Source organism: Podarcis liolepis (assembly GCF_965112155.1).
Source record: "Podarcis liolepis genome assembly, chromosome: 13".
Taxonomy (NCBI): domain Eukaryota; kingdom Metazoa; phylum Chordata; class Lepidosauria; order Squamata; family Lacertidae; genus Podarcis; species Podarcis liolepis.
This window is the reverse complement of record NC_139573.1, coordinates 15,270,119-15,558,476: the sequence shown is the minus strand read 5'-3', so window position 1 is coordinate 15,558,476 and position 288,358 is coordinate 15,270,119. Positions and strand designations below refer to the sequence as shown.

Here is a 288,358-nt window from a genome sequence, read left to right as displayed (position 1 = left end):
TAATTTTAAAAAATTCTTTTTTCAATAAATATCATTATAATAAAAAAAAATCAAAATGGAATCTGATGGTATCCAAACAAAACACACAAAAATGGCTCTGCCATCTCGAGAACCTTCATGCCAAGTTTGGTGACAATACCTCAATAAACATCTGAATGCATGGACAGAAAGATTTATTTCCCAAAATATATAGCAGGTGAAGATATGCTTTCTTAAAACTGGGGGTGGGTAGATGATACAGTGGTGCCTCGCAAGACGAAATTAATTCATTCCGGGAGTTTTTCGTCTAGCGAATTTTTCGTCTTGCGAAGCACGGTGTCGGAAAAGTTTTGGAAAAGCTTCAAAAATCACCAAAAACCTCAAAAAAAGGCTACCACACCGCGTTCTATGAGTTGCTCCTCAAAGTCAAGTCGCAACTGTATTAATGGTGTTAAGAAAAAGGAAACAAACTTGCAAGACGTTTTCGTCTTGCGAAGCAAGCACATAGGGAAATTCGTCTTGCGAAGCAGCTCTAAAACCGCAAAACCCTTTCGTCTAGCGAGTTTTTCGTCTTGCGAGGCATTCGTCTTGCGGGGCACCACTGTAATTTGTTCATTTTTAGCATGCTTTTATTTGCTGTATTGGTGAAAATTATTATCAGATAGGTTTTAAATTTGGCACTTTCATGGATCTTATCAGGTAGACCACGTGTGCCACATTTAAGGTAATTAGCTTAATAGATTCCATTTTTATAAGCTGCAGAAATTTTAGACTTCTTATGGAGGAAACTCTTGTCCCAACATGCCCTGAATTCCAGCATTGATCATTTCATTAGCGGATAATGGAAAAAAAAGAAGCTAAAGAAGTTTTCATTAACTTTACTGAGAATCTTGGAAAAAGTAATTTTCGATCCTGTAATTATTATAACTACACATTCCTGTGTAATTGTAGTGTGGGCACAATGCAATTAGAAAGACAGAAACACAGATGAGTTCATACCAGGAGTTGATGAAATGCTGCTCTCCAGCTTTAAATATGAGGGTCAAAGCAGCCTTTTAAAAACAGCTATTTGGAAAAGTTCTATCAAATATGTTTGATAGTCCAGATTGGAATTAGTGAAACACCAAAGTTCGATCAACTTTTGTAAAGATTGCATGCTGCCTTTGGAGACATTCCTATTCTTTGTATCTGTCTCAGTGAATATGTTCAGGTGGTGGCAAGATTTGCTGGTAGTGAGATGGACATCACTGCTGCTCCTCATTTTGCTGCTTCATCTACCTCAGATTGCCAGCAAGAATATGAAGAACAGATGTTGTAGGCAGCCAAAGTTTCAAGGTGTCTCTGGCATTCTAGATAATATTGTCATTGCTGAATTTGTATCTTTCATCGTTCATAATTTTAATGAGATATTGTATACTGCAAATCCAAATCCATATAGGAGTGCCTTGTAAGTAAATGTTGAATCAAATAAAATGAAATAAAGGTGAAATTAAAATTCCAATTGGCTAGCTCTGAATTAAAATTTCAAAATTATTGATTGTTCTATTTCCCACAATTTGAGAAAATGGGAATCATAAGAGGCCAAAAAAAGAGAAGTCCTTGTAGTAAGGCTACTACTATAGTCCATTTATTAAAATGATTCTAAATGTGTTTTAGGAGATCAAAACCATCCATACCATTATTCTGCCACACAGGAAGGGTTGGGTGTGTTTTACTTGCTCAGTTTTCTTCCTTCTTTGCTTCCAAATGAAGCAATTGTCTTATAGAGCAATTTATAGAAACATAGGCCGGCTCCCTCGGCCAGTAAAGCGAGATGAGCGCCGCAACCCCAGAGTTGTCCACGACTGGACCTAATGGTCAGGGGTCCCTTTACCTTTAACTAAGAGAGCATGGGAAGAGAACATATCCTGAGTCATCTGTCGATCTACACTGTTTTGTCTACACTGTTTTGTCTACACTGACTGGAAGTGAGCTTAGGGTTTCCGAAAGAAGACATTCCCAAGTCTACCTTGCAATGTTGGGGGTTGAAACTTAGGACCTTATCCAGGCCAAGCAAATGCTTTTTCACTGAGCTATAAGTGCATTTTCTACTGCACAGCTCTGTGACTGGGAATGGAATATGACAAAGAAACCTAAGGAGATGAGAATACTTTTTAAAAATACTCTTTAAAAGAGTCTCAGGGATGACTCACATCCTGGCCATCACCTCTTTAATCTTCTACCCTCGGGCAGGAGATATAGAAGCATAATCAGCCGTACCAACAGGCTAAAAAATGGCTTCTCTCCGTGGGCTGTTAGGCTGTTGAACGGAAAATAACATAGCACAATTGACTTGCGAGGTGGTGTGTTATGCAATAAGCACACAGAGTGCAATGAAACTGAGTGTTTTTTTGGGGGGAGGCTCGTTCAATTTCATTGTACACAGGTTGTACACTGACAATAAAGGTATTATTAAAGATACATAGGAGTTCTAAAGGTATTCCATACTTCGCAACTCCATGTCTGGTATATCAGGAATCACTATTGATGGCTAATATGTCCATTGTATGTAGATTAAACCAATTATTGTGTGGCAGCCCTAATTGTGCTCTGAAATGTCATTGCAGCCTATTGCCAAATTACTACCACCAAGCCCTCGCCTTTACGTTTGCTCTGAAGGAGATCAACAAGAATCCGCACCTCTTACCCAACACCACACTTTCGTACATCTTCGCTCAAAATGCTAATAATGAAATGGGAAAATGTTCAGGGACTATGGATGTCCTTTTCGAAAGTCAGGGGAGTCCCCTTAACTACCTCTGCGGCAAGACAGATAAACTCATGGCTATCATAGGTGGCCTCACCTTCCATAATTCCAAGCAGATGCCTCACATCTTAAATATGTACAAGATGCCACAGGTGTGTTTGTCTGCCTTTATAGATTGGTGCTGTGTGTGTGAATCTGAACTTTTGATATGGTTTATCTCTGTAGACAGAGAGTTGTGTACTGATTATTTTAGAGGCAAGTCCAGAAGCCCTCCCCACTGAGCCATGCAAGAGAACAGGAAGAAAACCACACCTTTATAGCAAAAGTCTCTTTGAGTAGTTAGACCAGTTAAAATCATCAGAGGCCAGAATAATTCTGGATTTAACTGGAGCATTTAAGTTACAGATAGGTAGCCGTGTTGGTCTGTCATAGTCAAAATAAAAAAATCCCTTCTAGTGGCACCTTAAAGACCAACTAAGTTAGTTCTTGGTATGAGATTTCGTGTGCATGCACACTTGTGTATCTGAAGAAGTGTGCATGCACACGAAAGCTCATACCAAGAACTAACTTAGTTGGTCTTTAAGGTGCCACTGGAAGGAATTTTTTTATTTGGAGCATTTAAGTTACACTTAGAGTTTGGATTTGATATCCCGCCTTTCACTCCCCTTAAGGAGTCTCAAAGCGGCTAACATTCTCCTTTTCCTTCCTCTCCCACAACAAACACTCTGTGAGGTGAGTAGGGCTGAGAGACTTCAGAGAAGTGTGACTGGCCCAAGGTCACCCAGCAGCTGCATGTGGAGGAGCGGAGACGCGAACCTGGTTCCCCAGATTACGAGACTACCGCTCTTAACCACTACACCACACTAGCTCTCTTGTCTTCTTCTTCTAATCTTTCTGCCTGAGCCTCCTCAGTGAGTTGTAATAATAGATAGATTATTATTTACAGTAAGGTGTGTAATAGTTTGTGGGTGGGTGTGAGCTCACACTTAAATTGCTTCCTACTTCTTCCCTCCAAATCACCCCCTCATAGGGTTCATAGCATCTTTGCTCATGCTGAAATCCACACAGGAGTTATGAATGAGAAATTTGGAGATGAATATTAATCGAATCACAAAATTGGTGAGACTCATCATATTTCTCTACAAATTCTCAAATCCAAACTCTTTTTCCTTCCAAGAGTCTTTGCTTATTTGCTTAATATATAGTTAGCCCAGTAGTAATTCTGTCCTGATTGTGAAGTTTTTTTTTAGGAGTGACAAATAGAAAATGAATTCAACTTTCTATCCTTTTTTTTGAATTTTGAAGAACGTATTTTCAATTGGTTGTTAGATCTAAAAAGACCAATATCATTGTTCTTAGCTCAATTATGGCTCCTTTGACCCTGCCTTGAGGGACAGAACACAGTTTCCTTCTGTCTATCAAATGATCCCTAATGAGAGTGCTCAGTATGCTGGGATTGTTCAGTTGCTTCAGCATTTTGGATGGACTTGGATTGGCCTTCTTGTCTCTGATAATGACAGCGGAGAAATACTATTGAGGACTCTCATTCCTTGGCTGCACCAGAATAAGATTTGTGTTGCTTTTAAGGAAATTTTTCCAACACTGAAGCATTATTGGAATCACGGAATACAGATGGACAAGAATTTGGAAAGAATAAATTCTGTTCTCTCATCAACTGAAATCAATGTGATTCTTGTTCATGGTGATTCACGGTCTATGGAGGGTTTACGAAGGGTTCTTTTGCTAAATGAAATTAAAATGAAACCAACAGAGAAGGTTTGGGTCATAACAGCTGAGTGGGATTTTGCATCTGTGTCCAATAGCGACTTATTTGCACCCAAATCCTTTAATGGCACCTTGTCCTTCGCACTCCACAGTAAGAAATTGGCAGAATATGAAGAGTTTCTTGAGACTTTAAATCTCTATCGATCCAGGCTGTATTTGATCCATTATTTCTGGACCACTGCATTTAAATGTTCGTTACCCAAGTTACAGTACATTCACTCACTATCCCCAGGAATATGTACAGGGAAAGAGAGATTGAAGAACCTCCCTGAAACTGTGTTTGAAATGCAGATGTCTGGTCAAAGCTACAGTATCTACAATGCAGTTTATGGCGTTGCGCATGCTCTCCATGACATGTTTTCATCAAGATCTAAACAGAAGGCAATGAGAAATGGAAACGCGTGGAATCTTTCAAATATTTACCCATGGCAGGTAGGATAACCATGTCCATCTCTACTGTAAAGAATGGGCGTAAGTGCATTTCACCAAGGACCTTTTAAAGTGAATTTTCTTTGGGTGGGAATGCACACAAAAGGGCACTTTAAAATCATGTGAAATGCTATTTATGATATTCATTTTAAATAAACACACATTTATTTAAATGAATGGATATCTCAAAACATATTTTAATAGTAAATGATTGTTTAATTTTTAAAAAGTCTTGGCATTTAAAATTTAATTAAGAAGTTGAGGAACTCTGAATTGTGTGTGTGTGTGTGTGTGTGTGTGTGTGTATCTTGCATGCCACCCCAATCCTTGAGTGCTGCAAGATTCCATGGGTTCCAGGCATTTGCCCAGGGTTTGTGTTTTCTTTTAGAAATGAGAGTGTCATTTCTTTATGATACATGGTTTGCATAAAAGCATGGTTTATTTACACAGCCTACAAAGGAAGGGTTCACAGCAACCTTACACTCAAAGGATCTTGTTTCTCCCAAAGCCACAACCTTGGATTCCATCAGAAATCTAATATTGCTGTCAATCATTGCTCTGACTCTCTCTCCGACTTGCTGCTTTACTTCTATGTCACATCGCTGCAAAACTCTACTCCAAACTCTGACTTTCTCTGTGTGAAACAATGCAAAATTACATAACAGGTGTGCTCCTGTCATGGATGCTTTAGCCGGGACTCCTTCATTACAGGGGGTTGGACTAGATCAGTATTTCCCAACCTTTTTTGGGCAAAGGCACACTTGTTTCATGAAAAAAATCTCGAGGCACACCACCATGCCAGATGGGGAAAGGTCACTTTTTACTTATGTAAAAAAAATATAAAAAAATAGTAACAGCATAGAAGGTAATGGTTAGGCTAGCATCCCTCTTCCAAATATGCTAGGTTTTTATTTGCAGGGACTGTTCTACATGGCAAAGCATTCAGTTGCTCCAAAGTTTGGGGGGCCGCGGGGGTGGGCGCGCATCCCAGGAGGCGGACGCCAGCCCGGGCTGGGAGCCGCGCCGCGGCCCGGGGGCGGTAGGCGGACCGCGGCTCCTAGGATGTGGAAAGGGGACGGTGGCGCAGGGGGAGGAAACCCGCACGGCTAGGGCAGCGCGCAGGGGGAGGGGAGCGGGCCGGAGGTGGGCGAGGGGGGCCGCGATCCCGCGCGCCGCGAACATGGCCTCCTTCCCCGTGGGCCCCGCCGAGCCCCCAGCCGGGGAGGGCGGCGCGCCCCCGCCGCCGGAGGAGAGCAGAGGCAGGAGGAGGAGGACGAAGGCGCTGTCGAGGAGGCGCGCCAACTTCTGCCAACTTCGGCGCCCGCCCCGTCACTGCAGGCTCCTCCTGGCCAAGAACCAGAGGACGGCGGCGGAGCAGGAGGAGGAGGATCGGGTTTGGCGACGGCTGCTGCGTCCTCTCCAAGCGCGGGGCTGGCCTCCGCCGCGCCCGATCCTCCGCGCTCGCCGCGCTTCTTGGCGGAGCAGGTCTCGTGCGTGTGCGAGGCGCTGCTGCAGGCGGGCAACCCCGGCCGGCTGGGCCGCTTCCTGGGCTCGCTGCCGCCCGACGCCGAGGCGCCGTGCGGCGACTTCGCCGAGCTCTACCGCCTGGTGCAGAGCCGGCGATGGGATGTGGGAGGGAGCTCGCTCGCCACCCCGCGTGTGCCTATGTGGGGCACGTTACAGCCCCGTGACGTCAGCGCCATGCAGGCAGCCAGGCAGGCAGACGGTGAGAGCCCCGCGCTGGGCGGCCTCTCCTCGCCGCCGCCGCCCCGCCTTTCGCCGCCCGACTCGCCCGCCTCCCTCCCACGGCACACCAGGCAACGTCTCGCGGCACACTAGTGTGCCGCGGAACACCGGTTGGGAAACACTGGACTAGATGACCCTTGGTTCCCTTCCAGCTCTTATATCCTCTCCAACTCTTCACCATCCATTTTATAGCTTCTGTAAATTGCAGCTTTGGGTCTAATACCTTGACATAAGCTTATGACCTTCAGTTATGAATTTTTTTGGTATGGTGCAATGGTTAGATTTATTTATTTAGCAAAATGTATATACTGCTTAATGTAAAAAATAAAAATAAACTAAAAACACCTCTAAGCAGTTTACAAAAATATAAAATTATTAAAACAGTTAAGAACCACTATTAAGAGATTCAAAAGAAGATAAAAATCCACAGTGATTTCTACATGTCTGGATGCAGAAAATATTTAACGCAGGTGCCAAAAGAAGTACAATGAAAAAGCCTGTCAGGTGTTTATAGGTAGTAGTTCTAATTTAGATGAGATTTTGTGAACCTCTTTAGGCACAAGGTTCATTTGGAAATCTTTGAAACTCATATTTCTACATACCTCAACACTGCAAACTACACTGACTTCCTGCTTCCCAGTGAACACCTCTCACACAATAACCAACATTGAACCCTCCCACACAAATACCCCACAATGGATACCCACTCCCCACACGAGATTTTCCAGGAGGACAATGGTGATTTCTCTCCCAGCATTTAATTTCACGACCACCATGTGAGGTTAGTTTGCCAGATACATGCCATGTAAGCAAAGCTCAAACTTCTCTCTCTCTTGACTTTTGGAGGAAGTAAAACCTGCTGTATAATAGATATGGTTTAAAGTTCTGGTGTGAATAGTCTAATTTTTAAAAAGTATAGTTTAGTTCTGGAAATAGCAACTCTATTGAATTTCATCTTCCGATTGCATCCGAAAGGTGGGAAGCATTTATACCATCTGTCCTATAATCATCATACATGAATGAGTAGGAGGTAGCAATTCGAGTATGATATTTGAGAAGAAAACAGCAACTTCCAGGGAAATCCCATTTCCCACCGCTCCAAGCTCCTCATATTCTTTCCTTCTCCAATCTAGCTTCACTCCTACCTGAAACACATCCACTTCAACAATAGTGCTGGGGAAGAAATAGCTTTTGATAAAAATGGAGACTTGGCAGCTGGATATGATATCATCAACACAATCGCCTTCCCTAATCAGTCTGTCCATAAAGTCCGTGTTGGAAGAGTGAGCCCACAAGCTCCTGAAAGAAAACTGTTCACCATCAATGGAAGTGCTATAATGTGGAATCACAAGTTTGATCAGGTGGGGGTAACTATTATTTTCCAGAACTGTAGGTTTAGGGATGGCTCTAATATTAAACAAAACCTGATTCTGGATCCACATGGGAGTACAGAAAACCCTGCCTGATTCTTGTCCCATGCACGTATTTTAGGAGTTACCTGTACACATCCAAGAAAACAAAAACATAGAATTTCTTTTAAAAGTTTTAGAAAGCCAAATTGCTTTCTTTTGCAAAGTAAGTACAGCTACCTGAAAGTGGCTAGAGTTTTAAAATGAAGAATGCCCCTGTGTGAATGACAGGTCTTCCTGATGTGCCATCACTCTTGGAGGAAATAGTGTGCTTAACAAGGAAACAACCAGGAACACATTTTGAGGCTCCCAGTTGTCCTTTTCTTTGCAACCCGGTCTTTATCTGCCCCATGGCATGAAATCAGATGTGGGCAGGTTTAAGACAAATGCCTCTGGCAGCTAAAGTAGAACCCTTGCTGATTCTAATAAGGCTTGAGGGGCAGAGGTTCACCAATGCTGATGTACACCCCAAATCTTTTATATCTGGATATTAATAGGTCATCCCAAAATCCGTATGTGTTGAGAGTTGCTATCCTGGCCACAGTAGGATTGCGCGACAGGGGGAACAGATTTGTTGCTATGATTGTCCTAAGTGCTCTGAAGGAATGATTTCAAACCTGACAGGTAAGTAGAAATTGCACCATTAAAGGGTGGTGGTATTCCAAATATTTCAAAAATAAATTCACACAAAGGGCTTGTTCAAATTCTGATATTGATGTGTGATTGAGCCATTCTAGATATAACACTTTGGAGATAGTTTACCCATTCCTTCAGTTATAATTATTTTCAGAGTCTGTTCACAAACTTTACTACAGTCGTACCCTGGCTCCCAAACGCCTTGGGAGTCGAACATTTTGTCTCCCGAACGATCGAAATCCAGAAATGAGTGTTGCAGTTTTTGAACATTCTTTGGGAAGCTGAACATCCAACGGGGCTTCCACAGCTTCTGATTGGCTGCAGGAGCTTTCTGCACCCAATCAGAAGCCACGTTTTGGAAGTCGAACGTTTGGAAGTTGAACGGACTTCTGGAACAGATTCTGTTTGACTTCTGAGGTACAACTGTATTTGTATTTAGTTATATAGTGATCAGATATATGTAATTATTCTCTAGCAAACCAGAAAAGAAATTATCTCATTAAGCATCTCAAAGTGGTTTAACTGCCATATATTTATATATCTATATCTATACACACACCATTTTAAAAAATTCAATGCAGACACTGACTTGGACAAAAATCTCCTCTTAGGAGGCTTGGGAAAGGTGCTGAAGTGATAACAGAGATGATGCCAATCTGAAATGTATTGGGAGTTCCAATGGATAGGTGCTGCCACACTAATGGATCGATTCTTACATTGTATAGAAAAGACATAGGGATGAGATGGTAATTGCAGGGTGTCCTCTCTTGTGGAGGAGAACGACTGTTTTGTGCACAGGACAGGTGAGATTATGTTTTAGGTCCCAAACTGTACACCAGGGGTTTCTACATCGGTATCAGTACCTTGAATTTATCCAAATTTCATGATTTGGATACGTTACAACACATTACATCAGTATTTGCGTAGAATGTACAATGCTGTTAACTATAAACCCCTAATGAATTGAATTGTTCACTGTTCTTAGCACCCATCTATTTTACTGCATGGTTCTAAATAATGATTACCGTACCAGTTCTTCCAAGATAAAAGAATTATATTCTTTCTCTAGTTCTTGCCACAGTATCAAGTAATATGGTTTAAGAGATTTAATGTATACAGTGGTACCTCGGGTTAAGTACTTAATTTGTTCCGGAGGTCCGTACTTAACCTGAATCTGTTCTTAACCTGAAGCACCACTTTAGCTAATGGGGCCTCTGCCTGCTGCCGCGCCGCCGGAGCACGATTTCTGTTCTTATCCTGAAGCAAAGTTCTTAACCTGAAGCACTATTTCTGGGTTAGCAGAGTCTGTAACCTGAAGCGTATGTAACCTTAAGCGTATGTAACCTGAGGTACCACTGTATATTTTTAAAAATATGAGCCTTATAACTTTCAGATGCAGACCACTGCAACAAGTGCCCTGAGGACCAGTATCCAAATGAAAACCACAACGAGTGCATCCCTAAACATCCAGTCTTTCTAACATACAGAGAGCCCTTGGGAATACTTCTGACTTCATTTGCTCTTTTCATTTGTCTGATCACCCTCTCGATAATATGCATCTTCATTCAACACAAGGAGACTCCCATTGTCAAGGCCAACAACTGGAACATCACCTGCACACTCCTCACTTCCCTGTTGCTTTGCTTTCTCTGCTCCTTCCTATTCATTGGGCAGCCTGGGAAGGTGTCCTGCCTTCTCCGTCAAACAGTGTTTGGAATTGTTTTCTGTCTTGCTGTTTCTTGTGTGTTGGCAAAAACCATCACTGTGGTTCTGGCCTTCATGGCCACCAAGCCAGGAAACAGGATGAGGAAATGGGTGGGGAAGAGGCTGGCAGTGTCAGTCATCATCCTTTGCACTCTTATTCAAACTGGCATCTGTGCACTGTGGTTGGCAACCTCTCCTCCCTTCCCAGAGTTTGACATGCACTCTCAGAGTGACCAGATCATTGTGCAATGTAATGAAGGATCAGCTCAGATGTTTTATACTGTCCTGGGCTATATGGGGCTCCTGGCCATCATCAGCTTCACTGTGGCTTTCTTGGCCCGGAAGTTGCCTGATACTTTTAATGAAGCCAAAATGATCACTTTCAGCATGCTGGTCTTCTGCAGTGTTTGGTTATCCTTTGTCCCCACCTACCTTAGCACCAAGGGGAAATACATGGTGGCTGTGGAGATTTTCTCAATCCTGGCCTCTAGTGCTGGATTATTGGTTTGCATCTTCCTCCCCAAATTCTACATTATTGTACTGAAACCTGAACTGAACACCAGGGATCAATTAGTAAGGAAAAAGAATGGTCATTTCTGAGTGATTTCTTCCTTCTTTCCTCTAAATTGTTTCTTAACCATTCCCCTGATATCTTTTCCTGTTTATGAGTCTAAGCCCAAAAACATTGCCTTTTCTACTTTTATGTTTGCCAAGTACAAAGCAAGATGCAAAATGTCCAAGTAGTTTGGCTTTGTAGTACTCTGGTTTCCCAGTAGCTTGTTTATAATTTTTAGAGAACATGCTGTGGAAAGTAGGATTATTTTCAAATAATAAAAAAAGAAAATATTTTTTAAACATTCTCTTCATAATAACACCAAAACATAAATACCAACATGGAAATAAACTATGCGGCAACATATTAGTGGAAGTAACACAAAAATGTTTTTATAAAGGAGAATAGCTTGCAGAAACGTTTTATGTTATAAGAAATGCACAGAAAAATATGCATGAAGTTTGGATTTGAAAACGAAAGGAGGAAAATTGTCCCATTCATCCATTCTTCTTTTTAAAGGATTTTATTAAAACACATTTATTCCAAAGTTGCAACACAACTTTTTCCACTGTCATCCCTTCAATCCTCAATCCCTCATCACTGTCATGTTGGCTCGCCAAATACTCTCAATAGGAGCCCAACCACCACAGGGAAATATATGGTGAATGTGGATATTTCTTATATCCACATGGCCTCTAGTGCTAGGTTGCCTCTAGTGCTAGGTTGCTGAGTTGCATCCTCCTTCCCAAATTCTACATTAATGGTGCTGAGACCTGAGCTGAACACCAGGGAAAAGAGTGTGATATCTGAGTGACTTCCTCCTTTGTTCTTGTAAATTCTTCCTTACCTGTTTCCCATGATGCATTGTCTCTTTTAGAATCAAATGCTACAGATAGTGCCATGTCAACATTTATATTTGTAAAGTACTTAGCACATTAGTTTGGCTGTGTTTTCTCTTCTCTTACCTCATAGTTTATTTATACCCCAGTTTTTCAGATGTGCTCGGTAAAGTATATATCCTAAATATAAATAAAATATGAATGACTTATTTTTACATATTTATTTAATGAAGAACATATAATTCAATGACATTTGAAAATAAATGAAGAAAAACATTACAGTTAAATGAAGATTAAAATTAAACACACGCATGAGATTAAAAACTGGAATAGATTTTAGTGTTTGTGTGTGTGTGTGTGGTAGAGTGGGGCATTTGTGGGGTTGCAGTGTGAGTTGAGATACAAGAAGATTGCAGTGGGCGGGGCATGACTGTAGAATATGTTTCCTCATGGCAGTTTCCCTGGTTTCCAAATGTACCCGTGGGCCCAAAATATTTGCGAGCCCTCATGTAACCATGCCCTACAGAGTGATCTTTCATAACTTAAAGACTAGCCACTGCAAATTTCATCCAGGAGGTGACTCCTTCTAGAACTCCTTTTCTGTAGACTTAATGGGACAGGAAACAGTAGCCTTTGAACCACATAAATCAATGAAGGTGTGTGCTCTGCAACAAGCCCAAAGAGAGTACATCAACAGTTTTCACCAAAATTTGAAAGAAATATGGGGTATACTTTCTTAAAAACTGGAATAAAGAGATGGTTTTCAATGCTATGAAGGCTCTCATGGGATTACCTCAGGCAGAGTGGCCATGACTGCCCATTTAAGAAGGCTACAATCTGCCTCTTCAGGAGCCAGGGCTGCAATTTAGTAATCCCAGCCATAGTTCAGAGGCAGCATTCAAGGGAGACTGGCTCTTAGGGGAATGCACAAAGGTTTGAGGGACAACCAACTCTTGCCTCATCTAAAGTTTATTTGTTTTCCAGCAGTAGTAGACAGGAAGCCCAACCAAGAGGCTTCCCTTAGTACCTCAACCTTCTGGAGAGAGGAAATGATGGGGCTGATTCACTAGATGTGACCATAAGGGGTGAGAAAGACTAAACCTGTTATGACTCAAGCCCCATAGCTTTGAAAAAGGGGTAAGAGGGTGCCATGGGGTTCTGGCCTCCGAGAGACCTACAAGTGCATTGTGACCAGACTAAACTCGGGGGGGGGGGTGTCTATAGCTTGCACTGAGGAAGGCAAGATAGAAGTCACTCAAAAGGCCAGGACATTTTTATGTTGTGTGTGCATTTGGATCTTTACTATCTGGGGAAGGTGGTATGAGACTGTAAGCCAGGGCCATTGCTTCAGCAGAATGAGTGTATTCTTGTGGTCAGTTGAGGTTCAGGTTTGAGAATACTTCCTCCATCCCATGAATAATGAAGCCTTCAATATTCTACTCTCCCAGGACAGGCAGAAGCACTATTTAACTTGCTTTGGCAATTATCATTTGATTGGTTTAGAATTTGGCAGTTTCATAGGTCTCTTCAGGTACATCGTATATGCCAAGTTTCAGCTTGTACTTTTATAAGCTGTATAAATTTTTAGATATATAATGATCGTTGTCTTGTCAAGTTTGTTCATTTATGTCAGAGCTGCCCTAGGTCCCAGCTCACAAAGGACCAACGCCAGTTCGTTGTTATATACAAAGGTCTTTATTGAAGTTCATTTTTGTTTAAACAGCCGTAGCGTGCAGCTCTACGTCTGAAACTCTAGACCACTGAAGCTCCGTCTGAGTCTCCTCCCCCCAGACACCAGTTTAAGACCCTAGCCTTGCTCCACCTCTTCCTCTGCTCTTTCCTCCTCTGGGTCCACTTGTCAGCTGGGGCCTCGCCCTTCCTAGACTCTTCTGACGCTGAGTCCCCTGAGTCTTCCCCCTGCCTCCGGCGGGCTTTAGGACCTGGTTCCCGATCCGGGCTTTCTGCTTTCCCGCGCGCCTGTACATTTGAACTTGGCGCGCGCGCCCAGCCGCCAACCTTCCTCCTGACCGTTACACTGCTCCTGTCACTGCTTTCCCCTTCGGGAGGCTCGCTGGACTTGACCTCCCCTCCGTTCCCCCACTCTCCGATAGAGGCATGGTCAGTCTCGACTCATATTCTCTCCCTGCTGGAGGAGACGCTGGCCCTGACACCTGGGACTCTTCCCCCCAACTACGCTCTGGTGGGGAAGCTGGCCCTGATCTCCAGCTGCTGCTTTGGGAGTCCCCACTGGCCCCCCTTGCCCTGACCATCGGCGCCTCCTTCTGGGAATCTTCTGATTCGCTGGAGAAGCTCATGGAATCTCTCGGGTCACTGCTATACCCCCCTACGCTGCCCTCCGATTCTTCCCCTTCGCTCTCCATTTCCTCTCTCCCCTGTGCCTCTGTTCCTGAGGCCCTGACAATTTACACCTTAGCTATAGCTTCCACACAGTGTGCTGTGACTGGGGCTGCAAAGAAGTTTTTCTTAACTTTGCTGAGAGTTGATTATATTGGAGAAAGTGGTGATTATCTTTGTGATTATCCTGTAACCACCGTAATCACTATCCTCATGTAATTGTAGTGATATTTCATGCTATCAGAAAAACAGAAACAGATGATCCATGTGCTGAAATTGTCCTCTCCATCTATAAAGAGGAGTTTCAGAAAAAAAATATTTTACACAGTTCTTTGGATTTTTGACACTCCAGATTGGAATCAGTGAAACAGCTATGTAAATTTAACTCCTGGGAGAGTTGAGTGTTGTTTGGGAGTTCTATGTGGTTTAGGAATTTTGTGTATCTGTTAAAATGAATGTTTTGAACTGGGGAAGAGATCTGTCGGTAGCCAATTGGACATCATTGCTGCTGCTTCTTTTGTTGCTGGAGCTGCCTCAGATTGTCACCAAGAACACAAAGAACAGATTTGGTTGGCAGCCAAAGGTTAAAAATGACTTTGTAATTCCAGACAGTATTTTCATTGGTGAATTTGTTTCTTTTTTAATTCATTCTTTTGATGGAATCTCATATAATACATCTCCAGCTCCGGAAAAGTCTTCCTAGTACGTGAAGCTTTTATGATTCAAAGTAGTCCAATTTAATAAAAGCCTAGTTTCTGCAACACGGGGCTTTCCTTTGTTGTTGCTGTTATTCCCTGCATGGAACTCCAATATTAACATCCTTGAAAATAAGGCAGTTCAAAACGTACAACCTGGGGGGAGATGACCAGCTGATGGAAAATGCTTAATTTTTTTAAAAAAAGAATGTTAAGGAGACAGCTAGACCACAGTTCTTCTGATTGATGTGCTGACTGAGGGATTTTCCTCAATCAGGTAAAGATTCACCTGTAATCTGAAACTATAAAGCCCAGACAATGGTTTACCATCTCTGTTTAGAATGGAAGAAACCTAAAAATGGATAGCCTGAACTTCTTTAGCAGCAGAAAGTGGGGCAAAGTATGTGAGTCTTTATCCATTCACTTGTTTAAAAATAGGTTGATTCATACGTACATATTTAGGGAGAGATTGAGTTGGTATCGGAGAAGCACAAGTAATAAAACAGTCCTCAAAGAGCAAATTGCTTTAGTTAGATAACGAAAGCTTTGTAGGAAGTGAAATATGACAAAGAAACATAATGAGCCAACAATCTTTAAAAAGCTATGTAGATATTTCCTTCTACTTAGAATCATAGAATCATAGAATCATAGAGTTGGAAGAGACCACAAGGGCCATCGAGTCCATGCCTAGTGTTTCAAGAATAGCTTATAAGCTTATATAGGTCTACTGCATGTATATTAAATCAATGTACTTTTGACTACTGTATACTGGCATTTAAATGTCATTGCAGTCCATTGCCAAATTACTACCACCAAGTCCTTGCCTTTACATTTGCCATGAATGAGATCAACAAGAATGCCCACCTCTTACCCAACACAACACTGTCTTCCATCTTCGCTAACAATGCTGACAATGAAATAGGATCCTGTACTGGGACTATGGACCTCCTTTTCAAAAGATGGAGCAGCCCCCTTAACTACATCTGTGTCAAGGCATACAAGCTAATGGCCATCATTGGTGGGCTTGCGTCTCTTAACTCCAAGGAGATGCCCCACATCTTAAATATCTACAAGATGCCACAGGTGGGTCTGTCAATTTGGAACCTGGGTGCTGTATATTGATTCTAGAAGAGAAAAGACTAGAAGGCCTCACCATTAAGCCAAGAGAGTTAAGTATATTAGGATGGGATGAGTGCTAGTGAAGCGCCAAAGGGCACTCTTGGGTGAAGGGCAATAGAACTATCTTCTATTGCTGACAAACTGGGGAGGATTTTTGGTCTGGTATTTGGGGGGCTGGCATGTGCTCCCTGCTGAGTGCTGGTTGTGGGTATATGGGTGTGCAACTTAAGACTCATATGGAGCTTGATACCCACCAATTACCTATGGAGATTTGCCTCCCATCACATTCTTGATTGTGGTGGAGCTGTGTTAGGCTGGGTTTGCCCAGGGTCAGAGACAGGAGGCCTTTCCTCAGTTTCTCTGACCAAACTATAACATTTTTGCACCGTTTCATGTGCATCATCAAGTTTCATTGAATAGATGTAACCTATGCCAGCGTATGGTCTCTTGAGTCTTCATCTGGGGAATGTGGGCAATAAATAGTCAGGTTTGTTTCATTTTTTTTCAAGAAGTCAACATCGTGAAGCTATTTTTTCTCGACCTTCCCCCACCCCCGAAGATGGAAAATTTGTCATTGAAAGGTGCACAGTATAAAAGTGTACAGCAGTACCTTGGTTTTCGAGCGTCTCAGAAGCCGAACGTTTCTCGAATGCCAAAAACCCAGAAGTAACTGCTTCTGTTTTCGAACATGCCTTGGAAGTAGAAGGCTTCTGCTGCATTTTTTAAAAAAATTCTCAATTGAAATTGCAGGCCGCCCTTTGCACTTTGGTTTTCAAACGTTTCGGAAGCTGAACGGTCTTCCGGAACGGATTATGTTCGAAAACCAAGGTACCACTGTATATGTAAAATTGTGTGCCATTGTTTTCTTACTCGAACCTGCAGTCATTCATTCTCTCACACGTTATTAACTCATTTCTGCATCTGCACTCCAAATCAATAGTAGTATTATGGGCACAAAATATGGAAGCTCATCCTTTTCCTCCATTAATTCTTACACCCCCCAAATCCCCCCACAGTCTCCCCTTTTTAAAGAAGTTTATGCCTCTGATTCATGTTGTTGCTTTTTTACCTACCAGTAATCCTCCTCAGAGCTTTGTAGTGGAGAGTTTATAACCTTTGCAGTATTTGAAATGAACGTAATCTTCTATCCTGCCATTGTTGTTAGGCCTAAAAAGATCGTGGTCATTCTCCTTAGCTCTCTTATGGCTCCTTTGACCCTGCACTGAGCGATAAAACACAGTTCCCTTCTGTCTATCGAATGATGCCAAATGAAAGTCCTCAGTATGCTGGGATTGTTCAGTTGCTTCAGTATTTTGGGTGGACCTGGATTGGCCTTATTGTTTCAGATGATGACAGTGGAGAATCGCTGTTGAGGACTCTGACTCCTCAGCTGCTGCTGAACAATATTTGTATTGCTTATAAGGAAATTATTTCAACACTGAAGATGCTCTGGGGCGGAAGAATGCAAATAATGGAAATGGTGGAAAGAATAGGCAATATTCTAGAAACAATGGACGCCAGTGTGGTTGTTGTTCATGGGGATTCACGATCTATGGCGTTCTTACGAATGGCACTCTATTCACATGAAAAAGTTGAAATGAAACCAAAAGAGAAGGTTTGGATTATAATGGCACAGTGGGATTTTGTATCTGTGTATCCCAGAGAGATATTCCCACTAAAATCCTTCAATGGCACCTTATCCTTTTCACTCCATGCTAATGATGTGCCAGAATATGAAGATTTTGTTGAGACTTTAAATCCTAATGAAGCCACACTTTATTACATATATTGGTTCTGGGCCTATGCATTTCGGTGCTCCTTCCCCATATTTAAACTTTATGCACACACTGCAAACTGTACAGGAAAGGAGAGGTTGAGGAGCCTCCCTGGAACTGTGTTTGAAATGGGGATGTCTGGCCAGAGCTACAGTATCTACAATGCGGTTTATGCTGTAGCACATGCTCTCCATGCCATGTTTTCTTCAAGAGCTAAGAAGAAGGCAAAGGGAGTTGGTGCCACATGGAACCTTTTGAATATTTATCCATGGCAGGTAGGATTCTCATGTCCATCTTTACTGTAATCCTTGGAAAGAAATACCTTTCATTAGCTGGATTTCCGTTCTAGTTCTTTATTTCTGTGCAGAAATTTATTGAATTTCTTAGGGGTCAGATTTTGTTTATACAGCTCACCGTGAATTACCATTTTACATTAGGGTGGGCTTTTTCTTGCAAGAGTTTTGAACGTTGCCTAACATGGGGCTTGAACCCACAACTCTGAGATTAGCTGTCTCAGGGCTATCTCTGAGGAATGAATCTTGTGAGTAACTGAGCTTCTCCACCACTGTTTAGAACCATGAACCATGGCCTTTGCTCTCATATTCTTCCTACTGTTTGTTGTTCTTATTCCTTTGCCTTATAAGAACACCTGGACTAGCCTCTGAGTTTGTATCTTTAGAATACTATTTAAAAAGTTCATTTCTTTACTAACATGTAAATACCCCTGTGGTTTGGTCTTGGGCAGGAGCCAGAAAAATGATCCAGAATGCCTTGCGAGTCAAACCTTTTGGCTCCCGAACAATCGAAAACTGGAAGTGAGTGTTCCAGTTTGCGAATGTTCTTTGGAACCTGAATGTCCGGCGTGGCTTCTGCAGCTTCCTGCAGCCAATCAGAAGCCGTGCCTTGGTTTCCAAACATTTTGGAAGTCAAACGGACTTCCGGAATGGATTCTGTTCAACTTCCGAGGTACCACTGCATTAGAGAGGAGAAAAGAGTTGCACTTCAATGGCACAAGAGAAGAAATTTCAGGGAAGCCACACCCTGAATTTCCCACCATGTGCCTCGATTCATGTCCTTTCATTTTCCGATCTAGCTTCACTCCTTCCTAAAACACATCCGTTTTAACAACAATGCTGGGGAAGAAATATTTTTTGATGCAAATGGAGAATTGGCAACTGGATATGATGTCATTAACACCATCACATTCCCCAATGAGTCCATCCATAAAGTCCGTGTGGGAAGGCTGAACCCACAGGCTACTGAAGGAAAACAATTTACCATCAATGGAAGTGCTGTTGTGTGGCATCACAAGTTTAAGCAGGTGGGAATAGCAATTACCTTCCTCAGTATAGGTTTAGGGATGGGCTGAAGACCAAATTCTTTCTGGTTCAGGTTTCACATATGTGTAGAACAAAACATGCCCTGTTCTGATACCATTCAAATATTTTAGGGGAAATCTGCCTGGGTCCTAATGAATGCACAAAATTTTGTTAAGAGGTATTTTTAAAAATATATACAAAAAATGAAACAAATATGAGGTAGTCTGAGGGCCTTCTATTATTTGATTTTGAAAAGATGCTTATAAGTTACCAGGTAGCACACTGGGCTTCTGCTGCCATGGACTGTGAAAGCAAAGCAAGAAGCTCTCATAAACTAAAAGTATCTAAAGAGCAGAGCTCAAATGACCTTTTTTAATACGCGGTATGGTTTTATTTATTATACGATTGTTGAGGCACATGCTCACTCATCAGTATACGCAAATGTCTGGCTCATTTAAGACGATACAGAATCATTATTCTAAATAGTGATGGAATTCACAGGTGAAGAATAAAAAAAATAAATCTTATTTCTAAAGGGAATCTTTATATGAGTGAGTACTTTATAATCCCTTTTCATCTTTGTACTTCTGTCTTTCCAGGCTGTAATGCTTTTGGTTATTTTTGATTTCTTTTTTTCTTTTTGTTGACTTTGCATTTTAACAAATCAATGAAGTAAGATAGAAACTGGAATGTTATTGAGTGTACTTGAAGATTCTAGGAAATGAGTCGGGGACTAGTGATTATGGATGGAATTCATTATAGATACTAAGTGGTCTGTGTTAGAATTCCTGATCCATGATTGCAGTCATGGGATTTTTGTCTATCACATGATGGTATAAGTTTTAACTCCACAGAGTAGGAAGTGACGGAGACAGGATGTTTGTGTTACTGTGTTCTGTGAAGTGGGACTATTGTCCTTTGTTCCTTTTCTCTTTGCTGTCTGATGCTAGAGAGAGAGGGAGCCATGTTGCAGGGCTCCGTGTGTGTTTATATGTAAATAGATTAGCCAAAATGCTGAGTTGCTGAGGTCTGTCATGCAAGTTGTGCAAACTCTCCGGACCCCTAAGTGTGCCGGTGTCAGTTGGCATAGGTCGCTGTGATGTTTGGGCTGAAGAAAGCTTATGAAGCTCCTGAACGATTGACCAGGAGGGAGGGAACATGCCAGTCGGGCATGTGTCTCTGCCAGAGTCCTACTCAAGTATAGGCTGAACTCCTGACAGTCTGCACCAAAGGGGGGCAACAGGAGCAAGCTCATGGGCCAGTCTCCTTTCATTTGCAGGCCACTCTGTGCAGTTGGCCAGGTTGCCCACCTGTCAATCACTGATACCGCGATGACAACAGGTGAACCATTTTTCCTCTGCAGCACTTCTTAAACTGAAGCCATGCTGCAAGCAAAGAACCAAAAAAATTGAAGCCCCATGTGAACTAACTACTGTCTGCAGTTCCTGATACTCCAGAGTTTAGCAAGATCAGTTGGGCTTGAAATCAAAGCCCATCAGCTGATCATCAGTGATTTCAAGCCCCCATTTCAGCAGGGATCAGCTCCTTGGAGCTTCTGTGTGGAACCAAACGTTCACTGGGCACCAAATTTATCAGGTACTAAATGCATGCCCTGCACAGAGATGAGGGAGAAATTCAATTCAGCTCACGTTTATAGGTGACCTATTTTGTAGCAGTACAGGCAGCAAAATATATTTTTTGTATTTTTTCTCTCTCTGTCTGTCTCCACTGTGTCGGTAAGGGATGTTTCCAGTTGTCAGGGGTCTTTAACACTCTGGTCCATGTATGGAGAATTTTGACCACTCGGTGGCCCACTGCGAACAATTTCCTCAGCACTGTGCTCACAAACTCACTCAGATCCATTCTGACTTGGACACTTTAGTTGACACAGCTTCAGTGGATGTAGCTGGCCTCTGCTTGTCCAGTGTTAAGTTGTCCAAGTTTTCAACTTGGAAATGTGAGAGCCACCACATCCTTGCCCTTCCTGGCTCATCAAAAAGGTTAGTGGGGGACTGGCTGGGTGGCCAATACCTCCTTACAACAAGGCAGGGTTCCCATATCCTTAAAAGAAGCAGTTACAAGACCTCTACTGAAAAAGCTCTCCTTGAATCTCACTGTATTGGGTAATATCAACCCGTTTCAAATATCTCATTATGGAGCATGTGGTATCATCTCAGATTCTGGTGGAGACAGATTATCTAGATCCATTTCAATCTAGTTTTAGGCCTGGTTATGGGACAGAGATGGCTTTGGTTACCTTGGCGGATGACTTATCCTGGGATTTGGACAGGGGGAGTGTGTCCCTGTTGGTTTGGTAGGACCTCTCGGTGGCTTTCCATACCACCAGCCTTGGTATCCTTCATGGTCATCTTCCTGGGATGGGACTTGGAGTTTTACGTCTATCAATGTTTATTTGCTTTTTAATGGTTTTCCTATGTTTTTAGCTGTTCTTTTTATAGGTAAGCCATCTCAAGTCTCATCAGGGGAAAGATAGGGTGTAAATATATGATGATAATGATACTGTGAAAATTAGGCCCACAGGCCAGAAGTTCCCAACTAGTGGTCATTGCTCTAAATTCTTTGTTTCTTAGATCCAACCCCAATCCAGATGTGTTGAAAGTTGCCGTCTTGGACACAGCAAGATTGTGAGACAGGGAGAACAGATTTGTTGTTATGATTGTGCTCAGTGCTCAGAAGGAATGGTTTCAAACCTGGAGGGTAAGTAAAGATTTCAGAATTGCATGCAGATGAAAGTCCAGATGTTGGTAAAACAAATTTGCTCAAAATGCTGGTTTGCATGTGCATGTTCATCACTTAATATGCGAACATAATTTTAAGACTCTGTAAATGGACCATTTAAGATATAAGAACTTATGATGATGATGAAATAATAATAATAATAATGTGCTTTTGTATCTCTTCACTTGTAACTCTTCACAGCTTTTTTCCACACTTTAAGCTATTTATATTTAACTATTTCATGAGGTAACTTCTCATGAAACCTCCTGCATTTAACAGAAAAAATATTTGCAATAAAGGCATGCAGCTGTTTTTTTGGGGGGGGGGAATCAAAGAGTTGTAAGTTAAGTCAGAATGATCGAAATTGGGAATTTTAAAAATGTTTTATGGTTCTTTTTCCTTTTAAGAATCAAGAATTGAATTAACCAATATAAAATCTTAGTTAAGAAAGTACATGTACTTCTTTTTACTATTAAACCTTAAAACTTTCAGATGCAGACCACTGCAACAAGTGCCCTGAGGACCAGCATCCAAACAAGAACCACGACCACTGCATTCCTAAGCATATTGTCTATTTGGCTTATGGAGAATCCTTGGGAATAATTCTGGCTTCATTTGCTCTGTTCCTTTCTCTGATCACACTAGTGGTGATGTGGATCTTCATTCAAAACCAGGAGACTCCCATTGTCAAGGCCAACAACTGGAGCATCACCTGCACCCTCCTCATTTCCCTATTGCTTTGCTTTCTCTGCTCCTTCCTATTCATTGGAAAGCCTGGCAAGGTGACCTGCCTTCTCCGTCAAACAGTCTTTGGGATGGTCTTTTCCCTGGCAGTTTCTTGTGTGCTGGCAAAAACCATCACTGTGGTTCTTGCCTTCATGGCCACCAAGCCAGGAAACAGGATGAGGAAATGGGTGGGGAAGAGAATGGCAGTGTCAGTCATCATCCTCTTTACTCTTATTCAACTTGGCATCTGTGCACTGTGGTTGGCAACCTCCCCTCCCTTCCCAGAGTTTGACATGCATTCACAGACTACCCAAATCATTGTGCAGTGCAATGAAGGATCAGCCGCCATGTTTTATACTGTCCTGGGCTACATGGGGCTTCTGGCCATCATCAGCTTCACTGTGGCTTTCTTGGCCAGGAAGCTGCCTGATACTTTCAACGAAGCCAAGCTCATCACCTTCAGCATGCTGGTCTTCTGCAGTGTTTGGCTGTCCTTTGTCCCCACCTACTTGAGCACCAAAGGAAAATATATGGTGGCTGTGGAGATCTTCTCTATCTTGACTTCTAGCTCTGGGTTGCTGGGTTGCATCTTCCTCCCCAAATTCTATATTATTATTCTGAGGCCTGAGCTGAACACTAGGGATCAGCTTGTGAGGAAACAATATTATGCTACCTGACTGATAATTCCAGTTTTCTTCATTTTCATGTGATGGTTATTTTTATATTAAGAATGTTAACTTATAGACCAGGTTGTGTCTACTTTTTTGTTTTTGAAGCACTTTGTGAAGTGTTAAATTTCCCCCTTTCCCCTTTTACTTTGTTGCCTCATCTGCTTCCACTTAGCATCTAAAGTGTATGTGGGTATGGGGAAGACAAATTCAATCATGCTGTTTGAGAACTACTGTTTCTAATTCATAAGAAGCACACCTTTGCCTTTCTTATACATCCTAGGACATCCATATTAATAATCTGCAAACTTTCCTGAGCTTGATTAACAGTTGGATTCAGCTAATTGAACCTGTCAATGAATAAGAGAAAGCAAAAGAACTTGTTTCTTTCATAGACCAAATCACATAGAAGATATATTCCATGTTTCACAATACTAGACCAATAGTTTTTTTAAGTTATAGAAATTTTATGCTTCTTATTACAGAATCTGGGTTTTATTACTCTACTTAGCTATAGGAGCATTCCTACCCTACTAAAAACCTAGCCTGCCCTCAGTTTCAGCACTCATTAGCAGACATCAATATGAGGAAGTGAAAGATGTTTTTCTTAACTTTGCTGAGAGGTGAGAATCTTGGAAAAGGTACTTACCTACCCTATAATTATCATAATCACAGTCCTCATGTAATTGTAGTGTGATCCCAAAACAATCAGAAAGAGAACAATAGATGTATCCACCTTAAATATTGGTGGAATGCTACTCCACATCTATAAAGGCGAGTCTAAAAACAACTTTTCACCCACAGCTCTTTGAAGCATTCTGTCAAATATGTTTGAAAATTAACTCGGATGAGGCTTTGAAGCATTCTTCTCCCTTGCCGCCCACCAAATACTCATGTTCTGTTTTTCTGTCACAATGAATATGACCAGCTGGGGGCAAGATTTTCTGGTAGCCAGATGGACCTCATTCCTGCTGCTCATTTTGCTGATGCACCTGCCTCAGGTTGTCAACAAGAATGTGCACAATGCAATGGGGCAGCAGCCAAAGGTTCGAAATGGGTTCAGCATCCCAGAGAATATTGTCATTGGTGAATTTGCTTCATTTCTAATTCATAGCCTTGAGGAGATTCCATTTAATACGACTCCAGATGAGAAAGTACATTCCGCGTAAGTAAGACATCCAACTAAATAGCATAGTGTGAACATGGAATCTGAAGAGGATCGATGAAAAGAAGTCCTTATTGTGAAAGAACTATTGTTCTCCACCGGTAAAAATGATTCTAAATGTTCTTGTGGAAATCCAAACCCTTAATACAATTCTTTATCCAGAAAGGATGTGTGATAGATAGATTGATAGATGATAGATAGATAGATAGATAGATAGATAGATAGATAGATAGATAGATACAAACTCTATAGAAAGAACAGTGAAGGACCTACTAGAGATATTGTCACACTGTGAAAGAGGACAAAGCACAACAATCTAGAAGTCCCAAAAGGGGCAGACTCCTCCACAGAATTTTTGGGAATAGTGATATTGGACCCCAAATGTAATTTAGTACAATGAACATGCTATCACCCCTTTTTCCTTTACATTTACATACATAATCTACTTACATGTTCGTATCCTCTGAATAATAATTAACTTCCCCCTACCTCTTAACAGCTTCTCTCTTTATTTCATTTTCTTTTGTACTGTGTTCTAGTATACTTTTGACCTTCTATTTATATAGGATATCTTCTCTGATTGTCTTTTATTTTGTGAAATTTACTCTGGACACATCCAAGTTTTGATTTGGGAACCATGTTTACACATATAATTTTTAAAATAATCCCATTCTTTTTTAACCCTTAAGTTTGAGTGATTTCTTATTGCTTCTGTCATTTTGGCTAGCTCAACATATTCACACAATTTCATGTGCCACTCTTCCATAGTTGGTATCAAATCCCCTTTCCAGCATTTGGCAATTAATACTCTAGCCACAGTTGTTGCGTATAGAAATACTCTTTTGCTTCTCTTGGGATGTTTATTGTCATAATGCCCAGTAAAAAGATCTCTGAGCTCTTAGAGAATGTTTGTCTGAGCATTTTCTTTAATTCTTCATACACCATGTCCCAGAATTTTTTAATCTGGGGACAGGTCCACCACATATGAAATAGGATTCCTTCCCCCTGCTTACATGTACATGGTGTTGTTTTTATATATTTTAGCAAATTTACTAGGAGTCAAGTACCACCTATAAATCATTTTCATAAAATTTTCCTTTATCAGATAACACACGGTAATTTTTAAATCTATTTTTCATAATTTCCCCCAGTCTTTCATTAAAACAGGATATCGCTTCTCGGCCTTTTGGCTAAGATCAAGTGTAGAAAATAAAAGTCTTGTCCAAATGAGAATGAACAAGAACACAATTTTTGACAAAAGAAATGCAATAAGTCAATAAAGGATTCTTCAAAAGAATTTGAAGAGCACATTTCATTAAATACATTATTTGGAAGACACTGGCTACAGTGGGTGAATGATCCATTGCATAACAAGTTAGTCAATAGTATGCAAAAGCAGCAATAAGCAGCTGAATGAATTATTTGCATCTTTCTTCCCAGTAGAATATCTAGGGCACAGGGGGCACCGGCTACTAGGGACTGAGCCCTTTTGTGTCCCCCTATATTTTGGGGGTAAGGGCCAAGGCCCTGCTATGCCCCAAAAGCATGGTGTGTCAAACATTGGAGCCAAGCACGGCGTGCCTCCAGCAGCCAGCTCCTTCTCTTCCCCCTCCTACCACAGAAGTGAGGAATGATTGAAGCAGTCTTCTGCCAGTGGCCCCACCCAGAGGAGAAATGAGCCACATGGCCACCACATTGGGGGTCTGTCCCCAGATCCTCCCGATATCCTCACATCACAAACATGGCATTGGCCCTGCCTCAATTGCCTTCGCAAACTGGTGCCTCTGATAGGGCAGATGTTGATTCCTGAACTAACTTTTGCAGGGAGTCTGGGAAGCCAAGGCAAGTGAAAAATGGTATTCTAGGCCTTGTTGACAAAATTCGTGGAGAATAAGATTATTGATGGCTACTAGTTGCGTGCTGAGGTCCCCAAAACACCCTTAACCCCAATAACTCACACATCACACATGAATTTTTGTTTAAGGTTTTTGGCATAATTTTGGCCACAACTTTATTTGCATACAAATTGTGAGTGGTTGCTTAGGCATTGGTTACGACTAGCTGTCCCTCCCGCCTTGGGGACAGCACTGGCTCCCGGATTCCAGCGGAAGCCAGTGTGGAGGAACAAGTTCAGGGATAGGCGGAGCTGCGACACAGACCCTCAGCTTCTCCCCGCATGCTCCTAGAGACTTACACGGCCCAAGCCCGATTCCAGGGGCATGGACGAATGGATGGTAAGTCCCTGAATTCCTTTAACGGAATTCCCATGCAGCAACCTCATTGGAGGGGCAGGCACAGCCAATCCATACCCCTCCACCAACCAATTTAGACCAATGCCTAACCGCCAACCTTACAAGTTGTGACGTATTGCTAAGCAGTAGGCAAAACCCAAGAGGCACACACTAATCAGCCAAATGGTAAATTCCTACTGGGCCCCCGCACCAATGCGAACGACCCCATGACAGGCAAAGCAAGGTCAAAGCGCAAGCCCAACAAGGGAGGGCGGGCGGGAGATCCGTTGTCCACAGCGAAAGAGAAAGTACCCTGCTGTGGACCCTCCTTAAATAACCTCTGACCCCTCCCCTAAAATTGCCACATCAAATTTACCCCAGCAACACCAACTCCAGCCAAAAGTAGGCCCCTTAAACCCTTCCACCTAATCACTACAGGGTGCTTTGTCTGACCCATCCGCAACACGTGCTCTCCTTTAGTGAGAACACGCTATACGACGCCTACATTCTACCTCTGTTGTAGGGCAAATCTGCTGTCTCACTAGTGCCATTAACTACTTGTGAGTTGGTTTGAAGAAAGAGTCCAAAAATTATTTACTGCAGTAAATAGGTTCAGCACTGTCACTTCCACAAAGGCTGAACAGTTTGTGTGTGTGTGTGTGTGTGTGTGTGTGTGTGTGTATGTTACCCCCCTGAATTTTTTATAGGGTTTACAGGCAAAGAATTCATATAAAATCCAATCAAAATGCTGCAGACATTTGCAGAGGGTAGCTGGCAGAACACTCATTGGATACAACTCTCTGAGGGGTCCAGTCTGCACCTTGACGTGGCAGCTCTTTGAGGGTCCCTCGCTTTGCTGCTGCTTCTTACTAAAGTTCTGAAGCCTACATACTAAAAGGGAGAATTGTAGTCTGATTTATGCTTACATAGGTAACGAGCCTAGGGACGCAGGTGGCGTTGTGGGTTAAACCACAGAGCCTAGGACTTGCTGATCAGAAGTTCGGCGGTTCAAATCCCTGCGACGGGGTGAGCTTCCGTTGCTCGGTCCCTTCTCCTGTCAACCTAACAGTTTGAAAGCACAAAGTACAAGTAGATAAATAGGTACCGCTCTGGAGGGAAGGTAAACAGCGTTTCCATGCACTGCTCTGGTTCACCAGAGGCAACGTAGTCATGCTGGCCACATGACCACGCCAGCTCCCTTGGCCAGTAAAACGACTGGACCTAATGGTCAGGTGTCCCTTTACCTTTAGGGCTGCCATACATCTGGGGCACAACAACTTTTGTGTCTGGATTTTCACTCTTTGAAATATGGCAACCCTAACTTATAGAGATAATTTCCACAGAACAACCCTGTGCCTGGTACAGTGGTACCTCAGGTTACATACGCTTCAGGTTACAGACTCCGCTAACCCAGAAATAGTACCTCGGGTTAAGAATTTTGCTTCAGGATGAGAACAGAAATCGTGCTCCGGCGGCGTGGTAGCAGCAGGAGGCCCCATTAGCTAAAGTGGTATCTCAGGTTAAGAACAGTTTCAGGTTAAGAACGGACCTCCGGAACGAATTAAGTACTTAACCTGAGGTACCACTGTAGTTCAGGAACAGCTTCCGATGGTTAATAAGTCCACTCTGTACATTAAATCATTGGATATGCAACAGCCCTAAGTCTATATTGAAATATCATTGCAGTATAATACACAATTACTACCATCAAGTCCTTGCCTTCATTTTGGCCATGAATGAGATCAACAATAACGACCACCTCTTGCCTAACACAACATTATCATCCATCATCACTCATACTGTTCTCAATGAAGCGGGATCCTGTTCTGGGACCATGGAACTCCTTTTCCAAAATCAGGGGAACCCCATTAACTACATCTGTGACAAGACATACAAACTAATGGCCATCATTGGAGGGCTCACCTCTCATAACTCTAAGCAGATGCCCCACATCTTAAATATCTATAAGATGCCGCAGGTGTGTACTGTATACATAGGTGCAACCAGTAGGAGTATTTAGTGGAACAAGCACATTTGTGTACCCATGACCCTCCTTGTGTTTAACACAGGGACTAACTTGACCCTATGGGGAAATGCATGCAATAGAAGCTGGGTTCCAGAAGGCCTCACTATCAACCCACGTGAATGAACAGGAGGAAAATGTACACTGTGACATCAGAAGCCATTTTGAGTGGTTTGGCCAGCACCATCTCATTAAAGGCCAGAACAACCCTGGATTTAATCAGTCCAGTTAATCTGCACTCATTTTCTTCCTTCTCCATTCCCCCTCCAGTTTAACATTTTCTCCCTAAGTTATAATAATGAATAGTAAGTTGTAATAACAAATATTTTGAATTTTTATATAAAAGAAGTCAGGTTCACAATGCTCTTCTCACATATGGGGCAAGACAGTTTGAGCATATAACACCAATTCTAGCCCAACTGTACTGGCTGCAAATTAGTCTCCAGGCCGAACTCAAAGTGCTGGTTTTGACCTATAAAGCCTTAAATGGCTCAGAACCACAATACCTCAAGGACCGCCTCTTTGTATCGACACAAAGCCTGTGCTCATCATCTGAGGGCCTTTGTAAGTTGCCCCCCCCCCCAGGAGACATCTGACAGGTTGCAACACGAGAATGGGCCTTTTCTGTGGTGGCTCCCTTCTTGTGAAATGTTCTCCCCAAGGAGTCTTGCCTGATGCCTTCACTACATATCTTTAGGCACCAGGCAAAAACATTCCTCTTCTCCCAGGCATTTAGCTAATTAAACAACCTACGGCCTTTAAAATGGGGGTGGGTATTGTTTTTGTTTGTCGTCATGGTACATATTTTGGTGTTTTTATCTTGTAAACCACCCTGTCCTTTTCGGATGGAGTGTAGTACAAAAAATTAATAAATAACAAGGAATAGAACTGGAAGCCTTTTGTTAACTTTTCTTTTTAAAATATGCCCGGTGTAAAAGTGTCGGCATGTATATATGCTCTCCCTCTCTCCCTCTCTCCCTCCCCCCCGGCCCACCTAATTTATGTGTTTTTCATCTTTAATCAGCTCAGTAATCATGTGTGGTTTGTGGTATTGGAGAGTTTATAGTCTCTGCAGTATTTGTATCAAATATAAAATGACCTCAACATTCTCGCCTGCCAGATCACCAAAGGAAAAATCTGAATTTTTGGTTAGGTCTAAAAAAAAATGTGTTGCTCCTGTTTTTTAGCTCAGCTATAAATCCTTTGACCCTGCACTGAGCGATAAAACACAGTTCCCTTCTGTCTATCGGATGATGCCAAATGAACGTCCTCAGTATGTTGGGATTGTTCAGCTGCTTCAGCATTTTGGGTGGACTTGGATTGGCCTTATTATTTCAGATGACGACATTGGAGAAATACTGTTGAGGACTCTCGTGCCTTGGCTGCACCAGAGCAATATTTGTGTGGCTTTTAGGGAAGTTATTCCAACGCCGAAGGAGACCTGGGATGAAGCACTGCTAAAAAATAAGAACTTGGCGAGAATAAGCAGAGTTCTCTTTTTGGCTGTGACCAATGTGATTCTCGTTCACGGGGAGTCACGGACTATGGAGAGCTTACGAATGGTTCTATTGCTGCATGAATTTCCTGAAAGGAAGCCAGAAGAGAGGGTTTGGATCATAACAGCTCAGTGGGATTTCACAACTGTGCTGGATAAGTTAGCATTCACACCAAAAACCTTCAATGGCACCTTGTCCTTCACACGCCACACAAATTATATGGCAAAATATGAAGAGTTCCTTGAGACTGTACATCCTAATCAATCTACACTTTATTACATCCATCATTTCTGGTCTGTCTCATTTATGTGTGCATTTCCCTCACTGGGCATTGTTGCAGAAGGCATAAAAAACTGTACTGGAAAAGAAACCTTGAAGAGCCTCTCTGGATTGGTTTTTGAAATGGGAATGTCTGGTCAGAGCTACAGTATTTACAATGCAGTTTACGCTGTTGCACATGCTCTCCACGCCATGTTTTCATCAAGATCTAGGCAGAAGGCAGCACTCAATGGTGCCACAAGAAATGGCTCAAATGTTTACCCATGGCAGGTAGGAAATTCATGCCCACCTCTACTTAATAAATGACCATGAATGCTGGATTCAGGTTTATTACTTAGCAGTTGACTGAATTTGATTCAGCAACAACACACATACATATACAAATACTGAGCTTGCCCTGATGAACCATGATGATTTAAGATGCTGTGTTTCTTCACAGAATTTTGAAATGTTCTCTGCTAGCTTTCCCCAACTTGGTATTCCCCAAATGTTGTTGACTACAGTTTCCTTTTTGCACCAGCCAAAATGACCAACGGTCAGGAATGATGTGACCTGAAGTCCAAGGCATCTGGAACTGACAAAGTTGAGGGAGCTTATAAAGGTTATGAACGAAGCATATTCAACATGGGTCTCATATCTTGTTATGGCAACCATGAAAATTGAGAAAATATTTTATTCCATTGATTCTATATCCCCCACACAATAGTAAGATGGAGCTAGCTGAGTATGATATTAGAGTGACAAAGTGATTTCCCACACTTCTTCTTGACCCACTGCTGTTCTGCTGCTTTCCCCAGGGGAAAACCCTTCCTTTGCACTCAAATGGAGCACAACAAAAAGTGGGTTTTCCCTGGGAAAGAAGTGAGGCAAGAGGAGAATGGCTCAGATCTGTGCCTAGGAAGTGTAAGGTAAAGGACCCCAGGATGGTTAAGTCCGGTCAAAAGTGACTATGGGTCCACAGCGCTCATCTCGCTTTCAGGCCAAGGGAGCCAGTGTTTGTCCACAGGCAGCTTTCCAGGCCATGTGGCTAGCATGACTGACTAAACTGCTTCTGGTGCAAAGGAATACCATGACAAAAACCAGAGCGCATGGAAACACCATTTACCTTCCTGCCAGAGCGGTACCTATTTATCTACTTGAACTGGTGTGCTTTCGAACTGCTAGGTTGGCAGGAGCTGGGACAGAGTGACAGGAGCTCACCCCATCACTCAGATTCGAACTGCCGACCATCTGATCAGCAAGCCCAAGAGGCTCCATGGTTTAGACCACAGCACCACCCACGTCCCTTGCCTAGGAAGTGTAGGTCAAGTGGAAACACACAGACCCACACTTTCAAGGAATGGGACAAGTGAAAGTGTCTACAAGCCCCAAACAAGAAAGTAAATTTCAGGTAAATCACAGTAACTGTTACTGCAATTGGCTTCTGTTCATGTCCTTTTCTTCTTCAATCTACGTAGCTTCACTCCTTCCTGAAACACATCCGTTTCAACAACAGTGCTGGAGAAGAATTTTTTTTTGATGAAAATGGAGACTGGGCAACAGGATATGATATCGTCAATACTGTCACATTCCCCAACTTGTCCATACACAGAGTTCGCGTTGGAAGACTTGATCCAAAAGCTCCTGAAGGAAAGAAGTTCACCATCAATGGAAGTGCTGTTGTGTGGAATCACAAGTTTAACCAGGTGGGAAACACAGATATTCTCCAGAACAATAGATTCTGAACAAATCCTGCCCGCCCCTCGTTTCACACAGAATAGTGTAAAGTCCAACCTGTTCTGGTTCCATGCAGATATTTCAGGAGGAATCTGCAGAAATCGAGGAGAGGGGATGAGGAGGTGTAAGGACTGGGTAATCTTTATACATTCATGTTGGGCCTTCAGTAGCCCTGTGGGCTGGCAGTTCAATACCAATTGTTTATACTTTAAATTCTTTCTTTCTGGATATTCTTAGATCACACCACAATCCACATGTGTTGAGAGTTGCCACCCTGGACAAAGCAAGATGGCACGGCAGGGGGAACAGATTTGTTGTTATGATTGTCCTCAGTGCTCTGAAGGCATGATTTCAGCCTTGACAGGTAAGTAGAGACTGCACAGTTACATGGGGAATGCTAATCCAGGTGTCTGTAAAATAAATGTTCTCAAAGGCCCATGACTCTGATGTGTGAATGGGCCATTGTAGATAGTCCTTAGAAAGGGTGTTCCTTAGAAAGGGGATTCCTTTGTTTTATCACATTATCATCAAAAACAGGGGAAGGGATTCTGTTCTTCTTGTCCAAGAGAAATGTTACCGAGGCCATATTTCATGCCACACCATGAAACAGTTGATGCTGAAGAAGATCCATGCACATTTTCAATGATTAAGATTTATAACTTTCAGATGCAGACCACTGTAACAAGTGCCCTGAGGATCAACATCCAAATAGAAATCAGGATGGCTGTATCGCGAAAACTATAAGTTTTCTATCATATGGAGAGACCTTGGGAATAATTCTGGCTTCATTTGCACTTTCCCTTTTTCTGATCACACTTGTGGTAATGTGGATCTTCATTCAACACCAGGAGACTCCCATCGTCAAGGCCAACAACTGGAACATCACCTGCACCCTCCTCATTTCCCTCTTGCTTTGCTTTCTCTGCTCCCTCTTATTCATTGGGGAGCCTGCAAAGGTGACCTGCCTTCTCCGTCAAACCATGTTTGGAATCATCTTCTCCCTGGCTGTTTCTTGTGTGTTGGCGAAAACCATCACTGTGGTTCTGGCCTTCATGGCCACCAAGCCAGGAAACAGGATGAGGAAATGGGTGGGGAAGAGGTTGGCAGTGTCAGTCATCATCCTTTGCACTCTTATTCAAACTGGCATCTGTGCACTGTGGTTGGCAACCTCTCCTCCTTTCCCAGAGTTTGACATGCATTCACAGACTACCCAAATCATTGTGCAGTGCAATGAAGGATCAGGCCCCATGTTTTATACTGTCCTGGGCTACATGGGTCTTCTGGCCATCATCAGCTTCACTGTGGCTTTTTTGGCCAGGAAGCTACCTGATACTTTCAATGAAGCCAAGCTCATCACCTTCAGCATGCTGGTCTTCTGCAGTGTTTGGCTGTCCTTTGTCCCCACCTACCTGAGCACCAAAGGAAAATATATGGTGGCTGTGGAGATCTTCTCTATCTTGACTTCTAGCTCTGGGTTGCTGGTTTGCATCTTCCTCCCCAAATTCTATATTATTGTTCTGAGGCCTGAGCTGAACACCAGGGATCAGCTTGTGAGAAAAAAGAACTGTGAAATCTGATAGGTTTCCTCCTTGCTTTTTGTAGCTTCTTTCCCACTCACTTTTCTGGTTGTTTTGTCTTTTTAAAACAACCTTAACCGAAATACATGCAATGCCTTCTTTTATGTATGGAAAGTACTTCCGATGATGTAAAATTCCAGCCAGTTTGGCTTTTAATCAGTTTACTCATCTAGTAATTTGTTTATAAGCCACTTTTTTGAAAATGTGCTTATTTATTTATTAAAGTATTTATATTTCCCTGTGTCATAAATAAATATCAAAGTTACTTACAACAATGCAATAAAACTACCGGTATGTACAAATTTAAGATCTCAGGTGATAAACTAATCATTATGGAAATATAATTTCTTAATTGCATGCAAGAGCCTAGTGGCATAAAAAGTTTTCAGCAGGCATATAAAGGATGAAACAGAAGGTGCCTGCTGAATCTGTATCACCAGAGCTTTCCACAAGTTTGGGATGATAACACTAAAGAGTCTGTCACATGTACCCATAATAATAGTAAAGGTAAAGGGACCCTTGACCATTAGGTCCAGTTGTGGCTGACTCTGGGGTTGCGGCGCTCATCTCGTTTTATTGGCCGAGGGAGCCGGTGTACAGCTTCCGGGTCATGTGGCCAGCATGAATAAGCCGCTTCTGGCAAATCAGAGCAGTGCACGGAAATGCTGTTTACCGCCGGAGTGGTACCTATTTATCTACTTCCATTTTGACGTGCTTTTGAACTGCTGGGTTGGCAGGAGCAGGGACCGAGCGACGGGAGCTCATCCCATTGCGGGGATTCGAACCACCGACCGTCTGATTGGCAAGTGCTAGACTCTGTGGTTTAACCCACAGCACCACCCGCGTCCCATAATAATACTAATATACCCATAATAATACTAATGCCTAATATCAGCACATAATTAGCTATCAGCCAGCCAGACCCCAGTACAAAAAGCCCTCACTTATAACCCCAGTTTATATTAGCCATTACAAGCCGGAGAGGGGTCCTTTTGAAATTGTTAAGTTCTGCCTAATTGACACGAGAAATGGAGCCTTTTCAGTCTCAGAAGGAATTGAGTTCTATAGCTGCAAAGCCACAATTTAGAAGACCCTGTTATGAATGCCCACCAGCCTGATTGTTTCTACTGGCAGGCACCTATGCAGGATGTGTGATGTAAATCTTACAAGGCTAATAAGGGCTGCCTTCAGATGTAATCTAAAGTTTATATAGCTACTCATCTCCTTGACAGCTGGCGGGAGGGCATTCCACAGGGCAGGTGCCACTACCAAGAAGACCCTTCCTGGTTCCCTGTAGCTTCACTTCTCGCAGTGAGGGAACTGCCAGAAGGTCTCAGTGCTGGGTCCCAAGTGACTGGGATGAATGATGGGGGTGGAGATGCTCCTTCAGGTATACAGAAGTTTTAGTCTTAAGCCATTTATTTTCTTGATTAAGCTGTATTGATAAGCTCCTTCTTTTTCTTCATTGTCATCATTATTGCTATTACTACCCACGCTTCACTAACACGTCACTGGGCAGGTGACAGCAAGTTAATGCAAATCAAGGCAAACACTAGCCTGCGCTCTGCAGACTTACTTATGTATACACATGGAGCTAAACCCTCACCACCCTCTCATGTATTCTTTATGTGAAAGTGGGGCATCCAAACTTCCTACAGTAGAAGTAGGTTGGGATCCCACTGGTAGCTCTATTAATGGTTGGCTGTAGATCATGGATGTCCAACAGATCCCCACACGGTTTTGGTAGATCGCGGGTCGACCTCTGGCTCCCTTTCCTCAATGTCATTGAAACGGACTCCTGCCCCACCCCCTCGGCCCACCCTGCACTGTTGTGTGATCAGTGGAAGAAAACGCGGAGCTTTCTCTCTGTGGCTGTTTTCATTCAAAGCAATATTATTGTGAGAGACTTTCTCCCTTAGACCCTTGGCTTTAACCCCCCCCCCCCAAAAAAAACACACACACACACAGAACTTCCCTCCTAATAAAGTATTTGCATGTCCTCCTCCCTAAAAAAAGCTCATTGCCAGATTTTAATTCTGAAAGCATATTGCAGTCTCTCGGGAATTGGCCACCCCTGCTGTAGATCAACAGGTTTCTTGCCTCACAACTGTTTAAAAAGTTCACTCAGCAGAATGAACAAGAGAGCACCCAATCACTGCAGGGCTGGATTAAGACATTTTGAAGTGGAATTGTATCACTGGGAGAGACCTCAAAGGCCTAGTCCATCCCCCTGCTCATTCAAATAATGCACATGGCAATCTTAAGAAGGGTGCCCCTGGTAAATCATTAAAGCCAAAGTATACAGTTGCTGAGCTACATAGCTGACTGGCTTGAGCAACTAGAAGACCTTCTGTCTGTTGCTTTTGCCTCACCCCCACCCTCAACTGCACAGGGCCTGGATCTATCCCGCATATAGCCCACTACCCAGTTAAGGACCTTAGAGTGGTGTAGTGATTTGAAGGAAGGAAGGAATAGACACTAGTTTCCTTCTGGGTTTTGTCTCCACCTTTCTTACACACACACACACACACACACACACACACGGATACCCTGTCTGTCATGAGACATGGAGAGGGTAGTTGGGTGCTGAGGAGGAATGGGTGAAGAGTTGGGTGATCCCATAGAAGCTCCTAGCAAGCTGGAACAGTTGAAATCAGGACACCAAGAGGAGTCTGATCCAGAAGAGGGATGCAGCGGGCTGGAAGATGGAGATCTGGATTCTGTGGAAGGGCCTGGCCAGAGCTGGCCCAGGACATTTTGCCACTCTAGTCAAAATTGAAAATGGCCACATACACATCGCCTCCTCTACACCTGCTGCCTGGAGGCTACACGGGGAGCAAAAGGAGGCTGGAGAGGAGCAGACGGTAGGGGATGGGGGTGTGTGCAGCGGTGGCAGTACCCCTCCCAGCTGACTGCCTTACTGAGCCTCATAGGCAGGTGGGGTAGGGGGCTGTTGGGCTGTTAGAAAAGCACCCTGCCCCCAAAACATTGACTATCCCAAGTTTAAAGCCTTTAAAGCCAAGTTTAAATTTCCTGCTGGGAATAAGTTGGATGCCAAGCAGACTCTTGAGTCCACTACCATCTCAAAGGATGCGGTGCTGTCAGCAGCAGCAAAAGCATGCCTGGCATAATCATTTGGATGAGGGCTCATTTGAAAGTCAAGTTCCAAGATTTGGGACAACTGCCACACCAATAGCACCTTCAAAAGTAGAGCACAGAGGGCATGTCACTTGTGCTTAGCCATTATTTCTAACCTCTTATGCACCCACTGGTTTCTATGACTTGAAAACTGACCTACATAATATTCTGATCTAAACTTTTAAGCCTTTGGTAGAAACTAAGATGGAAGTTTGAGTTCTTCATCTAGCAGTGAGAGCCAGGACACCATCAAAAACACACACACACCACATGGGATACTCCCCCCCTCACAAATCAAATCAAATCAAATCAAATATCTTTAATACGGTCAATGGCCAGGAAACAATTTATAAAATATGACATTAAGAGTAATATTGTGCTAGAAGTAGCAGTAAAAATATGGCCAATTCTCAGAGTTGGTGCTTATATTTATGACCAGGTTTCGAGTTTTAAGATTTTAAAATTCAATTCAGGAGTCGCTACTCACACACACACTCTTCCTCACACATGTAGGAACATCCTTCGCACACATACCTTCCCCAAAGACAGACAAAAGAGTAACAAAACAAAACAAAACAAAACAAAACAAAACAAAACAAAACAAAACAAAACAAAACAAAACAAAACAAAACAAAACAAAACAAAACACTGAGTGTATATTTCCATCCACATCCACAAAACATACATCTAGCAGTGAGAACCAGGACACCATCAAACACACACACACACACACACCTCACATGGGATACTCCCCCCCCCCTCTCTCTCACACACACACCTTCCTCACGCATGTAGGAACATCCTTCGGACACATACATTCCCCGAAGACAGACAAAAGGGTAACAAAACAAAACAAAACAAAACAAAACAAAACAAAACAAAACAAAACAAAACAAAACAAAACAAAACAACTCAGTGTATATTTCCATCCACATACACAAAACCCAACAGCCTCTTTTAAAATGTCCCATTTACCCCTTAGCCAATATCCTACTTGTTCCGGAGTTCCTTGCAGGTAGACCCTACATACTGTACATTTAGTCTTTCACGACGATTGAAAGAAGAGATGCCATTGCTTGTGTTAAGTCTCCTGGCTGCATTAATTATCACTGCCGCTAGGATATTGTGCTGATGGTTGTGGATTTCCATTAGTTCAGGGAGTAAAGCTAAAAATGATATATTTGTCGCTCAGGCTCCATTGCTTCACATATCTTGCATTTTCGTCCATGTGGGTTGCTGGTTATTTCCCTTCACTTAGTACATATGTGTATATCTAGCACCACCCGAGGTGAGGGCCCTCATGGCTGATAAGAGGAGGTTCTGGAAAGAGAGGAGTCTATGAGTGCCGTTGTGATGGGCTTTCATGGAGAACATAGAAGAGCCACTCTTTCATGCCCAAATGGCAATGATGGCCATGATGGAGAAGCCCAGTCCAATGAAGAAGAACTTGGTCAGGGGGCTTTCGTGCGAGCGCAGCTCGTAGGGGAGGATCTCCAGGAAGGTGACGTAGAGAAAGGTCCCTGCAGCCACCCCTTCCAACAAAGCCTGAGCCAGGCTGGTCCCGTCACTGTTGTAAAGGGAGACACCAATGCCCACACCGATGCCAGCGGGAGACATCAGAGCAAACACCACCAAGTACAGCAACCTCCACCGGGCCGGCGTGCCGCTCTGCACCAACTTCAAAGCCAGGCTGAAGACCACAATGGCCTTGTGGATCAGCACCGCCAGGCAAAGCTGAATGGCGGCCGTCTCCTGCTTTTGGACGCCGATGGCGAGGCCCTCAAAGACCGAGTGGAAGGAGAGCGAGAGGAAGAGCACGAACGCCCGGAAAGAGCTGTGGGATTCCGGCGGGTCCTTGTGATCCTCTTCGGTGTTGTGGTCGCCGTGGGAGTGCACAGCCTTGGGGCAACAATGGAGCACCACGCTCTCAATGAGGAACACCAGGAAGAAGCCAGCTGAGATGACGAGCTCCCCAAATGGGTACATCTGCCATGGGAGGAGAGAAAGAGTTGGACATGAGTTAAGGCCCCATCTGCAGTGTCCATTTCAAGCAGTATCATACCCCTTTAAATAATCATGGCTCCCCTCAAATAATCCTAGGAAGTGGAGCTTATTATGGGTGCTGAGAGTTGTTAGGAGACCCCTATTCCCCGCTGCCACAGAGCCATAGCTGTCAACGTTTCCCCTTTTTAAAGGGAAATTCCCTTATTCCGAATAGTACCCCTTGCAAGAAAAGGGAAAAGTTGACAGCTATGCACAGAGCTACAGTAAACGGCTCAGTGCTGCAATACCTCAAGGACCGCCTCTTTCCATATGAACGTACTTGGACCCTGAGATCATCTTCTGAGGCCTTTCTTCGTGTGCCTCCTCCTTGAGAGGTCTGGAGGGTGGCAACACGAGAACGGGCCTTTTCTGAAGTGGCTCCCCGTCTGTGGAATGCTCTCCCCAGGGAAGTTTGCCTGACACCTTCGTTATACACCTTTAGGCGCCAGGCAAAAACATTCCTTTTTAACCAGGCCTTTGGTTGATCTGATTGACATCCTAAGCCCTTTAAAAATGTGTTTGTGTTTTTGTGGCGGCGAGGGGGAGGGAAGGGCTATTGGGTTGTCCTTTTTATTTTCATTATGTATTTTGTGGTTTTATATCTTGATTTTATTCTGTGAACTGCTGCGAGACCCCTGGGTATAGGGCGGTATAGAAATAAAATAAAATAAAATAAAATAAAATAAAATAAAATAAAATAAAATAATAAATAAAAATACTATGTGAATACTTTTTTTTGCCTATTCTGAATCTTCCAACATTCAGCTTCACTGGATGGACCAGATGAGGGTGTAAAAACCTCTCCCCGTCTTCATTATACACCTTTAGGCACCAGGCAAATACGTTCCTTTTTAACCAGGCCATTGGTTGATCTGATTGACCTCCTATACCATTTTAAAATGTTTTTTGGGGGCGCTATTTATGGTGCAGTTTCTGCACATGTGTGATTTATAAAACCAGGTGTTGTTTATTGCTCTTCTATTCATTTACCCAGGGACTTTATCTAAACCCTAAGAGGTGCTCAAGTCTTCAAAGAGCTTTCCATGGTTCCTGGGGTTTTTTTAAAATTAAAGTTGCACCACCAGGTGGCAATCAAGGGCCACCGTAGGATTTCTCAACTGGAACAAGGTTGTCTTGGCAGGGTTCTTAGTCTTCGATTGCAACAGCACCTCCCTGAAGGGAGGAAAAAAAGGTGCTCACAATACTTGAGTTTGGAAAGAGAGGTGTGAAAAATAGAAGCAGGGTGGTGCAGGGTTCAAATCCACACCTGGGCAAAAAGTCTAGAGATAGCCTTTCAGCCTAATCAACCTCACAGAGTTCTTGCAATGATAAAATGGAGAGCTGGGGGGGGGGGGATAAAAACGTACACCACTATAAGCTCTTTGGAAGAAAAATGGGATATAAATGCAAATAAATAACAAAGTAAAATACAATACAATAAAATGTGTTTCAGCTCACCGTTTGGTAATGTATCAGAACTGGCTGTGTTCTCACAATCAGGTACACGACGGCAACCCCTTTTAAATTTGTTTTTCATATTTGTATCCATTCCTTCCCTCAAAGAGTTCAAGGTGGCATACTCTCCTCCCTTTCCATATTACCCTAATAATATGTTGCATACGACCTTGTGATCTTCGGATGAATGAAGGGCAATATACAAATGACAGATGATAGATAGATGATAGATAGATAGATAGATAGATAGATAGATAGATAGATAGATAGATATAGCAACAACCCTGTGAGCCAGGCTGAACTGAGAGCTAGTGACTTGCCCAGTAAGCTGGCAGGTCAAAAAAGAAAAAGAAAGGGTAAAAAGGTAAAGGACCCCTGGACGGTTAAGTCCAGGCAAAGGTGACTATGGGGTGTGGCGCTCATCTTACTTTCAGGTCAAGGGAACAGTTTCAGGTTAAGAACGTTAAGTTTAAGGTTAAGAACGTTAAGTTTCAGGTTAATAACAGACCTCCAGAATGAATTAAGTTCGTAACTAGAGGTACCACTGTATCTGCAAGATGGGAACTATTTTATTCCATTGACTCTATATCCCCCTCCCCCATTAATAAGAAGGAGCTAGTTGAGTATGACATTGGAGTGACAAAGTGATTTTCCACACTTCTTCTTGTCCCGCTGCTGCTCTGCTGCTTTCCTTTGCATTCAGCTGGAGCAAAACAAATAGTGGGTTTTCCCTAGGAAAGAAGTGAGGCAAGAGGAGAATGGCTCAGATCTGTGCCTAGGAAGTGTAAGGTAAAGGTAAAGGACCCCAGGATGGTTAAGTTTGGTCACAAGCAACTATGGGCCTATGGCGCTCATCTTGCTTTCAGGCCGAGGGAGTTGGCGTTTGTCCACAGACAGCTTTCCAGGCCACGTGGCTAGCATGACTAAACTGCTTCTGGTGCAAAGAAATACCATGACAAAACCCAGAGCGCATGGAAATGCCATTTACCTTCCCGCCGGACCGGTACCTATTTATCTACTTGAACTGGCTTGCTTTCGAACTGCTAGGTTGGCAGGAGCTGGGACAGAGCAACAGGAGCTCACCCCATTGCATGGATTTGAACTGGCGACCTTCTGATCAGCCAGCGCCACCTGCATCCCCATTCTATTTTCTTCATAGATGGATAGACAGACAGACAGACAGATATGCCTTTGTATCTTGCTCTCCAGATATAATAATAATAATAATAATAATAATAATAATAATAATAATAATAATAATAATTTATTTATACCCTGCCCATCTGGCTGAGTTTCCCCAGCCACTCTGGGCGGCTTCCAATCAAGTGTTAAAAACAATACAGCATTAAATATTAAAAACTTTCCTAAACAGAGCTGCCTTCAGGTGTCTCCTCACAGAAACTCCTCACAGCAGGAAGAAACTCCTCACCGCAGGAGGCAAATAATGCAAACACAACTACAACCATAACAAAATTTTACAAAATAAAAAAATTCCTTCCAGTAGCACCTTAAAGACCAACTAAGTTAGTTCTTGGTATGAGCTTTCGTGTGCATGCACACTTCTTCAGATACAAGAGAGTGTACCAGTCAAGGTAGATGTTTTAAAAGGTTTGTTATGGTTCTGTTCACAGATCCTTAAATAAGTAACCAAAACCAAGACCTGAGCCAAGCAAGATTAGAACAGTCATTAAAAGATTGTGAAATATGCAGAGGCCAAGCCTGAGATCTTAATCAACCATCTCACCCCCATACACTCTTGCAAAATTTGAGAGCCTTTTGCAGCTGACTAGAAAACAAAATCCTTGACTGTGTGGATCCTGCACCCAAATTCACAGCCCCATTCCCTGGAGGAGAGTCAGAAGATGGATAAAAAGCTTTTTCAACTCCCCTGCCAATACCCAAGGTACCAAAATAAATAATCCATAATTGATCACAATGGCAGCTCGTGCCTATCCAAAGCTAACCTGATCAGCAATCTCAAAGGTGGGGGAACAACAGTGTTCAAACAAGGGGAAACATACCTCAGAATCATCATCACCTTCAGAGGTGCCGTTCTGCTTATGCATAGAAGCTCCCTGGGGGAAAAGAAACAAACAAACAGCTGAGTTGGAAACATTCTAAGGACAAGAATGGTTCACAGTCATTGGCTATCATGGTGGTGGAATCAAGTTTCCTCCCTATTCAAGCAGTGGGAGCTCAGATATTGAAGATCTGTCAAATTTTGGAACCATGAACTTCTTTTGCATGCCACAAACTTTATCTATCTATCTATCTATCTATCTATCTATCTATCTATCTATCTATCATCTATCTATCTATCATCTATCTATCATCTATCTATCTATTATTCATTCATTCATTCATTCATTCATTCATTCATTCATTCTAAGGCCTCTTGTTGCTGCTTTCCCAATCCCAGTGCAACAGTACCCCTAATTATTAGAACAATTTCCAAAGGGGTGGCTGTGTTAATCTCTTGTAGCAAAATGAGTGAGTCTTAAATTTATTATGGCATAAGCTTGTGGTTCCCAAACTTCCCCCTCCTTGGACCACTTGAAAATTGCTGGTGGTCTTGATGGACTACTTAATGATTTTTCTGCCTGTTGTAGCAGTTATGCTGTGCTGTGATTTCTGATTGCATTTATACATATACACCACGGAGCACCTGAATGAAGCTCGTGGACCATGGGTGGTCCTTGGATCACAGTTTAGGAACCCCTGGCATAAGCGTTTATGGACAGTAGTTCACTTCATAGTGTGCAGGCACTTTTAGAAGAAGGGACTCTATTCATGACCTTATGATAAAAGGAGGTACATCTAGGAAGATGTGACCTTTTAGGTCTTAAGCCAGCTTTATAGGTTAGAAAAAAACCCAGTATTTTGAATTGGACAAGTCAGATGAAGCAGTGAAAGCAAGCAAGCAAACAAAACAAAAACCCCACACACAACCCAAACAAAACTTGTGCAATATGTTTATAATAGCCAGTTCCATTCAGATTTTTGGTACCATGTTCTGTGTCGACATTTCCATGCCATCTTCAAAGGCTGCACCATGTACAGTGGGTTACATTGGTCCAAACAGTTATTTACTAAAACATGGAACACTGAAGTCCAGTTGTACAATTCAGCCAAGGTCAGAGCCAGGACACTGGTTTAAGCTTGTCCAGTACTGTCTCCCCCAACAACGTATAGGGACTCAAGGTTGAAGAACACCGGTCTGCTCTGACTGGCAGTGACCCTCCAGGGTCTCAGACAGTGGTATCTCCCATGATCTTGTTTTAACTGAAGATGCTATGTACTGAAGTTCAGACTTTCTGCATATAAAGCAGATGTTGTTCCACCAAGCTGTGGCCCATCCAAATTCATTGCAAATGGAATTCAGATTTAAGAGACTGCTGCAATGGCACTCACCTGCTGCCGTCTCTTTTTTAGTTCCTCCTGGATGTCTCCCAGTGCGTCGGCCACCATGTGCATAATGCAGGCCCCAAGGAACACTCCGGCAGCAAAACAGCCTATGAAACTGAGGATGCGCCGATGCTTCCCTAGAAGAGATGCAGGGTGGAATAGGAAGGATTATGTCAGATGTAGAGTTTGTCAAACAGAGACGAGGCTGCCAATCCATGTCTTTAATATATATATCTTAATGTAAGCCACCTTGCATAGAGGCAGGATACTAATCAATACTAATACTACTAATAAAGGAGAGTAACACCTGCATGCTCAGAATTCAGTGCATGCTCAAGAGTTCAAGGCCCACCAGCATCAAAAAAATAATCTGGAGGTGTAAAGCACCCTTTCAGTTCCAGCACCATGGATAGAGCTTTTTTGCCCAATGAAATGTAGTGTTTTTTAACAGAGCCAATTTGCTTGTTCAGCTTGCTTAAGCCCTGTTTACTTATTCTGGGTGTGGAAGTAGAAGGAATGCTAATCTGTAAAAGGAACATGTGAGCATTGATTCACCAGAAAGATCAAGAGTGGTAAAGAGGGACCCACCTCAATATATGGCCACCTAGAGAGTTAACAACAAAGCTGAGGTCTCAAGACTTCCTGGTGTTGCACAGCACAGTATTTGCACTCCTGCACAAGTTCTAATAGTCACATTGCATCAAGCCCCTCTGAAGATCAGGCCATACCCACTCCAATCCCTTCCACCAACTGCTCACCTCTGGCCATGTTGCTCTGGAACCATCTAACCTGCGCCGGGATGAGGCCACAAATGAGTGTGACCACCAGCAGACCTGCCAGGCAGCCGATCTTGACCTCCAACAATTGATCCATCTCTGCAGCGTAGGGTAGGGAAAATCACACCGGGAGGAGAGGCAAAGGCTTATCCGTCGTATCTCTGGACACTTTTCGGGCCAGTCTGATTCCAAAACGTCTTATGAGCGTTAGTAGCTAGACCCAAACAGAGATGTCCACCTCTCTTCACACTCTTCTGGTGCAGTAAAGCTCTCCCCTTTGGAAGTATGAGTGGGGGAAAGTGTAGGAAGAGAGCCTCACACTATGGAGTCTTCATGAATTGAGCATCCATATATAGCAAGATCAAAAGCAACTAGATGTTCCAGCAGCAGTCGGGTGTATGGTGCTGTCTTCAGCCTCTGCCTTCTACATATATTTCATGGAGCCTTCTACTCCCCACCTTGTTCCCTTGTTCCTTACCCTCTGCTATTTCCCTCATTGATCTAGCTTGCTGGTCTCTTGTCCTGCAGATGTTCTCTCTTGCATTCCACCTTCCTTCCTTCTCTTTTCTACCTCCCTCATCAGATTCCTGCTTCCATCCAACCTCAGTCTAATCCTAGCCGCCTTCTAGGGAGTGAGTAATCACCCCGATACTCCAGAAAGCCGCCCGCCCACTTTGGTGTTGTCCCATCCCATCCCCTCCCCTTCATTATGCAAACGCGTAATTTCATTTACAATAAACAATCTGCAAGCGATCGTTTCGTCATTAATTTTAAGGTCACTGGGCCATAGCAGCCACAGTCGAGGGCTCCACCTCGAATTCTCGATAAGAAATGCTCATTAAAAAACGGGAGTCTATTGATCTAGCTGAAGATTGTTTTCCAGCTGGCAGGTCAAGGCTAACAAGTCCGTGGGTCTCAATAGCTGCACCTTTCACGTTTTGCTTCAGATGTGGATAAGGGGGAAGAGAGGGGAAACAAGCACAAAACATTGCAAAAAACCTCAAGGCACAATCTTATGAGCCTTGGCAGGGTAGCCCAGGGGCCACAGAATACAGCAAATCTCCCTCTCTGCTAAGCAAGACACTTGACCATCTGCCTCTGCCAATGAATTCATGTAGGTTGTTCATTTTTATTTTATTTATTATTTTATTTTGACAAAGTCATAATCATAAATAAATAAGAATAAAAATGTGCACCTCACCACTGAAACCACTCCATTGTTAACTACCCACCCCCCCAAAATTTCAACACCTCTTGTGATGGTTTGGCCCCTTTCTGTTTTAACAGTACAAATTCTACAAACACCCTCCATATCTCCTCAAAATCATTTCTCCCGCGTATTCCCTGTCTTACCTTAATGGCACATGTTAATTTATCATTAATAGCTATATCCCACACCCCTTTAAATCATTCTTCCATTTTGTATTATGCTTACCCCTTCCACTTCCTAACTATAATACTTCGTGCAGCTGTCAATAAATTTGTGAGCAAGTCCTTCATAGCCTGCGAACCTTCCACCCCATCATAAATTGATAATAATGCTACCTCTGGACTTTCGGTCAGCTTTACTCATGTAGATTGGGCTGGACAGATGCTCTTGGGCCCTTCTGAATACTGATCAGTTGGGGGTGTGTGAATTCTGGGCTTTTGGTTTTATTATTCCCCGCTGCTGCTGGGCAGCTGTCTCCTATGGTGTTGAGCACCTACACTGGGGGCAGGGGGTAGAAAGAAACAGGGGCCCACTTCTGCCCACTCAAGGAGACCCACCCTCAGAGGCCCCCTTATTCTGGCTCCAAGACCATCCCTTTTCTTCCCCCACTGCTCTGATGGCACAAAGGAGAGGAAGAAAGGGGCACACCTTGGAATTGACTGAGGGAGGCTTACAAAACTCCCTCCCTGAGAAGAAACCAGAGACTAACTACACCTGTCCTGGAGCTAATATAGGAAATGTTCCTCCCCTAAGAACCCACAGGACAGAAATGGACAGTGTATCCCTCTTCTGCAAGAATGGTGTTAAGACTGGCAGGGCTGTGAATTTGGTATCTGGCCCATCTTAGATTCCCCCCCCCCTTCTACTCTGCCTTTTGGTGGCTCTGTAAATTTGGAGCAGCAAGATTTCATGCAGGTTGAGGCTGCTGGGAGCTGGGAGTCAAGCAATAGTTGGGCTACAGAACCCCCACCCTTGTACTAAATCATTAAGATCTATTCTGTCGAGGTTATGCAATAATTAACCAAATGAGGCAACTTTAGTCAAGGAGCCTGAGCTATTCAAGATACTGACACAGTTCAAGATAAAGACCCTTCATGCCGATTTTGACTGGAGCTAACTAGGCTATCCCACCTGCCTTTATTTTGCCTGCCAGCTCCAAGACTGGTTTGGCAGGCTGGCTGGAGCCGCACCCAAGAGCCTTCGCTTTTCAAACTTGGTTTCATTGAGAGCAAACCAACAAGTTTGGATTGCTACATTAGCTACCTCATTACTCCACCACAGCTAAGAAAAACACAGGACTTTTCCTCCACTGTCTGAAGCCAAGGAAACAAATCTACAAAAGGACTCTCAAGTGGAGACCAGAGGCTCACGTTTTTTGCACCCAAGTCCTTTGGCTCTCAACAGCACCAGCAGGTGAGATTAAGGCTGGAATGAGACAGGCTTGAGAGTAGGAGAGAAAAATGGGGTTCTCCCAGCACTGCTCTATTTTTCTACGGGCAGGAACTGTGAATGTCAGAACGGACTGCAGGCATGCGCACTGACCTAGCACTAAAGAAAACATAGCCACAAGCCATTTGCTTGAAGCAAATATTGCCCCTTATAGCAGAAAAGCAATTGTAAGAAAGCCTTATAGCAGAAAAGCAACTGTATCTGGAATAGATTTATTTATATTATTGTTTTTTGAAATACACAATCATCGGTTTCAGGACATGAAATAGGGGGGGGACCCTTTGCCGATTTTAACATTGCACATGAAAAGTAGTGATTTCCTTTGACATTTGGTGTGTGTGTGTGTGTGTGTGTGTGTGAGAGAGAGAGAGAGAGAGAGAGAGAGAGAGAGAGAGAGAGACTGGGCTTCTTGATGTTATTGGGCTACCAACTCCCATCAGTTCCAGCCACCACAGCAAAAGGTCAGGGATGATGGGAGTTGTTGTGCAACATCTGGAGGACTGGAGGTTTCCTCCCCCCTTGTATTAAGTCACCATTCTGTCCTTCCTGCCCCCGGGATTTTCAGTTTTTCAAAAGTTCTTCCTATTCCGCAAACTGCACAACAACAAGGAGTAGCATAACAATGCATGGGGTTTTTTTGGAAACGATTTTCCCTGCTATTGCACAACTTTGCAATAGATGGAAAAGACATTCTAAAAACAAGGAAGTGAACTGAAGTGGTAATGAAAAAAAAAAACATGTAAGGGTTTCTTTGTGACGGAAATTGCTACTTCTGGGCGTCATTCTAAATTCCACAAAACCACATTTCGAATATATAGACTCAGTAAACCTGTTTGGTAAAGTTGGAAGGTCAACATCCAGGGAAGAAATTATACCCTCCTAGCATCACTGGCCCCTGGTATGCTAGGATGGAGGGAGGCCTCTCCTTTCCCCAACTACTCTGGGCGGCTCCCAACAGAGTATTACTACTACTACTAATAATAATATTAATAATATTATTAATAATAAAGCGATATAACATTAAAACTTCCCTAAACAGGGCTGCCTTCAGATGTCTTCTAAAAGTCAGATAGTTGTTTATTTCCTTGACATCTGATGGGAGGGCGTTCCACAGGGCGGGCGCCACTACCGAGAAGGCCCTCTGCCTAGTTCCCTGCAACCTCACTTCTTGCAGGGAGGGAACCTCAGAGCTGAACCTCAGTGTCTGGGCTGAACGATGGAGGTGGAGATGCTTATTCAGGTATACTGGGCCAAGGCTGTTTAGGGCTTTAAAGGTCATCACTACCACGGCACTTTGAATTGTGCTCAGAGATGTACTGGGAGCCAATGCAGGTCTTTCAGGACAGGTGTAATATGGTTTTGACAGCTGCTCCCAGTCACCAGTCTAGCTGCCACATTCTGGATTACTTGTAGTTTCTGGGCCACCTTCAAAGGTAGCTCCACGTAGAGTGCATTGCAGTAGTCCATGGGTAGGCAAACTAAGGCCTGGGGGCCGGATCCAGCTCAATCCCCTTCTAAATCTGGCCCGTGGGCGGTCCGGGAATCAGCATGTTTTTACATGAGTAGAATGTGTCCTTTTATTTAAAATGAATCTCTGGGTTATTTGTGGGGCACAGAAATTCATTCATATATATTTTTTTCAAAATATAGTCTGGCCCCCCACAAGGTCTGAGGGACAGTGGACCAGTCCCCTGATGAAAAAGTTTGCTGACCCCTGCAGTAGTCCAAGCGGGAAATAACTATAGTCAAATACTGAGCTAGATTGATTTTTTCCCCCCTCCTCTTGGCTTAGTATGAGGAATCTACCTGTGTTCCAGAGTGGGAAATGGCAGTGGGTGGTGGAATTTTTCCCATGCTCAAATCATGAGCTGAACCAGGGAAGTCTGGATGGGAGGGGGTTCTGGAACTCTGTTCACATTATAGAATTTGCAAGCAGAGGTATTCTGAGTTGTCCCTCCTTTTGTAACACATCTGTGGTCTACATGATGCAGAATACAGGATGCAAACGTCTCAGTGATGCGAGTAGGTTTGAGACTAGTTGGTGCCCAGAGAACAGACCAGCAAGAAATCCTTTGTGTGGCAACTGCATATAAGAAAGATGGGATATAAAATGTAATGATTTGGGGTTGACTTCAGTGGTTGGCATGGGCTCTGCAGGGTTTTTGAAATGGTGCATTCCCAGCTCTAAATGCAGGTGCAGACTGCTAGAGCTACATTCGCTCACTCTGACCTAGAGCCAGTCACAAGATCCAGAGGCCTCCCTTCATCCTGACACACCAGGGACCAGTGATACTGGGAGGGTGTCATTTTCCCACAATGCAATTCCAGGCTGCCTTAGCAGCTGGGATCCGAACACCTGGCAAGGCCCAGTACAGGTATTACAGACTGTTCTGCACTCTTCCCAACGACCAGCTGAATGAAGCTCTCTGGTCCATGCACCTTTTTCTCAGATCACTCACTCCGCAATGAGAATGAAGCCTGCCCTTATTTTAATGGGCCTTAAAATATGAGCCTGGCCTTGTAGCCAAGCTCTTCTGATAGAATTCAGAAGCAGGATCATAGACTTCCCCCTGGTGGCGCATGAAAGCATAGCTGCCTCTTCCATCTGCTTGGCTCAGAAGATTGGAACTCTGCAGTATGCCCTAGTGATGAGAGTTAGCGGGTTTTATAAAGGATGCCCAGGAATGCAACCTGAGTCAGTGGGGCACTTGCACATTCCAGAGTCTCGGGATCCTTCCTAAAGAAACTCCGGCACATGGGCTGTGAATCTCGAGCAAAGAACCAAGATCATCTGCTTCACCCAAGGCAGGAAGTGCTGAAAAGCTGGACTTGGCAAGCAGGAGTGAAATGTTACTTTAATACTCTGTTATAGCTCATTTTCCCCATCATGAAACCCAAAGCAGTCGTCAGCCACCCAGGCACTGACCAGACCTCCTTAGCTTAGAATCACAGAATCATAGAGTTGGAAGAGACCACAAGGGCCATCGAGTCCAACCCCCTGCCAAGCAGGAAACACCATCAGAGCACTCCTGACATATGGTTGTCAAGCCTCTGCTTAAAGACCTCCAAAGAAGGAGACTCCACCACACTCCTTGGCAGCAAATTCCACTGTCGAACAGCTCTTACTGTCAGGAAGTTCTTCCTAATGTTTAGGTGGAATCTTCTTTCTTGTAGCTTGGATCCATTGCTCCGTGTCCGCTTCTCTGGAGCAGCAGAAAACAACCTTTCTCCCTCCTCTATGTGACATCCTTTAATATATTTGAACATGGCTATCATATCACCCCTTAACCTCCTCTTCTCCAGGCTAAACATGCCCAGCTCCCTTAGCCGTTCCTCATAAGGCATCGTTTCCAGGCGTTTGACCATTTTGGTTGCCCTCCTCTGGACACGTTCCAGTTTGTCAGTGTCCTTCTTGAATTGTGGTGCCCAGAACTGGACACTTCAGCAGGGCAGTAGTAATCTAAGAAGCCCTGTATGGTTTGGAACCAGCTACCTGAAGGACCATCCACATTCATCTGTACCTGCCTGAACCTTAACCCTGGTGCTCTTCTCTGGTCTACTGCTGAGACCTTTAACGACAGTAAGTACCATGGACAGGGACTTCATTGTATTCACTCATACACACACACCCTCCAGCTGTGGGAGATAAGCATGAAACCTTAATGTTTACAAGAGCCTTAAAAACTGAGTTCAATTCCAGTTTGGTTTGTAATAATTTTACGATACTGTGCCTGTATCCTTTTAATTTTATCACACTACATCTGCTGCTCTTACTTTATTTTTTTAATAAAATTTATTTGGTTTTTCAAATTAAAATCTTACAGAAATGTATCACAAAAACAAGATTCCAAGGACTTCCATCCTCCTCTTTATGGGCCCTGTTATTAATCCTTTCCTCCCGCTTCTTTTATGATAATCCAAAAACCTCTTCCATTATGTCCAGAATTCAACCTTAAACTGCAAGTGATAATTTCAATCCTACTAACAAGTTTAACTGTTTACAATAGTCCTTAAGCTAAGTTATAAATTTCCCCCATTCCTTGTTAAAGTTTTGGTCTTCCTGATTTCTGACTCTTCCAGTCATTTTAGCCATTTCAGCATAGTCCATTAACTTCATCTGCCACTCTGGTGGGAACTTTGTCTTCTTTCCATATCTGGGCCAGTAACATCTGTGCAGCCTGCTGCTCTTACTTCAATGTTCTTGCTCTATACAAACTTTGTTATATTTTATTATCTGTTGCTAAGCCACTTTGGGAGCGTTAACACCATAGCAGACAGGATTTATTTATTTATTAAATCACCTAATAATACATTAATTCCAGCACTCATCCTAGAGTTGTTTGCACACCTCAGGAATCCCAGCTCCCACACACTTGGCTCTTCTCCACTCTCTGCCCCAATTCCAAAACAAGGAACTGAACCCAGGATCCCTCCTAGCCCTATTTTAAACCTCTAATTCCAGAGCTGAGAATGAAACCAAGAGTCAAGATCACACCCTTCAGCCCTGAACCAAAACTAGAGATCTACCAGCTCCTCGTTTTAGGCTCACCCCCACGAATTCCATTTAGAACCACATTCTTCCACCCATGAGCCTGCCTTGAAAGAAAGGGAAAGGATCTCTGCTGCTTTGGCATTCTTTATCCAACCTGACTGTCCACGTTCTAAAGGAGAAATTCATCTGCACTAAGCCCCAGAGGCAGCTCCTCCCAGCCTAAAGGTGGCTTGTCTAGGGTGGTCCAGATAGTGCTGGACAACCACCCCCATCATCCCTGACCATGGGAGGCCGATGGAAGTCTAATCTCCAGAGACTCACAGGTTCCCCATGCATAGGCAAGGCTTCCCATGCAGTCCAGCTGCATTAAGCCTCCTACTAGGTTCCTATGAGAGTAACTGCACTAACAGGTTTACTCAGTCCCTTCAAACAGGGACATTACCTAAGAACTAGGACAAACAAGCAGAAGCACTTTGCAATACTTTTCTGGAAGTTTTCTCCCGTAACATTCCTCCTACGAATACAATACCGGGGAGAAGGTTTGGAGCTATCCTGCCCCACAATAAAGGGGTCTTGAACAGATAGATTTTAGTGAGAAGAGGGGAAGGATTTAAAGGTTCAACCCTGTACACCCTACCACCTGAAAAGGGGTAGCAGCAGAAACAGACACACCAGAGAGCTTGATGTTTTGTTTTCAGCCTGCAATCTGCACATCTCGGACGGAGACTATAGACTAGCCAAGCACCCCTGGTTAAGTAGAAAATGACTCTTTGGAGTTTATGAATAAATATGCAGCCAGGTAAGACCACAGCAAAAACAGATCTACATTAAATACATGCGCAGTGTGTCTCCAAGGAGCAGGAACAACTTCCGTATGTTTAACACTGATATAAAACTGCCTGACGCTTACTGAAACCTTCTGCTCTCTAAGATCCCACAGTTCCAGCACCAGGCCAGGAAGGCCTGGAAATGTGACTTGTGGCACCAGTTTATCCAACCAGCTCATGGATTCTGGAAAGCCATCTAGCATTTGTAAGCCAATCTGATGCAAGATGTCTCTTAGAGGATGTGGTATATGCTGGGATGAGGAGGGTGGCTGTACAGAGCTCCCATCAACTGTGATCTTCATTCGTGTCGCCTCTCTCTTCTCCCGAGTCTGGCTCGCTATCCAGGTTCAAAACAGGGAGGCGGTCGCCACATTCACAGTTCCGGGCACATCTGTAAATATCCCTGTAGGAGAGAATGATGGGTGAAGATGATCCCTACACGAGAGAGGGTGTAAAAACCTTTCCCTGTTTACATAACTCCACACCACACACAATATTACAAACCTCTATTGTGCTACACACAAACAGACACTTTACCGGCTAATTTTTCTAAGCTAAAAGCCTCAAATGATATAATCTTTCTCAAAGGGAAGTTACTCCGGTGCCTTGATCATTCTTGCAGTTACTTTGTCCAGAGAATCAAAGTGGAATAGGATTATAACTGCTGAGTGACAAAGTATAACTTTGAATCTTGAAATAAAATAAAAATATTAGAAGTAGGGGGAAAGTCTACACCCAATGCGCCACCAGAGAATGAATGAGAGTCTAGAACCAAGGCTCCTCCCACCTTCGGGAGAAGAGATGCTGTACCTGCTGTGTTTCTTTGAAGTAATCACTGCGTGCTGAAGGCTGCCATCGGGACAGCACAGGTGGACGTGGACATGGCGGGTACGACAAAGGACAGGCTTTGTGATCCGAGGCCAGGGCTGCTCCAGTTCCCCCGATCCTCTGCGTAGGATCAGGTATGAGAATTTCTCCTCCTTCTTTGGTGGGTTCTGGAGGAAGACACAGAAGGTTGGGAAGGGGAAAATGGATCTCTGAAGAATACAGCTTCCCGCCCTCACTAACTAACTTGCTTCCCAGCCTTTGCTAAAGGGCAATCCAACTCTTGAAGTTGGCTTCATATTTAATCAGGTGTGGATTAACTGAGCTGCCCAACTCCCTATCCGGTTCAGCGTGCCAGCATTTCCCAGGCCTGATCCTCCAGGATGTGAGAGGTGAAGGGAGAGGGACAGGGTATTTGACAGATGCTGTTAATGGAGCCTAATAACATGCCTCTTTGCCCCATATCATTCATTCACGGGAAAAGCTTCTATGTAACAAAAACAATATGAAACACATCACCATGGACAAGTGAGCAGGTTTTTATTGGCACCCTGAGTGAGGACACAATTTGGCCCCCTCCCCCTCTTGCTTTCTGCTCTGTGCATGCTCTCAAGTGTGCTATGTCATAGTTTTGTGCCCCCGCTGTGCAGGGGAACTGCCTGCATGAATGGTGACAACTAATAAAAGGGCTCAGTATGCTTTTCTGCAGTCTATAGGGTAGGAAAACGTAGTTAAATTATATTGGAAATGAGGGAAGCTGAGCCAACCAGCCTATTGCTTGTAACTACACAAGCAACCCTAGCTAATTGAACACAACAGGAGGTTGATCAACATACAACGTGGAAAAGCATTGCACGTGGAATAAGCAGAAACTCACCCAACTGAAAGGCAGCGGGAAATACGTCTGGGTGAAGTTACATGGCAGGATACGGTCAGGCGACAAACGAGGGCATGGCAAATGGTGCGGACACTGAGCATAAGAGAAAAAGGGTAGAAAGTATCTGTTAGTCTCAGGTTATGGTAGGGTTATTTATCTCTCTGGGAATAGAAGACAACCAAAGTCTAATTTGCCCACAGGCCCCCCCAAATTAACAAGCCTTCGCATCCTATCTACTCCACATTGCTCTAAGTGGAAGAATTTATTAGACATGGTCCAGATGAAACAATCTCAGTCCAATAAGCAAAATGCACAGCCTGTTTCCTGCATCTCATTTCAAAACCTCTTGCATTTCTTACACACTTGGTACAATTTAGAAGCTGTGGTTTATGTTCCACCCACTAAAACAGACTTCAAACCACAGTATTTTTTCCAAGGTTGCAAGCGAGGCTTCAGTTAGGATGAAACAGGAAATTGTGGTTTAACAAGCCCCCCAAATACTGAATTCAAACACACAAGAGATGGGTAGAGGGAATTTGCAGAAATAGCACTCATTCTCAGTCTAAGAGACCTTGCTTTACCTTAGGGGTTGGTGCCCTCCAGATATTGTTGGGACTCCCAAAACACATCAGCCCAGCCAACATGGCAAATGGGCTAGGATGATGGGAGCTGTAGTTCAGCAACATCTGGGGGGCATCAAGTTGTTCATTCTTGGTTTATCATACTGAGATGGTTATATCTGAACTACATATTAGCTTCCCACTACTCGCATGTATCTGTTTGACGGTTTTGGTACTGTTATTTATATTGCACATTTAAAACATTTCTAGACTGGCTTTCATTCAAAATCACAGGGCAGGTGTACAGCAACACCGTTAAAAATCACAGCAATAAAAAAACATATACAATATAAAACAAGGAACAATAATATATTCAAACCAAAACAGATAGGTTCCAGTTGCCAGAAGATGGGGTAGAAGGTTTTCAGAATGTGCCAAAGGGACATTAACCAGCTCCCTCCTTGGAGGTGGTGTCACAACAGAAAATGCCCTATCCCAATTACTGCAATGCAAAACTTGATCAACAGTACGTCACTATCTGATCTCTGTGACAGAGCAGCTCGATGTGGGAGAAAACGGTTCCTCAAGTAGTCCGGTCTAAAGTCGCTCAGGGCCCTCTATGTTAATACAAGAAGCTTACACCTGGCTCTGTTGTATACTGGCAGCCAGTGCAATTCTCAAGAGGAGCATTAGCTATGCTGCACCACATTCAGCAACCTAGCTGCAGCTTGCAGACCAGCCTCAAGGGCAGGCCCACATACAGTTCATTACAGTAGTCCAGACTTGAGGTTAACAACAGGAAGGTTAACAACAGTATGTGGCAAATCAGATGAAGATGGTAAAAGATGCTCCTAAGCACTTCAGCAATGAAGACTGATTGTGGATCACTCCCAAATGAGGCACCTGTTCCTTTCGGGGGAGGGGAATACAATTCTGTCCAGAACAGGTAAATCACCTAATTGCTGGCCCTAGGAACCATCTACAAGACCTCCTTCTTCTCAGGATTCAGCAGCAGCAGCAGCTCCTTTTCACTCAATCTAGCTTCAGGAAGATTTCAAAACTCACCGGGGCAAAAACGGAAGGCTCTGTGGGATCACGAACCACTTCATCTGTGCCCTACAGAAGAAGATGGATGGGTGTAGATAAACATAATTCATTTAAACAGTCACACATGTCATTCTCACAGTCCTTCCTCGATCGTGGGCAAGGAAGCTAAATATTGAGGAAAATACAGGGGCCAGAGGTCGAGCAGGTGCAGCCACCACAGGAACAGGCCCATCAACTTGTTTAGAAGTTCAGGCCCATTTGAAATGGAGACAAGCCTAAATACCTGCTACAATTATGGGGTGGGTGGGAATGAACTTTCCTTCTTTAATTAAAATAGGATTTTTAAGTATCTGTGCAAATAAGAGTGGCAATCTGGAGCAGTTTTGTTAATTAGCAGAGTTTGGGGTTAAAGGTCTTCAAGAGGGAAATTATGAATCTTAAACTCATTCATTACAGCCCACGCTACAGAGAAAAACTTTGGGGAAGACGTAAAGCAATCATCAGTCTAAGAGAAAGAGGCTGACGTGCTTCCTGGCACGATATCCTTTTTTAAACAATCATTTTATTTCAGGGGTCACCAACACAACACCCATGGGTGTAATGGCACCCTTGATGTCTTCTTCTGGTGCCCACACTTACAGCACCCCCTTGGTTATGAGGCCATCACCTTTTGTCCCATAGAGAGTACGCAGAACTGGAAGAGGAAGGTGGGAGAATGACTCTCATTCCCACTTGCTCACTCAGCACTTTTAAAGGCTGTGTGTATGCGCGCACACACATCTTCTATCTCTGGGGAGCAGGAAGAAGTCAGGGGTTGTACCCCCAGCATTTGCTCACCGGTCTAAAAAGGCCTTCAACTCCTATTTTATAGCCTGCATGCATTTCTTTAAAGGCCACAAACACAGAGAAGTGCCTCACCTTTAATATAAGATCCCGGGCTTCCATGAGCATCTGATGACCTTCTTTGGTCCCGTTCTCTACCAGAACCTGGAAAAATGAAGGCAAGGGAGAGGCTATACACTGGGTGGTGCTGAGCACCCCCCCCATTCCCAAACAAGAGCAGGCTTCTGCAGTGCATGGAATGCAAGGGAAAGTTAGCACCACCAGTGGGCAAGGCACTATGCCAAGTACATGAGAAGATATCCCTGTCCTGGGGAGCTTACAATATTAAGATTTTATATAGGGGAAGCATGTGCCTCCACTTTCTGCTGCTCTCTCAGTGCCTTGACTTGGTTATCCAGGAACAGCAGTACACAGAGTTTCCTCTGAGTTGCCCTAAGAATCAGGAGACCCTTTTTCATTCAACGTACAGAGGAATCCAGGTCACAGTTAGAGAAATAAAGAGAATTGCAGATACGATAGAAATTGCATAAGTAAAGGTAAAGGGACTCCTGACCATTAGGTCCAGTCGTGGCCGACTCTGGGGTTGCGTCACTTATCTCGCTTTATTGGCCGAGGGAGCCACCGTACAGCTTCCAGGTCATGTGGCCAGCATGACTAAGCCGCTTCTGGCGAACCAGAGCAGCACACGGAAACGCCATTTACCTTCCCGCCGGAGCGGTACCTATTTATCTACTTGCACTTTGACGCGCTTTCGAACTGCTAGGTTGGCAGGAGCAGGGACTGAGCAACGGGCGCTCACCCCGTCGCGGGGATTTGAACTGCCGACCTTCTGATCAGCAAGCCCTAGGCTCTGTGGTTTAACTCACAGCGCCACCTGTGTCCCATAGAAACTGCATATCCCCCTCCATTTACTGGAGCCAATAGGAGCTCCACACACCCTCACCTCTAATTATGGTGAGCGTGAAATATGTGTGCAGGGTCCAAAGATGTAGCTTTCTCCAAGCCTTACTACAATACAGGGAGTGAGGGCAGAGAGGAGGCAAGGATATGCTGCAGGATGGGTAGGGAGGCCGCATGGGCCACACCCAGTTATTCCCCATCCCTGGAACAGAAGAATGGAAGGCAAGGTTAACAGGGAAGGTATATGTGGTTGCTTCAGTTGCACGTACTTATGGGGAGAAACACAGTATCAGATGGGTAAGCCTGTTTGTCCACTTACCAAAAAGCCACCTGTCTTTCTCCAGAGTGTCTGCACGGTCTCCACTCTCTGAGCATAACTTTGGAGTTCGTTGAGTGAGAAAGCAGAAACCACAAGGTCAAATTTCACCTGCATGTGGAGCAACGGGAGAGAAAAAGATGGGGCTGGAATATGTAGGAACAGTGTATTCAATTACAAATCTTAGGGTCTTTTAAAAAAGAAAGGGAAAAAGCCGAAAGTTTAATTTAGAGCCGGTGTGGACAACTTCTGCAGTGTAACAGTCAAGCTCTTGGACTTAAGACAGGGAAGATCAGTCCATTCTCTGCTCTGCCATGAAGTTTCCTGGGTGACTGTGACAAAGGTACACTCTCAGCTTAACCTACTTCACAGGGCAATGATCCAACAGGTGGTGGCTGGCAGCAGTTGGGGAGGGCAGAAGAGGCCTCTGTATAATGGATATTTTTAAGGGCCCTCTGTAACAGATACGTTGCGGATTCGGTGAAAGTAACAGAAGACGCGAAAAATTCCTCTCATGAACTTCGTTACGGCTCAAGCCATTGGTATTATTCGAGAAAATTTCTGATTATTCTTAAGTGTGGCAAAAGTTGGCCACTTGCAGGATTTTTTAAATGGAAAATTTACACAGCATAAGAAGTATTTAAAAACAAACTCGGGTGAAGAATGGGAGGGGGAACATGTTTAGATGTGGCAGTAAACCAGTTCAAGTGGGAAATTCTTATGGGATTATGGAAAACACACAATGGTACCCAGTCAACAGAACACGGGGGACCGTAGGCACCTGAATGCGGATTTAACGAGACCCCCTGGGACTCATCCTGCTCTGAGTGCAGCTCCCACTGGGAGGAAAGTAAGATGATGAGTTGTTATTATTACCTTTGGTGAGACGGGGAGGAACTGCCGAAAGTAGACTCCTGGGATGCAGAGATTCTTGTCCTCAGAAATGCCTGGGGAGTTGTTGTTTAAAAAAACCCCCAAAACAAAGGTAGAAGCATGGAGAGGTTTGTGGGAGTTCAAATACAACAGGTGAAGTGCTATTACTCAGTAAGTAGAATATACGTTTTGCATGTAAAAGGTGCTAAGCTCAATCTCTGATATCCCCAGGTAGGGCTGGGAGAGATTCCTGCTGAAAACCTGACTGCCGGCCAGTGTCTACAGTACTGAGAAAGATGGACCAATGGCCTGACCCTGAATAATTAATAATAATAATAATAATAATAATAATAATAATAATAATAATAATAATTTATTACTTATACCCCAACCATATCCTGGGTGGCTTCCAACAGGATATTAAAAACACAATAAAAGATCAAACATGAAAAACTTCCCTAAACAGGGCTGCCCTCAGATGTCTTCTAAGTCAGATAGTTGTTTATTTCCTTGACATCTGATGGGAGGGCGTTCCACAGGACGGCAACCACTACCAAAAAGGCTCTCTGCCTAGTTCCCTATAACCTCACTTCTTGCAGCGAGGGAACTGCCAGAAAGCCCTTGGAGCTGGACCTTAGTGTCCGGGCTGAAAGATGGGGGTGGAGACGCTCCTTCAGGTCTACGGGGTTGAGGCCGTTTAGGGATTTAAAGTTCAGCACCAACACCTTGAATTATGCTCGGAAACTTACTAGGAGCTAATGTAGGTCTTTCAGGACCGGTGCTATATGGTCTCATTGGCTGCTCCCAGTCACTAGTCTAGCTGCCGCATTCTGGATTATTTGTACTTTCCGGGTCACCTTCAAAGGTAGCCCCACGTAGAGCACATTGCAGTAGTCCAAGCGAGAGAGAACCAGAATTACAATATGGAAAGTGTCTGAAGCCATACGGCCCAGAAGCAGGTTTGATGCTTGAACTGCCCTGTGCAAATCACAACAGAAGGGCAAAGGGGCAGAGCTTCCCTTCATTTCAATGGTCCCTGCATATAATTTCCCCATTCATTGGGCATCTGGCATCCTACCTATTAATCAAGGATAGGGTGGGGGTGTATTTCACTGGCATGATAGGGCTCCTGGATAGATGTCAGGCAAAAGAGAACCCCACCCCACATGAGGTTCTCCACATAGCACCACTCACAACTCTCACCTTTCATCAGCCTCTCAGCTAAGGCTAACATTGAAGCCGAACTGTCGATGTTCATGTACTCGTTGATACTCTTGCCCCAGATGCCGTGTGCTGCCCTAAAGTGAAGGGGAAGGAGAGGAAAGAAAGGAGCAGGGTGGCACGTCTATGAATGGTCTCTTCTAAAAAATCCGAGCTGCTGGGATGGGAAGACTCCTGGACCAGGGATAAAGAACCCGTGGCCCTCCAGATACTGGAATACAGTTACTATTATTCTTGACCACTAACCTGCTGGCTGATGGGAGTTAAGAGTCCAGCAGCAGAAGGCCCACAGGTTCCCCACCCCTATTTACATCAATATTTCCCTCCCTCCCTCCCTCCCTCCCTCAATGCTGCTCAGGAATTGACATGGTTTCTCACCAGGTGACTGCGCCCGTTCCTGAGCCGAAATCCAACAGGGTGCGCGGCTCGAAGTCCGAGACTCTCTTCTGGATCTGAAGGAGGCAAAAAAGAGAAATTGTTTCATAAACCAAGGACTGCTGTCAACTGAGCATACATACGAACCTTTCCACCAAAAACCAGGGTCCTTTTTGTTGGGGATAATTCAGAGGAAAATTCCCAAGTGTTAAAAAAGACTATTTATGTATGCTACTACTGCGGCACGTGTTAGTCCAAAAATGGAAAATGAGAGTGGTCCCAACTAAACAAGAATGGCAACTTAAAACAGATGGAATACACACAGCTTGTGGATTTAATTTATAGAATAAGAGAATAAGAAGAATGCATGTTTAAAGAAGACTGGAAAAAAGTTTACTGAATATATGGGTGAAAATTGTGTTCATTTAAAAACACTGGTAGCATTAAGATAAATTCAACAGTGTAAGTAAGTTTTGATGGATGTAACAATGGATTACTGAATGGTTTAGTTCATGTAAAATATGCAGGGATGTATGGTATGCAAAATGAACCACGGAAAGGGAAGAAGGGAAGCCATTGATTTAAGGTTGTTTAAATGAGTATTTTGAAATGCAATTTAGAAAATTTAATAAAAATTATATACAAAAAAATAAACATATGACCGCGTTCTCCATTTGAAAGTAGGGTACGGTATTTACAAATGAACCCTGCAGTGCGATAACGATCACTTTAAAAGCAACACCGAAGTAATTAACTATACAAAAACAAAACAGGATGGCATTCAACCAAGTTTTACTCAAGAGTAGGCCTACTAAAATTAATGGACCTAATGTATATCAATTTCTAGGGGTCTACTCTGAGGAAAGCTTAGCGGAATACCACAGATGCAGCCCAGAAAGCTTTCAAATACCCGCTAGAAATTCAAACCTTACAGGAAACACCTGCTTTGCACTGCCACAGCAGGGAGAGTGTACAAAGCAACTTTGCTCACCTAACTGCAGCTTGTGCATGGGCTAATAGAGCAAGCAAGAGCCAGCCAGGTATAAGAGTCTCAGATTATGAATCATATTAAGTAATGCTGACCTACCTTATAGGGCTGTTGTTAACCATTACAGAAACAATGCAGGTGAAGCAGCTTGGTCATTTAATAGGCAGTGTATAAATCAAGGATGGGGAATGTCAATCCTGGGGCCTCTCTCCATTTGCTCCCCAGGACTCTCACACCACATCACAAATAATACCCTCCTTGATTATTCTTAACCTGGCTGGAATGTGCCCTTGAACTCCAATAATGGCTCCTGCTCACCGGGGTGGAGAACAGAGGTGTGTGCATGTGGATACGTATAGACACTAGCCTATTGAACAAAGGGAAACTTTTTGTTTCCTGGTCCGCATACTTTTGCCTCTCACCCTATCCACTGTTATTTGGCCCTCAGAAGGTCACCAAGAATGAAATACTGACCACAGGCTCAGAAAGCATTTATACGAGGGGAAGGGAACCCAAGCCATATCTATTTTATTTATTTCCTGTATTTTTAATCCTGTTTGCCGTGGCAAATTACTGTTTGCCAAATTCGCTCGTACCAATTGGCGGGGTGGAGCGTTTGCAAACAGCCTTACAAACCCAAAAATAAAAAGGCAAGACGTATGAGGAAGTGGTGCTGAGGGAAAATGTAGAGAGGGACGATCTGTTATTCAAGGCCAGGACAAAGTGGTGACCCATAGCAAGGCACTTATATGCAGCTCAGGTCAGGCTGATCTTCTCTTGAAACTATTCACGGTTCCTGTTCCTTTCAGCCAATGGATGGAGACAGAATCCCTCTGGGTTTTTTTGTTTTGCTTACATAAAGGTAGGGCTTGCCAGAAGACCCCAACAAAGCAAATCCTTTGCTCAAAGGGGATGAGAACCTGGGGTTCTCATATCTAAATAATGCTGCACTAGTCAGAAGCCTGGGACGCAGGTGGCGCTGTGGGTTAAACCACAGAGCCTAGGACTTGCCGATCAGAAGATCGGCGGTTCGAATCCCTGTGACGGGGTGAGCTCCCGTTCCTCTGTCCCAGCTCCTGCCAACCTAGCAGTTCAAAAGCATGGCAAAGTGCAAGTAGATAAATAGGAACTGCTCCGGCGGGAAGGTAAATGGCGTTTCCGTGTGTTGCTCTGGTTCACCAGAAGCGGCTTAGTCATGCTGGCCACATGACCCGGAAGCTGTCTGTGGACAAACGCCGGCTCCCTCGGCCCATAGAGTGAAATGAGCGCTGCAACCCCAGAGTCGGTCACGACTGGACCTAATGGTCAGGGGTCCCTTTACCTTTTTTAGTCAGAAGCCTGAATAATCCAGAGTTTTACCAAATGAATGTTTGGTGATGTTTTAACTACTAGTAAATCAATAGCCACCAAGTTATTTTGAACATGTAGTACACAGCCATCTTCTCACCTTGCTCCACCCACTAAAAACTTGAAACGTCAACTCACTTCATGGAAAGCTCGGGTCACAGCTGCAAAAACCCCGTCCATCCGGGCTGCCATGTATATAAAGCTGAGCTCTTCAGTGTACCTAGGAAAAGACAAACCACATAACCAAGTCAGCAAGGAGCACAATTCTCACAGCCTGTGCCACTGAGAGAAAAGGGAAAGCACCGCACCACAAAAAAGGGCTGAGCGAGAGCTCCCTTCTGGTCTAAATTGTGTAATGAGTCGTATCTGCTCTACTACCGGTTGTTGCTATCGACTTATCCCTGTTACAATAAAGAGCCGGGTGTCTTCTGCAGGCTGGCCAAATTTAATTCAACCTTCTGAGAATAGACCATGGCCCATCTGGTCCAGCCTTCTGCTCCCATAATGGCTAACTAGATTATTGTGCAAAGCCCACAAGCAGGAAATGAGGGTGATAGCTCTATTCTGCTTGCAGCTGATATTCAGACCCACTTTATCTCTGGCACTAGAAGAAGTAAACATCCATTTGCATAGTAGCCACCAACAGACAGTGCTACTCTCCATGAATTTATCTAAAGCTATGTAAGAATGCATGTCCAGGACCACGTATGTTTGCTATAGATTACTGTTTGGAATAAGTCACCATATTGATTCTCTGTATTTAGAACGGGAAACAAAAGGCTCTGCAATAAAAGAAGGACTGCCAGTCTGCATTCAGTAATATGAGACAGCATGCTATGTTCACACCAAATCTTCCCAAGAGAATCAGGTCCTTGGTTTCTGGCAAGGTCCCCAGGACACTCACTTCAGCTCCTCCCAGTGGTAAGTCGATTTTCGAAGTGCATCCAAGACCTTTTTCTGCAGCTTCGCCTCGGCTTCCTCATCCAGAGGGCCCGTGGCATCTGAAACAGAAGAAGTCGAATTATTTTATTTAATTCCACTCTTCTCCCACACTAGTATCAATCATTATTCAACCCCCTTTCTCCCACCCACCCCCATGCCACAACATGTAAGGTAAGTTAGGCTAAAAGAGTGTGACTAGCTCAAGATCGCCCAGCAGATTACATGGCTAAGTTGGGAAGAGCATCATATCCTCACTGTCTGGGAACAGGTATTTTCTCCTCCACAACTACGCCACAAATCTGCACTCACTTTTCTTCTCCCGAAATTTCTGCTCCAATTCATGAGCCTTCCTGCGCAGATCTGCAGCCTCCAGGGGGCGTTTGCGGCTCCACAGGTAGTTGGTGAGGGCCTTGGTTTGTTGCTCCAGATTCCGCATGGAGGATTCTGGGGGAAACGAAAAGCTAGTCAGGGTAGGGGCACCTACAGCAGCTCTCACTTGAAGACCCAAAGCACTTCCTCAGATTGTTATGATGCTATCAACATGCAGGGAACTTTCTTATCAGGGGAAGAGCAACAGGTAGTTAAGTACATCCCCCCAAAAATCTGCAGCAGATAAACAAGGGGTTTTGAATTCTAAGTATTTAATAGAAGCAGAAACAAAACAGAAGTCTTTTGCTCCCCAATCCAGTCTGTATGAATCCTTGATCTGTCACCAACTCAAAATGTAGATGTGTACAGTCATACCTCGTGTTGCGTTCCGCTCTTGTTACGGACTTTCAGCTTATGAACATGGCAAACCCAAAAGGGTTTACTTCCAGGTTTGCCACCCGTGCAAGCGCAAAAGCGATCTGTGCGCTTCACACATGCGCAGAAGTGCTTGATTGCACTGCACACATGTGCAGAAGTGGCACTCTAGTTGCAGACTTTTCGGGGTGCAAATGACACCCCGAAATAGTTTAAGTCCGTAACTAGAGGTTCAACTGTACTTGCACAACAAGGGTGGGGAAGCACTTAATTATTTATTGATTTAAGGAATGTATACCTTGCTTTTCCCAATGTGGGTCTCCAGGAAGCTTACAGTTATAAAATATACCATGTACAAAATTAAAAACATAAATGAAGGCTTCAAATTTTTAAAACATCAATAATTTAAAATCTAAAAGGAAAAGGAAAACATCTGAGAAGCATTCATGGTGCAAAGGCCTCCTGAAACAGAAGAGTTTTGACTAAGCAACTGAAACTCAGTAGGGATGGTGCCTGTCTAACTTTTTGCAAGAGGGAGTTGCACAGAGTTAGGCCCACAACATTTGAAGGCTTAACTCCTCATTGATACAAGTCAAAATCCCCGCACCTCCTTGAGGAATAAGCTACAAAACATTATCTTTATCATTGTTGTTGTTTATTAATGCAGATGATTTATATCCTGCATTTCCGATACATTTGCACTGCTCAGAGGAGCAATACAATAAAAAGCAATCACTGCACATGTGTGTATATGTGTATACTCTCTCTCTCTCTAACACCAAAATAAGAAAACAAAGTCCCAAGGACCATTCCCTCTTCAAAGCTAGGAGACCTGTAGTCCTCCAGAGTTTACAGGTCTACAACTCTCATTTTGACTATTGTCCATGTTGATTGGGAGTTGTAGTCCAACACACCCTGAAGGGTCATGTATACTCCAGCCCCGATATACAAAACCAAGGGACCAAGAAAACAACAATAGTTTATTACAAAATCATTCTTTAACTCCGCACCTCTGGAGTTGGGAAGAGTGAATCCAGCCCACCCAACAAATCTATGAAGTGCATATGAGTCCACTACCCTTCATCCCGCCCCACATATCACAGAGTGCCATTGTTAATGGGTTTTACTTACCAGTTACTAGAAAGTGAGCTACTTCTACCAGTTCAGGAGGAAGCCTAACATTTTTGAGATGGAGGATGCCCGGGTGCTGGCGATGTGGAATTTTGCCCAAGAAATCGGAAGAATTATCTACTTGGGAGACCTTGGGTATGACAGTAGCCAGGCCCTGAGGGTAGACAAACAGGAAAAAGGGCTAGTTATGAGACCCAAAGACATGTTCACAGCCAGGCAGAACTACAGCGGTGTTACAAACTGAGCTATGAAAGCCAGGAGCTAAATGGCACCTTAAAACTAGGTTATGGGCACAACAACGGAATGTCTAGGAACTTTTTAAAAACAAGAATACAAAGCTGAAAATGAATGAACGGTCTAGTCCTCACCCTGCCCACCCCCACTAATATTCCCCAGAATAGCTGGAAGTGGGAGACAGAAAAAGGTCCTCCTTTCCTTCCACTCTGCAATTTAAATCTGAAATCTCAGGCTCAGTACTAAACTCAGAAATGGCTCATGCTAATGAAATTCTCTGTCGCAAAATGTGCCTAGAACAATGGTAGTTTTGAACACTGAACTATAAGGAGTAATGCAGGTTTATGCGGCCAAGGAAAGTAGTAGGACAACATTGCTAAGCTAGAGAGGCCCAATCCAGCATGTCTTTGCCAAACAGTGACCATCCACATCCCTAAGAAGCTCAGAGAAACAAATTTGCTAGTCTTCAAAACGATTTTTAATTGTTTGCTTTTATGCATTTCACAATGTTTTCTTTTATTCATAGAAATGTATCTATGTCACCATATCATAAAGTATCAGGGCAACAATAAAAACACTATGGGGGGGTAGAAATACTAAAAATCATCAGAATGTCTGTCTAATTAGAGTTGCAAAGCTATGTTGGCATAAAACAATTTTGCTGCTGTCGTGAACTGCTTTGATAATAATAATAGTAATAATAATTTATCTATACCCTGCCCATATCTTTGAGTGGAAAAGATACATACAATACATACACAGAGAGAAAGAGAAGATAAATGTAAACAAATAAGACTAGCATGGCATAAATAACCTCCAGGTGGAAGTATGAACTTCATCATTTCCAAGTGTGGGGAGAGTGGTGGGCTAACAAACAAGTCACAGAGTCAAAGATTGGGGGTTGAACATTTGTGTCTTATCCATTTGCAAGCCGCTTTGAGATTGTATGAATTTTACATACATTTCACGAAACAAACGAACAAAACCAAACCAAGCAGAATCCAGAGCAAGTCAAGCGGTGCCCCAAAAGAATAAAAATAACCACAGTTATTGATGGATTCACATTTTAGTTAAGGCTGGTCTTCATTGTCACCACTATTATTATTGCAATTATTAAGGTTGCATGCAATTTCATAACATTTGCATTCTGCTGGGTTGCTTTAAAACCCCCCAAAAAGAATCACCCTCAAAGCGGCTTTTCAAAAAGAGAATGAAGAAATAAAATTATTAGTGGAACCAATTAAAAGCACGCCCCCCCCCAAAAAAAATTCCCGAAAACCAGAAATAAACTAAAAAATACACCAGCATTTTAGGTTTGTCTGGGTCGACACTGAGGCGGGTTTACAACCTGAGAGCATCACATTCTCCTATAAGCCACAGTTCAGGAAACCCGCAAATTAATGGCACGGGCTACCTAATAAGCTCAAGCCTAAAGAAAGCCTGGAAATGCAAAGCTTACAGCGCCCCCAGCCCTCTCGCGGATAAACGGGGGGGGGGGGAACTCACCCTAAATGCCATAGGATAATTCCACGTTTTCCTCAAGCACCTCGCAGCCGCCATCTTCGGAAGGGAATTGGTGCTTGTCGCGCCGTCGCATCAACGCTCCTCTCCCCGGCCGAGTCGCATCGCAGCCGCCATCTTGGGAAGGGCACTGACCGAAGCTGCATCGTACAAGCGCAGGCGCGTAACTCTCCACTCCGTTCCTACAAGCTGCTCGCGGGAACGCAGAGGCGAAGGCAAGCCAGAGAGGCAGGCGCCCGTGTCCACGCCCCCTAAGCTGTTGATTGGCCCCAGAGTCACCAATTATTAGCAGCTGCTTCCCTTCAGTTATTGTATTTTTGGTCACTTTTTGTTTAAAAAAAAAAAAGAAGAGCGGTGTATTTGCATACTGCTCGCTGATTCGCTCGTCTGGCGTTCTAAGGCAGGGATGTGCCCGCCCGCTTCGTTTAGATTTCCAGGAATACGGTAGTTTGTTCTAGTAGTAGATAGGTAGCCGTGTTGGTCTGCCATAGTCAAAATAAAAAATTCCTTCCAGTAGCACCTTAAAGACCAACTAAGTTAGTTCTTGGTTAGTTCTTGGTAGTTTGTTCTGTTTGAGGAGTTCTGAGCCTGGCTGCTCGTGTGAAGCTGGCTGCGTGAGCGCGCACATTATTATTTTTTTCTTTTCGCAAGAGAGTAAAAAATAATAATGCATTTTTGGGTCTCTGAAGCTTGAACTGTTATGGAGACCCATTCGCAAGTAGCAAGCCACTCTGGATAACCACTGTTATCTTCTTCAGTGAAGTTGTTCCACATCAGTTCACCACATTATTATTTTTAATTAGCTACTACATCTCAGATGTAGGGACGCGGGTGGCGCTGTGGGTAAAAGCCTCAGCGCCTAGAGCTTGCCGGTTCGAATTCCCGCGGCAGGGTGTGCTCCCGTCGTTCGGTCCCAGCGCCTGCCAACCTAGCAGTTTTAAAGCACCCCTAAAGTGCAAGTAGATAAATAGGGACCGCTTACTGGCGGGAAGGTAAACGGCGTTTCCGTGTGCTGCGCTGGCTCGCCAGATGCAGCTTTGTCATGCTGGCCACGTGACCCAGAAGTGTCTCCGGACAGCACTGGCCCCCGGCCTCTTAAGTAAGATGGGCGCACAACCCTAGAGTCTGTCAAGACTGGCCCGTACGGGCAGGGGTACCTTTACCTTTTTACATCTCAGATGTATGTGATGTATGGAAGTGAGAGCTGAACCATAAAGAAGGCTGACCGCCGAAGAATTGATGCTTTTGAATTATGGTGCTGGAGGAGACTCTTGAGAGTCCCATGGACTGCAAGAAGATCAAACCTATCCATTCTTAACGAAATCAGCCCTGAGTGCTCACTGGAAGGACAGATTGTGAAGCTGAGGCTCCAATACTTTGGCCACCTCATGAGAAGAGAAGACTCCCTGGAAAAGACCCTGATGCTGGGAAAGATGGAGGGCACAAGGAGAAGGAGATGACAGAGGATGAGATGGTTGGACAGTGTTCTCGAAGCTACAAACATGAGTCTGACCAAACTGCGGGAGGCAGTGGAAGACAGGAGTGCCTGGCGTGCTCTGGTCCATGGGGTCACAAAGAGTCGGACACGACTAAACGACTAAACAACAACATCTCAGACTTTGATTAAAATGACTGTACTGGATTATTTCACATTCAGAGTCACTGATGTGAATAAAAATTTCCTGTGCCGTGAGAAGGTGAGAAATGGCTTAGTCATGTATAATGAGATAAGAATCCAATGTCTCTGTTCAGACCAGGTCTCTCCATGGTTTTAAGTTTGGTAATGAGTTGCAATTCAGCAGCTTCTCTTTCCAGTCTATTTCTGAATTTCAGAAATTTCTCACCTTCTCACCCCTTGCCTTTTCCTGTAAGACCTATTACAGTCGTTAAGAGTCGTCAACAGGCTCATCTCAGCTATCTGCCAATCTCCCATTCCCACCACCCTTCTGAGTAATACCCCTCCCCACCTTCTCACTATATAGAAGGATCTGGCAACTTCTGTTTCAGTGTATCTGAAGAAGTGTGCATGCACACGAAAGCTCATACCAAGAACTAACTTAGTTGGTCTTTAAGGTGCTACTGGAAGGAATTTTTTTATTTTGACTATGGCAGACCAACACGGCTACCTATCTGAGGCTGAGATTATCATCATACACAATATGTTCTATTATCATCCAAGGGGGGAAAAAATCACAGGAAAACATATTGAAATGCAAATGTTCAAAAATGTTGCCAACTTTCAAATGCAGGGTTACATTTCATTTTCACTCTAATCAGAAACCCTTGAATCCAAAATGACAACACTTTAATAGTTTCCTCAGCTGTTGGGCAGGTAGCCTAATGCAGAGTCTGTCCACCTTTTGGGCCTCAAGGTCACGTTTGCAAATGTGTGTGTTGTGGGCACCGCAAATGCACTGCAACCAAGCAAAAGCTGCAGCCTATTGTACTGACGACAAAAGAATGTTTCTTTCTAGCCTCATTTCAGTAGGTGGAGTGGGGGAACTTGAAGGCATCTGGAAAGACATCTGTGGTGACCCTGACCTGATGCCACTAACCCTATGATTGTCTAACATAGAAACTGTGTGTGTTTGTAAAGCAGTGGAAAATGCAGCTTTAATTTTTGTAATGATGGGGGTCAGGGAGGGAAAGATGTATGTAGAACAGGACAAGTTTTTTCTTATACAGTGGAACCTTGCTTCTCGAATGGCTTAGTTGACGAACAAATCGGCTCCCGAACGCTGAAAACCCAGAAGTGTTCCGGTTTTCAAACATTTTTCAGAAGCCGAACGTCTGATGTGGCTGTCGGCTATTGTTTCTGGAGCGCCTGCACCAATCGGAAGCTGCGCCTTGGTTTTCCAAAGTTTTGGGAGTTGAACGGATTTCCGGAACGGATTAAGTTCGAGAACCAAGGTTCCACTGTACTAATGGCTGGAGAAAGAGGAGGAATATCAGTGGGCCAGATTAGATCGATACCTATCTCCATTATGTCCCACATGTGCGGAGGAGAGACGGCTCTGGAAAGAATCAGGTAACCAGCCATGCAGATTGACCCTATGTGTCTTGGATCTTGTAGGTTTACAGCATATGCAAATGAACCTCAGCATGGACACCTGCCAGTAGTATCAGAGACAGGGCAGGGAAACAGCTGCTCTCTTTTGCCCATTCATGTATATAAGTTGAATTTGGGAAACACATTGTTTGATGTGGTATGAAATCTCTGGATGATTCAGTCCCGCAGTTTTGGATCTGATAATGGAGTCCAGCAATATTTGGGGGGCCACATGTTCCCCACCCCTGTATTATGTGGCCTGACAGGTATCTGACAACACCTTAATCTGAATTTTAATGTCCCAGGCAAGTGGCCAAATAGAACTTCTGGCTTAATGGGTTATATAGTGAGCAACCCTGCATTAATCCAAGGCAAGGGCAATGTTATGTTTTGTTAAATTGATGAGCCCCTGTAAAGAAATAATAGATAGGTGTTATGTACTGAAGTTCTCATCCTGGGCCAGCAGGGGGATACTGTAGATAGTTATGCAAATGAAGGATCGAAAGTGACGTTCAGTGATTGGATAGTTTTAGAAAGTTGCACCAGTTCCATTGTTCTGGAGCTCTATATAAGCAGGCTGACTGAGCTCCTCAGTTCAGTTCTGTTCCAGCTTACAAATAAAGAGCTGCTTTGGAAGAATCACTGTGTCATCTGATATGTTCGCCCGCAACTTAACAATAAATTCTTTTCTTTCTTTTTTGTATATAATTTTTATTAAATTTTCTGTTTTACAGTTGAAAATACTCATTTTTACATCCTTATAATATCAATGAATTTCCTTCTTCTCTTTCCGTGGTTCATTTTACATATCATAAATCCCTGCATATTTTACAAAAACTAAACCATTCAGCATTCCATTATTACATCTATCCAGTGCTTTTTTTCTAAAAAAAATGTTTAGGGCTGCTCTCATTTTCCTATTCAGATTGAAATACTGCCCCTCAATGAGGCCAAACTTAGATTCACAAAATGTTTAGGGGTATGCGTACCCCAGAAAAAAGCACTGCATCCATCAAAACTTATTTACACTGTTAAATTCATCTTAATGCTGTCAATGTTTTCAGCTGTACACAATTATTTCCCAAGAAATAATAGGCGAATTCTTACGACATTATACATACGTTAACTGAGAACTTCGGGTAAGTGAGATTCAAGTGACAATTGTGTTGTGAGTGAGCTCCGTGGAATGCCTGCTTTCAAAGATTTTTACAGCTGTTTAGTGCTCTTGCTGCAGGTGGAAAAGGCAAGCCTGCCCTACATGAAATTGCTTTCTTCAAAATGGACGGGCCACCCTGATGCATCGCAACCTATGAGAATATGCCTTTGTCCCGTGTGGGCCCAGTAGCGGCACTGGCCCCGCGAAGTTCCCTGTAGCTTGCAGGTGGTGACGGACAACTGTGCCCTGCTGAGCCTCAGGGCCCGGCGGTAATGGGTTCCGCCTCTGTTGCAGATGTCCTTTATGTTGCTCCTGGGCGCATGGACAAAGCTGTTGGTATCTTTGCAAGGCCTCGTCATCCCCCGGCGCAGCATCATGGCCCCGCAGTAATCCTGCCCGGCCACATTGGTCCGGGGGAAGTCGCTGTGCTGCCTCAGGAACTTCTCGTGCCGAGGATTCTGTGAGGAGACGCGGCTTACAATCAGGCAGGAGGCCAACAGGAGCAGCAATAGCGCTTCGTTTCCTCTCAGGGAGATCATTGTTGCTGCTGATTTCCGACGAACCTGCAGCCATCGAAAGGAAGCAGGTGAAATGTTTATTTCGCATCACGTTACATTTTTTAAAAATGGGTTGCAGTGTGTCGTAAAACAAATACGCATTGCAAATGAAGGTCAAGATAAAAAATAGCATTTAAAGAAGCGTGATTGACAGGAAAACAAAACAGAAAAAAAATTGAAAAATTGAAACTCCACATGGAGTTATTTTTACTTGTTTTACTTTATTTTTACTTGCATTGTTGGTGATGCAGTGAACAATACAAGTGGTTTTATTCTGGGGACGACACAGGGATATGCATATCCCTAAACATTTTGTGAATCTTTGTACTTTTGTCCATTCACTGTATTTATCTTTCCTGATCTGAACTATAAAATGGCGATTTTCTTGAGTTAAAATGAGAGTACCCCTAAACATTTTTTTATAAAAAAGCACTGAACAATACCATAAGAAGTATTGTTTACCATCAAACACAGACCATTGGTCCATCTAAATCAATGTTGTCCACACTGAATGGCAGCTGCTCTGTGGGGTTTAAGTCAAATGGTTGCATCTAGCTGTACAGTACCAATGTGAGAGAGCTGCTTTGCCCCTGTCTCAAGACACCCGCCAGAATGGTAGGCTAGGTCAATGCAGTTGACACTAGATGGCAACAGAGAACAATAGCTAGCCTGTCATGAAGCAGAAACTGTGTGAGAGAGAGACTGCGATAGCCTTCAATTTCTGTTCAGGAATGTTTTTAGTGCACCCATATGCAAAAGAGGGCAAAGTCTCTCATATGTTCTAAGGGTTCTCTATCAAAGCAGGGTGTGTATCAGGCACAGCTTGGTGGCAGGGAAAAGCAAAGTCAAACACGGCGGAATTCCCACTTTTTGAAAGGCACAAGGACTGTGTTTTCAATATTACACCAAGCGATCATCTTAAAAGTGCTCTTTTGGCAATTTCTTATTCTCTCTCTCTCTCTCTCTCTCTCTCTCACACACACACACACACACACACACAAATTCTTGCTTTGCATGGACTAGAACAAACCCATGGGTGGTTTTCATTGGCAAGACTCAGCTCTGGGACGTAACAGGTAATTTTAAGAAAGAAAGAAAGAAAGAAAGAAAGAAAGAAAGGGAACCGTCCCTGAGAACAAAAGGGTTTACCATTATTTATTTATTTACCATTTTGTAACAGAAGAAGCACTAAACGTTGAACGGGAAATAGCTTCTCTCAAACAAGTAAAAAACAGAAACAAAAGCCGGGTACAGTGGTACCTCAGGTTACATACGCTTCAGGTTACATACGCTTCAGGTTACACACTCTGCTAACCCAGAAATAGTACCTCGGGTTAAGAACTTTGCTTCAGGTTGATAACAGAAATCATGCAGCAGCGGCGTAGTGGCAGCAGGAGGCCCCATCAGCTAAAGTGGTGCTTCAGGTTAAGAACAGACCTCCAGAAGGAATTAAGTACTTAACCCGAAGTACCACTGTATTGTTACCATTGTAACAAGGAACTAGTCCCTCAGGGGTCTCACACATCCCTTACCCTTTTGCCCAGTCAGAGGCTCAGCAATAGAGATGTACTTTCTGGGTGATTCTGCTGTGTGGAAGGGAATCAGTGCCACATGAGACCCCCCTTTCCTCTGAGGGACAGTTGTGGATACATGCAACAGGGTGCCTTATTCTCTCTCTCTCTCTCTCTCTCTCTCTCTCTCTCATACACATACACACAACCCACAGTCACACACTTCAGACCTTCTTGTGTGCTGTGACTACAAAGCACATACTGTTAGGATCTTCTTCTTCTTTTTTTAGTCTGGGGGGAGCACAGAGTCTGGGTATCCTGTGCCCCCCTCTAGAAGCTTTTCAGCGCAAACTACCATAAGCCCCAGCCAGCATAACGGGTGTTCAGTGATAGGAAAGGATGATCTCTGCTTCTTGACAGTGAATATTCTTCACATTTACAAAGCTGAGAAAGGTGCTTTTATATTAATAGACAGGATTGTAAATTGCTTTTGTATGCCACAACCGCAGCAAGAATATTATTGGCACAGAAATGGAAACAAGAAGGATTACCGACGAAAGAAGAGTGGCAGATGAAATTAATGGACTATGCAGAATTAGACAAACTGACAGGAAGGATTAGAAACCTGCAGCACCAGAGATTCTTAGAGGACTGGAGTAAATATTTGAACTATTTGAAAACCAATGGTAATAAACAGATTACGCCAGTAGGACTGCAAGAAGTTTTGTAAGGAGGACTATGCGGAATATTGCAAGGAAGACTATGAAGAGATTTATCAGTTAAGGACAATCAAAAGTAATAGAGAAATTAAGAAATGCAGATTAAGTGATAAAGAATGGAAAATCTTCAGGGGTAGGTAGTTGACCCAAGTCTAAAATATTGCATAAGAATTTATGTTAAATGATTGTTGGAAATGATATGTTAAAAAATTAATAAAAATGTATTTAAAAAGGGAGAAAGGTGCTTTTAAGGCCAAATAACACACATGCAGCTGAAGGGAACTAAGCCTTCCCACTCTCCCCTTCTTTACAGCCTAGTTGATACTGGAGCTGGGATGGGGGAGAAAGCAGGCACTGGCCCATAGGGAGGTGGTGCTGGGAAGGGTCCCTGCAAACGTTCGTGTTTATTTTTATGCCAAACACAAAATCTCTCCTCTCCATCTTCTGCGTCACAAATGTGCACGAGGAAACAAACAGGGTTGCCGCCGCCTCACGTAGTTTGACCTGTAAATTGTCACAGCAAGGGCCCCTCCATTCTCTCTTCGCAGCAAGAAGAGCGAACCTGTGGCCCTTCAGATGTTGTGGACTACAAATCCCATCATACCTGACCACTCGGCATGCTGGCTGGCACTGATGGGGTTTGAAGTCGAATAGTATCCATAGGTTGGCAGCTTCCCCACCCCCTAGCCTACACGGTGTAAGTCTAGCTGGGTTGCAACCAATGTTTACTTTGGCGACAAACTCAGCCTCACTCCCTGACACAAGCTAAGGACCGCAATTTTATCACCCAGAACGATTTCTGCACCAACTTACGCGATCTTCTCAGCCAGCACTACTCAGAAATGCCTCCAAATCACCCAGGGGGCTGTCAGAGCGGTGAATTCGGTTTCCTGTAGAACTGAACATTTCCCCTTGGGCTCTTTATACCCAGCCTAGCCAGCTGCTGGTAAAAGGTTAGTACTGATCACATGCAGCTGGATTGAACAGGCAGACAATGTGTGGATCACTGAGATGGAGGGTAGGGATTAAGAAGAACAAATGCACTGAGGATCAAGACACAGTTGACCTCATCATGGTTTGAAGTCTCTCTGTTAACCAGTAAAGATAACACTACTTCCTGAATCCTTCTGAATATTTCTCCTGGGTGTGTGAATCCTGCAAATCATCATCATCATCACTTCTTGATTGATTTAAACAATACTGTTACTGGGAATGGGGAAGAAATTTGATTCAATTCGCACTTAATGGTCAACATACTTAATTCACACTTTCTGGAACATTCTGCCTATTGAAAAATGGCCAACCTTAAAATTCGCACTTCGGTGAATTTTTCAGCGCAGTTCTGCTGCCAGGCAATGTGTGCAAGAATGCATGTGCTGGAGTAAAGTGTGCTTATAAATGCATATGTAAAAAAATAAAAATAAATAAATGCACATATGACTGAGAATCACATTAAACTGGCATTAAAGAAGGGCAAATTGCTTTGCAAAAAAAATTATGCGTTGGGCAAAATGGCATAAAACATGTATGTATTAGGAGAAATTCACACAAAATGCTGATGAATTTTCATGGAGACTTTTTAAAAAATGAAACTGCTGTGGAGGTGAATTTAAGATTGGATTTAAAAATGAGAACTGGAGAGAAAATGAAACTGACAGATTTGCTTACCCCCTAATTAGTCCCTGTTTGGGTGGATGCTAGAACTGTCTTTTTTTTTTATAAAAAAGAACTATTCGAAATTTTCAACATAACAAAATTAAAGCTAATTAATTATTTACCACTTCTTGACTCCCTCCCCCCCAGTTGCCAATGTCTCCCCTTTGTTTTGTTTTCCATTCAATCTCAAATCCATTAATCACCTTAATACAGTGGTACCTCTGGTCCAAACAGGATCCGTTACGGAGCTCTGGCTGGATCCTGAGGTTTTGCAACGGGAGGTGCCACTTCTGCGCGCACACATGGCTGCGGCACAGAGATAGCTTCTGCTCCTGCGCAAGCAGCAAAACCCGGAAGCAGGTTTGCTGCTTTCGCAACCCAAAGTTTACGTTACCTGCAGTGGCGTAGCGTGGGTTGTCAGCACCCGGGGCAAGGCAAGTAATTTGCGCCCCCTAACCCGTGGATTTGCGCCCCCTAACCCCTGGATTTGCGCCCCTAACCCTAACCCCCAGATGTTGCGCCCAGTGCGGTCGGCCCCCCTGCACCCCCACGCTACGCCACTGGTTACCTGAGGGTAACATAAGCTGAGGTTCTACTGTACACGGTACTTCATAGATGCTGTATCAATCCTCCTAAAGTTTTTAACTCTTCGCAGTGAACTTTAAGGTATTCTATAATTTTTTTCCAGTCTTGTACAAACTTTTCTTCATCTTGCTCGCGGATCTTCCCGGTCATCTTTTCCATTTCAGCATAGTCTGTCCTCTTTGCTATCCATTCTTCCATCACTGGAACTTTATCTTCCTTCCCTCTTTGGGCAAATAGCATCCTTGCTGCTGTGGTTGCATACATAAATAATCCTTTAACATTTCTTGGTAAGTCTTCACTTGTTATTGCTAATAAAAATGCCTCTGTTGTTTTTTTTTTAACAAAAGTTATCTTAAACATTTTTTTTCAGTTTGTTATAAATCATTTCCCAGAAGCCTACTGCCTTTTTACATGACCACCTCATATGATAAAATGTACCTATTTTATCTTTACACTTCCAGCACACATTAGATAAATTCTTATGGATTTGGATTTTTGGATTTTGGATTTGATATCTTGCTTTATCACTACCCTAAGGAGTCTCAAAGCGGCTCACAACCTCCTTTCCCTTCCTCCCCCACAATAAACACTCTTATACATTTTAGCTAACTTTACTGGAGATAAATACCATCAATACATCCTTTTCATATAATTTTCTTTTAAAGCACTACAAGCCGTAAATTTTAAATCTTTAAATTTTAAATAAAGTTATTTGCTAGAAACTACTTCTCAAAATTAGATACAGCTTCTCATAATGTCAAAATGAACATCGTGACATAACATATTAAAATGTAGCTTATTCAGTTGACCGTCGAGTCCAGGATGTACAAAATGCAATTCCTATTTTATCAGTCCTGTAGTCCATTCATATTCTAATTTCTAATATATCAGCTGTACAAATTCCAACGAAACATACAAAGATATAATAAATGTACATAACATGGAACTCATCCGTGATAGATTTTCAGTCATGGTAAACCTGTAAGCCTGAGTACTGTATAAGGGGGCAACACTAGCTAAGGCAACAGGTGCAGATAATTCGTATTAATTCACTCTTAAAGGAAGAGTACTCAGGCTTACAGGTTTACCACGACTGAAAATCTATCACGAAAAAGTTCCATGTAGCTGTTATATACAGTAACGGTATGTACACTTATTATATGCTTGTATATTTCTTTGTAATGCGTACAGCTGATATATTACAAAGTGTCTATGTTTATATGATTTAGAACCACGCACAGCTGTTGAAGCCCCTTGGGGTGAAACAGGGGAATATCTAGGAACCCTCGTCTTGTTTGCCTGTGCCAGCATCTACCAGTGCCAGTGTTCAAATGATTTAATGTTGTACTCTTCTAAGGAATACATCAGATAGAAAAAGACAAGAGAAGATGAAGAAATTAGAATACGAATGTGCTACGGGACTGACAAAATAGGATTTGCATTTGTACATACTGGACTTGGTGAGTTTTACAAAGCAGACAGCACTTTCATGTTGGACCCAGCAAGTCATCCACTGCATGCTGCTGGTTGCAATGCATGCATTTTACTATGCATACGTATCCAGATTGAGAAACTGCAGTTCACCCTGGCTTCACCCTGCAGTTCACAGGTTACATATGCATGCAGTGAAACACTCACTCATCAAACATGCATATTAATTCTTACGACGAACCATTTGTAGCTCTGAAACTGTTTTTACTGGCAACAGGTCTTGAGAAACGCCACTTGAGGAATAAAAGATTTCAGGGCTTATAAATGAATTTGTGCCAAGCTGCAAGAGAGTCAAGGGTGATTTTAACTGGGGCCCTCTTTCCAATATTATCACATTTATAAAGTGTGTATATATATATATGTAGAGAAAGAGAGAAAAAACCTTCCATGGAGCTGTACAAGACACACCTCTAAGATTAAAGCGATCATGTGCATTGTGAACAGACATCCCAGAAACTAAGACACCTCTGTATTTCTTCATCTTGCAAGGGAGGAAGCTAAGTAGGATGAGGTTGGTGGAAATGAAGAAACCTGTTAGTAGCATGGAGCAAACATACATCAATGCTTTTTTTTCTCCTGCAGTGGCAAAAAGAAGTACAGTTGTACCTTGGTTCTCGAACGCCTTGCAACTCGAACGTTTTGGCTCCCGAACTCAGAAGCAGGGCTGTAGCTAGGGAGTGGTGAGGAGGGCCCGTGCCAGGGGTGCAGGCGAGGGGTGTGTGTGCAAAATTGGCTAAAAATATGTCCATAAATATGTCTAGAAATAAAAATATTGATTATTGCCTCTTAAGAAAAGGTTTTAAATAGAGGGTGAATTGAATGGGGGTGATTCACTTAACTTCCGGTAATGATGGCGGACAGCACTCTACTAATGTGAGCCCGTTGATTTTATCTTTTTATTTTCTCTTACTCCTTTTAAAGACTATTTTAATGAATATTGAGCTCAGATAAATTTAAGCACCTCACCCCACTTTATCCCACGTTTCGTATTCCTGACTCTTCTTGGAACTTTAAAACTGCATTGACTATCTTATCACATTGCGAAGAGCTTACAGGAAGGGTTGGAGGAGAGGCGGAAAGAAGAGCTAATTTGTCAGTGGCTGGGGGTGCAATCAGGACAGTTCTGCCAGGGGCACAAGATCACCTAGCTATGGCTCTGCCCGGGAGTGAGTGTTCCGGTTTGCGAACGTTTTTGGGAAGCTGAACATCCAACACGGCTTCCGTGGCTTCTGATTGACTGCAGGAAACTCCTGCAGTCAATCGGAAGCTGCGCCTTGGTTTTTGAATGTTTTCAGAAGTCGAACGGACTTCCGGAACAGATTCCATTCGTGAACCAAGGTACGACTGTACCTCAACATTGTCCTCACTGATTTTTGATAGACGTTCCCTTCTTACGAGGCACAACAGCTGCGTAACTATGACTCCCTATTCTCTACACTCCAACTGTATAATTATTAGAGCAACAGAACTCCATGAAACACAAAGGACAGTCCAGTTTCACAGGGGATTGCACTTCTGTTGAACTCTGAAGTATAAACACTAGATTTCTTCAGCAACATTCTGGACATTCTTAGCTCTGATCCTAGGCCTTGTCTTGAGATGGGAACACCATTGTCTCCTGAGTCGGTCAATATTTGACCACTAATAAAGGAGTAGCAAACAGGAACAATCCATTGTAGGCAGGAGGATTTTCTGAATTTATCATAAGCTATTGTTCACCAGCCTTTTGGAGCCACTCTCTTGCTTATCTCTTACCCAGTCTCCCATTTCTTATCCCAAAGGTGATGGCTGGGGCAAACCCATCTAGAGAAAGCCAAAAGCCTTTTCACTGCCTAAGATTTTTTCCAGGCGAAACAGGTTGTAGCTGGCCAGCCTCACTAGGAGGGGCTGCCCCATTTCCAGGAGTCACTTCAAAGAAACAAATGGGCAATTAGTGCATTTTAATCTCCCTGCAATACTCAGTTTGGTCCAGCAGGGCTATTATTACATTACGTTCCTTACGTTCATTTTAACTACTTTGGTGTTTTTCTTCCCCGTACTCATTTGGGGCTCTGATTCAGTTGTGTTTTCGGTGTTTGGTTGATTTTGCTTGGTTGATTTTGTCATTTCTGTTTTCTTTAGCGGAACAAACAAGACTGCTCAATCTTGGCAGATACATTGCCCCACGAGGCATGCCAACTGCTGCGTTGCAACTTCCTACCTCCCCTTTGAAAAACGTTTAGAAACATATCAATCATTTGGTCGTTGGCCTGTTTCCAAACACCCCTACCAACTTCTGTGGTCAAATGGAGGCCTCTCTTCTGGGGGAAAGTGTGCAAACACTTGAGATTACAAAAGGTGACTTTCACAAGCAAATTTAGCTTGTTCAGAGTAATGGCGTCATTGAACAGGTTTGCTGTTGCCATCACTGAGAGCCACTTAAAAGTGGGTGAAACCACACCTCTTGATACTGGTAGGTAAATGTAAAGGGACCCCTGACCATTAGGTCAGCCGTGACCGACTCTGGGGTTGCGGCACTCATCTCGCTTTATTGGCCGAGGGAGCCGGCGTACAGCTTCCGGGTCATGTGGCCAGCATGACTAAGCCGCTTCTGGCGAACCAGAGCAGTGCACGGAAACGCCGTTTACCTTCCCGCCGGAGTGGTACCTGTTTATCTACGTGCACTTTGACGTGCTTTTGAACTGCTAGGTTGACAGGAGCAGGGACCGAGCAACAGGAGCTCACCCTGTTGCGGAGATTCGAACCGCCGACCTTCTGATCGGCAAATCCTAGGCTCTGTGGTTTAACCCACAGCGCCACCCACGTCCCATTTTGATACTGGTAATAAACTGCTAAAAGAAAATTTGTGTGGTGCAGACTAGATAACATCACAAAAAATCAGCCACCAGAACCCATGTTTTCATAGGTTCCTGTGCATTCATGGCTCATCCTATTCATGTTACTATAATTTGTTTTAACAACTTTCAATACTGAATTCTAAGTTGCTGCTTTTGAGCCTGTTAGAATGGAACATGTTGCCTTCTAGCAGGTCACCTACTTAGTTCAATATTGCATTCTCTGACTTCCTTAAGGTCTTAGGCATAGGCCATTCAAACTACCTGATAACTTTAAAAACAAAGCAAAATCTGTAGATGCCAGGGACTGAACTGGGGACATTATTGTGCTCTTAACAATGAGCTATAACTTGTTCTCCAAATTGACTACTCCCCAGGAACCAGAATCAACACCTGACGTCCCTGGAAGAGATGCGGGAGAAATTCGGCTCCTTGTTTGGATATAATCGTACTACATCATCATGCAACAAAATAGTAGACTGAAGCTTTTCAAGACTGGATTTGTTTGTTTGTTTGTATTCCTGAGCAATGCCCTTTATGAGGCTACTGGTATATATAGCAAACACCTTTAAACTCCATAGTCAAACAAACACTATCCACACACAAAAGGAGAGGTCCTGGGAAACCCCAAAGTTTACTAAGGTACCCAAGCGGGGAGACCTTAAGTTTTGAGGACCTTTAAAAAGTTCAAAGAGGGGTGGAATGGAGTGTCCTGGAGTAGGGCATGTTTAGCTGGCTGCCACTTCACTGCCGTCTTTTATTGCAAATAACAACACAGTTCTACATATGTAAAGGAATATTTTATTGCATAAAACTGCAAGAGAAGACCATTCAGTCACAGGTGTTCTCAGATCTCAGCCTTAATCTTTAGCGGGTGTTAAAACGCAAGGATAGGAAAATGCATTCATATTGCTTTATGACCACTAGATGGCATGCATTTTATTAAAATACAAAAGCAGGAGGGAAAGACTGGAGGGACTGCGCCTCAGAGAAAGCAAACGGCAGCATTTGAAAAGGCAAATTGCAGTTGAGATACACAAACAGAAATAGATTTTTTTTTAAAATTCTACCCGATTCTAAAAAGGGATTTAAAGCATTGTGATTCAATACAAGTAAACAGAGACATCTAAAGAGGCATTTTGAAGTGAACCGGCACCCCGTTAGTGCAGCCCACCCGAATGCGCTGGGAGGTGGACCTGCCTCTGTAGTTACAGGGGGGTCTCTGGGAGCCTCCCCCAGGAATGCGGCATGCTGTGAGGTCAAAGGGTGTGTTGCTGTCATAGTAATTCTCGCTGGCGTAGGTCCCCCCGTCACCGCAGGTGGCATCTACTGCCACGGGGTCCCCATGGATGAAGGTGTTGGAAGGTTTGCAAACACCGTCGGTCATCCCCCTTCTCTGCATCATGAGGTTGCAGTAGCGCCGGGCATCCAAGTCGCTTCTGGTCTTTGGGAAGTCGATGTGCTGCCGGCGGAATTTCTCATAACGGGATTCCCTCTGGGTAAGCGCTGGCAGGACCATCAGGAATAGCAGCAGCCAGCAGGCAGTCGTCTGAGCCATGGTGTCGGCTGCAATTAGGAATGGAGAAGGGAATTATTATTTGTTTCTTTAAAAGAATTGTAAGGCAATTTGCGCACAAAACTAAATGATTTTGTGTAACTATATACAGTGGTACTTCAGGTTACAGACACTTCAGGTTACAGACTCCGCTAACCCAGAAATAATACCTCAGGTTAAGAACTTTGCTTCAGGATGAGAACAGAAATTGTGCAGCAGTGGCGCGGCGGCAGCGGGAGGCCCCATTAGCTAAAGTGGTACCTCAGGTTAAGAACAGTTTCAGGTTAAAAGTCCTTAACCCGAGGTACCACTGTACAGTAAAAGCTGAAGAGCGGCCACTGCTTTGATTGGCTAGGTTGAATATCAACACAGATCCTCCGCAGGCATTGGCTGGCCTTCTGTGATGTCATTCCTGAGTGTTCTAACCTCTGAGTGGGAAAGAGGTGCTCATGGAATGTTAACAAAATGCGGCTTCTACAAAGAAAGCGAAAGGTCGCTTGAGCAGCATGTAAGGGCCACCAATATCTGGGAAGAGAAGGAGCTGAAAGCTCTTTGCAGGAAGGAGGAAGTGTCACAGAAAGGATGGCTCAGCTCACCAAAGCCGATTGCAAAAAGCTCAGTGTAGAACATGTTAAAAAGCAGGGAGGTTGAGTTGATTCTTTAGTCTTCTGCTTTAGTCTTCTGCCAGGATAACAAATGAAAGCTGTTTATGAGGTCACAAGCTTTTTCATCTGTGTTGAACACATAGTTTAGATAGTTGGGGTTTTTCCTCATCTCCTGTCATAGCTCCAGGTAGAGAAGCAGGGGCCATAGCATAGATTGAGAGATCGATCGATCAGTGATAAACACCAGTGGAGGCTGGTGCAGCAGAGCAAATGGGAACTCACGCTCAGTGCACAGACAGCCCTCACCTCCCTAACTGTCCCCATATACATGTCATTCAAAATATAAACAACAATAAACCATAAAATAATATATTTTTTAAATGAAACAAAACCTACAGTAAGATGGAAAATAATGATTATTTTTTATACTTCTGATTGGCCCAAGAGGCTCAGTGGTTTAGACGACAGCACCACCCGCGTCTTCATGCAGACTGTAGGCACCCTATATATAGAAATGAGCAAACCAGTGATATTTTAGGGAGCAGGCTAGCAGGCGGGGCCCATGACTTACATCATAGGAGCCTACACAACACAAAACACTGTTGCTGTATGTAGGTTTTATTTTATTTGTTTTTTATCTTATATTTTGGAAATGTACATCCAGTTGTTTTTTCCTTTAATTTTTTGGGCCCCCCCCCAAGAGAGTGGGGCTGTAAGCTATAGCTTGTTTAGCGTATATGTAAATCTGGCACTGTTCACATGCAGCGGAAGTCCCTAACTTACTGAGGGTTTGAGGCCCATCGGCTGCCCTCACCTGGTTTAGCTTGCCAGTCAAAACTGTTCTGGGGTGTGGCTGCTGTCACATGCTGACAGCTTCTGGGAGCCACAGGTGAGAGCTGAGTGCAGGGTGGGGACCAAAGGCAGGGGGAGAAGAAGGAGCATGACACGTCCCTCACCACAGATACTACCCCCTCCCCTAACACCCCATACACTCCAGAACATTTAATTATAGCAACTCATTTGAATGCTTGGGCCCTAATCCCCTCACTTTTTTCAGCAGATCCTACCTGCCTTGCAGAGCAAAATGGTCCCCTTCTGAGCTGTGTTTTTCCCTTCTCGAGATCTTGTTTTACCGAGATGGCGGAACAGATCAAGTTCCCAGAAAACCCTTTTTTTTTTTTTAATGGCATATTTTGCAATCCTCTGGACTGTGTGGAAAAGTGGGAGGCTCCATTGCAAAGCTGTTTGAGGCAAAGTGACTGGTTCTAAACCACTCGTTGCTTATTAACAAATGGATCTGGTTCAATTTTTTTTTTAAATCAACATCATCTCGCCCTTGAAAAGTGTGTCAGGGCCTCAGTGTTGACAAAGTGTTGAAGGCAGCCCTGTTTAGGGAAGCTTTTAATGTTTGATGTATCACAGTATTTTAATATTCTTTTGGAAGCTGCCCAGAGTGGCTGGGGAAACCCAGCCAGATGGGCGGGGTATAATAAATAAATTATTATTATTATTATTATTATTATTATTATTATTATTATTAAGCCAGGACAAGGCTGAAAACCGCACCCTGCTGATCAAGGGCGGCAGGAGGGGGGAGAGACATTTGTTCCATGTTTCTAAGGAAAGAAAAGATGCAGAGCATCTGGAACTGATAATATTTGGAAAGGAAAACATCACTAGCCACTTTCTTCTGTTACACGTCAACCAAGTGAAGGAGGACCCAGGGAGGAGTAAATAACTGCTGCTGAGAAAATTAGACTGAAGAAGACGACTGCACTTTGGAGCTAAAGAAGAGCAGTTCAGATCAGCCTCCTCTCCCTCTGAAAGGGAAATGTCACAGATCTTGTCCGTCTTCCCTCGCTGCAACCTGAATCTTGTGGCATGGGCCTGTGCTATTGATAGTCTTGCATTCTCTGCCTTATACTGAGTGAGGCCATCGGTTCTCCAGGATTTCAGGCACAGGACATTCCCCGTCCTACCTTGAGATTTTAGGGACTGAACATAGGATTTTCTGTTTGCAAAGCAGAGCCACTGCCAGTCAGTGTAGACTGAGCTAGGTGGGCCAGTGACCTGACTCAGTATAAAACACCTTCCGTTGTTCCTTTGGCCTGATCTAGTTGGGCACTTAAGTTATCTTAAGTGAAGAATGTGCAAGGGCGACCAGTGACATCAATATGAGCATGTGCACTCAGGGCCGGATTTAGGTTTGATGAGGCCCTAAGCTACTGAAGGTAATGGGGCCCCTTATAGGTCCAGCTGTCCTTTGTCAACAACAAATTGTTTCTGGTTTTTTTGTGTTGAATATATGCTATATGGTAATTTATGGACCTAGTAGGTATCTTAAGCCATTTGCACACAACAAATAGGAGCCTACACAACACAAAACACTCTTGCTGTATGTAGGTTTTATTTTATTTGGTTTTATCTTATATTTTGGAAATGTACATCCAGTTTTTTTCCCTTTAATTTTTTTGGGGGCCCCAAAAGAGTGGGGCCCTAAGCTATAGCTTGTTTAGCTTATACGTAAATCCGGCACTGTGTGCACTAATGAACTCTGCTCAATGGTTCACTGTCACTGGTCCTCCTTGCAAATTATCTTCAACTCTCTGGGGAAGGAAAGAGAGAGAGAGAGAGAGAGAGAGAGAGAAAGACCTTTCTTTGTTCAAAACAAACCTTCTCTGTAACTTTCACATGCTGCTGTGAATTATTAACTTACTTATAGCTTTAGTAATTTATTAACTTGCTGTAAAAGTTGAAGTTATTCACATACACATTTTTCATTCCTCTATAATGGTGTGTGTGTGCTCCATGAGGCAATACCCGAAGGACCTCCTCTTTCCATATCAACCCACCTGGACCCTGAGATCACCTCCTGAGGCCCTCCTTCGTGTGCCTCCTCCTCAAGAGGTCAAGAGAGTGGCAACATGAGAACGGGCCTTCTCTGCAGTGGCTCCCCATCTGTGGAACACTCTCCCCAGGAAGGTTCTCCTCGCGCCTTCATTATACACCTTTAGGCGCCAGACGAAAACATTCCTTTTTAACCAGGCCTTTGGCTGACCTGAGGGACGCGGGTGGCACTGTGGTCTAAACCACTGAGCGGTTCGAATTCCCGCGATGGGGTGAGCTCCCGTTTCTCGGTCACAGCTCCTGCCAACCTAGCAGTTCAAAAGCACGCCAAAAAGTGCAAGTAGATAAATAAGTGGATAAATAAGTACTGGCCACATGACCCAAAAAAACTGTCTGCGGACAACCGTCGGCTCCCTTGTCCAGGAAGATGAGCACCGCAATTCCAGAGTCGTTTGTGACTGGACTTAACTGTCAGGGGTCCTTTACCTTTACCTTGGCTGACCTGATCAACACCCTATACCCTTTAAAATGTGGCTCTTTTGGGGTGGGGGCGTTATTGTTTTGATTTTATATATTGCAATCCTTTTTGTGAACCACCCTGAGACCTCTGGGCATAGGGCGGCATATAAATTCAATAAATGAAATGAAATGGCTTGTTAGAAGGGGGTCCAGGAGGGCAAAATAGCTGGTGGGTAAAGGTTCAGTATCTCCTCTTCCCCGCTTCTTCCACTTCAAAAACACTGTCTCAAAAAATGGTCTGGGGGATACCTCCTGCAGAGACACATCTGACCTTTGGGTTGATGCTCTATTGCTAACAATACCACCTGAAGATTTATCTTTCTCTCCGTTTCCAACAGATTTCCAAGCTGACTTGGAAGCTAGATTCCCATGTGGGTCTGAATATCCCCAGACACTTTCAAGGGGAACATTTGTCTTCCAAAGAAGGGAGTTTATATTCTCCATTATATTTACTCCCAACCTCAAAGCACCCACAGAGCCAAACGGCAAGATGACTATTTATTAGGCATCCTGTGGAATGTGCTCAGAAGCAGCCCTGGGGCTGTGGTGCCTGATCACATGATGACAACCGGCTGTGTCTATAAACATGAACTCTGCACACTGGGACAGAACTGAGTGGGGAACCAGAGTTGCGAAAGTGTTGGGGGAAGCATTCCAAGCTGCCAGACATTAATGCTGACTTTTATATATATATATATATATATATATATTATATATACTTTCTGTTTTAACTGCTTTTTTTAAAAAAAACACACACACCAAAACCAAAACGTTTTTAGACTTTAAATGCTTGTAACCTTCCCTCCTTATGCTGGTCTATGACCGTAATAAAGATTTGATTTGATTTGGTTGCAGCCTACCACCCATGTGGGCAGAAACACGAAAGAAAATCTCAGACAGTGCAGTACTGCATTCCACATTCCCTCCCTTGGATGCAATAAGAAAAAGAAAAAGAAATGAAATTAAACACACATCAAATGCTATGCAACTTTAATAGTGACAGACATTGCTGGTTTAACAGAATCAAAGCAGGCTTCTTTGCCACTATGGTTTAAGGGTGTTTTCTTTGTTTGTTTTTTAATTGTAGTAAAGCAGAGCTGGACAGAATGGCAGCAAAGGGGGGGTTTTCAGTGGAGTTTCAAGGGATGGCATAATTGTTAAAAAGCTGAATATTTGGGATCTGGGCGTTGGAAATCTTACACTGTGACAATGATACTTTCGTCAAAGTGCACAGGCTCATTATTCTCATTACAGGCAATGACGATGTATCTGGATGACTTGTTATCAGAGTACTTGCAAGGTGGGCGAGTTGAGCCGCCTTTGTGCTTGCAGGTGGTGACAGTGAAGGGGCGGAGAGCGATCCTCAGCCCGTTTCCATAATCCTTCCCTCCAGTATCAGTGCACACAGATTTGATGTTATTCTTGGTGCCGTGGATGAAGGTGTTCACTTCCTTGCATGGTCTATCCAGTCCGCGTCTTTTCATCATGACGTCACAATACTGCTTTCCAACATTGCTCTTGGGATTATCGTAGTGCTGCCTTAGGAACTTCTCATAGGGGGTTTCACAATAGGCTCCCAGTGCCAGAACAGACACCAGAAAGGTGAGGAGCACAAGGCCAGATCCCTTGAAAGGCATCATCGTGGGCCACCGCTGCCTGAAAGAGATACCTGGGGGAAAAGTAAAGTGGGTGTGTAAATGCTTTCTTTCTGTTTGCCACCTGAGGGTGCTTTGTGAAACAGCTTGGAGTTCAAATGAATGCTGTACTGTATATCCTTGCAAATTCTTATCTGCAAATGTTGTGGTGGATGTTATCTAGTCATGATCACATAACCATGTGAATATTGATACAAACCAGTCACATTGCAGCTTATGCATCTTATAGCAGAAGTTTAAGACACAATTTAAATATTTTTAAAAACCACTCTAAGTAGAATAATGAAGCATAACCACCCACCCTACCCACTCGCCACTCCCAGTCTTCCCCTCCTCCTCTTCTTCTTCCTAATTGTTTAAACCAATTCATAAACCAATAATTTATGCATTCACCACTAATAATGAAACACATGTTGTAGATATGTTTCAACAATTATTATGCTATTTTTGCGATATACAAATGACATGAGAAAACTTGGTATACTTATTTGTATAACATCATTCTTGTTTGTAAAACCCAATAAAAAAACCCAGTATAAAAGAAGAAGCTTGGACCATTGTTGAGGGTCAGGGAGAAGGAGGCAAACAAGATAGGATATTTGTACAAGCTCAGTTAAGTTTGCGTGGCAAGTCCCCTCCCCCATGTGAAATAAAGACACGGGACACATTATTTAAGGTTAATGGGCATAGAAAGGCCACAACTTTATTGATTACAGAATTGAAAGGTATTGGCCTTAGGCATTGGCTCCTATCGACTACCTGGCATGGAGACCGGTAAGGGTTATCCACAAGCCGTGGGGGGTCCTGTTGAAGTACGCCAACTAGGATCCCCACGGGTGTCACCGCTCGGGGGCGTGCCGGAGGCCGTTACCTCCCTAGGTTTCGGACAAGGCAACGCCCCCCGGAGTCCTCTACCGGACAACCCCTTTTCATTGGGGGAAGGTGATGGCGCTTCTTTCCCCCCTCATTTGCATAACAATTACCCCTGCCAATGCCTAACCGCCAATACCGAGGAAGTTGTGACATTTGCTACGAGGTAGGCGAAAAAACCAAAAGGCTGGAAGTGCGCCAAGTTGGAAAAATTCCTACCAGGCCCCTTGCGGTGACCAACCGGAGTCCATAGCAAGGTCATACCTAGCTAAGCCTAAAGGGTGGGCGGGATGGGAAAACCGGTCAGCTGGAACGGGACAAAGAGGGCGGTCCCCGGTCGCGCCTGGCCTTAAATGGGCTAGGCCACGCCTCCCCGGCCCCGCTGATTGGCGGGCCGGGTTGCAGGCACGCCCGGGGATTCCCCTGTTCTCGCGGGGGCAAAGGCCAGCCCCCGCGAGTGGAGTGTGGGAGGGGTTAGCCCGCAACCCCCTCTCCTCTCCAGCTCGGAAATGTCTTTCTGGCTGAAGTGAGATCTGAGCAAAGGACTCACTGATATGAATCTGAGCTCCAGGCCAGCACTGAGAGACCAGGGTTCAAATCCTCACTCAGCCATGAAGCTCATTGGGAAACCCTGGGTCAGTCTCAGTCTCTGCCTCACAGGATTGATGAGAGGATTGACTGAAGGAGGAGAACGACGGATGATGCCTTGAGCTCCTTGGTGGAAAGGTGGGGTATCAATCAAGCAATCAAGCAATCAATCAATCAATCAATCTCCCTTTTGTATAAACTCCCTTAAAATCCTTCTGAAAGTCTTCACCAAGTGCCATCAGTAGCTCAACAAGAGAACGAGATAGAAGATTTATTTCTTAACCTTTAGGTTAAAGTGCTGTACACCTGGGAACATCATGAGCTTTAAGTAGCTGGGTTGGTGTTGCAGCGTCGGTAGATTTAAACAATTGTTCCAATTGTTGCTATATTTTGCTTGCTATAAGCTTTTCGCATAGCCTTTTACATAAATACATCTTAAGCCCCCCCCCTTTTCTAGTAGGATTTAGTAAGAGCTAAATTGGAGTCACTTTTGCATGTTGCGATTTGTGCACACAACAGCTCCCTCATCTTGTGGTTTAACGTTGTATGTTCACCCCTCTTAAAAATATATATTTCCCTAATAATAACTGCATGCTTTATATTCTGCTTTAAAGGGAAGTCTTCTTTCTACACATAACTGTTAGTCTCTTTCTGCATAAAACTGCTCCATTTTGGGGAAGTTTTGCTCCTCTTTTTTCTTGCTTTTTAAGAAGTCTTGCTCATAGGTTTTTCCCTGCCTTTGCACACACTGTTACGAACCTGCTCTTCACGCCTAGCTGACCACATCCACAGAACTTGATTGTTACATTGTCTCATGCTATGATCAATCATTAAGTAACAGACATCCCAAGCTCATGGAAAACAAACTGTACTTGCTCTCCATGCCTAGCTGACCATATCTACAGAACCTGATTGTTATATTGTTTGTGCCAATTAATCCCTAGTTACAATTCAATTAGGAGGCTTCATGCCTGTCTAGTTCTGGCTCCGATTCTCAGCCTTCTCTCCATCAATGATAAATGATCACATGTAATCCCCACCTTTCAGATGTAATTCCCGCCTTAGTACTTATGTTAACCAATTACAAGTTTCTGTGTGTATGTATCAACCAATCAACCACAGGCCCACCTGGGGCAATGCTTGCAATATTCAATAAAATAGGCTCTCAGGGCCCGCCCTGACAGACGCCTCATGTTACACCTGCCTCTCTCGTCTCCCATGATTTTTCATTCCTACATCTGGTGACCCACGACGTGCCAGATCCCTTGCGCAGCCGAGCAGTCAGCCAGCCTCATACTTCACTCGACTGGAGAAGTCTTAGCCGGCTACACCGTGAGTATGGGGGGGGGGGAGCTTACAAAGTCCCAGAAAGTGCATGCTACTGAACTGCTTCATTTAGTCAGACAGAGAGGTGCAGGTGCTCATGTTTCTTTAAAGGAAATTGAACGTTTGTTATGTGAGATTGCATTCCAATGCCCCTGGTACCCTGAGGCAGGCTCCTTGGGGGTAGAGACCTGGCAAAAGATTGGAAAAACTTTTTTTGCAGAACCCAGGGCTCCTATCCACTGTCTGCTAACTTGGCAGAAATGCGCAGTTGCCGTGGCAAACTTAGGGCCCCTGGCCTCTCAGGCGTCTCCCACGGCTCCTGCACTTCTAACTATTGCAGACAATCCCCCTCCTTACCCCAAGCTTTTGCCTCCTGCACAATCCTGCCAATCCCTCCCTCCTTTGCCTGCTTCCACCCAACCCATTCCCCCTCCCCCCCCTCCTGCATCTGCTCATACAGGAGCTATGCCTCAGCCCACCCCATCCCCCCTTCCCTCCCTCCTGTGTTTCCAACATCCACTTCCCCCCTCTTTCTTCCCCCTCTCTTTCTTCCCTCCCTCCTTCCACCCCTCCCTTGCCTGCCTCAGCTCCTGCCTGTTTCACAGGAGCTGTTCGTGTTGCACTTTCTCAAGCCAGGCAAAAAGGTATCCTTTCCTTAGAGGAAGAATCTGAGTGGGCTGGTGAAATGCCATCAGCTTTCCCTGTCTCCAGCTCAACCCCATCAGCTTTCCCTGTCTCCAGCTCAACCCCATCAGCTTTCCCTGTCTCCAGCTCAACCCCATCAGCTTTCCCTGTCTCCAGCTCAACCCCATCTGCTTTCCCCATTTCTTATGCAAACCCAGGCACAGCACAACAACAGGTGCTATATGAAACCCTTCCTTATTCTGTAATGCAAGAATTAAGAAGGGCCATTGTGGATTCCAGTTTAAAATCCACTTATGTGACAGGAATGCAGGAGGGAATAGCAACTGCTTCAACTGCAATCGCCCAGGTCATTTTGCTAAACAATGCAGAGCCCCTGGCGGGGGTCCAAACAGGAATGGTGATGCCAATAAGGCTAAACCTTCCAAGAAATGCCCAAAGTGCGGTAAAGGCTATCATTGGGCAAATCAGTGCAGGAGTTCGGGAAACTCCTTAGGGGCCCCACTCCCGGGCCAGGACAAATAGGGAGCCCCCCCCCCGCGCCGTTAGTCCCCACTATTAAAACCATCTCAAAGGATACACGCTCTGATTTTACCATCGACTTAATTAATCAAAAAACCAAAGACACTGTTTTACCCGGTGAAATTGTGCTTATGACCACCCAATTACCTCCTAAAGTCGCAGGCTTAATTTTACCCAAATTTTCTGTGGCCAAAGAAGGAATCTAGGTTATTCCTGGTGTTCTGGATCCTTTATCCCACTCTTGATATCGCCGCTCTGTGAAATTGACTAACGATTGTGATGCTTTTGTCTCCTTTTTCAGTAGGTCTGAATATATCTCTTTAGTTGTTTCTCTCCTAGGAGTCCCTGGATTGGCTGTACGGAATCATATGAACGTTAATTCTTTAGCTTGTTCTGCAGAAAAAGCCCTGAATTTTACTTCGGAAGCTCTTCACCTTTTGAATAAAGAACAGAGTGGACTACATAATGGACTTTTACAAAATTGCGCTATAGATTATTTGCTGATGCTTCATCATTACGGCTGTGAACAAGTGGACAACATGTGCTGTTTTAATATTACTGATAATTCCAAAGCCATCCAAAAGCAGATCTCTCATTTGCAAAATCTTACACATTACATTAAACAAGACGTTGGTTTTTCTGGCCTCTGGGATTCTTTCACCCAGTGGCTTACTGCTTGGCTACCTAATCTTACTTGGCTTCGTAATCTCTTTCAATATGCCCTTGTCATTATATGCATCTTAATTTTGTTATGTTGCTTCCTTCAATGCGTTCCTGGCCTCATAAGCCTTTTCTCTCGGCTTCTCTCTCCCCCTCAACCACCTAATAAACTTCTCGCCGCCTACTTTGCGAAATGGCAACACCAACAGTAAACCTAAGGTGAGATGTGGACGGGCTTATTTTGGGCATGCGTTGGCAAACCACGTATCCCGAAGTATTCTTGTCCCATCGACCCTGGCGAACTTATTTTGGGCATTTGTTGGCACACCACTAATCCTGAAATATTTTTGCCTTATCTACCCAGAATGCCTCGCAAACAAGAAAAGAAAGGGGGAGATAAAGGGAAGTCTTCTTTCTACACATAACTGTTAGTCTCTTTCTGCATAAAACTGCTCCATTTTGGGGAAGTTTTGCTCCTCTTTTTTCTTGCTTTTTAAGAAGTCTTGCTCATAGGTTTTTCCCTGCCTTTGCACACACTGTTACGAACCTGCTCTTCACGCCTAGCTGACCACATCCACAGAACTTGATTGTTACATTGTCTCATGCTATGATCAATCATTAAGTAACAGACATCCCAAGCTCATGGAAAACAAACTGTACTTGCTCTCCATGCCTAGCTGACCATATCTACAGAACCTGATTGTTATATTGTTTGTGCCAATTAATCCCTAGTTACAATTCAATTAGGAGGCTTCATGCCTGTCTAGTTCTGGCTCCGATTCTCAGCCTTCTCTCCATCAATGATAAATGATCACATGTAATCCCCACCTTTCAGATGTAATTCCCGCCTTAGTACTTATGTTAACCAATTACAAGTTTCTGTGTGTATGTATCAACCAATCAACCACAGGCCCACCTGGGGCAATGCTTGCAATATTCAATAAAATAGGCTCTCAGGGCCCGCCCTGACAGACGCCTCATGTTACACCTGCCTCTCTCGTCTCCCATGATTTTTCATTCCTACACTGCTTATGGTTCCCAGGCACGTAATGTTCTCTGACATTTCCCTTTTTCTAAGATTCCTCTGTGTGGAATGTGCTTTGAATTTCCTTAGTGTAGATTATTACTCCCATCCAGGCCCATGAGAGGGTGGGGGGCAGCCAAGTACTGCAACTATGAGTTGGGCCATAGGGAAAGCCCCATGGAGGCCATGCTTTCCACAAAGTCCCAAGTGCCCCTTGTAAGGTCGTGTCAGCAGGATGTTAAAATCCCCTTGGACAACCAAACTAGGTGTCTCCAGGAGAACATCCGCCATGACCTGAAGCAGCTCGGGCAGGGAATCCTTGGTGCAGCAGGGAGGTCGGTATACCAAAAGGAATCCTGTACTGTCCCTATTGCCCAACCTCCAGAACATGCACTCAGAGAACTGGGTCTTACCAGTAGGATGCCTGGTGCAAACTAATGACTTCCTAAAAGTCACTGCAACCCCACCTCTCCACCCATATGACCTGGGTTGCTGTGTGTAAGAGAAACCTGGTGGACAAGCAGCGGCAAGAACAGGCCCATCTGCTTCATCCAACCAAGTCTCTGTTACACATGCCAGGTCAAGGCCTCCATCCACAATCAAGTCGTGGATGACAGCCATCTTGTGAATCATTGACCTGGCATTGCACAGCAGTACCTTAAAGTCATGTGGGTCTCCCTTGCTGAATCCAGTATCCTACGGACAAGACCAGACCTGGAGGCAGGGATAGTCTTCAAACAACGACTAAGCCTGCCTCCTCGGTAATGACATGGTCATAAATCCACCATTACTCTGACTTTTCAATAGCTGTTACGCTCTTAGGCATCAACCACCAGACCCAATAACTTACTATTTCTCCTCTTTAGCCTCCTGTCTTCTCTCTTAGCCTCTCTTCTGTTTTGCTCAGCTCCAGATGATACCCTGTCAATGCTTTGTCCAACCTTTTATCCTCTAGCGGCCACAGCTTCTGGCCAATAGCACACAGCCAGGTTGCAAGGCAGTCTTCTATTGGACCTCAGCCAAGGTTCAATAGGAATCATTTAGTGACCCTCAGAACACCAATTGGATTGGTCCTTTAGGATGAATGGAATAATGCCCCCAACAATAACAGCGTGATCCTAGCCACTTCCTCCAGCCAGCCCAGAGCATGCCCCTAGCTGTCAACTTCCTCTTCCTCATTATCAGATCATGCCAGTCATGAATGGAGAATTAAATGCAATTTTGCAAAGCAGCTCAGATATGCCGAAATGTGTTTTCGAAAGCCAAAGCTGACGAAAAGCCTTCACAATGTTTCTGGAAAAGGGCCAGCGTTGCAACTGTAATCACTAGGAACCCCTTTTTAGTCACTGCCGAGAAATCCACACTCAAAAAGGGCAAAGTCATAAGATACAACTCAATTAATACTTCAAAAACAACAACAACACAAAAACCTGAAAATGCAACTGATTGCCCACAAGGCAACCAACTGAAAGATGAACTTGCTGCCAAACAAGGATAGCTCAGTAGCAACCTTCAGGAAATGGGGATGCCAGTCCTCTGAATTTGAGGCAGAAATGAGGCCCAGACCTTTTCTATTAATTTGTAGAAAACTTCACTGATAGCATAGGCCAGGGGTCGGCAAGGCTTACTAGGCATGGGCAGGATCACTCCCGCAGAGATCCCCGTGGGACGGCAGGCGCAGCACGATGCTGGAAATCTCTTCTGCGCATGCCCAGATGCCAAAAATCACACCTGCGCAGAAGGATTTTGGCATCTGGGCATGCGTAGGAGCGATTTCTGGAGCCGCGGAAGAGAGTCCCTGCACTGCGCTGGTTTAGCGCAGCACGTGGGGACTCGCCAAGCAGGTGTCTGGGTTCGGGGGCAGCTCATGGGCCGGTTAAGCAACCCTCATGGGTCTCCTCTGGCCCATGGGCCTTAGGTTGTCGACCTCTGGCATAGGCCAAGGATGGGGAGCTGGGTTCAGCTGTTGGGGGGGTCAGGTCCTTGGTTTCCCCCACCCTTGGTATGCCATTTTAACAAGTGTCCATCACGTGACATCACTATGATGTCAAAATATCAATTCTTCCTTGCTAGTGTTGTAAGCTGCGCTAGAAAGGAAAATGCAAAGCCAGCTAAGCAAGGCTGGAAATTTCTGCCATGGAAACATGGGAAGTTAGCTGACCAGTGCTGCCTTCACTTTCTGATCCCAGGGAACCTAAAGTCCAGCTTAGTCTGGAAGCTATGCAACTGGAATTATTATTTTTAAAAACCAAACATAGCTCTATCACCTTGCCTTGAAATAAAACAAAAGGAGCTTATTATTTTGAATTTTGCTCATTTAATCCCCCCTTTGCCTCTTCTCACTTTCATATCACCTCTTTTTATGTGTAACTATGTCCTGCCTTCTCTTTCCTGCAGGATATTCTATAGCAGCAAAAGCCAAAGGGGTCATGCCGCACCTGATATGTTCACAAATTTAATATAGCGGTCATTCTTAAATTTCTCCCATGGCTACTTGAAAATTGCTGAGGATATTGTCAGACCACTTAATAATTTTTTTCCTGTCTGTTGTAGTATTTGTAACACATGGCAACAAGTGCTCTGTTGTTTTTAATTGTATTTCAGTGCTTGTTTTGTTTCTTATATTGTATTTTATTTTATTGCATTACAATTTGGATTGTATATAATTCAGTGGAATACACAGACACACCAATGGACCACAGTTAGAAAACATTTGGATATTAGGATAAGAGTTCACTGCTTAGAATCCACCTCTTCAGATATATCTAAAATAGTAGCATTTTTCAAATTTATTAATACAAATTTTCTCAAAAATACTTTCCAAGTGGGGAGGAAGGAAAATTCTGTGCCTCAAGTTAGCAGTAATCCCCAGATTACCAGTTTTCATTCTTTTTATCCTTAAACAACAAAAAACAGATTCCTAGCATTTATATAACAAGGCCTGTGAAACGCCAATTTTCTTTTCCCCTCCATGATAAATAAACCTATTTTTCCATTTTCAGTATTTTATTCTGTCCCTTCCTATAGAAAGAAAAAATCACTCCATCCTGTAGAATAATTGCCCAGGCCTCCAAGACTTTGAATTTCTTTCTCCTGTTTAATAGAATTCAAGTAGAAAAGTGAGGAAAGAGAATTGAAACAGCTCTCACTAAATGGCAGCAAAAAAGTTTGACATGGGAAGTGATGGATCTTTCAAAATCCATTCAAACCAGTCTAATTAATTCTTAATTTTTATTTCTTGCTCCCTCTACATCGATAGAAAGAAATAGGTGAGTATTATTACATCCAGATACTAGAGAACTTGTATTTTTTTTAAATAAATTTTTTATTAGTTTTTCACAATTTTTATAAACACAGACATAACACAATAACAACAAACAAACACATAAACAAACATGTATAATTTCAAATCCTTATTTCTTAAGCCTTACTTCACCGACTTCCCCATACCTCCCCTTTCTGCATCCCAATTTCCAAATTCGTTTCAGCAAATCCTACCCCTTAATTTTATCCAATTTTCCCTTATTCTTTCCCTTTACTTAATATTTTGCAGCTGTAATCCCCTTTTTTCAAAAACTTCAACATTTTAACATTCATTAATTTTACAATGTTTCTTAAGATAAATTTTAAATTTCTTCCAGTCTTCATCCGCTGTCTCTTTCCCCTGGTCACGGATTCTGCCGGTCATTTCAGCCAGTCCCATGTAGTCAATCACCTTCATCTGCCATTCTTCCAGAGTGGGTAGATCTTGTGTCTTCCAATACTTTGCGATGAGTATTCTTGCTGCTGTTGTAGCGTACATAAAAAAATTTCTGTCTTTCTTTAACACCAATTGGCCAACAATGCCCAAGAGAAAGGCCTCTGGTTTCTTAGGGAATGATACTAGAGAACTTGTACCAACCATATGATTGTGAAATGTACCGTACAATTGTGACTATAAACCACTAAAAACAACATCAAAGAATGGGAACGATTATAATACAGCATTACAAAATACCACAGTTTAGGATTGTGACAGGAGCCATATTGGTTATAGCTGCTTGTGCATAGTGGAAATTTAACTGAGTTAAAACATTGCTTCTTTTCTGGGGATACGCGGGGGTATGCATACCCCTAAACTTTTTGTGAATTGAAGTTTGGCCTCATTGAGGGGCAGTATTTCAATATGAGTAGGAAAATGAGAGTACCCCTAAACATTTTTTTAAAGAAAAAAAGCACTGGTTAAAACTATAGCAAAAGTACTGACAAGACACGTGGACAGCTACCCAGCAAGAAGCAGAAGTAAGTATTAGGCGGTTTCTGGTGAGCAAATCAGATGTTAGCAAATCTGAGCCACAAAAAGTAAATCGTTGGCTTGCTTGACAAATCCACAGGAGCCTAACCACAGCAACTAACCATCAGCTTGCTTGACAAATAGCAATGCTAAATTTATAAATATTAAGACGTGATAAACAAACTTGTGTGCATGGATGAAATACACCCCCCAAAAAGCATAAAAGAATTGTGCAGCGCAGGTTTCCTAACCTCGCCCCCTCCAGATGTTTTTGGCCTACAACTCCCATGGTCCCTAGCTAGCAGGACCAGTGGTCAGGGATGATGGGAATTGTAGTCTCAAAACATCTGGAGGGCCGAGTTTGAGGAAGCCTGGTGCAGAGGTTTGGATAGGGAGAGTCTGGAAGTTGCTGCAGAAATTAATAAAGATCACCCAATGGTGCCCTTGCTTCATATCTTAGTCTTGGCCAGTTATGTCCCACCTGGGACAGGTATTGAGGATGCTACCACAGGGTCTCAGGGACAGCTTGAGAAAAAAGGTACATCTTCAAATGAGGAACAGAGATTGATCTGCCTGTCCAATGTATGTTTCTTAGCCTCTTGACTGAGTCAGATGAACACCTGATAGAAAAAAAGTAACAAATGTATTGGTTCGTGCTGTTTTAATAAGGTATAATTTGCTTAGGGACGCGGGTGGCGCTGTGGGTAAAATCTCAGCGCCTAGGGCTTGCCGATTGCATGGTCGGTGGTTCGAATCCCCACAGCAGGGTGAGCTCCCGTCTTTTGGTCCCCGCTCCTGCCCACCTAGCAGTTCGAAAGCACCCAAAGTGCAAGTAGATAAATAGGTACCGCTTTCTAGCGGGAAGGTAAATGGCGTTTCCATGTGCTGTGCTGGTGCTGGCTTGCCAGAACAGCTTCGTCACGCTGGCCACGTGACCTGGAAGTGTCTCCGGACAGCGCTGGCCCCCGGCCTCTTAAGTGAGATGGGCACACAACCCTAGAGTCAGACACGACTGGCCCGTACAGGCAGGGGTACCTTTACCTTTACCTTAATTTGCTTCAAAGCATGGTTTCCTAGCTGTGTGCAGCAGCAATACAACATACAAAATAAAATAAAATCAAGTTGAAAATAAAATTTGGGAGGGGGTGTCACTTAAAACGGCTGCTGAAATTTAAAAAGTCACCGTTTTGTATGAGTTTTGTGTGTTCTGAAAGGAATCATATAAGTAGGTGGATCATGCTCACAACATTGCCTATGCCAGCCACTGAAAGGTGTAAAAGACATAAGTGAAATCGGAAAAGAAAAGAAAATGAAAGAAAAAGTGATTGATATGTGTTGTATGTGCGATATGACATTGTTTTTCTTTACCTGTTTTTGCAGTTTAAATTTACAATGCTTTAAGCTGAAACGCTTCTTCGATGGGTCTAGATCCAGCCACAGAGTCAGCTGGGTACATTAACCCAGGCATAGCCAGCCGGGGGTGGGGGGTAGGGGGAGGCTGCCAGAGACCTGAAAGACTTGTGCTGTCATGACAAGAATGCCCCGTGCCTCCCTGCCAACCAGTCAGGGAAATATCTCCCACAGAGACACATCTGACCTTGGGGTTGATGTTATATTGATGCCATTTGAAGATTTCGCTCTCTCTTGTTTTCCAACAGACTTCCAAGCTGACTTGGAAGTGTGAGTCCCAAGTGTGAGGTACCACTGTATTTGCATTTTGTACTGGCAGCTAATTCCTGTCAGTGGTTTCCCAGAACAGTCACATGACTCATGAAACTAGCTTGAAGACCTGAACAGACACCAGCATTTATCTTGCTACATCCACACTGGATGCCAAAATGTCTGAGGTTACCGGCTTTAATTTTCAGAATTAATGCTTTTGTTTAGCCCATACCTAATTAAAAATAAGGCCACTTGTAGAACTTAGGTACGACAGCAGAAAACCTCGTGTTCTGCTGGGGAAACCAAGCAATATTTTCATTCACAGATTGTGCAAAAGCACATTGCCTGCCAAAACCCCTCCAACGCCGCCATTAAGAAGCACATGTTCTCCTGTTAATTAGAGCTTAATTTGGACTAAAGTACAGGCATGTGCTTGAAGTGATGAGATTACAAACTGCGGAATAGAACCAGCTGCAAGGTCATTAAGGTTTGAGCTTGAGTTAACACTTCATTTGGTGCAAAAGACGGTGTGGGAGTAGGGGAGACTACAGTTTCTTTATATCAAGTTTTCTTCTCTATGTTTATGATTCAGCAATCATAATTCAGAATTAATGTTTTCATTTAGCTACAGCCCATACATAATTAAAAATGAGGCAACTTGTAGAACTTAGGTAAGACCACAGAAAAACCAAGTTTATGGGCTGGCAGCCAGTAATATTTTCATTCATAGATTGTTGCCGACATGCTATTAAAGCAAATGTTGTTATGGTCTGCTACATTAATGTATTTACTATGTGTGACCCATAGTGGGTAAAACATAGCCACATTTATTTTGTTTTTTATTGATGCCAATCATTATAGAGGTTGATTCTGGCATAAGGAAAGCATTCCGGTAACAGGTAGGCTGCCTTCTGGTCAATATCTCATCTTCTTCCCATTGGCCACAGTCTGGAAGGGAGTTACCAGGCATCAAGGTCCACCCTGGTATAAGCCATTTCCGCAAAGCCCATCTTGCAGCGGCCATGTTTCCCTGGACATTTCCTACTAGGAGTGTTTAAAACACACAAACACACAAACACCTTTGCATAGTCCCTAATGGTAGGATTGGGACCCCAGGTGAAAAGGTCTGGGGCAAGGTAGAGAGGATGCCAGGTGTACCTCCCTACATTAATGGGCATGAAATGTTCATACAGATCCACATTGGGCTTTGGAGCTGAACCACAGGGTCAAAACATCAAGAGACGAGGCCATGTCTATAATCCACATAGTACAGCTTTCAAAATCTGAACAGACATCTCTTTAAAAAGTTAGTGTTTTGTCTTCCAGGGAGACACCTTTCTTCAAGTAGGGAGGAGGACCTGATACTTCTGCTGGTGCTCAAATCTGGGTTGTTATTTTTTCAGTAACGGTAGCGAATTCAACTTGAAATCTAAAATTCTGGTACTTGGAAGGAATTTGGAAAAATTATTTTGGTGAGTGAGAAAAGCACATAACTGGCAGTGCTGTGAGAAAAACAAATGGAAGTGGACCAGAAAGCCACAGACAGTTTCAGGGATTTTTAATGTTCCTATTTTATTGACATAATTTCAGTTATAAAGAAATAGAGTGATACAGAGGAAAAAAGGGGGAAAGAACAAAGCTGTATATAAGAAATATATTTTCCATGTCTGCTTATCAGGGTCACAAGGTGGAAGAGTGACAAAAGAGGCCAGGTTTTAATAAGCAACCAGGGATACCACAAATAAATGCTTGATCCCACAGCAGCAAGAATCATGAGAAAAGGAATGAGATCTCACTTATATCATGCAAAGTCATACTTTTATATGATGAAAAGCAAGGTTGGAGATGAGCAGTGGGACAAAGTGGAGGCCCAAAGTGGAAGGAATCCTGGTGACAATCCAGTGGTGACTTCTGAGCAGGTAAAGCAGATATTTGCTGATGTAAAAGGCCTTCTTCAACTCCGCCTTCTTGCAATCCTCTTGCCTTAGCCCAGACCTGCCCTGGAAGATTGGGGGACTACCTTGAGAGGTTTCTTGAGAGGGATGCAGTGCAGGAGGGGGAAAGTGTAGGGGGCTGCTGAGTGTCGGAGAGGGTGATAGCGGAGGTTTGTTGCCTGAGCAGAAGTCTGCTTGTGCAACCTTGGCATTCATTATCTTAATCGCATTGGGTATCCATTGTCACATGTAAGGGAAATTTGCTTAGTTGTTCTCCAAGTGTGGTAGGTGAATTTATGTTTTATACATATGGTGACTGGAACTTGAGATGAGCTCCACCTGGGACCAGTGTATGGGTGGCCATAAAGAGTGCAGATTGTTTTAAGATCTTGGTCTGAGAGATGAATGAAAGTGCGTACGCCGTGATGAACCAGGCCTCTTTTATCGATCATATAGTCGCAGTAATCTTTGACTTTAGTCCTCGGGTAATCAACATGCTCGTGTTTAAAGGATTGGAAATCCCAGGCGGCTTCAGTCCCCAGCACCATCCAGGAGAGCAAAACCAAGAACAGCCATAAAGGACAGGGCCCCTTGGCAGCCATGGCTCGCTGTGGCTCTTGGTGTTTGATCTGTGCAGAAAACACAGAAAACGAAGCAAAGTTCAACACAGCATTTCATGCTTTCCCCTTTTCCATCACATTTATTATATAACCCATGTCCTAGGAAAAAGCAAGGGAAAATCTGAAAAGGGCTGTACGTCAGAAGTCAAACAGAATCCCTTCCGGAACTCCAATTGACTTCCAAAATGTTCAGAATCCAAGGCAAAGCTTCTGATTGGTTGCAGGAAGCTCCTGCACCCAATCGGAAGGTGGGAAGTAGCATCAGAAGTTTGGGTTCAAAAGAACATTCGAAAACTGAAACACTCACTTCCAGGTTTACAGCATTCAGGAGGAAAATGTTTGACTCGCAAGGCTTTCGGATCCAAGGTACGCCTTTATTGTCTAGCATTGAGTTGTGGCCCTTCCCCATTCCCATCTCTCTTCCTCCACCCCATTACAACCATGAAACTATAGTTTAGTTGACAGGCAGATTGAAGAAATGAATAAGACTAAGTTTCAGAGACTAATAAGCAGCTCAAAAATCACACAAAAATTAGCCTCTGCAAAGACAATGAATGACACCATTATTCTTCATGTCACCACAGCAGCAATAAACAGGCGTGAGTTCCACAAATTAGCATACTGAGATTCCCTAAGTGCCAAACTGTTAACCTGAGTCAGAGTGTGGTGGTCTCCTCAGGGAGCTAATTCAGGTTGTCATGAAATAATAGCAATTTATTTATTATTGCCAATGTATTTTTATTGCCAGAAAGAAGGAACAGTGTTTGACTCCCAGGGCAGCATAAGTACAACCAACTGAAAAAAAGGTAGTCCCTACTCGCAGGCTGAAGATTGTAATGATACAAAAGGAAAAAGGGATGAGTGAAGAAGAAAAAGACAGATCTTTGTGCCCATCCGTAAAGTCAAACAGACAAACTAAGAAATTCATAAAATTTATTCATGTCAAACCCTGCTTTCTCTTTGAGACATCCCAATGATGACTTGGCACCTACTTTCATTTCTAGAGAAATGTAAACACCTTTGAAATGGGCACCTTTCATGACTGTAAAATTATCCTATATCTAGGAATGTAGATTTTTCCAATGAAGCTACATTTCCCTGTACGTAGAGCTTTACTTCCTACTTTCTGCTGTTCATACCTTCTCAAAATGTACATTTGTATATGAGCATACTGGGCTTCCTTGTACAGGGGTGGTGTTACTTACATGACTTAATCTTCCTCCAAAAATTAAACAAATCCTGCATATAGCAATATTTAAATTCCGGAGAAAGCATTGTAACCTAAATTTCAGCATGGCTGTTACATACAGTCATCTCATCAGCCTTCTGTACTCTGAATTGATACAGCCAATCCACAGCTCAGCCACCACATCTATTGTCAGAGAGCTTGTGCTCAAAGATGATTGGCTGCCAGTGAAATGCAGGTAAAGAATAGGGCTGCCATGACTAGAACTTAGGAGAAGGAGTCACACAGAGGTTAAATATTTATTCACAAAAATGAATATATGCATACAGAAATAAAATTTGGGAGGGGATACAAGGAGAAAAGTGTTGTTAAACATGGAAAATGTTTATTCTATCAAAGACGCGGGGGGACGGGGGACGGACTGAAATCAAGTATGGAAGAAAAGAAATGACAGACAAAGTTTAGCTATTCAAAAGCTGGCTGATTTAAAACCCACCTGCATTTTGCCTTCTAGGCCACCTTTCCCACTCCTGAACAAAACAATGAGCATAGCTTCGTAGATGAGCATGTTGAGGTCTTTTTCTTACCTAGTGTAATAGAAATTGGTCTCCCAAAGAGTGGATCGAAATATCTTCTTTCGCTCGTATGCGCCTCTGAGCATCCTTCAGGAAGAGACACCTTATATAGAGAGAATTCTGCTATGGTGGATGATGATACGTGGAAAATTGTTACTGGATGTCCTGGGACAACGGCTGGAAGCCAATTTTTCCCCTAGTAGGAGATGGAAATGAAGCATCATTAGTAGAAGAACATGTAGGTCTAATTTAATTGAGCTTGAATGTTCTGGTAGGACGCATTCTGTACCCAACAGGTTGATGGTACAGCTGATGTCTATATTCTCACATGAATATTTTTACTCACTCCAGACCGGCATATTACATCATGCAATGCATGGGAAAGTGTTCATCCACCCATATTGATCAGGGCTAATCCTGATTCTCTGCAGTGGATACAGTGCTTATAGCATGAATGTGTCCCCTTGTTATTAAAGACTCACTGGAAGACCCAAGAGGCAGATATCTTCTACTTAGGGGTACGTCTGGATGCTTTGCTGTCGCTTGAGGCTAAGGTGGCATCAGTGGCACAGAGTACCTTCCATCGACTTCAGCTGATGGCCTAGCTCTATGACTACCTGGACACAGACAGCCTAACTACTATTGTCTATGCTCTGGGAACCTCTAGGTTAGATTACTGTAAGGTGTTCTACTCAGAGCTCTGAAGACAATTGAGGAACTTCAGTTAGTGCAGAACTTGGTGGCCAGGGCAAGATTCTTCGGTCATATTACACCAAGCCCAACTGCACTCATTTCCAGGCCCAACTCATGGGATGAGGGATTATTGAGTATTCATTTATTTTTGGTTCTTATTTTCAGTATGTGCTTTTTGTTTTTTATATTGTATTCTTATGCATTATTATTGTATCAAAATATTATTTCTAGAGGTAAAAGCTGTATCCACCACCCAAATCATAAGTTGTACTACAAGGCTTTCCAATTAAAACAGTTGACGCACAAGATTAACTCATCTTCAACTCTGTGGGCCAAAATGGAACTGGAACCCTCACAAATCTCTCCTAATGCTTTATCCTTCCTGAAAACTTTACGTACTTGCATTAGCAAAATAAGGTTGCAATGTACCTTGGGTTACAGACTCCTTCAGGTTACACGTGGCGGTGTGGCGGCAGCAGGAGGCCCGATTAGCTAAAGTGGTCCCTCAGGTTAAGAACAGTTTCAGGTTAAGAACGGACATCTGAAACGAATTAAGTTCTTAACCTGAGGTACCACTGTATATCCTTTCAAATTCTCATGTGCAAATGTTGTGGTGGATGTTGTCTAGTCATGATCACATATCCGTGTGAATATTGACACTTGCCAGTCACTACTTGAAAAACGAGGGTGTGGTGACTGTCGTGCAACAACAGTCTACGGAGGACAGTATCCACACAATGTATTTTATAGAGCATGACCACTCCATTTGTGCACACCCTTCATAAGTGGGTAGAATTTTGGCTATTATTATGCTTTTGACAACGGGACAAATTTCAAGTGCAGGCGGTGAAATAATTAACATCATCCACCTTACGGATGTTGACTACTGTATTAATTACCCACCATGCCTCTGGCATTATGCTACATAAGACAAGAAGCTTAGACCATTGAGGGTCAGAGAGATGAGGCCAAGCGATAGGATATTTGTATAAACCGTGTAAGTTTCTTGCTGAAGTGATATCTGAGCAAGGGACTGAATGAATGAATCTGAGCTCCACCTCTGACCCTAAACGATAGAGAAGGGATACAGGAATAGCAGATTTGAAGTAGGGTGACGAAAAAGAGGGTCTCTTGATTCTATCCTCCTCTGGCCAGAGATGGAGAAAATGTACATTTATCTACATTTAAAAGGGACAGTCCTCATGATATGCACATTCCTGTGCTTAGTATGTCATATGCATTTTGGAAAAAAAATGTATCTGTTGGAGATTTTGTGGGGGTGAAATAATGTCTTTGGGGGGGTGTTTTCTGAAGTTGCCATAGCAACCCCCTCAATGCCACCCATCTCCTCCCCTCCCTCTGCCTGCGAGCTTTCCGAGTCTGCTGCTCTATCTGAGTCTGGGAACTCTTGATGAAGGGGGGCTGAACTAACCCACTCTGCTCTGTCTGTGTATGCAGTCCCTCCTCTCCAGAGTCAGACACTTTCCAGGTGTTCTATTCAGCCACTTCCCTGACAAGTAGGGAGCAGGAGCAGGAGGACCTGAGACTTCTGCAGGTGCTGAAATTTGGGGTTTTTAGTAGAGTAGCCAATACAATTTCAAATCTAAAATTCTGGTACTTGGAATAAATTTGGAAACATTACTTTGGTGAGGTGAGAAAATCACAGAACTCTCAGTGCTGCCAGACAAACAAATGAAATTGGACCAGAAAGTCACAGACAGTTTCATGGATTTTTAATGTTCCTATTTTATTGACATATTTTTAGTTTTAAAAGAAACAGAGTGATACAGAGAAAAAAGGGGGAAATAAGAAAGCTGTGTATAAGAAATATATATTCCATGTCTGCTTATCTGAGTCACAAGGTGGAAGAGTGACAAAAGAGGCCGGGTGTTAATAGGCAACCAGGGATACCACAAATAACTGCTTGATCCCACAGCAGCAAGAATCATGAGAAAAGGAATGAGATCACATTTATATCATGAAAAGCGAGGTAGGAGATGAGCGGTGGGACAAAGTGGAGGCCCAAAGTGATCAGAGTGGCCTTTTCACCCTCAAGAAGGAAGGAATCCTGGTGGCAATCCAATGGTGACTTGTGAGCAGGTAAAACAGATATTTGCTTATGTAAAAGCACTTCTTCAACTCCTCCTCCTTGCAATCCTCTTTCCTTTCCCCAGGCCGGCCATGGAAGATTGGGGACTACCTTGAGAGGTTTCTGGAGAGGGATGGAGTGCAGGAGGGGGAAAGTGTAGGGGGCTGCTGAGTGTCGGAGAGGATGGTAGCAGACTTTTGTTGCCTGAGCAGAAGCCTGCTTGTGCAACAATGGCATTAAAAATCTTGATTCAATTGGGTATCTGTTCTCACATGAAAGGGAAATATTCCTAGTTGCCTCAAAAGTGTGGTAGCTGAATTTATATTTTATACAGTTGGTGACTCGAATAGGAGATGAGCTCGACTTGGGACCAGTTACTGGGGCACCCTATGAAGTGCAGATGTTTTTTAGATCTTGGTCAGAGACATGAATGAAAATGTGTGCCATTGTGTAATACAAGCCTCTTTTCCTGAGTAAATAGTTGCAGTAATCTTTGACTTCAGTCCTTTGGTTTGAAGGATTGGAAATCCCAGAAGGCTTCAGTCCCCAGCACCATCCAGGAGAGCAAAACCAAGAGCAGCCATAAAGGACAGGGCCCCTTGGCAGCCATGGCTCACTGTGGCTCTTGGTGGTTGTTCTGCGCAGAAAAAACAGGAAATGGTGTAAAGTTCAACAGGGCATTTTTATGCTTTCCCTTTTTCCATCAGATTTATTATATAACCCACTTCCCAGGAAATATCAAGGGAAAATCTGAAAAGGGCTATGACAGCCTTGCTCAAATTGTAATCCTAATTCCCTCATTAGGTAGTTATGAGGCTGCAGTCAGACATTGGCCCATCTACTTCAGTACAGTGGTACATCAGAAGTCAAAGGGTATCTCTTCCAGAACTCTGTTCGACTTCCAAAGCTTTCGGAAACCAAGGCATGGCTTCTGATTAGGTGCCCTGTGCCTCCCTGCCAACCAATCAGGGAAATATCTCCCGCAGAGACTCCTCTGACCTTGGGGTTGATGTTATATTGATGCCATTTGAAGATTTCTCTCTCTCTTGGTTTCCAAGCTGACTTCCAAGCTGACTTGGAAGTGTGAGTCCCATGTGGGTCTGAATATCTACACACAGTTTCAAGGGGAACATTTGTCTCCCAAAGAAGGGAGTTTACATTCTCCTTTCTATTTATTTCCAGGCCTCCAGGCTCCCACAGAGACACAAATGGCAATTTAAAGATACAGTATCCAAAAAACAGCACAGTAAATGCAAACAGAAGCCATGTGTCAGAAACCTTCAATGAAACAGCTGAAATCTAGTTCCGTGTTCAAAATTTCAATCAATCAATCAATCATTCAATCAAGTTTCTTGTTGATGGAATAATCTAACGTGATTTTTCCTCATCCCAAGTTTTCTTTGATTAACCCCAAGTGAGATCTGAGGATGGGACTCATTGCTATGATTCTGACCCCCTGCCTAGCACTGAGAGACCAGGGTTCAAATCCCCACTCAGCCGTGAAGCTCTTTGGGAAACCAATTTCTTCCCTCCTCTCTTGTATAAATCAGATTTGAACTAGCATTCAAAGGAGGATTGCTGAATTCTAAATATAGAGAAGAAAATTTAATATTAAGAAACTGTAGGATCCCCTCTGCCCACACCGTCGTTTTGCACCGAATGAAGTGTTAACTCAAGCTCAAACCTTAATGACCTTGCAGCAGGTTCTCTTCTGACGTTTGTGATCTCAACATTTCCAGCACACCCCTGTACATTATTTCAAATTAAGCTCTAATTAACAGGAGAACATGTGCTTCTTAATGGCAGCGTTGGAGGGTTTTTTGGCAGGCAGGGTGCTTTTGCACAATCTATGAATGAAAATATTGCTGGTTTTTTTTTGCGTGGACATGCAGAGTCCTCCAAACCCCGGGCGGCCCCCCGAGTGGAATAATGACTCAAGACATCGTGCTACGGGATTAAAATTGGCCACAACTTTATTATGTTTCAGATGAAGGTAGACTTTGGCTTAGGCATTGGCCATTATCCCTCCCAGTCTGGGGATCTGAGGAACATCAGGTTTATCCAGTGTGTGGGGGGATGGGCTGGCTCTAGAGAACATATGTTCAAGCAGAGACCCCACCCCCTCCCCCCGGTTACGCCGCCGTCACAGGGGAGAGCAAGGACAACCTGTAGGCGTACGATGAATGCCTCCCCTCAAACAACCCCTTTAACGGGGAACCGTGTGACCACCGTCTCAAAGAGGAAGGGAGTGTGGGCCACTGCTACGTGCCCACTCCTATCTAGGGAAGATAGACTAAAGGATTCCTCCCAAGGCCTGAAACCGCCAGCGTTGTGATGTTTTGCTACGGGAAAGGCAAAACCTGCCAAGGCAGGGAAATTCTTTTCTTGCCATTCAACAGCGACCTTGATGTAGCAGCGCCCACGTACCTGCGGAGAAAAGGTTAACCCGAAAAAGAAGGTTTAACTGAGGGTGGGTAGGGTGGGAGAAGCTCTGGAGCCAACTGACGGTTCCTAGGTAAGCTCCTCCCCCTATTGTGAGGACAGGGTGGTCCCTCCCCCTACCTGGCCTGATCACCTTGGCAACGCCTCCCCAGGTGGGATTGGGCAACTGGCAGAGGTTCTACAAGTGGCCTTATTTTTAATTAAGTCTGGGCTGGAACCTCAGTTTTTGACTGTAATCCATTTCGGAAAACAGTTTGACTTCCAAAACATTTGAAAACCAAGGCGCAAATGGCAATTCCAAGATGCATTTGAAAACAGAAGCATTTACTTCCGGGTTTTCGGCATTCCAAAGCTGAAACATTTGACTTCCGAAACGGTCGAAAACCAAGTTTCCACTGTCCTTTGATTATGGGCGTTGCTCTGATTTATTGCTGAATGCAATAAACTTACTTAGTTTATGTTGACAGGATTGTACTCAGAAAAAGAGCCACTTCATTGGGAAACGAGGGGCACTTCTCAACATCCCTTATGAAACTCCAACATGTACAGATGTACAAAAAGAAATCTTAGGCGGGGAAAACCACAGCCTAAGATGTAAAAGCAAAATTCAAGACGTTCCCTGAGACTGGCACGGGGGCAAAATGGAGTAGGAGAATGTAACAACTGATTGCCCAGATCAATAAACGAGAGCACTCCACAATGCAACAGTTTATTGCAGGATGAATTCCAGAAGACGCAGGATGGCTCCTGCAAAGGCTGTTTTCATAATCTAGGCCCAGCAACTGGCAGGGTCCAGAATAAACCCCGGGAAATATCAAGATTTCACTTGAGCTGGGCCCACCATCTTGGCCAAGTCCTTAAATCCCTTTTGCAACATTCATGTTAACTAGTTTCTACCTAGCTTTTGCATGTTGTGGCTTATTGTCCTCAATGTGTGATTTTACAGGCCTTTCTGACTTTGCTAAAATACCGTATTTTTCGCTCTATAACACGCACCTGACCATAACATGCACGTAGTTTTTAGAGGAGGAAAACAAGAAAAAAATATTCTAAACAAAACTGTGGATGTATGATTTTTGTGGTTCATGCTGTGGCCACAGACATGTGATCTGACGGTGAGTTTGGGGTAGCCCAATGCAAAAATCCTGAGGATCCATGTGGGTCCATGCTTTGTAACCACGTTTTTGCGCCATTGCGGCCCCATGGAACAGTGGGTGCGTGTGTGTTTTTTTGTGCAGGCTGTAGCAATGGACATGCTATGTGATCTGATGGTGAATTTGGGGTGACCCAGTGCAAAAATCCTGAGGATCCATGTGGATCCGTGCTTTGTAACCAGGTTTTAAGTGGGGAGGGAAGGAAAAGCACTCAAGGGACAAGCAGTGGGGGGTGTGGAGAAGGATGCTGCTAATAATGCAGGAGAGGCTCCTCTCCGGCTTTGCTCCTTTAGAACAAGCAGGCTCTGCATCTCTCCTTCCTCCCCAGCAAGGAAACCACGATAGTAACCACTCTGAGACAAATCAAGAAAAATTGTGACCAACACTCTCCCCCAACAAGCGCAGTGAGGTCAAAACACACACACACCACAGAGAGAGAACTGGCCTTAAAGTCGCAGGGCGCTGGAAGTCGCAGGGGCGCTGGGGGAGTGAATGGGAAGCAAGAGAAGGAGAACGATCCCACACACACACACAGACACACAGCGTGTCGATTCTAAAGTCGCAGGGAGAGTGAACGGGAAGCAAGAGGAGAAGGAGCCCTCACACACACACAGACACACAGCGTGTCGATTCTAAAGTTGCAGGGAGAGTGAACGGGAAGCAAGAGGAGAAGGAGCCCTCACACACACACACAGACACACAGCGTGTCGATTCTAAAGTCGCAGGGGCGCTGGGAGAGTGAAGGGGAAGCAGGAGGAGGAGAACGATAGCTCAAGCACACACACACACAGCCCCTACAGTGGCTAATCCAAAATCGGACAGCAAAAAACTGCAGGCAGGGACAGAGAGCAGGGGTTGTTTTAAGCAGCCAACTCCCGCTCTGCTTCTCTCCCTCCTCCCCGGCTCCGCTAGCTGACAGGAGCCGCTTACACCCGCTTTGCTGTTTGAAAGTGAGCCACGGACTGCTCACGACTGCAGCAGATTCCCCCGCCATCTGTAGGCATTCGCTCCATAACACGCACAGACATTTCCCCTTACTTTCTAGGAGGAAAAATCTGCGTGTTATGGAGCGAAATTTACGGTAACTATTTTCCCTGCACAAACAGGACAGTGTGTTTTATTCTTGTTTGTTCAGAAAACTCTGGCTTAAGTATACAAAGTCTCACAGACTGGAGAGGGGCAAACATGAGTGGGAGTACATATTTCTTTTCTGCAAAAGCCCATTTTCCTTGGTCCCATCAAAAGGGGGAGAAAGGGGGTCCTAATAGCTCCCAGCACATCTTTTAAAATGTTTTGGGGAGAGTAAGCTTTACTTCCATGAGCCATCAGTTTTCTGTTTTGCCAGCATTGCTATTTTTATTAACAATTATTAATTGGTTGATTAATTCATTAAATTCATATACCACCCTTCACCCACAGATCTCAGGGCAGGTCACTGAACAAAAATACAAAAGAAAACTATGAAATACATAATAAAAACAACAATCCTATAACCTCCCCTCCCACAAACATATTTTTAGTGTGTTTGTTTTGGGTTTGTTTGTTTGTATCGGCTACTCTACTAAAACCCCCAAATTTCAGCACCTACAGAAGTCTCAGGTCCTTTTTCTCCCTAGTTGTCAGGGATGTGACTGAACTGAATGCCTGGGAAGACTCTGACTCTGGAGATGAGGGACTGCAGCCACAGACAGAGCAGGAGTGGGTTAGTTCAGCACCCCTTCATCAAGAGTTCCCAGATTGAGATAGAGCAGCAGCAGTAGAGGAGGAGATAGATGACACTGAGGGGGTTGCTATGCAACAAGGAGGGAGGCAGCGTTTAGAGGGCTCTTCGTTTGATAGCGGGGGGGGGGGAGTTCACCCACCTTCTTCCCAAACCAAAAGAGCTGAAAGGGTTAAAATGCAACAGAAATACAAGAGAGGACGGACTGGACTTGGGCACCCTTATGCTGTGAAAGGGGCGGGGACTCAAAGTGACCAACTCATAGCTAAGAGTGGTAGGCTTGGAGCTGCTCTCTGGATGTTAATTGTCAATAAACATGTCATATAACTGCCAGACTCATTCTTGTCGGGGTTTGCTTGCCTGCCTGAATTCATTACACTATTTGATGCAAATCATGCAATCGCATGTCAACCAGGGTGCAGCAGTCAAAAGAGCTGGATTCCATGTTAGGAAAAGGCTCCTTCTATATCTGGAAATACTCTTGCTTGGATTTACCAATCAATGCACTGAGTACCAAAACATGGATGTGTACCAATAAAAAAACAGCAGCCATATTTACGTGAAGGAAATCTACAGTGGTACGTCGGGTTACATATGCTTCAGGTTACATACGCTTCAGGTTACAGACTCTGCTAACCCAGAAATAGTGCTTGAGGTTAAGAACTTTGCTTAAGGATGAGAACAGAAATCGTGTTCAGGTGGCGCGGCGGCAGCAGGAGGCCCCATTAGCTAAAGTGGTGCATCAGGTTAAGAACAGTTTCAGGTTAAGAATGGATCTCTGAAACAAATTAAGTACTTAACCCGAGGTACCACTGTTTTTGCATTTTTTACTGGCACCTAATTCCTGTCAGTGTTTTCCCAGAAAGCCATTTCCACCTCGGAGGAGATGGGGTTGCGGGCAACTCCTCCCACACATGCGCGGGGGCTGGCCTTTACCCCTGCGCGAGAGCAGGGAATCCCCGGGCGTGTCACTGAGCCGGCCAGCCAATCAGGCCAGGAACGCCCAGGGACCGCCCTCTTTCCACCTGGGCAGCTGAGAGGTTTTCGTCGCGGCAACTTTTCTTCCCTGCGTTCACCTTTTCATCCCTGCGTTCACCTTTGCTTCCCTGCGTTCAGCACCACAAGCTCAACCTTCGCCTCGCGCGCATCCCCGCCGGAGCAGAATCACTCACTAAAACTGAGCTGAAATCACTTGGTATTGTGGGTAGCGCCAAAAATAGGAGGTTGAGGGAGCGGGCGGCTGTGCAGGTACACGTTGCCTTGCTTCGCGGGCTGGGGAGCTATACAGCGGGAGACCCAACATCACCTCAACGGAACCACGGACCGTGCATGGAGCGTTGCCTCTTCGTTGGCGCAGGAAGAGTGGTAAAGTACCGCTGCGCTATCGTTCCCAGCTCCCCTTCCCATTGCCCGTTGCCTACAGGCTGACTCCTTGGCTGTCCCCGTTCAGACACTGCTTATTGCGCTGCATCACCCCCTTTAACTCCACCGTTCCTTTTCCCGCTCTCCTTCCGGCTACGCCACTCCGGGGCCCCCAGCTTGCATTTATTCGTTGTTTGCCCCCCCCCCACGTCCGACCGGCATTTGTATTTCCATCCTCCTCCACTCGGCTTCAGGTTCCCCTGCCTTCCCTTCCTCCCCATATTACTACTTAATTCTGGTCGCTGCTTACCGTTCCCTCCCCTTGTCCTTGGGTTGTGTACTGCGGTGTGTATTTGTCACGTTTCCCGGCTTCATCGGCTGCTGCCTTTCGGCGTGTGCGCGCTAAGGCCGCGGCGCCCAGTCCAGGGCTGGTGGGAGTGAGGACTGAGGGAGGCGCGTACTCCGGGGGAGGAAGGACGCCGTGGTTGCGAGCGGACAAATTTTGATAGACAGAGCGAAAAGGGGGCAGAAAGCGGCCGCCATATTGGGAAGGCCCACGTGCGCACACCCGGTGGCCATTTTGAGTGTGTCCTTTACCGGGACTCCTCTTTAACGCGGTGGCTGCCATCTTGGTAGGGTCCACGTGACAAGCCCCGGCGGCCATTTTAGGTGTGTCGGCTTCAGTTTTGCAGCCCCGGCTTCCTTAATATAGCTTGTAATGCGGGTCTGCCTTATTATTTCTACTCTTAATTTCGCAGTTTTGTTCAAGCGCCTTTTCTTTTGCTCAATTTCCGCAAGTGAGTGCTTGGGGCTGAGTGCCCCGCCTCCCGTCACGGGAGGGAATAGCCTACAGTGCCGGCCTGTGCAGGGGTTTAGAGTCCAGATCTAACAAATACAGGATAGAAAGGAGGAATAGTTTTCCACGGAGCAGTATAAGATTCCGCCAGCAATTTGAATAATCCCCATTAGGTTGCTGCAATAGTAATTAGCATTAAATTAAATTAAATAAATAAATAAATAGGTAAATAATTAGATAAATAATTTAAATAAATAAATAAAATAAATAAAAATTAATATATATATATAAATAAATAAGAAAAAAATAGATAAATAAATTGATAATAATAATAAACAAACAAACAAACAAATAAAAAGGGGGTTAGGCCCTTACATACCGCAAAGGTTTCAGGGCAGCTGCCCTTCATAACTGCGAGCATTTCAATAGTAGCGGGCACCAATACTGAATAACCAATTGGGTCACAGCGGGCCTTGCTGAAATTAGTTGGACCGAAGGCGGCGTGGCTGCGTCAGTGTAGTCATTACTGAACTAGTCTAATCGGTAAACAGTTAGGCCTGTGTTAAGAATACTGAACTGTTAGTAGGCAGTAAGCTATTACAGCGTTGTCGATACTGTGCGGAGCCGCAAGTTATACCAGTATATATTTAGTGTTTAGTCACCCATCCATTCGAAATGGCTTCCGGAGGAGACCAGCAGGCATCTACTTCCGCCAATCCGCCAGCACCTCCTGCAGGCAATGGGGGCGCCCAATTGCCTTCCCTGCCCTGTGACCCTCAAGATTTCGCCCAGTTTTTCATGGTCTTTGAAACGTTCTACAAACGGTGTAAGTCAAAAGGGGTTTCGGTGCCTTCAGCACCGGAACCTTCTCAGGATGTCATACCTGACACCCCTCCCAGCCAGGTCCAACAGGACAGCCCCGCTATTGCAGGCTGCAGTAGCCAGGCAGAAACAGTGAACATGGGTCGCCCTAATACTCGTTCCCCGGCTGCCACCACCAAGAAAACAAACCAAGGCATGGGCAAAGGTAAGGCACCAGCTAAGGGTGCCAGCAAGGGGAGGGCCACGGCCAAGGGCGCCAGCGGTAACCAAGGCTCACAAATTCCAGACATTCCTAGTGTGTTTCAGGAACAGCAGGCCCACTTCAGCTCTACTGAGGACAGCGCGGGTTCCGCGCTGGAAGACGAACATGTGGAACCCATCAACCCCCAGCCGGCGGTAACCGCGAGCGCAGCTAACGTTGAGGTACAAGGTGGGAAGAGGAAGGCCAAGAAGAAGCATACGTCCTCTAAGAAGAAGAGAAGTAGACAGTCAGAGACCGAGGATGACTCAGGTACGTCATCCTCCGATTCAGATAGCGAGGGCCCCATGGATTGCTACTGGGGTTTGGGGGAAGAGAATCACGGGATCCCTCTTTGGGCACACGAAAGGAGGGCCAATTCCCATCGTAAGTCCTAAAATGGCGTTTTGGCTTGGAAGGATGGGGCATTGGTGGAGGATGTTAAAGTGGCCACTCATCAATTCACCGATTTCATCTTGGGCTACCATTTGTCCCAGAAGAAGAGGAATAAGATCCTCAATGGGGGACTACGTGGACCCTTCTCCCTCCAACTAAGCTAACGGGAAAAGGGGAAAAGAGGCGCTCTTATGGTAAGCGGAGGTACAGGACGCCCAGGGTGGAGCGAACATTTGAGAATTGGTTGGACGGCTATCAGGTGTTTATGGGAGTTGTGTGCGCCGCCTATCCGATGCGCTCTATGGATTTGGTCGCCTATTTGGCCCACGTCAGGAGGGCACACACCCTCGCGGGAGAAAACGCTGCTTTAACGTACGATGAGAATTTCTGTAGAAACGCGTCTCTCCTGCCTTCTACCCGCTGGGATCTAATGGATCCTAATTTCTGGGGCGAAGACGTCAACCCCTACATCAAGAAGAAAAACCAGGAGGCCTCCAGGGCGGGTAAGACTGAGCCGAAGCGCCGCCGACAATGCTGGGAATACAACAGGGGCACATGCTCGCGACCCTCCTGTAAGTATTAGCACGAATGCGAGCGATGCTGGGGTAGCCACCCCGCCACGGCCTGCTTCAAAAACAAACAGCAGCCCTTTCGGGGGGGCCGGGGGTTCTTCGACAATAATAATAGGGGCGCCCCCGGATCCACCCACCTGGGGCCCACTAACCGTCAGTAACCGGTTCCTTGGTTTAGCCTCCTCCCCCATCAAACTTCAGCCCCTCAAGACCTTGCTGGACCAGTATCCCGATCAAAAAGCGGCACAATACCTTTGGGAGGGGTTCTCCATGGGGTTCAGAATCCCAGTGTCCTCCCCCCCTAACACCGGGGACCCAAAAAACCAAAAATCTGTTAGGGAGAGGCCAAAGATAGTCAAAAGAAAGATAGAGAAGGAAATCAGCGCAGGTAGGGTGGCAGGTCCTTTCACAGAGCCCCCAGTAGAGGGTCTTCACTTATCCCCGTTGGGTATCGTGCCAAAAAAGTCCCCAGGGGAGTTCCGCATGATCCACAATCTCTCCTACCCAAGGGGAGGCTCAGTCAATGATTCCATCCCTCAAGAGCTTTGCACGGTGAAATATGCCTCCTTCGATCAGGCTGTCAAAATGATCCGCAGATTTGGGCCTGGGGCGCTCCTTGCCAAGTGTGACATCGAGTCCGCGTTCCGCTTGCTTCCGGTGCATCTGGCGGATTTGCGTTGGCTCGGCTTCCGATTCGAGGGGGCGTATTTCATCGACAAAGCTATGCCCATGGGCTGTTCCGTGGCTTGCTCTGCCTTTGAGGCCTTCAGTACCTTTCTTGATTGGGCCCTTCGCGCCAGGACGGGGTCGTCGGGCGTGTCCCATTACCTTGAAGATTTCATTTTGGTGGCAGAGGACAGGCTGCAATGCACAGCACTCTTGGACGCCTTCACGGCATTGGCAGACGAGCTGGAGGTGCCCCTGGCCGCCGAAAAAACGGAGGGTCCCGCTACTGCGCTAGTTTATTTAGGCATTGAATTGGATACTGTGGCCCAAACCTCCAAATTACCCAAAGAAAAGCTGTCTGCCCTCAAGGAGGTGATTCAGCAGCTTCTGCCCCTAAAGAAGGTTACACTAAGGCAGATCCAATCCTTATTGGGCCACCTGAATTTCGCTTTCAGAGTGGTGGCACCGGGTAGGCCTTTTTGCGGCCGGCTGGCCAGAATGTCTGCAGGCTTAAGGGCACCCCAGCATCGGGTCCGACTTTCCAAAGACGTCAAAGCTGATCTCAAAGTCTGGCTACAGTTCCTCGAGAATTACAACGGTGTATCCTTATGGCAGGACTCTTTGGCTCTCAACGCTGAATTCCAAGTTCAGTCTGATGCTGCCGGGTCCTTAGGTTTTGGGGTCTATTTCAGGGGGCGATGGTGCGCAAGAAGGTGGCCAGAAGAGTGGCAGGGCCAACCCATCTCTCGGGACCTGACGTTTTTAGAATTCTTTTTTTTTTTTTTATAAAATTTTTATTGGTTTTACAACATTTTTAAGAAAAACAGACAAACACTAAAAATGACAAACATACACGTATAGTTTCAAACATATTTTCATAAACCTCTTTTCTTGGACTTCCCCATACCCCCCCTCTCTGCATCCCAATGTCCATAGTTCAACTAGCAACTCCCAATTGTTACTTTCCAATCTCTATCATCTTAGTCCTCTTTTATAATCTGACCTTATATCCCTGTACCCCTTTGTTTCTGGAAACCACGGCATTTTAGCATTCATTAAGTTTATAGTAGTCCTTAAGATAGCTTTTGAATTTTCTCCATTCTTCTTCCACCGTCTCTTTTCGTTGGTCACGGATTCTGCCTGTCATCTCGGCCAGTGTCATATAGTCCATCACTTTCATCTGCCATTCTTCCAAAGTGGGTAAATCTTGTGTCTTCCAATACTTTGCGATGAGTATTCTTGCTGCTGTTGTGGCATACATGAAAAAAGCTCTATCTTTCTTTGTCACCAATTGGCCGACAATGCCCAAGAGAAAGGCCTCTGGTTTTTTAGGAAAGGTACATTTAAGTACCTTTTTCATTTCATTATAGATCATTTCCCAGAAGGCCTTAATCTTCGGGCATGTCCACCAAAGGTGATAAAAGGTACCTTCAGTCTCTTTACATTTCCAACATTTGTTATCGGGCAAATGATAGATTTTTGCCAGCTTGACTGGGGTCATGTACCACCTGTATACCATTTTCATAATGTTTTCCTTTAAGGCATTACATGCCGTAAATTTTATACCGGTGTTCCATAACCATTCCCAGTCAGCTGACATGATGTTATGTCCAACATCCTGAGCCCACTTAATCATAGCCGATTTAACTGTTTCATCCTGTGTGTTCCATTTCAACAACAAGTTATACATTCTAGATAAATTCTTAGTATTGGGTTCTAACAGTTCGGTTTCTAATTTTGATTTTTCCACCTGAAAACCGACTTTCCTGTCCTGTTTAAAAAATTCCATTATTTGGCGATATTGGAACCAATTTTCTACTTTATGCTTCAATTTCTCCTGACTTTGTAGTTTGAACTTATCTCCATCCTGTTCTAAAATTTCCCAATACTTCGGCCATCCGACCTCCATATTGAGTTTCTTCACTGCTTTAGCCTCCACTGGTGACACCCATCTAGGGGTTTTGTTTTCCAATAGATCTTTATATCTTATCCAAACATTAAACAATGCTTTTCTGACAATGTGATTTTTAAAGGCACTGTTGACTTTATCATACCAAAGATATGCATGCCAACCAAAAGCGTTATTGAAACCTTCCAGATCCAAGATGTCCGTGTTCTCGAGGAGCATCCATTCTTTGAGCCAGCAAAAAGCTGCTGCCTCATAGTACAATTTTAGGTCCGGCAGGGCAAAACCCCCTCTTTCTTTAACATCTGTCAATATTTTAAATTTAATTCGGGGCTTTTTGCCCTGCCAGACAAATTTCGAAATATCTTTGTGCCACCTCTTAAAACATTCCATCTTATCAATAATCTGCAAGGTCTGAAACAAAAATAACATTCTAGGCAATACATTCATTTTAATTACTGCAATTCGGCCTAACATTGACAGTTTCAAATTTGACCATATTTCTAAATCTTTTTTAATTTCTGACCAACATTTTTCATAGTTGTCCTTATACAAATTCTGATTCTTAGATGTTAAGTAAACCCCTAGGTATTTGACCTTCTTGACCACAGTCAAACCTGTTTCCTCTTGAAATTTCTCCTTTTCCATATCTGTTAGGTTTTTCCCTAAAACTTTGGTTTTTTGCTTGTTCAACTTAAATCCAGCTACCTGACCAAACTGTTGTATTATTTCTAAAACCTTTTTCGTACTAGTGTTTGGCTCTTGCAAAGTCAATACTAGGTCATCTGCGAACGCTCTTAACTTATAATGTTTAGCTCCGACCTGCACACCTTTGACCTGCTGGTCATTTCTTATCATATTCAGCAACACCTCCAGAACTGAAATAAAAAGTAATGGGGAAATCGGGCACCCCTGTCGTGTTCCTTTTTCTATCTTAAGTTCCTCAGTCACAACATTGTTTACAATCAGTTTGGCTTTTTGTTCAGAATATATTGCAGCCATACCATTCTCAAAACCCTGACCTACCCCCATCCCATGAAGATTCTTCCTCATAAAACTCCAAGAAATATTGTCAAAGGCTTTCTCCGCATCCAGAAAGATCAATACTGCTTTAGTGTTTATATTCACCTCTAGCTTTTCCAAAATATCTATTAGATTCCTTACATTGTCTGCTAGATGTCTTTTAGGGAGAAAGCCTGCTTGGTCTTTATGAATCTTCTCCATCAAGACTCTTTTAAATCTTTTTGCCAAAATGTCTGCAAAAATTTTGTAATCCACATTAAGCAGAGATATTGGGCGGTAGTTCTTAAGTTGGGTCTTTTCAGTCTCTGACTTTGGTATGAGTGAAATATATGCCTCTTTCCACGATTCAGGTGCCTTTTTTCCCTCAAGGATCTCATTACAAACTTCTCTTAGTGGTTGAGTCAACCATTCCTTCAGCGATTTGTAGTATCTGGAAGTCAGTCCATCTGGTCCCGGAGATTTGCCCAGTTGCATATTCTGAATGGCAGCCTCTACCTCTTGTTCTGAGATTCTCTGGTTCAAATCCATCTTACTTTGATGAGAGATGTTTTGTAGTCCATATTTTCCGAGGAATTTGTCTATATCTTCTTCATTTTGCGGGCCTTGGGTGTAGAGTTTTTTAACATAACTTAAAAAGCAATTTCTGATTTCATTGGGTTTGGATATGTTCTTTCCATCCACCTCTAGGCTTGTAACTGTATTTAGTTTCTGCCTTTTCTTCAGTTGCCATGCCAAAAGTTTGCCACATTTATTTGCTGATTCAAAAGTCTTTTGCTTCATTTGCCTTATCTTCCATTCAATCTCTTGGTTCATCAATTCCATATATTGTGTTTGATATAATTTGATCTCTCTTAAAATGTCCTGAGACTTTGGTTTTGTTCTTAATTTCCTCTCTCCTTCCTTTATCATTTCCAGAATCTTCTCTTTTTTCTCATTTTGTTTTTTCCTCTTTATTGAGTTTTGTTGAATCAAAAATCCTCTCATCACCGCTTTACTTGCGTCCCAGATCACTCTTTTCTCCACGTCGGTCCTCAAATTTATTTCAAAATAGTCTTTTAGGGTCTTTTGGGCCTTCGTGAGAATCTCCTTGTCTCGAAAGAGGGTGTCATTCATTCTCCATCTAAATTGACCAGTTGTTGTGAGTTTCATCTCCATCTTCACGGCGTTATGGTCGGAGCAAGTTTTTGGGCAGATTTCCACTTTCTTAATCTTTGGAGCCATTCCACTAGTAACCCAGATTTGATCGATTCTGGTCCAGGTCATCATTGCTTGGGAGAAAAAGGTTCCCTCTCTCTCCAGAGGATTCCTTGTTCTCCAAATATCTATCAAGTCCATGTTTTCAGTCATTTCGAAAAAAGTCTTAGGGAGTCTCCCTTCTTTGGTGACTGTAAGTCTTTGTGCCTTATCCATATTGGTGGAGACCACGCCATTCATGTCTCCCATAATTATCATATTGTAATCCAGATAGTCCATCAAAGTTTCATGAAGTCTCTTAAAGAAGTCGGATTTGCCTTCATTTGGTGCATAAATTCCAACAACTAAGAATTTTTCTCCTTGTACTTGTATCTCCACAGCCAGATATCTCCCTTGTTCATCTTTAAATATCATTTTTGGAGCCCATTTCTCCTTCACATATATTACAACTCCTCTCTTCTTAACTTTGTCTGATGAGATAAATTCTTGTCCTAGCCTTTTGTTTGAAAGTAATCTCCTGTGGGCTCTGGTTATGTGAGTTTCTTGTAAGCATATCAAGTCCAATTGTTCTCTATTCAATATATGAAATACTTGTCTTCTCTTCAAAGGCCCATTGAGCCCATTACAATTCCAACTAAGGAATTGCAGAGCCATCTTGTTATTTTCCTAAGGCTCCTCCAACAGCTCCAAGTTGTTGCTCTTCTTCTGATGGTGGTGGTTTTTGTCCGAACGAGAGATTCAGGATATCCAATGCTCTCCTCTGTTCTGCAAGTGCGTCCACAGTCCCCTTCTGTAAGTCCTCCTGGTATCTTGCCAAAAATTTGTCTTTATCTTGAATTGTCTTTATTTTCAGAAGAGTGGCAGGGCCAACCCATCTCTCGGGACCTGACGTTTTTAGAATTCTTCCCTATCCTGGTGGCAGTTCATCTTTGGACCGAGCAGTTCTGCAACCATAGGGTTTGTTTCAACACAGATAACCAGGCAGTGGTGGCAGTTCTATCCAGACAGTCGGCACGCTCCCCTAGGGTCGGAAACCTATTGCGGTCCTTCGTTCTCCTGTGTCTAGAGCACAACATATATTTCTCAGCCAAATTTGTACCCAGCATTAATAATGATATTGCGGATGCCCTGTCTCGCTTTCAGATGGAGCGCTTCCGCTCGTTAGCGCCGGAGGCGGAGCAGTCATCGATGCCTTTCCCGAAGCACCTCTGGAGTCTTGGGAGCAGGAAGTGTTGAAGGGAGTATTCGGTGCAGTTGCCCCCTCCACAATGTGATCCTATAGGAAAGCGTGGGCCGACTTTCTGAAGTTCCGCAGTAGATCACCCAAAGCCAAACTGAATGCGGTCCCCTCCACGAGGGAGGTCTTACATTATTTGGCACACTTGAAGGAATTGGGCCGGGCACCCAAGACTCTCAATATTCAGTCTGCTGGGATTTCATATTTCTGTAAAACCTTTTTCGCCGCTGACCCGTGCGCTAAGTTCATAGTTCGCAAGACCCTAGAGGGCTGGCGCCGGCTCCAGCCCCCAAACTCCGACAAGAGGAAGCCCATAACTTATGAAGTTTTATCCCAGATACACATAAAATTACGCGAAATTTGCTGGTCGAAATATGAAGCGCGCCTATTTTCCGCAGCCTATTCCATAGCCTTCTTTGGGGCCCTCCGCATAGGGGAAGTGGTCTGCGAGGGAGGGGCCACCCACGGCCTGAGGGGCATCCTCATAAGTGATATAACCCTATCGACAAGCGAGCTGATAGTTCAAGTGCACAGCTCCAAGATGGATCAGCAGGGTAGGGGAGCCCTCGTGCGTTTACCAGCTGCCCACGGTAGTGGGCCCTGCCCAGTTAGGGATGCTAGGCGTTTCCTCTACTTAAGACCCAGTGGCCCCGGCCTCTTCCTTATCCATGCTGATGGCTCCCCTCTGGCCCGACACCAATTTACTCGGGTAATGCGCAAAGCTTTGGCGGCCTGCGGCCTGCCCGCGGATGAATTTGCTCCTCACTCCTTCAGGATCGGTGCTGCAACCACGGCGGTGCACCTCGGTCTCCCCGTGGATAGGATAAAAGAGATGGGACGGTGGAAGTCGAATGCATACAGGGCTTACTTAAGAAGGTAATTGAGAATTGTAGTAAGAACCTGACCTCGATCTTTCTATTTATTTTCCTTGCAGAATTACAAAAGGTACAAATTTGGTTGGTGGGCCACAGCATTGTGCATTGGGCCAAGGTTCGAGCCATGACTGGGCTGGGGCCTAACTTAAACTTACCTGCGAATGTCGAGCTGACGTGGATGGCGAGAAGAGGGATGAGATGGAGCGAATTCAAGCCAGCGGTTATGGCGAGAGCTGACGTTGAGGCCCCCCCGGATGCCTTGGTTATTCAGTTGGGGGGAAACGACTTGGCCTATCGCAAAGCTATTGACTTGAGATGGAATATATTTGACGATCTGGCTGAATTGATGGCGGCTTACCCAGGCATTACGATCGTGTGGTCCTCGTTGCTTGAAAGGAGGACATGGAGGGATTGTGTGAGCCCGGTGGGGGTCAATAAGGCCCGAAAGGTTTTGGAGCGGGCTGTGCAGCGTAGAGTGGCGGCTCTGGGTGGGTGCGTCATTGGCCACCCAAGCATCCAGTACAGCAACGAGGCCCTCTACAGACGGGATGGCGTGCATCTTTCAAATGCGGGAAATGATATTTGGTTGGGGAACATCACGGCAGGGATTAGGGATTGGTTGCAGGTTTAAAAGGTATTGGCGGCGAGCTTCGCTCGAGTGGCGGTTAGGCATTGGCAGGGGGAATTGTTATGCAAATGAGAGGGGGGAAGGAAGCGCCATCACCTTCCCCCAAATGATGGGGTAGTCCGGTAGAGAGGACTCCGACGGGCGTTGCCTTGTCCGAAACCTAGGGAGGTAAGGGCCTCCGGCACGCGCCCGAGCGGTGACACCCGTGGGATCCTAGTTGGCGTACTTCAACAGGACCCCCCACGGTTTGTGGGCAACCCCCCCCCAGTCACCATGCCGGGTAGTCGATAGGAGCCAATGCCTAAAGCCAATACCTTTCAATTCTGTAATCAATAAAGTTGTGGCCTTTTTATGCCCATTAACCTAAAATATTGTGTCCAGTGTCTTCATTTCACAATGGGGGGGGGGAATTGCCACGCAACTCTCACACGACTCACGAAACAAGCTTGAAGACCTGACCAGACACCAGCATTTATCTTGCTACATCCACATTGGATGCCAAAATGTCTGAGGTTACAGGCTTTAATTTTCAGAATTAATGCTTTTGTTTAGCCCATACCTAATTAAAAATAAGGCCACTTTTAGAACTTAGGTAAGACTGCAGAAAACCTCGTGTTCTCCTGGGGAAACCAAGCAATATTTTCATTCACAGATTGTGCAAAAGCACTTCACCTGCCAAAAACCCTCCAAGGCCGCCATTAAAAAGCAGGTGTTCTCCTGTTAATTAGAGCTTAATTTGGACTAAAGAACAGGTATGTGCTTGAAGTGATGAGATCACAAACTGTGGAACAGAACCAGCTGCAAGGTCATTAAGGTTTGAACTTGAGTTAACACTTCATTTGATTCCAGTTACAGATAGGTAGCCGTGTTGGTGTGCCATAGTCAAAATAAAAAAATTCCTTCCAGTAGCACCTTAAAGACCAACTACCGTATTTTTCGCTCTATAAGACGCACCAGACCACAAGACGCACCTAGTTTTTGGTGGAGGAAAACAAGAAAAAAAAAATTCTGAATCTCAGAAGCCAGAACAGCAAGAGGGATCGCTGCGCAGTGAAAGCAGCAATCCCTCTTGCTGTTCTGGCTTCTGGGATAGCTGCGCAGCCTGCATTCGCTCCATAAGACGCACACACATTTCCCCTTACTTTTTTAGGAGGGAAAAAGTGAGTCTTATAGAGCAAAAAATACGGTAAGTTAGTTCTTGGTATGAGCTTTCGTGTGCATGCACACTTCTTCAGATACCAATATTCATTTGGTGTAAAAGACAGTGTGGGAGTAGGGGAGACTACAGTTTCTTTATATCAAGTTTTCTTCTCTACATTTATGATTCAACAATCATAATTAAGAATTAATGTTCTCATTTAGCTACAGCCCATACATAATTAAAAATGAGGTAACCTGTAGAACTTAGGCAAGAGCACAGAAAAACGTAATTTATGGGCTGGCAGCCAGTAATATTTTCATTCATAGATTGTTGCCGACATGCTATTAAAGCAAATGTTGTTACGGTCTGCTACATTAATGTATTTACTATTTGTTACCCATAGTGGGTAAAACATAGCCACATTTATTTTATTTTTTATTGATGCCAATCATTATAGAGGTTGATTCTAGCATAGGGAAAGCATTCCTGTAACAGGTAGGCTGCCTTCTGGTCCATATCTCATCTTCTTTCCATTGGCCACAGGCTGGAAGGGAGTTACCAGGCATCAAGGTCCACCCTGGTACAAGCCATTTCTGCAAAGCCCATGTTGCAGGGGCCATGTTTCCCAGTTGTGAATTAATACCTTTCTGTGTTCCTGGCCCTCTCTCTTGTGATTCAGATGAGCTAGCTGTGAATACTTCTGAACCCCACTTGAATGCCCCACCATTATCTCCAGCTTACACTGGATGGCACATCCTCCTCATTCATCATTTGCATGGGGCATAGCCACCAACGCCCCATCAAATGAAGCCACACTAGGCTCAATCCCTGCCTTCCTTCTGTAGTTTTGTAAGGCTTGTTCAAACTGGAGCAAAGTCTAGATTTCCATTGGCTGGTATTGTGGCATCCCTGTGACATCTTCCCTATCTCAGGGTTGCCCTGGATATTTCCTAGTAGGAGTGTTTAAAACACACACACACACACACACACACACACACACACACGCACGCGCACACACACACACCTTGCATAGCCCCTAATGGTAGGATTGGGACCCCAGGGGAAAAGGTCTGGGGCAAGGTAGAGAGGATGTCAGGTGTACCTCCCTACTTTAATGGGGATGAAATGTTCATACAGATCCACATTGGGCTTTGGAGCTGAACCACAGGGTCAAAACATCAAGAGAGGAGGCCATGTCTATAATCCACATAGTACAGCTTTCAAAATCTGAACAGACATCTCTTTTAAAAGTTAGTATTTTGTCTTCCAGGGAGACACCTTTCATCAAGTAGGGAGCAGGAGGACCTGATACTTCTGCTGGTGCTCAAATCTGGGTTGCTGTTTATTCAGTAATGGTAGCCAATACAACTAGAAATCTAAAATTCTGGTACTTGGAAGGAATTTGGAAACATTATGAATTTACTAGGAAAATTTCCCTTACATGTGACAACGGATACCCAATGCGATTAAGATAATGAATGCCAAGGTTGCACAAGCAGACTTCTGCTCAGGCAACAAACCTCCACTACCATCCTCTCCGACACTCAGCAGAAAGCCACAGATTATTTTCATGGATTATCAGTGTTCTTATTTTATTGACATAATTTCAGTTATAAAGAAATAGAGTGATACAGAGGAAAAAGGGGGAAAGAACAAAGCTGTATATAAGAAATGTATATTCCATGTCTGCTTATCTGACTCACAAGGTGGAAGAGTTAGAAAAGAGGCCGGGTTTTAACAGACAACCAGGGATACCACAAATAACTGCTTGATCCGACAGCAGCAAGAATCACGAGAAAAGGAATGAGATCTCACTTATATCATGCAATGTGAGGTTGAAGATGAGCGGTGGGACAAAGTGGAGGCCCAAAGTGATCAGAGTGGCCTTTTCACCCTCAAGAAGGAAGGAATCCTGGTGGCAATCCAATGGTGACTTGTGAGCAGGTAAAATACATATTTGCTTCTCTAAAAGGACATCTCCAACTCCTTCTTCTTGCAATCCTCTTGCCTTTGCCCAGGCCTGTCCTGGAAGATTGGGGGACTACCTTGAGAGGTTTCTTGAGAGGGATGCAGTGCAGCAGGGGGAAAGTGTAGGGGGCTGCTGAGTGTCGGAGAGGATGGTAGCAGAGGTTTGTTGCCTGAGCAGAAGTCTGCTTGTGCAACCTTGGCATTCATTATCTTAATCGCATTGGGTATCCGTTGTCACATGTAAGGGAAATTTTCCTAGTAAATTCATAAGTGTAGAAGCTGAATATACTTTTTCTTGCACAGTCGGTGACTGGAACTGGAGATGAGCTCGTCATGGGACCAGTTACTGGTAAGCCAGAAAAAGTGCAGATGTCTTTAAGATCTTGGTCGGAGACATGAATGAAAGTGCGTATGGCGTGCTGAACCAGGCCTCTTTTCTCGATTATATAGTTGCAGTAATGTGCGACCTTAGTCTTCGGGTAATCGACATGCTCGTGTTTAAAGGATCGGAAATCCCAGGCGGCTTCAGTCCCCAGCACCATCCAGGAGAGCAAAACCAAGAACAGCCATAAAGGACAGGGCCCCTTGGCAGCCATGGCTCGCTGTGGCTCTTGGTGTTTGGTCTGTGCAGAGAACACAGAAAATGAAGCAAAGTTCAACAGAGCATTTCATGCTTTCCCCTTTTCCATCACATTTATTATATAACCCATGTCCTAGGAAATATCAAGGGAAAATCTGAAAAGGGCTATGACAGCCTTGCTCAAATTGTAATCCTAATTCCCTCATTAGGTCGTTATGAGGCTGCCTAATACTGCCGTCAGACACTGCCCCACCTACTTCAGTACTGCTGTACCTCAGAAGTCAAACAGAATCCCTTCCGGAACTCCATTTGACTTCCAAAATGTTCAGAATCCAAGGCAAAGCTTCTGATTGGTTGCAGGAAGCTCCTACACCTAATCGGAAAGCGGGAAGTTGCATCAGAAGTTTGGGTTCAAAAGAACGTTCGAAAACTGAAACACTCACTTCCAGGTTTACAGCATTCAGGAGCCAAAGTGTTTGACTCGCAAGGTGTTCGGATCCAAGGTACACCTTTATTGTCTAGCATTGAGTTGTGGCCCTTCCCCATTCCCATCTCTCTTCCTCCACCCCATTACAACCATGAAACTATAGTTTAGTTGACAGGCAGATTGAAGAAATGAATAAAACTAAGTTCCAGAGACTATTAAGCACCTCAAAAATCACACAAAATATAGCCTCTGCAAAGACAATGAATGACACCATTATTCTTCATGTCACCACAGCAGCAATAAACAGGCGTGAGTTCCACAAATTAGCATACTGAGATACCCTAAGTGCCAAACTGTTAACCTGAGTCAGAGTGTGGTGGCCTCCTCAGGGAGCTGATTCAGGTTGTCATGAAATAATAGCAATTTATTGCTTTTATTGCCAATGTATTTTATTGCCAGAAAGAAGGAACAGTGTTTGACTCCCAGGGCAGCATAAGTACAACCAACTGAAAAAAAGGTAATCCCTACTTGTGGCTGCAGATTGTAATGATACAAAAGGACAAAGGGATGAGTGAAGAAGAAAAAGACAGACCTTTGTGCCCATCCGTAAAGTCAAACAGACGGACTAAGAAATTCATAAAATTTATTCATGTCAAACCCTGCTTTCTCTTTGAGACATCCCAATGATGACTTGGCATCTACTTTCATTTCTAGAGAAATGTAAACACCTTTGAAATGGGCACCTTTCATGACTGTAAAATTATCCTATATCTAGGAATGTAGATTTTTCCAATGAAGCTACATTTCCCTGTACGTAGAGCTTTACTTCCTACTTTCTGCTGTTCATACCTTCTCAAAATGTACATTTGTATATAAGCATACTGGGCTTCCTTATATCGGTGTGGTGGTACTTACATGACTTAATCTTCCTCCAAAAATTAAACAAATCCTGCATATAGAAATATTGAAATTCGGGAGAAAGCATTGTAACCTAAATTTCAGCATGGCTGTTACATACAGTCATCTCATCAGCCTTCTGTACTCTGAATTGATGCAGCCAATCCACAGCTCAGCCACCACATCTATTGTCAGAGAGCTTGTGCTCAAAGATGATTGGCTGCCAGTGAAATGCAGGTAAAGAATAGGGCTGCCATGACTAGAACTTAGGAGAAGGAGTCACACAAAGGTTAAATATTTATTCACAAAAATGAATATCTTCATCCAGAAATAAAATTCCAGGGAGGCAGGAATACAAGGAGAAAAGTGTTGTTAAACATGGAAAATGTTTATTCTATCAAAGACAGGGGGAAACTGAAATCAAGTATGGAAGAAAAGAAATGACAGACAAAGTTTAGCTATTCAAAAGCTGGCTGATTTAAAACCTGCCTGCAGTGTGCCTTCTAGGCCACCTTTCCCACTCCTGAACAAAACAATGAACATAGCTTCGCAGATGAGCATGACAAGGCCTTTTTCTTACCTAGTGCAATAGAAATTGGTCTCCCAAAGAGTGGATCGGAATATCTTCTTTCACTCGTATGCGCCTCTGAGCATCCTTCAGGAAGAGACACCTTATATAGAGAGAATTCTGCTATGGTGGATGATGATACGTGGAAAATTGTTACTGGATGTACTGGAAGAAACACTGGAAGCCTATTTACTCCCTGTGGGAGAAGGAATTGAAGCATCATTAGTAGAAAAACATGAAGGTCTACTTGCTAATTGCTCTTGAATGTTATTGTAGTTCCCATATATTGTTTTACTGGAAGGATGCATTCTGTACCCAACAAGTTGATGGCATAGCTGATGTCTATATTCTCACATGATTATTTTTACTCACTCCAGATAGGCATAATACATCATGCAATGCATGGAAAAGTGTTCATCCACCATTATTTATCAGGGCTAATCCTGATTCTCTACAGTGGATACAGTGCTTATAGCATGAATGTTTCCCCTGGAAGACCCAAGAGGCAGATATCTTCTACTTAGGGGTACTTCTGGATGCTTCGCTGTTGCTTGAAGCTAAGGTGGCATCAGTGGCACAGAGTACCTTCCATCGACTTCAGCTGATGGCCTAGCTCTATGACTATCTGGACACAGACAGCCTAACTACTATTGTCTATGCTCTGGGAACCTCTAGGTTAGATTACTGTAAGGTGTTCTACTCAGAGCTCTGAAGACAATTGAGGAACTTCAGTTAGTGCAGAACTCAGTGGCCAGGGCAAGATTCTTCGGTCATATTACACCAAGCCCAACTGCACTCATTTCCAGGCCCAACTCATGGGATGGGGGGTTATTGATTATTCATTTATTTTTCGTTCTTATTTTCAGTATGTGTTTTTTTGTTTTTTATACTGTATTCTTATGCATTATTATTGTATTAAAATATTATTTCTGGAGGTAAAAGCTCTATCCACCACCCAAATCATAAGTTGTACTCCAAGGCTTTCAAATTAAAACAGTTGATGGACATGATTAAGTAATCTTCAACTCTGTGGGCCAAAATGGAACTGGAACCCTCACAAATCTCTCCTAATGCTTTATCCTTCCTGAAAACCTCATGTACTTGCATTAGCAAAATAAGGTTGCAATGTACCTCAGGTTACAGACGCTTCAGGTTACAGACTCTGCTAACCTAGAAATAATATTTCAGGTTAAGAACTTTGCTTCAGGATGAGAACAGAAATCGTGTGGTGGCTGTGCGGCAGCAGCAGGAGGCCCCATTAGCTAAAGTGGTACCTCAGGTTAAGAACAGTTTCAGGTTAAGAACGGACCTCTGGAACGAATTAAGTTCTTAACCCGAGGTACCACTGCATATCCTTTGAAATTCTCGTGTGCAAATGTTGTGGTGGATGTTGTCTAGTCATGATCACATATGCGTGTGAATATTGACACTTGCCAGTCAGTACTTGATAAACAACAATGTGGTGACTTTCGTGCAACAACAGTCTACGGAGGACAGTATCCACACAATGTATTAGAGCATGAGCACTCCATTTGTGCACACCCTTCACAAGTGGGTAGAATTTTGGCTATTATTATGTTTTTGACAACGGGACAAATTTCAAGTGCAGGCGGTGAAATAATTAACATCATTCACCTTACAGATGTTGGCTACTGTATTAATTACCCACCATGCCTCTGGCATTATGCTGCATAAGTCAAGAAGCTTAGACCATTGTTGAGGGCCAGGGAGATGAGGCCAAGAGATATTTGTATAAACTGTGTAAGTTTCTTGCTGAAGCGATATCTGAGCAAGGGACTGAATGAATGAATCTGAGCTCCACCTCTGACCCAAAATCATAGAGACGGGATACAGGAATAGCAAATTTTAAATAGGATGACGAAAAAGAGGGTCTCTTGATTCTATCCTCCTCTGGCCAGAGACAGAGAAAATGTACATCTATAAACATTTACAAGGAACAGTCCTCATGATACTCAAATTCCTGTGCTTAGTATTTCATTTGCATTTTAGAAAAAAATTGTATCTGTTGGAGATTTTGTGGGGGTGAAGTAATGCCTTTGGGGGGGGGGTTTCTGAAGTTGCCATATTCAGGATTGGGTGCTCTCACCTCAGTGTCTATGGAAATTAAATCTCTGGGGGCTGGTGATTGTGGGGGGGAAGGCATATTCACTCTAACATGTAGGCATGCAAACTTTTACTAAATTTTCCTGCAATCATCAATTTTTTCACATAGCCTTTTCAATAAACGGAACTTTGAAACATACAGTTTAACTAATTCCCCCTTGCCTAGTAGCATTTAATGAGACCTAAATAGGAGTCACTTTTGCATGTTGCAATTCGGACACACAACAGCTTCCCCATCTAGTGGTTTAATGCTGTATGTTCACCCCTCTTAAAAAAAAGAGTATTCCCCTTATAATAAGTCTGCTCACCTTTCCCACTTGGCAGCTTAAACAAAGCTTAAACAATGGTCTAAGCCAGGCATCCCCAAACCCGGCCCTCCAGAGGTTTTGGGACTACAACTCCCATCATCCCTAGCTAACAGGACTAGTGGTCTGGGATGATGGGAATTGTAGTCCCTAAACATATGGAGGGCCAAGTTTGGGGAGGCCTGGTCTTAGCTTTCCTTTCTGGCCATTAATAGAGCCAGAAAGAAAGCAATCACCTGCCTTCCCCTTCAACAAGGAAGTCTTGTCTTGCAATAATGGGGTACACCTTTCCGATGTGGGCAGTGATACCCTGTTGAATGAAACTTCACAGTGCGTCAGGGATTGGTTGCAGGTGTGAGGGTGTTGGTGGCAAGCCCTTTGGGCTCGAGTGGCGGTTAGCCTTTGTTTGTATGGAGGGGAGGTTGAAGCCTCTGCCTGCCCCTCCTCAGTAAGAGGATGGTTTCACAGAGGATGGTAGCGGAGGTTTGTTGCCTGAGCAGAAGTCTGCTTGTGCAACAATGACATTCAAAATGTTTATTCAATTCTTACATGAAAGTTCAATTTTCCTAGTAAATTCATAAGTGTGGTAGATGAAATCATACATATAACTCATGGTGATTGGAACAGGAGATGAGCTCGGCATTGGACCAGTTTCTGGTACGCCCAAAACAGTGCAGATGTCTTTAAGATCTTGGTCAGAGACATGAACGAAAGTGTGTTCTATGGGGTAACCCAGGCCTCTTTTCCTGAGTAAATAGTAGCAGTAATCTTTGACTTCAGACCTCGGGTAATCGACATACTTGTGTTTGAAGGATTGGAAATCCCAGGAGGCTTCAGTCCCCAGCACCATCCAGGAGAGCAAAACCAAGAGCAGCCATAAAGGACAGGGCCCCTTGGCAGCCATGGCTCACTGTGGCTCTTGGTGGTTGTTCTGCGCAGAAAAAACAGGAAACGGTGTAAAGTTCAACAGGGCATTATCATGCTTTCCCTTTTTCCATCAGATTTTTTATATAACGCACTTCCTAGAAAATATCAAGGGGAAATCTGAAAAGGGCTATGACAACCTTGCTCAAATTGTAATCTTAATTCCCTCATTAGGTAGTTATGAGGCTGCAGTCAGACATTGGCCCATCTACTTCAGAACAGTGGTACATCAGAAGTCAAAGGGAATCTGTTCCGGAACTCCATTCGACTTCCAAAATGTTCAGAAACCAAGGCATGGCTTCTGATTGGCTGCCCTGTGCCTCCCTGCCCACCAGTCATGGAAATATCTCCCGCAGAGACACCTCTGACCTTGGGGTTGATGTTATATTGATGCCATTTGAAGATGTCAGACTTCCAAGTTGACTTGGAAGTATGAGTCCCATGTGGGTCTGAATATCCCCACACACTTTCAAGGGGAACATTTGTCAAGGGGAACATTACCTCAAGCTCAAACCTTAATCACCTTGCATGAGGTGCTGTTCCGAAATTTGTGATCTCATCATTTCCAGCACACGCCTGTACTTTATTTCAAATTAAGTTCTAATTAACAGGAGAACATGTGCTTCTTAATGGCAGTGTTGGAGGGTTTTGGGCAGGCGAAGTGCTTTTGCACAATTTATGAATGAAAATATTGCTGGGATTTTTGTGTGGACATGCATAGCCCCCCAAACCCTGGACGGCCCCCCGAGTGGTATAACGACTCAAGACAATGTGCAATGGGATTAAAATTGTTTTTTTTATATAAATTTTTATTAAGGTTTTTCAATACAGATGCATACTTAATAAAACAACGTTGATTATTTAACATCTTTTCATTACTACTTTGGACTCCCTCACGTCTCCCGCACCCACTTGCATCATTATAAAATTGTTTCCAAGCAAATTATCATTTTGTTCATAGTCTTAGATTCAATCATTAAAGTACAGTCTCTTCCTTTCTCTTAAAAGAAATATATACTTTCCTTATTTCCCTTATAGTTAAACTCAAATCTAGTTTAGTGGTAGACAATTATTTCTACTCTGACATCCTTGTTAAGATTCAGCCAAACTACAGTACTTTTGTAAGTAAATCTTAAATTTCTTCCAGTCTTCTTCAACCCTCTCTTCTCCCAGGTCTCGGATTCTGCCAGTCATCTCAGCTAATTGCATATAGTCCATCAGCTGCATCTGCCATTCTTCCAGAGTGGGTAAATCTTGAGTTTTCCAGTTCTTGGCAATCAGTATCCTTGCTGCCGTTGTTGCATACATAAAAAATGTTCTGTCCTTCTTTAACACATTCTGGCCGACAATGCCCAAGAGGAAGGCCTCTGGTTTCTTGGCAAAGGTATACTTAAACACCTTTTTCAGCTCGTTGTATATCATCTCCCAAAAGGCCTTCACTCTAGGGCAAGTCCACCAGAGGTGAAAGAATGTTCCCTCATTTTCCTTACATTTCCAACATTTGTTATCAGACGAATGGTATATTTTGGCCAATTTAACTGGGGTCATGTACCATCTATATATCATTTTCATTACATTTTCCTTCAGAGCATTACATGCAGTGAAGTTCAGCCCAATGGTCCACAACCTTTCCCAGTCTTCAAACATAATATTATGCCCAATGTCCTGTGCCCACTTTATCATAGCCGATTTAACCATTTCGTCTTGTGTATTCCATTTCAGCAGCAAATTATACATTTTTGAAAGTACTTTAGTCTTAGGTTCTAACAGTTCTGTTTCCAACTTCGATTTCTCCACCTGGAATCCTAACTTTTTATCATTCTTAAACACTTCTTTAATCTGAGCATAGTGTAGCCAGTCTCGCACTTTATCTTTCATTTTCTCTAAACTCTGCAATTTCCAATTGTCTCCATCTCTTTCTAATATTTCCCAATACTTTGGCCAATTGGCCTCCATATTGGGTCTTTTTAGGGCCTTGGCCTCCAAGGGTGACAGCCACCTCGGAGTTTTATTCTCCAGTAAGTCTTTGTATTTTGTCCAGACATTAAATACTGCTTTCCTGACAATATGGTTCTTTTTTATATATATATAATAATTTTTTTATTTGCTTTTTTTCCAAGGTCAGATACATTATCAATAACACAACAAAAGCGATTTTACAGAAAAAAGAAGAAATTATAAAAGAAAAATCACTTTTCCAAATCAATTTTCATAATCAACTGGACTTCCCCAAATCTTCCATCCCCTGCTTTCTTTACAATAAAAATAAACAGCAATTTGATACCTTGTTTTATGTGTTTTTGTACTTTCATTTAGTTATATAATCTATAATTTATACTTTTTAAAATCATAACTTAATTTCCCTCATTTACCAATCTCAATACTGAAGCATGATTTTCCCAAAACCTTAGCAAATTCTCAGCATTCATATAACTTGTAATGTTTTTGTAGATAGTCCTTAAATTTTTTCCAATCCTCTTCCACTGTCTCTTCTCCCAAATCTCGGATTCTGCCGGTCATTTCAGCTAATTCCATATAGTCCATCAGCTGCGAATGCCATTCTTCCAGCGTGGGTAACTCCTGTGCCTTCCAGTATTTGGCTATAAGGATTCTTGCTGCTGTAGTTGCATATAAAAAGAAAGTTCTATCTTTTTTTAACACTCTCTGGCCTACAATGCCCAGGAGGAAGGCCTCTGGTTTCTTGTGAAAGGTGTACTTAAACACCTTTTTCAACTCATTATAAATCATTTCCCAAAAAGCCTTCACCCTCGGGCATGTCCACCAGAGGTGAAAAAATGTTCCTTCAGCCTCCTTACATTTCCAACATTTATTGTCAGACAGATGGTATATCTTTGCAAGTTTGACTGGGGTCATGTACCACCTGTATACCATTTTTATAATGTTTTCTTTTAAGGCAGTACATGCCGTGAATTTCATACCGGTGGTCCATAACCTTTCCCAGTCTTCAAACATAATGTTGTACCCAATGTCCTGTGCCCATTTTATCATAGCTGATTTAACTGTCTCATCTTGAGTATTCCATTTCAGCAACAAGTTATACATTCTTGAAAGCACTTTCGTCTTAGGTTCAAGTAGTTCTGTCTCTAATTTTGATTTTTCCACCTGGAAACCAATTTTTTACCTGACAATATGGTTCTTAAATGCCTTATTAATCTTGACCTTATCATACCATAAGTATGCATGCCATCCAAATGCATTGTTAAAACCTTCCAGATCCAGTACATCCGTGTCTTCAAGAAGTAGCCAATCTTTTAGCCAGCAGAAAGCTGCCGCTTCATAATACAACTTTAAGTCTGGCAGGGCAAAGCCCCCTCTTTCTTTCGCATCCGTTAGTATATTAAACTTAATTCTGGGCTTTTTGCCCTGCCAGACAAATTTAGAGATGTCTTTCTGCCACTTCCGGAAGCACTCCGTTTTGTCTACAATCTGCAATGTCTGAAACAAAAATAACATTTTTGGCAATACATTCATCTTAATGGCAGCTATTCGGCCTAACAATGAAAGTTTTAATTTTGACCAACTATCCAAGTCTCTCTTAATTTCCGACCAACATTTTTCATAATTATCTTTAAATAAACTCAGATTTTTTGCTGTTATGTTTACCCCTAGGTATTTCACTTTCTTCACCACAATTAATTCTGTCTCTCTCTGAAACCGTTCCGACTCAGTATCTGTCAAGTTTTTCCCCAACACCTTAGTTTTTAGTTTATTTAATTTAAATCCCGCCACCCAACCAAAATCTTGAATCAGTTGTAATACTCTTTTCGTACTAGATTCTGGCTCCTGTAATGTCAAAACTAGGTCATCTGCAAACGCTTTAAGTTTATATTGTTTCGCTCCGACCTGGATCCCTTCCACCAGCCGGTCCCCTCTAATCATATTCAGGAGCACTTCCAGAACCGAAATAAATAGTAACGGGGAAATCGGGCAGCCTTGTCGTGTTCCTTTTTCAATTTTAAACTCTTCTGTAACCACGTTGTTAACTATCAATTTAGCCTTTTGTTCTGAATATATTGCATCAATCCCATTCTCGAACCCCCGACCCACTCCCATTTTTTTTAGATTCCCCTTCATAAACTTCCAGGATATGTTGTCAAAGGCCTTCTCCGCATCTATAAAAATTAGAACTGCTTTAGTGTTTATGTCTGTTTGTAAAAGTTCCAATATATCAATAATGTTCCTTGTATTAGCAGACATTTGTCTACCTGGGAGAAAGCCTGCCTGATCTTTATGAATTGCTTCGTTTAAAACTTTCTTGAATCTGCTTGCCAGAACGTCTGCAAATATTTTGTAATCCACATTTAAAAGGGAGATGGGACGGTAGTTCTTAAGCTGTGTCTTTTCAGTTTCCGATTTTGGTATCAATGTGATAAAAGCTTCCTTCCACGATTCCGGCGCCTTCTTCCCCTCCATAATTTCATTGCTGACCTCCATCAATGGTTGTATCAGATAGTCTTTCAGTATCTTATAATACTTGGAGGTCAACCCGTCTGGCCCTGGCGATTTGCCCTGTTTCATGTTCTGGATAGCCTGCTCAATCTCTTGTCGTGTTATTTTGCCGTTCAGGATTGTTCTGTTTTCTTCTGACAGCTTTGCTAATCCATTTTTCTCCAAAAATTGTTTAATCTCAGTTTCATCTTGTGGCCCTTGAGTATATAATTTTTTGAAATATCTCTGGAAGCACTTTCTAATCTCTCCGGGGTTCTGAATACTTCTTCCTTCAATCTCTAAATTTGTCACTGTATTTAATTTTTGTCTCCTCTTCAACTGCCAGGCTAGCAGTTTTCCACATTTATTAGCCGATTCAAAAGTTTTTTGTTTCATTAATTTAATCTTCCATTCTATTTCCTGGTTTATCAGTTTAGAATATTGTGCTTGATAAAGTTTAATTTCTCTCAGAATCGGCTGAGACTTCGGATTAGATTTTAGCTTCTTCTCTAGTTCTTTAATTTTTTCCAGAATTTTGTCCTTCCTTTCATTTTGTTTCCTTTTCTTTACAGTATTCTGTTGTATCAAGAACCCCCTCATCACGGCCTTACTTGCGTCCCAGATAGTTCTTTTTTCCACCGTAGTGTTCATATTAATCTCAAAATAGTCCTTTAGAACTTTTGGGGCCTTCTTGGTAATCTCCTGATCTCTGAACAGGCCATCATTCATCTTCCATCTGAAGGAACCGGTTGGGATCAATGTCATGTCCATTCTCAGTGCGTTATGGTCGGAGCATGTCTTTGGGCAGATTTCCACCTTTCTAATCTTGGGTGCTAGACCTCTAGTTATCCATATTTGGTCGATTCTTGTCCAAGTCAGTTGGGCTTCAGAGAAGAATGTTCCTTCCCTTCCCAAGGGGTTTCTCACTCTCCAAATATCGATCCAATCCATATTGTCTGTCATTTCAAAGAAGGTCTTTGGTAGTCTCCCATCCTTAGTAACATTTTGGTTCTGTGACTTATCCATGTTAGTTGATACGACTCCATTCATATCTCCCATCATAATGATGTTGTTGTAATCCAGATAATCCAGCATAGTCTCATGCAACTTCTTGTAAAATTCCAATTTCCCTTCATTTGGAGCATAAATTCCTAATATCAAAATTTTTTCTCCTTGATATTGTATTTCTATTGCCAAGATTCTTCCATGTTCGTCTTTAAACAGAAGTTTAGGTGAAAGGCTCTCTTTTGCATATATCACCACACCTCTCTTTTTTACTGTGTCCGAAGATATAAATTCCTGACCGAGTCTTTTATTTATTAACACTTTTCTGTGGAGCCTGATCACATGTGTTTCTTGTAAACAGATAATGTCCAATTGTTCCTGTCAGGGGTTCAGGAGCAGAGGCAAGGGCAAGGGAGGAAACAGAGAGCGAGGGGGAGGAGGCAGAAGAGAAGATGAGTGATGACGACGACCCGAGATCTCTGAGTCTTTCCAGTGAATCAGAAGATTCACAGAAAGGAGCACCAGTGGCCAGGGCAAGGGGGGAGCCTGGGGGGACACCCCAGGAAGAAAGGGCCAGAGGGGGCTCAGAGGGGAGCAGTTGGAAATCGGGACCAGCGTCACCAACAGAGAGCAGGGGAGAGGAAGGGCGCCAGGTATCAGACGCTGGCAGCTCACAACAGGAGGGAGGGCACGAGTCAGGAGTGGCCACACCTCCATCGGGGAGCGAAGAAACGGTCAGACGGAAAGTGGAAGGTTGGGCGTGCGCGCCAAGTTCAAATGCACAGGAAGGTGGTGCAGTAAGCAGCCCAGAAAGGGAGCCAGGTCCTAAAGCCTGGCACAAGGAGACAGGAGGGTCAGGGGGGTCAGCGTCAGAAGAATCCCGGAAGGAAGAGACCTCGGGGGGCAGAGGGACCCAGAGAAGAACAGTCAGGCGGAAAAGGTGGAGTAAGGCTAGGATATTAAGTTGGTGTACAAGGGGCGGAGACTCAGACGGAGCTTCGCCGGTCTAACCCTTAAGACGTAGAGTTGCGCGCAGCAGCGTGAGAATGGAAACTGTAACTCAATAAAAGACTTTTACAAGTTACCGCTGGCTAGCGTGATCCTCTGTGAGCTAGGATCTGGAAGCAGCTCTGACAGTAAGCTCCGTCTCTCTTTGTGGGCATCTACAGCCTTGCGGACAGAGGAGAAGGAGGGTGCCTACGACTCAGCTCACGAACAGCAGACAAGATGACGGCCGAACAGCAGATAGGAGAACTCAGAGAAGCGGTGACACGTCTGAATGCCGAAATACTTGCATCCAGGAAGAGAGAGGAGGACGCAGCTGCCGCCTACAGGGATCTCCAGGTCAGGTTGGAAGTGCTTACGAAGCAAGGGCAACTGACACCCAAACCGGTTGGGGAGAAGAACAGGCGGTCTAGTCTCTCACTTCGATGGGAATTTACAACTGTACCCCAACTTTAGAGCAGATGTACAGTGTGCACTGCAACTGCTGGACAAAGACTTTAGAGATGAGCACGAGAAGGTGGGATTTATCATGTCCCATTTGCATGGAGATGCTAAAGCATGGCTGCGCAATTTGTGGAGAGATAAGGATCCGGCGCTCCAAAGTGCGGATGCCTTTATTAAAGCGATGGATGGCTGCTTTTTATCTAGCATAGACGTGGATCTTGCCCGGAAGGAGGTGCATGGGCTGAAGCAAGGGAGGGCCAGCGTAAGACAGTACCATGCCCGCTTTTTTGCATTAGTCAGTGCCTTGGAATGGGACAGAGATTCAGCTCCAGTCAGAGATCGATTTTGGGAAGGCTTGAACAGTGCGGTTAAAGACGAAATTGCAAGGGGGGAGAGACCCCGGACCACGCAGGAGGTCGTTCAGAGGGCGCTGGCGGTGGGAGTGCGGCTGGAGGAACGTCCATGGAGCAGGGACGAAGGACGTGGAGGGCGCGAACCAGCCAGAGGGTTCTCCTTCGTTCCCAGGGAAGCTGCGCGTGCGCAATCCACGCCTCCGCCAGGAGGGGGAGCGGAACCGATGGAGGTTGGCGGTGCCAGGGCTCAGTCAGCAACCAGAGCCACAGCACCGGGAGCAGTCAAGGCGAAGCCTCCTAGAGGGAACAGGAAGTGTTACATCTGCGAAAGTCCGCAGCACTTGGCGAAAGAGTGTCCCCAGCGGCTCCACAAGCACACTGCAGCCTCAGCAATGGTAACTGCAGCAATTCAGCAAGGGGAACCACAGCAGGGAAACGACGGAGTCTGGCTGGAGAGAGAGGCACTGGGGCCCAGCCAGACGTGTCAGTGAAGCAGTCCCCAGAGATTTTGCAGCCCACAGACCCCCTCCCACCCAAACCAGTGGTGAGGCTCACCGCATCGCTCCAGCTACCCAATGGACTCACCATGGACGTGCCAATCACCATTGACTCAGGAAGCAATGCGGACTTTATAGGGCAGGACTTTGTAGTTAAACACGCTATACAGCTGCTGCCTGCCACGCTGCCCCTGCAGGTCGTCACGGTGGATGGCAGGGAGCTGCTAGGGGGGCAGGTGGTGAAGCAAACGCCACCAAGGGTGATGCGACTTGGAAATCACAGGGAAATCATCAGTTTTAATGTCACCAGACTGTCGGACACGCCTATTGTCTTGGGCATGAGTTGGCTGGACAGACACAGTCCGACGTTGGCTTGGTACCAGCGGCAGCTAGTCTTTGGCTCATCATACTGCGCTGAACACTGCATTCTGCCCCGGCAGGAGGGAGAGGAGGAGGAAGCGCAGCTGCAGCTGGGGACGCTGCAAGCAATCCCCCACAAATACGCGGGGTTTTTGGAGGTCTTCTGCGAGAAGGAAGCGGATAAGCTACCCCCCCACAGGTCATATGACTGCAAGATTGACCTACTGCCAGGGGCGGCGCTGCCCAAAGGGAAGCTGTATTCCATGTCTGAGGACGAACTACAGGAACTCAAGGAGTTCATAGATCATAATTTGGAGCGCGGCTTCATCCGAGAGTCCAAGGCGGCGGGAGGCAGTCCTGTATTCTTTGTTAAGAAGAAGGACACGCCACAAAAAAGGCTCGTAGTGGACTACCGGATCTTGAACAGTGTGACCAAGCCATCGGACTTCCCCATGCCCAGGATCGACGACCTCCTCGTGACGGTACGCAAGGGCCGCGTGTTCACCAAGTTGGACCTGCGTGGGGCGTACAACCTCATTCGCATGCGGGAGGGTGATGAGTGGAAGACAGCCATGTTCACGCCCCTGGGCACCTACGAATACAGAGTTATGCCTTTTGGATTGCAAAATGGCTCCCACTGTTTTCAAGCTTTCATGCATCATGTGCTGGCGGGGCTCCTCTACAAGACGTGCGTCTGCTTCTTGGATGACATCCTGATATTTTCTGAATCGCAGCAGGATCACGACAGAGACGTCAAGGAGGTGCTGAGCAGACTACAGCAGCATAGGCTTTACGCCAAGCTGGAAAAGTGCCAGTTCAACGTGACGGAGGTGGATTTCCTGGGCTACAGGTTGTCAGACAAGGGGCTCGCCATGGACAGCGCCAAGGTTCATGCCGTGTTGGACTGGAAGAGCCCACGCAACCGGAAGGAGGTCCAGCGGTTTGTTGGCTTTGCAAACTTCTATCGCAAGTTTATCAAGGGGTTTGCGATGCAGACAGCGGCCATCACAGACACGCTCAGCTCCAAGAAAAAGAAGTTCATCTGGACGGAGCAGGCGGAGCAGTCTTTTCAGGCACTCAAGCGTCTCTTCGCGTCGGAAGAGCAGCTGTTGCATGTCAACCCCAGCAGGCCTATGAGGGTGGAGACGGACGCTTCGGACAGAGCCGTGGGAGCAGTCCTGTTGCAGCAAGATCCGAAGGGGGCCTGGAGGCCGGGAGCGTTTTACTCCAGGAAGCTCAGCAAGTCTGAACAGAACTACACCATCTGGGACAGGGAGTTGCTTGCCATTCATGCTGCCTTCAAGGCATGGAGGCACTTCCTGATCGGCGCCAAGCACACGGTGCAGGTCTGCACGGACCACAAGAATCTGGAGCACTGGCGCACGGCGCAGTTCCTGAACCAGAGGCAGATACGTTGGGCCGAATTCTTTGCAAACTTCGACTTCCGAATAGAGTATGTCCCGGGGGACACCAACGTCATGGCGGATGCCCTATCCCGTAAACCACAGTACCTGGAGGAGGCGACGCCAGCGGCTGCCATGCACATCTTCGCACCGTCGGTGTGGGCGTGCGCTTCGGCGACAGTTGACCTGGATGCGGTGAGGAGAGCGCTGCGGGATGACACCTTCGCGCGAGCCAAGATGGCAGAGGCGCAAAGGGACACGGCGGCGACCGGTGAGTTCCAGGTTTGCGATGGATTACTCCGCCGTAAAGGGGCCATCTACGTGCCGGGGGACGATCTTCGCGCCAAGGTACTGCAGCAGCTGCACGACGCACCCACTGCCGGACACTTTGGCACAGAGAAGACGATAGAATTAGTCGCCAGGGACTTCTGGTGGCCCAGAATGAGAGGGGAGGTCGCGGACTACGTGGCGAGGTGCGACACCTGCCAAAGGGCCAAACCAGTACACAGACCGCCGGCGGGACTGCTGGAACCGCTGCAAACCCCGTTCGAACCGTGGGAGAGAGTGGCCCTGGACTTTGTCACGGATCTGCCCAGCTCGAGGGGCAAGACGGCAGTGCTAGTGGTGGTGGACTTGTTCTCCAAGATGGCACATTTCATTCCGTGTGCGAAGGTGGCCACGGCGGAACAAACCGCCAAACTGTTCATAGATCACGTGTTCAGGGTTCATGGTCTGCCGCGGTCTATACTGTCCGACCGGGGGCGGCAGTTCATCTCGAACTTCTGGCAGAAGCTGATGGGCTTCCTGAACGTCAAGATCAACCTGGCGTCGGCTAGACACCCGCAGACCAACGGGCAAGCGGAGCGGGTCAATGCCATCATGCAGCAGTACCTGAGATGTTATGCGAATCAACAGCCTGCGACGTGGGTGGATTACCTGCCGCTCGCCGAGTTTGCCTACAACAACACGAAGCACGTGTCCACGGGGGTCACGCCGTTCTTCGCCAACAACGGGAGGCACCCCAGAACCTTCCCGGGACTGGAAAGAATGGGGGAGGGGGAGCCGCAGACAGCAGATGCGTTCGCGTCGGAGTTGCAGGAAGTCCACGATCAGCTGCGGCGGCACCTGGAGCTGGCTAAACACGCATACAAGGTACAAGCGGACAAACACAGAAGGGTTGGCGAAGAGATCCATGTGGGAGACTGGGTCTGGTTAGCAGCCCACGCAGTGCCGGCCAGGTTGTTGGCGAAGAAGAAACTAGGGCATAAACAACTGGGGCCATACCAAGTCGAAGAGCAGGTCAACCCGGTGGCTTTCAGGCTGGCGCTTCCGGAGGGCTCCAGGATGCATCCGGTGTTCCACAGATCGGTGCTCACTCCCTACAAGGCACCTCACAGGTTTCAGGAACCAGGAACGGCACCGAGTCTGCTCCGAGAGGGAACCGAGCAAGGGGGAGTGCCACAGGAGGAGCCCATCAACGAAGTCACAGAGATTTTGGACTCCAGATGGGGGGAAGAGGGGGTAGAATACCTTCTCGCCAAGGAGGGCACCCCGGCCAGGGCCAACAGCTGGGTGCCGGGCTACGCTTTAGACGAACCTCTGCTCAAAGAAGAGTTTCATGCCCTCTTCCCACATAGGCCCATGCCAGCAGACTTTTTCGACGACTGGCTTTTCACGCCCACGCTTTCGGCCAGCACGTTCCAGGGGTTCGACTCGGACGAGGAACCAACACGAGACGCCCGTTCCCCGGAGGGGTCACCCTCGGGATCTGCCTCAGAACCCTCGTATTGGTGGGACGATAGACTGGAGGAGCAATGGCGCAGAAAGTGGCTGGAGGGTCCAGGACGAGCAACGTCCCCAGAAGGAAACGAGGGAGAGACGGACATGGACGTATTCGGGGACGACCCGGGTTTCGAGCACGGCGGCACAGAGATGGAAGCGGAGGTGACCGTCGTCGACGAGAGCAGGGAGGAAGAACGGGAAGCCTTCAGATGGAGGCCCGCCACGGGGAGCGAACTGTATCCGACATTCGTCCCCCTGGCACGGCAGCACCCAGCTCCCGCACCGGAAGGAGGGGAGGGGGGAAGAGGGGGCTTCGAGGGGGGGATGGATGTCAGGGGTTCAGGAGCAGAGGCAAGGGCAAGGGAGGAAACAGAGAGCGAGGGGGAGGAGGCAGAAGAGAAGATGAGTGATGACGATGACCCGAGATCTCCGAGTCTTTCCAGTGAATCAGAAGATTCACAGAAAGGAGCACCAGTGGCCAGGGCAAGGGGGGAGCCTGGGGGGACACCCCAGGAAGAAAGGGCCAGAGGGGGCTCAGAGGGGAGCAGTTGGAAATCGGGACCAGCGTCACCAACAGAGAGCAGGGGAGAGGAAGGGCGCCAGGTATCAGACGCTGGCAGCTCACAACAGGAGGGAGGGCACGAGTCAGGAGTGGCCATACCTCCATCGGGGAGCGAAGAAACGGTCAGACGGAAAGTGGAAGGTTGGGCGCGCGCGCCAAGTTCAAATGCACAGGAAGGTGGCGCAGTAAGCAGCCCGGAAAGGGAGCCAGGTCCTAAAGCCCGGCGCAAGGAGACAGGAGGGTCAGGGGGGTCAGCGTCAGAAGAATCCCGGAAGGAAGAGACCTCGGGGGGCAGAGGGACCCAGAGAAGAACAGTCAGGCGGAAAAGGTGGAGTAAGGCTAGGATATTAAGTTGGTGTACAAGGGGCGGAGACTCAGACGGAGCTTCGCCGGTCTAACCCTTAAGACGTAGAGTTGCGCGCAGCAGCGTGAGAATGGAAACTGTAACTCAATAAAAGACTTTTACAAGTTACCGCTGGCTAGCGTGATCCTCTGTGAGCTAGGATCTGGAAGCAGCTCTGACAGTTCCTTTTTTAATATATGAAAAAAATTTCTCCTTTTTTCTGGAATGTTACAGCCATTTATGTTCCAACTCAAGAGTTGCAGAGACATCCTGAATAAATCTGGTTATTCTTGCTGGGGTGGTACCTTGTTCTCCGGTTCTTGAGGATCCGGGGGTGCAGGCTCCCCTGGAAGTTCAGGCCCTGGGAGTACTCCAAGTCCTTTGTGAAGATCTTCTCCGTGTGCCGTCAAAAACTTATCTCTGTCCTCCGGCGTTCTAATTTTGATCTTCCTCTCTCTAAAGGTAAAAGATAATCCTTGGGGAAACTCCCACCTGAAGATAATTGAGTTGCTCCTCAGCAATTTTACTAGTTCCGAATAGTCAGATCTGAGGTCCAGCAGTTGTTTGGGAATATCCTTGTAAATTTCAATTCTTTTGCCCAAAATGTCCAGTGACCTTCCGTAGTGCAGACCCAAAATCTTGTCCCTTTCCTCCTTTGATCTCAGTATTATCAAGCAATCTTTGGGCTTCTCTTTCCTTATGAGTCTTCCAAGCCTGAAAGCAGATACTATTTTGAAGTCTTTTTCCTCTAGGTTCCAAAACTTGGAAAATTCTTTAGTCAAAAACTCAGTTAAGTTGCCTTCTTCCGCTTCTGGTATTGACCGTATCCTCAAGTTGGCCTCCCTGTTCCGCAGTTCTGTCATAGAAAAATAGATCTGATGTTCTCCTACTTGTTTACTGAGTGGTCTTACTTCTTTTTCAAGCTCTCCCAGTCTTTGGCTGGTATCCTCAGCCAATTTCTGGTTTTCACCTACAGCCTCCTTCAATTCTCCAATAGATTGAACATTCTGTGCAACTTGTCCAGTTATTCTGTTCAAACTTTCTGTGTTTTGATCAATTTTAGCTGTTTGCTGATCGACCTTTCTGTCCAAAGCCTCCAATTTTTCAAAAATTTTCTCTAAAATAGAGCCACTTGCTCCTGAGGCCATATCTTCCAGTTGTAGTTCTTCAGTTTCTCCCTCCCCTGCCTGTGACAGGGAAGCCGCTTCTACCTCAGGAGGCAAAGTGGAAGGCAGAGCAGGCACAGATGATCTACGCTGTGAGGCTGCAGATAAAGTTAAAGTTGTTTGTCTGGTTCTTCCCCTTTTTCTTGTTCCACTCATTCCAGAGTTATCTAAAGACCAAGGTCAAACTGAGTTGTTCCCATGAGAAAGCAACGGCCCAGATAACAACAGTCAAACAGGAGGCCGGGAAAAGGAAAGTAAAACAATGTCACTGCTGTAAGTCCAAAATCCTCTAGGGGAGCTTAAAATGTCTTTAGGGAGGGAGTCAAATCCAATTCAAATTAGTGAGTCTAATTCAGTGTCCAGAGACCTCCACAAAGATAAATTTTAGCAGAGTTAATGCTTAAAACAAAACAATGTTTCTAACAGTGCTTAGACAGCAAATGTTTCAAAGTAACAAGTTCAAACTCAGAGTATTTCAAAGTTTAGATTCAAAGTATCCAAGTTTGCAGACTGACTGCTCAGTTGCTCAGGCAGCTCCAGCACCTGGGTTTCTTGCTTAATTTGTAATCCAATAGTTCAACAGAAGGAAAGTATCCTTGTCTCGATATAAATCCAAAAATCAGCCACTTAAAGTCCTTAATCCGCCCAGAAAAGCAGTTTAAATAGGTGCCAGATCGATTAGTTAGAACGTTACTCTTGGTCTCCACTCCTCCTGCTCTTTACTTTTCAAGTTCAGTGTGAGCGGAAGACGGACTTCCTGTTTATCGTCACTCCGCTTTCAGCCAAATTCAAAGTCTTAAAGGTCTTAAAATTTTGTAAGGTCCAAATTACTCACAGATTGTTACTTTCCAAATTTAGAGGTTTCAAGAAGAAAGGTCAGCGCTCACCGGCAACAGCAACGCGGCTTCGCTCTGTTGATTGCGAAACGACCCACAGCGCCGCTACCCCCTCTGCGATCCGGAGCCCCTTACGAGGTCCCTTCAGCGTTTTGGGGGCTGCTTCTGGCGCCCGCCGGGTATCAAGACCACAGGCTTCTGCCACCTGTGGTTTTCCTAAGTGGGTCTCCGCTTCGCCGCAGCGGACGACCCGTTTCAGCGGAGCTTCCCTCTCCTTGTTAGGAGCGGGCAGCCATTACCGTTCGCACCGCCAATCCTAGATGCCCCCCCGAGTGGTATAATGACTCAAGACAACGTGCGATGGGATTAAAATTGGCCACAACTTTATTATGTTTCAGATTATGTTTTCAGATGAAGATAGATTTTGGCTTAGGCATTGGGCGTTATCCCTCCCAGTCTGGGGATCTGGGGAGCATCAGGGTTATCCAGAGTGTGGGGGGGATGGGCTGGCTCTAGAGAACATATGTTCAAGCAGAGAGACCCCCCCCCGTTATGCCACCGTCACAGGGGAGAGCAAAGACAACTTCTAGACGTACAGCCAATCCTCCCCTCAAACAACCCCTTTAACAGGGACCCCTGTGATCGCCGTCTCAAAGAGGAAGGGAGTGTGGGTCACTGCTACACACCCACTCCTATCTAGGGAAGATAGACTAAAGGATTCCGCCCAAGGCCTGAAACCGCCAACGTTGTGATGTTTTGCTATGGGAAAGGCAAAACCTGCCAACGCAGGGGAATTCTTTTCTTGCCATTCCACAGCGACCTTGATGTTGCAGCGCCCACGTACCTATGGAGAAAAGGTTAACCTGAAAAAGAAGGCATAACTGAGGGTGGGTAGGGTGGGAGAAGCTCTGGAGCCAACTGACGGTTCCCAGGTAAGTTCCTCCATCTATTGTGTGGACAGAGTGGTCCCTCCCCCTACCTGGACTGATCATCTTGGCAATGCCTCCCAGGTGGGATTGGGCAACTGGCAGAGGTTCTACAAGTGGCCTTATTTTTAATTAAGTATGGGCTGTAGCTAAACAAAAACATTAATTCTGGAAATTAAAGTCTGTAACCTCAGACATCTTGGCATCCACTGTGGATGTAGCAAGATAAATGTTGGTGTCTGTTCAGGTCTGCAAGCTAGTTTCGTGAGTCATGTGAGTGTTGCAGATATAGAATGAGCCTTTTCCTAACATGGAATTCAGCTCTTTTGACTGCTGCACTCTGGGTTGACATGGGATTGCCATACTTCAGAATGTAAAAACCAGCAGGACACCCTCAAATTATTGAGCTTTCTTTAGGAAAACCCCATTTTTTCCAAAAGCACAATTTTTTGGTTGGCTATCAATCTGCTTTTGAACACATTTTTAAAAGAAAAGCCTGACTAGTTTTTCAGATGCCTTTTAATTGAATAACTTTCTAAAGAGATGCCTGAAGCAACTGATATTATAGTTGAAGTCTTGTTTATTTTGTTACATTTTACTCTAATAAGACCCTTTTATCCTAAATAGAACCCAGTAAGGCAGACATGTATGTACAATGTATATCCCTGGTTGCTTATTAAAATCCAGCCTCATTTCTAACTCTTCCACCTTGTGACTCCGATAAACAATAAACTTACTTGGTTTATGTTGACAGGATTGTACTTAGAAAAATAGCCACTACATTGGGAAACAAGGGGCACTTCTCAACATCCCTTATGAAACTCCAACATGTACAGATGTACAAAAAGAAATCTTAGGCGGCGAAAACCACAGCCTTGCTTGGATTTACCAATCAATGCACTAAGTTCCAAAACAAGGATGTGTACCAATAAAAAAACAGCAGCCATATTTACCTGAAGGAAATCTACAGTGGTACCTCGGGTTACATATGCTTCAGGTTACATACGCTTCAGGTTACAGACTCTGCCAACCCAGAAATAGTGCTTCAGGTTAAGAACTTAGCTTAAGGATGAGAACAGAAATCATGTTCCGGCGGCGCGGCGGCAGCAGGAGGCCCCATTAGCTAAAGTGGTGCTTCAGGTTAAGAACAGTTTCAGGTTAAGAACGGACCTCTGAAATGAATTAAGTACTTAACCCGAGGTACCACTTTAATTGCATTTTGTACTGGCAGCTAATTCCTGTCAGTGGTTTCCCAGAACACTCACATGACTCACGAAACAAGCTTGAAGACCTGAATAGACACCAGCATTTATCTTGCTACATCCACACTGGATGCCAAAATGTCTGAGGTTACAGGCTTTAATTTTCAGAATTAATGCTTTTGTTTAGCCCATACTTAATTAAAAATAAGACCACTTGTAGAACTTAGGTAAGACCACAGAAAACCTCGTGTTCTCCTGGGGAAACAAAGCAATATTTTCATTCACATATTGTGCAAAAGCACATTGCCTGCCAAAACCCCTCCAACACCGCCATTAAAAAGCACATGTTGGACTAAAGTACAGGCATGTGCTTGAAGGGATGAGATTACAAACTGTGGAACAGAACCAGCTGCAAGGTCATTAAGGTTTTGAACTTGAACTTCATTTGGTGCAAAAGACGGTATGGGAGCAGGGGAGCCTACAGTTTCTTTATATAAAGTTTTCTTCTGTACGTTTATGATTCAGCAATCATAATTCAGAATTAACGTTTTCATTTAGCTACAGCCCATACATAATTAAAAATGAGGCAACTTGTAGAACCGCAGAAAAACCTAGTTTATGGGCTGGTAGCCAGTAATATTTTCATTCATAGATTGTTGCCTACATGCTATTAAAGCAAATGTTGTTACCGTCTGCTACATTAATGTATTTACTATCTGTGGCCCATAGTGGGTAAAACATAGCCACGTTTATTTTTCGTTATTATTGATGCCAATCATTATAGAGGTTGATTCTGGCATAGGGAAAGCATTCCGATAACAGGTAGGCTGCCTTCTGGTCCATATCTCATCTTCTTCCCATTGGCCACAGGCTGGAAGGGAGTTACCAGGCACCAAGGTCCACCCTGGTACAAGCCATTTCCGCAAAGCCCATCTTGAAGGGGCCATGTTTCCCACTTGTGAATTAATACCTCTCTGTTTTCCTGGCCCTCTCTCCTGTGATTCAGATAAGCTAGCTGTGAATACTTCTGAACCCCACTTGAATGTTCCACCATTATCTCCAGCTTACACTGGATGGCACATCCTCCTCATTCATCATTTGCATGGGGCATAGCCACCAACACCCCATCAAATGAAGCCACACTAGGCTCAATCCCTGCCTTGCTTCTGTAATTTTGTAAGGCTTGTTCACACAGGAGGAAAGTCTAGATTTCCATTGGCCAGTCTTGTGGCATCCCTATGACATCTTCCCTATCTCAGGGTTGCCCTGGACATTTCCTACTAGGAGTGTTTCAAACACACACACAGACACAAACACCTTTGCATAGTCCCTTATGGTAGGATTGGGACCCCAGGGGAAAAGGTCTGGGGCAAGGTAGAGAGGATGTCAGGTGTATTTCCCTACATTAATGGGGATGAAATGTTCATACAGATCCATATTGGGCTTTGGAGCTGAACCACAGGGTCAAAACATCAAGAGAGGAGGCCATGTCTATAATCCACATAGTACAGCTTTCAAAATCTGAGCAGACATCTCTTTAAAAAGTGTTTTCTCTTTAGTGTTTTGTCTTCCAGGGAGACACCTTTCATCAAGTAGGGAGCAGGAGGACCTGATACTTCTGCTGGTGCTCAAATCTGGGTTGTTATTTGTTTAGTAACGGTAGCGAATTCAACTTGAAATCTAAATGACTGGTACTTGGAAGGAATTTGGAAACATTATTTTGGTGAGTGAGAAAAGCACAGAACTGGTAGTGCTGTGAGAAAAATAAATGGAAGTGGACCAGAAAGCCACAGACCGTTGCAGAGATTTTAAATGTTCATATTTTATTGACATAATTTCAGTTTTAAAGAAATAGAGTGATACAGTGGAAAAAAGGGGGAAAGAACAAAGCTGTATATAAGTAATATATATTCCATGTCCGCTTAACTGAGTCACAAGGTGGAAGAGTGAGAAAAGAGGCCGGGTTTTAATAAGCAACCAGGGATACCAGAAATAACTGCTTGATCCCACAGCAGCAAAAATCATGAGAAAAGGAATGAGATCTCACTTATATCATGCAACGTGAGGTTGAAGATGAGCGGTGGGACAAAGTGGAGGCCCAAAGTGATCAGAGTGGCCATTTCACCCTCAAGAAGGAAGAAATCCTGGTGGCAATCCAATGGTGACTTCTGAGCAGGTAAAACAGATATTTGCTTAAGTAAAAGGACTTCTTCAACTCCGCCTTCTTGCAATCCTCTTGCCTTTGCCCAGACCTGCCCTTGAAGATTGGAGGACTACCTTGAGAGGTTTCTTGAGAGGGATGGAGTGCAGGAGGGGGAAAGTGTAGGGGGCTGCTGAGTGTCGGAGAGGATGGTAGTGGAGGTTTGTTGCCTGAGCAGAAGCCTGTTTGTGAAACGATGGCATTCAAAATCTTAATTCAATTGGGTATCCATTCCTACATGAAAGCGTAATGATCCTAATAAGGTGAGAAGCCTGGTAGATGTATTTAGGTCTATAACACATGGTGATTGGAACAGGAGATGAGCTCGAAAAGGGACCAGTTACTGGCATGCCGGCAACAGTGCAGATTTCTTTAAGATCTTGGTCAGAGAGATGAACGAAAGTGTGTTCTTTTGGATAACCCAGGCCTCTTTTGCTGAGTAAATAGTTGCAGTAATGTGCGACATCAGTCTCCGGGTAATCGACATACTCGTGTTTGAAGGACTGGAAATCCCGGGAGGCTTCAGTCCCCAGCACCATCCAGGAGAGCAAAACCAAGAGCAGCCATAAAGGACAGGGCCCCTTGGCAGCCATGGCTTGCTGTGGCTCTTGGTGGTTGTTCTGTGCAGAAAAAACAGGAAACGGTGTAAAGTTCAACAGGGCATTTTCATGCTTTCCCTTTTCCCATCAGATTTATTATATAACTCACTTCCCAGGAAAAAGCAAGGGAAAATCTGAAAAGGGCTATGACAGCCTTGCTCAAATTGTAATCCTAATTCCCTCATTAAGTAGTTATGAGGCTGTCTAATACTGCCGTCAGACACTGCCCCATCTACTTCAGTACTGTGGTATCGCAGAAGTCAAACAAAATCCGTTCTGGAACTCCGTTTGACTTCCAAAATGTTCAGAATCCAAGGCACAGCTTCTGATTGGTTGCAGGAAGCTCCTGCAGCCAATCGGAAGGTGTGAAGTTGCATCAGACTTTTTGGTTCTAAAGAACGTTCGACAACTGAAACACTCACTTCCAGGTTTACAACATTCAGTTGGCAAAGTGTTTGACTCGTAAGGCGTTCGGATCCAAGGTACGGCTTTATTGTCTAGCATTGAGTTGTGGCCCTTCCCCATTCCCATCTCTCTTCCTCCACCCCATTACAACTATGAAACTATAGTTTAGTTAACAGGCAGATTGAAGAAATGAATAAAACTAAGTTTCAGAGACTAATAAGCACCTCAAAAATCACAGAAAAATTAGCCTCTGCAAAGACAAAGAATGACACCATTATTCTTCATGTCACAACAGCAGAAATAAACAGGAGTGAGTTCCCCAAATTAGCATACTGAGATTCCCTAAGTGCCAAACTGTGAACATTAATCAGAGTGTGGTGGTCTCCTGAGGTAGATAATTCAGGTTGTCATGAAATAATAGCAATTTATTGATTTTATTGCCAATGTATTTTTATTGCCAGAAAGAAGGAACAGTGTTTGACTCCCAGGGCAGGATAGGTACAACCAAGGGATAAAAGGTAGTCCCTACTCATGGCTGCAGATTGTAATGATACAAAAGGACAAAGGGATGAGTGAAGAAGAAAAAGACAGACCTCTGTGCCCATCCTTAAATTCAAACAGACGAACTAAGAAATTCATAAAATTTATTCAAGTCAGACCCTGCTTTCTCTTTGAGACATCCCAATGATGACTTGGCATCTACCTTCTAGATTTCTAGATAAATAATGTGCAAACACCTTTGAAATGGGCACCTTTCATGACTGTAAAATTATCCTAAATCTCGGAATGTAGCTTTTCCCAATGAAGCTTCATTTCCCTGTACGTAGAGCTTTACTTCCTACTTTCTGCTGTTCACACAGAGGTTAAATATTTATTCACAAAAATGAATTCATGCATACAGAAATAAAATTTTTTTTTGGGGGGGATACAAGGAGAAAAGTGTTGTTAAACATGGAAAAGGTTTATTCTATCAAAGACCGGGGGGGGGGGGACTGAAATCAAGTATGGAAGAAAAGAAATGACAGACAAAGTTTAGCTATTCAAAAGCTGGCTGATTTAAAACCTGCCTGCAGTGTGCCTTCTAGGCCATCTTTCCCACTCCTGAACAAAACAATGAACATAGCTTCGCAGATGAGCATGTCGAGGCCTTTTTCTTACCTAGTGTAATAGAAATTGGTCTCCCAAAGAGTGGATCGAAATAGCTTCTTTCGCTCGTATGCGCCTCTGAGCATCCTTCAGGAAGAGACACCTTATATAGAGAGAATTCTGCTATGGTGGATGATGATACGTGGAAAATTGTTACTGGATGTCCTGGGACAAAGGCTGGAAGCCTATTTTTCCCCCAGTAGGAGATGGAAATGAAGCATCATTAGTAGAAAAACATGTAGGTCTAATTTAATTGAGCTTGAATGTTCTGGTAGGACGCATTCTGTACCCAACAGGTTGACGGTACAGCTGATGTCTATATTCTCACATGAATATTTTTACTCACTCCAGACAGGCATATTACATTGTGTAATGCATGGGAAAGTGTTCATCCACCCCTATTGATCAGGGCTAATCCTGATTCTCTACAGTGGATACAGTGCTTATGGCATGAATGTTCCCCCTTGTTAGTAAAGACTCACTGGAAGACCCAAGAGGCAGATATCTTCTCCTTAGGGGTACGTTTGGATGTTTGCAGTCGCTTGAGGCTAAGGTGGCAACAGTGGCACAGAGTACCTTCCATCGACTTCAGCTGATGGCCTAGCTCTATGACTATCTGGACACAGACAGCCTAACTACTATTGTCGATGCTCTGGGAACCTCTAGGTTAGATTACTGTCAGGTGTTCTACTCAGAGCTCTGAAGACAATTGAGGAACTTCAGTTAGTGCAGAACTCGGTGGCCAGGGCAAGATTCTTCGGTCATATTACACCAAGCCCAACTGCACTCATTTCCAGGCCCAACTCATGGGATGGGGGGTTATTGATTATTCATTTATTTTTCGTTCTTATTTTCAGTATGTGTTTTTTTGTTTTTTATACTGTATTCTTATGCATTATTATTGTATTAAAATATTATTTCTGGAGGTAAAAGCTCTATCCACCACCCAAATCATAAGTTGTACTCCAAGGCTTTCAAATTAAAACAGTTGACGGACATGATTAAGTCATCTTCAACTCTGTGGGCCAAAATGGAACTGGAACCCTCACAAATCTCTCCTAATGCTTTATCCTTCCTGAAAACTTCATGTACTTGCATTAGCAAAATAAGGTTGCAATGTACCTCGGGTTACAGACGCTTCAGGTTACAGACTCTGCTAACCCAGAAATAATATTTCAGGTTAAGAACTTTGCTTCAGGATGAGAACAGAAATCGTGTGGTGGCGGTGCGGCAGCAGCGGGAGGCCCCATTAGCTAAAGTGGTACCTCAGGTTAAGAACAGTTTCAGGTTAAGAACGGACCTCTGGAACGAATTAAGTTCTTAACCCGAGGTACCACTGCATATCCTTTGAAATTCTCGTGTGCAAATGTTGTGGTGGATGTTGTCTAGTCATGATCACATATGCGTGTGAATATTGACACTTGCCAGTCAGTACTTGATAAACAACAATGTGGTGACTTTCGTGCAACAACAGTCTACGGAGGACAGTATCCACACAATGTATTTTATAGAGCATGACCACTCCATTTGTGCACACCCTTCACAAGTGGGTAGAATTTTGGCTATTATTATGTTTTTGACAACGGGACAAATTTCAAGTGCAGGCGGTGAAATAATTAACATCATTCACCTTACGGATGTTGGCTACTGTATTAATTACCCACCATGCCTCTGGCATTATGCTACATAAGTCAAGAAGCTTAGACCATTGCTGAGGGCCAGGGAGATGAGGCCAAGAGATAGGATATTTGTATAAACCGTGTAAGTTTCTTGCTGAAGCGCGATCTGAGCACGGTACTGAATGAATGAATCTGAGCTCCACCTCTGACCCAAAATCATAGAGAGGGGATACAGGAATAGCAAATTTTAAGTAGGGTGACGAAAAAGAGGGTCTCTTGATTCTATCCTCCTCTGGCCAGAGACAGAGAAAATGTACATCTTTCGACATTTACAAGGAACAGTCCTCATGATATTCAAATTCCTGTGCTTAGTATTTCATGTGCATTTTAGAAAAAAAATGTATCTGTTGGAGATTTTGTGGGGGGGAAGTAATGCCTTTGGGGGTTGTTTTCTGAAGTTGCCATATTCAGGATTGGGTGCTCCCACCTCAGTGTCCATGGAAGTTAAATCTCTGGGGGCTGGTGATTGTGGGGGGGAAGGTATATTCACTCTAACATGTAGGCATGAAAACTTTTACTAAATTTGCCTGCAGTCATCAATTTTTTCACATAGCCTTTTCAATAAATGGAACTTTGAAACATACAGTTTAACTAATTCCCCCTTGCCTAGTAGCATTTATGAGACCTAAATCGGAGTCACTTTTGAATGTTGCAATTCGGACACACAACAGCTCCCTCATCTAGTGGTTTAATGCTGTATGTTCACCCCTCTTTAAAAAAAGTATTCCCCTTATAATAAGTCTGCTCACCTTTCCCGCTTGGCAGCTTAAACAAAGCTTAAACAATGGTCTAAGCCAGGCATCCCCAAACCCGGCCCTCCAGATGTTTTGGGACTACAACTCCCATCATACCTAGCTAACAGGACCAGTGGTCTGGGATGATGGGAATTGCAGTCCCTAAACATACGGAGGGCCAAGTTTGGGGAGGCCTGGTCTTAGCTTTCCTTTCTGGCCATTAATAGAGCCAGAAAGAAAGCAATCACCTGCCTTCCCCTTCAACAAGGAAGTCTTGTCTTGCAATAATGGGGTACACCTTTCCGATGTGGGCAGTGATACCCTGTTGAATGACACTTCACAGGGCATCAGGGATTGGTTGCAGGTGTGAGGGTGTTGGTGGCAAGCCCTTTGGCCTCGAGTGGCGGTTAGCCTTTGTTTGTATGGAGGGGAAGTTGTAGCCTCTGCCTGCCCCTCCTCAGTAAGGGTATCCTGTTAAAGGGATCCCGGGTTGTGAATTCTGTCCAGAGCTGGGATGTGGGCTAGGGCCATGTCACAACCCCAACGGGGACCCCTCGGGGTGTCCCTAGTTGATGTAAGTCATAGGGCGCCCCCTAATGGTGGTTTACCCTTAGATGGACTCCCAGCGGACAGGCAGGAGTCAAGATATAGCCTGGCTTCACCCAATGCCTAAGCCAAACCACTGACATCTGTAACCAATAAAGTTGTGGCCTACTGGAACCCATAAACCAAAACACTAGTGTCCGTGTGTTTATTGTCCATTAGGTGGAGAATAATGGGGGCCTTGGCAAGCAACAACATGTTTTACATTCTACTTATGTTTCCCAAGCATGAAGGCTATTTTTCTAGAAAAAGAGGTGCCAGAACTCATCATGAACCCCTCTTCTTTTTCTTCTCTTTAAATGGCAATGGTGCCCTCATGAGAGGTGCCAGGACTGAGTTCCAGGGAGTTCTCGAAAGCCCTACAAGCATGTAATGTTCTCTGACATTTTCCTTTACCCAAGATTAGGGTCGCCATACGTCTGGAATTTCCCGGACACAGCTGGGATTTGGCAGTGTCTGAGTGGAATTTGCTGAAATGTCCAGCAAAAACTGGACACATGACAACCCATGTCAGAAATGTTGATTTAGGTGAATTTCCTTAAAAACAGCTCAAAAACTTAATTTGTAAAAAATGCCAAAAACTTTTGTTTCTGGATATAGCAGTCCTACACACGCTTCATTTATGTATAATGTGCTTAAAGTTTGCAGTGTTAATTCTGTGTAGATTTTTACTCCCACCTCCCATAAACTGAAATAGATCCATGTTGCTGTCAACTTTCAATAAATGTTACGCTCTTGTGCAACAACAATCAAACCCATTAACTTGCAGTTTCCTTTATTTAGCCTCCAGTCTTGTCTCTTGCTCCTCTCTGTCTGCCTGCAGCTCCAGATGACACCCTGTCAATGCTTTGCCTGGCCTTTTATTCTATAGGGGCCACCGCTTCTGGCCTATGGCACACGGCCAGCTTGCAGGACCCCATTCTATTTGACTATTCTCCAAGGTCCAAATGGAATTCTCAGGACACCAATCAGATTAGTCCCTGACGGTGCTAGGAGAAACCAGTGGAGGCTGGTCCTTTAGAATCAAAGGAGCACTGCCCCAACAAATGCAACCTAACCCCAGTCAGCCATCACCTGCCTCCTTTCTTACCTAACAGCCAGCCCAGGGGGTTTCCCTGGTTGTCAACTTCCTTCTCAGATTCAGGGTTGGCCTTGTAGAATTCAGGGCGGGGAGGAAGTGCATGGGAAATGAGACAAAACTAGTTGGTTCTATTGTGTTTGGCTCCAGTTCCACAAACTGTTTTGTCATCTAGGGAAACACCTTTCATCAAGAAGAGTAATGCTCTCAGGCAGGCAAGCAAGCTAGCCCCAATAAGAATTAATAAGTCTCTGGCAGTTTTATGACATGTTTATTTACAATTAACATCCAGAGAGCGGCTCCGAGCCTGTCGCTCTTAGCTGCAAGTTGGTCACTCTGATTCCCTGCCCCTTTCGCAGCACAAAGGGTGCCAAAGACCTGTCCTTCCTCTCTTATATATCTATTGCATTTTAACCCTCTCAGCTCTTCTGGTTTGGCGAAAAGGTGGGTAAACTCTCTCCCCCCCCCCCGTATTCAAACGAAGAGCCCTCTAAACGCTGCCTCCCTCCTGGTTGCAGAGCAACCCCCTCAATGTCATCCATCTCCTCCCCTCCCTTCTCCTGCGAGCTTTCCGAGTCTGCTGCACTATCTGAGTCTGGGAACTCTTGATGAAGGGGGGATGAACTAACCCACTCCTGCTCTGTCTGTGGCTGCAGTCCCTCCTCTCCAGAGTCAGACTCTGGCTCACTCTGTACTGGCATTCCTTCATCTCCAGAGTCAGACTCTTGCCAGGCCACATCCCTGACATTATTTTGGTGAGTGAGAAAAGCACAGAACTGACAGTGCTGCAAGAAAGACAAATGGAAGTGGACCAGAAAGTCACAGACCGTTTCAGAGATTTTTAATGTTCATATTTTATTGACATAATTTCAGTTTTATAAGAAACAGAGTGATACAGAGAAAAAAGGGGGGAAAGAACAAAGCTGTATATAAGAAAGATATATTCCATGTCTGCTTATCTGAGTCACAAGGTGGAAGAGTTAGAAAAGAGGCCGGGTTTTAATAGGCAACCAGCATACCGCAAATAACTGCTTGATCCCACAGCAGCAAAAATCATGAGAAAAGGCATGAGATCATACTTATATATGATGAAAAGTGATGTAGGAGATGAGCGGTGGGACACAGTGGAGGCCAAAAGTGATCAGAGTGGTCTTTTCACCCTCAGGAAGGAAGAAATACTGGTGGCAATCCGATGGTGACTTGTGAGCAGGTAAAACAGATATTTCCTTATGTAAACGGACTTCCTCAACTCCTCCTTCTTGCAATCCTCTTGCCTTTGCCCAGACCTGCCCTGGAAGATTGGAGAACTACCTTGAGAGGTTTCTTGGGAGGGATGCAGTGCAGGAGGGGGAAAGTGTAGGGGGCTGCTGAGTTTCGGAGAGGATGGTAGCGGAGGTTTGTTGCCTGAGCAGAAGTCTGCTTGTGCAACAATGACATTCAATTGTTAATTCAATTCTTAAATGAAAGTTCAATTTTCCTAGTAAATTCATAAGTGTGGTAGATGAAATCATATCTATAACACATGGTGATTGGAACAGGAGATGAGCTCGGCATTGGACCAGTTTCTGGTATGCCCAAAACAGTGCAGATGTCTTTAAGATCTTGGTCAGAGACATGAACGAAAGTTCGTTCTATTGGGTAACCCAGGCCTCTTTTCCTGAGTAAATAGTAGCAATAATCTTTGAATTCAGTCTCCGGGTAATCAACATACTCATGTTTGAAGGATTGGAAATCCCAGAAGGCTTCAGTCCCCAGCACCATCCAGGAGAGCAAAACCAAGAGAAGCCATAAAGGACAGGGCCCCTTGGCAGCCATGGCTCGCTGTGGATCTTGGTGGTTGTTCTGCGCAGAAAAAACAGGAAACGGTGTAAGGTTCAACAGGGCATTATCATGCTTTCCCTTTTTCCATCAGATTTTTTATATAACCCACCTCCTAGGAAATATCAAGGGGAAATCTGAAAAGGGCTATGACAACCTTGCTCAAATTGTAATCTTAATTCCCTCATTAGGTAGTTATGAGGCTGCAGTCAGACACTGCCCCATCTACTTCAGAACAGTGGTACATCAGAAGTCAAAGGGAATCTGTTTCGGAACTCCGTTCGACTTCCAAAACATTCGGAAACCAAGGCATGGCTTCTGATTGGCTGCCTGCCCACCAGTCAGGGAAATATCTCCTGCAGAGACACCTCTGACCTTGGGGTTGATGTTATATTGATGCCATTTGAAGATGTCAGACTTCCAAGTTGACTTGGAAGTATGAGTCCCATGTGGGTCTGAATATCCCCACACACTTTCAAGGGGAACATTTGTCAAGGGGAACATCACCTCAAGCTCAAACCTTAATGAGCTTGCATCAGGTGCTGTTCCGACGTTTGTGATCTCATCATTTCCAGCACACGCCTGTACTTTATTTCAAATTAAGTTCTAATTAACAGGAGAACATGTGCTTCTTAATGGCAGTGTTGGAGGGTTTTTGGCAGACGAAGTGCTTTTGCACAATCTATGAATGAAAATATTGCTGGGATTTTTGTGTGGACATGCATAGTCCCCCCAACCCTGGACGGCCCCCCGAGTGGTATAATGACTCAAGACAACGTGCAATGGGATTAAAATTGGCCACAACTTTATTATGTTTCAGATTATGTTTTCAGATGAAGGTAGACTTTGGCTTAGGCATTGGGCGCTATCCCTTCCAGTCTGGGGATCTGGGGAACATCAGGGTTATCCAGAGTGTGTGGGGGATGGGCTGGCTCTAGAGAACATATGTTTAAGCAGAGAGCCCACCCCCACCCCCCGTTACGCCACCGTCGCAGGGGGGAGCAAAGACAACTTCTAGACGTATGGCCAATGCCTCCCCTCAAACAACCCCTTTAACAGGGATCCCTGTGATCGCCGCCTCAAAGAGGAAGGGAGTGTGGGTCACTGCTACACGCCCACTCCTATCTAGGGAAGATAGACTAAAGGATTCTGCCCAAGGCCTGAAACCGCCAACGTTGTGACGTTTTGCTACGGGAAAGGCAAAACCTGCCAACGCAGGGGAATTCTTTTCTTGCCCTTCAATAGCGACCTTGATGTAGCAATGCCCACGTACCTGTGGATAAAAGGTTAACCTGAAAAAGAAGGTTTAAGTGAGGGTGGGTAGGGTGGGAGAAGCTCTGGAGCCAACTGACGGTTCCCAGGTAAGTTCCTCCCCCTATTGTGTGGACAGGGTGGTCCCTCCCCCTACCTGGCCTGATCACCTTGGCAATGCCTCCCCAGGCAGGATTGGGCGACTGGCAGAGGTTCTACAAGTGGCCTTATTTTTAATTAATTCTGGTCTGTAGCTAAACAAAAACATTAATTCTGGAAATTAAAGCCTGTAACCTCAGACATCTTGGCATCCACTGTGGATGTAGCAAGATAAATGTTGGTGTCTGTTCAGGTCTTCAAGCTAGTTTCGTGAGTCATGTGAGTGTTCCAGATATAGAATGAGCCTTTTCCTAACATGGAATTCAGCTCTTTTGACTGCTGCACTTTGGGTTGACATGGGATTGCCATATTTCAGAAAGTAAAAACCAGCAGGACACCCTCAAATTGTTGAGCTTTCTTTAGGAAGACACCATCTTTTTCCAAAACCACCATTTTTTGATTGACTATCAATCTGCTTTCGAACACATTTTTAAAAGAAAAGCCTGACTAGTTTTTCAGATGCCTTTTAATTGAACTTTCTAAAGAGATGCCTGAAGCAACTGATATTATAGTTGAAGTCTTGTTTATTTTGTTATGTTTTACTCTAATAAGACCCTTTTATCCTAAATAGAACTCAGTTCAATGTATCTCCCTGGTTGCTTATTAAAATCCAGCCTCATTTCTAACTCTTCCACCTTGTGACTCAGATAAGCATACAGTGGAACCTCCGTTTTTGACTGTAATCCATTTCAGAAAACCGTTTGACTTCCAAAACATTTGAAATCCAAGGTACAAACGGCGGCCTGCAGATTTAATTGAAAAACTCAGCTGAAGCCTTTTGACGTCCAAGGTGCATTCGAAAACAGAATCATTTACTTCCGGGTTTTCGGCGTTCCAAAGCTGAAACATTTGACTTCCGAGATGGTCGAAAACCAAGTTTCCACTGTCCTTTGATTATGGACATTGCTCTGATTTATTGCTGCACGCAATCAACTTACGTGGTTTGTGTTGACAGGATTGTACTCAGAAAAACAGCCACTTCATTGGGAAACAAGGGACACCTCTCAACATCCTTTTTCAAAACTCCAACATGTACAAATGTACAAAAAGTAATCTTAGGCGGGGAAACCACAGCCTAAGATGTAAAAGCAAAATTCAAGATGTTCCCACAGACTGGCATGGGGGCAAAATGGAGTAGGAGAATGTAACAACTGGTTGCCTAGATCAATGAGTGAAAGCACTCCACAGTGCAACAGTTTATTGCAGGATTAGTTCCAGAAGACGCAGGATGGCTCCAGCAAAGGCTGTGTTCGTAATCTAGAACCAGCAACTGGTAGAGTCTAGAAACCCTGGGAAATATCAAGATTTCACTTGAGCTGGGCCCACCATCTTGGCCAAGTCCATAAATCCCCTTTGCAACATTCATGTTAACTAGTTTTTACGTAGCTTTTGCATTTTGTGGCTTATTTTCCTCAATGTGTGAGTTTACAGGCCTTTCTGACTTTGCTAAAATAAACATTTTCCCTGCATAAACAGGACAGTTTGTTTTACTCTTGTTTGTTCAGAAAACTCTGGCTTAAGTATACAAAGTCTCACAGACTGGAGAGGGGCAAACGTGAGTGGGAGTACCTATTTCTTTTCTGCAAAAGTCCATTTTCCTTGGTCCCATTGAAAGGGGGAGAAAGGGGCTACTAATAGCTCCCAGCACATCTTTTAAAATGTTTTGGGGAGAGTAAGCTTAACGTCCATGAGCCATCAGTTTTCTGTTTTGCCAGCATTGCTATTTTTATTAACAATTATTAATTGGTTGATTAATTCATTAAATTCATATACCACCCTTCATCCAAAGATCTCAGACCACTCACAGCATAAAAATACAAAATAAAAGTATGAAATACATAATAAAAACAAGAACAAAATAAGCCTATAACCTCCCCTCCCACAAACATATTTTTAGTGTGTTTGTTTTGGGTTTGTTACATTCCACTTTCCCCACAGAATTGGGACTCTCTGAGGCTCACAATAAATAAAACAAACACAGGAAAAAACCACGGATACCTATACCTTGGTTTTTACTACTTCAAGCACTAGCATACCCCCAACAAACTCTTTCTCCATTCATTCATTCATTCATTCATTCATTCCCAGTTATCTGCAGAATCCCATATCTTCACGGTAAGCAGGGGTGTAGGATGGGCAGGGCCACAGGGTTGGGTTCCCTGGTTGCCAAATTCTTAGGGGTGCAAAAATTTTAAAGAAAATAAAGAAAACTGTAATAATAAATAATAAATAGTCATCAGCTTGATAATAAGAAAGCCCTTGGGGGCACTCAAGTGTGTCACCAAGTGGGTGGGGCAGAAAGTGGGGAAAGAGAATTAAGCACAACTCTGAGAGCAAAATAGCAACAAATGAAAAGAGTGGAGCTGTAATATGCCATCAAGAGCGCTTAAAATTTTCTCCCAAAAATTCCGATTCTATTTTTTTTAAAAAAATATTTTATTGGATTTTCAAATATAAAACATAAAACACATATTAAACATACTTATACATTTACGTTATACATCAAAAAAAGAAAAGAAAAAAAAGAAAAGAAAACAGAACTTTCATTACTTTTTTGTATAACTTATTGGACTTCCTCGCATCTCCCTTACCCTGCGTTCTCGACAATAAAGATTTTCAGCAAATTGTTACCTTGGGTCATACTTTATTTGTGCTTCTCAAATGTTACATTTCTTATCTTAAAATAATTATTATCGGTTAAATATGTCTTAAATTTACTTTAAATTTACTGGAACTATACTTTTCTAAATCGTGCAATTTCTCAAGATTCATACAGCTTAAACTGTTTTTGTAAATAGTCTTTAAACTTTTTCCAGTCCTCTTCCATTGTTTCTTCTCCCAAATCTCGAATTCTGCCAGTCATTTCCGCCAATTCCATGTATTCCATCAGTTGCATCTGCCATTCTTCCAGTGTGGGCAAATCTTGTGTCTTCCAGTACTTTGCGATGAGTATCCTTGCTGCTGTAATTGCATACATAAAGAAAGTTCTATCTTTTTTCAACACTTTCTGGCCGACAATGCCCAAAAGGAAGGACTCCGGTTTCTTTGTGAAGGTATACTTAAATACCTTTTTTAACTCATTATAGATCATTTCCCAAAAGGCCTTCACTCTTGGACAGGTCCACCAGAGGTGAAAGAATGTCCCTTCAGCCTCCTTACATTTCCAACATTTATTATCAGACAAGTGATATATTTTTGCCAGCTTGACTGGGGTCATATACCACCTATATATCATTTTCATAATATTTTCCTTCAGGGCATTACATGCCGTGAATTTCATTCCGGTGGTCCATAACCTTTCCCAGTCCTCAAACATGATGTTATACCCAATATCCTGAGCCCATTTTATCATGGCTGATTTGACTGTCTCATCCTGAGTATTCCATTTAAGCAGCAAGTTATACATTCTCGAGAGTACCTTAGTCTTTGGTTCAAGCAGTTCTGTCTCTAGTTTCGATTTTTCCACCTGGAATCCTATTTTTTTATCCAGTTTAAAAACCTCTTGGATTTGAGCATAATGTAACCAATCTCACACCTTATTCTTTAATTTTTCTAAACTCTGCAACCTCCAATTGTCTCCAATTTTTTCTATTATTTCCCAATATTTCGGCCAACTGGCCTCCATATTGAGTCTTTTTCGGGCCTTAGCCTCTATTGGTGATAACCATCTCGGGGTTTTATTTTCTAATAAGTCTTTGTATTTTGTCCAGACCATAAATATTGCTTTTCTGACAATATGGTTTTTGAACATTTTGTGAACCTTTACCTTGTCGTACCACAAGTATGCATGCCATCCAAAAGCATTATTGAACCCTTCCAGATCTAGGACATCAGTGTTCTCAAGAAGTAGCCAATCTTTCATCCAGCAGAAGGCCGCAGCTTCATAATATAACCTTAAGTCCGGCAGGGCAAACCCCCCTCTTTCTTTTGCATCAGTTAGTATTTTAAATTTTATTCGGGGCTTTTTGCCCTGCCAGACAAATTTAGAAATATCTTTCTGCCACTTTCCAAAACATTCCACTCTGTCCACAATCTGTAGGGTTTGAAACAAAAACAACATCTTCGGCAATACATTCATCTTTATAGCTGCAATTCGACCCAACAAGGAAAGTTTCAATCTTGACCAAGTTTCTAGATCCTTTTTAATATCTGACCAACATTTTTCGTAATTATCCTTAAATAGATTCAAATTTCTGGCAGTCAAGTTAACCCCTAGGTATTTCACTTTTTTAACCACATTTAACTCTGTCTCTTTCTGAAACCCCTCTATTTCCAAAGCTGTCAATTTTTCCCCCAGAACCTTTGTTTTTTGCTTGTACAGTTTAAATCCCGCCACCCGACCAAACTCATGAATTATTTCTAAAACTCTTTTCGTACTAGATTCTGGCTCCTGTAATGTTAAAACCAAGTCATCTGCAAACACCTTTAGTTTATATTGTCTCGCTCCGACCTGTATTCCTTGCACCAACCGGTCCTCCCTAATCATGTTCAGGAGTACCTCCAGGACCGAAATAAATAACAGAGGGGATATAGGGCAACCTTGTCGTGTTCCTTTTTCAATTTTAAATTCTTCTGTCACCACATTGTTAACTATCAATTTAGCTTTTTGCTCTGAATATATTGCTTCTATTCCATTTTCAAACCCCCGTCCCACTCCCATCCCTTCAAAATTTTTCTTCATAAACTTCCAAGAAATATTATCAAAGGCCTTCTCAGCATCAATAAAAATCAACACTGCTTTTGTATTCATATTTGTTTGTAAGAGTTCCAAAATATCAATAATGTTTCTAGTATTAATAAAAGACTAGGCCAAGAATTAATTTCATCGGATAGAGTCAAGAAAAGAGGAGTGGTGATTTATGCAAAGGAGAACCTGTCACCAAAGTTTTTATTTAAAGATGAGCAAGGAAGAATTTTGGCAATTGAGATACAGACCCAAGGTGAAATGTTTTTGATACTAGGAATTTATGCACCGAATGAGGGGAAATCAGAATTTTACAAGAAGCTGCATGAGACAATGCTGGACTATCTGGACCTATAGTCAACATCATTATGATGGGAGACATGAATGGGGTGGTCTCCACAAATATGGACAAGTCACAAAATCAAAATTTAACCAAAGATGGCAGACTATCTAAGACTTTCTTTGAACTAACTGACAATATGGACTTGGTTGATATCTGGAGGATAAAGAACCCCCTAGGGAAAGAAGGAACATTCTATTCTGAAGCCCATCTGTCATGGACAAGGATCGACCAAATATGGACATCTAGAAGTCTGGCACCCAAGACTAGAAAAGTGGAAATCTGCCAAAAAACCTGCTCCGACCATAATGCTATGAAAGTGGATTTGAAATTAATTCCAATCGGTTCCTTTAGATGGAAGATGAATGACACCCTGTTTAGAGATCAGGAGATTGTGAAGAAGGCCCAAAAGACTTTAAAAGATTATTTTGAAATAAATCTGAATACCACAGTGGATAAAAGAGTAATCTGGGACGCAAGTAAGGTTGTTATGAGAGGGTTTTTGATACAACAGAATACATTAAAGAAAAGACTTTGGAATGGAAAAAAAATAAGATCCTAGAGAAGATAAAAGATGGAGAGAAAAAATTGAGATCAAAACCCAAATCACAGGAGATTCTGAGAGAAATCAAATTCCACCAAGCACAATACGCCAAATTGATAAATCAAGAGGTTGAGTGGAAAATCAAATTAATGAAACAAAGATAATTTGAATCAGCAAATAAGTGTGGGAAACTGCTAGCATGGCAGTTGAAAAAGAGACAAAAATTGAATACGGTTACAAACCTAGAGATTGAAGGGAGAAATATTCAGAAACCCGAGGAAATTAGAAAGTGCTTCCAGAGATATTTTAAACAACTCTATATGCAAGGGCCGCAGAAAGAGACTGAGATAGATCAGTTCTTAAAAACCAGTGGACTACCAAAATTATCTCAGGAAAAGAGAACAACCCTGAACTGTAAGATTACACACAAGAAATTGAGAGTGCTATTCAGATGATGGATGATGGACTTACCGCAAGTACTATAAGACACTGAAAGACTTTTTGATACAACCATTTATGGAGGTTTGTAACCAGATTATGGAGGGGAAGAAGGCACCGGAATCGTGGAAAGAAGCTTTCATCACACTGATACCTAAACTGGAAACAAAAATTCCAATTCTAAATAATTCAGGCTGCTTCAAAGAATGGAAGAAGGATATTTCTAAATTCATCTGGCCGGGGGGTGGGGGGAGCCAAGAATTAAACATAATATTATGATAGCTATAAAAGAAAGAGGAGGCAATTCCCTGCCAGACCTGTATATGTATTATGAGGCAGCCTGTTTGTGTTGGTTAAAAGAATGGATTGTGTTGGTTAAAAGAATGGATTACAGGGGGGATTATAATGGTGTCACCTCAATAGAATTACACAGAACAGAAAGAGGGGGGAAATCAAAAGAAGGGAGACTACCACAATGATTTTTTTCAGATGGCAGAGATTTTAAACTTAAAAGATGCATAGAGCTATAAATACCTGAGTGAAAAACAATATATGTATTATTCAGTCCAAGCAATTAGCAGGAATAATTTAGAGCATTTGGGTTTAAAATAATCTAACTTTGAATATTAAAGAAGTAGAAATGCAAGCTAAATCAATATCCTATCACAGCTCAATTATGTTAGAATTAACTATTAACAAGAAAATAAATGAGAGATGGAGAATGAATGAAAAGTTACTAAACAATGAAAAGATATTGAATAAAGCTCAAGACCTCTTAAAAGAATTCTTCAAAATAAATATGGCTCAGGAAACAGATATTAGCGTAATATGGGATGCAAGTAAGGCATTTATAAAATATTTATTCAAGGTTTTAAACAATAATCAACTTCACATTCACAACCAAAGAAAAAAAGAAAAAACACCATCACAGTCAATACAAAAAAACATACTAAACATACAAAAAAAACAACACAGAGAAAAAGCATAAAAAAGGCATAAAAAAGAAAAAAAAGATTCAATTTCTTAAGTATTATTTCCATAACCCTCTTTCTTGACTCCCTCACATCTCCCTTTTCTGTGTTCTCATTTACAAGATCTTATTCAGCAAAACTTCACCTTCTTTCAAATCTTGTTTTATATTATACATTTCAACTATTATGTCTCCAACTTTATCCCCTTTATATTATTTGAGCTTGACATAATATTGTTCAAATTTCAACTTTGTTCTTATAAACCAATTTTGCATACTCCTCTCAAATATGTCACTAATGCCATGTTATCTTCATATCCTGCATCATTCTAACATTCATACAGTTTACAATACTTTTGCAAATAGTCTTTAAATTTCTTCCAGTCCTCTTCCACTATCTCTTCTCCCAGGTCTCGGATTCTGCCAGTCATTTCTGCCAATTCCATGTAGTCTATCAGTTGCATCTGCCATTCTTCCAGAGTGGGCAAATCTTCTGTCTTCCAGTGCTTTGTGATGAGAATTCTTGCAGCTGTTGTCGCATACATAAAGAAAGTTCTATCCTTCTTTGGCACCATTTGGCTGACAATGCCCAAGAGGAAGGCCTCTGGTTTCTTAAGGAAGGTATATTTAAATACCTTTTTTAGTTCATTATAGATCATTTCCCAGAAGGCCTTAACCTTTGGGCACGTCCACCAAAGGTGAAAGAATGTTCCTTCAGTTTCTTTACATTTCCAACACTTATTGTCTGGCAAATGATATATTTTTGCAAGCTTGACTGGGGTCATGTACCACCTATAAATCATTTTCATAATATTTTCTTTCAAGGCATTACATGCCGTGAATTTCACTCCGGTGGTCCATAACCGTTCCCAGTCAGCAAACATAATGTTATAGCCAATGTCTTGCGCCCATTTTATCATAGCTGATTTAACCGTTTCATCCTGAGTGTTCCATTTTAACAGCAAGTTATACATTCTTGAAAGTACCTTAGTTTTTGGTTCTAACAGTTCTGTTTCTAGTTTCGATTTTTCCACCTGGAAGCCTGTTTTTTTGTCCTTATTAAAAACCTCCCTAATCTGACCATAGTGTAACCAATCCCGCACTTTGTCCTTCAATTTCTCAAAACTCTGCAATCTCCATGTGTCTCCATCCCTTTCTACTATCTCCCAATATTTTGGCCATTTGGCCTCCATATTGAGTCTTTTCTGAGCCTTAGCTTCCATCGCAAGTAAGGCATTTATAAGAGGTTATTACATACAGCAAATAACCACACAAAAAAGAAACAGAGAAGGAAAAGTGAAACAAATTAGACCCAAAGAATGAAAAGGCATCTCAAAAAATTAAATTATTACAAAATCAGTTATCAATGTTACTAAACTATGAAGTACAAAATTTCACCTTGAAAATGCACAAGGGCAATGTTTCCTGTTCCGGGGGAGGAATCTCCAGCACAGTTTAAGAACGGATTAAGTTCAGAAACCAAGGTACCACCGTAAGAAAGTTAAGGTACACAAAGGGTTTTTAAATCATATAATTAGGAACTCATTGTATAAAGTGTGGACAAAAGTTTTATTGGAACCCAAGATACCGTGGTGGGTATCACCTCTGGAGGCATTTTCAGTAAAGAAGAAATATATGGAGAAAAATTGGGCCCTGGACATTAGCTATAATATTCAGATGGTGCAATAGGAAAAATTGTGGAAGCAGGATATTAAATTTACTGCATGCTATACAATCAGAGAAAACCTGATGAAGATGATATATAGGTAGTATTAGTGAAGTCAGAATGGTAGAATGCTATTAGTGAAGTCAGAATGGTAGAAATACATACAACAGTATAAGTAAGGAAAGTAGATAGATAGATATAGATATAGATATAGATATATACAGTATGTATTGTAAAGAATGACAACAGTATAAATAAGGAAAGTAGATAGATAGATAGATAGATAGATAGATAGATAGATAGATAGATAGATAGACAGTATGTATTGTGAAGAACATATGGACATATATATACAGTATGAAAGAATGACAAAAGGTGTAATTGATTATATTATGGCAAAAATTTATATATATATACATATACATACACACACACACACACATATATATATATATATATATATATATATATATATATATGGATAATGCAGACATCCTAGACTTAAAATTGGGCAGGAAGGAAGAAACTGTATAGAGCTTGGGAGAAATGTAAAAATCTGCTGGAAAGGAAAAATACTTTATGGCTAACTCTTATAAAGGCTATTACAGTTAAGAGAGTTAATATGGATCGACAGAGGGCAATTTATAGGGAATTGCTGTTCCGAAATAGTTTGGGAATGAGAATTTTAGATTTCAAGTTGTATTGGCTACCCTACTAAACCCCCAAAATTTCAGCACCTACAGAAGTCTCAGGTCCTTCTACTCCCTACTTGTCAAGGATATGACTGAATTGAATGCCTGGGAAGACTCTGACTCTATGACTCTGGAGATGAGGGACTGCAGCCACAGACAGAGCAGGAGTGGGTTAGTTCAGCACCCCTAAATCAAGAGTTCCCAGATTGAGATAGAGCAGCAGTAGAGATAAGGCAGCAGTAGAGGAGGAGATAGATGACATTGAGGAGGTTGCTATGCAACCAGGAAGGAGGCAGCAATTAAAGGGCTCTTTGTATCATGGTATGGGGGGGGGGGAGTTCACCCACCTTCTCCCTGAACCAAAATAGCTGAAAGGGTAAAAATGCAACAGAAATGCAAGAGAGGACAGACTGGATTTTGGTGCCCAAATCGTAGCTAAGAGTGGCAGACTTGGAGCTGCTCTCTGGATGTTAATTGTGAATAAACATGTCATATAAATGCCAGACTCATTCATTCTTATTGGGGATTGCTTGCCTGCTTCAAATCATTGCACTATTTGATGCAAATCATGCAATCGCATGTCAACCCAGGGTGCAGCAGTGTAAAGAGCTGGATTCCATGTTAGGAAAAGGCTCCTATATCTGAAAATACTCATGCTTGGGCTTACCAATCAATGCACTGAGTTCCAAAATATGGATATGTACCAATAAAAAAACAGCAGCCATATTTACCTGAAGGGAATCGATTTGCATTTTGTACTAGGCACTAATTCCTGTCAGTGGTTTCCCAGAACACTCACATGACTCACGAAACTAGCTTGAAGACCTGAACAGACACCAACATTTATCTTCCTACATATACAGTGGATGCCAAGATGTCTTAGGTTACAGGCTTTAATTTTCAGAATTAATGCTTTTGTTTAGCCCATACTTAATGAAAAATAAGGCCACTTGTAGAACTTAGGTAAGACCGCAGAAAACCTCGTGTTCTGCACGGGAACCAAGCAATATTTTCATTCACATATTGTGCAAAAGCACTTTCCCTGCCAAAAACCCTCCAACGCCGCCATTAAGAATCACATGTTCTCCTGTCAATTAGATCTTAATTTCGATTAATGTGCTGGAAGTGATGAGATCACAAACTGCGGAACAGAACCAGCTGCAAGGTCATTAATGTTTGAAATTGAGGTAAGACTTCTTCGGTGCAAAAGACGGTGTGGGAGTAGGGGAGCCTAAGTTTCTTTATATAAAGTTTACTTCTCTATGTTTATGATTCAGCAATCATTATTCAGAATTAATGTTTTCATTTAGCTACAGCCCATACATAATGAAATATGAGGCAACTTGTAGAACTTAGGTAAGACCGCAGAATATCCTAGTTTATGGGCTGGCAGCCAGTACTAGTTTCATTCGTAGATTGTTGCCGACATGCTTTTAAAGCAAATGTTGTTACGGTCTGCTACATTAATGTGTTTGCTATGTGTGACCCATAGTGGGTAAAACATAGCCACATTTATTTTTCATTATTATTGATGCCAATCATTATAGAGGTTGATGCTGGCATAGGAAAAGTATTCCGGTAACAGGTAGGCTGCCTTCTGGTCTATATCTCATCTTCTTCCCATTGGCCAAAGGCTGGAAGGGAGTTACCAGGCATCAAGGTCCACCCTGGTACAAGCCATTTCTGCAAAGCCCATCTTGCAGCGGCCATTTTCCCCAATTGTGAATTAATACCTTTCTGTGTTCCTGGCCCTCTTGTGATTCAGATGACCTAGCTGTGAATACTTCTGAACCCCACTTGAATGTCCCACCATTATCTCCAGCTTACACTGGATGGCACATTCTCCTCATTCATCATTTGCCTGGGGCATAGCCACCAACCCCCCATCAAATGAAGCCACACTAGGCTCAATCCCTGCCTTGCTTCTGTAGTTTTGTAAGGCTTGTTCACACAGGAGCAAAGTCTAGATTTCCATTGGCCGGTGTTGTGGCATCCCTGTGACATCATCCCTATCTCAGCGTTGCCCTGGAGATTTCCTAGTAGGAGTGTTTAAAACACACACACACACCTTGCATAGTCCCTAATGGTAGGATTGGGACGCCAGGGGAAAAGGTCTGGGGCAAGGTAGAGAGGATGTCAGGTGTATTTCCCTACATTAGTGGGGATGAAATGTTCATACAGATCCACATTGAGCTTTGGAGCTGAACCACAGGGTCAAAACATCAAGAGAGGAGGCCATGTCTATAATCCACATAGTACAGCTTTCAAAATCTGAACAGACATCTCTTTAAAAAGTTAGTGTTTTGTCTTCCAGGGAGACACTTTCATCAAGTTGGGAGGAGGACCTGATACTTCTGCTGGTGCTCAAATCTGGGTTGTTATTTTTTTAGTACCGTTAGCCAATACAACTAGAAATCTAAAATTCTGGTACTTGGAAGGAATTTGGAAACATTATTTTGATGAGTGAGAAAAGCACAGAACTGGCAGTGCTGTGAGAAAAACAAATGGAAGTGGACCAGAAAGCCACAGACATTTTCATGGATTTTCAGTGTTCTTATTTTATTGACATAATTTCAGTTATAAAGAAATAGAATGATACAGAGGAAAAAGGGGGAAAGAACAAAGCTGTATATAAGAAATATATATTCCATGTCTGCTTATCTGAGTCACAAGGTGGAAGAGTGAGAAAAGCGGCCGGGTTTTAATAAGCAACCAGGGATACCACAAATAACTACTTGATCCCACAGCAGCAAGAATCATGAGAAAAGGAATGAGATCACACTAATATAATGCAAAGTCATACTTTTATATGATGAAAAGCGAGGTAGGAGAAGAGCGGTGGGACAAAGTGGAGTCCCAAAGTGATCAGAGTGGCCTTTTCACCCTCAACAAGGAAGAAATCCTGGTGGAAATCCAATGGTGACTGTGAGCAGGTAAAACAGATATTTGCTTATGTAAAAGGACTTCCTCAACTCCTCCTTCTTGCAATCCTCTTGCCTTAGCCCAGACCTGCCCTGGAAGATTGGGGGACTACCTTGAGAGGTTTCTTGAGAGGGATGCAGTGCAGGAGGGGCAAAGTATAGGGGGCTTCTCAGTGTCGGAGAGGATGGTAGCGGAGGTTTGTTGCCTGAGCAGAAGTCTGCTTGTGCAACCTTGGCATTCATTATCTTAATCGCACTGGGTATCCATTGTCACATGTAAGGGAAATTTCCTTAGTTGTTCTCCAAGTGATGTAGGTGAATTTATCTTTTATACATGTGGTGACTGGAACTTCAGATGAGCTCGACCTGGGACCAGTGTATGGGTGGCCATAAAAAGTGCAGATTTTTTTAAGATCCTGGTCTGAGATATGAATGAAAGTGTGCATGGCGTGATGAACCAGGCCTCTTTTATCGATTATATAGTTGCAGTAATCTTTGACTTCAGTCCTCGGGTAATCAACATGCTCGTGTTTGAAGGATTGGAAATCCCAGGCGGCTTCAGTCCCCAGCACCATCCAGGAGAGCAAAACCAAGAACAGCCATAAAGGACAGGGCCCCTTGGCAGCCATGGCTCGCTGTGGCTCTTGGTGTTTGGTCTGTGCAGAAAACACAGAAAACGAAGCAAAGTTCAACAGAGCATTTCATGCTTTCCCTTTTTCCATCAGATTTATTATATAACCCATGTCCTAGGAAATATCAAGGGAAAATCTGAAAAGGGCTATGACAGCCTTGCTCAAGTTGTAATCCTAATTCCCTCATTAGGTAGTTATGAGGCTGCCTAATACTGCCGTCAGACACTGCCCCACCTACTTCAGTACTGCTGTACGTCAGAAGTCAAACAGAATCCCTTCCGGAACTCCATTTGACTTCCAAAATGTTCAGAATCCAAGGCACAGCTTCTGATTGGTTGCAGGAAGCTCCTGCACCCAATCGGAAGGTGGGAAGTTGCATCAGAAGTTTGGGTTCAAAAGAACATTCGAAAACTGAAACACTCACTTCCAGGTTTACAGCATTCAGGAGGAAAATGTTTGACTCGCAAGGCGTTTGGATCCAAGTTACGCCTTATTGTCTAGCATTGAGTTGTGGCCCTTCCCCATTCCCATCTCTCTTCCTCCACCCCATTACAACTATGAAACTATAATTGAGTTGACAGGCAGATTGAAGAAATGAATAAGACTAAGTTTCAGAGACTAATAAGCAGCTCAAAAATCACACAAAAATTAGCCTCTGCAAAAACAATGAATGACACCATTATTATTCATGTCACCACAGCAGCAATAAACAGGCGTGAGCTCCACAAATTAGCATACTGAGATTCCCTAAGTGCCAAACTGTTAACCTTAGTCAGAGTGTGGTGGTCTCCTCAGGGAGCTAATTCAGGTTGTCATGAAATAATAGCAATTTATTGATTATTGCCAATGTATTTTTATTGCCAGAAAGAAGGAACAGTGTTTGACTCCCAGGGCAGCATAAGTACAACCAACTGAAAAAAAGGTAGTCCCTACTCGCGGCTGCAGATTGTAAGGATACAAAAGGACAAAGGGATGAGTGAAGAAGAAAAAGACAGACCTTTGTGCCCATCCGTAAAGTCAAACAGACGGACTAAGAAATTCATAAAATTTATTCATGTCAAACCCTGCTTTCTCTTTGAGACATCCCAATGATGACTTGGCATCTACTTTCATTTCTACAGAAATGTAAACAACTTTGAAATGGGCACCTTTCATGACTGTAAAACTATCCTAAATCTAGGAATGTAGATTTTTCCAATGAAGCTACATTTCCCTGTACGTAGAATAATTTTTTTTTTTTTGGGGGGGGGGGATACAAGGAGAAAAGTGTTGTTAAACATGGAAAAGGTTTATTCTATCAAAGACGGGGGGGGGGGGGACTGAAATCAAGTATGGAAGAAAAGAAATGACAGACAAAGTTTAGCTATTCAAAAGCTGGCTGATTTAAAACCTGCCTGCAGTGTGCCTTCTAGGCCACCTTTCCCACTCCTGAACAAAACAATGAGCAAAGCTTCGTAGATGAGCATGTTGAGGCCTTTTTCTTACCTAGTGTAATAGAAATTGGTCTCCCAAAGAGTGGATCGAAATATCTTCTTTCGCTCATATGCGCCTCTGAGCATCCTTCAGCAGGAGACACCTTATATAGAGAGAATTCTGCTATGGTGGATGATGATATGTGGAAAATTGTTACTGGATGTCCTGGGACAAAGGCTGGAAGCCAATTTTTCCCTTAGTAGGAGATGGAAATGAAGCATCATTAGTAGAAGAACATGTAGGTCTAATTTAATTGAGCTTGAATGTTCTGGTAGGACGCATCCTGTACCCAACAGGTTGATGGTACAGCTGATGTCTATATTCTCACATGAATATTTTTACTCACTCCAGACCGGCATATTACATCATGCAATGCATGAGAAAGTGTTCATCCACCCATATTGATCAGGGCTAAACCTGATTCTCTACAGTGGATACAGTGCTTACAGCATGAATGTTCCCCCTTGTTAGTAAAGACTCACTGGAAGACCCAAGAGGCAGATATCTTCTACTTAGGGGTACGTCTGGATGCTTTGCTGTCGCTTGAGGCTAAGGTGGCATCAGTGGCACAGAGTACCTTCCATCGACTTCAGATGATGGCCTAGCTCTACGCCTATCTGGACACAGACAGCCTAACTACTATTGTCTATGCTCTGGGTACCTCTAGGTTAGATTACTGTAAGGTGTTCTACTCAGAGCTCTGAAGACAATTGAGGAACTTCAGTTAGTGCAGAACTTGGTGGCCAGGGCAAGATTCTTCGGTCATATTACACCAAGCCCAACTGCACTGATTTCCAGGCCCAGCTCATGGGATGGGGGATTATTGAGTATTCATTTATTTTTGGTTCTTATTTTCAGTATGTGTTTTTTGTTTTTTATATTGTATTCTTATGCATTATTATTGTATTAAAATATTATTTCTAGAGGTAAAAGCTGTATCCACCACCCAAATCATAAGTTGTACTACAAGGCTTTCCAATTAAAACAGTTGACGCACAAGATTAACTCATCTTCAACTCTGTGGGCCAAAATGGAACTGGAACCCTCACAAATCTCTCCTAATGCTTTATCCTTCCTGAAAACTTTACGTACTTGCATTAGCAAAATAAGGTTGCAATGTACCTTGGGTTACAGACTCCTTCAGGTTACAGGTGGCGGTGTGGCGGCAGCAGGAGGCCCCATTAGCTAAAGTGGTCCCTCAGGTTAAGAACAGTTTCAGGTTAAGAACGGACCTCTGAAACGAATTAAGTTCTTAACCTGAGGTACCACTGTACACTTGCCAGTCAGTACTTGAAAAACGAGGGTGTGGTGACTGTCGTGCAACAACAGTCTACGGAGGACAGTATCCACACAATGTATTTTATAGAGCATGACCACTCCATTTGTGCACACCCTTCATAAGTGGGTAGAATTTTGGCTATTATTATGCTTTTGACAACGGGACAAATTTCAAGTGCAGGCGGTGAAATAATTAACACCATCCACCTTACGGATGTTGACTACTGTATTAATTACCCACCATGCCTCTGGCATTATGCTACATAAGACAAGAAGCTTAGACCATTGTTGAGGGTCAGAGAGATGAGGCCAAGCGATAGGATATTTGTATAAACCGTGTAAGTTTCTTGCTGAAGTGATATCTGAGCAAGGGGCTGAATGAATGAATCTGAGCTCCACCTCTGACCCTAAACGATAGAGAGGGGATACAGGAATAGCAGATTTGAAGTAGGGTGACGAAAAAGAGGGTCTCTTGATTCTATCCTCCTCTGGCCAAAGATGGAGAAAATGCACATTTATCTACATTTACAAGGGACAGTCCTCATGATATGCACATTCCTGTGCTTAGTATGTCATATGCATTTTGGAAAAAAAATGTATCTGTTGGAGATTTTGTGGGGGTGAAATAATGTCTTGGGGGGGTGTTTTCTGAAGTTGCCATAGCAACCCCCTCAATGCCACCCATCTCCTCCCCTTCCTCTGCCTTAGAGATTTCCGAGTGTGCTGCTCTATCTGAGTCTGGGAAGGCTTGATGAAGGGGGGCTGAACTAACCCACTCCTGCTCTGTCTGTGGCTGCAGTCCCTCCTCTCCAGAGTCAGACACTTTCCAGGTGTTCTATTCAGCCACTTCCCTGACAAGTAGGGAGCAGGAGGACCTGAGACTTCTGCAGGTGCTGAAATTTGGGGTTTTTAGTAGAGTAGCGAATACAATTTCAAATCTAAAATTCTGGTACTTGGAATAAATTTGGAAACATTACTTTGGTGAGGTGAGAAAATCACAGAACTCTCAGTGCTGCCAGACAAACAAATGAAATTGGACCAGAAAGTCACAGACAGTTTCATGGATTTTTAATGTTCCTATTTTATTGACATATTTTTAGTTTTAAAAGAAACAGAGTGATACAGAGAAAAAAGGGGGAAATAAGAAAGCTGTGTATAAGAAATATATATTCCATGTCGGCTTATCTGAGTCACAAGGTGGAAGAATTAGAAAAGAGACAGGGTTTTAATAAGCAACCAGGGATTCCACAAATAACTGCTTGATCCCACAACAGCAAGAATCATGAGAAAAGGAATGAGATCACATTTATATCATGCAAAGTGAGGTAGGAGATGAGCGGTGGGACAAAGTGGAGGCCCAAAGTGATCAGAGTGGCCTTTTCACCCTCAAGAAGGAAGGAATCCTGGTGGCAATCCCATGGTGACTTGTGAGCAGGTAAAACAGATATTTGCTTAAGTAAAAGGACTTCTTCAACTCTGCCTTCTTGCAATCCTCTTGCCTTTGCCCAGACCTGCCCTGGAAGATTGGGGGACTACCTTGAGAGGTTTCTTGAGAGGGATGGAGTGCAGGAGGGGGAAAGTGTAGGGGGCTGCTGAGTGTCAGAGAGGATGGTAGCAGACTTTTGTTGCCTGAGTAGAAGTCTGCTTGTGCAACAATGGCATTCAAAATCTAAATTCAATTGGGTATCTGTTCTCACATGAAAGGGAAATATTCCTAGTTGCCTCAAAATTGTGGTAGCTGAATTTATATTTTATACAGTTGGTGACTCGAATGGGAGATGAGCTCGACTTGGGACCAGTTACTGGGGCACCCTATGAAGTGCAGATGTTTTTTAGATCTTGGTCAGAGACATGAATGAAAATGTGTGCCATTGTGTAATACAAGCCTCTTTTCCTGAGTAAATAGTTGCAGTAATCTTTGACTTCAGTCCTTTGGTTTGAAGGATTGGAAATCCCAGAAGGCTTCAGTCCCCAGCACCATCCAGGAGAGCAAAACCAAGAGCAGCCATAAAGGACAGGGCCCTTTGGCAGCCATGGCTCGCTGTGGCTCTTGGTGGTTGTTCTGCGCAGAAAAAACAGGAAATGGTGTAAAGTTCAACAGGGCATTTTCATGCTTTCCCTTTTTCCATCAGATTTATTATATAACCCAATTCCCAGGAAATATCAAGGGAAAAACTGAAAAGGGCTATGACAGCCTTGCTCAAATTGTAATCTTAATTCCCTCATTAGGTAGTTATGAGGCTGCAGTCAGACATTGGCCCATCTACTTCAGTACAGTGGTACCGCAGAAGTCAAAATGTATCTCTTCCGGAACTCCGTTAGACTTCCAAAACTTTCGGAAACCAAGGCATGGCTTCTGATTAGCTGCCCTGTGCCTCCCTGCCAACCAATCAGGGAAATATCTCCCGCAGAGACACCTCTGACCTTGGGGTTGATGTTATATTGATGCCATTTGAAGATTTCTCTCTCTCTTAGTTTCCAACAGACTTCCAAGCTGACTTGGAAGTGTGAGTCTCATGTGGGTTTGAATACCCCAACACACTTTCAAGGGGAACATTTGTCTCCAAAGAAGAGAGTTTACATTCTCCTTTCTATTTATTTCCAGGCCTCCAGGCTCCCACAGAGACACAAATGGGAATTTAAAGATACAGTATCCAAAAAACAGCACAGTAAATGCAAACAGAAGCCATGTGTCAGAAACCTTCAATGAAACAGCTGAAATCTAGTTCCGTGTTCAAACCCCTTGGGGGAGAGATTTAAATCAAGCAATCAATCTAGTTTCTTGTTGGTGGAATAATCTAACGTGATCTTTCCTCATCCCGAGTTTTCTCTGATTAACCCAAAGTGAGATCTGAGGACGGGACTCATTGCTATGATTCTGACCCCCTGCCTAGCACTGAGAGACCAGGGTTCAAATCCCCACTCAGCCGTGAAGCTCTTTGGGAAACCAATTTCTTCCCTCGTCTATTGTATAAATCAGATTTGAACTAGCATTCATAGGAGGATTGCTGAATTCTAAATATAGAGAAGAAAACTTAATATTAAGAAACTGTAGGATCCCCTCTGCCCACACCGTCTTTTTGCACCGAATGAAGTGTTAACTCAAGCTCAAACCTTAATGACCTTGCAGCAGGTTCTCTTCTGACGTTTGCGATCTCAACATTTCCAGCACACCCCTGTACATTATTTCAAATTAAGCTCTAATTAACAGGAGAACATGTGCTTCTTAATGGCAGCGTTGGAGGGTTTTTTGGCAGGCAGGGTGCTTTTGCACAATCTATGAATGAAAATATTGCTGGGTTTTTTTGCGTGGACAGGCAGAGTCCCCCAAACCACAGGCGGCCCCCCGAGTGGAATAATGACTCAAGACAAGGTGCTATGGGATTAAAATTGGCCACAACTTTATTATGTTTCAGATGAAGGTAGACTTTGGCTTAGGCATTGGGCATTATCCCTCCCAGTCTGGGGATCTGAGGAACATCAGGGTTATCCAGAGTGTGTGGGGATGGGCTGGCTCTAGAGAACATATGTTCAAGCAGAGACCCCACCCCCTCCCCCCGGTTATGCCGCCGTCACAGGGGAGAGCAAGGACAACCTGTAGGCGTACGATGAATGCCTCCCCTCAAACAACCCCTTTAACGGGGAACCGTGTGACCACCGTCTCAAAGAGGAAGGGAGTGTGGGTCACTGCTACGTGCCCACTCCTATCTAGGGAAGATAGACTAAAGGATTCCGCCCAAGGCCTGAAACCGCCAGCGTTGTGATGTTTTGCTACGGGAAAGGCAAAACCTGCCAAGGCAGGGAAATTCTTTTCTTGCCATTCAACAGCGACCTTGATGTAGCAGCGCCCACGTACCTGCGGAGAAAAGGTTAACCCGAAAAAGAAGGTTTAACTGAGGGTGGGTAGGGTGGGAGAAGCTATGGAGCCAACTGACGATTCCCAGGTAAGTTCCTCCCCCTATTGTGAGGACAGGGTGGTCCCTCCCCCTACCTGGCCTGATCACCTTGTCAACGCCTCCCCAGGTGGGATTGGGCATCTGGCAGAGGTTCTACAAGTGGCCTTATTTTTAATTAAGTCTGGGCTGTAGCTAAACAAAAACATTAATTCTGGAAATTAAAGCCTGTAACCTCAGACATCTTGGCATCCACTGTGGATGTAGCAAGATAAATGTTAGTGTCTGTTCAGGTCTTCAAGCTAGTTTCGTGAGTCATGTGAGTGTTCCAGATATAGAATGAGCCTTTTCCTAAAATGGAATTCAGCTCTTTGGACTGCTGCACTCTGGGTTGACATGGGATTGCCATATTTCAGAAAGTAAAAACCAGCAGGACACCCTCAAGTTGTTGAGCTTTCTTTAGGAAAAACCATCTTTTCCCAAAACCACCATTTTTTGATTGACTATCAATCTGTTTTCGAGCACATTTTTAAAAGAAAAGCCTGACTAGTCTTTCAGATGCCTTTTAACTGAATAACTTTCTAAAGAGATGCCTGAAGCAACTGATATTATATTTGAGAAGTCTTGCTTATTTGTTATATTTCACTCCAATAAGACCCTTTTATCCTAACTAGAACCGAGTACAATGTATGTCCCTGGTTGCTTATTGAAATCCAGCCTCATTTCTAACTCTTCCACCTTGTGACTCAGATAAGCAGACATGGAATACAGTGGAACCTCAGTTTTTGACTGTAATCCATTCCGGAAAACAGTTTGACTTCCAAAACATTTGTAAACCAAGGTGCAAATGGCAATTCCAAGATGCATTTGAAAACAGAAGCATTTACTTCCGGGTTTTCGGCATTCCAAAGCTGAAACATTTGACTTCTGAAACGGTCGAAAACCAAGTTTCCACTGTCCTTTGATTATGGGCATTGCTCTGATTTATTGCTGAATTCAATAAACTTACTTCATTGGGAAACAAGGGGCACTTCTCAACATCCCTTATGAAACTCCAACATGTACAGATGTACAAAAAGAAATCTTAGGCGGGAAAAACCACAGCCTAAGATGTAAAAGCAAAATTCAAGACGTTCCCTGAGACTGGCACGGGGGCAAAATGGAGTAGGAGAATGTAACAACTGATTGCCCAGATCAATAAACGAGAGCACTCCACAATGCAACAGTTTATTGCAGGATGAATTCCAGAAGACGCAGGATGGCTCCTGCAAAGGCTGTTTTCATAATCTAGGCCCAGCAACTGGCAGGGTCCAGAAACCCCGGGAAATATCAAGATTTCACTTGAGCTGGGCCCACCATCTTGGCCAAGTCCTTAAATCCCTTTTGCTACATTCATGTTAACTAGTTTCTACCTAGCTTTTGCATGTTGTGGCTTATTCTCCTCAATGTGTGATTTTACAGGCCTTTCTGACTTTGCTAAAATAACTATTTTCCCTGCATAAACAGGACAGTGTGTTTTATTCTTGTTTGTTCAGAAAACTCTGGCTTAAGTATACAAAGTCTCACAGACTGGACAGGGGCAAATATGAGTGGGAGTACATATTTCTTTTCTGCAAAAGTCCATTTTCCTTGGTCCCATCAAAAGGGGGAAAAGGGGGGTCCTAATAGCTCCCAGCACATCTTTTAAAATGTTTTGGGGAGAGTAAGCTTTACTTCCATGAGCCATCAGTTTTCTGTTTTGCCAGCATTGCTATTTTTATTAACAATTATTAATTGTTGATTAATTCATTAAATTCATATACCACCCTTCATCCACAGATCTCAGGGCAGGTCACTGAACAAAAATACAAAAGAAAACTATGGAATACATTATAAAAACAACAATCCTATAACCTCCCCTCCCACAAACATATTCTTAGTGTGTTTGTTTTGGGTTGGTTTGTTTGTATCGGCTACTCTACTAAAACCCCCAAATTTCAGCACCTACAGAAGTCATAGGTCCTTTTTCTCCCTAGTTGTCAGGGATGTGACTGAACTGAATGCCTGGGAAGACTCTGACTCTGGAGATGAGGGACTGCAGCCACAGACAGAGCAGGAGTGGGTTAGTTCAGCACCCCTTCATCAAGAGTTCCCAGATTGAGATAGAGCAGCACCCTTGGAAAGCTCGAAGGCAGCAGTAGAGGAGGAGGAGATAGATGACACTGAGGGGGTTGCTATGCAACAAGGAGGGAGGCAGCGTTTAGAGGGCTCTTCGTTTGATAGCGGGGGGGGGAGTTCACCCACCTTCTTCCCAAACCAAAAGAGCTGAAAGGGTTAAAATGCAACAGAAATACAAGAGAGGACGGACTGGACTTGGGCACCCTTATGCTGTGAAAGGGGCGGGGACTCAAAGTGACCAACTCATAGCTAAGAGTGGCAGGCTCGGAGCCGCTCTCTGGATGTTAATTGTCAATAAACATGTCATATAACTGCCAGACTCATTAATTCTTGTCGGGGTTTGCTTGCCTGCCTGAATTCATTACACTATTTGATGCAAATCATGCAATCGCATGTCAACCCAGGGTGCAGCAGTCAAAAGAGCTGGAGTCCATGTTAGGAAAAGGCTCCTTCTCTCTCTGGAAATACTCGTGCTTGGATTTACCAATCAATGCACTGAGTTCCAAAACAAGGATGTGTACCAATAAAAAAACAGCAGCCATATTTACCTGAAGGAAATCTACAGTGGTACGTCGGGTTACATATCCTTCAGGTAACATATGCTTCAGGTTACAGACTCTGCTAACCCAGAAATAGTGCTTCAGGTTAAGAACTTTGCTTAAGGATGAGAACAGAAATCGTGTTCAAGTGGCGCGGTGGCAGCAGGAGGCCCCATTAGCTAAAGTGGTGCATCAGGTTAAGAACAGTTTCAGGTGAAGAACGGACCTCTGAAACAAATTAAGTACTTAACCCGAGGTACCACTGTATTTGCATTTTGTACTGGCACCTAATTCCTGTCAGTGGTTTCCCAGAACACTCACATGACTCACGAAACAAGCTTGAAGACCTGAACAGACACCAGCATTTATCTTGCTACATCCACACTGGATGCCAAAATGTCTGAGGTTACAGGCTTTAATTAAAAATAAGGCCACTTTTAGAACTTAGGTAAGACTGCAGAAAACCTCATGTACTGCTGGGGAACCAAGCAATATTTTCATTCACAGATTGTGCAAAAGCACTTCACCTGCCAAAAACCCTCCAATGCCGCCATTAAGAAGCAGGTGTTCTCCTGTTAATTAGAGCTTAATTTGGACTAAAGAACAGGCATGTGCTTGAAGTGATGAGATCACAAACTGCGGAACAGAACCAGCTGCAAGGTCATTAAGGTTTGAAATTGAGTTAACACTTCATTTGGTGTAAAAGACAGTGTGGGAGTAGGGGAGTCTACAGTTTGTTTATATCAAGTTTTCTTCTCTACATTTATGATTCAGCAATCATAATTCAGAATTAATGTTTTCATTTAGCTACAGCCCATACATAATTAAAAACGAGGTAACCTGTAGAACTTAGGTAAGAGCACAGAAAAACCTAGTTTATCGCTGGCAGCCAGTAATATTTTCATTCATAGATTGTTGCCGACATGCTATTAAAGCAAATGTTGTACGGTCTGCTACATTAATGTATTTACTATTTGTTACCCATAGTGGGTAAAACATAGCCACATTTTTTTAAAAAAATTGATGCCAATCATTATAGAGGTTGATTCTAGCATAGGGAAAGCATTCCGGTAACAGCTAGGCTGCCTTCTGGTCCATATCTCATCTTCTTTCCATTGGCCACAGGCTGGAAGGGACTTACCAGGCATCAAGGTCCACCCTGGTACAAGCCATTTCTGCAAAGCCCATCTTGCAGCGGCCATGTTTCCCAATTGTGAATTAATACCTTTCTGCTTTCCTGGCTCTATCTCTTGTGATTCAGATAAGCTAGCTGTGAATACTTCTGAACCCCACTTGAATGTCCCACCATTATCTCCAGTTTACACTGGATGGCGCATCCTCCTCATTCATCATTTGCATGGGGCATAGCCACCACTGCCCCATCAAATGAAGCCACACTAGGCTCAATCCTTGCCTTCCTTCGGTAGTTCTGTAAGGCTTGTTTACACATTAGCAAAGTCTAGATTTCCATTGGCCGGTCTTGTGGCATCCCTGTGACATCTTCCCTATCACAGGGTTGCCCTGGACATTTCCTACTAGGAGTGTTTAAAACACACACACAAAAAACCACCTTTGCATAGTCCCTAATGGTAGGATTGGGAACCAGGGGAAAAGGTCTGGGGCAAAGTAGAGAGGATGCCAGGTGTATCTCCCTACATTAATGGGGATGAAATGTTCATACAGATCCACATTGGGCTTTGGAGCAGAACCACAGGGTCAAAACATCAAGGGAGGAGGCCATGTCTATAATCCACATAGTACAGCTTTCAAAATCTGAACAGACATCTCTTTAAAAAGTTAGTGTTTTGTCTTCCAGGGAGACACCTTTCATCAAGTAGGGAGCAGGAGGACCTGATACCTCTGCTGGTGCTCAAATCTGGGTTGCTATTTTTTTAGTAACAGTAGCGAATTCAACTTGAAATCTAAATAACTGGTACTTGGAAGGATTTTGGAAACATTATTGTGGTGAGTGAGAAAAACAGAGAACTGGTAGTGCTGTGAGAAAAACAAATGGAAGTGGACCAGAAAGTCACAGACGGTTTCATGGATTTTAAATGTTCATATTTTATTGACATAATTTCAGTTATAAAGAAATAGAGTGATACAGAGGAAAAAAGGGGGAAAGAACAAAGCTGTATATAAGAAATATATATTCCATGTCTGCTTATCTGAGTCACAAGGTGGAAGAGTTAGGAAAGAGGCCGGGTTTTAATAAGCAACCAGGGATACTACCAATAACTGCTTGGAAAACAGATATTTGCTTATGTAAAAGGACTTCTCCAACTCCTCCTCCTTGCTTTTGCCCAGACCTGCCCTCGAAGATTGGGGGACTACCTTGAGAGGTTTCTTGAGAGGGATGCAGTGCAGGAGGGGGAAAGTGTAGGGGGCTGCTGAGTGTCAGAGAGGATGGTAGTGGACATTTGTTGCCTGAGCAGCAGTCTGCTTGTGCAACAATGGCATTCAAAATCTAAATTCAATTGGGTATCCGTTCTCACATGAAAGGGAAATTTTCCAATTCCCTCAAAAGTGTGGTAGCTGAATTTATATTTTATACAGTTGGTGACTCGAAAGGGAGATGAGCTCGACTTGGGACCAGTTACTGGGGCACCCTATGAAGTGCAGATGTTTTTTAGATTTTGGTCAGAGACATGAATGAAAATGCATGCCATTGTGTAATACAAGGCTCTTTTCCTGAGTAAATAGTTGCAGTAATCTTTGATATCAGTCCTTTGGTCTGAAGGACTGGAAGTCCCAGGAGGCTTCAGTCTCCAGCACCATCCAGGAGAGCAAAACCAAGACCGGGAGAAATTTGAATTTGTTTAAGGATAATTATGAAAAATGCTGGTCGGAAATTAAAAAGGACTTAGAAACTTGGTCAAGATTGAAACTTTCCTTGTTGGGAAGAATTGCAGCAGTTAAGATGAATGTATTGCCAAGAATGTTATTTTTGTTTCAAACCCTTCAGATCGTGGACAGAGTGGAATGTTTTGGAAAGTGGCAGAGGGACATTGCGAAATTTATCTGGCAGGGCAAAAAGCCCCGAATAAAATTTAAGATACTAACAGATGCAAAGGAAAGAGGGGGGTTTGCCCTGCCGGATTTAAGATTGTATTATGAAGCTGCATCCTTCTGCTGGATGAAGGATTGGTTTTTGTTAGAAAACACTGATGTCCTAGATCTGGAAGGGTTCAACAATGCTTTTGGGTGGCATGCATACCTGTGGTACGACAAGATAAAGTTTCACAAATTGTTTAAAAACCATATTGTCAGGAAAGCTTTATTTATTGTCTGGACTAAATATAAGGACTTACTTGAAAGTAAGACTCCGAGGTGGTTATCACCGACGGAGGCTAAGGCCATAAAACTACGTAACATGGAGAGTGGCTGGGTAAAATATTGCGAAATAATAGAAAAAGATGGTGATACCTGGAGGTTGCAGAGTTTTGAAAGACTGAAAGGAAAGGTGCGAGACTGGTTTCATTATGCCCAAATTTTAGAGATCTTTAAAAAGGACAAAAAAATTGGTTTCCAGGTGGAAAAATCAAAACTAGAGACAGAATTACTTGAACCTAAGACAAAAGTGCTTTCAAGAATGTATAACTTGTTGCTTAAATGGAATACTCAAGATGAGACAGTTAAATCAGCTATGATAAAATGGGCACAAGACGTTGGGTACAACATTATGTCCGAAGACTGGAAAAGGTTATGGACCACCGGTATGAAATTCACGGCATGCAGTGCCTTAAAAGAAAACATTATGAAAATGGTATACAGGTGGTACATGACCCCAGTCAAACTCGCAAAGATATATCATTTGTCTGACAATAAATGTTGGAAATGTAAGGAGGCTGAAGGAACATTCTTTCACCTCTGGTGGACATGCCCGAGGGTGAAGGCCTTTTGGGAAATGATTTACAATGAGTTGAAAAAGGTGTTTAAGTACACCTTTCATAAGAAACCAGAGGCCTTCCTCCTGGGCATTGTAGGCCAGAGAGTGTCAAAAAAAGATAGAACTTTTTTTCTATATGCAACTACAGCAGCAAGAATCTTATTAGCCAAACACTGGAAGGCGCAGGAGTTACCCACGCTGGAAGAATGGCATTCACAGCTGATGGACTACATGGAATTAGCTGAAATGACTGGCAGAATCCGAGACCTGGGAGAAGAGGCAGTGGAAGAGGACTGGAAAAAATTTAAGGACTATCTACAAAAACATTATAAGTTATATGAATGTTGAGAATTTGCTAAGCTTTCGGGAAAAATATGCTTCAGTATTGAGATTGGTAAAGGATGGAAATTAAGTTATGATTTTGAAAAGTACTAATTACAGATTATATAACTAAATGAAAGTACAAAAACACACAAAATAAGGTATTAATTTGCTGTTTATTTTTATTGCAAAGAAAGCAGGGGATGGAGGACGTGGGGAAGTCCAGTTGATTATGAAAATAGACTTGAAAAAGGGAATTTTCTTTTCTAATCTCTTCTTTTTTCTGTAAAATCGCTTTTGTTGTGTTACTGATGATGTATTTTGACCTTGGAAAAAAAGCAATAAAAAAAATTAATAATAAAAAAAACAACAACAGGAGAGCAAAACCAAGAGCAGCCATAAAGGACAGGGCCCCTTGGCAGCCATGGCTCGCTGTGGCTCTGGGTGGTTGTTCTGCACAGAAAAAACAGGAAACGGTGTTAAGTTCAACAGGGCATTTTCATGCTTTCCCTTTTTCCATCAGATTTATTATATAACCCGCTTCCTAGGGAAAATCAAGGGAAAATGTGAAAAGGGCTATGGCAACCTTGCTCAAATTGGAATATTAATTCCCTCATGAGGTAGTAAGGAGGCTGCAGTCAGATATTGGCCCATCTACTTCAGTACAGTGGTACATCAGAAGTCAAAGGGAATCCCTTCCGCAACTCCGTTTGACTTCCAAAATGTTCGGAAACCAAGGCACGGCTTCTGATTGGCTGCCCTGTGCCTCCCTGCCAACCAGTCAGGGAAATATCTCCTGCAGAGACACCTCTAACCTTGGGGTTGATTTTATATTGATGCCATTTGAAGATTTCTCTCTCTCTTGGTTTCCAACAGACTTCCAAGCTGACTTGGAAGTGTGAGTCCCATGTGGGTCTGAATATCCACACACACTTTCAAGGGGAACATTTGTCTCCCAAAGAAGGGAGTTTACATTCTCCATTATATTTACTTCCAGGCCTCCAGGCTAACACAGAGACACAAATGGGAATTTAAAGATACAGTATCCAAAAAACAGCACAGTAAATGCAAACAGAAGCCCATGTGTCAGAAACCTTCAATGAAACAGCTGAAATCTAGTTCCGTGTTCAAACCCCTTGGGGGAGAGATTTAAATCAAGCAATCAATCTAGTTTCTTGTTGGTGGAATAATCTAACGTGATCTTTCCTCATCCCAAGTTTTCTTTGATTAACCCCAAGTGAGATCTGAGGACGGGACTCAATGCTATGATTCTGACCCCCTGCCTAGCACTGAGAGACCAGGGTTCAAATCCCCACTCAGCCGTGAAGCTCTTTGGGAAACCAATTTCTTCCCATCTCTCTTGTATAAATCAGATTTGAACTAGCATTCAAAGGAGGATTGCTGAATCCTAAATATAGAGAAGAAAACTTAATATTAAGAAACTGTAGGATCCCCTCTGCCCACACCGTCTTTTTGCACCGAATGAAGTGTGAACTCAAGCTCAAACCTTAATGACCTTGCATCAGGTTCTCTACCGAAGTTTGTGATCTCAACATTTCCAGCACACCCCTGTACATTATTTCAAATTAAGCTCTAATTAACAGGAGAACATGTGCTTCTTAATGGCAGCGTTGGAGGGTTTTTTGGCAGGCAGGGTGTTTTTGCACAATCTATGAATGAAAATATTGCTGGTTTTTTTTGCGTGGACAGGCAGAGTCCCCCAAACCACAGACGGCCCCCCGAGTGGAATAATGACTCAAGACAACGAGCTATGGGATTAAAATTGGCCACAACTTTATTATGTTTCAGATGAAGGTAGACTTTGGCTTAGGCATTGGGCGTTATCCCTCCCAGTCTGGGGATCTGAGGAACATCAGGTTTATCCAGAGTGTGTGGGGATGGGCTGGCTCTAGAGAACATATGTTCAAGCAGAGACCCCACCCCCTCCCCCCGGTTATGCCGCCGTCACAGGGGAGAGTAAGGACAACCTGTAGGCGTACGATGAATGCCTCCCCTCAAACAACCCCTTTAACGGGGAACCGTGTGACCACCGTCTCAAAGAGGAAGGGAGTGTGGGCCACTGCTACGCGCCCACTCCTATCTAGGGAAGATAGACTAAAGGATTCCTCCCAAGGCCTGAAACCGCCAGCGTTGTAATGTTTTGCTACGAGAAAGGCAAAACCTGCCAAGGCAGGGAAATTCTTTTCTTGCCATTCAACAGCGACCTTGATGTAGCAGCACCCACGTACCTGCGGAGAAAAGGTTAACCCGAAAAAGAAGGTTTAACTGAGGGTGGGTAGGGTGGGAGAAGCTCTGGAGCCAACTGACGGTTCCCAGGTAAGCTCCTCCCCCTATTGTGAGGACAGGGTGGTCCCTCCCCCTACCTGGCCTGATCACCTTGGCAACGCCTCCCCAGGTGGGATTGGGCATCTGGCAGAGGTTCTACAAGTGGCCTTATTTTTAATTAAGTCTGGGCTGTAGCTAAACAAAAACATTAATTCTGGAAATTAAAGCCTGTCACCTCAGACATCTTGGCATCCACTGTGGATGTAGCAAGATAAATGTTAGTGTCTGTTCAGGTCTTCAAGCTAGTTTCGTGAGTCATGTGAGTGTTCCAGATATAGAATGAGCCTTTTCCTAAAATGGAATTCAGCTCTTTTGACTGCTGCACTCTGGGTTGACATGGGATTGCCATATTTCAGAAAGTAAAAACCAGCAGGACACCCTCAAGTTGTTGAGCTTTCTTTAGGAAAACACCATCTTTTCCCAAAACCACCATTTTTTGATTGACTATCAATCTGTTTTTGAACACATTTTTTAAAGAAAAGCCTGACTAGTCTTTCAGATACCTTTTAATTGAATAACTTTCTAAAGAGATGCCTGAAGCAACTGATATTATATTCGAGAAGTCTTGCTTATTTGTTATATTTCACTCCAATAAGACCCTTTTATCCTAACTAGAACCCAGTACAATGTATGTCCCTGGTTACTTATTGAAATCCAGCCTCATTTCTAACTCTTCCACCTTGTGACTCAGATAAGCAGACATGGAATACAGTGGAACCTCAGTTTTTGACTGTAATCCATTCCGGAAAACAGTTTGACTTCCAAAACATATGTAAACCAAGGCACAAATGGCAATTCCAAGATGCATTTGAAAACAGAAGCATTTACTTCCGGGTTTTCGGCATTCCAAAGCTGAAACATTTGACTTCCGAAACGGTCGAAAACCAAGTTTCCACTGTCCTTTGATTATGGGCATTGCTCTGATTTATTGTTGAATGCAATAAACTTACTTCATTGGGAAACAAGGGGCACTTCTCAACATCCCTTATGAAACTCCAACATGTACAGATGTACAAAAAGAAATCTTAGGCAGGAAAAACCACAGCCTAAGATGTAAAAGCAAAATTCAAGACGTTCCCTGAGACTGGCACGGGGGCAAAATGGAGTAGGAGAATGTAACAACTGATTGCCCAGATCAATAAACGAGAGCACTCCACAATGCAACATTTTATTGCAGGATGAATTCCAGAAGACGCAGGATGGCTCCTGCAAAGGCTGTTTTCATAATCTAGGCCCAGCAACTGGCAGGGTCCAGAAACCCCGGGAAATATCAAGATTTCACTTGAGCTAGGCCCACCATCTTGGCCAAGTCCTTAAATCCCTTTTGCAACATTCATGTTAACTAGTTTCTACCTAGCTTTTGCATGTTGTGGCTTATTCTCCTCAATGTGTGATTTTACAGGCCTTTCTGACTTTGCTAAAATAACTATTTTCCCTGCACAAACAGGACAGTGTGTTTTATTCTTGTTTGTTCAGAAAACTCTGGCTTAAGTATACAAAGTCTCACAGACTGGAGAGGGGCAAAAATGAGTGGGAGTACATATTTCTTTTCTGCAAAAGTCCATTTTCCTTGGTCCCATCAAAAGGGGGAGAAAGGGGGTCCTAATAGCTCCCAGCACATCTTTGAAATGTTTTGGGGAGAGTAAGCTTTACTTCCATGAGCCATCAGTTTTCTGTTTTGCCAGCATTGCTATTTTTATTAACAATTATTAATTGTTTGATTAATTCATTAAATTCATATACCACCCTTCACCCACAGATCTCAGGGCAGGTCACTGAACAAAAATACAAAAGAAAACTATGAAATACATTATAAAAACAACAATCCTATAACATCCCCTCCCACAAACATATTTTTAGTGTGTTTGTTTTGGGTTTGTTTGTTTGTATCGGCTTCTCTACTAAAAACCCCAAATTTCAGCACCTACAGAAGTCTCAGGTCCTTTTTCTCCCTAGTTGTCAGGGATGTGACTGAACTGAATGCCTGGGAAGACTCAGACTCTGGAGATGAGGGACTGCAGCCACAGACAGAGCAGGAGTGGGTTAGTTCAGCACCCCTTCATCAAGAGTTCCCAGATTGAGATAGAGCAGCAGCAGCAGAGGAGGAGATAGATGACACTGAGGGGGTTGCTATGCAACAAGGAGGGAGGCAGCGTTTAGAGGGCTCTTCGTTTGATAGCGGGGGGGGGGAGTTCACCCACCTTCTTCCCAAACCAAAAGAGCTGAAAGGGTTAAAATGCAACAGAAATACAAGAGAGGACGGACTGGACTTGGGCACCCTTATGCTGTGAAAGGGGCGGGGACTCAAAGTGACCAACTCATAGCTAAGAGTGGTAGGCTTGGAGCTGCTCTCTGGATGTTAATTGTCAATAAACATGTCATATAACTGCCAGACTCATTCTTGTCGGGGTTTGCTTGCCTGCCTGAATTCATTACACTATTTGATGCAAATCATGCAATCGCATGTCAACCAGGGTGCAGCAGTCAAAAGAGCTGGATTCCATGTTAGGAAAAGGCTCCTTCTATATCTGGAAATACTTGTGCTTGGATTTACCAATCAATGCACTGAGTACCAAAACATGGATGTGTACCAATAAAAAAACAGCAGCCATATTTACGTGAAGGAAATCTACAGTGGTACGTCAGGTTACATATGCTTCAGGTTACATACGCTTCAGGTTACAGACTCTGCTAACCCAGAAATAGTGCTTGAGGTTAAGAACTTTGCTTAAGGATGAGAACAGAAATCGTGTTCAAGTGGCGCGGCGGCAGCAGGAGGCCCCATTAGCTAAAGTGGTGCATCAGGTTAAGAACAGTTTCAGGTTAAGAACGGACCTCTGAAACGAGGTACCACTGTTTTTGCATTTTTTACTGGCACCTAATTCCTGTCAGTGTTTTCCCAGAAAGCCATTTCCGCCTCGGAGGAGATGGGGTTGCGGGCAACTCCTCCCACACACGCGCGGGGGCTGGCCTTTGCCCCCGCGTGAGAGCAGGGAATCCCCGGGCGTGTCACTGAGCCGGCCAGCCAATCAGCTGGCCGGGGAGGTGGGGCCTGGCCTACTTAAGGCCAGGCACCCCCGGGGACCGCCCTCTTTCCACCTGGGCAGCTGAGAGGTTTTCATCACGGCAACTTTTCTTCCCTGCGTTCACCTTTTCATCCCTGCGTCCGCCTTTGCTTCCCTGCGTTCAGCACCGCAAGCTCAACCTTCGCCTCGCGCGCATCCCCGCCGGAGCAGAATCACTCGCTAAAACTGAGCTGAAATCACTTGGTATTGCGGGTAGCGCCGAAAATAGGAGGTTGAGGGAGCGGGCGGCTGCGCAGGTACACGTTGCCTTGCTTCGCAGGCTGGGTAGCTATACAGCGGGAGACCCAACATCACCTCAACAGAACCACGGACCGTGCAGGGAGCGTTGCCTCTTCGTTGGCGCAGGAAGAGTGGTAAAGTACCGCTGCGCTATCGTTCCTGGCTCCCCTTCCCATTGCCCGTCGCCTACAGGCTGACTCCTTGGCTGTCCCCGTTCAGACACTGCTTATTGCGCTGCATCACCCCCTTTAACTCCACCGTTCCTTTTCCCGCTCTCCTTCCGGCTACGCCACTCCGGGGCCCCCAGCTTGCATTTATTCGTTGTTTGCCAACCCCCCCCCCCAGTCCGACTGGCATTTGTATTTCCATCCTCCTCCACTCGGCTTCAGATTCCCCTGCCTTCCCTTCCTCCCCATATTACTACTTAATTCTGGTCGCTGCTTAACGTTCCCTCCCCTTGTCCTTGGGTTGTGTACTGCGGTTTGTATTTGTCGCGTTTCCCGGCTTCATCGGCTGCCACCTTTCGGCGCGTGCGCGCTAAGGCCGCGGCGCCCAGTCCAGGGCTGGTGGGAGTGAGGACTGAGGGAGGCGCGTACTCCGGGGGAGGAAGGACGCCGTGGTTGCGAGCGGACAAATTTTGATAGACAGAGCGAAAAGGGGGCAGAAAGTGGCCGCCATATTGGGAAGGCCCACGTGCGCATGCCCGGCGGCCATTTTGAGTGTGTCCTTTACCGGGACTCCTCTTTAACGCGGTGCCCGCCATCTTGGTAGGGTCCACATGACAAGCCCCGGCGGCCATTTTAGCTGTGTCGGCTTCAGTTTTGCGGCCCCGGCTTCCTTAATATAGCTTGTAAAGCGGGTCTGCCTTATTATTTCTACTCTTAATTTCGCAGTTTTGTTCAAACACCTTTTCTTTTGCTAAATTTCCGCAAGTGAGTGCCTGTGGTTGAGTGCCCTGCCTGCCCGTCACGGGAGGGAATAGCCTACAGGGCCGGCCTGTGCAGGGGTTTAGAGTCCAGATCTAACAAATATAGGATAGAAAGGAGGAATAGTTTTCCACGGAGCAGTATAAGATTCCGCCAGCAATTTGAATAATCCCCATTAGGTTGCTGCAGTAGTAATTAGCATTAAATTAAAATAAATAAATAAATAAATAGGTAAATAATTAGATAAATAATTTAAATAAATAAATAAAAAAAATAAAAATTAACAAAAATTATAAATAAATAAGAAAAAATAAATAGATAGATAAATAAATTGATTAAAAAATATATAATAATAAATAAATAAATAAATAAATAAATAAAAAAATAAAAAGGGGGTTAGGCCCTTTCATACCGCAAAGGTTTCAGGGCAGCTGCCCTTCGTAACTGCGAGCATTTCAATAGCAGCGGGCACCAATACTGAATAACCAATTGGGTCACAGCGGGCCTTGCTGAAATTAGTTGGACCGAAGGCGGCGTGGCTGCGTCGGTGTAGTCATTACTGAACTAGTGTAATCGGTAAACAGTTAGGCCAGTGTTAAGAATACTGAACTGTTAGTAGGCAGTAAGCTATTACAGCGTTGTCGATACTGTGCGGAGCCGCAAGTTATACCAGTATATATTTAGTGTTTAGTCACCCATCCATTCGAAATGGCTTCCGGAGGAGACCAGCAGGCATCTACTTCCGCCAATCCGCCAGCACCTCCTGCAGGCAATGAGGGCACCCAATTGCCTACCCTGCCCTGTGAGCCTCAAGATTTCGCCCAGTTTTTCATGGCCTTTGAAATGTTCTACAAACGGTGTAAGTCAAAAGGGGTTTCGGTGCCTTCAGCACCGGAACCTTCTCAGGATGTCATACCTGACACCCCTCCCAGCCATGTCCAACATGACAGCCCCGCTATTGCAGGCTGCAGTAGCCAGGCAGAAACAGTGAACATGGGTCGCCCTAATACTCGTTCCCGGGCAGCCACCGCCAAGAAAACAAACCAAGGAATGGGCAAAGGTAAGGCACCAGCTAAGGGTGCCAGCAAGGGGAGGGCCACGGCCAAGGGTGCCAGCGGTAACCAAGGCTCACAAATTCCAGACATTCCTAGCGTGTTTCAGGAACAGCAGGCCCACTTCAGCTCTACTGAGGACAGCGCGGGTTCCGCGCTGGAAGACGAACATGTGGAACCCATCACCCCCAGCCGGCGGTAACCGTGAGCGCAGCTAACGTCGAGGTACAAGGTGGGAAGAGGAAGGCCAAGAAGAAGCATACATCCTCTAAGAAGAAGAGAAGTAGACAGTCAGAGACCGAGGACGACTCAGGTACGTCATCCTCCGATTCAGATAGCGAGGGCCCCATGGATTGCTACTGGGGTTTGGGGGAAGAGAATCACGGGATCCCTCTTTGGGCACACGAAAGGAGGGCCAATTCCCATCGTAAGTCCTTTAATGGCGTTTTGGCTTGGAAGGATGGGGCATTGGTGGAGGATGTTAAAGTGGCCACTCATCAATTCACCGATTTCATCTTGGGGTACCATTTGTCCCAGAAGAAGAGGAATAAGATCCTCAATGGGGACTACGTGGACATGTTTACCCTTCTCCCTCCAACTAAGCTAACGGGAAAAGGGGAAAAGAGGCGCTCCTATGGTAAGCGGAGGTACAGGACGCCCAGGGCGGAGCGCACATTTGAGAATTGGTTGGACGGCTATCAGGTGTTTATGGGAGTTGTGTGCGCCACCTATCCGATGCGCTCTATGGATTTGGTCGCCTATTTGGCCCACGTCAGGAGGGCACACGCCCTCGCGGGAGAAAACGCTGCTTTAATGTACGATGAGAATTTCCGTAGAAATGCGTCTCTCCTGCCTTCTACCCGCTGGGATCTAACGGATCCTAATTTCTGGGGCGAAGACGTCAACCCCTACATCAAGAAGAAAAACCAGGAGGCCTCCAGGGCGGGTAAGACTGAGCCAAAGCACCGCCGACAATGCTGGGAATACAACAGGGGCGCATGCTCGCGACCCTCCTTTAAGTATTTGCACGAATGCGAGCGATGCTGGGGTAGCCACCCCGCCACGGCCTGCTTCAAAAACAAACAGCAGCCCTTTTGGGGGGGCCGGGGGTTCTTCCACAATAATAATAGGGGCGCCCCCGGATCCACCCACCAGGGGCCCGCTAACCGTCAGTAACCGGTTCCTTGGTTTAGCCTCCTCCCCCATCAAACTTCAGCCCCTCAAGACCTTGCTGGACCAGTATCCCGATCAAAAAGTGGCACAATGCCTTTGGGAGGGGTTCTCCATGGGGTTCAGAATCCCAGTGTCCTCCCCCCTAACACCGGGGACCCAAAAAACCAAAAATCTGTTAGGGAGAGGCCAGAAATAGTCAAAAGAAAGATAGAGAAGGAAATCAGCGCAGGTAGGGTGGCAGGTCCTTTCACAGAGCCCCCAGTAGAGGGTCTTCACTTATCCCCGTTGGGTATCGTGCCAAAAAAGTCCCCAGGGGAGTTCCGCATGATCCACAATCTCTCCTACCCAAGGGGAGGCTCAGTCAATGATTCCATCCCTCAAGAGCTTTGCACGGTGAAATATGCCTCCTTCGATCAGGCTGTCAAAATGACCCACAGATTTGGGCCTGGGGCGCTCCTTGCCAAGTGTGACATCGAGTCCGCGTTCCGCTTGCTTCCGGTGCATCCGGCGGATTTCCGTTGGCTCGGCTTCCGATTCGAAGGGGCGTATTTCATCGACAAAGCTATGCCCATGGGCTGTTCCATGGCTTGCTCTGCCTTTGAGGCCTTCAGTACCTTTCTTGATTGGGCCCTTCGCGCCAGGACGGGGTCGTCGGGCGTGCCCATTACCTCGATGATTTCATTTTGGTGGCAGAGGACAGGCCGCAATGCACAGTGCTCTTGGACGCCTTCACGGCATTGGCAGACGAGCTGGAGGTGCCCCTGGCCGCCGAAAAAACGGAGGGTCCCGCTACTGCACTAGTTTATTTAGGCATTGAATTGGATACTGTGGCCCAAACCTCAAAATTACCCAAAGAAAAGCTGTCTGCCCTCAAGGAGGTGATTCAGCAGCTTCTGCCCCTAAAGAAGGTTCCACTAAGGCAGATCCAATCCTTATTGGGCCACCTGAATTTTGCTTTCAGAGTGGTGGCACCGGGTAGGCCTTTTTGCGGCCGGCTGGCCAGGATGTCTGCAGGCTTAAGGGCACCCCAGCATCGGGTCCGACTTTCCAAAGACGTCAAAGCTGATCTCGAAGTCTGGCTACAGTTCCTCGAGAATTACAACGGTGTATCCTTATGGCAGGACTCTTTGGCTCTCAACGCTGAATTCCAAGTTCAGTCTGATGCTGTCGGGTCCTTAGGTTTCGGAGTCTATTTCAGGGGGCGATGGTGCGCAAGAAGGTGGCCAGAAGAGTGGCCACCTCGGGACCTGACGTTTTTAGAATTCTTCCCTATCCTGGTGGCAGTTCATCTTTGGACCGAGCAGTTCCACAACCATAGGGTTTGTTTCAACACAGATAACCAGGCAGTGGTGGCAGTTCTATCCAGACAGTCGGCACGCTCCCCTAGGGTCAGAAACCTATTGCGGTCCTTCGTTCTCCTATGTCTAGAGCACAACATATATTTCTCAGCCAAATTTGTACCCGGCATTAATAATGATATTGCGGATGCCCTGTCTCGCTTTCAGATGGAGCGCTTCCGCTCGTTAGTGCCGGAGGCGGAGCAGTCATCGATGCCTTTCCCGGAGCACCTCTCGAGTCTTGGGAGCAGGAAGTGTTGAAGGGAGTATTCGGTGCAGTTGCCCCCTCCACAATGAGATCCTATAGGAAAGCGTGGGCCGACTTTCTGAAGTTCCGCAGTAGATCACCCAAAGCCAAACTGAATGCGGTCCCCTCCACGAGGGAGGTCTTACATTATTTGGCACACTTGAAGGAATTGGGCCGGGCACCCAAGACTCTCAATATTCAGTCTGCTGGGATTTCATATTTCTGTAAAACCTTTTTCGCCGCTGACCCGTGCGCTAAGTTCATAGTTCGCAAGACCCTAGAGGGCTGGCGCCGGCTCCAGCCCCCAAGCTCCAACAAGAGGAGGCCCATAACTTACGAAGTTTTATCCCAGATACACATAAAATTACGCGAAATTTTCTGGTCGAAATATGAAGCGCGCCTATTTTCCGCAGCCTATTCCATAGCCTTCTTTGGGGCCCTCCGCATAGGGGAAGTGGTCTGCGAGGGAGGGGCCACCCACGGCCTGAGGGGCATCCTCATAAGTGATATAACCCTATCGACAAGCGAGCTGATAGTTCAAGTGCGCAGCTCCAAGACGGATCAGCAGGGTAGGGGAGCCCTCGTGCATTTACCAGCTGCCCACGGTAGTGGGCCCTGCCCAGTTAGGGATGCTAGGCGTTTCCTCTACTTAAGACCCAGTGGCCCCGGCCCCTTCCTTATCCATGCTGATGGCTCCCCTCTGGCCTGACACCAATTTACTCGGGTAATGCGCAAAGCTTTGGCGGCCTGCGGCCTGCCTGCGGATGAATTTGCTGCTCACTCCTTCAGGATCGGTGCTGCAACCACGGCGGTGCACCTCGGTCTCCCTGTGGATAGGATAAAAGAGATGGGACGGTGGAAGTCGAATGCATACAGGGCTTACTTAAGAAGGTAATTGAGAATTGTAGTAAGAACCTGACCTTGATCTTTCTATTTATTTTCCTTGCAGAATTACAAAAGGTACAAATTTGGTTGGTGGGCCACAGCATTGCGCATTGGGCCAAGGTTCGAGCCATGACTACCGGGCTGGGGCCTAACTTAAACTTACCTGCGAATGTCGAGCTGACGTGGATGGCGAGAAGAGGGATGAGATGGAGTGAATTCAAGCCAGTGGTTATGGCGAGAGCTGCCGTTGAGGGCCCCCCGGATGCCTTGGTTATTCAGTTGGGGGGAAACGACTTGGCCTATCGCAAAGCTATTGACTTGAGATGGAATATATTTGACGATCTGGCTGAATTGATGGCGGCTTACCCAGGCATTACGATCGTGTGGTCCTCGTTGCTTGAAAGGAGGACATGGAGGGATTGTGTGAGCCCGGTGGGGGTCAATAAGGCCCGAAAGGTTTTGGAGCGGGCTGTGCAGCGTAGAGTGGCGGCTCTGGGTGAGTGCGTCATTGGCCACCCAAGCATCGAGTACAGCAACGAGGCCCTCTACAGACGGGATGGCGTGCATCTTTCAAATGCGGGAAACGATATTTGGTTGGGGGACATCACGGCAGGGATTAGGGATTGGTTGCAGGTTTAAAAGGTATTGGCGGCGAGCTTTGCTCGAGTGGCGGTTAGGCATTGGCAGGGGGAATTGTTATGCAAATGAGAGGGGGGAAGGAAGCGCCATCACCTTCCCCCAAATGATGGGGTAGTCCGGTAGAGGACTCCGGGGGGCGTTGCCTTGTCCGAAACCTAGGGAGGTAAGGGCCTCCGGCATGCCCCCGAGCGGTGACACCCGTGGGATCCTAGTTGGCGTACTTCAACAGGACCCCCCACGGTTTGTGGGCAACCCCCCCGGTCACCATGCCGGGTAGTCGATAGGAGCCAATGCCTAAAGCCGATACCTTTCAATTCTGTAATCAATAAAGTTGTGGCCTTTTTATGCCCATTAACCTAAAATATTGTGTCCAGTGTCTTCATTTCACAATGGGGGGGGGGGGAGAATTGCCACACAAAGCCATTTCCGCCTCGGAGGAGATGGGGTTGCGGGCAACTCCTCCCACACACGCGCGGGGGCTGGCCTTTGCCCCCGCGCGAGAGCAGGGAATCCCTGGGCGTGTCACTGAGCCGGCCAGCCAATCAGCTGGCCGGGGAGGTGGGGCCTGGCCCACTTAAGGCCAGGCATGCTCGGGGACCGCCCTCTTTCCACCTGGGCAGCTGAGAGGTTTTCCCATCCCACCCACCCATAGGTTTAGCTAGCCATGACCTTGCTATGGACTTCGGTTGGTTGCCGCAAGGGACCTGGTAGGAATTTTTCCAAGTTGGCGCACTTCGTGCCTTTTGGTTTTTTCGCCTACCTCGTAGCAAACGTCACAACTTCCGCGGTGTTGGCGGTTAGGCATTGGCAGGGGGAATTGTTATGCAAATGAGAGGGGGGAAGGAAGCGCCATCACCTTCCCCCAAATGATGGGGTAGTCCGGTAGAGGACTCCGGGGGGCGTTGCCTTGTCCGAAACCTAGGGAGGTAAGGGCCTCCGGCATGCCCCCGAGCGGTGACACCCATGGGATCCTAGTTGGCGTACTTCAACAGGACCCCCCCGGTCACCATGCCGGGTAGTCGATAGGAGCCAATGCCTAAAGCCAATACCTTTCAATTCTGTAATCAATAAAGTTGTGGCCTTTTTATGCCCATTAACCTAAAATATTGTGTCCAGTGTCTTCATTTCACAATGGGGGGGGGGGGAGAATTGCCACGCAACACTCACACGACTCACAAAACAAGCTTGAAGACCTGAACAGACACCAGCATTTATCTTGCTACATCCACACTGGATGCCAAAATGTCTGAGGTTACAGGCTTTAATTTTCAGAATTAATGCTTTTGTTTAGCCCATACCTAATTAAAAATAAGGCCACTTTTAGAACTTAGGTAAGACTGCAGAAAACCTCGTGTTCTCCTGGGGAAACCAAGCAATATTTTCATTCACAGATTGTGCAAAAGCACTTCACCTGCCAAAAACCCTCCAAGGCCGCCATTAAGAAGCAGGTGTTCTCCTGTTAATTAGAGCTTAATTTGGACTAAAGAACAGGTATGTGCTTGAAGTGATGAGATCACAAACTGTGGAACAGAACCAGCTGCAAGGTCATTAAGGTTTGAACTTGAGTTAACACTTCATTTGGTTCCAATTACAGATAGGTAGCCGTGTTGGTCTGCCATAGTCAAAATAAAAAAATTCCTTCCAGTAGCACCTTAAAGACCAACTAAGTTAGTTCTTGGTATGAGCTTTCGTGTGCATGCACACTTCTTCAGATACCAATATTCATTTGGTGTAAAAGACAGTGTGGGAGTAGAGGAGACTACAGTTTCTTTATATCAAGTTTTCTTCTCTACATTTATGATTCCACAATCATAATTAAGAATTAATGTTCTCATTTAGCTACAGCCCATACATAATTAAAAATGAGGTAACCTGTAGAACTTAGGCAAGAGCACAGAAAAACGTAATTTATGGGCTGGCAGCCAGTAATATTTTCATTCATAGATTGTTGCCGACATGCTATTAAATCAAATGTTGTTACGGTCTGCTACATTAATGTATTTACTATTTGTTACCCATAGTGGGTAAAACATAGCCACATTTATTTTATTTTTAATTGATGCCAATCATTATAGAGGTTGATTCTAGCATAGGGAAAGCATTCCGGTAACAGGTAGGCTGCCTTCTGGTCCATATCTCATCTTCTTTCCATTGGCCACAGGCTGGAAGGGACTTACCAGGCATCAAGGTCCACCCTGGTATAAGCCATTTCCGCAAAGCCCATCTTGCAGGGGCCATGTTTCCCAGTTGTGAATTAATACCTTTCTGTTTTCCTGGCCCTCTCTGTTGTGATTCAGATAAGCTAGCTGTGAATACTTCTGAACCCCACTTGAATGTCCCACCATTATCTCCAGCTTACACTGGATGGCACATCCTCCTCATTCATTATTTGCATGGGGCATAGCCACCAATGCCCCATCAAATGAAGCCACACTAGGCTCAATCCCTGCCTTCCTTCGGTAGTTCTGTAAGGCTTGTTCACACAGGAGCAAAGTCTAGATTTCCATTGGCCGGTCTTGTGGCATCCCTGTGACATCTTCCCTATCTCAGGGTTGCCCTGTACATTTCCTACTAGTAGTGTTTAAAACACACACAAAAAAAACCACCTTTGCATAGTACCTAATGGTAGGATTGGGACCCCAGGGGAAAAGGTCTGGGGCAAGGTAGAGAGGATGCCAGGTGTATCTCCCTACATTAATGGGGATGAAATGTTCATGCAGATCCACATTGGGCTTTGGAGCTGAACCACAGGGTCAAAACATCAAGAGAGGAGGCCATGTCTATAATCCACATAGTACAGCTTTCAAAATCTGAACAGACATCAGGAAAGAACAAAGCTGTATATAAGAAAGATATATTCCATGTCTGCTTATCTGAGTCACAAGGTGGAAGAGTGAGAAAAGAGACATGGTTTTAATAAGCAACCAGGGATACCACAAATAACTGCTTGATCCCACAGCAGCAAGAATCATGAGAAAAGGAATGAGATCTCACTTATATCATGCAATGTGAGGTTGAAGATGAGCGGTGGGACAAAGTGGAGGCCCAAAGTGATCAGAGTGGCCATTTCACCCTCAAGAAGGAAGAAATCCTGGTGGCAATCCAATGGCAATTTGTGGGCGGCTAAAAGAGATATTTGCTTAAGTAAAAGGACTTCTTCAACTCCTCCTCCTTGCAATCCTCTTGCCTTTGCCCAGACCTGCCCTGGAAGATTGGGGGACTACCTTGAGAGGTTTCTTGAGAGGGATGCTCAGTGTTGGAGAGGATGGTAGTGGAGTTTTGTTGCCTGAGCAGAAGTCTGCTTGTGAAACAATGGCATTCAAAATCTTAATTCAATTGGGTATCCATTCTTACATGAAAGCGAAATTTTCCTAATATATTGATCAACCCGGTAGATGAATTTAGGTCTATAACACGAGGTGATTGGAACAGGAGATGAGCTCGAAAAGGGACCAGTTTCTGGTATGCCGGCAACAGTGCAGATTTCTTTAAGATCTTGGTCAGAGAGATGAACGAAAGTGTGTTCTTTTGGGTGACCCAGGCCTCTTTGGCTGAGTAAATAGTCGCAGTAATCTGCGACTTCAGTCTTCGGGTAATCAACATACTCGTCTTTGAAGGATTGGAAGTCCCAGGAGGCTTCAGTCCCCAGCACCATCCAGGAGAGCAAAACCAAGAGCAGCCATAAAGGACAGGGCCCCTTGGCAGCCATGGCTCGCTGTGGCTCTTGGTGGTTGTTCTGTGCAGAAAAAACAGGAAACGGTGTAAAGTTCAACAGAGCATTTTCATGCTTTCCCTTTTTTGATCAGATTTATTATATAACCCACTTCCCAGGAAACATCAAGGGAAAATCTGAAAAGGGCTATGACAGCCTTGCTCAAATTGTAATCCTAATTCCCTCATTAGGTAGTTATGAGGCTGTCTAATACTGCCATCAGACACTGCCCCATCTACTTCAGTACTGTGGTACCGCAGAAGTCAAACAAAATCCATTCTGGAACTCCGTTTGACTTCCAAAATGTTCAGAATCCAAGGCACAGCTTCTGATTGGTTGCAGAAAGCTCATGCAGCCAATCGGAAGGTGTGAAGTTGCATCAGACTTTTTGGTTCTAAAGAACGTTCGACAACTGAAACACTCACTTCCAGGTTTACAGCATTCAGTTGGCAAAGTGTTTGACTCGCAAGGCGTTCGGATCCAAGTTACGCCTTTATTGTCTAGCATTGAGTTGTGGCCCTTCCCCATTCCCATCTCTCTTCCTCCACCCCATTACAACTATGAAACTATACTTTAGTTAACAGGCAGATTGAAGAAATGAATAAAACTAAGTTCCAGAGACTAATAAGCACCTCAAAAATCACACAAAATATAGCCTCTGCAAAGACAATGAATGACACCTTTATTCTTCATGTCACAACAGCAGCAATAAACAGGCGTGAGTTCCCCAAATTAGCATACTGAGATTCCCTAAGTGCCAAACTGTTAACCTGAGTCAGAGTGTGGTGGTCTCCTGAGGTAGCTAATTCAGGCTGTCATGAAATAATAGCAATTTATTGATTTTATTGCCAATGTATTTTTATTGCCAGAAAGAAGGAACAGTGTTTGACTCCCAGGGCAGGATAAGTACAACCAACTGATAAAGGGTAGTCCCTACTCACAGGCTGAAGATTGTAATGATACAAAAGGACAAAGGGATGAGTGAAGAAGAAAAAGACAGACCTCTGTGCCCATCCTTAAAGTCAAACAGACGAACTAAGAAATTCATAAAATTTATTCAAGTCAGACCCTGATTTACCAATGAAGCTTCATTTCCCTGTACGTAGAGCTTTACTTCCTACTTTCTGCTGTTCATACCTTCTCAAAATGTACATTTGTATATAAGCATACTGGGCTTCCTTGTACAGGGGTAGTGGTACTTACATGACTTAATCTTTCTCCAAAAATTAAACAAATCCTGCAGATAGCAATATTTGAATTCCGGAGAAAGCATTGTAACCTAAATTTCAGCATGGCTGTTACATACAGTTATCCCATCAGCCTTCTGTACTCTGAATTGATGCAGCCAGTCCACAGCTCAGCCACCACATCTATTGTCAGAGAGCTTGTGCTCAAAGATGATTGGCTGCCAGTGAAATGCAGGTAAAGAATAGGGCTGCCATGACTAGAACTTAGGAGAAGGAGTCACACAGAGGTTAAATATTTATTCACAAAAATGAATATATGCATACAAAAATAAAATTTTGGGGGGGATACAAGGAGAAAAGTGTTGTTAAACATGGAAAAGGTTTATTCTATAAAAGACGGGGGGGGGGGCTGAAATCAAGTATGGAAGAAAAGAAATGACAGACAAAGTTTAGCTATTCAAAAGCTGGCTGATTTAAAACCTGCCTGCAGTGTGCCTTCTAGGCCACCTTTCCCACTCCTGAACAAAACAATGAGCAAAGCTTCATAGATGAGCATGTCAAGGCCTTTTTCTTACCTAGTGTAATAGAAATTGGTCTCCCAAAGAGTGGATCGAAATATCTTCTTTCGCTCGTATGCGCCTCTGAGCATCCTCCAGGAGGAGACACCTTATATAGAGAGAATTCTGCTATGGTGGATGATGATATGTGGAAAATTGTTACTGGATGTCCTGGGACAATGGCTGGAAGCCAATTTTTCCCCTAGTAGGAGATGGAAATGAAGCATCATTAGTAGAAGAACATGTAGGTCTAATTTAATTGAGCTTGAATGTTCTGGTAGGACGCATTCTGTACCCAACAGGTTGATGGTACATCTGATGTCTATATTCTCACATGAATATTTTTACTCACTCCAGACAGGCATATTACATCATGCAATGCATGGGAAAGTGTTCATCCACCCATATTGATCAGCTAATCCTGATTCTCTACAGTGGATACAGTGCTTACAGCATGAATGTTCCCCCTTGTTAGTAAAGACTCACTGGAAAACCAAGAGGCAGATATCTTCTACTTAGGGGTACGTTTGGATGCTTCGCTGTCACTTGAGACTAAGGTGGCATCAGTGGCACAGAGTACCTTCCATTGACTTCAGCTGATGGCCTAGCTCTACGCCTATCTGGACATAGACAGCCTAACTACTATTGTCTATGCTCTGGGTACCTCTAGGTTAGATTACTGTAAGGTGTTCTACTCAGAGCTCTGAAGACAATTGAGGAACTTCAGTTAGTGCAGAACTCGGTGGCCAGGGCAAGATTCTTCGGTCATATTACACCAAGCCCAACTGCACTCATTTCCAGGCCCAACTCATGGGATGAGGGATTATTGAGTATTCATTTATTTTTGGTTCTTATTTTCAGTATGTGTTTTTTGTTTTTTATATTGTATTCTTATGCATTATTATTGTATTAAAATATTATTTCTAGAGCTAAAAGCTGTATCCACCACCCAAATCATAAGTTGTACTCCAAGGCTTTCCAATTAAAACAGTTGACGCACAAGATTAACTCATCTTCAACTCTGTGGGCCAAAATGGAACTGGAACCCTCACAAATCTCTCCTCATGCTTTATCCTTCCTGAAAACTTTACGTACTTGCATTAGCAAAATAAGGTTGCAATGTTCCTTGGGTTACAGACTCCTTCAGGTTACAGGTGGCGGTGTGGCGGCAGCAGGAGGCCCGATTAGCTAAAGTGGTCCCTCAGGTTGAGAACAGTTTCAGGTTAAGAACGGACCTCTGAAACGAATTAAGTTCTTAACCTGAGGTACCACTGTATATCCTTTCAAATTCTCATGTGCAAATGTTGTGGTGGATGTTGTCTAGTCATGATCACATATCCGTGTGAATATTGACACTTGCCAGTCAGTACTTGAAAAACGAGGGTGTGGTGACTGTCGTGCAACAACAGTCTACGGAGGACAGTATCCACACAATGTATTTTATAGAGCATGACCACTCCATTTGTGCACACCCTTCATAAGTGGGTAGAATTTTGGCTATTATTATGCTTTTGACAACGGGACAAATTTCAAGTGCAGGCGGTGAAATAATTAACCTCATCCACCTTACGGATGTTGACTACTATATTAATTACCCACCATGCCTCTGGCATTATGCTACATAAGACAAGAAGCTTAGACCATTGTTGAGGGTCAGAGAGATGAGGCCAAGCGATAGGATATTTGTATAAACCGTGTAAGTTTCTTACTGAAGTGATATCTGAGCAAGGGACTGAATGAATGAATCTGAGCTCCACCTCTGACCCTAAACGATAGAGAAGGGATACAGGAATAGCAGATTTGAAGTAGGGTGACGAAAAAGAGGGTCTCTTGATTCTATCCTCCTCTGGCCAGAGATGGAGAAAATGTACATTTATCTACATTTACAAGGGACAGTCCTCATGATATGCACATTCCTGTGCTTAGTATGTCATATGCATTTTGGAAAAAAAATGTATCTGTTGGAGATTTTGTGGGGGTGAAATAATGTCTTTGGGGGGGTGTTTTCTGAAGTTGCCATAGCAACCCCCTCAATGCCACCCATCTCCTCCCCTCCCTCTGCCTTCGAGATTTCCGAGTCTGCTGCTCTATCTGAGTCTGGGAACTCTTGATGAAGGGGGGATGAACTAACCCACTCCTGCTCTGTCTGTGGCTGCTGTCCCTCCTCTCCAGTCAGACACTTTCCAGGTGTTCTATTCAGCCACTTCCCTGACAAGTAGGGAGCAGGAGCAGGAGGACCTGAGACTTCTGCAGGTGCTGAAATTTGGGGTTTTTAGTAGAGTAGCCAATACAATTTCAAATCTAAAATTCTGGTACTTGGAATAAATTTGGAAACATTACTTTGGTGAGGTGAGAAAATCACAGAACTCTCAGTGCTGCCAGACAAACAAATGAAATTGGACCAGAAAGTCACAGACAGTTTCATGGATTTTTAATGTTCCTATTTTATTGACATATTTTTAGTTTTAAAAGAAACAGAGTGATACAGAGAAAAAAGGGGGAAATAAGAAAGCTGTGTATAAGAAATATATATTCCATGTCTGCTTATCTGAGTCACAAGGTGGAAGAGTGACAAAAGAGGCCGGGTGTTAATAGGCAACCAGGGATACCACAAATAACTGCTTGATCCCACAGCAGCAAGATTCATGAGAAAAGGAATGAGATCACATTTATATCATGAAAAGCGAGGTAGGAGATGAGCGGTGGGACAAAGTGGAGGCCCAAAGTGATCAGAGTGGCCTTTTCACCCTCAAGAAGGAAGGAATCCTGGTGGCAATCCAATGGTGACTTGTGAGCAGGTAAAACAGATATTTGCTTATGTAAAAGCACTTCTTCAACTCCTCCTCCTTGCAATCCTCTTTCCTTTCCCCAGACCTGCCCTGGAAGATTGGGGACTACCTTGAGAGGTTTCTTGAGAGGGATGGAGTGCAGGAGGGGGAAAGTGTAGGGGGCTGCTGAGTGTCGGAGAGGATGGTAGCAGACTTTTGTTGCCTGAGCAGAAGCCTGCTTGTGCAACAATGGCATTAAAAATCTTGATTCAATTGGGTATCTGTTCTCACATGAAAGGGAAATATTCCTAGTTGCCTCAAAAGTGTGGTAGCTGAATTTATATTTTATACAGTTGGTGACTCGAATAGGAGATGAGCTCGACTTGGGACCAGTTACTGGGGCACCCTATGAAGTGCAGATGTTTTTTAGATCTTGGTCAGAGACATGAATGAAAATGTGTGCCATTGTGTAATACAAGCCTCTTTTCCTGAGTAAATAGTTGCAGTAATCTTTGACTTCAGTCCTTTGGTTTGAAGGATTGGAAATCCCAGAAGGCTTCAGTCCCCAGCACCATCCAGGAGAGCAAAACCAAGAGCAGCCATAAAGGACAGGGCCCCTTGGCAGCCATGGCTCGCTGTGGCTCTTGGTGGTTGTTCTGCACAGAAAAAACAGGAAACGGTGTTAAGTTCAACAGGGCATTTTCATGCTTTCCCTTTTTCCATCAGATTTATTATATAACCCACTTCCCAGGAAATATCAAGGGAAAATCTGAAAAGGGCTATGACAGCCTTGCTCAAATTGTAATCCTAATTCCCTCATTAGGTAGTTATGAGGCTGCAGTCAGACATTGGCCCATCTACTTCAGTACAGTGGTACATCAGAAGTCAAAGGGTATCTCTTCCAGAACTCTGTTCGACTTCCAAAGCTTTCGGAAACCAAGGCATGGCTTCTGATTAGGTGCCCTGTGCCTCCCTGCCAACCAGTCAGGGAAATATCTCCCACAGAGACACCTCTGACCTTGGGGTTGATTTTATATTGATGCCATTTGAAGATTTCTCTCTCTCTTGGTTTCCAAGCTGACTTCCAAGCTGACTTGGAAGTGTGAGTCCCATGTGGGTCTGAATATCTACACACAGTTTCAAGGGGAACATTTGTCTCCCAAAGAAGGGAGTTTACATTCTCCTTTCTATTTATTTCCAGGCCTCCAGGCTCCCACAGAGACACAAATGGCAATTTAAAGATACAGTATCCAAAAAACAGCACAGTAAATGCAAACAGAAGCCATGTGTCAGAAACCTTCAATGAAACAGCTGAAATCTAGTTCCGTGTTCAAAACCCCTGGGGGTAGAGATATCAATCAATCAATCAATCAATCAATCAAGTTTCTTGTTGGTGGAATAATCTAACATGATCTTTCCTCATCCCGAGTTTTCTCTGATTAACCCCAAGCGAGATCTGAGGACGGGACTCAATGCTATGATTCTGACCCCCTGCCTAGCACTGAGAGTGGGTTCAAATCCCCACTCAGCCATCATGCTCATTGGGAAACCAATTTCTTCCCTCCTCTCTTGTATAAATAAGATTTGAACTAGCATTCAAAGGAGGATTGCTGAATCCTAAGTGTAGAGAAGAAAACTTTATATTAAGAAACTGTAGGCTCCCCTCTGCCCACCCCGTCCTTTTGCACCGAATGAAGTGTTACCTCAAGATCAAACCTTAATGACCTTGCAGCAGGTTCTGTTCTGACGTTTGTGATCTCAACATTTCCAGCACACCCCTGTACATTATTTAAAATTAAGCCCTAATTAACAGGGGAACATGTGCTTCTCAATGGCAGCGTTGGAGGGTTTTTTTTGGCAGGCAGGGTGCTTTTGCACAATCTATGAATGAAAATATTGCTGGGGTTTTTATTTGCATGGACATAAAGAGTCCCCCAAACCCTGGGCGGCTCCCCGAGTGGAATAACGACTCAAGACAACGTGCTATGGGATTAAAATTGGCCACAACTTTATTATGTTTCAGATGAAGGTAGACTTTGGCTTAGGCACTGGGCATTATCCCTCCCAGTCTGGGGATCTGGGGAACATCAGGGTTATCCAGAGTGTGGGGGGGATGGGCTGGCTCTAGAGAACATATGTTCAAGCAGAGAGCCCCCCCCCGTTACGCCACCGTCGCAGGGGAGAGCAATGACAACCTCTAGACGTACGGTGAATGCCTCCCCTCAAACAACCCCTTTAACGGGGAACCGTGTGACCACCGCCTCAAAGAGGAAGAGAGTGTGGGTCACTGCTACACGCCCACTCCTATCTAGGGAAGATAGACTAAAAGATTCCGCCCAAGGCCTGAAACCGCCAACGTTGTGATGTTTTGCTATGGGAAAGGCAAAACCTGCCAAGGCAGGGAAATTCTTTTCTTGCCCTTCAACAAGATGTAGCAGCACCTACGTACCTGTGGAGAAAAGGTTAACCCGAAAAAGGTTTAACTGAGGGTGGGTAGGGTGGGAGAAGCTCTGGAGCCAACTGACGGTTCCCAGGTAAGTTCCTCCCCCTATTGTGAGGACAGGGTGGTCCCTCCCCCTACCTGGCCTGATCACCTTGGCAACGCCTCCCCAGGTGGGATTGGGCAACTGGCAGAGGTTCTACAAGTGGCCTTATTTTTAATTAAGTCCGGACTGTAGCTAAACAAAAACATTAATTCTGTACATTAAAGCCTGTAACCTCAGTCAACTTGGCATCCACTGTGGATGTAGCAAGATAAATGTTGGTGTCTGTACAGGTCTTCAAGCTAGTTTCGTGAGTCATGTGAGTGTTCCAGATATAGAATGAGCCTTTTCCTAACATGGAATTCAGCTCTTTTGACTGCTGCACTCTGGGTTGACATGGGATTGCCATATTTCAGAAAGTAAAAACCAGCAGGACACCCTCAAATTGTGTTTTTTTTTAAATAAATTTTTTTATTGGTTTTACAAAGTTTTTTTAAGACAAACAAACACATAAAAAGACATACAAACACGTATAGTTTCATATCATTTTTTTCATAAACCTCTTTTCCGGGACTCCCCCATACCCCCCCTTTCTGCATCCCAATGTCCATAATTTTTTAGCAACTTCTAAGTATTTCTTTCCAACCTCTATCGTCTTAATCTTTTCTTTAATCTAATCTTATATCGCTGTAACCGGGACACCCTCAAATTGTTGAGCATTTTTAGGAAGACACCATCTTTTTCCAAAACCACCATTTTTTGATTGACTATCAATCTGTTTTCGAACACATTTTTAAAAGAAAAGCCTGACTAGTCTTTCAGATGCCTTTTAATTGAATAACTTTCTAAAGAGATGCCTGAAGCAACTGATATTATATTTGAGAAGTCTTGTTTATTTGTTATATTTCACTCCAATAAGACCCTTTTATCCTAACTAGAACCCAGTACAATGTATGTCCCTGGTTGCTTATTGAAATCCAGCCTCATTTCTAACTCTTCCACCTTGTGACTCAGATAAGCAGACATGGAATACAGTGGAACCTCAGTTTTTGACTGTAATCCATTCCGGAAAACAGTTTGACTTCCAAAACATTTGAAAACCAAGGCGCAAATGGCAATTCCAAGATGCATTTGAAAACAGAAGCATTTACTTCCGGGTTTTCGGCATTCCAAAGCTGAAACATTTGACTTCCATGACGGTCGAAAAGCAAGTTTCCACTGTCCTTTGATTATGGGCATTGCTCTGATTTATTGCTGAATGCAATAAACTTATTTAGTTTATGTTGACAGGATTGTACTCAGAAAAAGAGCCACTTCATTGGGAAACGAGGGGCACTTCTCAACATCCCTTATGAAACTCCAACTTGTACAGTTGTACAAAAAGAAATCTTAGGCGGGGAAAACCACAGCCTAAGATGTAAAAGCAAAATTCAAGACGTTCCCTGAGACTGGCACGGGGGCAAAATGGAGTAGGAGAATGTAACAACTGATTGCCCAGATCAATAAACGAGAGCACTCCACAATGCAACAGTTTATTGCAGGATGAATTCCAGAAGACGCAGGATGGCTCCTGCAAAGGCTGTTTTCATAATCTAGGCCCAGCAACTGGCAGGGTCCAGAAACCCCAGGAAATATCAAGATTTCACTTGAGCTGGACCCACCATCTGGGCCAAGTCCTCAAGTCCCTTTTGCAACATTCATGTTAACTAGTTTCTACCTAGCTTATGTATGTTGTGGCTTAATGTCCTCAATGTGTGATTTTACAGGCCTTTCTGACTTTGCTAAAATAACTATTTTCCCTGCACAAACAGGACAGTGTGTTTTATTCTTGTTTGTTCATAAAACTCTGGCTTAAGTATACAAAGTCTCACAGACTGGAGAGGGGCAAACATGAGCGGGAGTACATATTTCTTTTCTGCAAAAGTCCATTTTCCTTGGTCCCATCAAAAGGGAGAGAAAGGGGGTCCTAAAAGCTCCCAGCACATCTTTTAAAATGTTTTGGGGAGAGTAAGCTTTACTTCCATGAGCCATCAGTTTTCTGTTTTGCCAGCATTGCTATTTTAATTGGTTGATTAATTCATTAAATTCATATACCACCCTTCATCCACAGATCTCAGGGCAGGTCACTGAACAAAAATACAAAAGAAAACTATGAAATACATTATAAAAACAACAATCCTATAACCTCCCCTCCCACAAACATATTTTTAGTGTGTTTGTTTTGGGTTTGTTTGTTTGTATTGGCTACTTTACTAAAACCCCCAAATTTCAGCACCAACAGAAGTCTCAGGTCCTTTTTCTCCCTAGTTGTCAGGGATGTGTCTAAACTGAATGCCTGGGAAGACTCTGTGGAGATGAGGGACTGCAGCCATAGGCAGAGCAGGAGTGGGTTAGGTCAGCACCCCTTCATGAAGAGTTCCCAGATTGAGATAGAGCAGCAGTACTAGAGGAGGAGATAGATGACACTGAGGGGGTTGCTATGCAACAAGGAGGGAGGATGCCTTTAGAGGGCTCTTCGTTTGATAGCGGGGGGGGGGGGTAGTTCACCCACCTTCTTCCCAAACAAAAAGAGCTGAAAGGGTTAAAATGCAACAGAAATACAAGAGAGGACGGACTGGACTTTGGCACCCTTATGCTGTGAAAGGGGCGTGGACTCAAAGTGACCAACTCATAGCTAAGAGTGGCAGGCTTTGAGCTGCTCTCTGGATGTTAATTGTCAATAAACATGTCATATAACTGCCAGATTCATTCTTGTCGGGGTTTGCTTGCCTGCCTGAATTCATTACACTGTTTGATGCAAATCATGCAATCGCATGTCAACCCAGGGTGCAGCAGTCAAAAGAGCTGGATTCCATGTTAGGAAAAGGCTCCTTCTATATCTGGAAATACTTGTGCTTGGATTTACCAATCAATGCACTGAGTTCCAAAACATGGATGTGTAGCAATAAAAAAACAGCAGCCATATTTACGTGAAGGAAATCTACAGTGGTACCTCGGGTTACATATGCTTCAGGTTACATACGCTTCAGGTTACAGACTCTGCTAACCCAGAAATAGTGGGTTAAGAACTTTGCTTAAGGATGAGAACAGAAATCATGTTCAGGTGGCGCGGCGGCAGCAGGAGGCCCCATTAGCTAAAGTGGTGCATCAGGTTAAGAACAGTTTCAGGTTAAGAATGGACCTCTGAAATGAATTAAGTACTTAACCCAAGGTACCACTGTTTTTGCATTTTTTACTGGCACCTAATTCCTGTCAGTGTTTTCCCAGAACACTCACATGACTAACGAAACAAGCTTGAAGACCTGAACAGACACCAGCATTTATCTTGCTACATCCACACTGGATGCCAAAATGTCTGAGGTTACAGGCTTTAATTTTCAGAATTAATGCTTTTGTTTTGCCCATACCTAATTAAAAATAAGGCCACTTTTAGAACTTGGGTAAGACCACAGAAAACCTCGTGTTCTCCTGGGGAAACCAAGCAATATTTTCATTCACAGATTGTGCAAAAGCACTTCACCTGCCAAAAACCCTCCAAGGCCGCCATTAAGAAGCAGGTGTTCTCCTGTTAATTAGAGCTTAATTTGGACTAAAGAACAGGTATGTGCTTGAAGTGATGAGATCACAAACTGTGGAACAGAACCAGCTGCAAGGTCATTAAGGTTTGAACTTGAGTTAACACTTCATTTGGTTCCAATTACAGATAGGTAGCCGTGTTGTTCTGCCATAGTCAAAATAAAAAAATTCCTTCCAGTAGCACCTTAAAGACCAACTAAGTTAGTTCTTGGTATGAGCTTTCGTGTGCATGCACACTTCTTCAGATACCAATATTAATTTGGCGTAAAAGACAGTGTGAGAGTAGGGGAGACTACAGTTTCTTTATATCAAGTTTTCTTCTCTACATTTATGATTCAACAATCATAATTAAGAATTAATGTTCTCATTTAGCTACAGCCCATACATAAATAAAAACGAGGTAACCTGTAGAACTTAGGTAAGAGCACAGAAAAACCTAATTTATTGGCTGGCAGCCAGTAATATTTTCATTCATAGATTGTTGCCGACATGCTATTAAAGCAAATGTTGTTACGGTCTGCTACATTAATGTATTTACTATTTGTTACCCATAGTGGGTAAAACATAGCCACATTTATTTTATTTTTAATTGATGCCAATCATTATAGAGGTTGATTCTAGCATAGGGAAAGCATTCCGGTAACAGGTAGGCTGCCTTCTGGTCCATAATGGGATAAGAAGCCTAGAATAAAATTTAAAACACTAACAGATGCAAAGGAAAGAGGTGGATTTGTCCTGCCAGACTATAAACTTTACTATGAATCAGCAACTTTTTGCTGGTTGAAAGAATGGCTGCTTCTTGAAAACAGACATTTTGGATTTAGAAGGTTTTAACAATGTATTTGGATGGCCTGCATATCTGTGGTATGATAAGGTTAAAGCACATAAAGCATTTAAGAATCATATTGTCAGGAAAGCATTGTTTAATGTTTGGATAAGATATAAGGATTTATTGGAAAACAAAACCCCAAGGTGGCTGTCACCGATGGAAGCCAAAGCACAGAAAAAGCTCAATATGGAGGCCAAATGGCTGAAATATTGGGAAATTCTGGAACAAGAGGGAGATAGACTGAAATTGCAGAGTTTTGAGAAACTAAAAAATAAAGTGCGAGATTGGCTTCATTATTATCAGATAATGGAGGCATATAATTCGGACAAGAAAATTGGTTTCCAGGTGGAAAAATCAAAATTAGAAACAGAACTGTTAGAACCCAAAACTAAGATTTTGTCAAGGATGTACAATCTGCTGTTGAAATGGAATACTCAGGATGAAACGGTGAAATCTATTATGATTAAATGGGCACAAGATGTTGGACATAATATAACGATGGCTGACTGGGAGCAGTTATGGACCACAGGTATGAAGTTTACGGCATGTAATGCCTTAAGAGAGAATATTATGAAAATGGTATACAGGTGGTACATGACCCCAGTCAAGCTTGGAAAAATCTATCATTTGCCGGAGATGAGTTTCAAGATGGCGACGAGGTAAGACGCACTTGCCGGAGTTCATTTCGAATCCTCCCTAAAATTTGTGCTGTGGCTCCCAGCCTTTCAAGTTTTTGCTGAAGATTGTATCAGGGTGTTGGAGCCCATGCCAGGAGTTCACATTGCTAATACCTGTAAAGTCTGCATCGTAAATCAGCTTTAATGAGCAGATAATTGCATTCTCCGGCAGCCTTGGAAGCAGCCTTCGACTTACTGGTTTTCCGCCAGCTCACATCCAGTTGTGTTTCTATTTCTACTACCTTTTATTATCTTTTAAGCACTGCTATTTTTAAAGACTCATAACGATGGGCCAAGGCAAACGCCTAAGGGATTGTGACGAGGCTCTGCCCTCCCCAAGAGCCAAACAATTAAAAATTGACCCCCCTGTGTCTGACAAACGGAGTGACCCCATTGAACTCTGCTATAGGGTGAAAACTCAGAACCGTTTCTACCCTCTAATGTCTCCAGAAACAACGTCAACACCAGAGGAATTATTTTTTCCTCAGACTAGAAGAGCATTTGCTCTCATGCTATGTCAAGTTTCCTAACACCCCGGCCATAATAGGTGGCGATTTTAATGCCCGCACAGCAGCAAATTGGGACTCGCTGACCAAAGCCAAATGGTGGGTTACCCCAAACCTTGATAATTATGATCTGGAACATATCATGAGGAGAACTTCTAAAGACCAACGAGTTAATGAGGCTGGAGTATTCCTCTACCAAATGGCCATCCGTTTAAATCTGGTCCCCCTAAATGGCACATGCCTCCCTGATATTCCAGGGGATTTCACTCACCTGAGTGTTAAATCAAACAGCGTCCTCGATTACCTGCTGGTCTCCAGTGATCTACTTAAGTGTATTTCCTCCTTTAAGATCGAGAATGTACAATCTAGTGATCATCTTCCCCTTGTAGCCAAGCTTTCCTTGAATTGGCAGTCGGAGGCCTATAGACATGCGACCCAGATGGTAACCAACGTATCTCTCCAAGTAAGAGGAATCAAATGGTCGGAGACCCAGGCTCAAAGGTATCAGGAATTCTTTCAAAAAGAAATCCTCGGGCCCCATCCCTACATAGGCTCGAATGCGAGCGATGCTGGGGTAGCCACCCCGCCACGGCCTGCTTCAAAAACAAACAGCAGCCCTTTTGGGGGGGCCGGGGGTTCTTCCACAATAATAATAGGGGCGCCCCCGGATCCACCCACCAGGGGCCCGCTAACCGTCAGTAACCGGTTCCTTGGTTTAGCCTCCTCCCCCATCAAACTTCAGCCCCTCAAGACCTTGCTGGACCAGTATCCCGATCAAAAAGTGGCACAATGCCTTTGGGAGGGGTTCTCCATGGGGTTCAGAATCCCAGTGTCCTCCCCCCTAACACCGGGGACCCAAAAAACCAAAAATCTGTTAGGGAGAGGCCAGAAATAGTCAAAAGAAAGATAGAGAAGGAAATCAGCGCAGGTAGGGTGGCAGGTCCTTTCACAGAGCCCCCAGTAGAGGGTCTTCACTTATCCCCGTTGGGTATCGTGCCAAAAAAGTCCCCAGGGGAGTTCCGCATGATCCACAATCTCTCCTACCCAAGGGGAGGCTCAGTCAATGATTCCATCCCTCAAGAGCTTTGCACGGTGAAATATGCCTCCTTCGATCAGGCTGTCAAAATGACCCACAGATTTGGGCCTGGGGCGCTCCTTGCCAAGTGTGACATCGAGTCCGCGTTCCGCTTGCTTCCGGTGCATCCGGCGGATTTCCGTTGGCTCGGCTTCCGATTCGAAGGGGCGTATTTCATCGACAAAGCTATGCCCATGGGCTGTTCCATGGCTTGCTCTGCCTTTGAGGCCTTCAGTACCTTTCTTGATTGGGCCCTTCGCGCCAGGACGGGGTCGTCGGGCGTGCCCATTACCTCGATGATTTCATTTTGGTGGCAGAGGACAGGCCGCAATGCACAGTGCTCTTGGACGCCTTCACGGCATTGGCAGACGAGCTGGAGGTGCCCCTGGCCGCCGAAAAAACGGAGGGTCCCGCTACTGCACTAGTTTATTTAGGCATTGAATTGGATACTGTGGCCCAAACCTCAAAATTACCCAAAGAAAAGCTGTCTGCCCTCAAGGAGGTGATTCAGCAGCTTCTGCCCCTAAAGAAGGTTCCACTAAGGCAGATCCAATCCTTATTGGGCCACCTGAATTTTGCTTTCAGAGTGGTGGCACCGGGTAGGCCTTTTTGCGGCCGGCTGGCCAGGATGTCTGCAGGCTTAAGGGCACCCCAGCATCGGGTCCGACTTTCCAAAGACGTCAAAGCTGATCTCGAAGTCTGGCTACAGTTCCTCGAGAATTACAACGGTGTATCCTTATGGCAGGACTCTTTGGCTCTCAACGCTGAATTCCAAGTTCAGTCTGATGCTGTCGGGTCCTTAGGTTTCGGAGTCTATTTCAGGGGGCGATGGTGCGCAAGAAGGTGGCCAGAAGAGTGGCCACCTCGGGACCTGACGTTTTTAGAATTCTTCCCTATCCTGGTGGCAGTTCATCTTTGGACCGAGCAGTTCCACAACCATAGGGTTTGTTTCAACACAGATAACCAGGCAGTGGTGGCAGTTCTATCCAGACAGTCGGCACGCTCCCCTAGGGTCAGAAACCTATTGCGGTCCTTCGTTCTCCTATGTCTAGAGCACAACATATATTTCTCAGCCAAATTTGTACCCGGCATTAATAATGATATTGCGGATGCCCTGTCTCGCTTTCAGATGGAGCGCTTCCGCTCGTTAGTGCCGGAGGCGGAGCAGTCATCGATGCCTTTCCCGGAGCACCTCTCGAGTCTTGGGAGCAGGAAGTGTTGAAGGGAGTATTCGGTGCAGTTGCCCCCTCCACAATGAGATCCTATAGGAAAGCGTGGGCCGACTTTCTGAAGTTCCGCAGTAGATCACCCAAAGCCAAACTGAATGCGGTCCCCTCCACGAGGGAGGTCTTACATTATTTGGCACACTTGAAGGAATTGGGCCGGGCACCCAAGACTCTCAATATTCAGTCTGCTGGGATTTCATATTTCTGTAAAACCTTTTTCGCCGCTGACCCGTGCGCTAAGTTCATAGTTCGCAAGACCCTAGAGGGCTGGCGCCGGCTCCAGCCCCCAAGCTCCAACAAGAGGAGGCCCATAACTTACGAAGTTTTATCCCAGATACACATAAAATTACGCGAAATTTTCTGGTCGAAATATGAAGCGCGCCTATTTTCCGCAGCCTATTCCATAGCCTTCTTTGGGGCCCTCCGCATAGGGGAAGTGGTCTGCGAGGGAGGGGCCACCCACGGCCTGAGGGGCATCCTCATAAGTGATATAACCCTATCGACAAGCGAGCTGATAGTTCAAGTGCGCAGCTCCAAGACGGATCAGCAGGGTAGGGGAGCCCTCGTGCATTTACCAGCTGCCCACGGTAGTGGGCCCTGCCCAGTTAGGGATGCTAGGCGTTTCCTCTACTTAAGACCCAGTGGCCCCGGCCCCTTCCTTATCCATGCTGATGGCTCCCCTCTGGCCTGACACCAATTTACTCGGGTAATGCGCAAAGCTTTGGCGGCCTGCGGCCTGCCTGCGGATGAATTTGCTGCTCACTCCTTCAGGATCGGTGCTGCAACCACGGCGGTGCACCTCGGTCTCCCTGTGGATAGGATAAAAGAGATGGGACGGTGGAAGTCGAATGCATACAGGGCTTACTTAAGAAGGTAATTGAGAATTGTAGTAAGAACCTGACCTTGATCTTTCTATTTATTTTCCTTGCAGAATTACAAAAGGTACAAATTTGGTTGGTGGGCCACAGCATTGCGCATTGGGCCAAGGTTCGAGCCATGACTACCGGGCTGGGGCCTAACTTAAACTTACCTGCGAATGTCGAGCTGACGTGGATGGCGAGAAGAGGGATGAGATGGAGTGAATTCAAGCCAGTGGTTATGGCGAGAGCTGCCGTTGAGGGCCCCCCGGATGCCTTGGTTATTCAGTTGGGGGGAAACGACTTGGCCTATCGCAAAGCTATTGACTTGAGATGGAATATATTTGACGATCTGGCTGAATTGATGGCGGCTTACCCAGGCATTACGATCGTGTGGTCCTCGTTGCTTGAAAGGAGGACATGGAGGGATTGTGTGAGCCCGGTGGGGGTCAATAAGGCCCGAAAGGTTTTGGAGCGGGCTGTGCAGCGTAGAGTGGCGGCTCTGGGTGAGTGCGTCATTGGCCACCCAAGCATCGAGTACAGCAACGAGGCCCTCTACAGACGGGATGGCGTGCATCTTTCAAATGCGGGAAACGATATTTGGTTGGGGGACATCACGGCAGGGATTAGGGATTGGTTGCAGGTTTAAAAGGTATTGGCGGCGAGCTTTGCTCGAGTGGCGGTTAGGCATTGGCAGGGGGAATTGTTATGCAAATGAGAGGGGGGAAGGAAGCGCCATCACCTTCCCCCAAATGATGGGGTAGTCCGGTAGAGGACTCCGGGGGGCGTTGCCTTGTCCGAAACCTAGGGAGGTAAGGGCCTCCGGCATGCCCCCGAGCGGTGACACCCGTGGGATCCTAGTTGGCGTACTTCAACAGGACCCCCCACGGTTTGTGGGCAACCCCCCCGGTCACCATGCCGGGTAGTCGATAGGAGCCAATGCCTAAAGCCGATACCTTTCAATTCTGTAATCAATAAAGTTGTGGCCTTTTTATGCCCATTAACCTAAAATATTGTGTCCAGTGTCTTCATTTCACAATGGGGGGGGGGGAGAATTGCCACACAAAGCCATTTCCGCCTCGGAGGAGATGGGGTTGCGGGCAACTCCTCCCACACACGCGCGGGGGCTGGCCTTTGCCCCCGCGCGAGAGCAGGGAATCCCTGGGCGTGTCACTGAGCCGGCCAGCCAATCAGCTGGCCGGGGAGGTGGGGCCTGGCCCACTTAAGGCCAGGCATGCTCGGGGACCGCCCTCTTTCCACCTGGGCAGCTGAGAGGTTTTCCCATCCCACCCACCCATAGGTTTAGCTAGCCATGACCTTGCTATGGACTTCGGTTGGTTGCCGCAAGGGACCTGGTAGGAATTTTTCCAAGTTGGCGCACTTCGTGCCTTTTGGTTTTTTCGCCTACCTCGTAGCAAACGTCACAACTTCCGCGGTGTTGGCGGTTAGGCATTGGCAGGGGGAATTGTTATGCAAATGAGAGGGGGGAAGGAAGCGCCATCACCTTCCCCCAAATGATGGGGTAGTCCGGTAGAGGACTCCGGGGGGCGTTGCCTTGTCCGAAACCTAGGGAGGTAAGGGCCTCCGGCATGCCCCCGAGCGGTGACACCCATGGGATCCTAGTTGGCGTACTTCAACAGGACCCCCCCGGTCACCATGCCGGGTAGTCGATAGGAGCCAATGCCTAAAGCCAATACCTTTCAATTCTGTAATCAATAAAGTTGTGGCCTTTTTATGCCCATTAACCTAAAATATTGTGTCCAGTGTCTTCATTTCACAATGGGGGGGGGGGGAGAATTGCCACGCAACACTCACACGACTCACAAAACAAGCTTGAAGACCTGAACAGACACCAGCATTTATCTTGCTACATCCACACTGGATGCCAAAATGTCTGAGGTTACAGGCTTTAATTTTCAGAATTAATGCTTTTGTTTAGCCCATACCTAATTAAAAATAAGGCCACTTTTAGAACTTAGGTAAGACTGCAGAAAACCTCGTGTTCTCCTGGGGAAACCAAGCAATATTTTCATTCACAGATTGTGCAAAAGCACTTCACCTGCCAAAAACCCTCCAAGGCCGCCATTAAGAAGCAGGTGTTCTCCTGTTAATTAGAGCTTAATTTGGACTAAAGAACAGGTATGTGCTTGAAGTGATGAGATCACAAACTGTGGAACAGAACCAGCTGCAAGGTCATTAAGGTTTGAACTTGAGTTAACACTTCATTTGGTTCCAATTACAGATAGGTAGCCGTGTTGGTCTGCTCTGCCATAGTCAAAATAAAAAAATTCCTTCCAGTAGCACCTTAAAGACCAACTAAGTTAGTTCTTGGTATGAGCTTTCGTGTGCATGCACACTTCTTCAGATACCAATATTCATTTGGTGTAAAAGACAGTGTGGGAGTAGAGGAGACTACAGTTTCTTTATATCAAGTTTTCTTCTCTACATTTATGATTCCACAATCATAATTAAGAATTAATGTTCTCATTTAGCTACAGCCCATACATAATTAAAAATGAGGTAACCTGTAGAACTTAGGCAAGAGCACAGAAAAACGTAATTTATGGGCTGGCAGCCAGTAATATTTTCATTCATAGATTGTTGCCGACATGCTATTAAATCAAATGTTGTTACGGTCTGCTACATTAATGTATTTACTATTTGTTACCCATAGTGGGTAAAACATAGCCACATTTATTTTATTTTTAATTGATGCCAATCATTATAGAGGTTGATTCTAGCATAGGGAAAGCATTCCGGTAACAGGTAGGCTGCCTTCTGGTCCATATCTCATCTTCTTTCCATTGGCCACAGGCTGGAAGGGACTTACCAGGCATCAAGGTCCACCCTGGTATAAGCCATTTCCGCAAAGCCCATCTTGCAGGGGCCATGTTTCCCAGTTGTGAATTAATACCTTTCTGTTTTCCTGGCCCTCTCTGTTGTGATTCAGATAAGCTAGCTGTGAATACTTCTGAACCCCACTTGAATGTCCCACCATTATCTCCAGCTTACACTGGATGGCACATCCTCCTCATTCATTATTTGCATGGGGCATAGCCACCAATGCCCCATCAAATGAAGCCACACTAGGCTCAATCCCTGCCTTCCTTCGGTAGTTCTGTAAGGCTTGTTCACACAGGAGCAAAGTCTAGATTTCCATTGGCCGGTCTTGTGGCATCCCTGTGACATCTTCCCTATCTCAGGGTTGCCCTGTACATTTCCTACTAGTAGTGTTTAAAACACACACAAAAAAAACCACCTTTGCATAGTACCTAATGGTAGGATTGGGACCCCAGGGGAAAAGGTCTGGGGCAAGGTAGAGAGGATGCCAGGTGTATCTCCCTACATTAATGGGGATGAAATGTTCATGCAGATCCACATTGGGCTTTGGAGCTGAACCACAGGGTCAAAACATCAAGAGAGGAGGCCATGTCTATAATCCACATAGTACAGCTTTCAAAATCTGAACAGACATCAGGAAAGAACAAAGCTGTATATAAGAAAGATATATTCCATGTCTGCTTATCTGAGTCACAAGGTGGAAGAGTGAGAAAAGAGACATGGTTTTAATAAGCAACCAGGGATACCACAAATAACTGCTTGATCCCACAGCAGCAAGAATCATGAGAAAAGGAATGAGATCTCACTTATATCATGCAATGTGAGGTTGAAGATGAGCGGTGGGACAAAGTGGAGGCCCAAAGTGATCAGAGTGGCCATTTCACCCTCAAGAAGGAAGAAATCCTGGTGGCAATCCAATGGCAATTTGTGGGCGGCTAAAAGAGATATTTGCTTAAGTAAAAGGACTTCTTCAACTCCTCCTCCTTGCAATCCTCTTGCCTTTGCCCAGACCTGCCCTGGAAGATTGGGGGACTACCTTGAGAGGTTTCTTGAGAGGGATGCTCAGTGTTGGAGAGGATGGTAGTGGAGTTTTGTTGCCTGAGCAGAAGTCTGCTTGTGAAACAATGGCATTCAAAATCTTAATTCAATTGGGTATCCATTCTTACATGAAAGCGAAATTTTCCTAATATATTGATCAACCCGGTAGATGAATTTAGGTCTATAACACGAGGTGATTGGAACAGGAGATGAGCTCGAAAAGGGACCAGTTTCTGGTATGCCGGCAACAGTGCAGATTTCTTTAAGATCTTGGTCAGAGAGATGAACGAAAGTGTGTTCTTTTGGGTGACCCAGGCCTCTTTGGCTGAGTAAATAGTCGCAGTAATCTGCGACTTCAGTCTTCGGGTAATCAACATACTCGTCTTTGAAGGATTGGAAGTCCCAGGAGGCTTCAGTCCCCAGCACCATCCAGGAGAGCAAAACCAAGAGCAGCCATAAAGGACAGGGCCCCTTGGCAGCCATGGCTCGCTGTGGCTCTTGGTGGTTGTTCTGTGCAGAAAAAACAGGAAACGGTGTAAAGTTCAACAGAGCATTTTCATGCTTTCCCTTTTTTGATCAGATTTATTATATAACCCACTTCCCAGGAAACATCAAGGGAAAATCTGAAAAGGGCTATGACAGCCTTGCTCAAATTGTAATCCTAATTCCCTCATTAGGTAGTTATGAGGCTGTCTAATACTGCCATCAGACACTGCCCCATCTACTTCAGTACTGTGGTACCGCAGAAGTCAAACAAAATCCATTCTGGAACTCCGTTTGACTTCCAAAATGTTCAGAATCCAAGGCACAGCTTCTGATTGGTTGCAGAAAGCTCATGCAGCCAATCGGAAGGTGTGAAGTTGCATCAGACTTTTTGGTTCTAAAGAACGTTCGACAACTGAAACACTCACTTCCAGGTTTACAGCATTCAGTTGGCAAAGTGTTTGACTCGCAAGGCGTTCGGATCCAAGTTACGCCTTTATTGTCTAGCATTGAGTTGTGGCCCTTCCCCATTCCCATCTCTCTTCCTCCACCCCATTACAACTATGAAACTATACTTTAGTTAACAGGCAGATTGAAGAAATGAATAAAACTAAGTTCCAGAGACTAATAAGCACCTCAAAAATCACACAAAATATAGCCTCTGCAAAGACAATGAATGACACCTTTATTCTTCATGTCACAACAGCAGCAATAAACAGGCGTGAGTTCCCCAAATTAGCATACTGAGATTCCCTAAGTGCCAAACTGTTAACCTGAGTCAGAGTGTGGTGGTCTCCTGAGGTAGCTAATTCAGGCTGTCATGAAATAATAGCAATTTATTGATTTTATTGCCAATGTATTTTTATTGCCAGAAAGAAGGAACAGTGTTTGACTCCCAGGGCAGGATAAGTACAACCAACTGATAAAGGGTAGTCCCTACTCACAGGCTGAAGATTGTAATGATACAAAAGGACAAAGGGATGAGTGAAGAAGAAAAAGACAGACCTCTGTGCCCATCCTTAAAGTCAAACAGACGAACTAAGAAATTCATAAAATTTATTCAAGTCAGACCCTGATTTACCAATGAAGCTTCATTTCCCTGTACGTAGAGCTTTACTTCCTACTTTCTGCTGTTCATACCTTCTCAAAATGTACATTTGTATATAAGCATACTGGGCTTCCTTGTACAGGGGTAGTGGTACTTACATGACTTAATCTTTCTCCAAAAATTAAACAAATCCTGCAGATAGCAATATTTGAATTCCGGAGAAAGCATTGTAACCTAAATTTCAGCATGGCTGTTACATACAGTTATCCCATCAGCCTTCTGTACTCTGAATTGATGCAGCCAGTCCACAGCTCAGCCACCACATCTATTGTCAGAGAGCTTGTGCTCAAAGATGATTGGCTGCCAGTGAAATGCAGGTAAAGAATAGGGCTGCCATGACTAGAACTTAGGAGAAGGAGTCACACAGAGGTTAAATATTTATTCACAAAAATGAATATATGCATACAAAAATAAAATTTTGGGGGGGATACAAGGAGAAAAGTGTTGTTAAACATGGAAAAGGTTTATTCTATAAAAGACGGGGGGGGGCTGAAATCAAGTATGGAAGAAAAGAAATGACAGACAAAGTTTAGCTATTCAAAAGCTGGCTGATTTAAAACCTGCCTGCAGTGTGCCTTCTAGGCCACCTTTCCCACTCCTGAACAAAACAATGAGCAAAGCTTCATAGATGAGCATGTCAAGGCCTTTTTCTTACCTAGTGTAATAGAAATTGGTCTCCCAAAGAGTGGATCGAAATATCTTCTTTCGCTCGTATGCGCCTCTGAGCATCCTCCAGGAGGAGACACCTTATATAGAGAGAATTCTGCTATGGTGGATGATGATATGTGGAAAATTGTTACTGGATGTCCTGGGACAATGGCTGGAAGCCAATTTTTCCCCTAGTAGGAGATGGAAATGAAGCATCATTAGTAGAAGAACATGTAGGTCTAATTTAATTGAGCTTGAATGTTCTGGTAGGACGCATTCTGTACCCAACAGGTTGATGGTACATCTGATGTCTATATTCTCACATGAATATTTTTACTCACTCCAGACAGGCATATTACATCATGCAATGCATGGGAAAGTGTTCATCCACCCATATTGATCAGCTAATCCTGATTCTCTACAGTGGATACAGTGCTTACAGCATGAATGTTCCCCCTTGTTAGTAAAGACTCACTGGAAAACCAAGAGGCAGATATCTTCTACTTAGGGGTACGTTTGGATGCTTCGCTGTCACTTGAGACTAAGGTGGCATCAGTGGCACAGAGTACCTTCCATTGACTTCAGCTGATGGCCTAGCTCTACGCCTATCTGGACATAGACAGCCTAACTACTATTGTCTATGCTCTGGGTACCTCTAGGTTAGATTACTGTAAGGTGTTCTACTCAGAGCTCTGAAGACAATTGAGGAACTTCAGTTAGTGCAGAACTCGGTGGCCAGGGCAAGATTCTTCGGTCATATTACACCAAGCCCAACTGCACTCATTTCCAGGCCCAACTCATGGGATGGGGGGTTATTGAGTATTCATTTATTTTTGGTTCTTATTTTCAGTATGTGTTTTTTGTTTTTTATATTGTATTCTTATGCATTATTATTGTATTAAAATATTATTTCTAGAGCTAAAAGCTGTATCCACCACCCAAATCATAAGTTGTACTCCAAGGCTTTCCAATTAAAACAGTTGACGCACAAGATTAACTCATCTTCAACTCTGTGGGCCAAAATGGAACTGGAACCCTCACAAATCTCTCCTCATGCTTTATCCTTCCTGAAAACTTTACGTACTTGCATTAGCAAAATAAGGTTGCAATGTTCCTTGGGTTACAGACTCCTTCAGGTTACAGGTGGCGGTGTGGCGGCAGCAGGAGGCCCGATTAGCTAAAGTGGTCCCTCAGGTTGAGAACAGTTTCAGGTTAAGAACGGACCTCTGAAACGAATTAAGTTCTTAACCTGAGGTACCACTGTATATCCTTTCAAATTCTCATGTGCAAATGTTGTGGTGGATGTTGTCTAGTCATGATCACATATCCGTGTGAATATTGACACTTGCCAGTCAGTACTTGAAAAACGAGGGTGTGGTGACTGTCGTGCAACAACAGTCTACGGAGGACAGTATCCACACAATGTATTTTATAGAGCATGACCACTCCATTTGTGCACACCCTTCATAAGTGGGTAGAATTTTGGCTATTATTATGCTTTTGACAACGGGACAAATTTCAAGTGCAGGCGGTGAAATAATTAACCTCATCCACCTTACGGATGTTGACTACTATATTAATTACCCACCATGCCTCTGGCATTATGCTACATAAGACAAGAAGCTTAGACCATTGTTGAGGGTCAGAGAGATGAGGCCAAGCGATAGGATATTTGTATAAACCGTGTAAGTTTCTTACTGAAGTGATATCTGAGCAAGGGACTGAATGAATGAATCTGAGCTCCACCTCTGACCCTAAACGATAGAGAAGGGATACAGGAATAGCAGATTTGAAGTAGGGTGACGAAAAAGAGGGTCTCTTGATTCTATCCTCCTCTGGCCAGAGATGGAGAAAATGTACATTTATCTACATTTACAAGGGACAGTCCTCATGATATGCACATTCCTGTGCTTAGTATGTCATATGCATTTTGGAAAAAAAATGTATCTGTTGGAGATTTTGTGGGGGTGAAATAATGTCTTTGGGGGGGTGTTTTCTGAAGTTGCCATAGCAACCCCCTCAATGCCACCCATCTCCTCCCCTCCCTCTGCCTTCGAGATTTCCGAGTCTGCTGCTCTATCTGAGTCTGGGAACTCTTGATGAAGGGGGGATGAACTAACCCACTCCTGCTCTGTCTGTGGCTGCTGTCCCTCCTCTCCAGTCAGACACTTTCCAGGTGTTCTATTCAGCCACTTCCCTGACAAGTAGGGAGCAGGAGCAGGAGGACCTGAGACTTCTGCAGGTGCTGAAATTTGGGGTTTTTAGTAGAGTAGCCAATACAATTTCAAATCTAAAATTCTGGTACTTGGAATAAATTTGGAAACATTACTTTGGTGAGGTGAGAAAATCACAGAACTCTCAGTGCTGCCAGACAAACAAATGAAATTGGACCAGAAAGTCACAGACAGTTTCATGGATTTTTAATGTTCCTATTTTATTGACATATTTTTAGTTTTAAAAGAAACAGAGTGATACAGAGAAAAAAGGGGGAAATAAGAAAGCTGTGTATAAGAAATATATATTCCATGTCTGCTTATCTGAGTCACAAGGTGGAAGAGTGACAAAAGAGGCCGGGTGTTAATAGGCAACCAGGGATACCACAAATAACTGCTTGATCCCACAGCAGCAAGATTCATGAGAAAAGGAATGAGATCACATTTATATCATGAAAAGCGAGGTAGGAGATGAGCGGTGGGACAAAGTGGAGGCCCAAAGTGATCAGAGTGGCCTTTTCACCCTCAAGAAGGAAGGAATCCTGGTGGCAATCCAATGGTGACTTGTGAGCAGGTAAAACAGATATTTGCTTATGTAAAAGCACTTCTTCAACTCCTCCTCCTTGCAATCCTCTTTCCTTTCCCCAGACCTGCCCTGGAAGATTGGGGACTACCTTGAGAGGTTTCTTGAGAGGGATGGAGTGCAGGAGGGGGAAAGTGTAGGGGGCTGCTGAGTGTCGGAGAGGATGGTAGCAGACTTTTGTTGCCTGAGCAGAAGCCTGCTTGTGCAACAATGGCATTAAAAATCTTGATTCAATTGGGTATCTGTTCTCACATGAAAGGGAAATATTCCTAGTTGCCTCAAAAGTGTGGTAGCTGAATTTATATTTTATACAGTTGGTGACTCGAATAGGAGATGAGCTCGACTTGGGACCAGTTACTGGGGCACCCTATGAAGTGCAGATGTTTTTTAGATCTTGGTCAGAGACATGAATGAAAATGTGTGCCATTGTGTAATACAAGCCTCTTTTCCTGAGTAAATAGTTGCAGTAATCTTTGACTTCAGTCCTTTGGTTTGAAGGATTGGAAATCCCAGAAGGCTTCAGTCCCCAGCACCATCCAGGAGAGCAAAACCAAGAGCAGCCATAAAGGACAGGGCCCCTTGGCAGCCATGGCTCGCTGTGGCTCTTGGTGGTTGTTCTGCACAGAAAAAACAGGAAACGGTGTTAAGTTCAACAGGGCATTTTCATGCTTTCCCTTTTTCCATCAGATTTATTATATAACCCACTTCCCAGGAAATATCAAGGGAAAATCTGAAAAGGGCTATGACAGCCTTGCTCAAATTGTAATCCTAATTCCCTCATTAGGTAGTTATGAGGCTGCAGTCAGACATTGGCCCATCTACTTCAGTACAGTGGTACATCAGAAGTCAAAGGGTATCTCTTCCAGAACTCTGTTCGACTTCCAAAGCTTTCGGAAACCAAGGCATGGCTTCTGATTAGGTGCCCTGTGCCTCCCTGCCAACCAGTCAGGGAAATATCTCCCACAGAGACACCTCTGACCTTGGGGTTGATTTTATATTGATGCCATTTGAAGATTTCTCTCTCTCTTGGTTTCCAAGCTGACTTCCAAGCTGACTTGGAAGTGTGAGTCCCATGTGGGTCTGAATATCTACACACAGTTTCAAGGGGAACATTTGTCTCCCAAAGAAGGGAGTTTACATTCTCCTTTCTATTTATTTCCAGGCCTCCAGGCTCCCACAGAGACACAAATGGCAATTTAAAGATACAGTATCCAAAAAACAGCACAGTAAATGCAAACAGAAGCCATGTGTCAGAAACCTTCAATGAAACAGCTGAAATCTAGTTCCGTGTTCAAAACCCCTGGGGGTAGAGATATCAATCAATCAATCAATCAATCAATCAAGTTTCTTGTTGGTGGAATAATCTAACATGATCTTTCCTCATCCCGAGTTTTCTCTGATTAACCCCAAGCGAGATCTGAGGACGGGACTCAATGCTATGATTCTGACCCCCTGCCTAGCACTGAGAGTGGGTTCAAATCCCCACTCAGCCATCATGCTCATTGGGAAACCAATTTCTTCCCTCCTCTCTTGTATAAATAAGATTTGAACTAGCATTCAAAGGAGGATTGCTGAATCCTAAGTGTAGAGAAGAAAACTTTATATTAAGAAACTGTAGGCTCCCCTCTGCCCACCCCGTCCTTTTGCACCGAATGAAGTGTTACCTCAAGATCAAACCTTAATGACCTTGCAGCAGGTTCTGTTCTGACGTTTGTGATCTCAACATTTCCAGCACACCCCTGTACATTATTTAAAATTAAGCCCTAATTAACAGGGGAACATGTGCTTCTCAATGGCAGCGTTGGAGGGTTTTTTTTGGCAGGCAGGGTGCTTTTGCACAATCTATGAATGAAAATATTGCTGGGGTTTTTATTTGCATGGACATAAAGAGTCCCCCAAACCCTGGGCGGCTCCCCGAGTGGAATAACGACTCAAGACAACGTGCTATGGGATTAAAATTGGCCACAACTTTATTATGTTTCAGATGAAGGTAGACTTTGGCTTAGGCACTGGGCATTATCCCTCCCAGTCTGGGGATCTGGGGAACATCAGGGTTATCCAGAGTGTGGGGGGGATGGGCTGGCTCTAGAGAACATATGTTCAAGCAGAGAGCCCCCCCCCGTTACGCCACCGTCGCAGGGGAGAGCAATGACAACCTCTAGACGTACGGTGAATGCCTCCCCTCAAACAACCCCTTTAACGGGGAACCGTGTGACCACCGCCTCAAAGAGGAAGAGAGTGTGGGTCACTGCTACACGCCCACTCCTATCTAGGGAAGATAGACTAAAAGATTCCGCCCAAGGCCTGAAACCGCCAACGTTGTGATGTTTTGCTATGGGAAAGGCAAAACCTGCCAAGGCAGGGAAATTCTTTTCTTGCCCTTCAACAAGATGTAGCAGCACCTACGTACCTGTGGAGAAAAGGTTAACCCGAAAAAGGTTTAACTGAGGGTGGGTAGGGTGGGAGAAGCTCTGGAGCCAACTGACGGTTCCCAGGTAAGTTCCTCCCCCTATTGTGAGGACAGGGTGGTCCCTCCCCCTACCTGGCCTGATCACCTTGGCAACGCCTCCCCAGGTGGGATTGGGCAACTGGCAGAGGTTCTACAAGTGGCCTTATTTTTAATTAAGTCCGGACTGTAGCTAAACAAAAACATTAATTCTGTACATTAAAGCCTGTAACCTCAGTCAACTTGGCATCCACTGTGGATGTAGCAAGATAAATGTTGGTGTCTGTACAGGTCTTCAAGCTAGTTTCGTGAGTCATGTGAGTGTTCCAGATATAGAATGAGCCTTTTCCTAACATGGAATTCAGCTCTTTTGACTGCTGCACTCTGGGTTGACATGGGATTGCCATATTTCAGAAAGTAAAAACCAGCAGGACACCCTCAAATTGTGTTTTTTTTTAAATAAATTTTTTTATTGGTTTTACAAAGTTTTTTTAAGACAAACAAACACATAAAAAGACATACAAACACGTATAGTTTCATATCATTTTTTTCATAAACCTCTTTTCCGGGACTCCCCCATACCCCCCCTTTCTGCATCCCAATGTCCATAATTTTTTAGCAACTTCTAAGTATTTCTTTCCAACCTCTATCGTCTTAATCTTTTCTTTAATCTAATCTTATATCGCTGTAACCGGGACACCCTCAAATTGTTGAGCATTTTTAGGAAGACACCATCTTTTTCCAAAACCACCATTTTTTGATTGACTATCAATCTGTTTTCGAACACATTTTTAAAAGAAAAGCCTGACTAGTCTTTCAGATGCCTTTTAATTGAATAACTTTCTAAAGAGATGCCTGAAGCAACTGATATTATATTTGAGAAGTCTTGTTTATTTGTTATATTTCACTCCAATAAGACCCTTTTATCCTAACTAGAACCCAGTACAATGTATGTCCCTGGTTGCTTATTGAAATCCAGCCTCATTTCTAACTCTTCCACCTTGTGACTCAGATAAGCAGACATGGAATACAGTGGAACCTCAGTTTTTGACTGTAATCCATTCCGGAAAACAGTTTGACTTCCAAAACATTTGAAAACCAAGGCGCAAATGGCAATTCCAAGATGCATTTGAAAACAGAAGCATTTACTTCCGGGTTTTCGGCATTCCAAAGCTGAAACATTTGACTTCCATGACGGTCGAAAAGCAAGTTTCCACTGTCCTTTGATTATGGGCATTGCTCTGATTTATTGCTGAATGCAATAAACTTATTTAGTTTATGTTGACAGGATTGTACTCAGAAAAAGAGCCACTTCATTGGGAAACGAGGGGCACTTCTCAACATCCCTTATGAAACTCCAACTTGTACAGTTGTACAAAAAGAAATCTTAGGCGGGGAAAACCACAGCCTAAGATGTAAAAGCAAAATTCAAGACGTTCCCTGAGACTGGCACGGGGGCAAAATGGAGTAGGAGAATGTAACAACTGATTGCCCAGATCAATAAACGAGAGCACTCCACAATGCAACAGTTTATTGCAGGATGAATTCCAGAAGACGCAGGATGGCTCCTGCAAAGGCTGTTTTCATAATCTAGGCCCAGCAACTGGCAGGGTCCAGAAACCCCAGGAAATATCAAGATTTCACTTGAGCTGGACCCACCATCTGGGCCAAGTCCTCAAGTCCCTTTTGCAACATTCATGTTAACTAGTTTCTACCTAGCTTATGTATGTTGTGGCTTAATGTCCTCAATGTGTGATTTTACAGGCCTTTCTGACTTTGCTAAAATAACTATTTTCCCTGCACAAACAGGACAGTGTGTTTTATTCTTGTTTGTTCATAAAACTCTGGCTTAAGTATACAAAGTCTCACAGACTGGAGAGGGGCAAACATGAGCGGGAGTACATATTTCTTTTCTGCAAAAGTCCATTTTCCTTGGTCCCATCAAAAGGGAGAGAAAGGGGGTCCTAAAAGCTCCCAGCACATCTTTTAAAATGTTTTGGGGAGAGTAAGCTTTACTTCCATGAGCCATCAGTTTTCTGTTTTGCCAGCATTGCTATTTTAATTGGTTGATTAATTCATTAAATTCATATACCACCCTTCATCCACAGATCTCAGGGCAGGTCACTGAACAAAAATACAAAAGAAAACTATGAAATACATTATAAAAACAACAATCCTATAACCTCCCCTCCCACAAACATATTTTTAGTGTGTTTGTTTTGGGTTTGTTTGTTTGTATTGGCTACTTTACTAAAACCCCCAAATTTCAGCACCAACAGAAGTCTCAGGTCCTTTTTCTCCCTAGTTGTCAGGGATGTGTCTAAACTGAATGCCTGGGAAGACTCTGTGGAGATGAGGGACTGCAGCCATAGGCAGAGCAGGAGTGGGTTAGGTCAGCACCCCTTCATGAAGAGTTCCCAGATTGAGATAGAGCAGCAGTACTAGAGGAGGAGATAGATGACACTGAGGGGGTTGCTATGCAACAAGGAGGGAGGATGCCTTTAGAGGGCTCTTCGTTTGATAGCGGGGGGGGGTAGTTCACCCACCTTCTTCCCAAACAAAAAGAGCTGAAAGGGTTAAAATGCAACAGAAATACAAGAGAGGACGGACTGGACTTTGGCACCCTTATGCTGTGAAAGGGGCGTGGACTCAAAGTGACCAACTCATAGCTAAGAGTGGCAGGCTTTGAGCTGCTCTCTGGATGTTAATTGTCAATAAACATGTCATATAACTGCCAGATTCATTCTTGTCGGGGTTTGCTTGCCTGCCTGAATTCATTACACTGTTTGATGCAAATCATGCAATCGCATGTCAACCCAGGGTGCAGCAGTCAAAAGAGCTGGATTCCATGTTAGGAAAAGGCTCCTTCTATATCTGGAAATACTTGTGCTTGGATTTACCAATCAATGCACTGAGTTCCAAAACATGGATGTGTAGCAATAAAAAAACAGCAGCCATATTTACGTGAAGGAAATCTACAGTGGTACCTCGGGTTACATATGCTTCAGGTTACATACGCTTCAGGTTACAGACTCTGCTAACCCAGAAATAGTGGGTTAAGAACTTTGCTTAAGGATGAGAACAGAAATCATGTTCAGGTGGCGCGGCGGCAGCAGGAGGCCCCATTAGCTAAAGTGGTGCATCAGGTTAAGAACAGTTTCAGGTTAAGAATGGACCTCTGAAACGAATTAAGTACTTAACCCAAGGTACCACTGTTTTTGCATTTTTTACTGGCACCTAATTCCTGTCAGTGTTTTCCCAGAACACTCACATGACTAACGAAACAAGCTTGAAGACCTGAACAGACACCAGCATTTATCTTGCTACATCCACACTGGATGCCAAAATGTCTGAGGTTACAGGCTTTAATTTTCAGAATTAATGCTTTTGTTTTGCCCATACCTAATTAAAAATAAGGCCACTTTTAGAACTTGGGTAAGACCACAGAAAACCTCGTGTTCTCCTGGGGAAACCAAGCAATATTTTCATTCACAGATTGTGCAAAAGCACTTCACCTGCCAAAAACCCTCCAAGGCCGCCATTAAGAAGCAGGTGTTCTCCTGTTAATTAGAGCTTAATTTGGACTAAAGAACAGGTATGTGCTTAAAGTGATGAGATCACAAACAGTGGAACAGAACCAGCTGCAAGGTCATTAAGGTTTGAACTTGAGTTAACACTTCATTTGGTTCCAATTACAGATAGGTAGCCGTGTTGTTCTGCCATAGTCAAAATAAAAAAATTCCTTCCAGTAGCACCTTAAAGACCAACTAAGTTAGTTCTTGGTATGAGCTTTCGTGTGCATGCACACTTCTTCAGATACCAATATTAATTTGGCGTAAAAGACAGTGTGAGAGTAGGGGAGACTACAGTTTCTTTATATCAAGTTTTCTTCTCTACATTTATGATTCAACAATCATAATTAAGAATTAATGTTCTCATTTAGCTACAGCCCATACATAAATAAAAACGAGGTAACCTGTAGAACTTAGGTAAGAGCACAGAAAAACCTAATTTATTGGCTGGCAGCCAGTAATATTTTCATTCATAGATTGTTGCCGACATGCTATTAAAGCAAATGTTGTTACGGTCTGCTACATTAATGTATTTACTATTTGTTACCCATAGTGGGTAAAACATAGCCACATTTATTTTATTTTTAATTGATGCCAATCATTATAGAGGTTGATTCTAGCATAGGGAAAGCATTCCGGTAACAGGTAGGCTGCCTTCTGGTCCATAATGGGATAAGAAGCCTAGAATAAAATTTAAAACACTAACAGATGCAAAGGAAAGAGGTGGATTTGTCCTGCCAGACTATAAACTTTACTATGAATCAGCAACTTTTTGCTGGTTGAAAGAATGGCTGCTTCTTGAAAACAGACATTTTGGATTTAGAAGGTTTTAACAATGTATTTGGATGGCCTGCATATCTGTGGTATGATAAGGTTAAAGCACATAAAGCATTTAAGAATCATATTGTCAGGAAAGCATTGTTTAATGTTTGGATAAGATATAAGGATTTATTGGAAAACAAAACCCCAAGGTGGCTGTCACCGATGGAAGCCAAAGCACAGAAAAAGCTCAATATGGAGGCCAAATGGCTGAAATATTGGGAAATTCTGGAACAAGAGGGAGATAGACTGAAATTGCAGAGTTTTGAGAAACTAAAAAATAAAGTGCGAGATTGGCTTCATTATTATCAGATAATGGAGGCATATAATTCGGACAAGAAAATTGGTTTCCAGGTGGAAAAATCAAAATTAGAAACAGAACTGTTAGAACCCAAAACTAAGATTTTGTCAAGGATGTACAATCTGCTGTTGAAATGGAATACTCAGGATGAAACGGTGAAATCTATTATGATTAAATGGGCACAAGATGTTGGACATAATATAACGATGGCTGACTGGGAGCAGTTATGGACCACAGGTATGAAGTTTACGGCATGTAATGCCTTAAGAGAGAATATTATGAAAATGGTATACAGGTGGTACATGACCCCAGTCAAGCTTGCAAAAATCTATCATTTGCCGGAGATGAGTTTCAAGATGGCGACGAGGTAAGACGCACTTGCCGGAGTTCATTTCGAATCCTCCCTAAAATTTGTGCTGTGGCTCCCAGCCTTTCAAGTTTTTGCTGAAGATTGTATCAGGGTGTTGGAGCCCATGCCAGGAGTTCACATTGCTAATACCTGTAAAGTCTGCATCGTAAATCAGCTTTAATGAGCAGATAATTGCATTCTCCGGCAGCCTTGGAAGCAGCCTTCGACTTACTGGTTTTCCGCCAGCTCACATCCAGTTGTGTTTCTATTTCTACTACCTTTTATTATCTTTTAAGCACTGCTATTTTTAAAGACTCATAACGATGGGCCAAGGCAAACGCCTAAGGGATTGTGACGAGGCTCTGCCCTCCCCAAGAGCCAAACAATTAAAAATTGACCCCCCTGTGTCTGACAAACGGAGTGACCCCATTGAACTCTGCTATAGGGTGAAAACTCAGAACCGTTTCTACCCTCTAATGTCTCCAGAAACAACGTCAACACCAGAGGAATTATTTTTTCCTCAGACTAGAAGAGCATTTGCTCTCATGCTATGTCAAGTTTCCTAACACCCCGGCCATAATAGGTGGCGATTTTAATGCCCGCACAGCAGCAAATTGGGACTCGCTGACCAAAGCCAAATGGTGGGTTACCCCAAACCTTGATAATTATGATCTGGAACATATCATGAGGAGAACTTCTAAAGACCAACGAGTTAATGAGGCTGGAGTATTCCTCTACCAAATGGCCATCCGTTTAAATCTGGTCCCCCTAAATGGCACATGCCTCCCTGATATTCCAGGGGATTTCACTCACCTGAGTGTTAAATCAAACAGCGTCCTCGATTACCTGCTGGTCTCCAGTGATCTACTTAAGTGTATTTCCTCCTTTAAGATCGAGAATGTACAATCTAGTGATCATCTTCCCCTTGTAGCCAAGCTTTCCTTGAATTGGCAGTCGGAGGCCTATAGACATGCGACCCAGATGGTAACCAACGTATCTCTCCAAGTAAGAGGAATCAAATGGTCGGAGACCCAGGCTCAAAGGTATCAGGAATTCTTTCAAAAAGAAATCCTCGGGCCCCATCCCTACATAGGCTCTGCCTCAGACGAGCATAGCATAGTGTTGAAACGCTTCCACCATCATACGACTGATCTTACGTCCTTCTTCAGGTTACCACCCAAAATATTAAATCGAAACGAGTATACTTACGGTGCCCCCTGGTATAACTCTCAGTGCAAAGAAGCAAGACAGCGCCTTCGTGCTATATATAATGTATATAAGACCTCCGATGCATCTACTCTGCCAGCTAGTTATGCACAAGCCAAGCAAGTTTACAAACACACGCAGAAAATTGCCAAACGTGAGTGGCAACATAATCGCTGGCAGGCCTTGATTACTGCTTCAAAATCACATAGATCCAGGGAATTCTGGTCTCTGATTAACAGAAGGGTGAGGAAATACCCAAGGGCAGTCATCCCTGCACCGACATGGGAATTGTTCCTGAAGAAATGTTTCTCACAGGCAGATGCTCCCTCCGACCATCTGATGCATCTGTTTTCCCACCTACCTATTTGGCCTCCCACCGATCCTGACGAAATAGCCAAGCTAATAGCCCAGCTGAAACCGGGCAAAGCCCCAGGGCCCGACCTGATCCCTGCTGAAGCCATCAAACTACACCCAAAATGGTGGGCTGGCATCTTGGCCAAAACCTTCGACGCAATCAACGCTTCTGGTTTCATCCCCAAAATATGGAAGGAGGCCATTATAGTACCAATTCATAAAAAAGGTTCTCCAATGGAGCTGGAAAATTACCGTAACATCAGCCTCCTTTCGATCATAGGGAAAATTTATGCCAGCTTTTTGTTGACGAAACTATTGCAATGGGTAGATGAGACTAACCAGATTGGCCACGAACAAGCAGGGTTCAGAATTAAACGCTCTACAACTGATCACGCAATAGTTCTTTACCATCTGGCACGGAAGTACTCCTCCCCTCCCCGGGGCTACCTGTGTGCTGCCTTCTTAGATCTTAAGGCAGCCTTTGACAGCGTTCCTAGAAATATTTTTTGGGAGAAACTTGCGAAACAGGGCATTGATAGAAGACTCTTATGGCTTATAAGTCAGCTCCATGAAGGTACCCTTGCCAGAGTGAGACTTACTCCTGCGGGCGACCTCACAAATTCGATACCAATAAACAAGGGAGTGCGCCAAGGATGTATATTGGCTCCCTGCCTATTCAATCTATTCATCAGCGACATGCGAGCACCCCTAGTCAACTCATCTCCAAGCACACATGCGCCTAGACTAGCGGATTACCGCTGTCCACTCCTTTTATATGCGGATGACGCGGTAATTCTATCTTATACACGTGTTGGACTAACCAGAGCTCTGAAGATCTTTGCCACGTATTGTCAACTCAACCAATTAACCATCAACCATGCTAAATCTAAGATTCTGATCTTCGCCAGAAGTCGGAGATTATATGAATGGAAGCTTGGTGGAGCAAAAATAGAGCAAGTCCTAAAATTTCAATACCTAGGAGTTATTTTTCAACACAATTTGGGGTGGAAAGCACAAATTCAACACCTCCTTAACAAGGCCCAAACTCTGTCATATGCGCTCCTCCGATTTTTCTTTTCGGATGGAGCTTTGCATGTTCCCTCGGCCCTAAAGGTGTTCAAGGCAAAAGTGGTACCCGTGCTTGCTTATGCTGCCCCGCTCTGGGCCGTGATGACAGACCTTGCTCCTCTTGAGACTGTGCAAAACCAATTCCTACGTCGGCTCCTAATGCTCCCCCTGTGCGTAAGCAACGCAGCCATGCGACTAGAATTGAAGATCGCATCCTTAGAAACTTGCCTGTGGAAGCAAGTCTTCAATTATTGGTTATCATTGTGGCATAGATTACCAGACCATTACCTTGTCCAATGCTTATGGCGAGATGAATTCTCCAGCCTTTGGACTAGTAGAATTCATGCCAAACTCCTGAGCTATGGAATCTCTCCCTTAGATTCCCTAAAACTAGATCAAATCACTGCTCAAAGACTGATCCGCCAAAGACTGGATGACATCGATTTACAGCGAAATTATATGCTGGGGGGAGGTGTTTGTTCGCCCCAGAACATTGGTATCACTTTAACTTACCGTGTCCCATCATACCTCTCCTCCCTTTCGACTGTTGCCCATAGGCTGGCCTTCACCAAAGCGAGGTTTAACGTTTTTCCCTCCAACGTCCTGAGACATAGATTCTCAAAGGGCCAAGCCTCCGCCATGTGCGAATGTGATAAGGAGACGCCAGAGTCGCTTCAGCACATTATGTTCACTTGCCCCTTATTCAAGGTGCCACGGGCAAATTTGTTGGGATCAATCATTCAGAAACTAGAGGGTACCCCACCAAAATTCCACCTTGCCCAAATCTTGCAGGATAAGGATACCCATACGACCCTGAAAGTGGCTAGGTTCCTGGTCGCTGTCCTTACCCAAAAGCGTTGCCAAGGAGCACCACAAGCTAATTAAGGCGTAGTATGCCATTCCATCTTATAGTATTTTATTGTTATAGTAGTGTTTTAGCGGCTGTTTTTTCCCACATGCACAAGCTGTTATTTATGTCTTGTTTTTATCTGTATGGGCCTATGGCCGTAATAAATTATTATTATTATTATTATTATCATTTGCCGGATAACAAATGTTGGAAATGTAAAGAAACTGAAGGTACATTCTTTCACCTTTGGTGGACGTGCCCAAGGATTAAGGCTTTCTGGGAGATGATTTATAATGAATTGAAAAAAGTATTTAAATATACTTTCTTGAAGAAACCAGAGGCCTTTCTCTTGGGCATAGTCGGCCAATTGGTGCCAAAGAAGGATAGAACTTTTTTTATGTATGCTACAACAGCAGCAAGAATACTTATTGCAAAGTATTGGAAGACACAAGATTTACCCACTCTGGAAGAATGGCAGATGAAGGTGATTGACTATATGGAATTGGCGGAAATGACTGGCAGAATCCGAGACCAGGGAGAAGAGTCTGTGGAAGAAGATTGGAAGAAATTTAAAGACTATTTACAGAAATATTGTAAAATTAATGAATGTTAGAATGATGTTGGATAGAAACTAAGTGGTTTTTAGCTGCAATACTATAAGGGAATATGAAAATGGATTACGAATAGGTAAAGATTTAATGTTACAATATTTTAAGATTAAAGATTAGGATAAACAAAGAGGGGAAGGATTTGCTGAACCAACAAACTGAATTAGAATACAAAAAAGGGAGGCGTGAGGAGGTCCGGGAAACAAGCTAATGAAAAATAAGCAATGGAAAGATTGAGTTGTTTTTAATTATTTTTATTTTGTATTTTTCTTTTTTCTATTTTTCTTTTGTAATATTTTGAAAATCTTAATAAATATCTTATAAAAAAAAGGGGGAAACACTCAGTGGAAGCCTTTTGACTTCCAAGGTGCATTCGAAAACAGAAGCATTTACTTCCGGGTTTTCGGCATTCCAAAGCCAAAACATTTGACTTCTGAGACGGTCGAAAACCAAGTTTCCCCTGTCCTTTGATTATGGGTATTGCTCTGATTTATTGCTGCATGCATAGCTAACTTACTTGGTTTATGTTGACAGGATTGTACTCAGAAAAGGAGCCACTTTGTTGGGGAAAAGGACATTTCTCAATATCCTTTATGGAACTCCAACATGTACAGATGTACAAAAAGAAATCTTAGGCAGGGAAAACCGCAGCCTAAGATGTAAAAGCAAAATTCAAGACTTTCCCTGAGACTGGCACGGGAGCAAAATGGAGTAGGAGAATGTAACAACTGGTTGCCTAGATCAATGAACGAGAGCACTCCACAATGCAACAGTTTATTGCAGGATGATTTCCAGAAGACACAGGATGGCTCCAGCAAAGGCTGTGTTCCTAATCTAGGACCAGCAACTGGCAGGGTCCAGAAACCCCGGGAAATATCAAGATTTCAGCTGAGCTGGTCCCAACATCTTGGCTAAGTCCTTAAATCCCTTTTGCAACATTCATGTTAACTAGTTTCTACCTAGCTTTTGCATGTTGTGGCTTATTCTCCTCAATGTGTGATTTTACAGGCCTTTCTGACTTTGCTAAAATAACTATTTTCCCTGCACAAACAGGACAGTGTGTTTTATTCTTGTTTGTTCAGAAAACTCTGGCTTAAGTATACAAAATCTCACAGACAGGAGAGGGGCAAACATGAGTGGGAGTACATATTTCTTTTCTGCAAAAGTCCATTTTCCTTGGTCCCATCAGAAGGGGGAGAAAGGGGGTCCTAAAAGCTCCCAGCACATCTTTAAAAATGTTTTGGGGAGAGTAAGGTTAACTTCCATGAGTCCTCAGTTTTGTGTTTTACCAACATTGCTATTTTTATTAATAATTATTTATTGATAGATTAATTCATTAAATTCATATACCACCCTTCATCCAAAGATCTCAGGGCAGGTCACTGCACAAAAATACAAAAGAAAACTATGAAATACATAATAAAAACAAGAAAAATAAGCCTATAACCTCCCCTCCCACAAATATATTTTTAGTGTGTTTGTTTTGGTTTTGTTGGTTTGTGTACTTACTTACATTCCATCTTCCCCACAGAACTGGGACTCTCTGAGGCTCACAATAAACAAAACAAACACAGGAAAAAACCACAGATACCTATACCTTGGTTTTTATTACTTCAAGCACTGGCATACCCCCAACAAACTCTTTCTCCACTGTAAGCAGTGGTGTAGCATGGGCAGAGCCACAGGGTTGGTTGCCCTGGTTGCCAAATTCTTAGGGGTGCAAAATTTTTAAAGAAAGTAAAGAAAACAGTAATAATAAATAGTCATCAGCTTGATAATAAGAAACCCCTTGTGTCACCGAGTGAGTGGGGCAGGAAGTGGGGAAAGAGAATTAAGGACAACTCTGAGAGCAAAACAGCAACAAATGAGAAGAATGGAGCTGTAATATGCCATAGAGGGTGATTAAAATGCACTCCAATATATTCCAATTTAAATAATTCAGGTTGCTTCAAAGAATGGAAGAAGGGTATTTCTAAATTCAGCTGGCCGGGGGGGGGGGCAGCCAAGAATTAAACATAAATTTCGATAGTTATAAAAGAAAAAGGAGGCAATTCCCTGCCAGACCTGCAAATGTATTATGAGGCAGCCAGTTTGTGTTGGTTAAAAGAATGGATTACAGGGGGAGGGGGTGGAACAAATTAAAAAGGAAATATACATGAATGAAGAAATGCTATCTAAAGACCATTGCTCAACAATGATTACAAAATTTATGCAGAAATCATGGCCAAAAGTAGTACTGAAGCATATCATCAATGAAGATCAGGCCGGATTTTTGACAGGTAGACGAATGAATAATAATACGAGAACACTTATAATTGAATATCTGGACTTGAAACCAAGCAAAAAAGCAGCCTTCATATTTGTAGATGCTGAGAAGGCATTTGACAACGTATCATGGAAATTCCTGGAAAAAGTTGGAGCCTCAGCTTCAGGATATATCCTTCGACAGAGCACTCAGGGCTGATTTCCTTCAGAATGGATTGTGAATATATAGAATTGGCCAAAATGAGAGCAGCTATTAGGTTGAAAAGTGTCTAATGGGGAATATGTATTTAACTTCTTTAACACAATATTAAAGGAATGGAAAACATTGGAAGCTGAGCACAGGTGGAGGGAAGTCACAATGGTACAAATACAGTACAACAGTAGAAGTAAGTAGATAGATGATGATAGATGATAGATAGATAGATAGACAGACAGACAGACAGTATGTATTGTGAAGAACATATGGTCATATATATACAATATGTATTGAAAAGAATGACAAAAGGTGTAATTGATTATATTATTGCAAAATTATATATATATGGATAATGCAGACATCCTAGATTTAAAATTGGGCAGGAAGGCATGTCTTTAGTATGGGAAGGTGTAAATTTATAAAAGTTTTATGAACCATATTCTTAGGAAGAAACTGTAATGAGCTTGGGAGAAATATAAAAATCTGATGGAAATGAAGACACCTTTATGGCTATCTCTTATCAAGGCTATTACAATTAAGAGAGCTTATATGGATCGACAGTGGGCAATTTACTGGGAATTGCTGTTCCCAAACAGTTTGGGAACCAGAATTTTAGATTTCAAGTTGTATTGGCTGCTATACTAAAACCCCCAAATTTCAGCACCTACAAAAGTCTCAGGTCCTTCTTCTCCCTACGTGTCAGGGATGTGGCCGAATCGAATGCCTGGGAAGTCTTTGACTCTGAGGATGAGGGACTGCAGCCACAGACAGAGCAGGAGTGGGTTAGTTCAGCACCCCTTCATCAAGAATTCCCAGACTGAGATAGAGCAGCACACTCGGAAATCTCGAAGGCAGCAGAAGACGAGGAGATAGATGACATTGAAGAGGTTGCTATGCAACCAGGAAGGAAGCAGCATTTAAAGGGCTCTTAGTTTCATGGTATGGGGTGGGAGTTTACTCACCTTGTCCCTGAACCAAATGAGCTCAAAGGGTTAAAATGCAACAGAAATACAAGAGAGGACGGACTGGACTTTGAAGCCCTTACGCTGTGAAAGGGGCGGGGACTCAAAGTGACCAGCTCATAGCTAAGAGTGGCAGGCTCGGAGCTGCTCTCTGGATGTTAATTGTCAATAAACATTTCATATAACTGCCAGACTCATTAATTCTTATCAGGGTTTGCTTGCCTGCCTGAATTCATTACACTGTTTGATGCAAATCATGCAATCGCATGTCAACCCAGGGTGCAGCAGTCAAAAGAGCTGGATTCCATGTTAGGAAAAGGCTCCTTCTATATCTGGAAATACTCATGCTTGGACTTACCAATTAATGCACTGAGTTCCAAAATATGGATATGTACCAATAAAAAAACAGCAGCCATATTTACCTGGAGGAAATCTATTTGCATTTTGTACTAGGAACTAATTCCTATCAGTGGTTTCCCAGAACAGTCACGTGACTCACGAAACAAGCTTGAAGACCTGAACAGACACCAGCATTTATCTTGCTACATCCACACTGGATGCTAAAATGTCTGAGGTTACAGGCTTTAATTTTCAGAATTAATGCTTTTGTTTAGCCCATACTTAATTAAAAATAAGGCCACTTGTAGAACTTAGGTAAGACAGCAGAAAACCTCGTGTTCTGCTGGGGAAATCCTGCAATATTTTCATTCACATATTGTGCAAAAGCACTTCACCTGCCAAAACCCCTCCAACGCCGCCATTAAGAAGAACGTGTTCTCCTGTTAATAAGAGCTTAATTTGGAGTAAAGAACAGGCATGTGCTTGAAGTCATAAGATCACAAACTGCGGAATAGAACCAGCTGCAAGGTCGTTAAGATTTGAACTTGAGGTAACACTTCATTTGGTGCAAAAGACAGTTTGGGAGTAGGGGAGACTACAGTTTCTTTATATCAAGTTTTCTTCTCTACATTTATGATTCAGCAATCATAATTCAGAGTTAATGTTTTCATTTAGCTACAGCCCATGCATAACTAAAAATGAGGTAACCTGTAACCTTCTTCTTAGGTAAGAGCACAGAAAATCCTAGTTTATGGGCTGGCAGCCAGTATTAGTTTCATGTATAGATTGTTGTCGACATGCTTTCTAAAGAAATGTCGTTACGGTCTGCTACATTAATGTATTTACTATGTGTGACCCAAAGTGGGTAAAACATACCCACATTTATTTTTCATTATTATTGATGCCAATCATTATAGAGGTTGATACTGGCATAGGAAAAGCATTCCGGTAACAGGTAGGCTGCCTTCTGGTCCATATCTCATCTTCTTTCCATTGGCCACAGGCTGGAAGGGAGTTACCAGGCATCAAGGTCCACCCTGGTACAAGCCATTTCTGCAAAGCCCATCTTGCAGCGGCCATGTTTCCCAGTTGTGAATTAATACCTTTCTGTTTTCCAGGCCCTCTCTGTTGTGATTCAGATAAGCTAGCTGTGAATACTTCTGAACCCCACTTGAATGTCCTACCATTATCTCCAGCTTACACTGGATGGCACATCCTCCTCATTCATCATTTGCAGGGAGCCTAGCCACCAACGCCCCATCAAATGAAGCCACACTAGGCTCAATCCCTGCCTTCCTTCTGTAGTTTTGTAAGGCTTGTTCACACAGGAGCAAAGTCTAGATTTCCATTGGCCGGTCTTGTGGCATCCCTACAACATCTTCCCTAACTCAGGGTTGCCCTGGACATTTCCTACTAGGAGTGTTTAAAACACACACATGAAAACACCTTTGCATAGTCCCTAATGGTAGGATTGGGACCCCAGGGGAAAAGGTCTGGGGCAAGGTAGAGAGGATGTCAGGTGTCTCTCCCTACATTAGTAAAGGTAAAGGTACCCCTGCCCGTACGGGCCAGTCTTGACAGACTCTAGGGTTGTGCGCTCATCTCACTCTAGAGGCCTGGAGCCAGCGCTGTCCGCAGACACTTCCGGGTCACGTGGCCAGCGTGACAAGCTGCATCTGGTGAGCCTGCGCAGCACACGGAACGCTGTTTACCTTCCCGCTAGAAAGCGGTCCCTATTTATCTACTTGCACCTGGGGGTGCTTTCGAACTGCTAGGTAGGCAGGCGCTGGGACCGAGCGACGGGAGCGCACCCCGCCGCGGGGATTCGAACCGCCGACCTTTCGATCGGCAAGTCCTAGGCACTGAGGCTTTTACCCACAGCACCACCTGGGTCTCCCTACATTAGTGGGGATGAAATGTTCATACAGATCCACTTTGGGCTTTGGAGCTGAACCACAGGGTCAAAACATGAAGATACGAGGCCATGTCTATAATCCACATAGTACAGCTTTCAAAATCTGAACAGACATCTCTTTAAAAAGTTAGTGTTTTGTCTTCCAGGGAGACACCTTTCATCAAGTAGGGAACAGGAGGACCTGATACTTCTGCTGGTGCTCAAATCTGGGTTACTATTTTTTTAGTAACGGTAGCGAATTCAACTTGAAATCTAAAATTCTGGTACTTGGAAGGAATTTGGAAACATTATTTTGGTGAGTGAGAAAAGCACAGAACTGGCAGTGCTGTGAGAAAGACAAATGGAAGTGGACCAGAAAGCCACAGACAGTTTCAGGGATTTTTAATGTTCATATTTTATTGAAATAATTTCAGTTATAAAGAAATAGAGTGATACAGAGGAAAATAGGGGGAAAGAACAAAGCTGTATATAAGAAATATATATTCCATGTTTGCCTATCTGAGTCACAAGGTGGAAGAGTGACAAAAGAGGCCAGGTTTAAATAAGCAACAAGGGATACTACAAATAACTGCTTGATCCCACAACAGCAAGAATCATGAGAAAAGGAATGAGATCATACTTTTATATTATAAATAGTGAGGTAGGAGATGAGCGGTGGGACAAAGCGGAGGCCCAAAGTTATCAGAGTGGCCTTTTCACCCTCAAGAAGGAAGGAATCCTGGTGGCAATCCAATGGTGACTTGAGAGCATGTAAAATACATATTTGCTTCTCTAAAAAGACATCTCCAACTCCTCCTTCTTGCAATCCTCTTGCCTTTGCCCAGACCTGTACTGGAAGATTGGGGGACTACCTTGAGAGGTTTCTTTAGAGGGATGCAGTGCAGGAGGGGGAAAGTGTCGGGGGCTGCTGAGTGTCAGAGAGGATGGTAGCGGAGGTTTGTTGCCTGAGTAGAAGTCTGCTTGTGCAACCTTGGCATTCATTATCTTAATCGCATTGGGTATCCGTTGTCACATGTAAGGGAAATTTCCTTAGTTGTTCTCCAAGTGATGTAGCTGAATTTAACTTTTATACATGTGGTGACTGGAACGTCAGATGAGCTCGACATGGGACCAGTGTATGGGTGGCCAGAAAAAGTGCAGATTTTTTTAAGATCTTGGTCTGAGAGATGAATGAAAGTGCGTACGGCGTGATGAACCAGGCCTCTTTTATCGATTATATAGTCGCAGTAATCTTTGACTGCAGTCCTCGGGTAATCGACATGCTCGTGTTTGAAGGATTGGAAATCCCAGGCGGCTTCAGTCCCCAGTACCATCCAGGAGAGCAAAACCAAGAGCAGCCATAAAGGACAGGGCCCCTTGGCAGCCATGGCTCGCTGTGGCTCTTGGTGTTTGGTCTGTGCAGAAAACATAGAAAACGAAGCAAAGTTCAACAGAGCATTTCATGCTTTCCCCTTTTCCATCACATTTATTATATAACCCATGTCCTAGGAAATATCAAGGGAAAATCTGAAAAGGGCTATGACAGCCTTGCTCAAACTGTAATCCTAATTCCCTCATTAGGTAGTTATGAGGCTGCCTAATACTGCCGTCAGACACTGCCCCACCTACTTCAGTACTGCTGTACCTTAGAAGTCAAACAGAATCCCTTCCGGAACTCCATTTGACTTCCAAAATGTTCAGAATCCAAGGCAAAGCTTCTGATTGGTTGCAGGAAGCTCCTGCACCCAATCGGAAGGTGGGAAATTGCATCAGAAGTTTGGGTTCAAAAGAACATTCGAAAACTGAAACACTCACTTCCAGGTTTACAGCATTCAGGAGGAAAATGTTTGACTCACAAGGCGTTCGGATCCAAGGTACACCTTTATTGTCTAGCATTGAGTTGTGGCCCTTCCCCATTCCCATCTCTCTTCCTCCACCCCATTACAACTATGAAACTATAGTTTAGTTAACAGGCAGATTGAAGAAATGAATAAAACTAAGTTTCAGAGACTAATAAGCAGCTCAAAAATCACACAAAAATTAGCCTCTGCAAAGACAATGAATGACACCATTATTCTTCCTGTCACCACAGCAGCAATAAACAGGCGAGAGTTCCCCAAATTAGCATACTGAGATTCCCTAAGTGCCAAACTGTTAACCTGAGTCAGAGTGTGGTGGCCTCCTCAGGGAGCTGATTCAGGTTGTCATGAAATAATAGCAATTTATTGCTTTTATTGCCAATGTATCTTTATTGCCAGAAAGATGGAACAGTGTTTGACTCCCAGGGCAGCATAAGTACAACCAACTGAAAAAAAGGTAGTCCCTACTCATAGGCTGAAGATTGTAATGATACAAAAGGACAAAGGGATGAGTGAAGAAGAAAAAGACAGACCTTTGTGCCCATCCGTAAAGTCAAACAGACGGACTAAGAAATTCATAAAATTTATTCAAGTCAAACCCTGCTTTCTCTTTGAGACAGCCCAATGATGACTTGGCATCTACTTTCATTTCTAGAGAAATGTAAACACCTTTGAAATGGGCACCTTTCATGACTGTAAAATTATCCTAAATCTAGGAATGTAGATTTTTCCAATGAAGCTAAATTTCCCTATACATAGAGCTTTACTTCCTACTTTCTGCTGTTCATACCTTCTCAAAATGTACATATGTATATGAGCACACTGGGCTTCCTTGTATCGGGGTGGTGGTACTTACATGACTTAGTCTTCCTCCAAAATTTAAACAAATCCTGCATATAGAAATATTTAAATTCCGGAGAAAGCATTGTAACCGATATTTCAACATGGCTGTTACATGCAATCATCTCATCAGCCTTCTGTACTCTGAATTGATGCAGCCAATCCACAGCTCAGCCACCACATCTATTGTCAGAGAGCTTGTGCTCAAAGATGATTGGCTGCCAGTGAAATGCAGGTAAAGAATATGGCTGCCATGATTAATACTTAGGAGAAGGAGTCACACAGAGGTTAAATGTTTATTCACAAAAATGAATATCTGAATACAGAAATAAAATTCCAGGTAGGCGGGAATACAAGGAGAAAAGTGTTGTTAAACATGGAAAAGGTTTATTCTATCAAAGACAGGGGGAAACTGAAATCAAGTATGGAAGAAAAGAAATGACAGACAAAGTTTAGCTGTTCAAAAGCTGGCTGATTTAAAACCTGCCTGCAGTGTGCCTTCTAGGCCACCTTTCCCACTCCTGAACAAAACAATGAACATAGCTTCGCAGATGAGCATGTCGAGGCCTTTTTCTTACCTAGTGCAATAGAAATTGGTCTCCCAAAGAGTGGATCGAAATATCTTCTTTCACTCGTATGCGCCTCTGAGCATCCTTCAGGAGGAGACACCTTATATAGAGAGAATTCAGCTATGGTGGATGATGATACGTGGAAAATTGTTACTGGATGTTCTGGGACAAAGGCTGGAAGCCTATTTACCCCCTGTGGGAGAAGGAATTGAAGCATCATTAGTAGAAAAACATGAAGGTCTACTTGCTAATTGGCCTTGAATGTTATTGTAGTTCCCATATATTGTTTTACTGGAAGGATGCATTCTGTACCCAACAAGTTGATGGCATAGCTGATGTCTATATTCTCACATGAATATTTTTACTCACTCCAGATAGGCATAATACATCATGCAATGCATGGGAAAGTGTTCATCCACCATTATTTATCAGGGCTAATCCTGATTACACTACTTGATGAAACATATATATGAAACGCTACAAGCGTTACACTACTTGATGAAAAGTGTTTCCCTAGATGACAAAAGACTAACTTTTTAGAGAGATTTTGTTTGTTTGTTTACCTACAGCCCATACTTAAAAATAAGGCAATTTGTAAAACTTAGGCAAAACAGTTTGTGGAACTGAAGCCAGAGACAGTAGAACCAACTACTTCTAGTTTTTTCCCCATTTCCCATGCACTGACTCCCCGCCCTGAATTCTACAAGGCCATGTACTTGCATTAGCAAAATAAGGTTGCAATGTACCTCGGGTTACAGACGCTTCAGGTTACAGACTCTGCTAACCCAGAAGTAATATTTCGTGTGGTGGCGGTGCGGCAGCAGCGGGAGGCCCCATTAGCTAAAGTGGTACCTCAGGTTAAGAACAGTTTCAGGTTAAGAACGGACCTCTGGAACGAATTAAGTTCTTAACCCGAGGTACCACTGTATATCCTTTCAAATTCTCGTGTGCAAATGTTGTGGTGGATGTTTTCTAGTCATGATCACATATCCGTGTGAATATTGACACTTGCCAGTCAGTACTTGATAAACGACAATGTGGTGACTTTCGTGCAACAACAGTCTACGGAGGACAGTATCCACACAATGTATTTTATAGAGCATGACTACTCCATTTGTGCACACCCTTCACAAGTGGGTAGAATTTTGGCTATTATTATGTTTTTGACAACGGAACAAATTTCAAGTGCAGGTGGTGAAATAATTAACATCATTCACCTTACAGATGTTGGCTACTGTATTAATTACCCACCATGCCTCTGGCATTATGCTGCATAAGTCAAGAAGCTTAGACCATTGTTGAGGGTCAGGGAGATGAGGCCAAGAGATATTTGTATAAACCGTGTAAGTTTCTTGCTGAAGCGATATCTGAGCAAGGGACTGAATGAATGAATCTGAGCTCCACCTCTGACCCAAAATCATAGAGACGGGATACAGGAATAGCAAATTTTAAGTAGGATGACGAAAAAGAGGGTCTGTTGATTCTATCCTCCTCTGGCCAGAGACAGAGAAAATGTACATCTATAAACATTTACAAGGAACAGTCCTCATGATATTCAAATTCCTGTGCTTAGTATTTCATTTGCATTTTAGAAAAAAATTGTATCTGTTGGAGATTTTGTGGGGGGTGAAGTAATGCCTTTGGGGGGTGTTTTCTGAAGTTGCCATATTCAGGATTGGGTGCTCCCACCTCAGTGTCTATGGAAGTTAAATCTTTGGGGGCTGGTGATTGGGGGGGGGGAGGCATATTGACTCTAACATGTAGGCATGCAAACTTTTACTAAATTTTCCTGCAATCATCAATTTTTTCACATAGCCTTTTCAATAAACAGAACTTTGAAACATACAGTTTAACTAATTCCCCCTTGCCTAGTAGCATTTATTGAGACCTAAATAGGAGTCACTTTTGCATGTTGCAATTTGGACACACAACAGCTTCCCCATCTAGTGGTTTAATGCTGTATGTTCACCCCTCTTAAAAAAAAGTATTCCCCTTATAATAAGTCTGCTCACCTTTCCCGCTTGGCAGCTTAAACAAAGCTTAAGCAATGGTCTAAGCCAGGCATCCCCAAACCCGGCCCTCCAGATGTTTTGGGACTACAACTCCCATCATACCTAGCTAACAGGACCAGTGGTCTGGGATGATGGGAATTGTAGTCCCTAAACATATGGAGGGCCATGTTTGGGGAGGCCTGGTCTTAGCTTTCCTTTCTGGGCATTAATACAGCCAGAAAGAAAGCAATCACCTGCCTTCCCCTTCAACAAGGAAGTCTTGTCTTGCAATAATGGGGTACACCTTTCCGATGTGGGCAGTGATACCCTGTTGAATGAAACTTCACAGTGCGTCAGGGATTGGTTGCAGGTGTGAGGGTGTTGGTGGCAAGCCCTTTGGGCTCGAGTGGCGGTTAGCCTTTGTTTGTATGGAAGGGAGGTTGTAGCCTCTGCCTGCCCCTCCTCAGTAAGAGGATGGTTTCAGAGAGGATGGTTGTGATTTTTGGTTATTAGCCGTGACCCCCGCTAATTGATTTACGAACCTCGATTAGCGATTTATGGCTGCCCGGTCCGGCGCGCTTCCCTCAGCTGCGCCACTCAGTCACGGCTCAGCAGAGTTTCACACAGCGGTGTAGAACTGTCACCAGCTTGATTCAGCTTCCAGACAAACACACAGAGTCCAGTTTGTCTATTTACAGCATTTATTCCAACATTTCTCAGGAATTTCCAGGACTATTTGCAGCCATGCCAAAACTGCGTCTTTTCCCCACGGAACACAGAGTGGGACTGACTAACTCCTCCCAAACTCCTCCCAGCTTCGAAAGCTGACGTCAGAATGCTGAGGCACCATGGGAACAACTTAACCAGTTAAGTTCCAACTCCAACACCCCCTCTTGCATCACATTCTGACAAGACCCTCTGAGTTCAACACCTTCCCCTTTGCCTTGTGCCCCTTCCCGGCATCTTTCCCAGGCACCTGTTGAACCCCTTCAACACTCCCAGAATCACACTGTGCGACACTTTTCCACGCACCTGTGACCTGATACCCTACTGACCCATTAGGGCCAGCAGTTGTGTCTTCTCCGTCAGATTCTTCCCCCTCTGACTTGACAACCCTTCCGTGAGCTTTCTCCATTACCGGAGATGAAGCCTCACACCTGGACACTCCTTTCACAACCCTTGGAGATGCCCAAACCTGCCCTGAACCCTGACCCTGGACCTGGTCCCCATCACCGGGATCTGAACCCTGATTCTGGACCTGATCCCCATCACTGGGTTCAGCCACAGCCTCCCTTCTCCCTTGAGAAGACTTTGCACCCGTCACCTGGTGACGTATTCCCTTTTCCTTGAAAAATTCCTCCAGAGCAGACCCAGCGAACTGTGACCCTTGGTCGCTCTTGAACCCTTGCACCCTGGTGGAGAACCTTAGTTCCACCTCCGCAACCCAATCCTGGAACAGTTGCGCCACCTCCCCCTGTGATTTGAGAGAGAAACACCAGCCAACCTGGCTGTGGTTACCTGTCAGCGACAGCACATACCTGGCCCCACCCAGACTCTCAGACCTCATGGGTCCTGACAGATCTGTGTGAACCAGCTCAAAGGGCTCTTTGGCTACCCTCCCAAACCCGGGAAAACCAAGCACCTTTGCATCTTTGCATGCCCTGCACCCTTGGGACCTCCCACATTTCCGGAGCTTGTACCCTTTTGTGCACCTGTGCAACTTTTGCACATCTTTGGGAACCTTAGCACACTGCGCCTGTGCTTTTTCAGCATTCCCACCACCCTCCATAGGTGACTCCAGAACAAAGAAATTGTTCTTGCTCTTCGCCATGTTGACCCGTTGTCGCCCCCCTCTGAAAATGGAACAGGTGTCATTTTCAAAGCACATTTTTGAACCCCTGCTTCGTTAGAGCAGATACAGATAACTGACAACTATTCAGTCCCGGCACAACGCAGATCTCTAGCTCCTCCAGTGAAGGAGAGAAAAAACACGTTAGCCACACCACAGACTGCTTTTTTGTGCTCCGTCTGTGAATAAAACAATTGTTCCTGTTGAAAACAGCCCTGCAGTTCCGCAGTTTGCCTATCAGGTGCTGCCTGATAGCAGAAACCAAAACACCCAGCGTGTCATCGTGTCCTGGCTGGAGTTGTTTTTCACAGTTGCCATAGAAGCAACAAACGTCCCGCTGCCTCTGTCCTCGGCAGCGTCCGAAAACCGCAACATCCTGCGTTGCTCTGAAGACTGGACTTATCTCAGAGTTCCCAGACAACTCTGCAGCACGTATCTCCCGCTGCAGCAGATGGCTGGCCTTGAAGCCTGTAGCAATGACGAACTCCAGTGGAAAAACACTGCTCCGGGGCTCCTCCCAGCTGGCCTCCTTCTCCTTCTTCCGGAAAAGCACTCCTTGCCAGCTCCGCCCCCTCTGAACCTCCACTTCATTCCAGCACGTACAGTGGAAAACTTTAAACGTGCCTTTGGAAACCTTCCACCCCCCCGACCTGCTCAGCAGCACTCCTTGTGGCTAAAGCATCAGGGACAGGGGCTCCAGCCATCTTTAGGCTTTTGTATTCCTTCTCCAGGGCTCTGGCCTCCTGCTGAAGCTTCACAGCAAATGCAGCACATTTCCAAGTGCCAATAGTCCCTTTGCCCCCCCTCTGGGGCCCACAGCCTTTCCCAGCTGTGCACCGGCTCTCACGTAGGTGATCAGCGCCATCTTGTCTTTCTGTTCTGAAGCAGCCATCTCCCGGCCCTTGCTTTCCGCCTCCAGCCTCACAAACACCCTGGAGCGCTGAACGGCCTCTGGCTTCCTGGCACCCAGAACAGTAGACTTCAGATCAGCAGCCAGGTTGCCCAACTTCTTAAAGTGAGCCTCCCACAGTCCTCCAAGACCTGGCAGCCTGCCATCCTCTTCCGTTCTCCCAAGGGGCCCCAAGCTGTACTCACAAGATCACCAGCTCATCCAGCACCCGTCCGGAGAAACGATTCCCTGCTGCTCTCAGCTCCTTGGCTCCACAGCAGACCTCTGCGTTTTTTTTCCAGCTAGCTGCTTTCAAACTCCGCAGCTGCTCCTTTGCCTCCTGCTCGACACCGCAGACTTCAAACGCATTCCGGCAGTATCTTCCGTGACAGTTTTACAAGCGATGATTTAGGATCCATAACCTGTGATTTTTGGTTATTAGCCGTGACCCCCGCTAATTGATTTACGAACCTCGATTAGCGATTTATGGCTGCCCGGTCCGGCGCGCTTCCCTCAGCTGCGCCACTCAGTCACGGCTCAGCAGAGTTTCACACAGCGGTGTAGAACTGTCACCAGCTTGATTCAGCTTCCAGACAAACACACAGAGTCCAGTTTGTCTATTTACAGCATTTATTCCAACATTTCTCAGGAATTTCCAGGACTATTTGCAGCCATGCCAAAACTGCGTCTTTTCCCCACGGAACACAGAGTGGGACTGACTAACTCCTCCCAAACTCCTCCCAGCTTCGAAAGCTGACGTCAGAATGCTGAGGCACCATGGGAACAACTTAACCAGTTAAGTTCCAACTCCAACAATGGTAGCGGAGGTTTGTTGCCTGACCAGAAGTCTGCTTGTGCAACAATGACATTCAAAATGTTAATTCAATTCTTACATGAAAGTTCAATTTTCCTAGTAAATTCATAAGTGTGGTAGATGAAATCATACCTATAACTCATGGTGATTGGAACAGGAGATGAGCTCTGCATTGGACCAGTTTCTGGTACGCCCAAAACAGTGCAGATGTCTTTAAGATCTTGGTCAGAGACATGAACGAAAGTGTGCTCTATTGGGTAATCCAGGCCTCTTTTCCTGAGTAAATAGTAGCAGTAATCTTTGACTTTAGTCCACGGGTAATCCACATACTCGTGTTTGAAGGACTGGAAATCCCGGGAGGCTTCAGTCCCCAGCACCATCCAGGAGAGCAAAACCAAGAGCAGCCATAAAGGACAGGGCCCCTTGGCAGCCATGGCTCACTGTGGCTCTTGGTGGTTGTTCTGTGTGGAAAAAACAGGAAATGGTGTAAAGTTCAACAGGGCATTATCATGCTTTCCCTTTTTCCATCAGATTTTTTATATAACGCACTTCCTAGAAAATATCAAGGGGAAATCTGAAAAGGGCTATGACAACATTGCTCAAATTATAATCTTAATTCCCTCATTAGGTAGTTATGAGGCTGCAGTCAGACATTCGCCCATCTACTTCAGAACAGTGGTACATCAGAAGTCAAAGGGAATCTGTTTCGGAACTCCATTCGACTTCCAAAATGTTCAGAAACCAAGGCATGGCTTCTGATTGGCTGCCCTGTGCCTCCCTGCCCACCAGTCATGGAAATATCTCCCGCAGAGACACCTCTGACCTTGGGGTTGATGTTATATTGATGCCATTTGAAGATGTCAGACTTCCAAGTTGACTTGGAAGTATGAGTCCCATGTGGGTCTGAATATCCCCACACACTTTCAAGGGGAGCATTTGTCAAGGGGAACATTACCTCAAGCTCAAACCTTAATGACCTTGCATGAGGTGCTGTTCCGAAATTTGTGATCTCATCATTTCCAGCACACGCCTGTACTTTATTTCAAATTAAGTTCTAATTAACAGGAGAACATGTGCTTCTTAATGGCAGTGTTGGAGGGTTTTTGGCAGGCGAAGTGCTTTTGCACAATTTATGAATGAAAATATTGCTGGGATTTTTGTGTGGACATGCATAGTCCCCCCAACCCTGGACGGCCCCCGAGTGGTATAATGACTCAAGACAACGTGCAATGGGATTAAAATTGGCCACAACTTTATTATGTTTCAGATTATGTTTTCAGATGAAGGTAGACTTTGGCTTAGGCATTGGGCGTTATCCCTCCCAGTCTGGGGATCTGGGGAACATCAGGGTTATCCAGAGTGTGGGGGGGATGGGCTGGCTCTAGAGAACATATGTTCAAGCAGAGAGACCACCCCCCCCGTTATGCCACCGTCACAGGGGAGAGCAAAGACAACTTCTAGACGTACAGCCAATCCTCCCCTCAAACAACCCCTTTAACAGGGACCCCTGTGATCGCCGTCTCAAAGAGGAAGGGAGTGTGGGTCACTGCTACACACCCACTCCTATCTAGGGAAGATAGACTAAAGGATTCCGCCCAAGGCCTGAAACCGCCAATGTTGTGATGTTTTGCTACGGGAAAGGCAAAACCTGCCAACGCAGGGGAATTATTTTCTTGCCATTCCACAGCGACCTTGATGTTGCAGCGCCCACGTACCTGTGAAGAAAAGGTTAACCTGAAAAAGAAGGCATAACTGAGGGTGGGTAGGGTGGGAGAAGCTCTGGGGCCAACTGACGGTTCCCAGGTAAGTTCCTCCATCTATTGTGTGGACAGAGTGGTCCCTCCCCCTACCTGGACTGATCATCTTGGCAATGCCTCCCCAGGTGGGATTGGGCAACTGGCAGAGGTTCTACAAGTGGCCTTATTTTTAATTAAGTATGGGCTGTAGCTAAACAAAAACATTAATTCTGGAAATTAAAGCCTGTAACCTCAGACATCTTGGCATCCACTGTGGATGTAGCAAGATAAATGTTGGTGTCTGTTCAGGTCTTCAAGCTAGTTTTGTGAGTCATGTGAGTGTTGCAGATATAGAATGAGCCTTTTCCTAACATGGAATTCATCTCTTTTGACTGCTGCACTCTGGGTTGACATGGGATTGCCATACTTCAGAATGTAAAAACCAGCAGGACACCCTCAAATTATTGAGCTTTCTTTAGGAAAACCCCATTTTTTCCAAAAGCACAATTTTTTGATTGGCTATCAATCTGCTTTTGAACACATTTTTAAAAGAAAAGCCTGACTAGTTTTTCAGATGCCTTTTAATTGAATAACTTTCTAAAGAGATGCCTGAAGCAACTGATATTATAGTTGAAGTCTTGTTTATTTTGTTACATTTTACTCTAATAAGACCCTTTTATCCTAAATAGAACCCAGTAAGGCAGACATGTATGTACAATGTATATCCCTGGTTGCCTATTAAAATCCAGCCTCATTTCTAACTCTTCCACCTTGTGGCTCAGATAAACAATAAACTTACTTGGTTTATGTTGACAGGATTGTACTTAGAAAAATAGCCACTACATTGGGAAACAAGGGGCACTTCTCAACATCCCTTATGAAACTCCAACATGTACAGATGTACAAAAAGAAATCTTAGGCGGCGAAAACCACAGCCTAAGATGTAAAAGCAAAATTCAAGATGTTCCCTGAGACTGGCACGGGGGCAAAATGGAGTAGGAGAATGTAACAACTGGTTGCCTAGATCAATGAATGAGAGCACTCCACAATTCAACAGTTTATTGCAGGTTGAGTTCCAGAAGACACAGGATGGCTCCAGCAAAGGCTGTGTTCGTAATCTAGGACCAGCAACTGGCAGGGTCCAGAAACCCCGGGAAATATCAAGATTTCACTTGAGCTGGGCTCACCATCTTGGCAAAGTCCTTAAATCCTCTTTGCAACATTCATGTTAACTAGTTTTTACATAGCTTTTGTATGTTGTGGCTTATTTTCCTCAATGTGTGAGTTTACAGGCCTTTCTGACTTTGCTAAAATAACTATTTTCCCTGCATAACCATGACAGTGTGTTTTATTCGTGTTTGTTCAGAAAACTCTGGCTTAAGTATACAAAGTCTCACAGACTGGAGAGGGGCAAACATGAGTGGGAGTACATACAGTGGTACGTCAGTTTAAGTACTTAATTCGTTCTGGAGGTCCATACTTAACCTGAAACTGTTCTTAACCTGAGGTACCACTTTAGCTAATGGGGCCTCCCGCTGCCGCCACACCGCCACCACACGATTTCTGTTCTCATCCTGAAGCAAAGTTCTTAACCTGAAGCACTATTTCTGGGTTAGCGGAATCTGTAACCTGAAGCGTATGTAACCTGAAGCATATTTAACCTGAGGTACCACTGTATTTCTTTTCGGCAAAGTTCCATTTTCCTTGGTCCCATTGAAAGGGGGAGAAAGGGGCTACTAATAGCTCCCAGTACATCTTTTAAATGTTTTGGGGAGAGTAAGCTTTACTTCCATGAGTCATCAGTTTTCTGTTTTGCCAGCATTGCTATTTTTATTAACAATTATGAATTGATTGATTAATTCATTAAATTCATATACCACCCTTCATCCAAATATCTCAGGGCAGGTCACTGCACAAAAATACAAAAGAAAACTATGAAATACATAATAAAAACGGGGGGGGGGAGCCTGTAACCTCCCCTTCTACAAACATATTTTTAGTGTGTTTGTTTTGGGTTTGTTTGTTTGTTTGTGTACTTTCTTACATTCCACATTCCCCACAAAATTGGGACGAATGAATAATAATACGAGAACACTTATAATTGAATATCTGGACTTGAAACCAAGCAAAAAGCAGCCTTCATATTTGTAGATGCTGAGAAGGCATTTGACAACGTATCATGGAAATTCCTGGAAAAAGTTATGGAACTGATGGCAATGGGGGAGTGTATTACCAGAGAAATAAAAGCAATTTATGGAAGACAAAAAGCTAAATTGATAATTAACAACAAAATGACAGAATCTTTCAAAATAGAAAAAGGAACAAGGCTCGCTCTCCCCCTTATTGTTCCTCATTGTTTGGAAATACTTAATCAGTACATTAAAAAGGGAATAAAAGGGATAACATTAGGCAAAAAATTTTTTAAAGTGAAGGCATTCGCGGATGACTTAATATTAACGGTGGAAAATCCAGAAGAAAGTATCTTTAAAATCCGTGGGGAAATGTTAATACATTTGGCAAAGTCTCCGGTTTTAAACTTAATCTAAAACTAAATTAATGCTTAAAAATATACGGCATCAGGAGAAAAAGGAATTAAAAGAAAAAATGGGCTTACAAATAGTAAAGAAATATTTAGTAATTTATGTCACAATGAAAATTTTTAATTTATTCAAAGATAATTACAACAAAATACAGTAAAGAAATATTTAGGAATTTATGTCACAATGAAAATTTTTAATTTATTTGAAGATAATTACAACAAAATTTGGAAAGATTCTTTTAAAAAAATATGGAAATTTGGTCTAGATTAAAATTGACCCCATGGGGAAGAATTTCAGCCATAAAAATGAATATTCTTCTAAAATTGTTTTTCCTCTTCCAGATCCTTATCATAGGAAAAATGCAATGCTTCAATAAATGGAAAAACGACCTAACCAAGTTGATATTGCAGGGGAAGAAGCACCATATTAAATATACATTGTTAACAGATAAAAAGGAAAACAGGAAGGAGTAAATGTCCCAGTCCCTGAGTGACGTAGAGGGAATGGAAAAGCTGCTTTTCGAGAAAAGAAGAGGTGCTTGATGCAGCAAGACTTTGCCAAGAATGGAGCTAATGATTTCTTAGCTACGGAGGGAGGAGATTCCTCAGTGCTGCGTAAAAGCAGACAAGGCAATCAGCCTGAAAAGAAAGGGGAATGGGGGAGCAGTTGTTTACGTTCCCGAAGCTGCAAAAAGCAGTTTGAGACATAGGCTGTGTCTGATGCCAACAGGCAGTGTGTGTGTGTTCGGCAGGAATTAAAGCTGTGTCACACTTGGAGACTTCAAGATGGCGGGGGAAGCTGATGCAGTATCCCAGACGGCTGTGCTAAGCTCTGGAGGCGTCTTGGGTGTAGAGATGCAGAGCTGTTTTCCTGACACCAAGAGCTCCCCATGCGGTGGGAGGCATTTGGAGGGGAAATGCAAAAGGGCGCTGTTTCCTGTTCCGGGGGAGGAATCTCCAGCACAGGAGGAGCAAGGGGGGTTGACTGCCAAGGCATCCCAAAAAATCATTGCAACCACCAGGTGGTGGTGCTGAGTTCGAAGCAGTGGAAAGTTTTTCCTGTGGGAAGTCTGAACAAAATCTAAAGGCCAGGAAGATCTGCAGGGTTTTCCAAAGGCGACATGAAGCAAGGCTAGAGATTCTAGGATATGTTTACACCACAGAAGGGTCTGATCCACCAGTTGGGTGGAGATTTCTTGGAGGTGCAAGATTTTTAATCTCCCAAATGACCTACCAGGAGGGAAAGAACATGCCAGTCAGGCATGTGTCTCTGCCAGACTCCTATTTGTGTGTAGGACCTTCTGACAGGCTTTGTTCTCCCGGACCTAATATTATACTACAAGGCAGCATGCCTACGTTGGATTAGAGACTGGATACTGTTAGACAATACAGACATACTAGTTATAGAGGGATGGCATAATCTGTATGGGTGGCATGTATACCCTGTATATACAGTGGTATTTTGGTTTAAGAACAGCTTAGTTTATGAACAACTTGGATTAAGAATGCTGCAAACCCGGAAGTAGGTGTTTTGGTTTGTGAACTTTGCCTTGGAAGCAGAACATGTTTCGCTTCCTGTTGAGTGTGTTCCATTTATAATTGAGTCCCCCACTGCTATGGGAAAGTACGCCTTGGTTTAAAAATGCTTTGGTTTAAGAACGGACTTCCGGAACGGATTAAATTCGTAAACCAAGGTACCACCATAAGAAAGTTAAGGTACACAAAGGGTACACAAAGGGTTTTTAAATCATAGACTAGCCAAAATATACAAATTAAAATCAAATATCTGCTGGAGATGTCATGAGGTAGAGGGAATGATGTATCAAGTATGGTGGTGATGTGGGAAAATTAAAAATTTCTGTAGTAATATTCATGAGGAATTTTTAAAAAAAAGATGTTTAAAACATCTTTTGACATGTCGTAAGGTTTATGTTAAACCTGCTGTGGTTTTTAAACTTCTAAAAGTTCCTTCAATGTATGTTATAAATTTATTCCACTCACAACGCAGAAACTATTAACAATGAAATTGCAAAAAAAAGATTTTACCAAGAAGCCCAAAATCGGGAGGGAGGGAGGTCAACATGTACATATAGGAGGAATACAAATAAGGTGATGTAGGATTGTAATGAAAATTTATGTTATTTTTTGTTGTTTTTTGATGTTTGGGCACTTTTGATGTTTGTTTGTTTACTTTTAGTTTTTCAAATGAAAATTACTAAAAAAGAAATTTAAAAAAATAAAAAAAATAAAACATCTTTTGACAAAAAGCCTGAAGCATTTCTATTAGGTATAGTTTCAAGAGACATCCAGGTGATAAGAAAAAAAGTGTTCTTATGGGCCACAGCTGCAGTCAGAGTAGTGATAGCTAGAAATTGGACAGGGAATGCTTTCCCCTCAGTAGCAGAGTGGCAAAATAAGCTTTGTGAATTTCTAGAATTGGCCAAAATGAGAGCAGCTATTAGGTTGAAAAGTGACTAATAGGGAATATGTATTTAACTTCTTTAACACAATATTAAAGGAATGGAAAACATTGGAAGCTGAGCAGAGGTGGAGGGAAGTCACAATGGTAGAAATACAGTACAACAGTATAAGTAAGGAAAGTAGATAGATAGATATAGACATATATATACAGTATGTATTGTAAAGAATGACAAAAGGTGTAATTGATTATATTATGCAAATTATATATATATATGGATAATGCAGACATCCTAGACTTAAAATTGGGCAGGAAGACATGTCTTTCGTATGGGAAGGTGTAAATTTATAAAAGTTTTATGAACCATATTCTTAGGAAGAAACTGTATAGAGCTTGGGAGAAATGTAAAAATCTGCTGGAAAGGAAAACACCTTTATGGCTATTTCTTATCAAGGCCATTACAATTAAGAGCGTTAATATGGATCGACAGTGGGCAATTTACAGGGAATTGCTGTTCCCAAACAGTTTGGGAACCAGAATTTTAGGTTTCAAGCTGTATTGGCTACTCTACTAAAACCCCCAAATTTCAGAACCTACAGAAGTTTCAGGTCCTTCTTCTCCCTACTTGTCAAGGATATGAACACCTGGGAAGACTCTGACTCTGGAGATGAGGGACTGCAGCAACAGAAAGAGCAGGAGTGGGTTAGTTCAGGACCCCTAAATCAAGAGTTCCCAGACTGAGATAGAGCAGCACACTTGGAAAGCTCGAAGGCAGCAGTAGAGGAGATAGATGACACTGAGGAGGTTGCTATGCAACCAGGAAGGAGGCAGCATTTAAAGGGCTCTTTTTGTTTCATGGTGTGTGTGTGGGGGGGGAGGTCACCCACCTTCTTCCCAAACCAAAAGAGCTGAAAGGGTTAAAATGCAACAGAAATACAAGAGAGGATGGACTTGACTTTGGCACCCTTATGCTGTGAAAGGGGCGGGGACTCAAAGTGACCAGCTCATAGCTAAGAGTGGCAGGCTCGGAGCTGCTCTCTGGATGTTAATTGTCAATAAACATTTCATATAACTGCCAGACTCATTAATTCTTATCAGGGTTTGCTTGCCTGCCTGAATTCATTACACTATTTGATGCAAATCATGCAATCGCATGTCAACCCAGGGTGCAGCAGTCAAAAGAACTGGAGTCCATGTTAGGAAAAGGCTCCTTCTATATCTGGAAATACTCATGCTTGGACTTACCAATCAATGCACTGAGTTCCAAAATATGGATGTGTACCAATAAAAAAACAGCAGCCATATTTACCTGAAGGAAATCTACAGTGGTACCTCGGGTTACATATGCTTCAGGTTACATATGCTTCAGGTTACAGACTCTGCTAACCCAGAAATAGTGCTTCAGGTTAAGAACTTAGCTTAAGGATGAGAACAGAAATCATGTTCCTGCGGCGCGGCGGCAGCAGGAGGCCCCATTAGCTAAAGTGGTGCTTCAGGTTAAGAACAGTTTCAGGTTAAGAACGGACCTCTGAAACGAATTAAGTACTTAACCCGAGGTACCACTTTATTTGCATTTTGTACTGGCAGCTAATTCCTGTCAGTGGTTTCCCAGAACACTCACATGACTAACGAAACAAGCTTGAAGACCTGAACAGACACCAGTGTTTATCTTGCTACATCGACACTGGATGCCAAAATGTCTGAGGTTACAGGCTTTAATTTTCAGAATTAATGCTTTTGTTTAGCCCATACTTAATGAAAAATAAGGCCACTTGTAGAACTTAGGTAAGACCACAGAAAACCTCGTGTACTCCTGGGGAAACCAAGCAATATTTTCATTCACATATTGTGCAAAAGCACATTGCCTGCCAAAACCCCTCCAACGCCGCCATGTTCTCCTGTTAATTAGAGCTTAATTTGGACTAAAGTACAGGCATGTGCTTGAAGTGATGAGATTACAAACTGCGGAACAGAACCCGCTGCAAGGTCATTAAGGTTTTGAACTTGAACTTCATTTGGTGCAAATGACGGTATGGCAGCAGGGGAGCGTACAGTTTCTTTATATAAAGTTTTCTTCTGTACGTTTAAGATTCAGCAATCATAATTCAGAATTTACGTTTTCATTTAGCTACAGCCCATACATAATTAAAAATGAGGCAACTTGTAGAACCACAGAAAAACCTAGTTTATGGGCTGGTAGCCAGTAATATTTTCATTCATAGATTGTTGCCTACATGCTATTAAAGCAAATGTTGTTACCGTCTGCTACATTAATGTATTTACTATGTGTGACCCATAGTGGGTAAAACATAGCCACATTTATTTTATTTTTTATTGATGCCAATCATTATAGAGGTTGATTCTGGCATAGGGAAAGCATTCCGGTAACAGGTAGGCTGCCTTCTGGTCCATATCTCATCTTCTTCCCATTGGCCACAGGCTGGAAGGGAATTACCAGGCACCAAGGTCCACCCTGGTATAAGCCATTTCCGCAAAGCCCATCTTGAAGGGGCCATGTTTCCCACTTGTGAATTAATACCTCTCTGTTTTCCTGGCCCTCTCTCCTGTGATTCAGATAAACTAGCTGTGAATACTTCTGAACCCCACTTGAACCATTATCTCCAGCTTACACTGGATGGTACATCCTCCTCACTCATCATTTGCCTGGGACACAGCCACCAACCCCCCATCAAATGAAGCCACACTAGGCTCAATCCCTGCCTTGCTTCTGTAGTTTTGTAAGGCTTGTTCACACAGGAGCAAAGTCTAGATTTCCATTGGCCAGTCTTGTGGCATCCCTATGACATCTTCCCTATCTCAGGGTTGCCCTGGACATTTCCTACTAGGAGTGTTTAAAACACACACACAGACACAAACACCTTTGCATAGTCCCTAATGGTAGGATTGGGACCCCAGGGGAAAAGGTCTGGGGCAAGGTAGAGAGGGTGTCAGGCGTATCTCCCTACATTAATGGGGATGAAATGTTCATACAGATCCACAGTGGGCTTTGGAGCTGAACCACAGGGTCAAAACATCAAGGGAGGAGGCCATGTCTATAATCCACATAGTACAGCTTTCAAAATCTGAACAGACATCTCTTTAAAAAGTTAGTGTTTTGTCTTCCAGGGAGACACCTTTCATCAAGCTGGGAGCAGGAGGACCTGATACTTCTGCTGGTGCTCAAATCTGGGTTGTTATTTGTTTAATAACGGTAGCGAATTCAACTTGAAATCTAAATAACTGGTACTTGGAAGGAAACATTATTTTGGTGAGTGAGAAAAGCACAGAACTGGTAGTGCTGTGAGAAAAATAAATGGAAGTGGACCAGAAAGCCACAGACCGTTTCAGAGATTTTAAATGTTCATATTTTATTGACATAATTTCAGTTCTAAAGAAATAGAGTGATACAGTGGAAAAAAGGGGGAAAGAACAAAGCTGTATATAAGCAATATATATTCCATGTCTGCTTATCTGGGTCACAAGGTGGAAGAGTTAGGAAAGAGGTCGGGTTTTAATAAGCAACCAGGGATACCACAAATAACTGCTTGATCCCACAGCAGCAAGAATCATGAGAAAATAGATCAGAGTGGCCATTTCACCCTCAAGAAGGAAGAAATCCTGGTGGAAATCCAATGGTGACTCTGAGCAGGTAAAACAGATATTTGCTTAAGTAAAAGGACTTCTTCAACTCCGCTTTCTTGCAATCCTCTTGCCTTTGCCCAGATCTGCCCTGGAAGATTGGAGGACTACCTTGAGAGGTTTCTTGAGAGGGATGGAGTGCAGGAGGGGGAAAGTGTAGGGGGCTGCTGAGTGTTGGAGAGGATGGTAGCGGAGGTTTGTTGCCTGAGCAGAAGTCTGCTTGTGAAACAATGGCATTCAAAATCTTAATTCAATTGGGTATCCATTCTTACATAAAAGCGAAATGTTCCTTTTAAGGTGATAAATCTGGTAGAAAAATTCAGTTCTATAACACATGGTGATTGGAACAGGAGATGAGCTCGAAAAGGGACCAGTTTCTGGTATGCCGATAACAGTGCAGATTTCTTTAAGATCTTGGTCAGAGAGATGAACGAAAGTGTGTTCCCTTGGACGACCCAGGCCTCTTTTGCGGAGGAAATAGTTGCAGTAATGTGCGACTTTAGTCTTCGGGTAATCGACATACTCGTGTTTGAAGGATTTGAAATCCCAGGAGGCTTCAGTCCCCAGCACCATCCAGGAGAGCAAAACCAAGAGCAGCCATAAAGGACAGGGCCCCTTGGCAGCCATGGCTCTCTGTGGCTCTTGGTGGTTGTTCTGTGCAGAAAAAACATGAAAGGATGTAAAGTTCAAGAGGGCATTATCAGGCTTTCCCTTTTTCCATCAGATTTATTGTGTAACCCACATCCAAGGAAATATCAAGGAAAAATCTGAAAAGGGCTATGACAGCCTTGCTCAAATTGTAATCCTAATTCCCTCATTAAGTAGTTATGAGGCTGTGTAATACTGCCGTCAGACACTGCCCCATCTACTTCAGTACTGTGGTACCGCAGAAGTCAAACAAAATCCATTCTGGAACTCCGTTTGACTTCCAAAATGTTCAGAATCCAAGGCACAGCTTCTGATTGGTTGCAGGAAGCACCTGCAGCCAATCGGAAGGTGTGAAGTTGCATGAGACTTTTTGGTTCTAAAGAACGTTCGACAACTGAAACACTCACTTCCAGGTTTACAGCATTCAGTTGGCAAAGTGTTTGACTCGCAAGGTGTTCAGATCCAAGGTACGCCTTTATTGTCTAGCATTGAGTTGTGGCCCTTCCCCATTCCCATCTCTCTTCCTCCACCCCATTACAACCATGAAACTATAGTTTAGTTAACAGATTGAAGAAATGAATAAAACTAAGTTTCAGAGACTAATAAGCACCTCAAAAATCACAGAAAAATTAGCCTCTGCAAAGACAATGAATGACACCATTATTCTTCATGTCACAACAGCAGAAATAAACAGGAGTGAGTTCCCCAAATTAGCATACTGAGATTCCCTAAGTGCCAAACTGTTAACCTGAGTCAGAGTGTGGTGGCCTCCTCAGGGAGCTGATTCAGGTTGTCATGAAATAATAGCAATTTATTGATTTTATTGCCAATGTATTTTTATTGCCAGAAAGAAGGAACAGTGTTTGACTCCCAGGGCAGGATAAGTACAACCAACTGATAAAGGGTAGTCCCTACTCGCAGGCTGAAGATTGTAATGATACAAAAGGACAAAGGGATAAGTGAAGAAGAAAAAGACAGACCTCTGTGCCCATCCTTAAAGTCAAACAGACGAACTAAGAAATTCATAACATTTATTCAAGTCAGACCCTGCTTTCTCTTTGAGACATCCCAATGATGACTTGGCATCTACTTTCTAGATTTCTAGATAAAAAATGTGTAAACACCTTTGAAATGGGCACCTTTCATGACTGTAAAATTATCCTAAATCTAGGAATGTAGCTTTTTCCAATGAAGCTTCATTTCCCTGTACGTAGAGCTTTACTTCCTACGTTCTGCTGTTCATACCTTCTCAAAATGTACATTTGTATATAAGCATACTGGGATTCCTTGTACAGGGGTGATGGTACTTACATGACTTAATCTTTCCCCAAAAATTAAACAATTCCTGCACATAGCAATATTTGAATTCCGGAGAAAGCTTTGTAACCTAAATTTCAGGATGGCTGTTACATACAGTCATCCCATCAGCCTTCTGTACTCTGAATTGATGCAGCCAGTCCACAGCTCAGCCACCACATCTATTGTCAGAGAGCTTGTGCTCAAAGATGATTGGCTGCCAGTGAAATGCAGGTAAAGAATATGGCTACCATGATTAATACTTAGGAGAAGGAGTCACACAGAGGTTAAATATTTATTCACAAAAATGAATATATGCATACAGAAATAAAATTCTGGGGGGGGGGATACAAGGAGAAAAGTGTTGTTAAACATGGAAAAGGTTTATTCTATCAAAGACGGGGGGGGGACACTGAAATCAAGTATGGAAGAAAAGAAATGACAGACAAAGTTTAGCTATTCAAAAGCTGGCTGATTTAAAACCCGCCTGCAGTTTGCCTTCTAGGCCACCTTTCCCACTCCTGAACAAAACAATGAGCAAAGCTTCGTAGATGAGCATGTTGAAGTCTTTTTCTTACCTAGTCTCCCAAAGAGTGGATCGAAATATCTTCTTTCACTCGTATGCGCCTCTGAGCATCCTTCAGGAAGAGACACCTTATATAGAGAGAATTCTGCTATGGTGGATGATGATTACTGGATGTCCTGGGACAAAGGCTGGAAGCCTATTTTTCCCCCAGTAGGAGGTGGAAATGAAGCATCATTAGTAGAAAAACCTGTAGGTCTAATTTAATCGAGCTTAAATGTTCTGGTAGGACGCATTCTGTACCCAACAGGTTGATGGTACAGCTGATGTCTATATTCTCACATGAATATTTTTACTCACTCCAGACAGGCATATTACATCATGCAATGCATGGGAAAGTGTTCATCCACCCATATTGATCAGGGCTAATCCTGATTCTCTACAGTGGATACAGTACTTACAGCATGAATTTTCCCCCTTGTTAGTAAAGACTAACTGGAAGACCCAAGAGGCAGATATCTTCTACTTAGGGGTACGTCTGGATGCTTTGCTGTCGCTTGAGACTAAGGTGGCATCAGTGGCACAGAGTACCTTCCATCGACTTCAGCTGATGGCCTAGCTCTATGCCTATCTGGACATAGACAGCCTAACTACTATTGTCTATGCTCTGGGAACCTCTAGGTAAGATTACTGTCAGGTGTTCTACTCAGAGCTCTGAAGACAATTGAGGAACTTCAGTTAGTGCAGAACTCGGTGGCCAGGGCAAGATTCTTCGGTCATATTACACCAAGCCCAACTGCACTCATTTCCAGGCCCAACTCATGGGATGGGGGATTATTGATTATTCATTTATTTTTCGTTCTTATTTTCAGTATGTGTTTTTTGTTTTTTATATTGTATTCTTATGCATTATTATTGTATTAAAATATTATTTCTAGAGGTAAAAGCTGTATCCACCACCCAAATCATAAGTTGTACTACAAGGCTTTTCAATTAAAACAGTTGACGGACATGATTAAGTAATCTTCAACTCTGTGCGCCAAAATGGAACTGGAACCCTCACAAATCTCTCCTAATGCTTTATCCTTCCTGAAAACGTTACGTACTTGCATTAGCAAAATAAGGTTGCAATGTACCTTGGGTTACAGACTCCTTCAGGTTACAGGTGGCGGTGTGGCAGCAGGAGGCCCCATTAGCTAAAGTGGTCCCTCAGGTTAAGAACAGTTTCAGGTTAAGAACGGACCTCTGGAACGAATTAAGTTCTTAACCCGAGGTACCACTGTATATCCTTTCAAATTCTCATGTGCAAATGTTGTGGTGGATGTTGTATAGTCATGATCACATATCCGTGTGAATATTGACACTTGCCAGTCAGTACTTGAAAAACGAGGGTGTGGTGACTGTCATGCAACAACAGTCTATGGAGGACAGTATCCACACAATGTATTTTATAGATCATGACCACTCCATTTGTGCACACCCTTCATAAGTGGGTAGAATTTTGGCTATTATTATGCTTTTGACAACGGGACAAATTTCAAGTGCAGGCAGTGAAATAATTAACATCATCCACCTTACGGATGTTGACTACTGTATTAATTACCCACCATGCCTCTAGCATTATGCTACATAAGACAAGAAGCTTAGACCATTGTTGAGGGTCAGAGAGATGAGGCCAAGCGATAGGATATTTATATAAACCATGTAAGTTTCTTGCTGAAGCGATATCTGAGAAAGGGACTGAATGAATGAATGTGAGCTCCACCTCTGACCCTAAACGATAGAGAGGGGATACAGGAATAGCAGATTTGAAGTAGGGTGACGAAAAAGAGGGTCTCTTGATTCTATCCTCCTCTGGACAGAGACGGAGAAAATGTACATTTATCTACATTTAAAAGGGACAGTCCTCATGATATGCACATTCCTGTGCTTAGTATTTCATATGCATTTTAGAAAAAAATATGTATCTGTTGGAGATTATGTGGGGGTGAAATAATGTCTTTGGGGGGTGTTTTCTGAAGTTGCCATAGCAACCCCCTCAATGTCACCCATCTCCTCCCCTCCCTCTGCCTGCGAGCTTTCCGAGTCTGCTGCTCTATCTGAGTCTGGGAACTCTTGATGAAGGGGGGCTGAACTAACCCACTCCTGCTCTGTCTGTGGCTGCCGTCCCTCCTCTCCAGAGTCAGACACTTTCCAGGTGTTCTATTCAGCCACTTCCCTGACAAGTAGCGTGCAGGAGGACCTGAGACTTCTGCAGGTGCTGAAATTTGGGGTTTTTAGTAGAGTAGCCAATACAATTTCAAATCTAAAATTCTGGTACTTGGAATAAGTTTGGAAACATTATTTTGGTGAGGTGAGAAAATCACAGAACTCTCAGTGCTGCCAGACAAACAAATGAAATTGGACCAGAAAGTCACAGACAGTTTCATGGATTTTTAATGTTCCTATTTTATTGACATATTTTTAGTTTTAAAAGAAACAGAGTAATACAGAGAAAAAAGGGGGAAATAAGAAAGTTGTGTATAAGAAATATATATTCCATGTCTGCTTATCTGAGTCACAAGGTGGAAGAATTAGAAAAGAGACAGGGTTTTAATAAGCAACCAGGGATAACACAAATAACTGCTTGATCCCACAGCAGAAAGAATCATGAGAAAAGGAATGAGATCATACTTTTATATGATGAAAAGTGAGATAGGAGATGAGCGGTGAGACAAAGTGGAGGCCCAAAGTGATCAGAGTGGCCTTTTCACCCTCAGGAAGGAAGAAATCCTGGTGGCAATCCAATGGTGACTTGTTTGCAGGTAAAACAGATATTTGCTTATGTAAAAGGACTTTTTCAACTCCGCCTTCTTGCAATCCTCTTTCCTTTGCCCAGACCTGTCCTGGAAGATTGGGGGACTACCTTGAGAGGTTTCTTGAGAGGGATGCAGTGCAGGAGGGGGAGTGTAGGGGGCTGCTGAGTTTCGGAGAGGATGGTAGCAGAGGTTTGTTGCCTGAGCAGAAGTCTGCTTGTGCAACAATGACATTCAAAATCTAAATTCAATTGGGTATCCGTTCTCACATGAAAGGGAAATTTTCCAATTCCCTCAAAAGTGTGGTAGCTGAATTTATATTTTATACAGTTGGTGACTCGAACGGGAGATGAGCTCGACTTGGGACCAGTTACTGGGGCACCCTGTGAAGTGCAAATGTTTTTTAGATCTTGGTCAGAGACATGAACACAAATATGTGCCATTGTGTAATACAAGGCTCTTTTCCTGAGTAAATAGTTGCAGTAATCTTTGACTTCAGTCCTTTGGTTTGAAGGATTGGAAGTCCCAGGAGGCTTCAGTCCCCAGCACCATCCAGGAGAGCAAAACCAAGAGCAGCCATAAAGGACAGGGCCCCTTGGCAGCCATGGCTCACTGTGGCTCTTGGTAGTTGTTCTGCGCAGAAAAAACAGGAAATGGTGTAAAGTTCAACAGGGCATTTTCATGTTTTCCCTTTTTCCATCAGATTTATTATATAACCCACTTCCCAGGAAATATCAAGGCCAAATCTGAAAAGGGCTATGACAACCTTGCTCAAATTGTAATCTTAATACCCTCATTAGGTAGTTATGAGGCTGCAGTCAGACATTGGCCCATCTACTTCAGTACAGTGGTACCTCAGAAGTCAAAGGGTATCTCCTCCGGAACTCCGTTCTACTTCCAAAGCTTTCGGAAACCAAGGCATGGCTTCTGATTAGCTGCCCTGTGCCTCCCTGCCAACCAGTCACGGAAATATCTCCCGCAGAGACACCTCTGACCTTGGGGTTGATGTTATATTGATGCCATTTGAAGATTTCTCTCTCTCTTGGTTTCCAGGCTGACTTCCAAGCTGACTTGGAAGTATGAGTCTCATGTGGGTTTGAGTACCCCAACACACTTTCAAGGGGAACATTTGTCTCCCAAAGAAGGGAGTTTACATTCTCCTTTCTATTTATTTCCAGGCCTCCAGGCTCCCACAGAGACACACATGGCAATTTAAAGATACAGTATCCAAAAAACAGCACAGTAAATGCAAACAGAAGCCATGTGTCAGAAACCTTCAATGAAACAGCTGAAATCTAGTTCCGTGTTCAAAACCCCTGGGGGTAGATATATCAATCAATCAATCAATCAATCAATCAATCAAGTTTCTTGTTGGTGGAATAATCTAACCTGATCTTTCCTCATCCCGAGTTTTCTCTGATTAACCCAAAGTGAGATCTGAGGATGGGACTCATTGCTATGATTCTGACCCCCTGCCTAGCACTGAGAGACCAGGGTTCAAATCTCCACTCAGCCGTGAAGCTCTTTGGGAAACCAATTTCTTCCCTCCTCTCTTGTATAAATCAGATTTGAACTAGCATTCAAAGGAGGATTGCTGAATCCTAAATATAGAGAAGAAAACTTAATATTAAGAAACTGTAGGATCCCCTCTGCCCACACCGTCTTTTTGCACCGAATGAAGTGTTAACTCAAGCTCAAACCTTAATGACCTTGCAGCAGGTTCTCTTCCGACGTTTGTGATCTCAACATTTCCAGCACACCCCTGTACATTATTTCAAATTAAGCTCTAATTAACAGGAGAACATGTGCTTCTTAATGGCAGCGTTGGAGGGTTTTTTGGCAGGCAGGGTGCTTTTGCACAATCTATGAATGAAAATATTGCTGGGTTTTTTTGTGTGGACAGGCAGAGTCCCCCAAACCACAGGCGGCCCCCTGAGTGGAATAACGACTGAAGACAACGAGCTATGGGATTAAAATTGGCCACAACTTTATTATGTTTCAGATGAAGGTAGACTTTGGCTTAGGCATTGGCCGTTATCCCTCCCAGTCTGGGGATCTGAGGAACATCAGGTTTATCCAGAGTGTGTGGGGATGGGCTGGCTCTAGAGAACATATGTTCAAGCAGAGACCGCACCCCCCTCCCCCCGGTTATGCCGCCGTCACAGGGGAGAGTAAGGACAACCTGTAGGCGTACGGTGAATGCCTCCCCTCAAACAACCCCTTTAACGGGGAGCCGTGTGACTGCCGTCTCAAAGAGGAAGGGAGTGTGGGCCACTGCTACGCGCCCACTCCTATCTAGGGAAGATAGACTAAAGGATTCCTCCCAAGGCCTGAAACCGCCAGCGTTGTAATGTTTTGCTACGAGAAAGGCAAAACCTGCCAAGGCAGGGAAATTCTTTTCTTGCCATTCAACAGCGACCTTGATGTAGCAGCGCCCACGTACCTGCGGAGAAAAGGTTAACCCGAAAAAGAAGGTTTAACTGAGGGTGGGTAGGGTGGGAGAAGCTCTGGAGCCAACTGACGGTTCCCAGGTAAGCTCCTCCCCCTATTGTGAGGACAGGGTGGTCCCTCCCCCTACCTGGCCTGATCACCTTGGCAACGCCTCCCCAGGTGGGATTGGGCATCTGGCAGAGGTTCTACAAGTGGCCTTATTTTTAATTAAGTCTGGGCTGTAGCTAAACAAAAACATTAATTCTGGAAATTAAAGCCCGTAACCTCAGACATCTTGGCATCCACTGTGGATGTAGCAAGGTAAATCTTAGTGTCTGTTCAGGTCTTCAAGCTAGTTTCGTGAGTCATGTGAGTGTTCCAGATATAGAATGCGCCTTTTCCTAAAATGGAATTCAGCTCTTTTGACTGCTGCACTCTGGGTTGACATGGGATTGCCATATTTCAGAAAGTAAAAACCAGCAGGACACCCTCAAGTTGTTGAGCTTTCTTTAGGAAAACACCATCTTTTCCCAAAACCACCATTTTTTGATTGACTATCAATCTGTTTTCGAACACATTTTTTAAAGAAAAGCCTGACTAGTCTTTCAGATACCTTTTAATTGAATAACTTTCTAAAGAGATGCCTGAAGCAACTGATATTATATTCGAGAAGTCTTGTTTATTTCTTATATTTCACTCCAATAAGACCCTTTTATCCTAACTAGAACCCAGTACAATGTATGTCCCTGGTTGCTTATTGAAATCCAGCCTCATTTCTAACTCTTCCACCTTGTGACTCAGATAAGCAGACATGTAATACAGTGGAACCTCAGTTTTTGACTGTAATCCATTCCGGAAAACCGTTTGACTTCCAAAACATTTGAAAACCAAGGCGCAAAGGGCACTTCCAAGGTGCATTCGAAAACAGAAGCATTTACTCCCAGGTTTTCGGCATTCCAAAACTGAAACATTTGACTTCCGAGACGGTCGAAAACCACGTTTCCACTGTCCTTTGATTATGGGCGTTGCTCTGATTTGTTGCTGAATGCAATAAACTTACTAGGTTTATGTTGACAGGATTGTACTCAGAAAAAGAGCCACTTCATTGGGAAACGAAGGGCACTTTTCAACATCCCTTATGAAACTCCAACATGTACAGATGTACAAAAAGAAATCTTAGGCGGGGAAAACCACAGCCTAAGATGTAAAAGCAAAATTCAAGACGTTCCCTGAGACTGGCACGGGGGCAAAATGGAGTAGGAGAATGTAACAACTGATTGCCCAGATCAATAAACGAGAGCACTCCACAATGCAACAGTTTATTGCAGGATGAATTCCAGAAGACGCAGGATGGCTCCTGCAAAGGCTGTTTTCATAATCTAGGCCGAGCAACTGGCAGGGTCCAGAAACCCCGGGTTTCAAGATTTCACTTGAGCTAGGCCCAACATCTTGGCCAAGTCCTTAAATCCCTTTTGCAACATTCATGTTAACTAGTTTCTACCTAGCTTTTGCATGTTGTGGCTTATTCTCCTCAATGTGTGATTTTACAGGCCTTTCTGACTTTGCTAAAATAACTATTTTCCCTGCACAAACAGGACAGTGTGTTTTATTCTTGTTTGTTCAGAAAACTCTGGCTTAAGTATACAAAGTCTCACAGACTGGAGAGGGGCAAAAATGAGTGGGAGTACATATTTCTTTTCTGCAAAAGTCCATTTTCCTTGGTCCCATCAAAAGGGGGAGAAAGGGGGTCCTAATAGCTCCCAGCACATCTTTGAAATGTTTTGGGGAGAGTAAGCTTTACTTCCATAAGCCATCAGTTTTCTGTTTTGCCAGCATTGCTATTTTTATTAACAATTATTAATTGGTTGATTAATTCATTAAATTCATATACCACCCTTCACCCACAGATCTCAGGGCAGGTCACTGAACAAAAATACAAAAGAAAACTATGAAATACATTATAAAAACAACAATCCTATAACCTCCCCTCCCACAAACATATTTTTAGTGTGTTTGTTTTGGGTTGGTTTGTTTGTATCGGCTACTCTACTAAAACCCCCAAATTTCAGCACCTACAGAAGTCATAGGTCCTTTTTCTCCCTAGTTGTCAGGGATGTGACTGAACTGAATGCCCGAGAAGACTCTGACTCTGGAGATGAGGGACTGCAGCCATAGGCAGAGCAGGAGTGGGTTAGTTCAGCACCCCTTCATCAAGAGTTCCCAGATTGAGATAGAGCAGCACCCTTGGAAAGCTCGAAGGCAGCAGTAGAGGAGGAGGAGATAGATGACACTGAGGGGGTTGCTATGCAACAAGGAGGGAGGCAGCGTTTAGAGGGCTCTTCGTTTGATAGCGGGGGGGGGGGAGTTCACCCACCTTCTTCCCAAACCAAAAGAGCTGAAAGGGTTAAAATGCAACAGAAATACAAGAGAGGACGGACTGGACTTTGGCACCCTTATGCTGTGAAAGGGGCGGGGACTCAAAGTGACCAACTCATAGCTAAGAGTGGCAGGCTCGGAGCCGCTCTCTGGATGTTAATTGTCAATAAACATGTCATATAACTGCCAGACTCATTAATTCTTATCGGGGTTTGCTTGCCTGCCTGAATTCATTACACTATTTGATGCAAATCATGCAATCGCATGTCCACCCAGGGTGCAGCAGTCAAAAGAGCTGGAGTCCATGTTAAGAAAAGGCTCCTTCTATATCTGGAAATACTCTTGCTTGGATTTACCAATCAATGCACTGAGTTCCAAAACATGGATGTGTACCAATAAAAAAACAGCAGCCATATTTACCTGAAGGAAATCTACAGTGGTACCTCGGGTTACATATGCTTCAGGTAACATATGCTTCAGGTTACAGACTCTGCTAACCCAGAAAGAGTGCTTCAGGTTAAGAACTTTGCTTAAGGATGAGAACAGAAATCGTGTTCAAGTGGCGCGGTGGCAGCAGGAGGCCCCATTAGCTAAAGTGGTGCATCAGGTTAAGAACAGTTTCATGTTAAGAACGGACCTCTGAAACAAATTAAGTACTTAACCCGAGGTACCACTGTATTTGCATTTTGTACTGGCACCTAATTCCTGTCAGTGGTTTCCCAGAACACTCACATGACTCACGAAACAAGCTTGAAGACCTGAACAGACACCAGCATTTATCTTGCTACATCCACACTGGATGCCAAAATGTCTGAGGTTACAGGCTTTAATTAAAAATAAGGCCACTTTTAGAACTTAGGTAAGACTGCAGAAAACCTCATGTACTGCTGGGGAACCAAGCAATATTTTCATTCACAGATTGTGCAAAAGCACTTCACCTGCCAAAAACCCTCCAATGCCGCCATTAAGAAGCAGGTGTTCTCCTGTTAATTAGAGCTTAATTTGGACTAAAGAACAGGCATGTGCTTGAAGTGATGAGATCACAAACTGCGGAACAGAACCAGCTGCAAGGTCATTAAGGTTTGAAATTGAGTTAACACTTCATTTGGTGTAAAAGACAGTGTGGGAGTAGGGGAGTCTACAGTTTGTTTATATCAAGTTTTCTTCTCTACATTTATGATTCAGCAATCATAATTCAGAATTAATGTTTTCATTTAGCTACAGCCCATACATAATTAAAAATTGAGGTAACCTGTAGAACTTAGGTAAGAGCACAGAAAACCTAGTTTATCGCTGGCAGCCAGTAATATTTTCATTCATAGATTGTTGCCGACATGCTATTAAAGCAAATGTTGTACGGTCTGCTACATTAATGTATTTACTATTTGTTACCCATAGTGGGTAAAACATAGCCACATTTATTTTTTTTAAATTGATGCCAATCATTATAGAGGTTGATTCTAGCATAGGGAAAGCATTCCGGTAACAGGTAGGCTGCCTTCTGGTCCATATCTCATCTTCTTTCCATTGGCCACAGGCTGGAAGGGACTTACCAGGCATCAAGGTCCACCCTGGTACAAGCCATTTCTGCAAAGCCCATCTTGCAGCGGCCATGTTTCCCAATTGTGAATTAATACCTTTCTGCTTTCCTGGCTCTATCTCTTGTGATTAAGATAAGCTAGCTGTGAATACTTCTGAACCCCACTTGAATGTCCCACCATTATCTCCAGTTTACACTGGATGGCGCATCCTCCTCATTCATCATTTGCATGGGGCATAGCCACCACTGCCCCATCAAATGAAGCCACACTAGGCTCAATCCTTGCCTTCCTTCGGTAGTTCTGTAAGGCTTGTTTACACATTAGCAAAGTCTAGATTTCCATTGGCCGGTCTTGTGGCATCCCTGTGACATCTTCCCTATCACAGGGTTGCCCTGGACATTTCCTACTAGGAGTGTTTAAAACACACACACAAAAAACCACCTTTGCATAGTCCCTAATGGTAGGATTGGGAACCAGGGGAAAAGGTCTGGGGCAAAGTAGAGAGGATGCCAGGTGTATCTCCCTACATTAATGGGGATGAAATGTTCATACAGATCCACATTGGGCTTTGGAGCAGAACCACAGGGTCAAAACATCAAGAGAGGAGGCCATGTCTATAATCCACATAGTACAGCTTTCAAAATCTGAACAGACATCTCTTTAAAAAGTTAGTGTTTTGTCTTCCAGGGAGACACCTTTCATCAAGTAGGGAGCAGGAGGACCTGATACCTCTGCTGGTGCTCAAATCTGGGTTGCTATTTTTTTAGTAACAGTAGCGAATTCAACTTGAAATCTAAATAACTGGTACTTGGAAGGATTTTGGAAACATTATTGTGGTGAGTGAGAAAAACAGAGAACTGGTAGTGCTGTGAGAAAAACAAATGGAAGTGGACCAGAAAGTCACAGACGGTTTCATGGATTTTAAATGTTCATATTTTATTGACATAATTTCAGTTATAAAGAAATAGAGTGATACAGAGGAAAAAAGGGGGAAAGAACAAAGCTGTATATAAGAAATATATATTCCATGTCTGCTTATCTGAGTCACAAGGTGGAAGAGTTAGGAAAGAGGCCGGGTTTTAATAAGCAACCAGGGATACTACCAATAACTGCTTGGAAAACAGATATTTGCTTATGTAAAAGGACTTCTCCAACTCCTCCTCCTTGCTTTTGCCCAGACCTGCCCTCGAAGATTGGGGGACTACCTTGAGAGGTTTCTTGAGAGGGATGCAGTGCAGGAGGGGGAAAGTGTAGGGGGCTGCTGAGTGTCAGAGAGGATGGTAGTGGACATTTGTTGCCTGAGCAGCAGTCTGCTTGTGCAACAATGGCATTCAAAATCTAAATTCAATTGGGTATCCGTTCTCACATGAAAGGGAAATTTTCCAATTCCCTCAAAAGTGTGGTAGCTGAATTTATATTTTATACAGTTGGTGACTCGAAAGGGAGATGAGCTCGACTTGGGACCAGTTACTGGGGCACCCTATGAAGTGCAGATGTTTTTTAGATTTTGGTCAGAGACATGAATGAAAATGCATGCCATTGTGTAATACAAGGCTCTTTTCCTGAGTAAATAGTTGCAGTAATCTTTGATATCAGTCCTTTGGTCTGAAGGACTGGAAGTCCCAGGAGGCTTCAGTCTCCAGCACCATCCAGGAGAGCAAAACCAAGACCGGGAGAAATTTGAATTTGTTTAAGGATAATTATGAAAAATGCTGGTCGGAAATTAAAAAGGACTTAGAAACTTGGTCAAGATTGAAACTTTCCTTGTTGGGAAGAATTGCAGCAGTTAAGATGAATGTATTGCCAAGAATGTTATTTTTGTTTCAAACCCTTCAGATCGTGGACAGAGTGGAATGTTTTGGAAAGTGGCAGAGGGACATTGCGAAATTTATCTGGCAGGGCAAAAAGCCCCGAATAAAATTTAAGATACTAACAGATGCAAAGGAAAGAGGGGGGTTTGCCCTGCCGGATTTAAGATTGTATTATGAAGCTGCATCCTTCTGCTGGATGAAGGATTGGTTTTTGTTAGAAAACACTGATGTCCTAGATCTGGAAGGGTTCAACAATGCTTTTGGGTGGCATGCATACCTGTGGTACGACAAGATAAAGTTTCACAAATTGTTTAAAAACCATATTGTCAGGAAAGCTTTATTTATTGTCTGGACTAAATATAAGGACTTACTTGAAAGTAAGACTCCGAGGTGGTTATCACCGACGGAGGCTAAGGCCATAAAACTACGTAACATGGAGAGTGGCTGGGTAAAATATTGCGAAATAATAGAAAAAGATGGTGATACCTGGAGGTTGCAGAGTTTTGAAAGACTGAAAGGAAAGGTGCGAGACTGGTTTCATTATGCCCAAATTTTAGAGATCTTTAAAAAGGACAAAAAAAATGGTTTCCAGGTGGAAAAATCAAAACTAGAGACAGAATTACTTGAACCTAAGACGAAAGTGCTTTCAAGAATGTATAACTTGTTGCTTAAATGGAATACTCAAGATGAGACAGTTAAATCAGCTATGATAAAATGGGCACAAGACGTTGGGTACAACATTATGTCCGAAGACTGGGAAAGGTTATGGACCACCGGTATGAAATTCACGGCATGCAGTGCCTTAAAAGAAAACATTATGAAAATGGTATACAGGTGGTACATGACCCCAGTCAAACTCGCAAAGATATATCATTTGTCTGACAATAAATGTTGGAAATGTAAGGAGGCTGAAGGAACATTCTTTCACCTCTGGTGGACATGCCCGAGGGTGAAGGCCTTTTGGGAAATGATTTACAATGAGTTGAAAAAGGTGTTTAAGTACACCTTTCATAAGAAACCAGAGGCCTTCCTCCTGGGCATTGTAGGCCAGAGAGTGTCAAAAAAAGATAGAACTTTTTTTCTATATGCAACTACAGCAGCAAGAATCTTATTAGCCAAACACTGGAAGGCGCAGGAGTTACCCACGCTGGAAGAATGGCATTCGCAGCTGATGGACTACATGGAATTAGCTGAAATGACTGGCAGAATCCGAGACCTGGGAGAAGAGGCAGTGGAAGAGGACTGGAAAAAATTTAAGGACTATCTACAAAAACATTATAAGTTATATGAATGTTGAGAATTTGCTAAGCTTTCGGGAAAAATATGCTTCAGTATTGAGATTGGTAAAGGATGGAAATTAAGTTATGATTTTGAAAAGTACTAATTACAGATTATATAACTAAATGAAAGTACAAAAACACACAAAATAAGGTATTAATTTGCTGTTTATTTTTATTGCAAAGAAAGCAGGGGATGGAGGACGTGGGGAAGTCCAGTTGATTATGAAAATAGACTTGAAAAAGGGAATTTTCTTTTCTAATCTCTTCTTTTTTTCTGTAAAATCGCTTTTGTTGTGTTACTGATGATGTATTTTGACCTTGGAAAAAAAGCAATAAAAAAAATTAATAATAAAAAAAACAACAACAGGAGAGCAAAACCAAGAGCAGCCATAAAGGACAGGGCCCCTTGGCAGCCATGGCTCGCTGTGGCTCTGGGTGGTTGTTCTGCACAGAAAAAACAGGAAACGGTGTTAAGTTCAACAGGGCATTTTCATGCTTTCCCTTTTTCCATCAGATTTATTATATAACCCGCTTCCTAGGGAAAATCAAGGGAAAATGTGAAAAGGGCTATGGCAACCTTGCTCAAATTGGAATACTAATTCCCTCATGAGGTAGTAAGGAGGCTGCAGTCAGATATTGGCCCATCTACTTCAGTACAGTGGTACATCAGAAGTCAAATGGAATCCCTTCCGCAACTCCGTTTGACTTCCAAAATGTTCGGAAACCAAGGCACGGCTTCTGATTGGCTGCCCTGTGCCTCCCTGCCAACCAGTCAGGGAAATATCTCCTGCAGAGACACCTCTGACCTTGGGGTTGATGTTATATTGATGCCATTTGAAGATTTCTCTCTCTCTTCATTTCCAAGCTGACTTGGAAGTGTGAGTCCCATGTGGGTCTGAATACCCCAACACACTTTCAAGGGGAACATTTGTCTCCAAAGAAGAGAGTTTACATTCTCCTTTCTATTTATTTCCAGGCCTCCAGGCTCCCACAGAGACACAAATGGCAATTTAAAGATACAGTATCCAAAAAACAGCACAGTAACTGCAAACAGAAGCCATGTGTCAGAAACCTTCAATGAAACAGCTGAAATCTAGATCCGTGTTCAAAACCCCTGGGGGTAGAGATTTCAATCAATCAATCAATCATTCAATCAAGTTTCTTGTTGGTGGAATAATCTAACCTGATCTTTCCTCATCCCGAGTTTTCTCTGATTAACCCAAAGTGAGATCTGAGGACGGGACTCATTGCTATGATTCTGACCCCCTGCCTAGCACTGAGAGACCAGGGTTCAAATCCCCACTCAGCCGTGAAGCTCTTTGGGAAACCAATTTCTTCCCACCTCTCTTGTATAAATAAGATTTGAACTAGCATTCATAGGAGGATTGCTGAATCCTAAATATAGAGAAGAAAACTTAATATTAAGAAACTGTAGGATCCCCTCTGCCCACACCGTCTTTTTGCACCGAATGAAGTGTTAACTCAAGCTCAAACCTTAATGACCTTGCAGCAGGTTCTCTTCCGACGTTTGTGATCTCAACATTTCCAGCACACCCCTGTACATTATTTCAAATTAAGCTCTAATTAACAGGAGAACATGTGCTTCTTAATGGCAGCGTTGGAGGGTTTTTTGGCAGGCAGGGTGCTTTTGCACAATCTATGAATGAAAATATTGCTGGGTTTTTTTGTGTTGACATGCAGAGTCCCCCAAACCCCGGGCGGCATCCCAAGTGGAATAATGACTCAAGACATCGTGCTTCGGGATTAAAATTGGCCACAACTTTATTATGTTTCAGATGAAGGTAGACTTTGGCTTAGGCATTGGGCATTATCCCTCCCAGTCTGGGGATCTGAGGAACATCAGGTTTATCCAGTGTGTGGGGGGATGGGCTGGCTCTGGAGAACATATGTCCAAGCAGAGAGCCCCCCCCCCGTTACGTCACTGTCGCAGGGGAGAGCAATGACAACCTGTACGTGTATAGCCAATGCCTCCCCTTTAACGGGGAACTGTGTGATCGACACTTCAAAGAGGAAGGGAGTGTGGGTCACTGCTACGCACCCACTCCTATCTAGGGAAATAGACTAAAGGATTCTGCCCAAGGCCTGAAAACGCCAACGTTGTGATGTTTTGCTCCAGGAAAGGCAAAACCTGCCAATGCAGGGAAATTCCTTTCTTGCCATTCGACAGCGACCTTGATGTTGCAGTGCCCACGTACCTGTGGAGAAAAGGTTAACCTGAAAAAGAAGGCTTAACTGAGGGTGGGTAGGGTGGGAGAACCTTGGGCCAACTGATGGTTCCCAGGTAAGTTCCTCCCCCTATTGTGTGGACAGGGTGGTCCCTCCCCCTACCTGGCCTGATCACCTTGGCAACACCTCCCCAGGCAGGTTGGGCAACTGGCAGAGGTTCTACAAGTGGTCTCATTTTTAATTAAGTATAAGACAGCAGAAAAACCTCGTGTTCTGCTGGGAAAATCCTGCAATATTTTCATTCACATATTGTGCAAAAGCACATTGCCTGCCAAAACCCCTCCAATGCCGCCATTAAGAAGCACATGTTCTCCTGTTAATTAGAGCTTAATTTGGATTAATGTGCTGGAAGTGAAGAGATCACAAACTGCGGAACAGAACCAGCTGCAAGGTCATTAATGTTTGAAATTGAGGTAAGACTTCATTCGGTGCAAAAGACGGTGTGGGAGTAGGGGAGCCTACTGTTTCTTTATATAAAGTTTTCCTCTCTACAGTTATGATTCAACAATCATAGTTCAGAATTAATGTTTTCATTTAGCTACAGCCCATACATAATTAAAAATGAGGAAAATTGTAGAACTTAGGTAAGACCGCAGAAAAACCTAGTTTATGGGCTGGCAGCCAGTAATATTTTCATTCATAGATTGCTGCCAACATGCTATTAAAGCAAATGTTGTTGCGGTCTGCTACATTAATGTATTTACTATGTGTGACCCATAGTGGGTAAAACATAGCCACATTTATTATTATTATTAATGATGCCAATAATAATAGAGGTTGATGCTGGCATAGGGAAAGCATTCCGGTAACAGGTAGGCTGCCTTCTGGTCAATATCTCATCTTCTTTCTAATGGCCACAGGCTGGAAGGGAGTTACCAGGCATCAAGGTCCACCCTGGTACAAGCCATTACCGCAAAGCCCATCTTGCAGCGGCCATGTTTCTCAGTTGTGAATTAATACCTTTCTGTTTTCCTGGCCCTCTCTCTTGTGATTCAGATAAGCTAGCTGTGAATACATCTGAACCCCACTTGATTGTCCCACCATTATCTCCAGCTTACACTGGATGGCACATCCTCCTCATTCATCATTTGCATGGGGCATAGCCACCAACGCCCCATCAAATGAAGCCACACTAGGCTCAATCCCTGCCTTCCTTCTGTAGTTTTGTAAGGCTTGTTCACACAGGAGCAAAGTCTAGATTTCCATTGGCCGGTCTTGTGGCATCCCTACGACATCTTCCCTAACTCAGGGTTGCCCTGGACATTTCCTACTAGGAGTGTTTAAAACACACACATGAAAACACCTTTGCATAGTCCCTAATGTTAGGATTGGGACCCCAGGGGAAAAGGTCTGGGGCAAGGTAGAGAGGATGTCAGGTGTCTCTCCCTATATTAGTAAAGGTATAGGTACCTCTGCCCGTACGGGCCAGTCTTGACAGACTCTAGGGTTGTGCGCTCATCTCACTCTAGAGGCCTGGAGCCAGTGCTGTCCGCAGACACTTCCGGGCCACGTGGCCAGCGTGACAAGCTGCATCTGGCGAGCCAGAGCAGCACACGGAACGTTGTTTGCCTTCCCGCTAGAAAGCGGTCCCTATTTATCTACTTGCACCCGGGGGTGCTTTCGAACTGCTAGGTAGGCAGGCGCTGGGACCGAGCGACGGGAGCGCACCCCGCCGCGGGGATTCGAACCGCCAACCTTTCGATCGGCAAGTCCTAGGCGCTGAGGCTTTTACCCACAGCACCACCCGGGTCTCCCTACATTAGTGGGGATGAAATGTTCATACAGATCCACTTTGGGCTTTGGAGCTGAACCACAGGGTCAAAACATCAAGATACGAGGCCATGTCTATAATCCACATAGTACAGCTTTCAAAATCTGAACAGACATCTCTTTAAAAAGTTAGTGTTTTGTCTTCCAGGGAGACACCTTTCATCAAGTAGGGAACAGGAGGACCTGATACTTCTGCTGGTGCTCAAATCTGGGTTGCTATTTTTTTAGTAACGGTAGCGAATTCAACTTGAAATCTAAAATTCTGGTACTTGGAAGGAATTTGGAAACATTATTTTGGTGAGTGAGAAAAGCACAGAACTGGCAGTGCTGTGAGAAAGACAAATGGAAGTGGACCAGAAAGCCACAGACAGTTTCAGGGATTTTTAATGTTCATATTTTATTGAAATAATTTCAGTTATAAAGAAATAGAGTGATACAGAGGAAAATAGGGGGAAAGAACAAAGCTGTATATAAGAAAGATATATTCCATGTCTCCTTATCTGAGTCACAAGGTGGAAGAGTGAGAAAAGAGGCCGGGTTTTAATAAGCAACCAGGGATACCACAAATAACTGCTTGATCCCACAACAGCAAGAATCATGAGAAAAGGAATGAGATCATACTTTTATATTATGAATAGTGAGGTAGGAGATGAGCGGTGGGACAAAGCGGAGGCCCAAAGTGATCAGAGTGGCCTTTTCACCCTCAAGAAGGAAGGAATCCTGGTGGCAATCCAATGGTGACATGAGAGCAGGTAAAATACATATTTGCCTCTCTAAAAGGACATCTCCAACTCCTTCTTCTTGCAATCCTCTTGCCTTTGCCCAGGCCTGTCCTGGAAGATTGCGGACTACCTTGAGAGGTTTCTTGAGAGGGCTGGAGTGCAGCAGGGGGAAAGTGTAGGGGGCTGCTGAGTGTCGGAGAGGATGGTAGTGGAGGTTTGTTGCCTGAGCAGAAGTCTGCTTGTGCAACCTTGGCATTCATTATCTTAATTGCATTGGGTATCCGTTGTCACATGTAAGGGAAATTTTCCTAGTAAATTCATAAGCGTCGAAGATGAATATACTTTTTCTTGCACAGTCGGTGACTGGAACTGGAGATGAGCTCGTCATGGGACCAGTTACTGGTAAGCCATGAAAAGTGCAGATGTCTTTAAGATCTTGGTCGGAGACATGAATGAAAGTGTGTATGCCGTGCTGAACCAGGCCTCTTTTCTCGATTATATAGTTACAGTAATGTGCGGCCTTAGTCTTCGGGTAATCGACATGCTCGTGTTTAAAGGATTGGAAATCCCAGGCGGCTTCAGTCCCCAGCACCATCCAGGAGAGCAAAACCAAGAACAGCCATAAAGGACACGGCCCCTTGGCAGCCATGGCTCGCTGTGGCTCTTGGTGTTTGGTCTGTGCAGAGAACACAGAAAATGAAGCAAAGTTCAACAGAGCATTTCATGCTTTCCCCTTTTCCATCACATTTATTATATAACCCATGTCCTAGGAAATATCAAGGGAAAATCTGAAAAGGGCTATATGACAGCCTTGCTCAAGTTGTAATCCTAATTCCCTCATTAGGTAGTTATGAGGCTGCCTAATACTGCCGTCAGACACTGCCCCACCTACTTCAGTACTGCTGTACCTTAGAAGTCAAACAGAATCCCTTCCGGAACTCCATTTGACTTCCAAAATGTTCAGAATCCAAGGCAAAGCTTCTGATTGGTTGCAGGAAGCTCCTTCACCTAATCGGAAAGCGGGAAGTTGCATCAGAAGTTTGGGTTCAAAAGAACGTTCGAAAACTGAAACACTCACTTCCAGGTTTACAGCATTCAGGAGCCAAAGTGTTTGACTCGCAAGGTGTTCGGATCCAAGGTACGCCTTTATTGTCTAGCATTGAGTTGTGGCCCTTCCCCATTCCCATCTCTCTTCCTCCACCCCATTACAACCATGAAACTATAGTTTAGTTGACAGGCAGATTGAAGAAATGAATAAAACTAAGTTCCAGAGACTAATAAGCACCTCAAAAATCACACAAAAAATAGCCTCTGCAAAGACAATGAATGACACCATTATTCTTCATGTCACCACAGCAGCAATAAACAGGCGTGAGTTCCACAAATTAGCATACTGAGATTCCCTAAGTGCCAAACTGTTAACCTGAGTCAGAGTGTGGTGGTCTCCTCAGGGAGCTAATTCAGGTTGTCATGAAATAATAGCAATTTATTTATTATTGCCAATGTATTTTTATTGCCAGAAAGAAGGAACAGTGTTTGACTCCCAGGGCAGCATAAATACAACCAACTGAAAAAAAGGTAGTCCCTACTCGGAGGCTGAAGATTGTAATGATACAAAAGGACAAAGGGATGAGTGAAGATGAAAAAGACAGACCTCTGTGCCCATCCGTAAAGTCAAACAGACGGACTAAGAAATTCATAAAATTTATTCATGTCAAACCCTGCTTTCTCTTTGAGACATCCCAATGATGACTTGGCATCTACTTTCATTTCTAGATAAATGTGAACACCTTTGAAATGGGCACCATTCATTATTGTAAAATTATCCTAAATCTAGGAATGTAGATTTTTCCAATGAAGCTTCATTTCCCTGTACGTAGAGCTTTACTTCCTACGTTCTGCTGTTCATACCTTCTCAAAATGTACATTTGTATATAAGCATACTGGGCTTCCTTGTACAGGGGTGGTGGTACTTACATGACATAATCTTTCTCCAAAAATTAAACAATTCCTGCACATAGCAATATTTAAATTCCGGAGAAAGCATTGTAACCTAAATTTCAGCATGGCTGTTACATACAGTTATCCCATCAGCCTTCTGTACTCTGAATTGATACAGCCAATCCACAGCTCAGCCACCACATCTATTGTCAGAGAGCTTGTGCTCAAAGATGATTGGCTGCCAGTGAAATGCAGGTAAAGAATATGGCTGCCATGACTAGAACTTAGGAGGAGTCACACAGAGGTTAAATATTTATTCACAAAAATGAATATCTTCATCCAGAAATAAAATTCCAGGGAGGCAGGAATACAAGGAGAAAAGTGTTGTTAAACATGGAAAATGTTTATTCTATCAAAGACGGGGGGAAATTGAAATCAAGTATGGAAGAAAAGAAATGACAGACAAAGTTTAGCTGTTCAAAAGCTGGCTGATTTAAAACCTGCCTTCTAGGCCACCTTTCCCACTCCTGAACAAAACAATGAACATAGCTTCGCAGATGAGCATGTTGAGGTCTTTTTCTTACCTAGTGCAATAGAAATTGGTCTCCCAAAGAGTGGATAGAAATATCTTCTTTCGCTCGTATGCGCCTCTGAGCATCCTCCAGGAAGAGACACCTTATATAGAGAGAATTCTGCTATGCTGGATGATGATACGTGGAAAATTGTTACTGGATGTCCTGGAACAAAGGCTGCAAGCCTATTTTTCCCCCATTAGAGATGGAAATGAAGCATCATTAGTAGAAAAACATGTAGGTCTAATTTAATTGAGCTTGAATGTTATTGTAGTTCCCATATATTGTTTTACTGGAAGGATGCATTCTGTACCCAACAGGTTGATGGCATAGCTGATGTCTATATTCTCACATGATTATTTTTACTCACTCCAGATAGGCATAATACATCATGCAATGCATGGAAAAGTGTTCATCCACCATTATTTATCAGGGCTAATCCTGATTCTCTACAGTGGATACAGTGCTTATAGCATGAATGTTCCCCCTTGTTATTAAAGACTCACTGGAAGACCCAAGAGGCAGATATCTTCTCCTTAGGGGTACGTCTGGATGCTTTGCTGTCGCTTGAGACTAAGGTGGCATCAGTGGCACAGAGTACCTTCCATTGACTTCAGCTGATGGCCTAGCTCTATGCCTATCTGGACACAGACAGCCTAACTACTATTGTCTATGCTCTGGGTACCTCTAGGTTAGATTACTGTAAGGTGTTCTACTCAGAGCTCTGAAGACAATTGAGGAACTTCAGTTAGTGCAGAACTCAGTGGCCAGGGCAAGATTCTTCGGTCATATTACACCCAGCCCAACTACACTGATTTCCAGGCCCAACTCATGGGATGGGGGATTATTGATTATTCATTTATTTTTGGTTCTTATTTTCAGTATGTGTTTTTTTGTTTTTTATACTGTATTCTTATGCATTATTATTGTATTAAAATATTATTTCTGGAGGTAAAAGCTCTATCCACCACCCAAATCATAAGTTGTACTCTCCTAATGCTTTATCCTTCCTGCAAACTTCATGTACTTGCATTAGCAAAATAAGGTTGCAATGTACCTCGGGTTACAGACGCTTCAGGTTACAGACTCTGCTAACCCAGAAATAATATTTCAGGTTAAGAACTTTGCTTCAGGATGAGAACAGAAATCGTGTGGTGGCGGTGCGGCAGCAGCGGGAGGCCCCATTAGCTAAAGTGGTACCTCAGGTTAAGAACAGTTTCAGGTTAAGAACGGACCTCTGGAACGAATTACCGTATTTTTCGCTCTATAACACGCAGATTTTTTCTCCTAAAAAGGAAGGGGAAATGTCTGTGCGTGTTATGCAGCGAATGTGTGCTCCCTGGAGCCGAAAAATGAGGCAAAAATCAAACCGCGCTTCAGGGAGAAGGGAGCTCCGTGAGAGAGGAAGCTGTTGCTTTCCTGCATTCTGCCTCTGGGTCTTACTGCCCACCCGCTCTGTTTCCTTGCTGTGTTTGCTGAAACGGAACAAAGAGCAGGGAAAGCCCCTCCCCTCCAGGCAAGAAGAGTGTCTGCTTTCCTCTCTGTGCTCCGGAGGGAACAATGTTTGTGAAGGGAGAGAGATTACAGGTTCGGCTTAAAATTCTGATTTGACTTCCTGCTTTTTGTTTTTGGAGACACACAGCATTCAAATATGCTTTCTTCCATTTAAAAGGATGAAATCCTTAAACAGTGTTTTGCCTGTAAATTCATGCGATCTGGAAGATTACAGTGTCTGTACCTCTTAAGGGATGGCAAAGCTTAGGTTTCGCTGCTAAATAGTTCTTAATGCAGATAAAATGCTTTCTTCTGTCATGCTGGTGGGAGGGAGAGGGAGAGGGAGGGAGAGAGAGAGAGAGAGAGAGAGAGAGAGAACACGCTGGCTGGCTTGTGTGGGTGGGTGGGTGGGGGGAAACTTTTGCCTTCCTTTCCTCACGTTATAGCCCTCTCCTGCATTCTTAGCCTTCTGTGTTTTTCCTTCCCTCCCCACTTAAAATGTGGTTACAAAGCATGGATCCACATGGATCCTCAGGATCTTTGCATTGGGTCACCCCAAATTCACCATCAGAGCACACAGCATGTCCATGGCTACAGCCTGCCCCCCCCAAAATCACACACCCATTGTTGCCTGGGGCTGCAATGGTGCAAAAACGTGGTTACAAAGCATGGATCCACATGGATCCTCAGGATCTTTGCATTGGGTCAGCCAAAATTCACCATCAGAGCACATAGCATGTCCATGGCTACAGCCTGTCCCCCCCCCAAAAAAAATCACACACCCATTGTTGCCTGGGGCTGCAATGGTGCAAAAACGTGGTTACAAAGCATGGATCCACATGGATCCTCAGGATCTTTGCATTGGGTCAGCCAAAATTCACCATCAGAGCACATAGCATGTCCATGGCTACAGCCTGTCCCCCCCCCAAAAAAAATCACGCACCCACTGTTGCCTGGGGCTGCAATGGTGCAAAAACGTGGTTAAAAAGTATGGGTCCACATGGATCCTCAGGATCTTTGCATTGGGTCACCCCAAATTCACCATCAGATCACATGTCTGTGGCCACAGCATGAAGCACAAAAATGATACGTCCACTGTTTCATTCAGAATATTTTTTCCCTTGTTTTCCTCCTCTAAAAACGATGTGCGTGTTATGGTCAGGTGCGTGTTATAGAGCGAAAAATACGGTAAGTTCTTAACCCG

General features: G+C 43.8%; 6 protein-coding genes and 1 long non-coding RNA gene across 10 annotated transcripts; 2 read left to right on the top strand and 5 right to left on the bottom strand.

The window, feature by feature from the left end:
- Positions 1 to 30,410: 30,410 nt before the first annotated feature.
- LOC310692463 (vomeronasal type-2 receptor 26-like) lies at positions 30,411 to 34,208 on the top strand. Its single transcript, XM_083473407.1, has 4 exons — positions 30,411 to 30,686; positions 31,874 to 32,101; positions 32,370 to 32,496; positions 32,799 to 34,208. Exons 1-4 carry the CDS (start codon positions 30,444 to 30,446, stop codon positions 33,707 to 33,709), a joined length of 1,509 nt encoding a protein of 502 aa, XP_083329533.1. The 5' UTR covers positions 30,411 to 30,443; the 3' UTR covers positions 33,710 to 34,208.
- Positions 34,209 to 37,743: 3,535 nt separating this feature from the next.
- On the bottom strand, positions 37,744 to 45,177 carry SLC39A2 (solute carrier family 39 member 2). The gene is made up of 4 exons (XM_083470816.1): positions 44,509 to 45,177; positions 43,757 to 43,887; positions 42,367 to 42,420; positions 37,744 to 38,833 (listed from the first exon to the last, which is right to left on the bottom strand). The coding sequence occupies exons 1-4, from the start codon at positions 44,621 to 44,623 to the stop codon at positions 38,237 to 38,239; spliced, it is 897 nt and encodes a 298-aa protein (XP_083326942.1). The 5' UTR covers positions 44,624 to 45,177; the 3' UTR covers positions 37,744 to 38,236.
- Positions 45,178 to 50,022: 4,845 nt separating this feature from the next.
- METTL17 (methyltransferase like 17) lies at positions 50,023 to 67,430 on the bottom strand. Of its 2 annotated transcripts, none has more exons than XM_083470777.1 (15): positions 67,234 to 67,430; positions 65,494 to 65,647; positions 63,928 to 64,062; positions 63,581 to 63,677; positions 62,815 to 62,896; positions 60,345 to 60,418; positions 59,949 to 60,043; positions 58,749 to 58,819; positions 57,876 to 57,983; positions 56,732 to 56,800; positions 55,832 to 55,882; positions 54,207 to 54,299; positions 53,315 to 53,499; positions 50,619 to 52,907; positions 50,023 to 50,124 (listed from the first exon to the last, which is right to left on the bottom strand). In XM_083470777.1, the coding sequence occupies exons 1-14, from the start codon at positions 67,285 to 67,287 to the stop codon at positions 52,790 to 52,792; spliced, it is 1,386 nt and encodes a 461-aa protein (XP_083326903.1). In that variant the 5' UTR covers positions 67,288 to 67,430; the 3' UTR covers positions 50,023 to 50,124; positions 50,619 to 52,789. The 2 variants fall into 2 exon arrangements, with proteins under 2 accessions (XP_083326903.1, XP_083326904.1); XM_083470778.1 differs by having other exon boundaries at positions 50,626 to 52,907.
- Positions 67,431 to 71,008: 3,578 nt separating this feature from the next.
- On the bottom strand, positions 71,009 to 76,329 carry LOC310691916 (ribonuclease-like). The gene is made up of 2 exons (XM_083472186.1): positions 76,100 to 76,329; positions 71,009 to 72,016 (listed from the first exon to the last, which is right to left on the bottom strand). The coding sequence occupies exon 2, from the start codon at positions 71,990 to 71,992 to the stop codon at positions 71,552 to 71,554; it is 441 nt and encodes a 146-aa protein (XP_083328312.1). The 5' UTR covers positions 71,993 to 72,016; positions 76,100 to 76,329; the 3' UTR covers positions 71,009 to 71,551.
- A 4,027-nt stretch (positions 76,330 to 80,356) lies between these two features.
- On the top strand, positions 80,357 to 81,863 carry LOC310691218. Its single transcript, XR_014518394.1, has 2 exons — positions 80,357 to 80,424; positions 81,184 to 81,863. It is a non-coding gene; the product is annotated as an uncharacterized lncRNA (long non-coding RNA).
- On the bottom strand, positions 81,585 to 84,171 carry LOC310691180 (ribonuclease-like). Its single transcript, XM_083470837.1, is given in 3 exon segments — positions 81,585 to 82,372; positions 84,034 to 84,133; positions 84,136 to 84,171. Coding segments are annotated over 3 exon segments (561 nt in total). The 5' UTR covers positions 84,157 to 84,171; the 3' UTR covers positions 81,585 to 81,932.
- A 2,877-nt stretch (positions 84,172 to 87,048) lies between these two features.
- On the bottom strand, positions 87,049 to 249,744 carry LOC310691183 (angiogenin-2-like). Of its 3 annotated transcripts, none has more exons than XM_083470841.1 (2): positions 249,736 to 249,744; positions 87,049 to 88,001 (listed from the first exon to the last, which is right to left on the bottom strand). In XM_083470841.1, exon 2 carries the CDS (start codon positions 87,970 to 87,972, stop codon positions 87,529 to 87,531), a length of 444 nt encoding a protein of 147 aa, XP_083326967.1. In that variant the 5' UTR covers positions 87,973 to 88,001; positions 249,736 to 249,744; the 3' UTR covers positions 87,049 to 87,528. The 3 variants fall into 3 exon arrangements, with proteins under 3 accessions (XP_083326967.1, XP_083326966.1, XP_083326965.1); XM_083470840.1 differs by lacking the exon at positions 249,736 to 249,744 and adding an exon at positions 94,470 to 94,686; XM_083470839.1 differs by lacking the exon at positions 249,736 to 249,744 and adding an exon at positions 89,934 to 89,990.
- Positions 249,745 to 288,358: the final 38,614 nt, after the last annotated feature.

Bases quoted from the DNA above. Each gene is read 5' to 3' on its own strand.
- LOC310691916 (XM_083472186.1), bottom strand. From the start codon at position 71,992: ATGATCTCCCTGAGAGGAAACGAAGCGCTATTGCTGCTCCTGTTGGCC.
- METTL17 (XM_083470777.1), bottom strand. From the start codon at position 67,287: ATGGCGGCTGCGAGGTGCTTGAGGAAAACGTGGAATTATCCTATGGCA. The intron at 57,984-58,748 runs GTAATAATAACA...CTCCACATGCAG, and splicing joins TCCTCCCCGTCTCACCAAAG to GTGAAATTTGACCTTGTGGT. The intron at 54,300-55,831 runs GTGAGTTTTGAA...TCTTATGCTCAG, and splicing joins AGCCTTCCGTTTTTGCCCCG to TGTCCGCACCATTTGCCATG.
- LOC310691183 (XM_083470839.1), bottom strand. From the start codon at position 89,973: ATGAGGGAGCTGTTGTGTGCACAAATCGCAACATGCAAAA. The intron at 88,002-89,933 runs GTGACTCCAATT...CTTTTCCCCCAG, and splicing joins ACAAATCGCAACATGCAAAA to GTATCTCTTTCAGGCAGCGG.
- SLC39A2 (XM_083470816.1), bottom strand. From the start codon at position 44,623: ATGGATCAATTGTTGGAGGTCAAGATCGGCTGCCTGGCAGGTCTGCTG. The intron at 43,888-44,508 runs GTGAGCAGTTGG...CATCTCTTCTAG, and splicing joins CCAGAGCAACATGGCCAGAG to GGAAGCATCGGCGCATCCTC. The intron at 42,421-43,756 runs GTGAGTGCCATT...CTTTTCCCCCAG, and splicing joins TAAAAAAGAGACGGCAGCAG to GGAGCTTCTATGCATAAGCA.
- LOC310692463 (XM_083473407.1), top strand. From the start codon at position 30,444: ATGTGTGCATTTCCCTCACTGGGCATTGTTGCAGAAGGCATAAAAAAC. The intron at 30,687-31,873 runs GTAGGAAATTCA...CAATCTACGTAG, and splicing joins CAAATGTTTACCCATGGCAG to CTTCACTCCTTCCTGAAACA. The intron at 32,102-32,369 runs GTGGGAAACACA...GGATATTCTTAG, and splicing joins GGAATCACAAGTTTAACCAG to ATCACACCACAATCCACATG.